The 265,647-nt window shown below is 40.4% G+C and overlaps 4 protein-coding genes across 7 annotated transcripts; 1 reads left to right on the top strand and 3 right to left on the bottom strand.

Annotated features, from left to right (window-relative positions):
- Positions 1 to 22,245: 22,245 nt before the first annotated feature.
- usp6nl (USP6 N-terminal like) lies at positions 22,246 to 141,440 on the top strand. 3 transcript variants are annotated; one of them, XM_041780543.1, is made up of 15 exons: positions 22,246 to 22,391; positions 40,203 to 40,309; positions 104,188 to 104,261; positions 111,773 to 111,852; positions 112,678 to 112,717; positions 113,330 to 113,410; positions 117,357 to 117,464; positions 119,938 to 120,047; positions 120,478 to 120,526; positions 122,645 to 122,765; positions 125,108 to 125,202; positions 125,470 to 125,535; positions 126,092 to 126,191; positions 126,281 to 126,433; positions 138,057 to 141,440. In XM_041780543.1, exons 2-15 carry the CDS (start codon positions 40,306 to 40,308, stop codon positions 139,643 to 139,645), a joined length of 2,670 nt encoding a protein of 889 aa, XP_041636477.1. In that variant the 5' UTR covers positions 22,246 to 22,391; positions 40,203 to 40,305; the 3' UTR covers positions 139,646 to 141,440. The 3 variants fall into 3 exon arrangements, with proteins under 3 accessions (XP_041636477.1, XP_041636476.1, XP_041636475.1); XM_041780542.1 differs by lacking the exons at positions 22,246 to 22,391; positions 40,203 to 40,309 and adding an exon at positions 63,254 to 63,383; XM_041780541.1 differs by lacking the exons at positions 22,246 to 22,391; positions 40,203 to 40,309 and adding an exon at positions 93,209 to 93,729.
- A 14,820-nt stretch (positions 141,441 to 156,260) lies between these two features.
- On the bottom strand, positions 156,261 to 162,266 carry echdc3 (enoyl CoA hydratase domain containing 3). Its single transcript, XM_041780916.1, has 6 exons — positions 162,095 to 162,266; positions 161,501 to 161,622; positions 161,323 to 161,420; positions 157,681 to 157,881; positions 157,355 to 157,533; positions 156,261 to 156,864 (listed from the first exon to the last, which is right to left on the bottom strand). Exons 1-6 carry the CDS (start codon positions 162,229 to 162,231, stop codon positions 156,711 to 156,713), a joined length of 891 nt encoding a protein of 296 aa, XP_041636850.1. The 5' UTR covers positions 162,232 to 162,266; the 3' UTR covers positions 156,261 to 156,710.
- A 1,830-nt stretch (positions 162,267 to 164,096) lies between these two features.
- kcnj8 (potassium inwardly rectifying channel subfamily J member 8) lies at positions 164,097 to 173,146 on the bottom strand. The gene is made up of 6 exons (XM_041780234.1): positions 172,609 to 173,146; positions 169,296 to 169,444; positions 169,048 to 169,208; positions 168,805 to 168,944; positions 166,477 to 166,693; positions 164,097 to 164,926 (listed from the first exon to the last, which is right to left on the bottom strand). Exons 1-6 carry the CDS (start codon positions 172,953 to 172,955, stop codon positions 164,675 to 164,677), a joined length of 1,266 nt encoding a protein of 421 aa, XP_041636168.1. The 5' UTR covers positions 172,956 to 173,146; the 3' UTR covers positions 164,097 to 164,674.
- A 4,915-nt stretch (positions 173,147 to 178,061) lies between these two features.
- On the bottom strand, positions 178,062 to 255,346 carry abcc9 (ATP-binding cassette, sub-family C (CFTR/MRP), member 9). 2 transcript variants are annotated; one of them, XM_041780545.1, is made up of 42 exons: positions 255,209 to 255,346; positions 252,093 to 252,157; positions 249,579 to 249,764; positions 241,098 to 241,239; positions 240,894 to 241,015; positions 240,648 to 240,814; positions 240,390 to 240,491; positions 238,687 to 238,827; positions 238,393 to 238,575; positions 235,175 to 235,339; positions 233,265 to 233,420; positions 233,034 to 233,168; positions 232,733 to 232,895; positions 232,547 to 232,587; positions 231,043 to 231,185; positions 230,685 to 230,793; positions 226,957 to 227,064; positions 221,638 to 221,710; positions 219,316 to 219,421; positions 216,508 to 216,546; positions 213,251 to 213,352; positions 211,841 to 211,925; positions 211,534 to 211,614; positions 210,527 to 210,664; positions 210,295 to 210,420; positions 208,669 to 208,768; positions 208,018 to 208,091; positions 207,766 to 207,930; positions 207,448 to 207,602; positions 207,080 to 207,149; positions 205,262 to 205,419; positions 205,074 to 205,166; positions 204,096 to 204,198; positions 202,572 to 202,682; positions 201,643 to 201,763; positions 198,148 to 198,278; positions 196,623 to 196,701; positions 190,456 to 190,564; positions 186,307 to 186,410; positions 186,072 to 186,205; positions 184,191 to 184,253; positions 178,062 to 180,480 (listed from the first exon to the last, which is right to left on the bottom strand). In XM_041780545.1, exons 3-42 carry the CDS (start codon positions 249,724 to 249,726, stop codon positions 180,343 to 180,345), a joined length of 4,683 nt encoding a protein of 1,560 aa, XP_041636479.1. In that variant the 5' UTR covers positions 249,727 to 249,764; positions 252,093 to 252,157; positions 255,209 to 255,346; the 3' UTR covers positions 178,062 to 180,342. The 2 variants fall into 2 exon arrangements, with proteins under 2 accessions (XP_041636479.1, XP_041636480.1); XM_041780546.1 differs by lacking the exon at positions 216,508 to 216,546.
- Between the last annotated feature and the right edge of the window lie 10,301 nt (positions 255,347 to 265,647).

Raw genomic sequence — 265,647 nt, 5'->3', positions numbered from 1 at the left:
TACAGTTTTGCGATATATTTCTATATCGAAACGCCTGAAACCATGAAAGCGTAAAAACTTTCTAGCAATATTTTAGGGTTTTTCTAAATTCAGGTGTTTCCATTACCAGTTTTTTATTGCACTATTTTGATTTTGCGCATTTCCAAGTGTAATGGAGGCCCAGCTAGTGTCAGAGTAGGCTAGTTAGTTAGGAGCATGCTAGCTAGCCAATTGCCAAGCTATGAGTGGTCGCAAGCTAGCCAGCTACAATAATAAGGTGTCAAGGAGCACTGTGGCTAGCTGGTTGGCAAACTACTTTAGCCAGCAGGCAAATGATATAACAACAAACTAGTCCAGATTTGGCTTACACTAAAAGCTAGCTATGATTCACCAAACTTCATCCATTTTTACTGCAGGCAATCTAGTTTTTTTGTGCTTGCAAACCATGTTATAAGTTTGTTTTAGTCATAAAATTAGCTTAATTAAAGTGTCGAGGTCAGTTTTCTTGAATTGGACGTGTATTTTGCAACAAATGTTGCTGATTCTAGCAACATTTTGGTACATTATATTACTTTCATTCATATATATATATATATATATATATATATATATATATATATATATATATATATACAGATTTTAAATTCTTAGATTTCAGGATATTTTTTTCTTTTTTAAACCAGTTTAGAAATGCTAGCTTTTAAATATCTGCTATTATTAGGGCTGTCGCGATACACCAATATTGATGATAATCGTGATATTAAAAAATAAAATTTCAATACCGTGTTAAAAATGTGCATACCATAATATCGTGTAAATGATCCAGTGCCACTTGAACACAGTTTGGAAACAGAAAAAGAAAAATATGCCAGGGATTGTTCAGTAGACATTGGATTATTCCAAAGTTATTAGTTGTCATTCTTCAGTTGCACACAAATGCTCTGTCCCCTGCTATCAACAAATGATTTCGTTTCAGTTAATATGGTAGTTATAGCAGATGTTGCACCTTGTGGATTTTCTGTTTATCAGTTCATTGGGTTACCTTTTAACTAGCTATCGAGTGTAATTACACTTTTTATATGCAGTTGTACAGTTACTGTTTTCATATTGTCTCAGTCCCTCCTTAGACAGGTATTTTGACTGTAATTCATCTGCCAAAAGAGAGAACACAACATAAATAAAGTTAAAGATAAATTTGATTGATTGTCCCATTGTCATTTAAATTTTTATTGATATCGTCGTAATATTGTTATCGTGACATTTTTTGCCCACGATAATCGTGAAGTGAAAATCTGATATCGTGACAGCCCTAGCTATTCAGCTTAGTTCGTACTGGAACAAGTCTGTTTAAATTCAGGGAAACTAAACCATATTTAACCCCTGCGAATTAAACCTATAAGGGGTCCCGACCCCCGCTGTCCTCCTTCCTGTGCTGTCCGCTGTCCTGGGCGAGGCGTGTCCACTGTATGTCCACTCTGTGTCCGATCCACTCCCGTATACTGTCTCACCGTCACAACTGCATCCCCAGTAGAGAGAGAGGAAAGAGAAGTCAAAGGTCCAAGTTGTCACCTTTCATTCACGGGTATTAAAGATGGTTTTACATGGAGTGAATAAAAAGTTCACACCTTCAAGGTTAAAAAAATGATTTTATTAGAGATGAGGTGTTTAAAATAGGAAGATCTCAAAGACACTGGCTGGTTTTGAGGAAATAATAAAGATTTTCAATACTGTTTTGATAAATCTGCAGATTCCCTCAAGTTAAACCAAAGCTGCAACCTTCAAAGCTCGATATTTTTCATTTTTATAACGTGCTACTACAAATATCCACTCCTGTGTACATTCTGTAGTCCTGGGCACATTATGGCATCGCTCCCTTTCATCACTGCACCAGTCCACCAAGTCTGTTATTAAATATTGATTGTAAGGGTTCAGGCAAGGCATACAATAAACTGCCCTCAGTCTGTGGATCGTACCCATGGATAAATAATATTAAAGCTCTATTATTGTCCATGTGAGGCCTTCAATTCAAGAGCAGGTCTGCAGCTGAGGATTTTCTGCTGGTTTTTTTTTTCCTCTTCTGCCTTTAAAGAGATGTTTAAAATATGAAAGCAGCCAGGAGGGGAAGGTTTATTATGAAGCCATGCTTGTTCGAATCACACTTAAAGTAACCTTAAAAGATTTTGGGGTCTGACTGTGGAAAAGGAGAGCGTTTGAAGATGACTACTTCATCCGACGACGCCCAGGAGGCTACGACATCCAAGGTAAGGTCCAAGGTAAAGAACAAATTCAACAAACCTGGACTTCTTTCTGAAGGCCAAGCTCGCCAACGGCAGCACTTAGTTTCTTTCGATTTGTCCGTTTTTTTAGTCTAAAGAATTCAAGGTTGCTGAAAACTTTATCCTTCTCAGAGCTGAACAGCCTTTGAAACAGTATTTAGGCCATGAAGTGCTGCATTATGGGAAGATTTTATTCACTTAAAATGTGGAATGAATAAGACACAACAGAGAAGGCTGAAGAGAGGGAATATATTTTTCTCTGCAGTCCTGGGTTTAAATGACTAATATAAAACAGCATATCATACCTGCAGCATAATTAACATAACTTTAAAGTTTGATCTGAATTTAGAGACATGAAATAAGTGAGAAATACTCACGAGCACTGGGGGAAATGGCGAAGATGAAACAACGATTTTGGAAACGTGAAAAGTTTACGCAACTTTTGGACTTAAATAAATGGACATATGTTTAACATCTGAAAGCCATTAAAAGTGAAAATGTTTGTCACTTTGTGCTCAAATGTCAAAGATTTGGACCCTAACTGATCACCAGTACTACAGCCCCAATTCCAAAAAAGTTGAAACACTGTGCAAAATGTAAATGAAAACAGAAGTCAATGATTTTCAAATCTCAATAACCCATGTTTTATTCACAATAGAACAGAAACATCATAGCAGATGTTAAAGGGGCTCTATGCAAGATTTAGAAAAATATCAGTGTAGCGACACTGACGGCCATTAGGCGCTAGTCCACGACGGCGCCCTCCTTACTCATGAATGAGCCTCCGGTTTATCAGCTGATACACACGCAGACCAAGGTGATTTACCGGCATCATTTATACAGAGGAGGTAAGTAAAGTAACACTTAAAAATTCCACAAACTAAAAATGAAAATGAATGAAGTGTATTTGAACTTCTAGTGGGAGCACGGCACAAAATTAAATATTGGTTCATATGAGGCGATTAAAAAAGGACGATATTTTCACGACTGTTTCTATGAATGAACAACTTCGCTACTTAGTGCAGCATTGACCAATTTTATTCTTTTTATGTGTGTAATGTGTAATGTGTATTGAATGGGACGCGTTCTAGAGCAGAAGCAACAGGGCAAACATTTGTTGGCTCTGACAATGGAGCCTCAATCGTGGATATCAGATAGCTGACAATATGTGCTGAAGATATTTTACCAACTAAGTATCAAAAAATAAACTCAGTAAGTTGAGTCCAGTGCCAGGAAGCAAGAAAAAGATGCAGTATTATCTGGAAAACACTAAATGAGCAACATGACATTCTCATTGTTTGGATAGCATCTTAATAAGCAAGCTAACATGATGTAGCATATGGTTTATACAACATAAAACACTACATTTTATTTCATGGTCCAGAGTGATGCCTTACCTTTTCACCAGAAAGACGGCCATCTCTGGATCGGTATTTATCCTGAGCGTAGCTCCCTCCATTTCTCAAATGCTCCACCGATATTTATCCTTGATTTCCCCCTGCGTCGGTCACACTCCCTTTTAACTTGACGGGCTTCATCAAATAAAACTGTCTTAGTTTTTTTATGTTTTCGCGGCGTTTGTGTGGGTGTTTGGGCTGAGCTAGCCAGTCGTTTACCTGTGGAAGCAGCCTTCTCCATTCAACACGCCGTGGTCAGGTATAAACAGAGCAAGGGGGTGCACGCGTTACGTAGTACCCAACGTCACTTCCGTTGAGATTTCGCGGAAAATTCGGCCCGAATTCTTCACAGAGAAATGACTCCACAGGCTTATACAGGCAAACAAGGAAGACATAAAGAGCCTCATTCTTCACATCGGGATAAAGTGTGCACCATTATATACTCAAAAGCGGGAAGTTTTAAAGCAAAAATCTCACATAGAGCCCCTTTAAACAAAAAAATTTTACCATTTCATGAAAATATTAACTCATTTAAACCTTAAAACAGTTGGGACAGGGCCAAGCTTACCTTTGTATAGCATCCCCTCTTCTTTTAACAACAGTCTTTAAACATCTGGGTCCTCTTTTCCTTCTCTGATGCTCCAAATGGTTTCTACTGGAGAAAGGTCTGGAATGGAGGCAGACCAGTTCAGGACCTGGACTCTTCTCCAGTGAAGCCATGTTGTTGTGATGGATGTGGTCTGTGGTTTAGCATGGTCTTGCTGACAGAGATGTTGTGTGGATGGGAGCATATGTTGCTCTAAAAGCTCTCTCTCCCTTCTTTCCAGCATTGATGGTTCCTTTCCAGATGATAGAGCTGCAATGCAACCCCATACCATCAGAGATGCAGGCTTTAGACCTGAGCCAGGAGAACAAGCTGGATGCTTCCTCGCCTCTTTAGTCCACAGGACACGGTGTCTGTGGTTTCCTTTGACCACAGAACAGTTTTCCATGTTTCCTCAGTCCATGTTAAATGAGCTTTGGTCCAGAGAAGACACCGGTGTTTCTGGATCCTGTTCACATCTGGCTTCTTCTCTTCATGATCCAGCTTTAACTGTCATTGGTGGATGGCACGGCCAACTGTGTTGACAGACGATGATTTCTGGAATGTTCCTGAGCCCATGCAGTGATTTCACTACAGAATCATGCCTGTTTTTAATGCAGTGGCCCCTGAGGGCCCCTTCAGTTTGTCTCTTGCACACAGAGATTTCTCCAGATTCTCTGAATCTGTTGATGATATTATGGACTGTAGATGGAGGGATATTCAGTCTTTGTAGGAGGATTTTTCTGAAACTGTTCCGCAATTTTTTGACACAGTTTTTCTCAGATTGGTGAACCTCTGCCCATCTTTATTTCTGAGAGACTCTGCCTCTCTCAAATGCTCCTTTTATACCCAGTCATGTTACTGACATGTTGATAATTAACCTTATTAGTTTTAAAATGCTATGTTGTTTCATCTCTGTTGTCAATAAAATAAAGGTTTTTGAGATTAGACAATCATTGACTTTTTACTTACAATTTACACAGTGTCCCAGCTTTTTTGGAATGGGGGTTGTAGTTAACTGTATACATAGATATACATCTGAAAAAGTGCTCTTATGATGCCCCCTGGACCCTACAGTATTTTGTTTAAATGCCACCCAACTGTGGGGACACCTTCCTGCTTCATGGTGTGAGCTCCTCACAAAGCATTCTGGGATTGCTACAGTGCAAAGCTTGAGTGAGTGATGTCTAAGTAATGGAGTATCAATCCAAAATGAAGATATCTATGAATTTACCTGTATAATCAGATACATTTGTCCATGCTTTTGCTGCTTCGCTGTTTTCTCTCATAATTTTGAGCTGAAAAACCTCAAAAGCGTCCCTGAACCATCATGAAGCCTCTCAGCTGCTTTGAATGAATCACACATGAATAAATCCCACGATCAATACCAGACTATTTATAGTGAGAAGACAGCAGTGATACCGGATCAATAGACCAAACACAAAGACATTGTTTGCAGGAGAAGAAAAAGGAGTCACGCTCAATGAAGCACCAGAACAATGGAGGTGTGTTTGGAGAGCGCTCCGAGTAATTCAGCTGGTTTTCTGCAGCTCTGTGGACGCAGGTAGAAGAGAGCAGATTAATGCATAATGCACTTTATCAGCAGGCTATTTGTTACCGGCGTGTGAATTTCTTTTGAAGGTACGAGAAAGCGTTAAAGCTCCAAAGCTCAAAGCTCCTTTATTATTCACGCCTTCACAAGAGGAAAAATGAAGATATGAAGCCGCAGGAGCTGAGAGCACACGTTCATCAGGCTTCAATCTGTCACATTCCCGACGGAAACGTGGAGGCTTCCTTCCTGTGAGGCTGAGACGGGACGCTCTGTGAGAGACAGTGGGCTGGAGCACGGAAAAAAAGTTGGATTATGGAGAGAAACGAGAAGAATTTAAACGATTCTACACAGAGATTATAAAGTTGAGTAGTGATAACAATATTTCATATTTAACTGCAATAGTAACCACTATCAGAGCAGCAACATTTAATGTTATTTACTTCTGCTGTAGGTCAGTACAGACTTTGTCAATGTGTAAGCCCCTTTCTTAAACAGAATTACCTGATTTGGTCATGCTAACATTGTGGACGAGTACATTTACTGAACCACTAGGGAGCTAATGTCAGACTTCAGAGTTAAACCATGATGTCTACAAATATAAGGATGCCAGACAATAAAGTCAATAAAACTGGGGCATCATGAAGGGAAAACTTATAAAGAACATGGGTAAAAATGGGTAAAAGGGGCATAAAAGGTGGCAGGACATCAGTGAAAGGGGGTTAATAGATGCCAAAGGGACAAACAACCACCAAAAATAGGTTAAAAACGGCAAGAAATGCTACATAAATGGGTACAGTAATGAAAAGGGGTGAAAAGAAGCAATAGTGGCAAAAAGCTGCAAAAATGTGCTTTACAAAAAATAGTGAGATGGACTAGTTAAAAGGAGTGGGAAACATGTTACCACAGATAATGTAGTTAAAGGGGCTGAAAAGAGGAGAAGAAATGGCAAAAAAAAAATACTATGAAGTAAAGGGTTTATCAGGGTCCATTCTCTGGTTTATCAGGGTCCATTCTCTGGTTTATCAGGGTCCATTCTCTGGGTTTATCAGGGTCCATTCTCTGGTTTATCAGGGTCCATTCTCTGGGTTTATCAGGGTCCATTCTCTGGTTTATCAGGGTCCATTCTCTGGTTTATCAGGGTCCATTCTCTGGTTTATCAGGGTCCATTCTCTGGGTTTATCAGGGTCCATTCTCTGGGTTTATCAGGGTCCATTCTCTGGTTTATCAGGGTCCATTCTCTGGGTTTATCAGGGTCCATTCTCTGGGTTTATCAGGGTCCATTCTCTGGTTTATCAGGGTCCATTCTCTGGGTTTATCAGGGTCCATTCTCTGGTTTATCAGGGTCCATTCTCTGGTTTATCAGGGTCTATTCTCTGGGTTTATCAGGGTCCATTCTCTGGGTTTATCAGGGCCCATTCTCTGGGTTTATCAGGGTCCATTCTCTGGTTTATCAGGGTCCATTCTCTGGGTTTATCAGGGGCCATTCTCTGGGTTTATCAGGGTCCATTCTCTAGATTTATCAGGGGTCATTCTCTGGGTTTATCAGGGTCCATTCTCTGGGTTTATCAGGGTCCATTCTCTGGGTTTATAAGGGTCCATTCTCTTGGTTTATCAGGGTCCATTCTCTGGTTTATCAGGGTCCATTCTCTGGGTTTATCAGGGGCCATTCTCTGGGTTTATCAGGGTCCATTCTCTAGATTTATCAGGGGTCATTCTCTGGGTTTATCAGGGTCCATTCTCTGGGTTTATCAGGGTCCATTCTCTGGGTTTATCAGGGGCCATTCTCTGGGTTTATCAGGGTCCATTCTCTAGATTTATCAGGGCCCATTCTCTGGGTTTATCAGGGTCCATTCTCTGGGTTTATCAGGGTCCATTCTCTGGGTTTATCAGGGGCCATTCTCTGGGTTTATCAGGGTCCATTCTCTAGATTTATCAGGGGTCATTCTCTGGGTTTATCAGGGGTCATTTTCTGTCCCAGTCCTGTTTGTTTGGTCCAATTGTAAAGCCAACAAAGATTTAGTTTTTGGTGATCTGTAATACCAAAATCCTTCTGCCGGTCCAAATCAAAGCCAATGAAAGGCTTGCCAGGGTCCATTCTCTAGATTCATCAAGGCAATTCTGTGGGTTTATCAGGGGCCTGTCTCTGGGTTTTTCAGGGGCCATTCTCTATATTTCTCAGGGCCATTGTCTGGGTTTATCAGGGGCCATCCTGTGGGTTTTTCAGGGGCCATTATCTTGGTTTGTCAGGGGCCATTCCCTGGGTTTATCAGGGTCCATTCTCTAGATTTATCAGGGCCATTCTGTGGGTTTATCAGGGTCCATTCTCTGGTTTATCAGGGCCATTCCCTGGGTTTATCAGGGGCCATTCTCTGGGTTTATCAGGGTCCATTCTCTAGATTTATCAGGGCCATTCTCTGGGTTTATCAGGGGCCATTCTCTGGTTTATCAGGGCCATTCTGTGGGTTTATCAGGGTACATTCTCTGGGTTTATCAGGGGCCTGTCTCTGGGTTTATCAGGGGCCATTATCTGGGTTTTTCAGGGGCCATTCTCTATATTTCTCAGGGCCATTGTCTGGGTTTATCAGGGGCCATTCTCTAGATTTATCAGGGCCATTCTCTGGGTTTATCAGGGGCCATTCTCTAGATTTATCAGGGCCATTCTCTGGGTTTATCAGGGGCCATTCTCTATATTTCTCAGGGCAATTCTCTGGGTTTATCAGGGGCCATTCTCTAGATTTATCAGGGCCATTCTCTGGGTTTATCAGGGGCCTGTCTCTGGGTTTTTTAGGGTCCATTCTTTGGGTTTATCAGGGGTCATTCTCTAGATTTATCAGGGCCATTCTCTGGGTTTATCAGGGGCCTGTCTCTGGGTTTTTTAGGGTCCATTCTCTGGGTTTATCAGGGGCCATTCTCTAGATTTATCAGGGCCATTCTCTGGGTTTATCAGGGGCCATTCTCTAGATTTATCAGGGCCATTCTCTGGGTTTATCAGGGCCATTCTCTAGATTTATCAGGGCCATTCTCTGGGTTTATCAGGGGCCATTCTCTAGATTTATCAGGGTCATTCTCTGGGTTTATCAGGGGTCATTTTCTGTCCCAGTCCTGTTTGTTTGGTCCAATTGTAAAGCCAACAAAGATTTAGTTTTTGGTGATCTGTAATACCAAAATCCTTCTGCCGGTCCAAATCAAAGCCAATAAAAGGCTTGCCTGCTTGATAAAAGTGCAGAAAATCAGATTTGAGATGTCAAAGGTCAAAGTCAGTTTCTGTATTCAGATACAGAAGTGTCAAAACAGGCACTTTTATCATGATAATAAAGCTCAGGAGGAAGAAAATGTCTGCAGGAAAGGTGCATTTCTCCCTGGTCAAAACAACACCAAGGCCAGAACAATGACTAAACTCACCAAGGTCATGAACAGGATGTGGTTCTTTTCACATCTGATACTACTTTTACCCAAGGGCACGCTCATTCAGGAAATAAAAACTGGATTTGATTTCTTTCTATGACAGATCTAGAGGAACTTAGGCTGCAAGTAAGTAAAAGAAATACATGGGAGCAGGCTGGCATGTCTTATACTAGGCTCAGGTGAAATTTAACAAGCCTTTCTTAAAAAGTCTTACATTCACTCCTAAGAGGTTTTAGATGTTGTCCCAGATTACATGTCTGAGTACCCCTCCTATAAATCTCCACTGTCTGATAGGTACATGATTCTGTGTACCTCCCTGCTGGTGTTAGCCCTGGACCAGAGGTAAAATGTTTAAGGGTTGTCCCATGGAAGGCCATACTCCAAACCCTGGCAACATGTCACTCTGTGCTCTATCTTCTGCCAGGAGCATGAAAAGCAAAGATACTGGATTATTTCAGGTTTCCAGGCGCTGGACGTGTTCATGGAAGATGTGTAGTAAACAAGGTAAAACACTGCAGCAACACCAATCTAAACACAAGGCTAGTAGCAGGTAGAAACAACAGCTGGTCTGTGTGTCCCAACCAGGACTGAATGAGGCCAAGTCAGACCTTCCCACAAAACAGGACGAGGTGATCATAAGCAGAACTTTATGCTTCAGTTTCAAAGAGATGAGCTGAACAGCGGCGCTGATAACGACGGTTTCAGACAGCTGCGTAAGGAGTGTTAGTAGCGCTGTTTTATCCTCGCTCCATGGTTCATCACAGAATCTGTTAAGCAACAAGTCATTCTTACAAATCCAAGAGGGCTCAAAGAAGGTCTCGCCAACCTTTCTTTGTCGTGTCCTTTGACATGCCAGCTATTCCTCTTCTTCGATGGTGGTTTAATAGCAGTTAGCAACACTTACCAGCATTACTACCAGCAAGATTGGGGGGTAAATACGAGTGGTGGGAGAGTACTAGATGAGGAATTTAGAATACATCTTTCCACAATACTTCTCCTCTGAGAGCCTCTCTGTCTCTCTCTCCTCCAGACTGTGTTACCTTCACTGCATGTCCATGTCATGTGACCAGTCAGACGTGTCTATCCTGCCGTACCATGTGACTGCTGGGACCAATCATACATGAGTAACAGATCTCAGCAGCTGGTTCAGCATACATGAACCAGGTTAAATCAGTCTTTGATGACTTGTATTTCTTAAACTCGTGGCTATAGTTGTTAATCTATCTCTAATATCTGTTGTTGTTGGTTTTTTTTTTTATAAAAGTAAAGAAATGGGGCAGGTTTATTTTGCAGATATTTTTAAATTTAATTTAATGATTAAGTTTGTGATATGAATATTTACTTGTATTCATTTTATTTTTACCTGCTTGCACAAATATTTTTGTTTAATTTTAGTCTCTAAATAAATTTCTGAATGACCTGGGTACGCCTTTTTATTTGCCTTGTGTACCCTTTAAAGTTTGATAGTCCAATATTGTAGTCTTCCTTGGAAAGTCATAATATCAATAAAATTACATCAAACAGTACCGGTACTGTATCAATATTTTTAAACACTCAGATTATTCGTGTCAGAACTATGATGGTTGGATCGGATACAAACACTTCTTTTAATTTATAGGAAAATCCAAGGAATAAAACAGAGAACCTTCAACAAGAGAACTTCAAAACTACTTTATGATCTCTTTAAGTTCTACCATCAAAACAGATTGTATTATTTTTATTATTTTTTAAATTCTATTTTATTTAACCTTTATTACACCAGATAAAACCTTCGAGATCCAGATCTCTTTTACAAGGATGACCTGACCAAGAGGTCAGCAGCACACGCCATATAAATAAAACAATTGCATTATTACTTTTATTATTATTATGATTATTACTTTTATTATTATTATGATTATTACTTTTATTATTATTATTATTATTGTTGCTATTATTATTATTAATATTATGGTTATTATTATTAATAATAATATAATTGTTATTATTATTGTTATTGTTATTATCATTATTATTATTGTTGTTATTGTTAATATATTAATGTTATTATTGATAATATTGGCATTATTATATTATAATTACTAATAATATTTTATTATAAAATATTTATTTGGCTCTTCAAAATGTTGACTTCCTCTATTATCTTATTAATAGATAGCATGAAAGAGGATTAAAATTTTGGAAAATTGAAACAAGTCCATCAAAAATGACTTCAATTCTTACATATTATTGAAATCGTTCAAAAAGAAAATGTTGACAATTTTTCTAATGCAATTTTAGAAAGCAGACGATGATTTTTGGCAATCAAAGCTGTAAAAATGACCATATTTGGGTGCCTCAGTATTTTAGATTTTTACTAGTCGTATAAAACCTTATAAAAGTTTTATACTTGTGTAGTGCATCAACATAAATATCCACACTATTCCAGATCAAGGAGGTAAATATTAGTAGTTTGTAAAATGTCGTTTCTGTCTCTCTACGTCCTCCTGAACTTTCTAAACTCGTCTTTCCTCCTCAGCAGAGGAACGGAGCGAGCGCAGCAGCAACAGTGGAATAAAAGCAGGTAATTAAATTATAGCGTTGATCAAAGAGAGGCCTGAGAGAGGCTTTTTGTCTTTCCTTTTTTGTCTCCTCCTTTTTACATTTTCCCACCATTTTCCTCAGCGTTCCTTTGAAGGCAGGAAGTGACTCATTCCCCCTTTGTTAGACCAAATATTCTCTGGATTGTTCTGCTTATGCAATGCTTAAGCTTGTTGGCAGAAGACGGAAGAGCCACAGAAAGACGTCTAAAGCAGAGAAGAAGGAGAACGTGAGGCTTGCAGCTGGGTAGATGATGCAATGCTGCCATCTTGTGGTTACAAAGGAGAGTGCGATCATGACACAGAGGCTTCCAAATCAACATCTCTGGCCCTTTTACACACTTGGGGATTTCACTCCACAAGGGCATTTGACATGCATTTGATCTTCTCTGTAGTGTTTATAGCATTTTCAGCCTTCATTAGACCCATTTCTCCTTAATGTTTGTGTGATTTTAGACATTTATGAGCATGAAAACACCCTAAAGACCTTTGAGGTGACATTTTATTGTGGTGCTACTTTGAAATATGCCCTTCTATCTGGTAGATTTAGTAAAAGAGACCTAAAATTGATTTGATCGTGACTTTAAGCAACCACAGGTATTGCACCTGCCATGATTTGACATTTTCACTTTTTTTCTTAAGTGCACTTTTAAAAATGTGTGTCATATCTGGCTTAAATAACCACAGATAGAGGAGGGAAATAAAATGCACCCTCATGACAGTGAAAAGGAGAAAGAGGGCTTTATGTGGGGAAGCTAACACCTCTATGTGAGCCCTCTGGATCGTTGAATCTGGTGTCTCATCTTTCAGAGATCCTCCATGGGGTTCAGGTCAGACCAGTTGGCGGGCAAGTCAAACCCAGTCATACCAGGGTCAGTAAACTGGTTTCTGGTAGTTTGGGCTTCACTGCAGGCAGGGGGAAAGGAAATGGGGATCTCCATGAAGCTTCTCAGCAGATGGGAGCATGAAGGGCTCAAAAATCTGCTGGTAGACGGCTGATAGCGAACCAACAGGCACCCCTTACCATGACTGTGGAGACTAGAAACACTGGACTTCAAGACCTTAAGTATTCTGGGCCTGTCTGATCCTCCTCCAGACTCTGGCACCTTGATTTAAAGCTAAAGCTGTGTTGTCTTTCTGTCAGATGTGAAATACTCTAAGCTGTCAGAGACGTTCACCTCCACACTGTTGGTTCTTGTGTTATTTATTTGTGTCTTTAAGTCCGGGCCCCTGATGTCTGACCTCCTGCCTCACTCTCAGACCTCCTCTGACTGCGTTTAACTCCAGAGCTACCACGTTTTTATCTCGCCCCTTTCTTTGTGTGTTTGTCTAAATGTCACCACGCCGTGCGGCGGCGTTGAGCACTTGTAGGTGGAACTGATGTCGAATTTGTTGCACACAGCAGAGCCACAATCAGCGGTTTAATCGGCCGTGAAATCAACACTCTCAGCAGGCCTGAGCCGGAGTCTTGATTGCCCCCTTAACATGGTCACATGACACATTAGAATCACAAACAGGCCGCCGGGCCGTGACGAGGTAAGAGGTGGCGATACGTCACTGCTGCTCACTGATCGATCAGACCACACAGTCTTTTTGTTTGTGTGCTCCTCGGGTTTACCTTCGTCCTTGACAAGTGACGGATACGTCCAATAAACGAACACAACGCGCTGCAAATGAATAAATCAATCCCTTACTCGCATCGAGGCCGGCGTTGTTGCAGGAAGTCGATAGAAAAGCTCACAAAGTCTGTTCCAAACTTAACAGCAGACTTTAGACTGCTCCATCATTTCTGCTCTTTTAATTTAATATGTCTTAATAAATATCTGTCTGGAATAAATTATTCAGGAAGCTTTCTGCAGCGCTGTTTGGCACTTTTCAGAACAAACTGAGGATGTCAGAAGAGGAAACAACCACTTTAAGTAGACGTATTATGATCACTGTGTTTGTCTGCAAAGAACTAGTCAGCAATCCAAACTTTACAATCCTGTAAATCATTTAGAATCCAAATGAAATTCAATCTAGAACTACCTCTCACTGGTTTTAAGCCCTCATAATGTATACAACTGCAAGATAGTAAAGGCACAGTGGTGGATCAATAAGCTAACCTTAAGGTAAAGACTCTGCGACCCCATCCACACGGAGACGAAAACGATAAATTGCCATTTCGTCTTGAAAAAGTTTTCCGTAAAGACGGGATTGTTTTAGGAAATATCCGCGTAAGCGTGGAACCACTGAAGATGACTGAAAACGCTGTAGTACATATGCCAAGCCTGTATGTGGCGCTGTATTGCTGCCACGGAAATGCACCAGAAGAGAAGAAGAACATCACAGAAAACTGACACAAACTTTCTTCTAGTTGTCCTTCTGGTCGTTCTCCGCGTTTGATTTAAGAACATATGGTGTGTGCGTTTCACGGTGGTGGTAAAGGAGCATCAGATTTTGCTGTAAAAGCCATAACAAGTTCAGTAGCTTCTGCAGCACCAACACGACAGTGTAGTCCGCCATTAATGTTTTGGCCGGGCCAGCACAGGTGCCTCAAGGGAGCTACGCTACGTGTGACTAATCGTTTAAAGAAAGATGCGGATAGCCGTCCACACGGAGACGAAACGGTAATCGTTTCGTACGTATTTATGCACTCTGCGACCCATTTTCAAAAAGTATCGTTTACAGTCACCCGAAACACCGTGTCTGGGTGGATGAAATGCCGATACAACAAAAAACTTTTGCATATACACCTGAATTCGCCTCCGTGTGGACGGAGCCTGCGTCACTCATCAGGCAGATCCATCCCTCAAAGCTTCAGGCTGACAGGCTCCCTCCAGGTCATTACTCAGTATGCACACAAACCAACAATCTTTCCCTCATGTTGACTGTCCTTTTCGGCGACTTTGTCCTCCTCAACAGCTCTTTAATGTCAGCTAGCTCCTGTTTGAGTGCCAGTTTCCTTTCCTCCCTTCTTGGCCCTGATTCAATCCACATTTAAAACTAGAAAAGCACCCAGAGAGCACAGACCTCCGCCATTCGCCCTCTCCCAATAGTAAAGAATCCTTTAAAAAATCTTCAGTATGACCCAAACTTTGTGATGGGAGTAAATTCAGTCATCTAATTTGCATATTCTGACATCAATAGGTGGCCTCCACCGCCATTAGCTGTGCTTTTTCTCCCATGGCTTCTACTCTACGCTTTTACCACACCTCTACCTCCGCAGTGTTTGTCATTCCTAATCTCCGTCACTATTCGCAGTGTTTTGAGTTATGTTGCTAACAAACTAACTAACTAACCAACAAACCCTCCGGATCACATAACCTCCTTGTCGGAGGTAAAGATGAACTGGAGCCAAATGAAAAGCAACCGGCTCTACTGAGCTGAGCCATCCATCACAACGAGAGAGGTTGGACGGACATCAGCTGAGGAAACACGAGGAAGATCAGAGTTTAATGAGCTAAACCAGGACAGAACTGGACTGAACCAACCTGGACCGCTTTGTAGAAACCGAACATACAGAAGTGTTGGTGACATCCAGGCTTTAGTCTGAGGATTTTTAGTCCCTTTCTGCTTCTGTTTCTCTTTTTTTTTTGTCTGGATATTTAACTACTTTCAAGACACAAAAATAGCTTTAAAATTAAAAATGTTTTTATTTTCGCACTAGGCATAGTCATAAACAACTTAAACATGGCCTTTTGTTTGCAGTCTTCTATGCAGAACTCACTTCTTGCTCTGTGACGTCATCTGCAAAGAATCTATTTTTTTAGTTTTAGGCTTCATTTGTACGACGTTTTGCTTTGTTTTCCATTTTCATTTCCAAAAAGTTCCATATTCAGACGGCAACGTTTTCAAAACGATTTCCGTTCACACGAGACTGTGGGAAACACCAAAAACGATGTAGTACACATGCCAGGCCATGTCGGACGCTTGTGTCCACGATCTCATTCTTTCGGTCATTACCCAGAGTTTGTGACCATAGGTAAGGTCATGGGCTCTTTCACCCACTCTCAGAAAAAAACAACAGACTGTTATACAGTCGCACTCACATGACACAAAAAGAAGTGACAAAAAGCGTTAAAATGAAATATTTAAAAGTGGCATATAAATAGCTAATATAGGCCAAAAGCAGGGGAATGTGTTTAAAGTACCAAAGCAAGTTTGACCCCCAAAGTCCAGTTGGTTTGACCAGTATGAGTCTTCTTGAGCCTGCCATGGCTGGAAGAAGTAGACCTCAGTACAGCTGGCCATGCACGAGCACAGATATGCAACATGGACGTGACGTATAATTGATAAATTTGCCATAAAATCCGTGAAGTTGCAGCCATGTCCTCTGTTAGTGGGGACTCTGAGTCCTCGCTTCTTTTGTGTATCATGACATGATGACGTATGTGAAGAGGTTGGCCTTGGAGCGACTTGGACTGGGGAGAGGGGAAAATCATGCTTTAGCATGGTATGGGGCAACTGGGCCAAATGTGAGTGCTGCCGAAGTTCTAATGCACAAAACGGTGTTGTATTACAATACAGGGCCGTTGAGCTGTGCTTTAATAGAGAGGGCAATCATACAGAAGCCCTGGTGTGTAGGTTTAACTGGTCTTGGATTAACTGGTGACAGATATTCCAGGGGGTGTGGCTTTTGATGACTTGCTGGCCTTCCAAATAATGTCAAACATGCAATCATGCAGCCTGCTTCCCTATGATAAGAATGTCCTGCAGAGGTGTTATCATTGGTAAGACTGAGTTTATGTTATTGAACACTAATATTAATACAGTTTGAATAATAGTGCATATTAAATGCTATGCACCATGCACAGAAATACCAATGAAGTTGTTCTGCAGATTAAATACAAAAATGGTTTGAAGGGAAACGGTGCACGTTAGTTGGTCTCAATAAAACTGAATTTTAACTCAGGATCTGTTTACTTTAGGAGCTTTATAACTCTATTAAAGAAGAATGAGATGAACATCTCCTGTCTTCTGGTTGTTTGATCACAGCTGAGCGTGCCCTCGTGAGTTTCCCTCCTCGTTGCGGTGTGCGGCGTTAGAAGAACCAGGTGTAGTCTCCGTTAGCGCTCTGCAGTCAATAACGTGCAGCGCCGGAGGGGGTTGAGCTGCTCCTCTCTATAAACACTATGCTCTCTAATGTAAACAGTGCAGCCCTATACCCAGCCCTCATTATACACTCTGCCTGTGTGTTTAAGGCTCCTTCAGGGCCTACGGGCGGCTGCAACCCAAGACAAATACACAACGGTAGAAATACACAACAGAAACAGAAAGACACGACAGAAACCGGGGCGGGGTTAGTCATCAGAGGCCCCAGGCAAAGAGGAAGACGTGTCCCTTCTGTGTTTAAGTAAAGCAATCATAGCGAGAGAAGTATTTATTATCAAGAAACAAAACGTAGAACACTACAGATGTAGTACTGAAGTAGTTCTTTATGTCTTTATCGCAGAGGAGGATGTTGAATTTACATTGAGATTTAAACATGTCTTCTGGTTCTTTTAGGATGGTGTCACATTAGGGACCCAGGCTGTGGAGCAGGACCACACCTCAATCACGCCTCCATGATTGAGGTGTTCTTTATTTCTCTCATTTCTCCTCTATCTGTAGGGCCCTGACGGGGGTTCGTCATGCCTGAGAGCACTGTGCCTGTACCCAGGCACCATGCCAGAGTCCATCTGAAAAGGTGGTATCGAGCACTATTTATGTGTGCCATAGTACGGTGTGAGATGTGACCACAACCGTGCTCGAGTTTTTCAGCAAGTGGAGTTACTCTAAATGTCTTCTGTCTCTCCAAAAGCCATCGTATCTGTGGATGATGGGCCCATTTCTTCTTCTAACTCACAGTTTTCACATAGGACAACCACGCTGCGCACCGAAGCGACCAAAGGCAGGCGACCTCACCCACTGGAAGCGTGTTTAGAGCGCTGCGCCACGGCATGCAGTCCTGATCAGCAGACAGAGGTCACGGGAGAACTGTGGAATAGTATGTCAACAGCGGACTATTTTACCTTTGGGGGCTCATTTATCATCCTTTCCAGTATAAGTCCATGATATTATTGCTTCCACCATTGGGTGAGTTCATTAGGAAGGTAAAAGGTTAATGTGTGCTTAAAGAATCTGTGGCTTAATGTGAAATTCTTTGGCTAAATGTCCTCAAAAGTTAACTTTTCCTCATCAATGGCGCCGTTGTAGCTCTGTGACCCACTGACCTCTCGTGACCCTTTGCTCTTGCTGCAAGATGAGATGTAAAGAACCGGATATTCTACGCTTGTGACTACCTGTTTGGAGCTTTCTAAACGATGGGCATTGATGTGGTTTGACGGCGGCCAGCGCTGAAAATAGACCTGCAGCGTATCTAGAAGGAAGCGGAGCAGAGTGGTGCTCCGCACGCGCCGCTGTCGGATTGGAGCGCCAGCTGTGGAAATGCTCTGATACACTAGAGAGGGAGTGATGTGCTGGTGGGTCACGGTGCAGTCGCTGTATGTGGAAATTGGAGGTAAGGGTAGTGCAGTAGATGTGGAATTAGGAAAACTGTGATTGTTTGGGTCTATAAATCATAAAAGCAGGATGGACTCCATCAAACACACGTAGTGTCAACACAACTTCTTCTTTTTTTTTCTTCTTGGTGGATTTTCATTTTGTGCACAGTTACACCCAGGAACCTTACCTTTAGCCAAAGAGATCTGCAGGTTTACTTCAACGCCAGAGGAGGAGAGGAGTTTGTTTGGTGTTAATTTCAGTGAAACTGAGAGCAAGATTTTTTTCTTTTATTTTCCAATTTACTTTTTTTTTTTTTTAAGGTTTTTATTGTGGGCATGTTTGTGCCTTTATTTGATAGAGGAGGACCGTGTATAGAGTCAGAAACAGGGACGAGAGCAGGGGAGAGACATGCGGCAAAGGGCCTCAGGCCAGATTCGAAACCGGGCCGTCCATGCACATGGGGCGCGCCTCAACCACTCGGCCACCTGCGCCCCTAATTTAAAGGGTGCACTTTTTCGGAAAATGTCTTTGATTAATGCTCATATTTTTGGTTGGATGATTATGAAAAACTTGAGTTTTGCTTTAGAACTTTTTATATCCGAGTATATCTGCACAACTTTGGAAAAGGGCAGAATTCACTGTTTAATACTGAGCTGGGAATGGAACAAGCAACTTTGTAATTGCTTATAATAAACTGATTTTTTGGAACACTGCAGTGGTATTTCTGATGTCTTATAAACCCATGAGGGTTGGGCACTTTTTGTGCATGACACGTAAATAAAGTACAATCAAAGCAGCAAAGCACACTTTTTCACAAGCACTGAATATTCAGCATTCTCCTTTTTTTCTTTCCATGTTTAACTAGAAAAAATTTAAAGATTAGACTTCAAAAAAGTACGAAACAAGTTTGATAAATTTATTAACTACACACAACTAAATTTAGTAACTTTTCCACCACTTTCCTTTTTTTTTTAATCCCCTGCATTTACTTTGGAGGGAGCTGCTTTTTATACCAAAATCTAACAACTTAGGCTCCCATAATAATTATTCACAATATTACATTTTCTTGTAAAATGTTATTTGGTTGAGGACTAATAATCTGTAGAAAAATGCATAAAGAGCACACACACAAAACTAAAGTCCTTCCTTCCTCTGTTAATCCTGCAGCTGTGCCATCAGAGCTCCATGCTGTACCCACGTTCCACCTGTAGAGGGCAGTACGCTCATTAGGAATCAGCACTGTGCTGCACAGGCTGGCTGTCAGCTGCACATGCAGTGACCTACCGCCTCTTTAATGACAGAAATGCTGACTTAAACTCCTCCAAATGTTTGATTGTGTTTAGTTAAGATGTTGCAGATTTAACCTTTAACATGACTAAACAAAAAGAAAACAAACATGTTTAAAAAGCATGCCATTGCAGTGTAATCTGACCAGTGACTAACTTCCTGTTGTTGATGCATAAACAGCATCCATCATGAGGGTGTCCGTGAAGTTTCTAAACCCATCAGGAGAAATGTGTTGATAGTAAAATCTTCAGAGTGAAACAGTACTGAGTCCGTGTAGGTTATCAGGGTCACGGTTGTTCAAAGCTGGAAACCAAAATGGGCTTCAAAAAGAACCTTAAATGAGTCCAGCTGCCCCGTTTGGATCAAGCTTTGAAAATCTTATGGGTGTTCTGGTTATGATGCAGGGGTGTGTGAAAGAACTGGGGTTCAGCTTGTCTGTGTTATCCTGAGGGCAGCGTAGCTCTGGGCTGTAGAGGGACTTGGCCTGGAAACTGGAGCATCATGGTTCAAGTCCAGCTAGTTAATGTCTGGGATACTTAAACAAGGCACTGAACCCCTAACTACCCTCATCTATGACAGGTCCCAGCACTGGGGGTGCTGTTTTAGGGACACTCCAGCTCTCCTAAAAGGCTCCAGAATCGCCTCCATCTTTCCGTACCCTCAGTAACCAGGGCTGGGAAATGACTAGTCCTACGTCCGTCAGTTTTAACCAGAGTATGTTTACGTTTATGAGAGTACTATACTCTGTTACTGTTTCCTCCTCGACGCCACAGTAGCACAGAGAGAATGATTCCACATCACATCCACAAACTGTACAAAAGTGGAGTGTTGATATCCCAGGGTTAAACTACTCAGAGTTGATTTAACCCCCATAGTGTAGCTTTATCTCCACTCTGAGTGAAACGGTCTTCAGTGTTGGAGTTATGTTGATCCATCAGTGTTGGTTCAACTCTGGAGAGAGACTATTTATCTCAGTGCCACCCACTGCGACTTCAAATTTGAAGGATTTGTAGGCAATTTCCCATCATGCCCTTGGGCAGAGTGTTGTAAAGTGGTTCTTTTGCTCATGTTTCTTGTGGATTGTTGTTTTTGATGTAAGACACATTTGCACCATGGGTGAAGTTACCCACCGAGTTAGAGCTTCCTGTGCCTCTTAAAGGGTGCACAGGAAAATCTGCTTTGAGAATTTTTTTTATTTTGATTTTTTGGGGAATTTGTTTGGAATTTTTTGGGCATTTCGTGGAAACTTCAGGAAATTTATTAGTACATTTTGGAGATTTAAAACAGGAGTGGGGGTTTCTCTGAGTTCTTCAAGACTCAGGACTCAGACTCAGACTCTTCCAGATGCTTTTTCAATTTAAGGATATCCTAAGGAACACTTTATCATGTTTTTTCAATAGAAAAATATCCTAAAGGGAACCTTATTTTGTTTTTTTCAATAGAAAAATATCCTAGAGGGCACTTTATCTTGTTTTTTTAAAAGCACTTTCCAGTGGAACAGCACCCTAGAGCAGTGGTTCTCAACTGGTGGGTCGGGACCCAGAGGTGGGTTGCAGAGCAGTTGTCAGTGGGTCGCGACCAGGTGTCTGGAAAAAAATGGAGGCAAAATTCCTGAAGGCCTTATTGGACATGCATTGATACCTTTTCTTTCACCCTGTTTTACTGTAAAATTAGGTAAATTCAAATGTTTGATTAATACTGCGTCTAATTTATCTCTACTTCTTGAGATAAATGGCACCCCAGGGGGCACTTTTTCATGATTTTACAATACGACATCCTTAAGGGCACTTTATCATGTTTTGTCCAAAGGAACAGAACTAAGTAAATGCACCATGACTGAAGTTTTCCACTGAGTTCAGTCAACAGTGACTTCAGGTGCTTCTTGGTGCGTTTTCTTCAAGAGTATAAAAAAATTCAGAAATTATTTTCTTTTTCAGAGATAATTCAGCACAAATTATGGCATCATTACTAAAGTGTATTTAAAATAATTATAGCATGAGAATGTATTTACTGAATACCTGTCAGATTTTAAAATGCTGTTATCCTTGTTTTTAGGGGTGCTGAAATGAAATTAGGATGTGCTCCAGCTCTCCTGGGCTGGAAAACAACAAACCACAGTCACTCAAATTACTGTGAGTAGCTTTTTATGTTGATGTGTTTTTGGAGTAGATGTTGACATCAGTGATTTTACTTTTACTTTAGTATATTTTGGGGAAAGTATAGTACTACATTTTAAAAAGCATTAATTACTGAGTAAAAATATATCAGTAAAAGTGTATAAGTCCTGTAATATGTAATGTCAGCAGTTTGGCTTCAATGATACAACTTTAAACCACATAAAAAATAATGATTCCACACTATATCCAAACAACACTGTTGGATTTCACTTCATAATAAAAGGAAATATTCTATTTAACTGTAACCCCTCTGGGTTTCAAAGTTAAGTCCTCAGCTGTTGGCGTAAACTTTCTTAAATAGTTACCCTTGAATACTTAACACATGGGGGCTATAGAGGACAATCGGGACTCTGGGTCTATTTTAATCCATTATGAATAACAAATGTGATGGTAAGATTCCTAAATAAACAATGACATTACTAAAGAATAATTCTCGTGTTAACTGAGGGTCGCTCGGTGGTAATGAGCCCTGTCGCAGCCTGCCTGATCCGCAGCAGCTCCATCATCCACTCTCTGAGGTCAGAGCAGCCCGGCGGGCGGCGCATTGCTACCTGGCTGGGATCCTGCTTGGAGTTTGAGAAGTGCTCTGGACTTCCTGGTACGGGACCATGGACGGTTTCTGCTCCACTTTGTCGGGATAATACGACCCGCCGCGATGTGATCGAACAGGAGCCGTCGAGTAGAGAGCAAGGTGGGCCTGCGGTAGTTAGTCCTCCCCGGTGTTGTTCGCTAATATCGGGGGCAGATGGAAGTTGTCGAGCTCGGTAGAAATGCATCTGTCAGTGGGGACGGTAGCGTTACTGCGGGGCTGAATGACGGTGGCTCATTAACGGGAGCTTTTCAAAGTGAAAGCCAACATGGCGCCGAAGCTTTTCAGGCTTTATTGAACGAGCGGGCTAAATTAATAACGTAGTTTAATGTTGGACAAACAGGGTTTAACGGGTTTTATCATTGTAAACTTTGTGCTTATTTGTATTCACCGAGGCCTACCTAGCCAAACCCACCAAGGAAAAGCTAGCAGAGTACGACAACCGAACTTCCGGTATCGTCTTACAAAGTAAAAGCCGTAATTACAAGTTAACGTTCGTATCAAGAAGTCGATTTTTTTTTTTTTTTGTCTTGAAAACGTATAAACGACGGAGCAATCTCATAAATAATTTCTTTACATTTTAACTCGAGAGATAAAGTAATTCTAAATAAATTTTATTTACTATTGTTAGTGGGGGGTTTTGTATTATTTGTGCATGGTGCGTTGGTATTATTGTTTTACTACTCTCGTGTTTATTACGCCTGTCAAAGTAAAACTGAAACTAGATGATACCACGACTAACAACATAAATGATAATATTTTAAAGTGTTTAAAGGGTGACAACTAAAAACAGGAAGCATTTAAAAGCTTAAAGTTGAGTTTAATGATAAACACATTTCAAAACAACTTATTTAAAATGATAATAGTAATATTGATGATAATAATAATTATATGTATTGAACCTATTAAAACCAGTTTTGCTAAGTTCTTCACAAGATGAGAAAATCCAGTAATAAAGACACAATAAAAGAATAAATCAAGCATTTTAAAGGAAAATATATAAAATGAAACAGTAACAAATTAATGCTGACAATATACAAAAATAAAAATGGAAAAAAATAAACTTCAGATTAAAAAACTAAATAAGTGACTGAATAAAACACCCTTCATCATTATAAATGAGGGCTTATAGATTAAACAACTCACAAGAATGCTTTCCAAAAGATGTATTTTTATTTCAAATAAGATATCTTTATTGTAAAAGCATTTTACATTCAAACATATTAACATGAACGATTTATCCAGGCATTTATTCTGAGAGTCACGTCGGGGTACTTCCGGTCTTTTTTCAGTTGAATGTTTAAAACTTGCCGCCTGCGAAACCCCCAAGAAAGCCTCCCGCAACGGAATCAATGCGGTTCGAGCACCAATCACAGCCTCCCATTGGCTGTCGCCCCGAGCTGCGAGGCTCCTGATTGGCTCCCACGATCTGTCACTCACTTTGATGAGCTGGTAGCAGCTACTGCTGCAGCTGAAGCTTTTAAATCAGCCGAAAAGCCCAGTTATTGTTGGTGTTAGATAACGAACAGTGTGGATACGAGGACGGACGATTAGCTGGGAGGTTTTAGGAGTTGTTTTGACCAAAGTTGAGCGTTATATTTCATTTTGTGGCTCATAGGAGAAGGGTAGAGTTACCTTTGTAGCAAGGTAGGTTAAGCTAATAGGGACAATAACACAGACGGATGTGAAGGGACGGCGTTTTCAAAGTAAAGGCGCGAAACAACTCGTCTGTTAGCAATAACATTCCCTCCTAATATCATAAAATATTTAATTCAACTGATATATATATTGGAGAATATCATATAAAACATATAATTAAACCATACTGATTGATAAAGCATTTCCTCAAGCCTAGGGCTGGGAAATATAGAAAATTTTTGCAAATATATTGAAGACAAAATCGTTTTTAGCAGTGTAATTCCCCTAATGATGCTGTGCTTAACTCTAAAACAAATACCAGTTTAACCTAACACTGAAACCCGTTTGATTCGCTATGATGTGATTAGTGAAATGTCAGCAGTTTAGATAGTGTGTTGGATTTTGTCTATAATGTTTGATCATTACAAATTGCCCTACATTGAGTGTGTAGGACTTCTATTTTCTTGCAGTGGTATTAAAAAAGTATCAATACTGTTTGATTTTGACCAAAATCACATCAAAGTTTGTAATTCTGGCATCCTGACAACAGTGGCGTGCACAGACTTTTTCAAGGGCGGGGGCGAAAATAAAATAAAAAGGGCACATCCAGCATGTTCTCGCCACTGAAGAGGGCTCTAAGTTTGGCCTGTTTTGGAGGGCACTTTAGACATGTTTATGTTCACAAATGGCACATTATATAGCCTTAAAACAGACTAACTAGACAGACTACTCAAGTTAGTCTGTAGTTAGGATCAGCATCCACAAGAACTGTGGAGATTCAACGCTGGACTGTGAAGAACACAGAAATAAATCAATAAATCCCAGGGGGGTCTGGGGGTCTTCCTCCAGAACATTTTCAATGAAGTAGATGCCATTTCCTGTATTCTAGTGCATTTTAACACCATATTAGCACCAGATAATCCAAACTGGTTCTGTCAGATATAGTTCTGGATCAATATAGATCAGAAAAGGGCCCAACATAAAAGTCACTGCAGCAGTAGTTTCATAGTATTTCTTGGTCCTAATGGTCTTCTGGAGTTTAGTGTGTTTTCTTCTTCCAAGAGAGCAGTTGTGTTTTGCCAACCAGAAGGGCACTTAAGCACGCATTTTTACCACCCAAGAGGGCAGTTTATCATGTGTTAACCAGCCAAGGGGGCAAGAGGGCACTTTAGCGTGTGTTTTGGCTCCCAAGAGGGCACTTTAGCTCGCATTTTGGCTCCAAAGAGGGCACTTTAGCACATGTTTTGGCTCTCGAGGGCACTTTAGTGTGTGTTTTGGCTCCCAAGAGGGCACTTTAGCTCGCATTTTGGCTCCAAAGAGGGCACTTTAGCACATGTTTTGGCTCTCGAGGGCACTTTAGTGTGTGTTTTGGCTCCCAAGAGGGCACTTTAGCTCGCATTTTGGCTCCAAAGAGGGCACTTTAGCACATGTTTTGGCTCTCGAGGGCACTTTAGTGTGTGTTTTGGCTCCCAAGTGGGCATTTTAGTGCATGTTTTTCAAAAATCAGGCCACGAGGAGGGGCGACCCCCACACCCATGTACACCACTGCCTGACAACCATTTTTATTTCCTTAAACACAAATAATGTGGTGTATATGCTGTGTAATATTACTATTTAGCTTTATTAAACTATTAGAATATGGTTTTTGGTCCACATTGCCCAGCCCTACTCCAGGCTGTAGTCTCTCTTAGGGGCATTTAAACTTTTTTAGAACTTGTCATTTTAAAAATTCATGCTATTTCCCATCCTTTCTGGTCATTAAATCCATTTAAATCTCTATGGACTCATGTAGATGTCCCTTTAAAAGAAATTGTTATTTTATTTTGAATGTTTAACAGGAAGTCCTACTCATCAGTGCTGCTAACTTGACGGTGTTGTCTCTCTCTATCCTTCCTATCCCGCTTCAGGATAATGCGGCTTATCGCTGTTAGGGGCTTTACAGTTTGAAAACACCAGGCGTGTGCAGCAGTGTAGAGGTGCTGTGAAGACCAGAAACCTCCTGTTCTGAGTTCACCTGCTCTGACAGGGGGTTAGATGTGGTGGATCTCCAGGATCAAGCTAAAAAGCCCCAGGCTAAGAATAAAAACAGAGCTGTTTAACCATTAATAAGGTTGGATTTCCTGCAGCACCTTCTCCCCTTCAGCCTTAAAGTTAAAGTCTGCATACGTATGCTGGCCTTTCCTCTGCTGTTTAGAGGCGGGCTGTGTGGAGCTGATCTGCATGTCAGGATGTGTCAGGGTCAGACTATTCGCTTTATCAGCTCTTATTTGGAGCCATTGTGTCACCGCTGCTGCTGCTGAGTTGCTTCTCTGGGATCAGCCCTTTCCCAGCTCTGATACAAAAAGTGAGAGAGAGAGAGATAGGAGGCTGAGGGGGGCAGCTTTCCTGGAAAAGGCCACTTTTATCAGTACTACTCTTACTATGAAGCTATGACAACATTAGCTGAGTTTTAACATTAGGCTGAAAAATAACCTGATGCATGAAGCTGAGCTCTGCATTTTAAATGAATCTGGCTCAAACCTTTAACAGTCTGATTTGGTCAGTAAGGACAGAAATGATGTTAGGCTTGTTTTATAGCTGAATACTGACTCCTAACATGCCTACCATCCAGTTTTAGTCTTTTTATCCTCCATAACTTTGTCCCTGTGAGGGTTTTTAGATGCTTTTGAGCACTCCTGTTTGTGTCCTGAGGCAGCTGCAGCTTTTTTAAACCCTGGTGGCTGTTTGTGGCTCTCTGCTGCCAATACACCATTGTCAACAGCTGACCTTTTCCTCAGACCCTCCTGCTGGGTTTCTTACATATTCTCTGCACTGTGTGGCGTTTTAAGCAGGCCCTCACTAATAATAGCTACAGATCTCCCCCTGAGTTCATTTGTCTTAATTTAAGAGGAGAAAGGGACATTTATACGTCACAAGAAACGCCTACACATGTCAGTGGACTATAGAAGTTTACAGCTGCAACCTGTGGTTGTTGTAACGCAAGCTTTCCCCCTCAGATAAATAGTTTATACTTTTATTAAGAAGAAAAGGCAGATCCTTAAGAAGACTGAGATTTTTAAAATCTAGGGTAATAAACTGTCTGAAGAATCTCATTGTTGCTTCTGGTGGCTCCTAACTTTTAGATGACAATTTTACTAAATTACCATTGAAATAGAATTTTTAACTGTTATATTGACCTCTACATGCTGCAAATCTCAGTCTTTATCAGCTGTAAATATCAGTCTTTATCAGCTGTAAATATCAGTCTATATCAGCTGTAAATATCAGTCTATATCAGCTGATAATATCAGTCTATATCAGCTGATAATATCAGTCTATATCAGCTGATAATATCAGTCTATATCAGCTGATAATATCAGTCTATATCAGCTGATAATATCAGTCTATATCAGCTGATAATATCAGTCTATATCAGCTGATAATATCAGTCTATATCAGCTGTCAATATCAGTCTTTATCAGCTGTAAATATCAGTCTATATCAGCTGTAAATATTACCAAAGATTCTTAAATCCAGAAATCACTCATTCTAGTTTACAGTGCTGTAGTGGGAGCAAGGTTGCCGTGAGAATAACGCTTATTCAAATAGAAAATGTCCTCTTTTTGTCTCTTCTTGTTAAGTTGCCTCTTTTATAGAAACTTGCACATGGCCACCACTTCTGAATGAGTATTTTAATCCGACCTTAATGCAGAAAGGGTGTAAAGATCTCTGGGACTAAAGAGGGAAGGAAGCAAGCTGTTGGACGTGTCTCAGTGACAGAGAGGAAATGGAAAAGCCCCGCCATTTTCAGGGTCAACAACCACAAATTAGTTCATCTTCTTCTCCTGCTCTTCCTTTCTCTCCTGGATTTGGCGTCAGCTCCGCCTCGCCAGAATCAATTCAGAGCGAGAGAGAGAGCGTTGTTGAAAAGGTGTTTTTATTTATCCGTCTGCTCGTCATCGGCTGACTTTCTGAGCTCAAAAGCAGCTTTTATCAGGCAGTAACGTAGCAACAGACACTTCAACGATTTCCTCTCCTGCTGAGTCTCTCAGCTTCTCCACTTTTCCTACAAACTTTCACCTTGGCCTAAAAGTGTTTCCTCTGATTACTCAGAGATACCTGCAGTCACTGAGCAGTTACAGAGTTGGAGTAAGTGCTGTTTTCTGTCCTTTACCATGAAGGAACTGGAGGAAAAACTACAACAAAGAGGTGCAAAACAAGACTGAGAGATACAAAAACAACTGAACAAGACAGGAAAAAAACCTGCTTGGCATGCTATCACCCATGTAGAAATGCAAGAAAAATACACTAAATTAACAACAAAGGACATAAATGACATCTAAGACACACAAAAGACTAAAATCATCCACAAAGAGGGGCTGAACAAGATCTGAAACCACTACAAAAACTTCCACAAAGATAGAAACAAGACTAGGTTAAAACCTGCAGCTATCTGGGATGTCTGTTGAAAGGCCTGGTGCTCTGGCAGAGTGATTAGTTTAGATTTAGATTAGCACTGAAGGATCCTAAAGTTTAAAACATAAATCCCTGTCGGCAGGAAACTGCTAACCTTAAACGCCAGATAGACTGAGTCTATCTCACATTCATCTGGGAAAGCTCCAGTAGAAAACGTTTGGGAAGGGCAGGACTTTCAGGAAGGTGATTGGAGGAATGTTCTGTCGGTCACATTCATGACGGGCCAATCAGACGTAGTGCGTATGCGTTACTCCTGTGCAGGCCGCTGCTGCCTTAGATCGTTAAAGGCGGAGCTTCATGCAAAAATGATGCCAGGCCGCTCAGGAGACGTGCAAACTTCTGTTCCAAGAAAAGCTATCAGTCTGACTCTTCACGGTCATTTTTATTCCATATTTCATACAGAAATGCAGCCCAGTTCTAGTGAAACACACACCATGCTAAATCTATATCTGAGGTATTTACAGCGGAGATTTTACCGACGGCTTTCAGTACAACTAAACTCAACTCTGTATGAACAGCTCTGAAAGTAGAAGTCCGGCACATACAGACCCATGGCCTCAGCGGCCAGCCAAAAACAAAGAAAACAACATCAAGGGAGGCTATAACCCATGCTAAAATGCAGAAAAACTACACAAAATGGCACTAAATTAGCAGAAAGAGACATAAATAACATCAAGTATGTGGAACAAGACCCAGAACAACTACAATGAGCCACAAAAGAAGTACAAAAGATATAAAACTACCACAAATACACAAACAACTACAAGGAGACAAAAAACACCTGACAAAGTCTAAGAAAAAACTACCTGGGGTACTATCACCGATGTGGGGAAAAGGACAAAAAGACATAGGCCTTGAGGTTGCTTTAAACTTAGGTGTGCTTGGGGGAAAAAAGTTTGAAAACCACTGGGCTAAATGATGTTTGTGATTCATAACCAGACCCCAAACATTTACAAAAGATGTTAAACTAATAAAAATAAATACAAAACGATAGGAGATACAAATGAGCGCAAAGACGGGCAAAAATCTAGTGGCACAGAACAACAGGAGAAAAAAGTAAAACAACCACAAAGGTACAAAACAACAAAAAAGGACTGAGAAAAACTACATTAACTAATAACTAAATCTAAAATTCAAAAATCATTTTAGTTAACTGAAACTAAAGAAAAACAAAGCTTTACCAAAAAAAACGTAAACTAACTAAAACTGTATGGTTAAAAAACGAAACTAAAATAAAAATAGAGACAAAAGCTCCTTAGTTTAAGTCTTTGACACAACCAGACTGACTGGAACCTACACCAGAGTCTGGGGAGAGTAAAACGGCCTGATCTGATTGGTCAAGACTTCACACAGTGGTAGTTTTATGTCTGGAGTTGTATTTAAACATCATCATTAAATAAACAAAATGATAAGTGAAGAGTAGCCTGTTTGAATATGTTTCTATAAAAGTATGATGCTCACTCAGCCCCGACATCTATCCGTAAGAAACTAAAACTAATAAAAAAAAAACTAAAACGAAGCATTTTTACAAAATTAAACTAAACTAAACTAACAAACCAGAAGACAACACTATTAAAACTAAACTGAAATTGAACACAGAAAGTGAAAATGAAACAAAAATAAAAACTAATGAAAAACACAGAACTATTATAACCTTGGTAATAACTAAAAAGATTCGAAACAACAACGGCTGCAAAGAAGCTCCAAAAATGTGGGTACGACTAAAACCACAGTCACAATAAAACTCTAAATAAAGACTATAGATGCTCTACATCCTTAAAAAGTAAGAGGAAAAAGCTCTAGAATGAGACACAACAGACTTAGTTTATCAAAAAGCAAAGAGAAGAACCACCAAACGATGCAAAACATCCACTAAATGCTGTTTTATGACTGCAAATATGCATGAAATGATCACAGAGCAAACAAACAAGCAAACAGAACTGCAACACATCCACAAGAAGAAATCAAATGTTTTTAAAAAGACATTTTGGAGACTCTACTCTGTGGGAATATGTGCCCATTCATTCTGTAGAGCATTTATGAGGTCAGGCTCTGATGTTGGACCAGAAGGCCTGGATCACAATCTCTGTTCCAGTTCATCCCAAAGGTTCTGGATGGGGTTGAGGTCAGGGCTCTGTGTGGACCAGTCCAGCTTTTTCTAGTCCTTCTTTGGTCTCTGGGCCACAGTCATGCTGGAATAGAAAAGGACCTCCTCAAACTGTTGCCACACATTTGAAAGCATAGCATTGTCCAGAATGTCCTGGTCTGCTGAAGCATTAAGATTGGCCTTCACTGGAGATAAGGGGTCTAGCCCATACCATTATCCCTCTTCCACCAAACTTCACAGTCAGACGGGTAACGTTCTGCGAGCGCATGCTGTTGCTGTTGTTCCTAAACTCTTCCACTGTCTGATAGCATCACTGACAGCTCAGTGATGCTGTGGCTGATGAGGGACATGTGGAAGTAGGGAGTAGGTGTGCCTGAGCTGAAACTCTGAGGTTTAGTTTCTCTTTAACCTTACTGTACTGACATGAGAGATTTTAAAGCTCTTATCCAACGCTCAAGGAATCTGCTTATTTCCCAAAACTGTCAGATCTTTGTATTTCACTGTAAAAGCAGCTCAGATCTGTGACTTTGCTTTTCTAAATCCTGCAGGGTGTCTGAGGGTGTCGGTCAGCTGAGGTCTGAGAAGATTCCAGCGTAGAGCAGCAGATTTCAGCGCGGCCCGCCCACACTCACAGATGTAGTTTACACAGACACACATAGATGGAGTCCACACTAACAGGCAGGGGTTCGGCCTGTGAGCATTCCCTCAGAGCCGTCCAGGCTTTGGCATCGTCCTTACTGGCCGTTGATCCCCTGGCTCCGTCCTCTTCTCTCTTTAATGCCCAGCTTCAGCTGCACACACAGCAGCTGCTGAGCCATCCTCTGGCCTGCCTGTCTGTGTCTGTGAGAGAGAGCGCTGCGTTGGCTCGTGACCCTGCATCAGCTGTAACTAACCTCATGTCCAACAAACCCGGGGCTGTTTGGCGGTTACAGCTTCATGGAGGCCGATACAGATAATTTAGAGTAAATCTGCCACCAGCTGCCCGTTGAGCGGCGTGTCAGTGTGTCGTTAACACACTTCAGAGCGCTCTAACCCATCTGAGGTTACGTGGTTACTCTCCAACACGCCACAGCAGCACTTCCACGTCGCTCACAGCTGCCGGCCTGCTGAGAGAACCGATGAGAACAAAGACGGCGTGTTTCTGCTCGGCCTTTGTGTGCCGACAGCTACAGCTGTTTGAAGCTGGGATTGTATTTTTAGTTTTAGTAAACTGCTGCTGGAATATTCTTTAGCTAAGCACAAAAAGGAGCACTGTGGTTTTGAATAAGGATTGATCAGCTCAGTATGGGGGAAACAAAACAAAGAGATGTTAAATAACTACTAAAAGGCGCTTTAAAGTAAAAAGAGATGCAAAGCTAGGACCAAAATATGCAAAACGTCAGTGAAAAGACAAAAAAATCCAATAAAAGATACAAAAAGAGCCAAAACAGCTACAAACAGATAGACCAGTATGACAAAAAGACACAAAATAAAACCCTGAAGATGCATTACACTAATATAAAGAACAAAGAAATACATTTAAAAAAATGCAAAACAGCAACACTTGGATGCAGAAATCACCCAAAACAACTAAAAGTAAAAACAACTAAAACAAGCTGAAAAACTAGAAAATGACAAAAATTCTATGTTAAAAGATTCCAAAAATAGAAAAACAACAACCTGAACATGCAAAAGTACAACTTAAACATGTTAAACTGCAACCTGAACATGCAAAAGTACAACCTAAGCATGCAAAAGTATAACCTGAACATGCAAAAGTACAACCTAAGCATGCAAAACTACAACCTGAACATGCAAATGTACAACGTGAACAAGCAAAACAACAACATGAAATGCAAAAGTACAACCTGAGCATGCAATACTAAAGCCTGAGCATGCATAAGTACAACCTGGACATGCAATACTAAAGCCTGAACATGCAGAAGTACAACCTGAACATGCAAAAGTATAACCTGAGCATGCAAAAGTACAACCTGAGCATGCAAAAGTATAACCTGAGCATGCAAAAGTACAACCTGAACATGCAGAAGTGCAACCTGAACATGCAAAAGTATAACCTGAGCATGCAAAAGTACAACCTGAACATGCAGAAGTGCAACCTGAACATACAAAAGTTCAACCTGAGCATGCAAAAGTACAACCTGAACATGCAGAAGTACAACCTGAACATTCAAAAGTACAACCTGAGCATGCAATACTAAAGCCTGAGCATGCATAAGTACAACCTGGACATGCAATACTAAAGCCTGAACATGCAGAAGTACAACCTGAACATGCAAAAGTATAACCTGAACATGCAAAAGTATAACCTGAGCATGCAAAAGTACAACCTGAGCATGCAAAAGTATAACCTGAGCATGCAAAAGTACAACCTGAACATGCAGAAGTGCAACCTGAACATGCAGAAGTACAACCTGAACATGCAGAAGCACAACCTGAACATGCAGAAGTACAACCTGAACATGCAGAAGTACAACCTGAACATGCAAAAGTATAACCTGAGCATGCAAAAGTACAACCTGAGCATGCAAAAGTATAACCTGAGCATGCAAAAGTACAACCTGAACATGCAGAAGTGCAACCTGAACATGCAAAAGTATAACCTGAGCATGCAAAAGTACAACCTGAACATGCAGAAGTGCAACCTGAACATGCAAAAGTATAACCTGAGCATGCAAAAGTACAACCTGAACATGCAGAAGTGCAACCTGAACATACAAAAGTTCAACCTGAACATGCAAAGTACAACCTGAACATACAAAAGTTCAACCTGAACATGCAAAGTACAACCTGAGCATGCAAAAGTACAACCTGAAAATTCAGAAGCATAGTCTGAACATGCAGAACTACAACCTGAGCATGCAAAAGTTCAACCTGAATATGCAGAAGTTCAACCTGAACATGCAAAAGTACAACCTAAGCATGCAAAAGTATAACCTGAACATGCAAAAGTACAACCTAAGCATGCAAAACTACAACCTGAACATGCAAATGTACAACGTGAACAAGCAAAACTACAACATGAAATGCAAAAGTACAACCTGAGCATGCAATACTAAAGCCTGAGCATGCATAAGTACAACCTGGACATGCAATACTAAAGCCTAAACATGCAGAAGTACAACCTGAACATGCAAAAGTATAACCTGAGCATGCAAAAGTACAACCTGAGCATGCAAAAGTATAACCTGAGCATGCAAAAGTACAACCTGAACATGCAGAAGTGCAACCTGAACATGCAAAAGTATAACCTGAGCATGCAAAAGTACAACCTGAACATGCAGAAGTGCAACCTGAACATACAAAAGTTCAACCTGAGCATGCAAAAGTACAACCTGAACATGCAGAAGTACAACCTGAACATTCAAAAGTACAACCTGAGCATGCAATACTAAAGCCTGAGCATGCATAAGTACAACCTGGACATGCAATACTAAAGCCTGAACATGCAGAAGTACAACCTGAACATGCAAAAGTATAACCTGAGCATGCAAAAGTACAACCTGAGCATGCAAAAGTATAACCTGAGCATGCAAAAGTACAACCTGAACATGCAGAAGTGCAACCTGAACATGCAGAAGTACAACCTGAACATGCAGAAGCACAACCTGAACATGCAGAAGTACAACCTGAACATGCAGAAGTACAACCTGAACATGCAAAAGTATAACCTGAGCATGCAAAAGTACAACCTGAGCATGCAAAAGTATAACCTGAGCATGCAAAAGTACAACCTGAACATGCAGAAGTGCAACCTGAACATGCAAAAGTATAACCTGAGCATGCAAAAGTACAACCTGAACATGCAGAAGTGCAACCTGAACATACAAAAGTTCAACCTGAACATGCAAAGTACAACCTGAACATACAAAAGTTCAACCTGAACATGCAAAGTACAACCTGAGCATGCAAAAGTACAACCTGAAAATTCAGAAGCATAGTCTGAACATGCAGAACTACAACCTGAGCATGCAAAAGTTCAACCTGAATATGCAGAAGTTCAACCTGAACATGCAGAAGCACAACCTGAACATGCAAAGTACAACCTGAACATGCAAAAGTAGTAGAGAACCAAACAATAAATGAAACTTGCAACACAACAAAGAAAAGACAGACCTGTACTTAAAGATGCAAAACAAAAACAACTAATGCAACAACTAAAAGTAGTAAAACATGTCTTAAAAGACACAAAACAAGATTACAACTAACAGAACAAAAACAACAACCAAGAAGATGTAAAACAACTAATAAGACACAAACATCCAACACAAAAAATGCAAGAATGTGAGAAAAACATCACTAAGCAATACCCTGCATTATTTAAACAAAAAGAACAAAAACAGCAACTGAAACACTCAAAGCAACCATAAAACAGCACCTTAAAAGATGCAACTACATGAGAAAAATGACACAAACTAAAACAGTCAATAACGGAGAGATAATACTCCAAATGGTTTTTAAATGCACATGCAACCACACTTAATTGAAGGATTATGATAAAACCAGGGAAATCTTCTCAGAATAAAAGCTGTCTAACTGCCAACTGTAATCTGCTGAATATTAAAACGTTCATCTTTTATTGATTAAATGTCACAAACTGTGAAAATCTTTCCCTCTCATTTCCTGTGAAACCTTAAAGTGACATCTCCAGATTTTTATGTCCAGCCAACCGTCCAAACCAGAGCTTATTCAGTCAGAAATGACAAAGAGGAGCAGAAAATCCTCTGATTTAATGCGCTGCAGCCAAATGTTTGACACGTTTGAGGGAAAATCTTATAGTCAAATCTGGAGCTTGATTTTCATCCAGAGCATGTCCACGTTTGGGCTGAGCCATCTTTGAGCCTTAGAGTCACTATAGGCGGAGTTTCAGTAACAATTCAGTTATTCTGAAAGATTTATGACTGATTTAATACTCTTTAAGCTCAAACTACAACCCAAAATCCAAAAACGTTGGGGCGCTGCCACACTTTTTTGGAGTTATGGTATAGTAGATGAATGGAGCATGAATGAATATGTGTCAGTAATTACACTAACCATATCCCTCTCTGAGATTAACTCAGAGCCCTCTTCCCTGTATTATCCCCTCATTTAAAACCAAACCCTCTGAACTTTGCTCACCTCAGTGTCTCTAAAGCGACCCCCACTCCTCAGTGACGCTGCCTCTGATTGGCTGCTCATCCTGCTGCTTCACAGATGGACATATGGTGGATTTAATCCCACACCTCCGCTTTAGCTAATAGCTGTTTGTGTCCTCTCTGTTGCTTTATTTGAGTCATGAAACCTTCAAATCTATTGTTCCTAAACCCTCATTTTGCAGGTTTACTCTAGAGCAGTGACACTCAACGTGTGGCTCTTTTATGTCTTCATTTTAAATATTATTCCCCCAGAAAACCTTAAAAACAGGGACACTTCTTTGCCTCTTTTTACCATTTTTGCCACTTTTCACCCATTTTAGTTACCTTTTATCATTGAGAACCACTTTTTTCCTACTTTTTGCCCATTTTGCAACCTCTAACTGCCACTTTTTCCCAATTTTTTGCCACTTTTTTTCCAATTTTTGCCCATTTTTACAATTGATTTGCCACTTGTTGCCCATCTATTTTACCCTTTGCCATTGAATACCACTTCTTTCCTTTTTTGCCCATTTTTTAAAACCTCCTTTTGCCACTTCTTTCTACTTTTTGCCACTTTTATCCCATTTTTGCCCCTTTTCACAATTTTTCGCCACTCTTTGACCACTTAAGCGACCTTTTGCCATTAAATACCACATTTTTCCTTTTTTTGCCCATTTTTGCCTCTTTTTGACTTTTTTGCCACTTTTGCCTCTTTTTTCCACTTTTATCACATTTTCTGCCCCTTTTCACAATTTTTTTTGCCACTTGTTTCCCATTTATTCTACATTTTCCCATTAGATACTGCTTGTTTCCTTTTTTCCCCATTTTTGCCTCTTGTTTGCCACTTTTTTCCATTTTTTGCCCATTTTCACAATTGATTTGCCAATTTTCACCCATTTATTCTACCTTTTGCCATTAAATACCCCTTTTTCCCATTTTTTGTCCATTTCTGCCACTTTTTTAGCCACTTTTATCCCATTTTTGCCATTTTTTTCCCAATTTTCTGCCCTATTAAGCTGCCTTTTGCCATTAAATACCACTTGTTTCCTGTTTTTTGCCCATTTTTGCCACTCTTGACTGCCTTTTGCCCATTTTAGTCACTTTTCACTCTCTTTTTGCCTTGTTTTTTCTACTTTTTGACCTTTTTTGCCATCTTTTTTTTTTTTTTTATTGCTACTTCAAGCCGCTTTTGCCACTTTTCACCATTTGATTGTGGCTCTTGTAAAGGTATTTTTCAACAGTTTGGCTCTTTGGTTGAGCAGGGTTGAGTAACACTGATCTAGACCCAGCGTTAACCCGCCACGTGCTCAGCACAAAGAAAAGTTACAGAGAGGTAAAAAAAAAACTTCCTTCAACAGTCAGAAACCTGGAGCAGAACCAGACTGATGCTGGATAATCCATTGTGTGGCTTTTTTAACACCTGATTTATGACTTAAATACTGCCTTTCCTTCGCCTTATTGAACGTTTCCTTTGGCTTCTGTAAAAAACTGCTTCTACACTGGAGCTGACTTTAACTTGGCCGATAGTTTTCTAAGGGTCGGAACTGGATTGTAAGTGGTAATGATGGAGATAACGAAGCCTCTAAAGGTGGTAAATGCTCTAATTCAGCCTCCGCTCTGCTGCTTGTTTGTCATTCCCTCTGCTGCTGCTGCTTTCTGCTGACCTCTGCTGCTTTCTCTCAGCCCCCGAGGATGATATCGAATCCTCCGGCATCTGCAGCAGCCGTGGTAGCAGAGAGGAAGGGGGGGGCTTTTTTTCTACATCACCTGCACCCCCCAGCCCCCAACCTCCGTCTTCCTGCCCCTCCCTCCTCCTCCTCCCTCATCCAGCAGGCATCTGCAGTGATCAAATTACCCATTATTACTGCACACTATCATCAGATTACTGTTATTTAGCCCAGTGACCGGCCCTCAGGACGGATGGCTGCTCGCACACATGCGGCCATGAAACGAGGCTGCTTATTGGCCCGCTGTGTGCCCTGCCATTTCTCTGTCAGTGGAAATGTTAATGAACATTCCCACATCCTCTCTGTAATCATACATGTGTGAAGAAGGCTCCTTTAGAGCAGAGTCAGTCTGTTTTAGTGCCATATGAACTCATCTGCATGCTGTAAGAGTTAATTAACCCATTGCTGGCTCTCTGATTGGTTTGCTGACCACCAATCAGAGAGCCCCCTCTCAGGGCAACCGTTGTTGGACTAAAATGAGTTACACATATTGAAATGGGAGGTGTTATTAGTGGGGATGCTGAGCATCCACACTATTGATATTCTAGTCAGCCAGTTTGTTTGTTCTTCTTCGTCCGTGCCGGCTATCTCCTCTTTCAAACTTTGTCGTGTCGACACCGTTTAAACTTTTAAAAAGTCAGTTTCTTCGTCATTCGACTACGAGGACTTTTCTGATTTCTAACTTTTATCATTTTTAAAATGTAGCTATTTTCATGCTTTTTATAGCTATTTCTATGCTTTTTCAGCCATCAAATGCCATTTTCAGCTACTTTTAGGTTATTTTTATGCTATTTTCAGCAATTTAAAGGCTACTTTTTTAATCCATTGAATGCCATTTTCAGCTACTTTATGCCATTTTATGCTATTTCATGCTATTATGCTATTTTCAGCAATTTTAAGGCTACTTTCAGCTATACTTAAGCTATTTTTTAAGCTATTTTTTAGGTTACTTTCAGCTATTTTTATCCTTTTTTAGCTTTTAAATGACATTTTCAGCTAGTTTTATGCCATTTTATGCTATTTTCAGCAAACTAAGGCTTTTTTCCCAATTTTGTTAAGCTATTTTCAGCTATTTTTAGCCAACTTTCAGTTTTTTAGGCTGCTTTCAGCTATTTTTATCCTGTTTTAGCTATTGAGTGCCATTTTCAGCTACTTTATACCATTTTATGCTATTTTATGCTATTCTTATGCCATTTTCAGCAAATTTAAGGCTACTTTCAGCTATTTTTAAGCTATTTTAAGCTATTTTTAGGCTACTTTCAGCCTTTTTTAAGGTCACTTTCATCTACTTTAATCCTTTCTTTAGCTATTGAATGCCATTTTCAACTAGTTTTAAGCCATTTTATGCTATTTGATGCTATTTTTATGCTATTTTCAGCTATTTTTGTTTTTTTTTTTACTATTTTCAGCAGTTCTTCCACAATTCAGCTCTCAGCATCCACATGCAATTTCAGCTGAAATTGCATTTTTGATCTAGTTGTTTATTAATATCAGGCTTGGTTTAGACAGAAAATACTCTGTTTTTGACAGAAGTTTTCATGGAGGATTCCTCTCATAACCTGTGGGCTCTGTTACTGTCCAAAGATGACTAAAAGTGCATCCCTATCTGTGCGCTGAGAGGCAGGTCTGAGTGCACCAGAGGGCTGCAGCTGCTGTTGTGGAGCAGCGGGTCAGTGTGCTTCAAACTTTGTGCAGAGTTTAAGCAGTGAGCATGCTGCACACAACACGGCCTCATAAACAGCTGCTTTAGTTTCTTATTACTTTGCATGCACTGTGCAGCCGGTGCAAAGAATCATGGGCACACAGAAATAATGTTCTCTTCATGCAATCTACCTTCTGACAGAAGAACGACTGCCTGGTGCAGAGTAAAAGATGAGAGCAGGTGGAGTTGAGCTGTAGTATTTATCAGATCACACATGAACTTTCCAGCTCTGACTTAACACATTGACCTCAGCCTAAATAAAATTAGTCAAATTACTTTTTAATCACAAACCTGATTCCAAAAAAGTTGGGTCGCTGTGTAAAATGTGAGCAAAAACAGAAGTGTATCGTCAAATCTCATGAACCCATATTTGATTCACAACAGAATAATAACAACATGTCAGATGATGAAGATGAGACATTTTACCTTTTCAGGAAAAATATTAGCTCATTTTGAATTTGATGGCAGCACATCTCAAAAAAGTAGGGACAGCACCTCGAATGTGTAGCATCCCTCTTCTTTTTAACCTGACAGGTCCAGATGGAAAAGCTTCAATAGGAAATGTTTGAGAAAAGGCAGAGGCTTTGAAAAAAACTCAGAGGGTGATCGGGTGAACGTCCTGTCTGTCACATCCCTACCGGCCAATCAGAGCAACAAAACACGTGACTTAGCAGCTATAGAGCTGCGCGTGCGCACATGTCAGTACTCGATTTTTGTTGGTTTTGAAAAGAAAACAACTCACTGCTGTTCTTTGTTCTTCTTTTAATGAAGAAATGTCATCAAGTTCTGATAAAACTGGCGCTTTAGCAGCATCCACGCTAATCTCTTCCTCCATAACTGCACCAGCTCTTGCTGCTGCTTGTTTACTTCGCGACTCTGCCGCGTCTGAAAGTACTGCCCCTCGTCGCTGATTGGTCCTGTCACTTTCTAACCAAGCCCAAACGGTCCAGATGGGAGCTTTGCAAGATGGATTCACCAGTGAGAAACAAGGAAACGGGCGTGTCCATCTGCTTTGTAAGGTTTACCCTTCTCAGCCACCGTAGCGAAGAGCCAAAACCAAATAAAACCAGAAAGAAGCTGTGCTTTGTATCTTCGGGTCACCCACATCGAATTTGAGTCAACTTTTTTAATGTGTAGACATTATCTTATGTTGTCTCCTTTCCTTTGTAGGTCATGAGTGCCTCGAGGAAAGACCCAGTGGATAATAACCTCACCTGTCCAAAGCCCCACCCCACCTGGGCCTCGCCCTGCCCCCCGTCCCTGGTCTCCCACCATGAGTAAGTCCCTTGTTTTATATCTTTAAGTTTTGGAAAAATGTGTTTGCTTGCTTCCTTCATCTTTCGCTGCTACTTGGATCTGAGAAATATTTCAGGGAATTGTAGCTCCTTTTGCTGCAGAAATGCTGCCGTTGTGTTTCTGCTTTAAGGCTTTTTAAATACCATTTAAGGCAGAAAGTTTGAGATTGTCTTGGTGGTTGGAAGCATTGAAATCAATAGCTGTAAAAAGCTGCTGTTTCTAGACGGAGTTGGCGTGTCATCATGCCTGTTTTCATGGTTTCTGGTGAACAAATGCTGCATGTTGCACAGCTGAAAAGTCTGCAGCCTAACAGTTTGGTTCTGCAAAAGAGGATTTGGATGTTTCAGGTTGCTTCAGTGTGGTTTGGTAGTGTTTTGAAGCTGTTAAAGGCATTATAACTCAGCTTCAGAGCTGATCTTTGACTTCATCTCTTACTTCCATTTTCCTGCTTTAGTTGTAAGGAAATTCTGCTGTAATCTTGCTGCACATCGGAATTGTTGTTATCCTGGTCGGTTGGATCAGGACGCTTTTGCAGATCTCATACGTCTTCAGTCTTCACCCTCGCCCTGCCTCCCCCCCTGCAGCAGAAACATACGGCGCAGAGAGCAAGTGCTGCAACCCTCAGCACCCCATCACTCATCAATCACGCTGCAAAGCATGATGGGAGGGCAGATGTGGAGGGGTGTGCTCTGGGCTCCTTTTACAGTAGCGTATAGATGATGTGTGTGCGTGTGCACCGCTGCACGCCTGTAATGGCTCGGCCTTACATGTGGGCTCGCTGTGAGTCATCCAGACTGCAGTAAATTCTCTTAATGTCTTATACATTCATACATGCAGCTAATACACAACTACACGCCGACACACACAACTACACACGCACTGCAGCAGAAGATTTGATCGTTTTCACGTCAGAGGGGTGTGTCCCGTGTTCTCCGGAGCACGACACCGCCTGATGTGCCTCTGAGGGACATCACCAGGGTTTTCCTCTCCAACACAGCATGAATGTTCTGCTGCTATGGACTGCAAAAATGACCTTTATCCTTTACCTTTTTGCTGAATAATTGATAATTATTGTTTGCATGCCTTGGCTGAAGAAGAGAAGAATCCAGATGAATGTTTTATCACCTTACATAACATTGTTGTCTTTTCTTTAAGTGCTTATATTGCAGAAAGAACCACTCTGCCGTGTAATGTTAGCATCATGACAGGGAAAACAACAACCTATAAAGTATGAAGGTTTAGATAAAAATAGAGGAGAAAATCAGTTGCTGTTAACAATCACAGTTTCTGTTTTTAGCAAGGATGAATATTATGATAGATATTATATTTTGGTTAAGTCTGGGCATCCGTCCATTTTCTACACTTCTTATCCCAGCTGTCATTGGGCGAGAGGCATCCTGAACTCCCTGGAATGCTCCCTGGGCTGGTCAGCAGCATGCTTTGACTATCCAGTGCATTTAGATGTATCCCTTTATGACAGTACGTACTAAATACATTAAATTAGTTGAAAACCAGTGAATCCATAGTAGCAAGAATCTCAGTATGAAGGTTTAACAAGCTTTATGCTATAAAGGAGGAGGCTGGGGTGGAGGAGGTGAAGCTTTATGCTATAAAGGAGGAGGCTGGGGTGGAGGAGGTGAAGCTTTATGCTATAAAGTAGGAGGCTGGGGTGGAGGAGGTGAAGCTTTATGCTATAAAGGAGGAGGCTGGGGTGGAGGAGGTGAAGCTTTATGCTATAAAGTAGGAGGCTGGGGTGGAGGAGGTGGAGCTTTATGCTATAAAGTAGGAGGCTGGGGTGGAGGCGGTGAAGCTTTATGCTATAAAGTAGGAGGCTGGGGTGGAGGAGGTGAAGCTTTATGCTATAAAGGAGGAGGCTGGGGTGGAGGAGGTGAAGCTTTATGCTATAAAGTAGGAGGCTGGGGTGGAGGAGGTGGAGCTTTATGCTATAAAGGAGGAGGCTGGGGTGGAGGAGGTGGAGCTTTATGCTATAAAGTAGGAGGCTGGGGTGGAGGAGGTGGAGCTTTATGCTATAAAGGAGGAGGCTGGGGTGGAGGAGGTGAAGCTTTATGCTATAAAGGAGGAGGCTGGGGTGGAGGAGGTGAAGCTTTGCCAGCACTAGCAGTATGGTGCATCAGCATTAGTGCAGGTAGGGATTAGTTAGATGTTGTATTCAAATACACTGCTGTGCTGAGAGAAAGAGCTGTGATTGGCTGTGGGAGCTGGGAGGGGGGATTGGGATCAGCTGGCCTTCAGCTGATAATGTGCACATGACTTCCTCCTCCTATTCAGATATGACATCCTTCACACTAATCCCTGCTTTGTTAATGCTGATGCACCACACTGCTGCTGGGAAAGCTTCACCTCCTCCACCCCAGCCTCCTCCTTTATAGCATAAAGCTTCACCTCCTCCACCCAGCCTCCTCCTTTATAGCATAAAGCTTGTTGCACCCTCATATGCAATTTGCCAATATTTCTGTCATTGAATTTGTATGATTCAGAAAGTGTGCAGAACTTTGCCTGCAGGTTTTTAATAGCTGAAGTGTGTGATTATTTTGCTAGAATGATGTTTAGTACCCTTAAATTGCAGCTGCTGTTAAGTCAGCATATTGTGGTGTTTTTATACTGGAATCACACACCGTGTTCCTCACTGATGGATTGTTCTGCCCCCATTAAACAGAGTTATAACTCAGTGCTGTGCAGCCTTTACATCTGTTAACAGCTGTTTGGAGGTTTTCCATCACTGACATGTACATCAGTGAGACATTTTCCCCCTTAGCTGTCATCTCTAACATGCTTTACCCTCATGATGGAATCAGGAGCTTGTAGTAAACCGTCACGAGGATCTGTGGTTTGGAAAATGTGGTTCACCTAAAAACGCCCTCCCTCCAGCCCTCTGAATAGAGCTCTTCTGTGTCTAACTTTAGAAAGTCTGCAGCAGCGTCCAGGTGTGACGGCGTGATTGTAAACCGCGCTGCGGCTGGAAACAGAACCTTCACGCTCAGCCCACCTTAATAGAAACTGCAGCCTTAGCAGGGAGTTAAAGAGGCCTCCGCTGCTAAGCTAACTGTGCTAAAGCAGATGGAGGCCAGATGAGGCTTTGAAGAGGAGGTAATTATCCCGCACCACACCCAGACACCGTGCCCGCCAGGCTACCCCGTGACATCACTCTTCCTCTGACAGGACACGTGCAGGAATAAGTAAAAGACAGGTGAGCAGATTGGAGCCAACCGTCCGTGCCGGCACATTCACGCTGCCTCCAAACACTCCTTTAACCTCCAAACAGTCTAAAAGTTTGACTTTCTCACTTTTACTGACATAAAATGATCCTGTAAGGAGGGAGACTGTTGACTTTTTAAGGAAATAAGTCCGTGAAGAACTGGACGTATGCACTAAAATGTGATTTAAAGCAGGGTAATCTCCTACCAGGGAAAACCTGAGTCCATCTAAACTCAGGTATGAACTACATCAGGAGTCATTCTTTCCCTCCATATCTTTACAGCAGTGACACACTAAACTATGACTGCTGACAGGCCGTGACTCACGATCCTCCTCCAACATTTCTGTGGAAACAACTCCTCTAAAACCTCACCTATCTCACGTGTCTCCTCCTCATCCGTCACTGATCTCTCCTTCTCTGTCATCCTCCTGAATCTATTGATAACAACGAGCCAGGAGTCATAATGACTTCCTATTATTAGCAGATGTAATAATATAATGACTGTTTGGCTCTTTCTAATCACATTAAGATCAGAGTGATGTGTCCGGTCACGCTCCGCCTGCAGCCATGAAGAGATGATCGGACAGAGAAGCTCACGGACGTCTATTAATGCATGAAGGAATCACTCACTACAGTAGTTAGGGCTCTGTGTAATGGTTAATAAAGAAAATACTGGACTTTAATTTCATTCTCAGTCTTACAGTTCAAAGGTCATCCTTATATATTAAAATTCATACAAAGAAATGAAGATTTAGATCTAAATATCTGTATTGATATCGGTGTTGGCTAAATAAATCTGTAAAATCTGCATGTAAAAATCCAGTATCATTCATCCCAGGATTTAAGGGGTCAAAAGTGGTGGCAGACAACGGCCAAAATCATGGTGAATATGGATCAAAAAGTGGCCAAAGTGGGTATAAAGTGGCAAAAAAATAGGCAGAAAATCGGTTTAAAGTGGTGAGAACAGGAAATAAAGTGGTATTAAGGGGTTACAAGTAGCAATAAAGTAATTCAAGTGGTGAAATAGGAATTAAAAGATGTAGAAATTGGTCAGAAGAGGTAAAAATGGGTTAACAGAGGCAAATATATAGATAAAGAGAGCCAGAAATGGCTGTAAAAAAAATGCAGATGAAGGGTGATAAAAGTTTAAAAATGTCAAAAGTCGATCAAAGAGGGGGAAAAATGGAGGAGACTGGCTAAACTTGGTTGAAAGTGGCACTAAAGTGGCACCATGAGGGCACAGTCTCTGGGTTTCTCAGGGGCCATTCTCTAGGTTCATCAGGGGCCCATTTTCTGGGTTTATCAGGGGCCATAATCAGGATTTATCGGGGGCCATTCTCTGTGTTTATCAGGGGCCATTCTCTAGGTTCATCAGGGGCCCATTTTCTGTGTTTATCAGGGGCCATAATCAGGATTTATCAGGGGCCATTCTCTGTGTTTATCAGAGGCCATTCCCTGAGTTTATCAGGGGCCCATTCTCTAGGTTTATCAGGGGCCATAATCAGGATTTATCAGGGGCCATTCTCTGTGTTTATCAGGGTCCATTCTCTGGGTTTATCGGGGCCATTCTCTGGGTTTATCGGGGCCATTCTCTGGGTTTATCGGGGTCCATTCTCTGGGTTTATCAGGGGCCATAATCAGGATTTATCAGGGTCCATTCTCTGGTTTTATCAGGGTCCATTCTCTGTGTTTATCAGGGGTCATTCTCTGGTTTTATCAGGGTCCATTCTCTGGGTTTATCAGGGGCCCATTCTCTAGGTTTATCAGGGGCCATAATCAGGATTTATCAGGGTCCATTCTCTGGGTTTATCAGGGTCCATTCTCTAGGTTTATCAGGGGCCATAATCAGGATTTATCAGGGTCCATTCTCTGGGTTTATCAGGGGCCATTCTCTGGGTTTATCAGGGGCCATTCTCTGGGTTTATCAGGGGTCATTCTCTGGTTTTATCGGGTCCATTCTCTGGGTTTATCGGGGCCATTCTCTAGGTTTATTGGGGTCCATTCTCTGGGTTTATCAGGGGCCATTCTCTAGGTTCATCAGGGGCCCATTTTCTGGGTTTATCAGGGGCCATAATCAGGATTTATCGGGGGCCATTCTCTGTGTTTATCAGGGGCCATTCTCTAGGTTCATCAGGGGCCCATTTTCTGTGTTTATCAGGGGCCATAATCAGGATTTATCAGGGGCCATTCTCTGTGTTTATCAGAGGCCATTCCCTGAGTTTATCAGGGGCCCATTCTCTACGTTTATCAGGGGCCATAATCAGGATTTATCAGGGGCCATTCTCTGTGTTTATCAGGGGCCATTCTCTGGGTTTATCGGGGCCATTCTCTGGGTTTATCGGGGCCATTCTCTGGGTTTATCGGGGTCCATTCTCTGGGTTTATCAGGGGCCATAATCAGGATTTATCAGGGTCCATTGTCTGGGTTTATAACGGTGCATTCTCTGTGTTTATCAGGGGTCATTCTCTGGTTTTATCAGGGTCCATTCTCTGGGTTTATCAGGGGCCCATTCTCTAGGTTTATCAGGGGCCATAATCAGGATTTATCAGGGTCCATTCTCTGGGTTTATCAGGGTCCATTCTCTAGGTTTATCAGGGGCCATAATCAGGATTTATCAGGGTCCATTCTCTGGGTTTATCAGGGGCCATTCTCTCGGTTTATCAGGGGCCATTCTCTGGGTTTATCAGGGGTCATTCTCTGGGTTTATCAGGGCCATTCTCTAGGTTTATTGGGGTCCATTCTCTGGGTTTATCAGGGGCCATTCTCTGGGTTTATCAGGGTCCATTCTCTAGGTTTATCAGGGGCCATAATCAGGATTTATCAGGGTCCATTCTCTGGGTTTATCAGGGTCCATTCTCTAGGTTTATCAGGGGCCATAATCAGGATTTATCAGGGGCCATTCTCTGGGTTTATCAGGGGCCATTCTCTCGGTTTATCGGGGTCCATTCTCTGGGTTTATCAGGGGCCATAATCAGGATTTATCAGGGTCCATTCTCTGGTTTTATCAGGGTCCATTCTCTGTGTTTATCAGGGGTCATTCTCTGGGTTTATCAGGGTCCATTCTCTAGGTTTATCAGGGGCCATAATCAGGATTTATCAGGGTCCATTCTCTGTGTTTATCAGGGTCCATTCTCTGGGTTTATCAGGGGCCCATTCTCTGGGTTTATCAGGGGCCATTCTCTAGGTTCATCAGGGGCCCATTTTCTGTGTTTATCAGGGGCCATAATCAGGATTTATCAGGGGCCATTCTCTGTGTTTATCAGAGGCCATTCCCTGAGTTTATCAGGGGCCCATTCTCTACGTTTATCAGGGGCCATAATCAGGATTTATCAGGGGCCATTCTCTGTGTTTATCAGGGGCCATTCTCTGGGTTTATCGGGGCCATTCTCTGGGTTTATCGGGGCCATTCTCTGGGTTTATCGGGGTCCATTCTCTGGGTTTATCAGGGGCCATAATCAGGATTTATCAGGGTCCATTCTCTGGTTTTATCAGGGTCCATTCTCTGTGTTTATCAGGGGTCATTCTCTGGTTTTATCAGGGTCCATTCTCTGGGTTTATCAGGGGCCCATTCTCTAGGTTTATCAGGGGCCATAATCAGGATTTATCAGGGTCCATTCTCTGGGTTTATCAGGGTCCATTCTCTAGGTTTATCAGGGGCCATAATCAGGATTTATCAGGGTCCATTCTCTGGGTTTATCAGGGGCCATTCTCTCGGTTTATCAGGGGCCATTCTCTGGGTTTATCAGGGGTCATTCTCTGGTTTTATCGGGTCCATTCTCTGGGTTTATCGGGGCCATTCTCTAGGTTTATTGGGGTCCATTCTCTGGGTTTATCAGGGGCCATTCTCTGGGTTTATCAGGGGCCCTTCTCTGGGTTTATCAGGGGCCCTTCTCTGGGTTTATCAGGGTCCATTCTCTAGGTTTATCAGGGGCCATAATCAGGATTTATCAGGGTCCATTCTCTGGGTTTATCAGGGGCCATTCTCTCGGTTTATCAGGGGCCATTCTCTGGGTTTATCAGGGGTCATTCTCTGGTTTTATCGGGTCCATTCTCTGGGTTTATCGGGGCCATTCTCTAGGTTTATTGGGGTCCATTCTCTGGGTTTATCAGGGGCCATTCTCTGGGTTTATCAGGGGCCATTCTCTGGGTTTATCAGGGGTCATTCTCTGGTTTTATCGGGTCCATTCTCTGGGTTTATCGGGGCCATTCTCTAGGTTTATTGGGGTCCATTCTCTGGGTTTATCAGGGGCCATTCTCTGGGTTTATCAGGGGCCCTTCTCTGGGTTTATCGGGGCCATTCTCTTGGTTTATCAGGGGCCATTCTCTGGGTTTATCAGGGGCCATTCTCTGGGTTTATCGGGGCCATTCTCTGGGTTTATCGGGGGCAATTCTCTGGGTTTATCAGGGGCCATAATCAGGATTTATCAGGGTCCATTCTCTGGGTTTATCAGGGGCCATTCTCTCGGTTTATCAGGGGCCATTCTCTGGGTTTATCAGGGGTCATTCTCTGGTTTTATCGGGTCCATTCTCTGGGTTTATCGGGGCCATTCTCTAGGTTTATTGGGGTCCATTCTCTGGGTTTATCAGGGGCCATTCTCTGGGTTTATCAGGGGCCCTTCTCTGGGTTTATCAGGGTCCATTCTCTGGGTTTATCAGGGGCCATTCTCTGGGTTTATCGGGGCCATTCTCTGGGTTTATCGGGGGCAATTCTCTGGGTTTATCAGGGGCCATAATCAGGATTTATCAGGGTCCATTCTCTGGGTTTATCGGGGCCATTCTCTGGGTTTATCAGGGGCCATTCTCTGGGTTTATCAGGGTCCATTCTCTGGGTTTATCAGGGGCCATTCTCTGGGTTTATCAGGGGCCATTCTCTGGGTTTATCAGGGGCCATTCTCTGGGTTTATCAGGGGCCATTCTCTGGGTTTATCAGGGGCCATTCTCTGGGTTTATCAGGGCCCAGTGAATTCCATGTGCAGGCCTGCTGATAACGGTTGATCAGCAGCCAGTGGCGCTAACGCCACCTGTGCCAGATGCTTCAAAGAGAGCGTGAGAGTGAGCTGTGAGGCCGTGGACGTGAACACCACGAGGCTGGGACTGGGTTACCAGGCCAACCCGGCACATGTGAGGCGTTTACTGGAAGGTGATTGGATTAAGCTGCTGGAGGGAGTGCTGAGAGCTTTAACCCGATTACTGCAACCACACACACACACAAACAGGTGTGTGTTTGTTTGCGTGTTTGTGAGCGCGGGGGAGGTTAGGAGCTTGATCTGATTGATTGTAGGTGATGAAAATGGAGGGAAGCGTGATTGATGAGCAGTAAAAATCCCACCAACAGCTCCGAGGTTTCTGTGCTGGCTGCTGCTCCCTCTGCTGAAGAGTGTGCTCCTCATCAGCCTTGTGGGTTTTTCTAACAGAAATCAATACATTTTTGTGTGAAACAATAAAATAAAATGAATAGAACCATTATTTTGCCTCATTTTTCTTGTTAAAGCAGCTGCAATCTGATGAGAGTAGAATAAAGTCAAACATCATCAGCATAGAGTAGATCCAAAAATATGAAAATCCCCTTAAACAAAACAAAAACAAGTTTTTAGTTTGTTTTTTTTATCTTTTTCACCTTCATTTTTTCATTGCATTTTCAAAGTGTGAAAGTTTGTTTTAAAATGTGAGAAAGTCAGATGAAAAATGTTAAAAATCAAAGAACAAAATGCTACCAATGATGTTTAGGGATTGTTATGGCTACACGAAAGTTCTCTCTTAAGTAACTCACTTTTTTGTTTTATGTCGATGATGTTTGACTTTATTTGACTATTAGCAGTTTTTTATAATCTACCTCTACCTTTATCACCTTAAATAGTTCTGAGGTCAGTGTTTCCTGTTGTCATTCATCCTAGAAGTGTTTTATACGCCACCATTCTCCTTAAAAAGCCTTATTTGGTGTTTAATCAGTCATACCGACCTTTGATAGACTCCCCTGCTCTCCTGGAGATGCTTGATGATGCTGATATCCCGGGCTAATTGCCTTAATCAGCCCCCGACAACACACACAACTAAGAACACACACATAGCCACAGGGACGGGGCAGGGCGGGGTCAGCTTCCTCTAACGAGTCTCTTAACGAGGACTGATGAGTTACTCTGGAGCGGCTGAATTATAGAAAACAGGAGGATAAAGGGCCATCTCTGTTGCACATTCTGGTATATTTTGTGATTTTAACGTGGGTTTAAGAAGCTTGGCTGGGATTATGTCACACTATCCATTTGCTGATTATGGTCGTTGTTCAGGAGGAGCTCTAGCAGCTTAGATTATGCCCTTAAAGTGGCTCATTATGCCTTCTGGTGAATCAGAGGAATCCTTGGGCATTCCTTTTTTTTTTTTACTTTGTGTCTCCATTTTTTTTCTTTTATATTGGTGGGGATGCTGAGTAAGCATCCGCACTATTGATATTCGCGTCGGCCATTTTGTTTATTAGTGGGAATGCTGAGTAAGCATTCAGGATTGAGGCTTATTCAGGTACATTTTTGCAAACTCCAGTCTGGCTTTTTTATGTCTCTTTGTCAGCAGTGGGGTTCTCCTGGGTCTCCTGCCATAGCGCTTCATCTCATTCAGATGACCACGTATGGTCCCAGCTGACACTTTTGCACCCTGAGTCTGCAGGACAGCCTGAATCTGTGTGGAAGTTGACTGAGGATGTTTATCCACCATTCCAACTATCCTGCGTTGCATTCTTTTGTCAGTTTTTCTCTTCCGTCCACGTCCAGGGAGATTAGCCACAGCTCCATGGTTATAAACTTCTTGATTATATTACACACAGTGGACAAAGGAATCTCAGGATCTCTGGAGATGGTCTTTAACCTTGAGATTGTTCATATTTTTCCACAATTTTGCTTCTTAAGTCCTCAGACAATTCTGGGCTCTTCTTTCTCTTCTCCATGCTTGGTGTGACACACACAGACACACAACACAAAGGCTGAGTCAACTTTTAGACACTCTAACTGGCTTCAGCTGTGATTTCTAGATTGCCAGCACCTGTTACTGCCACAGGTGAGTTTAAATGAGCATCACATGCTGGAAATAAAATGATTTAACCACAGTTTTAAAAGGGGGACAGTCGTTTTGTCTGGCCTATTTTTGTCTTTTTTCTTCAGATTTTTGTGTTGTTCCAATGCACATAAAGGAAATAAAAATGTGTATAACAAAAAATGTGTATTGCAACCATTTCTGGGAGAAATGGTGTATTTTCTGGAAAAATTCCAGGGGTGCCAATACTTTCGTCCATGACTGTAGTTGTGTCTTGCCAGTGCTGTGCCATCTTTCAAATATAAATCTCACACGCTGAGTCCAAAAAACAGCAATGCTCATCTCTAAGCTGCCGGCGTCCTTTTGTCGCCCCAAGTTACGGGCGCGATATTATGACGTAGGCTCTTAACGCCAAAGTCATCCCGTGTTCACCCGGGCGTGGCGTTCCCACTGGAGCTGATCGGAGGTGAGCTGTTAAAAACCCGTGTCCATTGCAGGGTCAGTTGACGCCGTCTGAATGCCGATTAGAGCCTTTCTCACTGTTAACAGGAGCCGATGGTTAGCGTGTTTAAACAGGTTTTTCGGCCTGTGGGGAAAGGGGTATTGGAGTGATTTTGGTAGGCTGCCCACTCCTGGGAAGGTTCACCACTGTTCACAGTTTTCCCCTTTTGTGGATAATGGCTCTCACTGTGATTGTCTGAAGTCTCAAAGCCTTAGAAATATCTGCTGCATTTTTTAGATTGATAGATGTCAGGGACTTCTTGGATTTCTTTAGCTGCCGCCATGATGTGTTGGAGATCTTTTAGCCCGTTTCACTGTCAGACAGGTTCTAGTTCGGGGATCTGAAAAGGAGATTTAAACTTATTTAGATTAAAAGGAGAGATCAGTTAGCCGTTTGTGCTCTGATAAACAGGATTTGTTGTTTCGTTTCCGTCTAACACTCCAACTATTTAAGGAATGTAATGTTCTGTTCTTGTTATTCCTTGTTAGATTCCTGCAGCGGCTGAAGACAGCGTCTGCTGTTGTCGTCTCTTCCAGTTAAACCCTGCAGGCCTGTAGTAACGATGACACATCTCCTGGTGTGAAACATGTCGTCATACCTCGCTCAGACTCCACACCTCTCTGCTCACAATGACTCCAGGCTAATTACTGGAGAGATCGGTATTTGTTTGTTGGGAAATCACCTGAGGATACGGGCTGCCGTCTCCGTTTGTTGTTGTCGCGCAGGTCGGGCGGGTTTATTAACTTCCTCTGACTTTAAGGACCCGTCACCTGGAGCATGCTGTGAATTTGAACTTGTAAAAGACGAAGGATGAGGACGTGTGAGGTCTCCCGCAGAGAAGAATGAGGCGCTGAGGCCGTCTCTGCTGTGACATTAAAACGTTATCAGCTCTGTTTTCACTGCAGCAGCAGAACGGTCATCAAGATGGCTGCGTTTACTCCCTAAATGCCACTTTGTGTGTTTCTACTCCAACTTCTCCCTGTTCTTTTTACCCACAATTCAATTTGTTTTGCTTGCTGCTTTATTGGCATGACACAGAGATTTCATAAACCTCCAGAGGAGAAGCTGACATGGAGGAAAACTTTCTGTGTCGAGAGAAAGAAACAAGAATCGATCAGCTCTCTTCACAGTGGTGTTTGTTTCCCTTAACTCTCAGGCATCACTTTAATTTACTACCCTTTAAAGCCATTAAGGACAAAAACCTCCACTTCCAAAACACTGATATAAAAACTTAACAGATTCATTTTTTTTAATGTATAAATCTCTTAAACAACTTCAGCTGTGCTAAAAACAACTAAAAATTAAATCATTTTGAGGATTTTAACCCTTTAAATGCCAGTTTGATTACAGGATGGTCATGCTTTTTTCTAAAAAACGTGTAAAATATGAATTATTTTCCAGATAACTAGTGTGTGTGTGTGTGTGTGTGTGTGTGTGGGGGGGGGGGGGGTTAAATCAGTCCTGGGTATGTCAAACATTAAGCCAAAATAAATACTGACTTTGATGGCTTATTGTTTTTTGTGTAGCATCAGATTTAAAATTAACTACCCTTTTGAGTCATTAACGACAAAAATGACTGGAAACAATGGAAACCAGTGGCGTTTGATGGCAAAAGGTAGCTTATTTAGACGAAAAGTGGCAAAAAATGGTGAAAAAAAGTGACAAAAATGGGCAAAAATAGGAAAAACAGGGGTATTTAATGGCAAAAGACAGCGTAAATAGGTGAAAAGCTGCAATTTTTTAAGGTTTTCTGTGGAAATAATGTTTCATATCAAGACATAAAGAGCCACAAATCATCACAGAAGAGCCACATGTGGCTCCTGAGCCACACGTGGAGTATCGCTGTGCTAACCATATGTTATATTATGATACGATGGTCCGACTGACGCTGCAGCCGTTCTGCAACGCTCTGAAACGTCTTTGTTGCAAGGTGAATGTTTAAAAGCATCGACTTCACACACTCTCACACAGCGAAGCTCTCCTTTGTTAAATATTTTCTCACTTTAAATCCCATCATTAAGTATTGATGGACTTAACTTTCCAGGCAGGGAAGGCCGCCGCCGAAAACAGCCGCTCTGCTGGGCTCACCATGGCAACTGAGAGGCCATGAAAGGCTTGTGACCAGGCGGTGCCATAATTTCAGAGTGTGAGGAGCAAAAGAGAGGAGAGGGAGACGTTTGTGTGGGCTGGTTTCAAATTCTCTCTGTGAAATTATCTGCTCTTCTGTATCATTGAAGAAAATTTAATACGGCGCTTCTGTGAGAGCTCCTTTCCTGGAGCTGCTCCTGTTCTTTATAAATCTTTGTTTTTCCACTTTTATCGTCCGTGGAAGCACTCTGCACATTTAGCCGTATTTCTCTGGTGAAGCCACTTAAACAAATGCAACAGTTTAAATATGTAAGACCACTGCAGGGATTTAGACGGCATTTCACTAAAGCTGCAAGGAGGCAGAGATGTCTGCATCCTATAAACTTGATCTGAAAGTCAAATATTTTATTTTATAGCTTGATAATGTTATTTACTCTGTGCTCTTCTCTCCTTGTCCCTTATCTCTGCCCTTGTTGTCCAATGAAAGCAAACTTCTGTGCTCTTTCTGCAGAGAACATGAGGAATAAAGAGTCAATAAATGCCACACCGTCCCTCTGTAAGCTCCCAGGGTCCACGTTGAGCGGTATAATATAGCCGGAGAACTTGATAAAAGTGCAGCGGGATGGAAAAGTTGCCCAGCAGCAGTAAGAAAAATCAGGTGGCTGTGCAAACTCAGTTAGTCTTTCTCTGCTGCAGCCAGCGGCAGCAGAAAGGATGGAAACGGTTTCAGAACTGTTCCTCCATGCTCCACTCTGCGAGGAAAATCAATCCCTCCAATCAGAAATCCATTACTGAAGCCCTGCAACCCTAAACCCTGCAAGGAGGGGTGTCTTTACTATTAAGAAAACATGAAGTTATCTTCTTAATAAGGTGTAATTCTTTTAAAAAACAGCCCTCAGCCCTTTAACTCTGCAGAAAGTTCATGAAACTTCATGTGGAGTTCTGCTGCATTGTTTCAGTTTAGGAGAAACTTCTATATAAAAATGAGATTTATGTCTCTGAGGGAGTTCCTGCTGAAGTTTGGAGCTGCTTTGTGGCACTGCTGAAGTAAGTCAGCTGATATTACTTTAAGGGGCTTTCAAGGGTCGCCTGAAATCTGTTGAAACAGAATCAAACTAAAGCTGAGTGGTAAATTAGTTTCAGTATCATCACTGGTATCGCCGATTTTGTCTGTAGGTTGTGTGAAGATAAGCTCACATGTAACCGAAGCTTTGGTTGATGGCGTTTGGTACAGGAATTTGGACATTAACCTGCAAAGAGGATTTAAGCCAGTGGTGCTAACAGTAGCTACATCCTGCAAACAAATCCATGACATTTACCATTAGTGCTCTGATCACACCTTACATAGAGCCGGAGTGCTTATTGGACAAAAATGTCTATAATGATACCAGAGGGTTACCTACACACTCGCTGCAGCCCCGCCTCCTCCTACTGTCAGAGAGGTGTCAGTGTTTACGATAAAAATGAAAACATTTACTCTCTCCTCTCCAAGATAGAAAGTTACTCCATGAATTTGCTGCCTATTACCCAAGCTAAACAAAGTTATACTAAAAAATGTCCCCATTTTTTATGTCACTCAAATGCTTTTATTGTGAAACAACCATTTCAAATTGAGTCCCCACTTTTTATGCCACTTTAACGCTTTTATTTTGAACCTGGGAATAAAAATTAATAATTTCACTGTATTTCAACAGCTTTAGGATGCCTGGGCTCTGATTTTTTAATAACTTATTAAACTTGCTGCTTATTAAAGCTTAAGCAAAGCAATTGGTACTTTAGGGGAGGACCGGCCAGTCTGCAGGCCAGAAATCCTCCAATTGTGATCCTCAGGGCTGTCAGTGCACCTTTATGTGAGAAAAACATACCGCGGTGTAGACTACAGGTGATATTTCCCACCCGAGTTTTCAGCTGGATCTTTTTGGTCCTGATTCAAAGATCTCCCATCTGTAAATCTAAACTCAGACCAAACTGCAGGCCAGGAGTGCCCTGCCTGGTCTAAATGTAGTTTTTAATAAGTATGTAGCATGCAGGTGAGGATGTGCTCAGGTATGTGCTGCAGCAGGATGTGCGTGTGCTGCTGGGTAACATTTAATAAAGCTGGAAGCTTCAGCATGTGAAGCCCGAGGCCCTGAGGACACCAGGGTCTGTGGATCCATTTCCTACCGCTGCCCTGTTTACTGGGAGATGTAATCAGATTCCAGCACGGCTTCCTTCCTGTAACCCCCCTCCTCACCCCCTCTTCACCCCCTATAACTCAGCACGGCCTCCTCCCCCTCCCCCGCCGTCCCCACAAACATGACATCCGAGCATCATTCAGCACGGCGAGGAAAGGACAGAACACACAGAGAGCGAGGGAGAGTGGAAGAACCGCATTCCTGCACACCACTGGCATCACATCACACAGACACAAACGGCGTCTTATCTTCAGTCGCCATGGAGCGGCGCGGGCATGAAACGGAACGTGCTGGAACAACAGAGAGAAAGGAGGACAGCGGGAAAACAGCAGGGAAGAGGCGGAGACGTCACTTCTAACGGCAGAGATCACTTTAAACTGACAGATTCTGATTCCCTCCACTCCCCAGTCGCCTCAAAGTTTCTTCTTCAACATGGCGGCCTGTCAGCAACGGCGCTAAACTCTGCTGATCAAAACCGCCAACGACCCCAGTGAGTTCTGAGGAGACACAGTTAAAGGCTGCAAACACGACCGTTTTCAACCATTAACCATCTAAAAACATGGGAGATGGGGCGGGTACTTTACAGGACAGTCATCTGAAGGCAGACACTAGACCCGGGGTTCTCAGCGGGTGGGTCAGGGCCCAAAAGTGGTCTCAGAGCTGCTTTAAGTGGGCAACGTCCTGAGCAGACGTAGATCCATGTGTTTTACTGATAACAAGTACATTTTATCTCTTTCTTGTGGGATAATTTAGCTGATTGTCTCTTTTAGACTCATGTCTTTGAATTTCCTCTAAAATTAACTAAATTAACATGTTATTAAAGGAAACGCAGTATAATTAGAAGTACGGGCACTTTTTAAACATGTACAGTTACTTTTTGTTCCGTCTGAAATCCAAACTTCACCATTTTTTATCCAATAAATTTGATTGGCTGAAAAGTTTTCTGAGCTTTAGGCTGGTGGTTCTCATTTCAGAGGTGTGGGCGGATCCTGAGGCTAAATCAGAGGACTACCAGTCCACAGGGCCCAATTTGAAGGCTGAAAATCCGGAGCCTACTAAAACCCTGGTAGTCCTCTGTAGTCCTGAAGGCCCTGTCCCCATAGGTACGGAGTCTGGTGGTGGGAACAGTGGGAAGGCCAGTGTCTGAGGCCAGCTGATTGTCACGCTATTGGCCAGTCACTCTCATGCTGCCTTGTTTAAACTGCTCTTACCTGGATGGGTACACTCTGCTGCTCTTGCAGCCCTCCTCCACCCCAGCTCCTCCTTTATTCTGCTTCTGGCTTAATCAGCGTCACGTAACCCATCCTGTGGATATTAAAGCAACCACAATGATTTTATTCATTTCTGCATGCAGCCCTCAGCAGAAAAAGTCTGGACACCCCTGCTATACAACAACTGAAGGAACTTTTGCTTGTGTTTTTCGACCCTGTCACTCATTAAGATAACTGACGTAACGGTAATACTGTTTAAATTTCACAACATCATAATGCTTCAAAAACGTGGACAACCTTCTGGAAAGCTAACATTTTCTGCAGTATTTCTGTCTTGTTTTTTTTAACTGAGCCTTTATTTCATATTTTGGAAAATTTTATGTAAAAATGAGGAATTATATGTTCAAAAACATTTGGATTTTGATTTGAGTAGATTGCTCCAATCATCAAGTGTGAATACGGCTGATACAGCTGGCATGCACTCTGCACAAACGTACATTTTTGCACGTATTAATGTGCTTTAGTTGTTCTTAAATGGTGCTGAGAGGCATGTCTGGCATGTGGCATGTGTGGTGAATTCAAACAACCATGAATCATTGCTACAGCTATATGATTAAACTGCGTTATTATTTTTTTAAAGTGTTAAGCTTTCCAGATTAATCACGAGCATTAACGCGTTAATAGTAACAGGCCTTATAAAGATACTACATCCCATGTTAAAGAGGGGATTCTGCATGGATATGCACAAAGTGTGCCTTAAATTTGGCTTGAAAATTGCCGTGTCTTCCGTGATGTCGCTGTTGTTCTGCAGGTTGTTTTTGCCGTTTTGTTCTGTCAGTATTCCTCTTGGCTCAGGGCATAGTGATGCTGATGTTAGCTGCCATGTTTGTGAGCTGTATTGCACCGGTTTAGCTCTGCGTCCACGTGCAGAGGCTGTAGTCCTCAACACACTAGTTTTGGGATCGATTCCCCGTCCCACCCTTGTTTGGTGCATGTCTGACACTCTCTCTCCCTGCATTTCCTGTCTCTCTGGTTCTGCCCTATCAGAATAGAGGCAAAAAAGTCCAAAAGATAATTTTAAAAGATGTAAGATGTGAAAGTGCTTGACATCTGGTTGGTGATACTTCAGTCAGTCTGATCTGGAATCATAGATATCAAATATGTTGGATATTTAGGGTTTAAATTAGAGATGCTCTGACTCGATCAGGAGCAGTAAAATCGTATTGACGCCACACATTTGAGGGTTATTTATCCAAATAAAACATCCTTGAATGTGGCCACGCCTCTCCTGATTGTTGGGGACTAACTCTCAGTGTAGAGCTGTCTTAGGGAGTCTGATGTGGTCTGGGTAAACTTCTCTAAAGCTGAAGTGGTGATGAATAACTCCCCAGCTCCAGGAAACATCTGCAGCCTCCCAGTGAGATCATGATCTGCTCCAGTAAACCAATCACCACGGAGGAACTACACAGAAACGGCGCCCAGTGACAAACACCTCAGCGCCCGTCAGGCCGTGATAAACGACACAAACCCTATCGACCAATGACAGGCAGGATGCTCCTGATCGACTGTGTGATGGATGAATTCATGTGTGAGGGGGGAGATTGAGACAGAGAGGGTGAGAGAGGAGCATTGTGGGTAATTCTGTCGACTCCCACGCCCGTGCTGCAGTCGTAGATCTTCAGCTGTCTACTTCTGGGGACGTCAGACCTGGTCCTGGTCCTCCTCTGGGCTCTGAAGCTCCTGTTTGTTTTACTGCAGACTGTAAACAACAAACAGAGGTTGTTTACTGAGCTCCCTCTGCAGGAGCTCCTGAATGTCCCACCTCTGTGTGGGCTGTTTAAGGGGGGTGGGGGGGCGGCCTGGGAGAGGTCAGCTCAGAGTTTACATGTGGAGTCTCTGTCTCAAAGATTTATTGGTTTTCTGATGGATAAGTCTCTGCCCAAGGTCATGTTTGGATTTTTTTTGCCTGAACTCCAGGACATTAACTCCTCTCTTTATTTATTTATCTATCAGCTGATTGTGTCTGTCATGATTATGTAACACAAACTCAGCTGAAACTCACTGAAAATAGCATAAAAACAGCATAAAGGGATAAAACTAGCTGAAAATGGCATTCAATAGCTAAAAAAGGATAAAAAAAATAGCTGAAAGTAGCCTTAAAAAGCTGAAAGTAGCCTAAAGATAGCTGAAAATAGCCCTAAAATTGCTGAAAATAGAATAAAAATAGCATAAAATGGCATAAAAGTAGCTGAAAATGGCATTAAATGGCATAAAAAGGATAAAAACAGCTGAAAGTAGCCTAAAAAAAGCCGAAGGTGGCCAAAAAACAGCTTAAAATAGCCTTAAAATTGTTGAAAATAGCACAAAAATAGCATAAAATGGCATAACAGTAGCTGAAAATGGCATTCAATAGCTAAAAAAGGATAAAAAATAGCTGAAAGTAGCCTAAAATAAGCTTAAAGTAGCCTAAAGATAGCTGAAAATAGCCCTAAAAGTGCTGAAAATAGAATAAAAATAGCATAAAGTAGCATAAAATGGCATAAAACTAGCTGAAAATGGCATTCGATGGCTAAAAAAAGGATAAAAAATAGGTAATGTTTGGATTTTTTAAGCCTGAACTCCAGAACATTTACTCCTCTCTTTATTTATGTATCAGCTGGTTGTGTCTGTCCGTCATGATTATTGAACACAAACTCAGCTGAAACTCACCGTTATTTCGTTGTTGAAAGTAGGGATGTGAACCTCTTGTTTTATCACATCGATTTCTTTTTCCAAAAGCACAAATTCTACCAAGATAAAATATAATTTGGATTAGATTTGTGGCTTGTGATGGATCCTAGTTGATATTTTGTACTTTTTTAACACTATAAGCCTGACCAACTGATCAGCAGGCTGATTAATCGGGCCGATTATAGCGTACCACAGATTAATCAACATCAGCCAATATGTAGCCGATATATTAAACCTTAGAGCTCACGCAGCATGGATCCGTTGTGCCTTTCTAATCAAGTCTTCCAAGCATTCGTAGCTCTTACAGAACATTTTCTAGTGAGCCCAGAACTTGGCTGACTTTCTGGAGTCTCTGAGGACAGCGTTGTCCTCTACAACGATACGTGACACCGTTTCTAAAAACGTTGATAATGTTTGAACTGTAAGTCAGAGAAACGTGCTTACTTTTCCCCTGAAAGCTGACCATTTTGCTGTTCGTTTGCTACCAAAGAGGCAAAAGGGTTTAAAGACTGATGAAATGTGTGAAAAGTTCCAAAAATTGGTTTAAAAGTTGTCAAAAATATAACAAAAGTAGCCTGGCAAAGTAGTGAAAATGGGTTAAAGAGTGGCACACAGGGGCAGTAATTGGCAGGAAAGTGGCAAAATGGTGTTTAAGACTGATAAAATGTGTGAAAAGTGGCAAAAATAATCAAAAATGGTTTAAGAGAGTCAGAAATGTTGCAGAAACAGCAGAATAAAGTAGTGGGAAGGGGTTAAAAACTGGCAACAATGGGTTAATACCAGTGCTAAATCACATTTGGGCCGGGCCCATTCTCTGGGTTTTAAAAGAAAATACACACACTAATACAATGAAATGTCAACCAGACCAAAATATAGATTTTTGGTGTATTTGAAAGTCCGGTCCTCAGACTCACTAGACTAAATCTGGCCCTGTGCAGATACTCGGTGACCTCTGACCTATGGGGCATCCCCAGATGGGTCTGCATTATTACCCACGCCACGAGAAAGTCTGGTGTTCCTATTTAGGCTTCTCTGTGTTCTTCTAGAAGTTTCCCCCTTGCCTCAGCCTCCTCTCTGGAGGGAAATGTCCCGGCTTTACCTTAAACAGGATGTAAAAAAACGTCTTATTCGTCCTCTTTGAGAGGATCGGGGCGGCTCTGTAATAAAGTGAAGTTTTTATGGCTGTTTTCTGAAGGATGTTGACGTTTGATCGCCATCAGTCAGACTTCATGGGCACGCCACCATGACGGCACGCTGCCACTTGGACGTGCCTCTGTTTTACAGCTGAAGTCCTTCTGTTTGTCAGGTCTTTGTTAGAAAGTCGATGTAGAGCCAGAGTTTATTCTGGCATGCAGAAAAGTCTGCGTTTAATTCTGAAAGTTGATGAATCTGTGAGAGTTTTACAGACTCCTCCGCATTTCCTCATTGATGTCAGAATTAACGCTGACTCCTGACAGATTAGTTTTGAACTGAAGGGAAAGGATCTTAAAGCCTGAAAAATTCATTCTGGCTGTGGGAACAGAATAAAACTTGTCTCCAACCACATGAGAGTAGAAATTATGAGCCATGTGACTGGTGTTTACTCACGCTGGTTTGTGTTTTATGAGGTATTACAGAACCCAAACAAACCACATATGAATCTGTCACACATTAGAGTGGAGCGCTGTGGTTTAAAGCTGCAGAAACATCCCAGTCAGTCAGAGAGTCTGGAGCTGATGGTTATTATACATGAATGCACTGTTGAGTTTACAGCCTCAGTCTGCAGCAAAGATGTGGGAGTCCAGATTAACTTAGATTTATTGTAGGGATGCACAGATATGATGTTTGCTGCTGTTTCCACATCACTTACTGTTTTTGTCATGATGCCTGCATTAGAGGATCTGAATTGTTAATTGGCTAAATCAGTGTTACTCAACCAAAGAGCCACATTTTTTAAAAATACCTACAATATAAGTGGAGAAAAGTGGCAAAAACAGCTTGAAGTAGCGATAAAAATAAGTTAAAGTTGGCAAGAATGGTCAGAAAGCAGCAAAAATGGTTGAGAAGAGACGTAAAAATGAGTTATAGGTGGCAATAGATGGTCCAAAAGTGGCAAAAACGTGGTTAAAAAAAAAGAGTGGAAAGTGACTAAAATGGGCAAACAGCAGCCAAGAGTGTTGAAATGGGGGGAAAAAATAGGAAACAAGTGGTATGTAATGGCAAAAGGCAGCTTTTTTGGATGAAGAGTGGTAAAAGATGGTAAAAAGGGACACAAATGGGATAAAAATGTCAAAAATAAGTTGCAAAAATGGACAAAAAAGTGGCATTTAACGGCAAAAGGCAGCTTAAATGGTCAAAAGGTGGCAAAAACTTGGCCAAAAAATGAGTGAAAAGCAACTAAAATGGGCAAAAAATAGGAAATAAGTGGTATGTGATGGCAAAAGGTAGCTTAAATGGGCAAAAAGTGGCAAAAAATGGTGAAGGAAAGAGGCAAAATTTGGGAAAAAAGGAAACAAGCAGTATTTAGTGGCGAAAGTTATTTTATTTGGATGAAAAGTAGCAAAAAAAATGGTAAAAAGGGACACAAATGGGATAAAGGTGGCAAAAATGGGGAAAAGCATGAAAAGAGTTGCAAAAATGGGCAAAAAAAGGAAAAAGAGGGTATTTAATGGCAAAAGGCAGCTTAAATGGGCAACGAGGCAAACAAAAATTGTGAAAAGGGCAAAAATTAGATAGAAATGGAAAAATGGGGAATAAGTGTAAAAAAAAAAAAGTTGCAAAATGGCCAAAAAAATGGATATTTAATGAAATAAGGTAGCTCAAATGGGTGAAAAGTAGCAAAAATGGGCAAAAAGCAGTCAGGAGTGGCAAAAGTAAGTTGCAAAAATGGTAAAAAAAAAAAAAAAAAAAAAAAGGAAAAACAGGGGTACTCAATGGCAAAAGCCAGCTTAAATGGGCATAAAGTGGCAAAAAATGGTGATAAAAGAAGTTTCAAAAATGGGCAAAAAAATGGGAAAAATGGGTATTTAATGGCAAAAGGTAGAACTACTGGGCAAAACGTGGCAAATCAATTGTGAAAATGGGCAAAAATTGGAAAAAGGTGGCAAAAAATTGGGAAAAAGTGGCACACAGAGGTTGCAAAATGGGCAAAAAGTAGTAAAAAAAGTGTTACTTACAAAACAAAGGTAACTAAAAGGGGTGAAAAGTGGCAAAAATGGTTAAAAGGGGCAAAGAAGTGTCCCTGTTTTAAGGTTTTCTGGGGGAATAATATTTAAAATGAAGATATAAAAGAACCACATGTGGCTCCAGATCCACACATTGAGTATCACTGGTCAAGAGTAATACAAATCCCCATCATCAGAGCACCTCTAATTCTCTGTTTTTAACGTTTTATCGTCAGTTTGTGTTTTTAATTCTGTGTTGATCACATCCAGGTACGTTTAAAGTGGCTCTCTGGCACAGACTGGACCGTCATCCTCCAAAAATAAACGTTTTTTTGCTCACAGACGTCCTTGCTTTAAACGAGGAGTCACTTTTAATCCAACATTCAGGTCTAAAGTTTTAGCGAGGTTGGAGGCAGCGATCTGAATAATTCAGGACAGGTGGCGTTGGAAAATGTCATGTAACCAGCCGTGAAGGACAGTGGAACTTTTCCTGCCCCCTGATTGGTCAAAAATCTGCACACTTCAAACAGGAAATGACACGGGGGAGGGCAAACAGGAAGCGCGGGGCAGAGAGCTAATGTTTTTCTTTCCCGTCCGTTCCCATTCCCTCGCTCGCTCCCTCGCCGTGGCGATGGGCCAGGCCAAGAGAGAGAGAGAGAGAGAGGAAGGAGGGAGGACAGGGGGGGAATGTCAGAGAGAGGAGGGCATTCTGGGGAATCCCACCTCCCTCATCCTCCCCCGTCCTCCCCCCTCCAGCTCCTTCAGGGACATTAAACTCTCCTGAACTCTTCAAAGTGCTGACTCCAAGCTCGCCGCCACTTTATCGTCTCTGTGAAGGATTTAAAATCACGCCGTCTGTTTCCTGTCAGCTCCTGATCACTGGTTTGAGAGCAGACCTCTGTGGTGGGGTTTTCTTCATGTGGAGGACAGAAACATGTCTCCACTGGGATGATGCTGGTCTACTGGAAGGGTGAGTCAGGAATCATGTTTGAACATCATTTTCATGAGAAGGTCTGTGTTCAGGAGCCTCTCTGCTCCCTGCTGACTCAACATTTATTCAGCTTAACACCATGTTTCCAACACAGAACAACCGGGCACTTGTTGAGGGGTCTGGTCAGTTTTCACAACAGGGATCTGGGTCTGAACTAAGTTCCTGGGACATTTTCTTAGACCCAAAACGTTCCTGAACAGTTCGTTCCTCAAACTTTGGTATGCAGTACATTTCCATGCAGCTGTGTGAAAGTCTCTGAGGAATATCAGACACTAGCATAAGACCGGTCCGCCTCAGTACTTGGTCAGGGCTCCTTTTGCATGAATGACTGCATGAGTACAGGCGTTGGCGGTCAGTCTGTGGCACTGCTGAGATGTTATGAAGCCCAGGATGCTCTGACAGCAGCCTTCAGCTCATCTGGTGTCTCACATCTTTCTCTTTACTATTCATACTTTACACAAGGCGTCACGCTCTCAGGACCCGCCCCCTGGCAGGCAGTACCAGAGAGGAGCTGATGGTCTCAGTGCTCACCGACATGTTTTACCCAGACTCCTCTCTGTGGTACCAGAGACAGATTTCTCCTAGTCCTGATGTGGAATAAGTGATGAAAACACGACTGTCTTAAACATTACAGCACCAGAACACTGACTGACAGCTGGCAGTGATCCTGAAAACCTCCTCAGCTAATGTCAACCAGAAAATCTTAGCAAATTAGCACTCTCATGTTTTTACTTCCCAAACAGTTTTTCGTTTTTAACAAACATCGTCACTGAAGCGTCCTGGGATCATCAGGTGTTTTGGTCTCTCAGCTCAAACACCTTACCCACGGTGAGCCAGCTGGGGTTAATCAGACCCCTTTTAGCCCCCCCCCAATTGTGTAGATTTGCCATTTTTGCCACTCTCCTACTATTTTTTGCCCCTTTTTGTCCAATTCACAAATGTCACAAATTTCTTCAACTTCTGTTCGCCACTTTCAACCCTGCTGCTGTGTGCCTCTCCCCGTCCCTAAGCACTCACAGGCAGCCTCGTCCTCGCGCAGTTCGACTGCAGCAGAGTAGAGGACTAACGCTCGTTTCAGACTGGGATCGTGTTTTGCTGCTCGCGTGTGCCGCGCGTGTCAGCTCCGGTTCCTGCCGGCTTCCACACAGGGCGTGAGGTTTCTGCCTGTCAGCCGCATCTCCCTGCTCTCAAAGCCCTGTCCTTCTTTATAAGTTTTACCTCAATAAACCCCCTAAGAGCGACTTGATTCAGTGTATAGAGGAAGTGTGTTGGGAACTTTTCAAAATAAAAGCATTCTGTACAAGTGAACAGTTTCTCTATAGAAATGTTAAACTGGGCTTTTACTTTGAAAAGCACAAACCAGAAAAGCATTCATAGGGTGTTTATCCTTCCTGTGACATATTCTACCAGTGTGGAGACAGACCGTTTCACTACTAGTAGATCTTTAGAGAACAACTTTATCAAACAGGAGCATTTAAGCTTGTGGCCTTCCTCAGGGTTATCAAGAAACACACTGTAAACATATTCTATGTGCATATTTGCCACAATGATGTAAATATGGCTCTCCATTTATCATTTTCCTGTCTAATATGGTCCACAGCCACAGTATAAGACTATTACACAGCATTTTAACGTCGTCTAAGTTGCATCTTTGTGCAACTCCTTATGATCAGCCTTGCGTCACCCTGCTAGATCGACAGCCATCTTGACGCCTCTTCTGCAGCGTCTGTGGTGTTTCTGATGGCTCTTCTGTTGTGCCGTCCCATGATTCCCAGCAGCCTTAGTGCCCTGACGAGTGACTGGCCAGCGAAACCTCTGCACCCGACCTCTGCCTTCCCCTTCTGCCGGCTCCTTGTACTTGGCTCTCTTCCCTCCAGCCTTCCCAGGGAATGCTTGCCCTGCTGTTGGGAACTTCAGCTGTCTCCGTGGGACGACCATCATCTGCCAGTCCCTCGCTGTTTCCAGCAGCCCTCTGTCTTAGCCTGGGCGCTGCAATGGCTTCTCCTCAGCTCTAAGGAAGACGATGGACTGCCTCGCTGCTGTCTGTTGCAGGAGATCCCTGTGCTGATGACCTCTGCAGTGACCCTCAGCACCTTTATAGGTCTGTCCACGCCCCTGCTTGCTTCCTCCACATGTGCATGGATCTCCTCCAGGATCAGCTGTCTCTCTTTTCTCTTTAAGTCCCTGCCTGCCTTTGCACCAGTCTGGTAAAGGTGTGGTCTAAATTAGGCGCCATCCTGCTCCTGTTTAACGTGAACAGTTGTTGGTGTTCATATCGTCCACATACGTTCTGTCTCATTGGCATTCAGCAGCTGGACTCCAGGATCCGCTGGAGCGCAGCAGGCCGCATTAATCAATGCACCGAGCAATCAGCACCTCGTCTAATTCAATCAGCCCTCCAATAGAACGCCACCGTTAGACCGCCGAGCCGTGTGTGATTGTCCGCTGTTGATTTGTGTGTTTTTGTGAGCGTGCGACTCTCTACACCACTGACCTGAAACAAACCACTCCAGAGAGGCGGAGTGGCGAGGACGCACATCCAGAGAATTATAGAGGAGCGCCGTGTCAGTTTGGTGTCGCCACTTTTCTCCTCATGCAGAGGAAAGATGGGAGTTCAGACGAGGCCGCAGAGGCGGCGGAGGAGTCCCTGTTTTGGTTCTCTGAGGGAGTGAGATGACACGGAGGATTAAACTTTAAAACATCAGAACTGCTCCCTGCTGTTTCTGACTGAATCTGAGACGATCGGGACTTCAGTGTTTGGATCAGAGTCTGTTCCTTAGTTAATAATTCTCCTGTTCTTCCATGTAATCCACCACAGCTCTGGCTGTTCTTCCAGCCTCTCCCACGCTGTCTTTGTGTTCTTATTCATCATCATTCTGCTCTCAGGTGTCTCTTTAAGCCAGTTGTTTTCAAAGTGTGGAAGAGTGAGCCTCCCCTAAGAAGAAATTATTCATAAACAACATTTCAAACATTCATGTCTAATCTTTAAACATTTTCAACATTAATATATTTTGGATATTTTGGTTTGCAAATGGGCTTAAACTTCTGCCTTTCCCTCTTATTCAGTTGTAATGCCATTAAATACCCATTTTTAATATTTTTTGGGCCATTTTACAACTTCTTTTTGCCTCTTTTTCCCAATTTTTTCCACTTTTATACCATTTTTTCGCCCCCCTTTTTTTTTTTTACAATTTTTGCCACTTTTCGTCACTTTAAGCTGCCCATTGCCATTTAATACCATTTGTTTCCTTTTTTTTCCCAATTTTTGCCCTTTTTCACATTTTTTTGCCAGTTTTCCCCATTTTTTGCCATTTTTATCCAAATTGTTTCCTTTTTTTACCTTTTAAGCCACTTTTGCCCATTTAAACTAGCCTTTGCCATTACATACCACTTGTTTTCTCTTTTTTGACCATTTTTGCCACTCTTGACTGCTTTTTGCCCATTTAAGTCACTTTCCACTCACTTTTTTTTATCACTTCTCACCCATTTCTGCTACATTCTCACCATTTTTCCTCTTTTCCTCCCCATTTTCACCCCTTTTCACCCATTTTTCACCAATAAATCAAACTGCAATGACAGTGAATTAAAAAATGTGTTTATAATGGGAGTAGATGGGGAAAAAATACTCTTAGGAACTCGAGTGTGACTACTTTTTTCACACAGTGAATTAAAGACTTTAAAAATATTTTTTCCTGAAATACCACAATTCATCCCAAAGTACACACCTTCAGCAAAATGTATACCACATGCATCAACCCAACCAAAGTTATCCACAAAATAAAGTTCAAAAGGGTCAAAAATACCCTCAGGGACCTGGAAGGGTTCATGTGCCCATCCATGTTGTTAGCATCACAAATTAAAAGGTAGTTCTATTTTAAGAAAAGGGGTTGACATTTTTAAAACCACTTTCTCCATACATTATCGCCACGTCTTTTGCACTTTCCATCCTGTGTTGCCTTTTTTTCCACTCATCTTGCTTAATGCCCTTTTTCACCAATTTTTGCCACTTTTTTGCCCATTTCTGCAACATCTTTTTTGCAGCTTTTTGCCTATTTTAGCCGTCTCTTTTTCACTTTTGTTCCTTATTGTGTAATTTTGCCTTCTATTTTTTGCCACTTAATGCCTATTTATACCGCTTTTTGCCTTTTTTAGCCACTTTTGCTAACTTGTCCAACTGTTTGCTGATTTTTTTACCAATTTTTTCCCACTTTATGACCATTTTTGCTTATTTTTTTCACATTTTTTCAATTTTATTGCCCCTTTTTTTTCCAATTCTGCCACTTCCTTTCGCCACCATACCCCATTTTTGCCACTTTTCATCTGTTTCAGTCACTTTTTGCCCTTTTCTTCAGCTTCTGTTTGCCACTTTTAACCCATATGTTCAATTGTTTAACTATTTCAACCCCTTTATTGCCACTTTTTTAGCTATCTGTGGAGGCTTCAGACCGAGTTGTTGACAGTATAAAGAGTAGAAATTCAGATATTTGTGTTGAAATGTAGGGAGGAACAGTCAAAAGTACTACAGTAAGGAGCAGATACCTGTAAAAATCTGCAGAAAAAACAGTAGGGAAGTATTTGTAGTTCGCTACCTCCCACCTCTGGTTTCATATGGTTATCTGTACTGTAGTATGTTATCGTATCATATCTAATCGTTCCGTACCGTGATATCATAGAGTAGATTTCCACGCCATGGTATCCCATGGTATACTCTGTTCTAATCTGTCATGTATGGTGCCATCATCATATCGTGGGGTCATATGCTGTGGTATTGCATGGTAGGATTATGGTGTCCATTAATATTGTATTGAATATGATAGATACTGAGATCCCTCAGTGATTGTCAGCTGTAGCTCTCATTAACAGCTCTAAATAGATTTACTTTTCTGTATTTTCTCAGCTCATGTGCAGCGCCTTTACTAAAGTTAAAGATAAAATCCCCGATCCCAGCATCAACAGCATCCGTCCCAGCAGCAGCGTGAGTGGAGTGAGCTGCCGGGACGTCTGGTCCGAGCTCCTATCAGACGTGTGGATTAAAGCCACCATGAATCAGGATCTGGTTCAGACTTACAGTATCCGTCTCCTCATAGTCAGCAGGGTGTTACGGGGAACTGTTGGAGGCTCTATTGATCGGCTGTTTGTGAGAGGGTCGTCTGTATGACAAGACCTATGGGTGCTGCCGGGAGGAGACTCCTTCAATATCCTCCTGCTTCACCAGGACGGGGCTGCAGAGACAGCAGGTCAATTCATATCATCTCTAACACTCACACCTCTCTCAGCCTCCCCCTCACATGTTGGAGTCTTTTTGATAAATTCCTCATGAAGTGAAGGGAAGTTTTCAAAGTTCTTCCTGTAGATGACTGTAAGGTCAGGGAGGATCTGTTTGAAAAGCAGCCATGTATTGCAGCTGCTTGTTTGATTACTGGTATCAATGAATGCTCATATCACATCCTGATAAGGCCATGTAAGAGTGTGTTAACATTATAGGTTAAAGATGGTGAATATGATTAGAAATAGTTGTATTTCCTGCACAATCTGCAGCTCCTCAGTGCTGTTAAAAGGCTGTATATGAGGCCACAGCATCTACAAGCACTGGGACGAGGTGCTGCTGATAGCAGGGACACTTTCACCAAAGATCAGCCCTGCGTAACTGAGCGACTGCCTCAAGTGTCACCCTGGTGTATCTGTGACAGCAGCATCACATGTGGTCTGAACGTTTTAGCATGCAGAAGACACAGATTTGTCTGCACAGTGCTCATTTCTCTGACTGCTGACGGTGTTTTAGAAATACTCTTACTGCTGATAAGGCAATATTTACAACTGATATAGACTGATATTTACAGCTGATATAGACTGATATTTACAGCTGATATAGACTGATATAGACTGATATTTACAGCTGATATAGACTGATATCTACAGCTGATATAGACTGATATCTACAGCTGATATAGACTGATATAGACTGATATTCACAGCTGATATAGACTGATATTTACAGCTGATATAGACTGATATAGACTGATATTCACAGCTGATATAGACTGATATCTACAGCTGATATAGACTGATATTTACAGCTGATATAGACTGATATTATCAGCTGATATATACTGATAATTACAGCTGATATAGACTGATATTTACAGCTGATATAGACTGATATTCACAGCTGATATAGACTGATATTTACAGCTGATATAGACTGATATAGACTGATATTCACAGCTGATATAGACTGATATTTACAGCTGATATAGACTGATATTATCAGCTGATATATACTGATAATTACAGCTGATATAGACTGATATTTACAGCTGATATAGACTGATATAGACTGATATTTACTACTGATATAGACTGATATTTACAGCTGATATAGACTGATATTTACAGCTTATATAGACTGATATAGACTGATATTATCAGCTGATATAGACTGATATTTACAGCTGATATAGACTGATATTTACAGCTTATATAGACTGATATAGACTGATATTATCAGCTGATATAGACTGATATCTACAGCTGATATAGACTGATATTTACAGCTGATATAGACTGATATTATCAGCTGATATATACTGATAATTACAGCTGATATAGACTGATATTTACAGCTGATATAGACTGATATTCACAGCTGATATAGACTGATATTTACAGCTGATATAGACTGATATAGACTGATATTCACAGCTGATATAGACTGATATTTACAGCTGATATAGACTGATATTATCAGCTGATATATACTGATAATTACAGCTGATATAGACTGATATTTACAGCTGATATAGACTGATATAGACTGATATTTACTACTGATATAGACTGATATTTACTACTGATATAGACTGATATTTACTACTGATATAGACTGATATTTACAGCTGATATAGACTGATATTTACAGCTTATATAGACTGATATAGACTGATATTATCAGCTGATATAGACTGATATTTACAGCTGATATAGACTGATATTTACAGCTTATATAGACTGATATAGACTGATATTATCAGCTGATATAGACTGATATCTACAGCTGATATAGACTGATATTTACAGCTGATATAGACTGATATTATCAGCTGATATATACTGATAATTACAGCTGATATAGACTGATATTTACAGCTGATATAGACTGATATTTACAGCTGATATAGACTGATATTTACAGCTGATATAGACTGATAATTACAGCTGATATAGACTGATATTTACAGCTGATATAGACTGATATTATCAGCTGATATAGACTGATATTTACAGCTGATATAGACTGATATTTACAGCTGATATAGACTGATATTTACAGCTGATATAGACTGATATTTACAGTTGATTCAAGTGTTACTATTTGTTGTCTGAATGGCTCTGATGGATGTAAACCTCTGTTCATTTGTTGTGTAATTCAGAGTTTAGAGCTCAGATAAAACACATTAACCCTTACTATGTACTCTCAGCTTGAGTATCAGTGTTGGTAAATTATGATATCTGCTAATACATGAGCAGAGTTGCAGCCTTGTCTCAATATTTATGCTCTTGTGTCTGTGCTGACGTGCTGCTGTTCTCTCTTGCACAGGTATTTTCTCCATGTTGGTTTTTCAGTATCAAAGAGAAAACTAGACTTCATTATGTTGATATAAAACATTATTTTTCACGTCTGAGTGTCGGGGTCATAGCCTAGCAACAGCAGGTCTGAGGCATAGCAACAGCAGCCTGGACGGTTTCATCTCTGAAACGCAATAATTGGACCTTTTTGACTGAGCGCTGATATATCTGATATCAACATAAAAAAAGGCATATTTCACCACAAGGACGCGTGGATATGATTGATGTGGAGCATGAGAGAACATGGGTGTTATTAGAGGAGAGAGATGGAGCGTGTTCATGTTTGTGGCAGAGAAAAACACTCTATAGTGACTCCATTAGTGTAAACAGTGAGGCTGACGGCCGCTCTACTCGCCGGGCGCCTTCGTCCTTGAGCATGTGCAGTACGTGTGTTTGTGTAATGTACGCCAACCAGCCCTCGGTGAGTTCATGTGACCTGGAGGCGTGTTCATATGTCAGAGCTTAAGGTCACTTCATCTTCTGACCGGCTCAGATACAGATATAATGTCAGAGAACACTACTCACCGCAGGGGCTGCTGGGAAATGAAGTTTGGCTTCAAACTGAAGATGAAGAGATTGGGTTTATTGTTGGTGTTAAAACTTTATGACAGGATTTGTCATGGTTATGAGCAGTACTTTATAATGATCCCAGAAGAGCCAATTAATCGATCATAAAAACATGAAAGAAAAACAACAAACAGTTAGAAAAAGAGACAACGAGGTGTGGTTTATGAAGCAATTTAAATTTTACAGTCAGGTGCAAAACTCTGATGAAGAACTGAGGATAGTCGTGTTTTCTTTCTGCTACTGATCATGTTTGAATCGGTGCGTTTATATGATCATATTGATCTATTAAATGGGTGTAATCAGGTTGATCTGATTTGATTTGTTTAAATGTGTAGTGGGGCCCTCAGAGTCTGGGATGTGGTCCTCAGAGTCTGTGATGTGGTCCTCAGAGTCTGGGTTGTGGTCCTCAGAGTCTCTGATGTGGTCCTCAGAGTCTGTGATGTGGCCCTCTGTGTCTCTGCAGACAGGAACTGTGTTGACTAAAGATGCAGATAGAGCCAATAGAACGAATCACAAGAACTTTTTTTTTTAATATGTGAATATTTTGAAGACTTTCTGTCATAGAATTATCTTTTTTCTCTCTGTCTTTTTTGTCTTCTGTCTTTATTGTCCCATCACATTTATAAATCACATGATGGCAGCTGCAGCATTTATTTCTTTTTTAGGTATTTTATTATAAATTATGTATCGCTTATAATTTGTTGTATTTCAGTGCCTTTTACTAAACCACTCCGTCCTTGCACACTTGAATCAATCGTTATTTAAACTGTGTTATCAGTAAGAGAAATGCCTTAACTCGTCATTATTACAGTATGAAATGGAGGATTATTTTACTTTAGTGTCACTGCTTAAATTAAGTACCAGAAAACAAAATGAGGCGTCTTATTTGATGTAAACAGAAGCTAAACCCCCCAAGCATTGTCTCCATGATGACTGGAAATTAGCATTTAGAGCCCACTACATCAAAAGTATCTCTTACTTTTATATTCATGAGTGTCTGTGAGGCTTTAAGCCATTTTCTACTGAAAACCTCCAAAAGAGACAGAGATTTTAGACAGTAAATAAAAACAACACGTCAGGACTCAACAGACGAGCTGGATGAATGTTGGATGTGGTTGATGAGTGAATGTTGAAAACTGACTCTGACAGAGGTAATCAGGATGAATCTGAAGTTTAAATGGGTTTATTATAGCAGGATGATGCAGACAGAGGGAGTATCAGGAGGAGAGGCTGTAGGTGAGATGATTAGAGATAATGAGAACAGACCAGGGCAGAGAGTAAATAAGAGAAAGAATAGAAGGATGACACACAGAGATGAAGCTGAAGGGAGAGGTGGAGGTCGAACAGTCATCATTATGATACCTGATAAAAGACGTTAATTTAATCAGTCAGTATAGAAGATCGGCCCTGAGCCAGTTATCATTCACATATATGACTCTCTAATCTTTAATGTGTAGTTTGTAGAGATTTATGCATAACTAAGTCATTTTCATCATGGCTAAAGGAGGGTGGTGTTTGCAGTCTGGTAGGTAATAGTCTGGTTAGATGAACTATTGAACTTTGCCCTCACCAGTCCTGAGTAACTTTACCTCTGAAGCATCTTTGGTATCTTTGACCTGATAACTTTGGCTAACTTTGACTTTACTTAAGTGATTCAATCTTTGGTTAACTACAGTAACATTACCTCCTGGATATCCTGGCTAACGTTGCCCTCTAGGTATCCTGGCTAATTTAGGTATCCTGGCTAACTTTGTCTCTGGGGTATCCTGGCTAACTTTGTCTCTGGGGTATCTTGGCTAACTTTGTCTCTGGGGTATCTTGGGTAAATTTGTCTCCGGGGTAACTTGGCTAACTTTGTCTCCGGGGTATCTTGGCTAACTTTGTCTCCGGGGTATCTTGGCTAATTTTGTCTCCGGGGTATCTTGGCTAACTTTGTCTCCGGGGTATCTTGGCTAACTTTGTCTCCGGGGTATCTTGGCTAACTTTGTCTCTGGGGTATCTTGGCTAACTTTGTCTCCGGGGTATCTTGGCTAACTTTGTTTCTGGGGTATCTTGGCTAACTTTGTCTCTGGGGTATCTTAGGTAAATTTGTCTCTGGGGTATCTTGGGTAAATTTGCCCCTGGGGTATCTTAGGTGAGTTTTCTTCCTGGGTAGTTTTACCTCAGAGGTGTCTTGGGAAAAATTTGTCTTTTGTTTTTTTTTTTTAACTTTGCCTCATGTCAATCCTTGGGAACCCTGCCTCATGGACATCTCTTTACTTCTTGGGTATCTTTGCCTTCAGGATAACTTTACTTCTAGTCATGTGCAGACAAGGCCGCCCATAAGGGGGGATAAAGGAGGGCACTTTCTGGGGCCGAGTGAGACTGGAGGTCAGCAAAATTATTATCTACTGCAGTGATTTTCAAAGTGTGAGGCAGGCCTCCCCTGGGGGGCGCCACAGAGCTTCAGGGGAGGCGCGGAACTATAAACCAGAAAAAAGGTGATTTGCTTTGCCAACCTCTGCTGTGCATGGAGCAAAATGGATAAACTTATAGTTACTATAGGGACTATGCTATAGAGCAGTGTTACTCAACCAAAGAGACACATTTTTGAAAAATACCTTTGCAAGAGCCACAATCTAAGAGGTGAAAAGTGGCAAAAACAGCTTGAAGTAACAATAAAAATAGGTTAAAGGTGGCAAAATGGTCAAAAAGCAGCAAAAAAGGGTGAAAAGGGGCGAAGATGGGGAGGAAAAGTGGACAAATGGTCAGAAAGTAGCAGAAATGGGTGAGAGTGACAAAAAAGTGGGTGGAAAGTGACTTAAATGGGCAAAAAGCAGTCAAGAGTGGCAAAAATGGTCAAAAAAGAGGAAACAAGTGGTATGTAATGGCAAAGGGTAGTTTAAATGGACATAAGTGGCAAAAAATTGTAAAAATGGCAAAAAAAATGGATAGAAGTGGCAAAAATAGTGAAAAAGGGCAAAGATTTGGAAAAAAGAAAACAAGTGGTATTAAATGGCAAAGGGCATCTTAACTGGACGAAAGTGGCAAAAAAAAAGGGCAAAAAAAATGTTAAAGTGGCAAAAAGACAGCAAAAATGAGCAAAAAACTTGGTAAAAAAGGATATTTACTGATGAAAGGTAGCTTAAATGGGCAAAAAGGTGAAAAGAGCAAAAATGGGATAAAAGTGGAAAAAATGGGGAAAAAGAGGCAAAAAGAAGTTTTAAAATGGCTAAAAAAATCTGAAAAGGGCTATTTAATGGCATTATAAATGAATAAGAGGGAAAGGCAGATGTTTAAGGACATTTACAAACCAAAATATCCAAAATATATCAATGTTGAAAATGTTTAAAGATTAGACATAAATGTTTGAAATGTTGTTATTTAATTTTTTAAAATTTGAATCCTTTTTGTAGGTGGGGGCCCACCGAGTGAATAATTTCTTCTTGGGGGGGGCTCACTCTTCCACTCTTTGAAAACCCCTGGTCTAGATGAAGTGGTTATAATAGCTTTTTGCCTTGATTTGTCTCTTTTCTCAGCCTTTTCTGTCTTAAAAAGCAATTAAACCCCCTTCATGTGGATAAACGACCTGCTGAGGGCGTGAAGGTTGTGACAATGACGAGGTAGAAATGTGAGAGGGCGTAACCTGAAGGCGACGGTGTTACTGATGCTCCCGGCCACAAACACATTACTTACTCCATTACATTCTGCTCGTGAAAATGCACAGGAGGAAAAAAAGAGGGGGGGGTGACCGAGACGAGCCACACAATGAGACGGGGAGTGCAGGGAGGAGGAGGAGGAGTGCAGGAGAGCGCAGAGATGCTGTGAGTGAGTGGAAGCGCTCATTAATAAGAATTTAAAGGATGTGAAGAGAGGACAGCGAGCGGAGCAGACAGCGTTCGCAGGGCTGCAGGAGGAGAGGGTGACGAGGAAGCGAGAGATGGATGGGAGAGGAAACGAGGGTCAGAGAGAGTTTGGCAGTTGAGCATCATCATCAGTGAGCAGGTGTTGTTTTTTCTTTCTGGAGCTGCAGAAGAAAGATGGCAAAGAAAGAAGACGACTCTGTTCTGCTTCTCTGCCTCTTCTTCATTTGACCGAGAAATGAGGAGAGTGTGAGAGCGCTCCAGCTGAGCCACGGCAGCCCAAACATCACACGCCACATGAGCGCATTCATGAGAGAGTCGGCGCTGCCAGCAAACATCCTCGGATACTTTCAGCTGCTGCCAGTGGAGGAGTTGAGATTTATCACCTCAGCCAGAGGAGGCGTTTGAAGCAGGTAGAGTGATGCTCAGAGACGGGCTGTTTCATGGAGAGATTATCTGAGGAGTTTGAAAGAATGTGCTGAAATCTGGAGAAAGAGCTTCAAAACAGTCAAGGAGGAGACGAAGGTTTAAAGAAGACACTTCTAGAAAAGTCTTTGGAGCACAAACGTGACTTTCCTTTAAACAGATACATGGTTTCATGATGAGGATTAAAGGGATGGGTCTGAAGGAAGAGGCCAGGGAGGGATGAAGTTGTCGGGGACTAGAGGGCAAGAATGGGCTGCCCCTGCCCCATGGCGAGTCCGGCTGCCGCTACCGCTGCCTCCCAATGACCATGCAGGTCCTACAGATCGTCAAGGAGCTGGTGTCGCCGTCCAGACGAAGGGCAGGGACCAGATTCGGAGGTTTGTGCACGGATCATACATTACATTAGTCCTTGCAGCATTGCTTTAAGCCGCTCTCATGACCACTTGTTGCACTGCAGAGTAAAAAGATTCAATCAGGAGCAGAAAGATATGTGCAGTGTTTCCAGTGTACCAGTGAAGAAGGCTTTGATTAAAGCTGGTTATTAGACTTCCCCCAGCCTGCTAAGAAGAAGAGGTGCCTGTGAAGGAGCTGTGAATCAACCTGTTACTCTTCCATTCCTAGAATATGCTTCTAAAGGAAAGGTGTCTGTCTTTATAGAGCAGTATTCATGCATAAACAATTCAGTGTTTAAACGAGACAATAGCAAGGCTGTTAAAACATCAAAACACAGCACTAAGCAAAATCAAGACTTAGAAATAATACAGATAGACGTTTTCAGGCAGTCTTCTCTTGGTCTGTCCTACCTCCTGGACTTGTCCATCCGCCTGTATTTACAGCTGAAATACACTGATGTTTAAGGCTGATATAGGTCATCATTTAAAGAACATAACCTAATGTTCACAGTTGAAGTAGGCTGATATTTACCGCCAATAAAAGTCGATATTAACAGCTGTTATAGGCTTAGATTTATGAGTGATACAGGCCAATATTCACAGCTAATACAGGCTGATGTGCCCAACTGGTACAGGCTGGCAGTGTTGCCACTGATATAGGCCAGTATAAAGCCAATAAAATGTCAGGGGCTGATATTGGCTTATATTTGCAGCTGATGAAGGCCAGTATTTCGAGCCAATTTAGGCCTATATTTACAGACAATAAAGACTGGTATTTCCAGGGGATATAGGCCATATAGGCTGATATTTATAGCAGCTGTATAAATTTACAGCCAACATCGGCTGATATTTATAGCCAATCACGGTGGTTGTTTTCAGCTGATACAGGTTTGACTTAGAAGTGATACTGGCCAACACTGACAGCCACAAAAGGCTGGCATTTATAGCCAATGTAAGCTGATATTTACAGCTGATATAGACAGATATTTACAGCTGATATAGACTGATATTTACAGCTGATATAGACTGATATTTACAGCTGATATAGACTGATATTTACAGCTGATATAGACTGATATTTACAGCTGATATAGACTGATATTTACAGCTGATATAGACTGATATTTACAGCTGATATAGACTGATATTTACAGCTGATATAGACTGATATTTACAGCTGATATAGACTGATATTTACAGCTGATATAGGCTGATATTTACAGCTGATATAGACAGATATTTACTGCTGACAGGCCAATATTTACATTTCATATAGGCCTAGATTCACAGCTAATACAAGCCAGCATTTACAGCACATATATGCTGATATTTACAGCTGATATAGGCCGATATTATCAGCTTATGAAGGCAGATATAGCTAATATTGGCTGACATTATCTTCTAATAGCGATATCATGCTAACTATAACATGCATCTCTAGTTGTAACCATACCTGGATTGACTAATGAGACTATTTACATGCTTATTCTTTATGCTTATAATGTGCTCTGAGATTTTGGCTCGAGTGTAATTGGGCCTTGTGCTCAAACTATCAGTCTAGACGAATAACGAGGTACAGCAACAGAACAGCAACTACCTGCAGCAGTTTCTTCTTCCTCATGTCGCTCTCTTCGACCCAGCGTCCATCTTTTCCACCTTTAGACATGGCATGACGTGTCAGATAGCTGCCATGTCACAAAATATCTAACAACAACTCTTAAATGAAGGATTCCTCTGTTTCAAATTTCACGTATTTCACCTTTAAAAACAGCTGGTTTCTTGTTTTGTGGTTTTTTTCCAAATACAGAGCGGAGAGTCAGACTTTCTCATGACAAACTGGAACATTTCCTCTTCTTTCATCATCTTTTGTTAATAATTCTTCCATCTTGAACTTCAGTGGTAGTTAAATTGGCGACACAAGGAGAAATCGGAGCGCTGAGGCCAAGCTGCCGACGGCTCTGAGCTGCATAGAAATGTCCTGATTTAGCGATAGAGTTAATCATTTTGGACTCCTTGTCATTGTAGAGGAGGTTAAACTTTCCTCCGTGTCGGCGTGGCGTTGATCTGAATGGGAGGGGCGCTCCCCGTGGATCTGCTGCTGTAATAGCTCTGCTGCTCTGGGATGTGACTGGATGTGTGTCCTGCAGCTGAGTTTCTCTGCTCTGCTCTGAATAATGGAGCGAGCAGCCCGAGGTAACAGCGTGACCCCACCACAGCAGGCCTCCCCTCACCACTGGAGAGGCCGTGACGAAACCAAAGCAGTTCTTACCGTCGTCACCAGAAGTTTGATTCCTACAGGAGGAGAACCACAGCTTGCTGACTTCCCGCTTCACTTCTCTCCAAATAAAAACAGGGCACGTGGATCTCCTGAGGGTCTGATCTGCATGAATTTAACGAGGGCTTGATAGGCAGGTAAATTGGTGCTTCTTGTAGAAATCTCCTAAAATGTCGTGTAATGAGGATGTGATGGTAATTTATGGAAATTTTTCCTGGTAAACTTCACTCGCTGTCGTATTTCAGCGTCTCTCTGTGCTGAACTGTGCTGTAGGATGTGCACAGCTGGGCGTTTTTAAGGATGAGTTAGCTTTTTGTTTTGTCTTTTTCACTGAACACAGAAACGCTGTGCTCTCCTCCAGACAACAAACCTGACTGATGAGGAAATTTGAGATTGAATTGCCTGCAAATCAACTAAGGCTCTGATCACTGACTGATATGACCTGGAGGTCTTGATCGGTGCTGATAGTGTGCAGACCTTTGTGGAAATATCTAGGTAAAAACAACCCATGCAGTGTGCTGCAGCAGAGGGCAGGAAGCATGCCGGTCCTCCTCGGACTGTTTATATTTATCATATAAAATCAGACAAAACAGGATATTATACGCTCAAGATGCTTCTGCTTTTAGCAAAACCATGCAACACACATTTAAATACACAATTAAAAACACAGAGATGCAGACCCTTTTCAGACAGGAGAGGTTTAATGTGAATCAGAAGTTTGATATGAGAGTTACAGTGACTCCCTGTGAAACAGAATAATAATAACCAAATGGTCCTGCTGTGCCACTCTCTACAGCAGGGGTCTTCAAAGTGTGTGAGAGTGAGCCCCCCCTAAAAAGGACTGATTCTGTCAGTGGACCCCCGCCCACAAAAATGATTCAAATAAAGAAAAATTAAACAACATTCAAACATTTATGTCTAATCTTTAAACATTTTTAAGATGAATATATTTTGGATATTTTGGTTTGTAAATGTCCTTAAACATCTGCCTTTCCCTCTTATTCAGTTATAATGCCATTAAATACCCCTTTTTCATATTTTTTGGCCATTTTAAAACTTCTTTTTTGCTTCCTTTTTCTTCTTTTATCCCATTTTTTCGTCTTTTATCCCATTTTTGTTCATTTTTTACAATTTTTTTGCCGCTTTTCACTCATTTAAGCTACCTTTTGCCATCAAATCCCACTTGTTTCCTTTTTTTGCCAATTTTTGCATCTTCTTTTTGCCCTTTTTCATATTTTTTGCCACTTTCATTTAAACTACCCTTTTACCATTTAATACCACTTGTTTCCTCTTTTTTTGACCATTTCTCCCATTCTTGACTGCCTTTTGCCCATTTAAGTCACTTTCCACTCATATTTGTTACTTCTCACCCATTTCTTGCTGCTTTTTGACCATTTTTTCCAACTTTAACCTATTTTTATTCTTCCTTTTGCCTCTTTTTCCATATTTTTTCCACTTTTATCCCATTTTAGCCCTGTTTCACCTTTTTGCCCATTTAAGCTACCTTTCATCATTAACTATCCCTTTTTTCCAATTTTTTTTTGCTCTTTTTTGCTACATCTTTTTGCCACTTTTTCCCAATTTTTGCCCTTTTTTTTTTTTTACAATTTCTTGCCAGTTTTTGTCCATTTAAGCTGCCCATTGCCATTTAATACCACTTGTTTCCCTTTTCCCAAGTTTTCCCCCCAAAATTCAAATCAATCTAAGAAAAATGTCTTATTGCAATTATTTTGTCCTATATTGTGAATTTGATATGAATTGTAATGAAGGGAATAATGATTTTATGGATTTCTTCTTTTGATGAAGACAAAAATATACGAAAACAAGGAAAGTAGGAACTTTTGTCAATGATTCTAAAAATATTGGCACTTGAATGTTTGCAGTATGTGTGGAGCAAAACACCTCCGCTTAAAAAAATGATTAAACTGGTTTTTCAAAACACATTTAAGGTCAAAGAAACACACCCTCTGCGATTTGGTTCACAGTAGGTCACATTGTGATTAAATCTGTATTTCGATTAATTGCCCAGCCTTAATAAAGATATTTGTTTCTTTGATTAGAGTGGTTATCATTCAGATTTGATAGAAAATATGGATATCACAGTTTAACTTTACAATGGACCATGGTTTTGCTGACCTCCATGGTTCCCCCAGTTTGGCTGGGCCCCAGAAGGCTCTCCCATTTACCCCCCTTATAGGCGGCCTTGTCTGGACATGACTATTCTTGATTGTGCGTGGCTGTGTTCGATGACCTTCAGCTACAGCAGTGGTCCCCGGTCTCTGGCACCTTCATTTTGGGGTCACGGGCTGAAAAGGTTGAGGACCCCTGGGTTTGGATGTGATATGATACTACAGCACGGTACAATGCAGCGCCATCAGATACAGTCTGATTTAATAAAGCAGGAAACAAAGAAACATATGGAACAGAATGGTCCAGTGTGGTTCAGTCTTATTCAGTACTGTTCACTGCAGTATCTGTTTTTCCTTTTGTTGGAATAGTATTACCAAAACCACACCCATTCCTGCAGACAACCTGATTCAAAACTCTCATTACTTCTCACTCAGTCCTCTTTTAGAGTGATGGTCCCTTTTTCAGGGCCATGAAATAAATTAATTTCTGCACAGCTACGTGTGAATCCATTCAAATGCATGCTCAGCCTGTGTTTTTGGTCTCTGCATACATAAAAGTCTGAATGGTTAAGGTCAAACATGTTTATTAGGATATAAATGTTGGAGAAAGCGAGTGACCTTGTCCATTTTTAGTTGCCGTTAAGTTTTTCTATTGGTGTCATAAAGTAACCCGTTAAATGTGCCTCCTCGGCTCTGTGAATAGAAGTCTTTATGAGCTCATGAGAAAAGCTGAATAAACTCCTCAGGCTCTAAAAGCCTGAAAGGATTCCCCGTTTAAAGCAGGTAGGAGATGTGAGCAGGCAGCTGGCGTTGATAACAGCTTTAATTCATCAGCAGAGCCCGCCGAGGACGGATGAAGCCGTCCGAGAGTGCGTCACTTTCTGTTCCACTGGGAGTCAATATTTTGGGCAGAGATCACTTTTGTGTTGAATTACAGCCGATGAATAAAAGACGGAGAGAGGCGGGGGGGCGATTCATCACGCAGACGGAGGACTGATGATTATTGGAGGAAGAGGACAAGGTCGGATCTGTCTTTGTTTTACGCCTGAGGAGGGGGCAGCCATCGTAGGAGTTTAATGTGTCTGCTAAATAACAGCTTAACCTGTGAACTGAGACGCTGATGACCCACTGATCATTTTAATGGATCGGACCGCACGCTAACGGCCTGACGAGCTCAGCTCTGATAGGAGGAGGAGGGACAGACATAAACAGGCTGTTTTATGGTGAATAATGTCATAGAAATATCAGAATAACATCGTCTGTTCATCTGGCTTTATTTAGATGGATTTATATCTGCTCATAGTGCAAACCATGGAGCTTTATTAGTCTTGATTCTGGAGTCTTTTAGGGCTCCGCCTGAGGCCTAGTCTACATGTAGCCTTAAAGCCAAGGGATACTCTTAAAACCACAACATCTTCTTTTCCTCCTTTTCTGAATCTAATGATCTTCTGGGGGTCGGACAGGAAGCTTTGGGGGGCCTGATATGGCCCCTGGGCCGCCTGTTGATGATCAGTGGATTAGAAAGACAAAGTCCTTACCTCAACCCCATCCAGCACCTTTGGGATAAAGACTGTGGTCCAGGCCTTCTGGTCCAACATCAGAGCCTGACCTCATCAATGCTCTACAGCAGGAGGTTTCAAAGAGTGGAAGAGTGAGCCCCCCTAAGAAGACATGATTCACTCGGTGGACCCCCACCCACAAAAAGGATTCAAACTGAAAAAAAATTAAACAACAACATTCAAACATTTATGTCTAATCTTTAAACATTTTTAACATGAATATATTTTGGATATTTTGGTTTGCAAATGTCCTTAAACATCTGCCTTTCCCTCTTATTCAGTTAGAATGCCATTAAATACCCCTTTTTTATATTTTTTGGCCATTTTAAAACTTCATTTGCCTCTTTTTTACCCATTTTTTCCACTTTTATCCCATTTTTGCCCTTTCTCACCTCTTTGCCCATTTAAGCTACCTTTTGTCATTAAATATCCCAGTTTTTTTCAATTTTTTGCTCATTTTTGCTATGTCTTTTTGCCACTTTTTCCCAATTTTTGCCACTTTTATCCCATTTTTTGTCCCTTTTTTTACAATTTTTTTTGCCACTTTTCATCCTTTTGAGCTTCTCATTGCCATTTAATACCACTTGTTTCCTTTTTTCCCAATTTTTGCCCTTTTTCACAATTTTTTCTGTCACTTTTTCCCAATTTTTGCCACTTTTATCCAAGTTTTTTGCCTTTTGTACAATTTTTTGCAACTTTTTGTCCCTTTAAACTACACTTTGTCATTACATACCACTTGTTTCCTCTTTTTTGCCCATTTTTGCCGCTCTTGACTGCTTTTTTGCACATTTAAGTCACTTCTCACCCATTTCTGCTACTTTTTGACCATTTTTCCACTTTTTCTCCCCATTTTCGCCCCTTTTCATCCATTTTTTGCAGCTTTTTGACCATTTTGCCACCTTTAACCTATTTTTATTGCTACTTCATGCAGTTTTTGCCACTTTTCACCTCTTAGATTGTGGCTCTTACAAAGGTATTTTTCACAAATGTGTCTCTTTGGTTGGGTAACACTGCTCTATAGCATAGTCCCTATAGTAACTATAAGTCTATCCATTTTGCTCCATGCACAGCAGAGGTTGGCAAAGAAAAATCACCTTTTTTCTGGGTTATGGTTCCGCGCCTCGCCTGAAGCTCTGTGGCGCCCCCCAGGGGAGGCCCGCCTCACACTTTGAAAACCCCTGGTCTACAGAATGAATGGACACACATTCCCACAGAAACACTACAGAATGTTGAGGAAAGCCTCCAGAAAAGAGTGGAGGCTGTTAGAGCTGCATATTAAAGTACACGGGTTTGAATACACCAGTCCCTGTATGGTCAGGTGGCTGAATACTTTTGTCCGTATAGTGTCGGTCCTCACAGACTAAAGAGCGGTGTGTGTCGATGGTGTTTGCTCCGCTGTTGTTAACAGAGCGGGCTGAAACGCTGCTAAACTCCTGTCCTAATGATTTATTGATTTTCAAAATGCCACAAGTGGAACCTGGAACGCCACGGCTCTGCCTGCAGCTCGGCACCGCTGCGACTGTGTCTGTGTTTGTTTGACAAGTGTGTGAAGCTATTGTGGGGAGGCTAAGTGTGTGTAATCAGCTCTTAAAGCACACACTCTCAAACAGAGAGACTCTCAGAGATTTTCAGACGCCTTATCGACGAGCCGGAGGAAGCGTTCGCACTTTCCATTTGGCTGTCGACTTTATCTGAGTCCATCAGGCCTGCAGAGGAATTCACCTTGGCTCCTGGCTCGGCTCAGATCGATGCAGCCAGATTTAGAGATGGGCCCCTCACAGATACAGCTCCAACATGCAGACATTAATCCACGGAGGCTGCTGAGGTGTGAGGGTGCTAGCAGATGTTGTTACCGTGATAATGAAGGATTCTCTACAGCAGCATGTGGGGAGAAAAGTCTGCAGCAGAGGAAACTTTGATCCTCGTTAATAACACCAACAGAATGAGAGAAGCTCTGCTGCCTTGTCCTAGAAGCTGCAGCGTCATGGAACCTTCTGCTCGGCGTTCTCTGCTAGCTGCCAAAGCTAGTCGCTCAGTTTCCTGCATGTCTGGATAGAGCCTGGACAAATTCAGCTTTACAAAGACGTGCTTAATCACAGTTAATTCATGATTTAACAAGGGGGAGTGGCTTTTTCCCACAGGGCCGGGTAGGTTTTTCCTTAATAGTCACATGCAGCACAGGTCCATTTCCTCTCTGAGCCGTAGGATAGAAGGAGCATCGGCTCTAAAATGATAAAAACATTCATAGCAGGATGGCCCTCACTGGACGCATGGAGCCAAAGCCGCCCCTAAAGGGGGTCAAAGGGGAGAAAAGTATTGATAGTGATATTGATAAGGACTCAGATCAATAAGGAGTATCGATAAGGGTATCACTATCAATAAAAATGAACGATCCCCATCCCTACTTAAGAGGCAAAAATCTGCTTTAAATTTGCAAAAATTGTGAAAAGCGGTTAAAAAGTGGCAAAAATGGGTCAAAGTGGTGAAAATTGTCAGAAATAATCTGTGGACAGTGGTTAAAGAAGGACAAAAATGTGTTTAAAAAAGGCAAAAAAGGGATGAGCAGCAAATCTGGGCTCAGAGGGGGAAAAGTGGCCAAAATGGGCAATGTCAGCTCAGATAAAAAGTAGATAAAAAGTGGCCAAGATGGGTTTAAGTTGCATAAACTGGTGGAAATAAGTGGTATAGCATGGTTTAAAGGTGGCCAAAAAGAAATTACCAGAAAGAAAAAGTGGCAAAAATAGGCGGTAAAAAGATGAAAATCAGTTAAAAAGTCTCAAATATTGGTTTAAATGGCAAAATGGAACAAAATTTGTCACTAAAGCAAAGAAAACGTTTGAGTCATGCGCAGGCTGTGCCTTAAACAGTGGTTTTCAAACTTTTTCCACCCAAGGCACACCCAAGGTTAAGCCAAAATCTCAAGGCACACCATATTTAAATCGATACAAAATGAACTTTTTAAATAATGTTACAGTTACGGTGGCCTATAAGGGGACATAAAGGGGTGATCTTTCTGGGGCCCAGCCAAGTGGGGAATCATGGAGAGGGCAAAAGTGGGCAAAAAGTGCCAAAACAAAGTCCGATATGGGATAAAATTGGTAAAAGAAGTGTCCAAACAATGGGATGAAATTGGCAAAAAACTTGCTGTGTCAAAATGGGTTACAAGTGGCCTAAAATGATGAAATGTTGTAAAAAGGTGGTAAAAATGGGTTAAAAGGGATAAACAAGAGCAAACTTGGGTGAAAAGGTGGTCAAATACAGGCAAAAATTGGCAAAAAGTTGGCAAAATAGATCACAAGTGGCAGAGAAGTTGCAAAAAATGGTTGAAGTTGCTAAAAGGCTGTAAAAAGGGGTTAAAAGTGATGGGAAAAATGGCCAAACAATAGCAAAATTTGGCAAAAAGGTTAACAAAAATGGGTGAAATGTGGCAAAAAGTAAAAAAAAAATGGCAACAATGGGTCAAAAGTAATAACAGGAAATGGCAATAAGGCTGAAATTGGTTAACTTGGTTAAAAATTGCATGAATTAATATTTTCAACCCAATAATAGCCTGCCATGCTTTTCAGCTTTTATTGAGGTAACTGTTAGCCAGGATGCTAACACCAATGCTACTGATCCAACACACACACACTGATATCATGAATAAATCCCAACTGGGGAGGTCCCATTCTCTGAGGATTTTTAGGGGTCCAGGTCTGTGGGCAGGCCTGGGTACAGTACTCGCCATAAAGTTGTAGTAATGACGTATGGTACAAATTCCCACGGCACACCTGACTAGCCTTGAGGCTCACTCGTGTGCCTTGCCACACCTTTTGAGAACCACTGGTCTAAAAAAAACCCTTAATATTCCCTGTGGTGTCTCTGTGTGACCAGTTCATGTTGTAGTGTTTCCATCCATAATGCATCACGTCTGCAGTTGGATGTCTGGCCTCTGATTGGTGGATGGGTCATGATGTATTAAGGCCTCTTTAGGGGGATTTCTACTCCATCTGGTGGCGTCAGCAGTGAGATCATGGCTGAAGTCCTCAGAGAAATGAGTAACTTGTTTTTGTTTAAGTATTTTGTTAAGGTAGATCCTGTCCGTGTATTGACTTGTGGCTGAACTATAGGAGCCCACAGCGGCCCCAAGGCGTCGACCCCGGCGCTCATTAAAAGCTTTCTGACCGTTCAGAGGCGAGCAGAATCACCCCGAGACCTCATTACGAGGCAGGAAATCGCTCCACAGTTAGTTTGATTCACTTAAAAGACAAACAGAACCTTGTTTTTGTGAGATTGAGGGATTTTTCTCTGACTGACGAGACTCCAGAATTTTCACCATCATACTGTCAATTAAAGATCTGTAATGTGCAGACAGATGCACGTCTCTGCTCTACATTCAGAGCTGTGTGTCTTTTTTTTCTGTGAGCGGTCTGGCTTTGTACCATCTCTGAAGTAAGACAGTCTGCTGCCAAACTGCGGCCTTCTCTCTCCTCCGGGTCAGCGCGGCGGGCAGCTCGCCGTCTCACTGCATAATTCAGCAGCCCTGATCCTTCTCCCCGTCTGCCGCCGTCCTCACACTCAACATCTCGTCCTCAAATGCTGCACCCTGATCTTGGATCGAGGATGCTTCTTCTAACTTGTGAACCATCTGTGTGCATTTTTGGTGTTTATTTATGTGTGGAAGCAGAAACCTCATGCTGGTTAGCTAAGCAGCAAGCGGCAGACGGTCCCCGGGCCCAGCGGGTTTCGGTCTGAGGCCGCCTGCTGACATCCACACCGTCACAGCCAGGCTAATTGCCTGTCTGTCCTCCCCAAAGGTTAAAGCTGCGGCATCGGCCTTGGCGGCGGAGTTTAATCCTAAAAAATGTTGTTTTTCCTCCAGCGGCTGCAGCTTTACTCCAACATGTGGACTTGTTTTATATTTTTGGCTCGTGTCAGATTTAGTGGAGGGTATTGATCCCAGCTTGCTGCCTCACACCTAGTCGTGTTAAATTATGCATCAAACGGCTCTCTGTAGCCCCCTAAACATCATTACTGACTTTAAGCTGAAGTATTAAATCGCTGCTGCGGTGATGGAGCTTCTGTGTTCAATGCTGCAGAGAAATAAAGGCTGGAAACACTGCAGAGGAAGACCAGCTCTGTCTGATAGTGGAGGAAGGTTTAACAGGGACATCACAGTACTTTATGTGTGATACCTGACATTTGAAAAAGAATATCAGACTGAAATATTAACTTCAGAGTTACCAGTCTATATCAGCTGATAATATCAGTCTATATCAGCTGATAATATCAGTCTATATCAGCTGATAATATCAGTCTATATCAGCTGATAATATCAGTCTATATCAGCTGATAATATCAGTCTATATCAGCTGTAAATATCAGTCTATATCAGCTGTAATTATCAGTCTATATCAGCTGTAAATATCAGTCTATATCAGCTGATAATATCAGTCTATATAAGCTGATAATATCAGTCTATATCAGCTGATAATATCAGTCTATATCAGCTGTAAATATCAGTCTATATCAGCTGTAATTATCAGTCTATATCAGCTGATAATATCAGTCTATATCAGCTGATAATATCAGTCTTTATCAGCTGTAAATATCAGTCTATATCAGCTGTAAATATCAGTCTATATCAGCTGTAAATATCAGTCTATATCAGCTGATAATATCAGTCTATATCAGCTGATAATATCAGTCTATATCAGCTGATAATATCAGTCTTTATCAGCTGTAAATATCAGTCTATATCAGCTGATAATATCAGTCTATATCAGCTGATAATATCAGTCTTTATCAGCTGTAAATATCAGTCTATATCAGCTGATAATATCAGTCTATATCAGCTGATAATATCAGTCTTTATCAGCTGATAATATCAGTCTATATCAGCTGATAATATCAGTCTATATCAGCTGATAATATCAGTCTTTATCAGCTGATAATATCAGTCTATATCAGCTGATAATATCAGTCTATATCAGCTGATAATATCAGTCTATATCAGCTGATAATATCAGTCTTTATCAGCTGATAATATCAGTCTATATCAGCTGATAATATCAGTCTATATCAGCTGATAATATCAGTCTTTATCAGCTGATAATATCAGTCTATATCAGCTGATAATATCAGTCTATATCAGCTGATAATATCAGTCTTTATCAGCTGATAATATCAGTCTTTATCAGCTGTAAATATCAGTCTATATCAGCTGATAATATCAGTCTATATCAGCTGATAACATCAGCTCCATTAATGAAAGTGTCTGTAGATGCGTTGATAACTAAACCCTCCACATTCTTCAGAGACATGAATGAGTCTGTCTCTCCCTGTTCCTGACTTTCTCCTCTCTCTCTCTCTTTCTTTGTCTCTCTATCTCTCTCTCTTCCTGTCTGTCTCATGAACTGCTGTTGCTCTCTCTCGCCCTGACTTGTCCCGTCTTGTTAATAACAAAGTGGTGACGGTCATGATGTTGGCTCAGGATCAGCGCGGCGTCACTGAGCTCTCAGAGCGTCAGCTGCATATGATAGAACTTGTTTCTTTGCTCTGACGTTGGCGCTGAAGCTTCATCAGATCAGTGATGGTAGTTTAGTCTGAGCATGAATCCTACAGCAGTATGAACTTTACATCCTGATCACGTAATGATCTGAGAATTCCTCTAAAATAAAGGCATCATAATAAACAGCCCACCCTTTTCTTTCATTTGTCTTCTGCACATGTTCAGTGTGCGACATTGACAGTTAATTAGGTCGACTAGGAGCAAACAGGGCCCTTAAATCAGCTGTAGTCTTTTATTTTGGCGGGGTGTATTGTATCTGCATGCATTAAGGAGGTCACTGCGTGGTTTATGAACAGTCTAATGGCAGTGTTGATGTGTGCGTGGAGTTTGCATGTCAGAAAACAGGAAACGACCTTAGAGAGTAACCTTTATCAGTGAGGAAGTTTGGTTTTAGAGGAAGAGCCACGTTTTCACTTTCTCTGAACGTTTCTGAGTCGATGATTTAACAGAAAATCAGGCATTTATTCAGCTGCTGTCAGAGAAACAGCTTTATATTCAGAGGATCTTTCAGCAGAGGTTATGGTTTCAAAGCGTCTTAAACAGTGAAGGATGCTGGGAGGATTTGATGATGGTACCTCTGCAGGGATGATAGGATGTTCCTGTATTTAGCACTCTCATCTGTAGCCACATTTAGCCCCTTTGAACACCATTACTGCCTCTAATTATCTCCATGCTGCTGTTTCGCCCACTGACAGACACTTTGATATTGATTAATATTTGCCTGGTGGGACCGTGATGGTGCTGGAGAGCTGGGCTCTCTCTCCTCGAATGCTACAGCGCTGCAGACGTCTGCTACTGCAGTAAAGACAAACCAATCACCTCCATCAGCGATAAACCCGTTCCTGCTTTAATGCAGGAGTTATTTAGTCTCTGAGATGGAACGAAGGGTGGAAAAGTCAATAATTCATTTATGAAAAAAAAGATGGCAAAAGCAACCAAAAAACTCAGATAACGACAGCAGAGAGCAACAGCTCATCAGATCCTCTCTGAAAAATCAATAATTACAGAGAATCTGAACAAATTCGAGAAAAAAAGGTAAATCTCTGACAGTATAATGTCATAAAGTAAGAACCAGACTTTGAATCTTTAATTTGATTGAGTCATGAATTTCTGAGACTAAAAATAAAAAAATATTCAGGATTTAAAGTTGAACATTAGTTAGAAAACAATCTTGAAATTTCCAAGATTCAAAGGATTAGTCAGAAAAAAAATCTGTTTTTTTTTTCAAATTTAAATAATAAATTTAGAAGAAAAATAACTTGATTTTTTATGTTAAAAAAGTCATACATTTTTGAGAAAAAAAAAACTGAAAATAATCCAAAAATTTTCAAGGATAAACAGTTGTAGATCAGCGAGAAAGACGTTGACATTTTCAAGATAAAAAAAGTAATAAATTAACTGAAAAAAAAAGTTTTAAAAATGTAAATTTACAAGAAAAACAAAAAAAATTAATTTTCCAAATGAAAAAAAAGTTAAAGGAAAAGCATGATATTTTCAAGATTAAAATTCTGAACTTACTAGAAAAAGCATCTTGCCATTTTCAAAGTTCAGTACCTGTAAATTTAGACAAAAATGGTTTGAAATTTTCAAATTCAATAATTTTTATAAGTAGAAATAAAATTTGGAAAATTCTAATTGAAAAAGTCTCAAATATACTCTGTAAAAACCTCTTAATTTTCAAGTTTAAAATGTGTTCATAAACTAGAGAACGATCTAAACTTTTAAACGTTTCAAAGTAGGACATTTTCTAGAAAAAATCTTTAAATTTTTAAGTTTCAAAGGTTTTAAATACTTGAAAAACTGTTAACATGTTTCAGGTTATAATTCTACATTTTCTAGATTGAAAAGTGCCAATTTTCAGATATCAAAATTTGTAAATGCAGATGATAAATCTTTTTATTTTTGAGATGAAAAACTCATAAATTAACAAGAAATTCTTTGAATTATTATGGTTTCAGATTTTAAGTTTTCATGTCTTGAGTTTAATTTTTTAGGTAAATTTTGCAAGAAAAAAATCTAAGAAATCTCAAGTTTTTAATCTCTCTGTTTATAGAAGCTAACAAGAATCAATTCTGATTTAACTTGCATTAATAAATTTCTGAATATGAATTTATAAATACAACGATTTCAAGTGTGCAACTTCTAGACTCAAAGATCTGGGTTTGAGTTCCACCTTAAAGACTCATGGCTGTGACGAGGCTGTTCATGTTCAGGGTCAGTTCCACCTTAAAGACTGATGTTCAGGGTCAGTTCCACCTTAAAGACTCTGAAGTTGACCATTCCCGCCTGCTCAGCTGCTCAGCTCTGATTCAGAGAGCTCTCTCCTCCTGAATGTTCTGCCTTGTGCTTGTAGTTTTCTCATTTATTCACAGGAACGTTCAGGTCACAGAGGTTCTGTTTGTTTTTTGGCATTTTTTTAGTTTTCCTGATGTTGCCAGGACGGCACCCACTCACCGAACTGCTGGTTTAAACTCAGGCAGAAGACAGGAAGTGGATGGTGGAGATGGCAGTAGCACAGTTATTTCAGTGTTTGGGGTCTGGATTACTGGGGGCGGTTTTAGTAAAGTATGGACTGATGCACGCTCTCCTCTACTAGAAGGGAATGATTGTTCATCATCCACAGCTGAAGCAGTGATTTTAGCTCACACAGATATCTACTGCTGCTACAAACAGATAAGAGCGGAGCTGCAGGAATGCTGAGTTCACAGCAGACGACGGCGAGGAGGAAACTAACTTCCCCGCACATGAAAAGCCCGAGCTGTGAGTGGATCTGGGCTCTGGACCAGGGTCACTTTTGAAGCGAGTGAAGCACAAATAGAGACGAGGATTAAGTGGACTTCCAGAAAATGGAGCTGACGTCTGAAAGCAGCACGCCCCCGCCCCGTCTCTCCCCGCCGCTGTGACCCTGGAGCTTCAGCGGCGATAACAGCACTTTAGTCCCGTCCACCAAACACGCAGATACTTCCTGTGCAGAGATGACAAGTGGACTCCTCTCCCTTCTTTGGCCTGTTGCTTCTCTGCACTCTGCAGGGCTCATCACGTCTGCTTATGATGAAGATTTAATGGAAACTCTTCCTCACACAGCTGCAGATTCTGTTTTAGGACAATGCAACTGGAAAATCTCTGCAACTTTTTCTAGAATTTCACAATAAAATCTCAAACAGACTGGTCTAGGAACACTAAATCTCCCTGGCAGAAACTCAGACCTCAGAGCTCTCTGACATCTTTGGTGCCCTCCTCCACTCGTGTCACTCGTGTTGACAGGGACGAAGAACAAGGAGAGACGGAGATTGACGAGGAGTGACTGACAGGAAGATTTTCCCGATTTTCCTCCTCTTTCCTCTCTCCCAGAGTTTGGTGTCTCAGTGGAGATAGAGGAGCTTTAATCACATTCATGCCTACTAGCGTTATCCTCGTTAGAGCTCCAGGAGCTGTCTCTTTAGTCAGCGTTACTCAACCAAAGTGCATTATTATTAGAAATTAGTGGAAATTGACTAAAATGGGGAAAAAGCAGTCAAGAGTGGCAAAAATGGGCAAAAAATAGGAAACAAGTGCTGTTTATTGGAAGAAATGGGTGACAAGTGGTGAAAAATGGGTGAAAAGTGGTGAAAAATTGAAAAAAGAGGTGGTAAAAATGGGCAAAAAAATAGGACACAAGTACTTAATGGCAAAGGGTAGCTTAAATGGGCAAAAAATGGTGAAAAAGGGCAAAAAAATGCACTAAAAATGGGAAACAACAAATGGGCAAAAAGTTGTAAAAATGGGAAACATGTGAAAAATTGGATTAAAGTGGCAACAATTGAAAAAAACAGTTGCAAACGAGTGGTAAAAATGGGCAAAAAAAAGGAAACAAGTGGTATTTAATGGCAAAAGGTAGCTTAAATGGCCAAAAAGTGGCAGAAAAATGTGAAAAAATTTGACAAAAATGGAAAAAAGAGGGAGCAAAAATGGGCGAAAAATGGGAAAAGTGCTATTTAATGGCAAAGGGTATCTTAAATGGGCGAAAAAATGGTGAATAAGTGGCAAAAATGGGATAAAAGTGGCAAAAGAGGTGGCAAAAAATAGGTGAAAAGTGGTGAAGAAGGGCAAAAATGGCAAAATTAAATGGCAAAAATGGGCAAAAAATAGGAAACGTGGTATTTAATGGCAAAAGGTAACTTTAATGGGCAAAAAATGGTGAAAAGGGGCAAAAATGGGCTAAAAGTGGCAAAAATGGGCAAATCATGGGAAACAACAAATGGGCGAATAGTTGTAAAAAGTGGGAAGCATGGGATAAAATGGATAAAAGTGGCAAAAAATTGGGGGAAAAAAAGTTGCAAAGAGAAGTGGTAAAAATGAGCAAAAAACGGGAAACAAGTGGTATTTAATGTCAAAAGGTAGCTTAAATGGGTGAAAAGTGACAAAAAATTGTGAATAATGGCAAATAATGGTTTTCTGGGGGAATAATCTTAAAGATTTAGACATAAAAGAGTAAATAGTCACATAAGAGCCACAGGTTGGGTAACACTGCTGTAGGATCATTCCTGCTTTATTTTAGTGACTTTCTGAAACTCTGTCTTCCTGACACAGAGGTCGTCTGTGTCCTCTCTCTGAAGTCCTGAACAGAGCGTGTCGTTGTGCCGTGTGCCGTCGTGCCGCTGCGTGCTCCTGTTGTCATGTCATCGTGCCGTTGTGTTTGGGTGGGGAATGTTGTGAGTGGGACTGGCTCTCCGCTGAAGTCCCAGTCCTGTACTCTACAGTAACAAACAGCAGCATTGTGAGCTCAGTGATCTCACTTCTCTCTGCCTCTCTCAGCCTCCAGTTTCCTCTATGTGAGTCCGTCTGTGCGGAGTTGGCGTGACGGCGATGGGATGAGGGTTTCAGGTCGGGTTTTAGGTAGCTGGATGTTGGTAGAGGTGTGACCGATGCGGACTAAGGCTCGGGCTGGCTCGGAGGATCTGCTGGACGGCTTTAAACCAGGTAAACGATGAAGAGATTCAATCCTGTTTTAGAGCTTTTACTCTGTGCTCATTTATTCCTCATATTTGTGTCTTTTTTGGTTTATCGTTATAAATCTTCATGACCGTTTGGTCTGTGTTTCTGGTGTTAGTGTCTTAGCCATGTATCTGTTGTAATTATTTTGGGCTCTAACTTTAAAATTCTTAAAGTTTTGGCTCCAATAGCGTCCTTTTTAACTGCTTATTTTTGTCACAGTTATCCTGGAAACTGCAGCTTTATCTCTAGCTGCAATGCTCCATATTTGCATCCACAAAACTGGAACATTTCTGTGAAAAGTTGTTGCTGGTTTGGTTCCTGGTCTGAAAGTTTATGCTGCACTCTAGACAGCTTGATACCTGACTTTAGGCCCAGACCTCAGACCTCAGTAACGGGGGGGTTGACAGCAGCAATGCTACCCCAGTTAAAGGCTTGTTCCAGTAAGCTCAGAACTCCTTCTCCCAGGCCTCATGGATACATAATCCCTCCATCGAGTTCTGGGTCTGCCTCGGGGTCTCCTCCCAGTTGGACGTACCTGGAAGACCTCCCAGGACCTGGAAGATTAAAGGCTTGTTGCAGATAAATGCCAAATTCCCCTTAAGTGTGTTGTTTCTCACATATTCCTGCAACACCTGATGGAGCGTGTTTGGGAACCTTTCAGAATAAAAACCCAGAAGGTGATTGGTCTGTCAAATTTATTGCAGGCCAATCGGAGCAGCAGCACATATGATGTCACACTGCAGAGAGGAGTAAACTGCAGAACATGAGCTACTCATAACATCCTTTTTCAGGATTTTTAAACCTATTATGGAGTCTATAAAACCTTTGATTCATACAGAAAAACCCTCGAAAAAGGAGCAAAAAGAAAGCATGTACCTGATGTTTATTCAAGGAGTGAAGGACTACAGATCCCACAATCCTCTGTGATTCTGAGCGTAAACTGAACCAAATATTTCTGCATCCATGCTGATCTCTTCAGTGGCCGCCATTGTTTACAGGATTGCTCAACTAACCCACACCTGTAAGTCCCGCCTCTTTCTCCTCAAACAGTGCTGATTGGTCCGATCATTCCCTGATCAGAAACACGCCTATTAGTTTGAAGCTTTGAGAGATGGATCTCCCTGACGACAGACATGAATCTGGACAATCAGCCGGCTTTGCAAGGTCACTGATGGTTGGGAGTGGAGGGCAAATCAGGCCAGAAATCTTCTTGTGTGTTTCCAGCCTTAGCATTATTTTAAAAAGAAGGTAAGAAGGCTCAGCTAAGTAGCTTTGCCACAGATGAGAAGTTCCAGTAGTGATATATCCTAGTTTTCTAAATGCAGATTGATCTTCTTCCAGAAAGTGTGGCACAAATCTGGGTGTTTCTACAGGTTTATCTACAAGTTTGATTTTGAACATCATCTGACTTTGTAAAGCGTCACCAGTCAGAGCATCAGTGGATGTTTGTTTTCTGTTTAGCCTGACTTTTAGATCCAGGCTAACAGGATCGATGTTGTTATTTACCATGAAGAAGTGTTGATCTTCACACTAGCGCTGAATAAAGTCACCGATGGAGCAGACGAGAGCAGAGAAGGATTATTTATTAACACTCTACGTCTAAATATGAAGCTCTAACACTGAATGCTGATCTAAGTGTGCAGATATCCATGCACTGAGATTGTTTTTGTCTCGTATGGATGGGTGTGTGTGGTGTGCTTGTGTGGGGGTGTGTGTGTCTGTGTGTGTATGAACTTATGACATAATGACCAAAGGTGCGACTGTTTTTCACTCGTTCTGTTTCATGTGGCTGTAGTGCAGAAGTTCAAATTTAATATTCAATTTCAAATTCAACGTCAGTTATAAATGTACACACACACACGCGCACACACACACACATGCACCCCCCCTCCCATCTTAGGGGTGAGAGAGGGGGTCAAATGGGACAGTCCTATCTAGTAGAAACAGCATGTTTTTTCTCCATATGCCAAATATGGTCAAAATGATGCCGTTGGGTGGAGAGTACTAAAAATGATCAATTTCAAGGTCAAAGGTCAGACTGACACCCAGATATAATAAAATGCATGTATTATGCTTTCATGTAAGGGAGATCAAAAATAACAGTTTGAATGGGTTTCAATGGCGTGTTTTACACACTAAAGGTCCTGAGTGTGAGTGTTTGTCACTGCACAAAAATTAATAATGCATGAAAATCAACATCCCTGCTAATTATTGACCTATCCCAGTCTCCAATAATCCAAAACAAAAAAATCTGTTTTGCATGTAGTATATTGAAAATAATTCACATTTTCGTTTTTTTTCACCTGAAAACATGGTGGCATCATGACAAAAACCTGGCATTCAAAGGGTTAAAATCTTTAAAATTCAAGAATCTTTGATATCAATATTTAGGCTAGATGTAGCTGAAAAAATGAGCTCCATGAAAGCAGAATAAAATGTAAATGTATATTTTTTATGGCTACAGAATGAGGAGCGTGTTTTATGTGCTAAAGGTCCCAAGTGTAACAGTAACTGAACGGTCCCAGAGGGTTAATTAATTAATTTTTACAGACCATGATTAACCCTCATTCACCCAAGCTCCCAGTTACTGGGAGTGTTGAATGAAGGACTCTGTCTAGTAAAAAAGACATAAATAGGGCGTTTTTACCTAACAGGAAGCCACTGTTTTGGTTTCATGGATGAATTCCACAAAATGTGGGAGAAAAGCTGTTAAAAGTGGCTTTTTTGTTGATGCCTCAAGCAGTCCTAGAATGCTTTGCAAGTAGCACCTAGTGTTAACCAGGCAGGTGATTTTTAACAGCTTTTCTCCCTCATTATGAGAAATTCACCCATGAAACCAAAACAATGACTTAGTAAATTTAGTTTTTAGTGAACAGAGTCCTCAACTCAAACTAGAATGAAACAGCAGAGCAGGATGGAGCTCAACAGTCTGTCTCTAATCGTCGTCTTTTATTATTCTAAATTTAGAGCGCCATGCTCCCGGTAACATGCAGAGACATCCAGAGTATGACCGGGGTTGTGCCAGTCCTCCTTCCCACCTGATGATGCCCTCAGGTGGCTTCCTTCCACATCTATGCCCCCCTTCAGCCTCAGATTATTGCCCAAACATGCCTCAGGTTTGCGCAGTACTGTAAATGAGACATTTCTGCAACAATGCCTGTTTTCTTGTGCTATTTTTAGCTCAAACTTTGCTTGCTTTGCCCCCAAGAAGAAGACAGAAACTGATCATGGAAGTGCGTTAAGTATTGTTGTCCCTCGACGTACCAGTCTGATGGCTGCAGCCATTTTCTCTGCAGTTATTTTTAATAAATCTGAGTTTTAACCGTTCATATGCAGGGTTACAGCAGCGCAGAGCTGCAGCAGAGCTCAGGTGATGTGTAATGTAATGATCTTTCTGTAAACCACATTCAGGAAGCAGACCGTTGGGTTGTTTGTGCCGTTGTGTTGAGGCCTTAAACCCTGACGCGTGGAGACGATGATTGTTTAGGAGCTCAGTAATGACACATAATAGAGCCATGTGAAGTGTCTGCAGCTGCCTCATCACTTCTTCTTCTTTGGTGTGGAGTGGCTGACAACAGTTTGTGTTGGAGTGCTTTGTCAGCGTGTCAACACTATTATCAGCTGCAGCCTATTAGGAGCTCATTAAATATTGTTTCATTGATTATTTGTCCGTGTTAAAATGAACACATGGTGGATAAATGTGGAGATCTGTCTGCAGAAAGAGCCCAGCTGAACCTCTCTGCACTGTCATTAGTTCTTCTTTTCCTGTTTCCTGGTGAAAGCATGAGTTAGAGACGAGGAGATGAAAACGGCGAGCAGAGCTTTAAGAGACGAGTCGTCAACAGAAAGAACAAAGAGGATCATTAGAGCAGAGACGAGGCTGTGGTTATGCTGCTAGACGTTTACTCCGAGGATAATGAGGAACTAAAACACTCTCAGTCAGGCAGGATGGGTTTATTATTAGCTTTAAATAGAAATATACATCTTCCATTTAAATAATCCTACACCATGTGGGCCCTCCACCGTTCTGATTATTGATGATATCAGTGTTTGATCGTTAGCGTTGGTGCGAGCGTCCTGCTAACTGGGACTTCATTATTCAGCTGTTACCCATTTCTCCTCCTTTTATACCATTTCTGATCCTTTTACTTTTTCCCTTTTTACCCATTTTTGCCACTTCATCTGGTTTATGCCTCTGTTATTCATTTTTTGCCAGTTTAACCTGCATGACACAAACTTTTTCTACTTTCTCTTTCCTCTTTCCACCCATTTCTGCTACTTTTTAAACCCTATTTCACCACTTTTTCTAACTTTCTTTTTTTGCATTTTGGCACATTTAACCCATAAATGTTGCTATAAACATCCAATTTAATTTCCTTGTTCACCTTTTTTGCCAATCCTAACCAATTTTTACCACTTTTTTGTCCTCTGTTATCCAATTATTTTTTGCCTTTTATAAATCATTTCTGCCACTTAAATGTCCCTTCAGTACCTTTTCTGCCTGTTTCAACCACTTTTAATCAATTTTTGTAACTTTCAACCTATTTTGCCTCTGCTATCCAATGTTTTTTCCACTTTGAACACATTTTTGCTACTTTTCAAACCCTATTTCACCACCTTTTCTCACATTTTTAGCCTTTTTTTAATCTCATTAACTATATACTCTGCCCATTTGTTGCCTACTTTTAGCCCATTATGTCACTATTAATATCCAATTTTATCTCCTTGTCCACCTGTTTTTGCCAATCTTAACCCAGTTTTACCAATTCCATCTATTTTTAGCTATAAACCTTTTTAGCCACCATGCCTTTTTCACCTCTTTTTTAAATTTTTGCCTCTTTTAACCCATAATTTCAACTGTTAATATCCACTTTTAACACCTTTTCCTCCTGTTTTTGCCATTTCTGACCTATTTTTGCTGCTTCACTTATTGTTTTTGCCTCTTTTATCCATTCGTTCCCACTTTTCACATATTTTTGCTAATTGTGATGTCCAATTTTACCACCTTTTCCAACCATTCTTGGCACTTTTAACCTATTCCATTAGTTATAGCCTAAAATCACAGGGTCCTTCTGTCTTCACGTCTTTGTGACTAAACCTGTAGTTTTCATTCGCTCCTGCTCCACATATCCTGATGTGGGCCTTCACAATAAAACAATACAGACTTTTATTGTGAAGGGTTTGTTGGAAGTATCGCGTTGATCATTGATTTAAACGAGCTTTAGCAGCGGTTATGACCACCGTGTTTACAGTCAGCAGCTCCGTCACTCTTAATTGCTTCATTGTTAAACGCCACAGCCTTTCTTTGAATCATCGTGGATTAAATGAGAGAGTCGGGGGTTAAAACATCTTTAAACCGTTTAAGCCTTTGTGATACGAGTCACTGCAGCTTGCATTAAAACTCAGAGAGGGGAGACGCCTCCTTTTACCTCAGTACTGGGCTTCACATTAATCATACAGACACAAACGTGGCGTTTTGGTGTTTACGTGACTGCTCTTTAGATTCTTTAGATTCAGAGAGAAATGTACGATGATTAAATGATGATTGGACTCAGGCTGAGCTGCTGTCAGTCACATATCCCTCCTGTCTCCGCTACAACACAATGCATGCTAGTGCAGTAAGCATGCAGACATGGTAGAGATGAGTGGAGGTTCATGGCGAGTTTCAGAATGAGGAAGAATGATTTTTGATCATGCATGTGAAACGTGAAAATCTCAGTTGTGTTTTAAAGCTGTTGGACTGAAGTTAAACTCTACCTGAGGACACAGGAGGAAGTTAAACTTCCTGAATCCTTGCTGCTTCCTCATAGTTTCACTTCATGCGAGCCCTGTTGACAGTAAAACCCCCACATGACCTGAACGCAGCATGAAGAGCAGGACTGAAGGGCAGAGGCGAGGGGGGGTGGTGGCGTGGAAGGTCGAGGAGGCCGGGTGGGTGGCGTTTGGGGACATTTTCATCACAGCGGGACGGGGGCAGAAAGCTGGAGCGACATCGGCCTCACTGCTGGGGACTGACTGACGGCTCAGGGAGGGGTCGGGGTTAAAGGTCGGCTCAGCGGGGGGTCTGTGACCTTGTGATGATAAGTAGGGAGATGATCTTTTAGAGGAATAACAGTCACAGAGCTGCTGTGATTCTGTTGGATATATCTCTGTGACGCCTGGTTTATGTTTGCCTCTGCGTCAGCAGCAGCTCAGCCTGGAAGCGTCGTGTTCTCTGTCCCTCCGTCTGTCTGTCCTTCCTCTGCAGGCATGTTTACCCATCTGTGGATGCATCCTACCCACTCATGTGAATATCAACAACGCCAGAGGGATTCTATTTAAACTTTGCAAATGTCAAGTCTGACTCCAGGATGACCTGATCAGATTTTAGAGGGCAAGGTCAAGGTCGTTGGGCCTCATGGTTAGCCTTTATTATAGCATTAAATCACACCCCAGCCCTTCTCCTTCACTTAATCTTTTCAATAACCCTCTCTCTGAGTTGCTTGGGGTGTTCCTTTGTCTTCATGGTGTAATGGTAGCCAGGAATACTGATTAACCAGTGACTAAACCTTCCAAACACAGGTGGTTTTATACTTCAATCACTGAGACGCATTCTTTTCAATAATTATGATCTTAATTATTCTCTAATTCAAGGGTTCTCAACCTTTTTAGCCCGGGACCCCCAAAATAAAGGTGTCAGAGACCGGAGACCCCTGAAGGTGGTTGAACACAGCCATGAACATTCTAGAGTAGTCATGTGGAGACAACATTTATGGGAAAAGTGATTAAAATGGGTCAAAATTGGCAAAAAAAAATTGTGGGTAAAGTGATAGAAATGTTTTTAAATTGGCAAAATTGATGGAAAAAGGTGATTAAAAAATGGGTCAAAATTGGCTACATTTATGGGAAAAGTGTTAAAAATGTGTTTACATTGGCAAAATGGGTGGGGAAAAGTGATAAAAATGTGTTTAAAATTTAAAATTTAAATAAAATTTAAAATTGGTGGGAAAAGTAATGACAACAGGTTGAAATCTGGCAAAACTGGTGTAAAGTATTTAAATATTCCAAGTTACTTCCGCCAAGGCGGTTATGTGATTGGCAGGATTTGTTTGTTAGTTTGTTTGTTTGTTAGCAGCATAACCCAAAAAGTTATGGATGGAGTTTGATGAAATTTTCAGGAAATGTCAGAAATGGCATAAGGAAGAACTGATTCGATTTTGGACCAGCAGTGGATCCAGTCTGGATCCAGGAATTTTTTAAAGGATTAGGAAGATAGGGCTAATGGCGGAGGTCTGCGCTCTCTGGGTGCTTTTCTAGTTTCTTTAAGGCATCTGGAGACCCCCTCTCAGTGTCTTGTGACCCCAAATGCAGCCCCGACCCCAACGTTGAGAAGCGCTGGTCTTATTTACTGTAAAGTTCCCATTCATGCAGTCTTGTAATTCATGTTCCCACCAGTAAATAACCTCCTCTGGTCCCTGCTTCTCTGGGGTGGCGTTGTTCTGATGTTTAACTTATTTAATAGCCAATAAAATCAAACAAACTGAGAACACCAGGACTCTTCTCCAGTTGGATTTAAACCCGGTGAACCCTCCAATGAGAGCTCCTCAGCCACAAATAAAAACATACACACGCTCACCATCGCCGTCACGGATGCCAGTGTGATCCTCGGAGCATGAAAAGGGCTCTAATTGCATTTCGCCTAAGTCAGGCCACAGTGGAATACTAATATGTCTGAATTAAGGCTAAGCTCCAGTCCAAAGAAAAGCCTGAATCCCATTTCCTCCCCGATTCCTCCCGGCTCGCTATGGGAACCGCGGGGCCCCCCGGGGAGGAATTCCCGGCAGAAAGGCCCTTTACTGTATTTGTTTGTTTGCTGCAGACAGTTCGCCTTGTTGTGCCGCGTCCTCTCCTGCTGTGCGAGCTCTCAGCAGCCCACAGCGACATGCCTTTCACTGACACTCACCATCCTGTCATAAAAATGCCAGCCGGCTCAATAAGGAGCGCGTTTGTTCAGAGCAATTTGGAATTCCTGTCAAGCCGTTCCTCCCGTTGAACCCCCCAGAGACACCGAGAGGAAGTTAGAGCATGACTGGAGTCAAATAGTTTCTGTAAAGGGCGGAAAAACTGTCAGAAAGAAGAGAAAAGTTGGTGTAACACAGCTGCTGGGAGTCAAATCATGTTTGCTTTTAAAGGCCAAAGACAGAAACATGACATTAACAAAGTTTGGAGGTAAAAAAGAAAGTTTTAAAGGAGCATTAGAGCGGGGGGTCCGAAGAGCCCAACAGGATGGGATATTAAACCGGACTAAGTCTTTAATTTAATCTACATGGATGGTTAGAAAGGACAAAATAATCAGACCAGACTGTTAAAAGTTTGAAAGAGGATTTTTAATCACTTTATCCAAAAATCAGGATTACTCTGATCCTAGCAGAGGGCAGGATTATCTCTGATCATCTGAGAAAAAATAAGAAAATTAAAAATACATCAGTTTAAACATCCTAATTAGATCATAATTAAAACCAGGCAGAGGAAGTAAATACTTTAAAGCCTTTATTAATCAATTATTAATCAATTGTTAATCTATAAATCTACTTTGGCCTCACTGAGCACCGGGTAATCCCTCTTTATCTTTAAAACATATTTTTCTCTGTAATGCTGGACAGTATTGAAGTACAAGCTTCTGCTCATAGCACTGGTAATCTGGATTTATTAATCCTGGAGTCTGATCTTGGATGACTTATGTCTGAGGTGAGATGGTTTTCCTTTCATTTGTTGGTTTATTCATTGGTTGGTTGGTTTGTTAGTTCCTTTGTTTGTTTGTTTGGGTAGTTGGTTGGTTGATATGTTGGACTGATCATATTTGGTTGGTTGTTTGGTTGGTTGCTTGTTTGGTTGTTTGGTTGGTTGGCATGTTGTAATGATCATATTTGGTTGGTTGGTTGGTTGTTTGGTTGGTTGGCATGTTGGAATGATCTTGTTTGGTTGGTTGGTATGTTTTACTGTTCATTCTTGGTTTTTTGGGTAATGTGTGGTTGGTTGTTTGGTTAGTTGGTTGTTTGGTTAGTTGGTTGGTTGGTTGGTATGTTGGACTGATCATATTTGGTTGGTTGGTTGGTTAGTTGGTTGGTTGGTTGGTTGGTTGGTTGGTTGGTTGGTTGGCATGTTGGAATGATTGTTTTTGGTTGACTGGTTGGTGCTTTTTCTTGCTTCCATGCAGTCAGTAACTAGACTCTGAGATTTGATGTTTTTGGCCGGTCTGTCCATCTCCATGTTTATAAATCTGTGTCATTCTTGTGAGATCAATATTTCAGAGATGCCTGAGGGATTTTCCTCAGACTTTGCATGGATGTAAATATTTCCAGGATCTTAAGTTGGTATTTTGATAGAACCAGAGGTAGAGGAAGACGTGCACCAGACAGCGGTGTGATCAGAATCCAGTCCTGTTTCCAGTCTAAGAACTGTGGTCTCTGTGGGCGTCTGTTCTACTACCAGAGCTAAACCAGGGCCTGAACAAATGTCCCTGTGACTCAGAGATGAACTGAATGTATTTAGAAGGTCAAAGATGATAAACCAGCCCAGCCTTTCCTCCTGATCCACCGCTGCCCTCTCCCTGCTGTACCTGCAGCCGTGTCCCTCGCTCAGGCATAAATCCAGCTGGAGGTTGATCCGGGTAGATTATAAACACACCAGGATCCATCTTGGCTCTGTTCCCTGTCAGAGCTTAGGTGCATTTCATTATCCTACCCCATTACTACGTGTCAGACATTATCTCCAACATAAACACAACATGACCCGTCCTAACGGGAGCGTGTGCAACACCAATGTCTGATGTTTGGAGCTGAAACAGGAACTGGATCAATGTGTGGGCTTATACTGATCATTTTAGAGGACAGCACCGCTGTCTGTCTAAGATTTAAAGTCCTGAAACAGATGGAGCAGTGAGGGATGACTGTGATTTATCTGGAGCTCCAACATTGAACAGTTTCTACGCTCAGGGCTGTTCAAGATCAGCAAACAGAAAACGGTTTCATGACGTCTATCGCTGTAAAGAAGCTCCTCCAACAGCCTGTTTTATTCAGAGACACAGACGCTCTTTACTCTTCAAGGCTGAGGTCAGGACGGCTGTCTGAGAGTCTGTTAAGAGGACTGTCTATTGTCCATGTCAGCCCTCAGCCCCAGTGCATTATGGGAGAGCTAGAGAAACACAAAGCAGCTCTGTGATGGCAGAAGGATCTGATCGAAGTAAGAACTTTTTCCCTGGATGAGCCAGCAGAGTCCAGCCTGGACCCGCCCTCTTAAGATAAAGATTGATTGATCTGATGATCAGTGATGACGCTGATGTGGTCAAATCTTTAAAATCCTGAGAACATGCCTGTCATTACCACTTTTTTCTTACAGCCCATAGATGTTATTATTTGGTAGTAACTTCCTGACCTGGTCCTCCTCTTCTTTGTCTCCCTGCAGCGTCTGATACCGAGCAGGATGCGGCGGTGAAACTGGACCAGGAGCGAGCTGAGATAGTCGCCAAATATGACAAGGTAATTGTTCTCCCTCCACTCTGGTAGCGCTTCAGACTTTACACAAAGAGTTTTTCTTCTGGTGATCCAATGCCAAAACCTCACTGGAGCTTCACAGCTTCATTCCAGTGCGGTAAAAACCGTCTATAAATCACCAACTTATCACCTGTGAAACACTATAATGACGGCAAGCAGAATCTTCCCCCGCTGTTTGAGACATTTTGCAGTGCTGTGCAGAAAAACACCAGCTGTATTTCCCCTGTAACATTCACAGCCAAAGATGATTAAAGCCAATAAAGATAAACCTGGGAGTCAGGCATTTAAAGCCAGTTTATGGTTTTACATCTCTGCTGCAGGCATGTGTACTGAACTTTAAATGTGTCAGAGAGGCCAAACATCCCTCCTACAGGAGAACTGTGCATTAAATTCAACAGCTGAGTTTGTGTGATGTCACGAGCATGGAGATATTTCATTGGTTTGTTGAATTCTTTCCCTCATATGATGTTTTTTCCACTAAAAAAGCCAAAACAAGTGCTTATGCAAGGATAAATACTATTTAACCCTTCGAGCTCACGCGGCACGGATCCATGCCACAGGCACATCCCTTTATAAATCACTTGGTAACATTTGAACTGCAGGTGGTAGACCGTTGTTTTTCTATCTGAAAGCTCTCTGTTGTGCCGGTCTTATTATGTCCGCCATGCACCCGTATCTCTTAGAGAACATTTTCTAGAGAGTCCTGAACTTGGCTAACTCTCGGGGTCTCTGAGGACGGTGTTGTCGTAAATAACAAGAAGTGACAAGTTTATAAAAACCTTAAAACTTTTGAACCATTAGTCATAGACCCTCACTCTTTTTTCCTCTCAAAGCTGACTTTCTTGTTGTTTGTTTGCTACCCCTGATGTCTCCGTAGCCCTAAAGGACATCGTTCTAGCAAGCTTCAAATTCTGATTTGTTTTTTTTGTTTGTTTGTTTGTTTGTTTTTTGTCTTTAAAGTCCAATAAGTTTTTAAAAATTCAAGTGACATTACTGTAGTAGAAATACTCTTAAAGCCCAGGTTGTCCTGAAAACAAAGATGTATGGAGCTTGACTGTGCACCACAGGGTTGATGGTTTATAAGCTTTTTAAGACAAAAAAGTCCAGACGAGACTTGACGCTTAAAAAATAGCTGTGAGCTCTAAGGGTTAAACTGTTTAAAAAACATCAACCCTAGAAGCAGCTTTCCTGTTTGTGCTGAGAGCTAAGCATTCTGGGATAGCTCACAGAATTAACCAAGAGGGTCACCTTTAACAGCTTTTCTTCCTCATTATTGGATCGCTAAGATATGACACTTTATTGTCATTGTATGCAGTACAATATATTTTTATTGGCTGCAGCCCAGCAGCAGGAGCAAAGATAAAAATCTAAAAATCTAGCACTAATTTAAATCAAAAATGTTTTTTCAGTTTGTTCGGTTTTACTGTGCAGCTGTTTTATTCATCTCTGGCATGCAAATATAAATGTCACTGTCAGTCTTAGATAGAGAGCAGAGGAGAGAGACAGCGAGACAGCAGCACAGACGAACCAGTCAGGAGATCCTATTGTGATGACCTCATCAGTTCGCCCCGTCAAAATCTCATCTTGGGAAGATCTCGGAGAGATTCCCAATAAACCGTTTTCATCAGTTTCCACTCTAATTCCACGATTTCTGCCACATACGTTTATCTTGCGGTTTGAAAATTTGCATACATGAAGTATGGACACCCAACATTGTGACTTTATATTTATGTTTTAAAAATCAGTAAAGTAAAATACCCCCTCTTCAAAAAGGTAAAAGAGGAAAAAAGGGCAAAAAGCATCAAAAATGGGTTAAAAGTGGCAAAATATTGCAAAAATATCCTGGCAAAGTAGTGAGAAGGGGTTAAAGAATGGCAAAATGGGTGAAAAGTGGCAAAAATTCTCAAAATGGGTTAAGAGTGGCAAAAAAATGTTGCAGAAATGGCCAAATGAAGTAGTGAAGAGGGGTTAAAAAGTGTCAAAGATGAGTTAAAATTGGTGCTAAATAACAATCAGGAAGGGCCCCATTCTCTGGGATTTGAAAGAAAATACAAATCCAATGATATGTTATTTAGGCCAGAATTTGTTTTGCTTATGTCTGGCCCCCAGAGTCCCTGTCATGATTAAATCTGGCCCTTGTGCAAATGTACTTGATAATCCCTGATCTAAGGTGTAACTTCTGCCTACAATCAAATGCTCTCCAAACTTTTTTCACTTTGCAGCGGTGTAGGGTTCCTTCTTTTAAACCAAGGTCAAAGAACTTGTAGCTCTTTAGATGAATTATTATTGAATTATTAAGAGAGTCTAAAAAGAGTTAGTTTTATAAATTAGCTCTAAACATCTGGATTTTTGGAGCTGTAACTGATGCGTTTATTTGATAAAAGAAGCATAAATTATATTTTATTTTTAATCTTGACGTGTGTGCACATGTATCAAATATTCAGTGCAGTGATATCAGACTCTACCTCTCCATACTTTCCCTTCTCTATGTGTGGTTTTCCCCGTCTGTTTCACGGCCCGGCAGTATTGGCGGGCCAGCCCAGCACGCTCCGTTTGTAAATGAGTGTTTTTAATTTAGTCCAGGCTGCATAATCAGGCCGCCTCATTACGAGTGAAGAGAGCGTGGAGAGAGGAGACGGTGGAGGCGTGTTTGTGTGCGTTTGAAGAGACACAATGAGGGACAATCAGAGCTAAATCAGTGTCGCTGTGGCTGTCGGGGAGGGGAGGAGTTAATGGAGTCTGTTATCACGACCACACACGGGCGCCGCCGTTCACTCTCAGATATTAAAAATGATTTGTTGTTGAGCTGAAATGAAGAGTTCTCTCTCACGGTGACACGTTCATTTAGGTCTCACTGCCGTCTGTTTTCATTGAGGCTGATATTTCAGAACAAAGGCTGCTGATAAAGAGCCAATGTTTGAATAATAATAATAAAGTCACGGCTGAGAGATGTCACGCTTGATTCCAGTAAAAAATGCTCCCATAAACACCAGCTGCAACAGCCTCTAAATCATGTTATTGTGCTCTTCTTTAGCCGTGTTGGCAGCTACATTTCAGAAACGTTATGCCTGAGAGTCCGTCTGTTTTTGCCTCACACGTTCACGGATGTGTCAGGATGAAGAGAAGGAGCTTTGGGGAGCTCAAACTATGCAGCCTGTCGCCCCGGCTGCATGCCTGACCCACCCGGAAGAAAAAGTTTAAATCTGTTTATCGTTCCATTGATGAACCTGTCGATCACCGGCATGGAGATACTGAAACACTCCTCCTTCCTGAAGACCACCTCAGTCAGCTTCTGTGCAGATCTTTTGGCTGCAGAATCCTTCATCAGTCTGGCTCTACTCAAAGGCATGTGACTAAAATAAAATTTAACCTTAACCAAATAGTAGGCCATATTCTGGCAACTTTTGGAAAAAAGGCCAAAAGGAGGCTATATTCTGGCAACTTTTGAAAAATTAACCAAATATAAGACCGTATCCTGGCAACTTTCGGGAAAGTGGCCGAATAGTAGGCCATATTCTGGCAACTTTTGAAAAATTAACCAAATATAAGGCCGTATCCTGGCAACTTTCGGGAAAGTGGCCGAATAGTAGGCCATATTCTTGCAACTTTTGGAAAACTAGCTAAAAAGTAGTAGATCTTCTGGCAACTTCTGGAAAATTAGCCAAATAGTAGGCCATATCCTAGCAACTTTTGGAAAATTGGCCAAATAGTAGTACATGTTTTGGCAACTTCTGGAAAATTGGCCAAATAGTAGGCCATATCTTGTCAACTTTGGAAAAGTGGCCAAATAGTAGGCCATACGCTTGCAACTTTTGGAAAGTTACCATATAGTAGCCAATGGTTATCAACCTTTGGTAAAGTGGCCAAAAAATAGTAGGCCATAGTCTGCAACTTTTGAAAAATTGGCAAAAATGAAGTAGGCCATATTTTGGAAATTTTTGGAAAGTTGGCGAAAAAGTAGTAGACCTTAGTTTGGCAACTTTCGAAAAAGAGGCCATATAGTAACCTATAGATGGCAACTTTTGGAAAGGAGGTGAAAAAGTAGGCCACAGTAAGCACCTTGTGAAAATGGTGGCAATTTACTATACTCGGGCAACTTTGGAAAAGTGGCCATATAATAACCTATAGATGGCAACTTTTGGAAAGCTGGCCTAATAGTTTACCATGGTTGGCAACCTTTCGAGAAGTTGCCAGCAAAGGACAGTCAACATGAGGGAAAGATTGTTGGTATAGCTGTGTCTGACACAAGGACTGGAAACTGTCAGAATCTGGTTTTATCCAGTTTATATAGCTCAAACCTCCACACACTCCAATCCACTCCAATCCACTTCATTTATATAGCACATTTTATAAACTGAACATTTCCAAAGTGCTGGACAAAACATCATTAAAAACACACTCTTCATGGTCTCCCTCTCCCTAAAATATAACCTGCTTTATTTAAGGACAAAACCATCAAACTCACAGCTACAAAAACACTGAACAGGCCTAACTAAAGTCTCCTTAAAAACCATCACACCTAAACACCCTCGACGGCCGTCTGTGGGCCCACAGGTCGGCAGGACCACCAGATGCTGAGGTGAAAGATTTCTAAATTCTCCCTCCGTCCTCGCCGTACGTCAGCAGAAACTCTGACTTTAAATAAATAAAACAGAGATCTTAGAGGAAGCAGAGACCTCCCACCACGCCTGTGTTCACAGTCAGAGAGCGCCGTCATCATGGCCGCCACATTCATCATGACTCCGTGTGGTTAAAATCAATCTCAGGATGAAATTAAAGCGAGGCTCTCACTGCTCGCTGTTTCGATGATTGGGTGTCACGGCGGCGCTGATCGACGACACGTTCAGCGTTGGTTCTGTCAGAGCCACTCTGAAGGATTTCTATTGATTATTAATGGACTCATAATGATGGATCTGCCCTAATCTAAGACCATATCTCCTCATTAATGCTGCATGGAAACACACAATGTGGATTTTACTCTGCAAAGTGCATGCAAATAAAGATGTAAATAATAAATGTTATATAAGACTTAAGCCAAATAGGGGCAAAGTATGTGGAAAAATGACATTTTCTTAGTTTAATATTTAATCATATTTTCACTTCCTGCTTAAATAACCATCCTTAAACTGGTTATGTTTGCTGTATGAGCCCTAAGATGGAAAATCTGCAGCAAATATATATATATATATATATATATATATATACATATTTAGGTATTTTCCTACAACCCTAATTCCAAAAAAGTTGGGCTAGAGATCAGGATATTGGGTAGAAGTGGAAAAAGGATGAGAGAATGAGGAATGACATGCAGGAAAGAAGCCACATGGGTCGCCCAAGTACAGGACGAGCAGCGTAGCAGCTCAGCGATTTAGGATTTCTAAAACTCCAGAGTTACGTGAACGCTCTGCAAAAACGTTGCAAAAGTTCCGACTTAAGAAACCAAATTTATTAGCATGCATGCTGCCCTTTAAAGAGCACGACAACAGAAGGAGATTAGAGTTTTAAAAGGCCTCAAATCCACCTGACCTGAAAGCTTTACATCGACTCTTTCTCATCCTTCAGTCCGTTACTCTGCCTCTTTTGAATATGCTCCTCTTCCTCTTCACACTCCTCCTCACACGCACCAACTCTCATGATGGTTCATCATCGCTACATGATGGTGAATTAACTAGAGATGTTTTTTTCGGAGACAGACGGTGACGCAGGTGGGCGTCTGGCTGTTCATTTCACACCTGGTTATGGCCGCGCAGACACACGGAGAGTTTCTCTGCGGCTCATGAACGCTCTCTCTCTCTGACACAGTTTCCCAAGGGCGGTGGAGTCGTGGCTCCACTCGTAATCTAGCAGCCAATCAAAACATGACTCCGTGCCCCCGAAGAACGTGGGTGGCATAAATCAGAAGTCTGTTTGGTTTTATTTCATAACAGAAAACAGCCAAAAACAAATCACAGGCTCACGGCTGATTATATTAGAATGTGGCTTCATCTGTTGGTTATTTTTATAACTAAAGGGTTCACTGTTCGTCTGTAAGATGGGCTAAAACTCTCCAAAACTGCCGGAAGGTTGACTATACTCTCCATACCATGTTTACTGTGTTTTTAGATAACACAATTACAGTTATTTTAATAATTAATAGTATTTAGAAGTGCTGATTTCTTTAAAAGACATCTGTTTGCTCAGTTCTCTGTGTTTATATGAGAATTGACTGCATCAAAAATTTCTGTCAAACTCCTACACTCTGTTTAACGTGTGCAAGTATGTTAGAACAGTCAAGGTGCCTTTGCTTGAAGTTTTCTGATCATTAAAACAATAAAACTCGCAACATCAGGTGTAGAGGGCTTACATTTTTCTGCTATGGTAGTCCAACAGGTTTGATATTTGATATTTCTAGTATCATATAAAAGTTTCACATTCTAGTACAACAGCAACCCTTCTCCTTCAAGTCTGTCGTCTCTAAATCCACAGTCACCCTGCTGACTGGCAGTTCGGTTTGATTTTTTTTTTTTTTTTTTGGTGTTAAGTGTTTTAATAAAAGACTCAATGAGAATGTGGTAAAGTTAATCTGTTAAAGCTCTAGGTGGCGCTAAATGCTGCTGTTGTCATCATTAGAACATTTCTACATCTATTGGCTATGATCTCTACACTTTACAAAACAGGGATTTCTACCACAGGTGAACTATTTACCTGGAGAGAAAGGAATCCAGATCACTAAAGACTTAGTCCTGAAGACCATCAATGATAGGTCTAGACACATGAAGGGAGACCAGAGTCTAGAGGACTGGGCTAATAGAAGGCCATATTCTGGCAACTTTGGGAACATTAGCTGAACAGTAGGCCATATTCTGGCAAGTTTTGGAAGATTTGCCAAATAGTTGGCCATATTGTGGAAACCTTGAGAAAATTGGCCAAATAGTAGGCCGTATTCTGGCAACTTTTGGAAAATTAGCCAAATAGTAAACAACAGTAGGCAAGTTTTGAAAAATGACCAACTAGTAAGCCATAGTCTGTAGCTTTTGGAAATGGTGGCAATTTACCATAGTCTGGCAACTTTTGGAAGAGTGGCCATAAAGTAGCCGATAGTTGGCAACTTTTGGAAAAGTGGCCAAATAGTAGTAGGCCATAGTCTGCAACTTTTGGAAAATTGGCAAAAATGAAGTAGGCCATATTCTGGAAATTTTGGAAAATTGCCGAAAACTGGTAGGCCATAGTCCGGCAACTCTGGGAAATGGTGGTAAATTAACTATACTCTGGCAACTTTTGGAAAAGTGGCCATATAGTAGCCTATAGTTGGCAACTTTTGGAAAGATTGCCTAATAGTCGGCCATGGTTGGCAACCTTTCGAAAAGTGGCTGGTAAAGGACAGTCAACATGAGGGAAAGATTGTTGGTATAGCTGTGTCTGACACAAGGACTGGAAACTGTCAGAATCTGGTTTTATCCAGTAGCTCAAACCTTCACACACTCTTCATGGTCTTCCTCTCTGTCTTCTTGTTCCAGGGTAAAGAGGCCACCGTGGAGCCCTGGGAGGACACCAACTTCCACCTGTACAAAGTCATCGACCGCTTCGGCTTCGTCCAGTAAGAACTCTTCCTAAACCGACACCAGAGACTGTGATTAGTCCTGATACTTTAATGAATACATCCAGAGTCCGGTTAGAGCAGAAGAGCTCTACTGAAGGGAAAAATGAGAGGCTTTAACGTCGAGTGTGTCTGTGGCCTCCAGGGCTGCGAGCCTCTTTAACAGCTACGTTATATTTAGGCTGGCAGGAAACAGGCCGGTTAGCCACAATCACAGGGCAGAGGGACGTGATGGAGTGGTACGATCCTCGGCAGGGGGAAGAGACGGGAACCTCCGGGTAGCGTGATGGTTTCAGACAGGGACAGAGGCAGCCTCAGGTCAAGGTCACACAGAATAGAAAGAAGAAACTGAGAGATGATGCTGGAAACTCAGAGGACTGGCAGCTACAGAGGCTGTGTGGTTGGAGAGAAATGCAAGAATAGACGATTTCTTAAAGAGTGTTTTCAGATTTGTTATTCCAGACTCGAGGCTACTTCCTCAAAAGTTGGCTTTAACTCTGCTGAATATGACAATGAGGCTCGGATGTAGAATCTGAACTTCACTTCTGAGTTTGATATTAAAGCATGTTGTGTTTAGATGGAAGTAATAAGAACGCGGTGAAATATCTGCAGTAGCAGATTACTTAGACAGCAGAACTTGTCTAATGTGCTATTTCCTGTTTGTGTGACGGCTGATGTTCGATGTTCCCGTCACACTGAGACAAAAACTGCCCTGATTATCATTCAGGACTGTCTTTACTCCATGTTCTCTGGGTGTCTATTACATAAACCATGTTTTTAAAGACACAGGAAATCTGTAATATTTATCTCCTCTTCTCTCCTCAGTGAAAATGAACTTCCATCCTATGACTCGGTGGAGGAAAAGGTGAGTTATCTTCATTTTCAAGTCATGCATTCTGCAGATTTATGTTTATTTATTTATCTGTAGACAATGATGTCTCAGAAGGTAAACTTTGCATCAATGCAAGTCATAAAATAACAATTCTATTGTGCACATTGTTTTGCATTTTTCCTGCAAAACTGCAAAGATTAGATAAATCAGATGGTAACAATATGACTTTTTGTCTCTTTAAATAAGCTCAATCAAGTGTTCCAAAAAAATCTGCTGAAGCCTTAAACTAAAGCATCCCTGGGGGGCAGGTGGCCGAGTGGTTAAGGCGCGCGCCCCATGTACGTGGACGGCCCGGGCTCGAATCCAGCCTGAGGCCCTTCACCGCATGTCTCTCCCCCGCTCTCATCCCTGTCTCCGACTCCATCCACTATCCTCTATCAAAATAAAGGCACAAAAATGCCCAAAGTAAACTAAAGCATCCCTACGCCTTCGTACAGCTGTTAACAAACACCAATATTCCCTAGAAGACTTCCTTCTTTAGCCGCCAGGCTGCTCTGACAGAATATTCCCATCGGACCGGAGTCCAGCTGCAGAAAACCTGAGGAGAGAGAGCGTTATTAATGTGTCACTTCCTGTTTCCTGCAGCAAAAACACACGGAGGTGGAGCGGACAACCAAGTGGCTGAAGATGCTAAAGAGCTGGGACAAATACAAGAACAGCGAGAAGGTGAGAGGCAGGATTTTACTCTCTAAGGCTCCACAGTTCATCCTGGAACACCGTCTTTATTTATAGGGATTCTATCCCGCTCCACAGGGATAAACATGAGGAAGACTTTCATTCTTTTAGGGTTTTGTCAGCACAAGTAATTACACCGCTTTCCACATTATTAAGCAAATGACATTTTTCTCTTATTTTCCTAAATATTAATGCAAATGACAGAATATTTTTCAAGTCATCAGCCGTTAGAGCATGATTCAAATGTTTTTGAACAAACTTCATTATGATAACCATTATTATTTAAATGCACTGTTCCACATTATTATGCAAAACAGAGTTTTAAAAGATTTTATAGGTTTTAAAGAACTGAAAATGGTTATTTGTTGAATTTGCAGCATTAGGAGGTCATATTCACTGAAATCAAAGTTATTTCAATCAAAAACATCTTAACAGGCCAAGTTCCATGTTAACATAGGAGCCCTTCTTTGATATCACCTTCACCAGCTTCAAATACCTGTTTGCTGCTTTGTAATGACATTTTAGCAGCTGCTCTCTTAATCTGATGTATGTTGCTGTTCCATGATGAAGAAAGACTGAGATTAGTGTTCTGTTTTCAGGATAGTCTACTAATCTCAATCTTTCTTCAGCGATGGAATCAGCAGAGACTTGGAGACTTTCACCCATGAGCCATAGCAGACATTTACGCTCCGTGAGGAGGGAGAGGAACCATGCTTGTGCACGGTCTCAAACAGCCATGCCTGATGGGAAAACGCGTGGAGACAAACCAAAAGAAAATTGTTCAGCTGGCTTCAGAGGAAAAGCAGCAAGAAACATGAACAATGTGACAAGTGTCCCCCAAAAATACTACTCAGGTGAAGGACGGACGCTCAAATATGTTTACTTCCTCACTGCCCACCTCTGATCAATACCCAACCAGTCAGCCTGAACTTGTCGTTGTTCCAGAGCTGATCCAAGTGTCATGGCCACCTTCATCAGAGCCTTTTTTAGTCCTGGTTTTGTTGTGGTGTCGCCTGGAGCTCTGCAGCCCGTCCTTCATTCGCCTGACTCTGTCAGTCTGTCGGCTCTTTGAGAAGTGAAATCCTCGGGTGTCTGGCCCTCAGTCAGTCTCTTCTTTGGCTCGCCGTCCGCCTTTGTTTGAAAGAAATGTGAAACATTGAAGGACACGGCAGAGCATTTAGTCCATCACATCCCTCTGTCTCTGCTCGTCCTTTCTTCTTTAAAGCTTCAGGGCTTTTTTTTCATCTCCTCGCCACTTGTCACTCAGCAGAGTGCCGTCAGCTCACAGAGGAAGCAGGTCATGCTCGATACATCTCTTATTTTGCTTCCTCACATCCAGCTGCTGAGAACATTTAGCCCTCGGGGAGGGAGGACAGGAGAGAGAGCAGATGTAACAATGATTTCCTCTCCTACATCCTCCAGTCACATGAGCCAAATGTGGATCAAGGATATTGTTTTTAGTCAAACAGTGAAAATATCCTACGATCTATTACTGGGACCTTACAGGGCCGTGAAATGCTGTTTAAAGACAATAGCGATAAATCTCTTACAAATAAAATGAATGCTGAGCAAAAGTAGCCTCGTTCCATTCAGGCACACGGCCATAATTGGTTTCCAGTTGCACGATATAAACGCCATCCACAAAATTCCCTGAAAAGAGACTGGGGAGCCCCACTGTATTTGAGGGTGGTTGAACAGTCATGCACATTCAAGAATATTCATATGCAGACAAAACTGGGGGCCCATGGAGGTCAGCAAAATCATGGTCTACTGAATAATAACCACTCTTATCAAATATCAAATTTGTATTCATTTGCACTGTAGTATATTTCTTAAAAACAGAATGAAAATGGGTAAAAAGTGCAACCAAACGAAGAGGTGAAAAAGGTTCTGAAAACAGTAAGAATTGGATATAAGTGGAAAAAATGAGCAAAAAGTGGCAGAAATGGGTCAAAGTGGCAAAAACAGGCATAAAATGTGGTAAAATGGGGTCAAAAAGTGGCAAAATTGGGTTAAAAGTGGCAAAAATGGCAGGAAAATTTGGTGAAATGGGTTTAAAAAGTGGTTCAAATTGGAAAAAATTGGTGTAAAAAGTAGGTTGGTAGTGGCTAAACAAAGGCAACAAAACAATTGGCAAAAAAGCAGTGGAAAGGGTTCAAAGTTGACGAAAATGGGTTTAGAGAAGAAAAAGTTTGGCAAAATGGGCAAAAATATGAAAAAAGGTGGGAAAAAATGATCGAAATGTGTTTAAAGTTGGCAAAATCGGTCCAAATTTAGCAGAAATTGATAAAAGGGGCAAATAATAGTAACAAAATTGGGTGGGAAAAAAATCATTTAAAAATTATTCTGTTTTGTGCACACAGTTGGAAGCATAGCATGAAGCATAGCATTATCCAGAATGTTCCGGTCTGCTGAAGCATTAAGACATTAAGATATATTTATTATTTCAGAGATGGCAACAAGACCCTCCACCTACTTCCATGTCTAGCTACAGCTCAGAGGATGAAATGGGCTGAACTGATACCGAGGTTTAAGAAGAGACAGGAGACATCAAGAGTTAATTTACTTATTTGTGGTACTCCATGCTCGAGCATGGTTGCATTCATATCTCCCATGAACCACGTTTGAGCACACATGATGGCTCAGGACCCCCTCTTCAAGTGGACTCATGCATGTTGCACGAGTACGGTACACTTGTGTTCACACTGACCAAAATGGAACCAGACTTTGGTGTCAAGTGCACCCAGATTCAGGCCTGGGTTCCTAAGAGAAAACCACTTTTAAATTCAAAAACACCAAAGCACAAACGAGGCATAGCTGTCCAGACGTTGGTTTTTATTTTGAAAACTGGACTCTGAAATGGCATGAGACAGGAGGCTCCACGCTGCAGCCACACACTCCTGGAAGCCTCTTAAAGCTGCTCTGTAAATCTTGTACTGATAAGACAAACATTAACAGCTGGAGCCCTCATGAATCAGACTCTAGACCACCTCTCAGAGCGGACTCGGGTACGGCGCTGTACGCTTAATGTTCACACATCTGAACCGGACTTTAGGGTCAAAAGCTCCTGGATCTGGGCCCAGGTCCCTAAAGTGAAACTGCTCTTTAGAACAATATCTAAGAGTGACAAACTGAGCAGAAGTTGAAAACTACATTCCTCCTGTAAACCCTCAGTCAGGAGATGCTGACAGTTTTTACAGTATCCTGTGGCCTCAGCTCTGTAATATCATGACACTCCTCTTCATTCTTTCTACCTCCACACATATATTTCCTCCTCCTCCTCTCCTTTCAGCCGTGTAAATGTTGCGGCTGGTTGGTTTTAACGTCTGCAGACGGAGGATTCAGAGCAGAGATTAACTTTACTGTTCAGCAGTTTGACTTTAAGACTTCATCGTCCTCAGCGGAGTCACAGTGAGTCCATGACGGTGCGTTCTGAAATATTTAATACCTGTCTGCGTGTGGACCAATCCCTCTACACTCTTTTCTCACTCTAACTCTGCTTCTCTCTTTCCGCATCTTTCTTTCAAACCCGATCAAAAACCAGCACAGTAAGGAGCTAAATGGACGTGTAGAGAAAGTCCCTCTCTCTCCTGGATGTGGTCCATCCAGATGCTGCAGTTTGACCTCACAGACCTCTTTGTTTTTCCTCCGTGTACGGTTTATCTCTCTGCTCGCCCTGAGCAGCTTGTTTAATGTTTTTTGGTATTTTGAATCATTTTTGGCAGCAGTCAGAAGCTCTGATTACATATTTGTAGCCTGCAGCAGAAACCCCAGAACACATTAGAATCTGTTTGATTCTCTTTGTTTGTTGACACCAGATCGCCGTGTTTATGGGATTTTTCTTTTTGCTCATGTTTAGTTTTCAGCACGCTGCTGATGTTTGGAGCCTGGATGAAACCTCAGGTGAACTTAACTCCTGTTTCTCTTCTTCTTCCAGCTGGTCCGTAGGATCTATAAGGGAATCCCTCTGCAGCTCCGAGGCGAGGTTTGGTGTCTGCTGCTCGACGTTCCCAAAATCAAGGAGGAGAAGAAAGATTTCTACGAGGTAGGGATGGAAATGCCTGCCTTTAATAAACCATCTCTTAAAGATTCATAAAGGAGCCGACAGCACCTCTGCTTCCTTTGGAGCTTTAATTGTGTTTATTGTGAGTCTACGCTGTAAAGAGCCTGTGCTCTCTGTTTGCAAAACTTTGGACCTCATTAGAAAGTTTAGCAGCCAGGATCGATAATAACGCGGCTGTCTGTGGCTGTGTGGAAGTCTTCTAATTATGAACCGAGGGCACAGCGAGTAAACAAGCTAACCGAGTGGGAAATAGGGAGAGGAAGCTGTGTCCAGAAGCATCAAGCTTGGATTCTGTGAGCAGAAAAACACTCAGAGCCTAAAAACTGCTCAAATACTTCAATTTCATCCCTAATTTATATCTAAAAGTATTAAACATGGAGGTGTGGAGCAGATTGGTGGTAAAATTCACATCTACAAGGCTAGAACAGAACTGGGAGAGTTCAGACCTCCAACCAAGGCCAACTGTTTGCTGTATTTAATGGTTCATTAGTCAAATCTGCTCCAAAATACGTTTTTTTCTCTGTAACCAAGCAACCCTCCCACTATGTTTCATTAAAGTCAGACGGGTAGACTTTCAGTCATCTTTCTGATAAACAAGCAAACAAAAACCGCCATGGAGGTAGATCAAAATAATCTCATCTGATTGGTCTATTAGGCCAGGGGTACCCAAACTATTCAGCCCGTGACCCCCCCCAGAAAACCACGTCAGAGATCGGGGACCCCCATATTCCCTTGACGGGGATAAAGTGCACGGTATTACACAAAGCATCATGTACAAAACATGCATTTTAGGTCGTTTTATAACTTTTACTTGCATTTACACACAAATATCACGTAGTGACTGCCTTTTGATTTTAATTTTAACCCATTTTAACAACATTTTTTAAAATAATAGATAGAATTTATGATTTTAATTCAGATTAAATTTCTCCTTGATTCATCAAACGCACCCTGCAACCCCTCTTTACTGTCTCGCAACTTTGGGAACCACTGTATTAGGCCGCAGGCACTCTGATATTTCAAACTGATCCAGACCTGTTTTTTTGTGGGATTTTCTGCCATGTGACTGGTTTTGCCAAGGAGCATGGTGTGGAAAATTCTCCAAGTCTCTGTGGATTCCATAGCTGAAGAGTTCTGAACTTCCTCTGGCATTAATGCAAACACTAAAACTGCAGCAGAAGTTTCATGAACGGGTTTCCATGGCCGAGCAGCTGCATGCAAGCCTCACATCACCAAGACTAGAAAAGCACTCAGAGAGTGCAGACCTCCGCCATTAGCCCTATCGCCCAACAGTGAAGAATCCTTTAAAATCATTCCAAGATCCAGACAGTGATCCGGATCACTCTCAAAATCTAATTTGCCGATTACCCCGTCCCCGGTGGGGTGGAGTCACGGTGAAGCAAAGCATTGGCTTTGCTACGTGTGGACTGTCATGGTGGAAGCATTGCCCGCAGGTGCCAACAGATGCACTGACAGTGTCACCCATGGTCTCACCGTACAACTGAAAGTCACGGCAGAGGGTGAATATTCCTCTATTCCTCCCAGCATCGTGAGTATTCTCACTACAATTGGCTGTCTGTCTCTCTGTTACGCTCCGACTCATCTCCTCGACCGGGCGCGCGTCTTTCAAGCTCTATGAACTCCAAAACTTTGAATAGAAACACACCAAAGACATGCTGCTGGGATTGAAGTTACTCATGTCCGCCATCTCCTGGTGTGACGTGGTAACAGAGCAGACCTTGGCCATTAGCCCTATCCCCCAATAGCAAAGAATCCTTTAAAAAATTCCTGGATCCAGAAGGTGATCCAGATCACTCCCAAAATCTAATCCGTTCTTCCCTATGCCATTTTCTGAAAATCCGTCCATGACTTTTTGAGTTATGTTACTAACAAACTAACAAACAAACAAACTAGGTCTTCCAGGCACTCCAACTGAGAGAAGATCCCATGGTAGATCCAGAACTCACAGGAGGGATCATACACTCTATCTGGCCTGAGAACACCTCAGGATCTCCCAGGAGGAACTAGAAAATGTTCAGGGCTAAGGCTAAGATGTGACCAAGACATCTGTCCAGGGTTGACACTTAAATAAAAGGATTTCTGTGAGAGGGCTGCACGGTATCATTGGTACAGTATCAGCAGATGTGAACATTTCCAATGATATTATTACGGACTGAAGTTTTAGGTCAGGATCGTTAGCATTATTGGCTACAATTATTATGTGAATATTGGCATATCGAACATCAGCAGATATTTAATATGGTATATCCATAATAGATACATGTTTTTGCTCTCAAGATTAAGTAAGCTCCAAATAAAGGTGCAAAAGTTTTTGTTTATCATCTGCAAAACAGTCAGAAAAATAAGTTTTGGGGTTTAAAGAGCATTCAACAGTTTTTTCCTTGCTTTCCTGAAACTTGCTCTGAATTCTTTGTTTTCTGACATTTTTCTGCAGAAACTAAAAGCCCGAGCCCGAGGGCTCTCCCCCGACATCCGTCAGATCGACCTGGATGTAAACCGGACCTACAGGGACCACATCATGTTTATGCACCGCTACGATGTCAAGTGAGTTTCTGCTGTTTACTATCAGCTTTTACTACCTCCAGAGATTTTTACACGATCGGGACAACCATGGCAAAAACACGGCTCAGTCTGATGAGTCTCAGTCGGGTCAGGATGTAGAGGAAGGCCTGCTGGACCATCAGCAACCACGGCACGTTCAATCAATCACCATTCTGAAGCTTGTTTTGACCTTCAGCGCATCGTCTTCACCATGACTACACACCTACATGCATTCATTGCTGCCATGTGATTAAATCATTAGATACCTAAGTTAATAAGTAGCTGAAAGGTGTACCTAATGAAGTGGTCATTGTAGGCTTAAGTATTTTTTGTTAATGCACAAGGCTGAAGTTCTCCTGATGTGAAATGCCTGATCAAACATTGAAGAATCTTACCCCATCCTTGTTAAATAAAGTTGTTTTTGTGTTTTCAGGCAGCAGGCTCTGTTCCACGTCCTCACGGCGTACTCCATGTACAACACGGTGAGTCGATCGCTCTCTATGTGTGCAGGAAACCACCAAGGTTCAATCTGACGGCCTTTCATCCTCACATCTTGAGTGCGATTTGGTCTTTGAGTGCTGATGTCCTTGCTCTCTATTCGAGTTCAATTCTCTTCTAAAAGCGACCAAGGACTCTAACATCGTCATCAAACTGTTGGGACGGTTTTATAATGAATGTAGAAGTAAAGATAATCACACAAAGTCTGCATTTAAAGGGGCTGTGAAGAGAGAGCTGTAATTACAGTATAAAACATTTAAGCGTGTACACAACAAGAAAAGGCCAAAAGCATGGACAAACACAGAAAACTTCAATTAAGAACCATGTTTCCTCTCTCTCTGCGACGTTCAGAGAGATTTAAATCGATTGGTTTATTAAATGTTACACGCTCGTCTAGATTGATCCAAGTTTAAGGAACCAAGGAGAGAAAAGTCCCTGATTGTAGCCGCGTTATTGTTATTGATCTGTAATTATAAAGACATGTAGGACACCCAGAACAAGAAGTGATTTGTTGATCAATACATGATGTTCTTTCACTGTTGGAGTCTGGCATCTTTGTGCAAAACACAGCAATATACAATGAGAAATACAAAAAAAGATATTTGTGATACAAGGTGACAAAATGATATTACATTTATTATAAAGAAGAAAAGGTTAAAACAATACTAATAGATTTACCCATCTTCAGTCATAATTCAGCCCAGAGATAAAGAAAAAGGACAGAGTCTGCATTGCACAAAAAGATTGCCAACATATTACCGAACCATCATCCAACAGCCTCAGTTTGTGCTAAATCAGGGATTTTCAAAGTGTGGAAGAGTGAGCCCCCCCCCCGAGAAGAAATTATTCATTCGATGGACCCCCACCCACAAAAAGGATTCAAATTGAAAAATAATTAAACAACATTTCAAACATTTATGTCTAATCTTTAAACATTTTTAACATGAATATATTTTGGATATTTTGGTTTGTAAATGTCCTTAAACATCTGCCTTTCCCTGTTTTTCATTCATAATGCCATTAAATACCCCTTTTTCATATTTTTTGGCCATTTTACAACTTCTTTTTGCCTCTTTTTCCCCATTTTTTCCACTTTTATCCCATTTTTGCCCTTTCTCACCTTTTTGCCCATTTAAACTAACTTTAATCATTAAATATCCTTTTTTCCCAATTTTTTGCACATTTTTGCCTCATCTTTATGCCACTTTTCCCAATTTTTGCCACTTTTATCCTTTTTTTTTTTTTTTTACAATTTTTTTGCCACTTTTTGTCCATTTAAGCTGCACATGGCCTTTTAATAACCACTTGTTCCCTTTTTTCCCAATTTTTGCCCTTTTTCACAATTTTTTTTTTTGCCACTTTCATCCATATTGTTTCCCTTTTTTAACCATTTTTTGCCACTTTTTGCCCATTTAAACTACCCTTTGCCATTACATACCACTTGTTTCCTCTTTTTTTGACCATTTTTGCCACTCTTGACTGCTTTTTGCTCATTTAAGTCACTTTCCACCCACTTTTTTTGTCACTTCTCACCCATTTCTGCTACTTTCTGACCATTTGTCCACTTTTCCTCCCCATTTTTGCCCCTTTTCACCCATTTCTTTGCTGCTTTTTGACCATTTTGCCACCTTTAACCTATTTTTATTCCTACTTCAAGTTGTTTTTGCCACTTTTCACCTCTTAGATTGTGGCTCTTGCAAAGGGATTTTTCAAAAATGTGGCTCTTTGGTTGAGTAACACTGCTCTATAGCATAGTCCCTATAGTAACTATAGGTCTATCCATTTTGCTCCATGCACAGCAGAGGTTCACAAAGCAAATCACCTTTTTTCTGGTTTATGGTTCCACGCCTCTCCTGAAGCTCTGTAGCGCCCCCCAGGGGAGGCCCGCCTCACACTTTGAAAACCACTGTGCTAAATTGATTTATCACGTTCTGATACTCTTAAAGACCCTGGTACAAAAGACTAAAACACCCAGAAAACAATCTGTTTTTAAAAATCCCGCCCATGTTTGACGTCCTGTTTCAATGATTTGATCATGGAAATATCCTGAAACACAGCTCAGCACCATTCCTCTGATAAATGAATATTTGTGTGTTTTCTAGGAGGTGGGTTACTGTCAGGGAATGAGTCAGATTACGGCTCTGCTCCTCATCTACATGAACGAAGAAGACGCCTTCTGGGCTCTGGTCAAACTGCTGTCGGGACAGAAGCACGCCATGCACGGTAACAAACTCACTGTAACCTCTGAAAATATCTTTGACAAGCTAAAATCTGCAGGATCCAGCTGTGTTGCCTGTGTTTGTCTGGTCCAAAGTACTGGAAATGTTTTCCTTCTAACCTCTTTGGTTCATGCAGACAAACTCAGGTCTGTTTATAGAGTCAGCACTCTTCATTGGGACTGGTGCAAACCAAACAAGTGTTCAGCAACTGCATGAAAATGTGGGTTTCTGTGCACTCTTTCTTGATTGGGTTGCATTGTTTTTATAGTAAACATGAACCAACCTTGATCTGGCATTATTGCAGGAGGTGTTTATTTAGGCCTTTATGGGTTAAACCAGCTTCTGTATGAAGACAAACATGGGTTAAAAACCAGCGTCAGACCTGAAGGGGTTTTATTATCAGTTATGGAGGATGATCTAGTCATGGTTCAGGAGGATTAATGTGCAACTGTCTCAAAAAGCATCTCGGCTACCTCAGGGTATCAGCACATTATTTTGGAGTCTCATTTTCAAACTGTACAATTAACCCTCAGTGATAAATGCAAACAGTATAAAGAAAGATCAGCAGAGCTCACATTATCCATGTCTGTCTTTGTTTACTGATGGAAGAAATTTGCATCGTGTGCATCATTCATCTAGTTCTGTTGTAAATATATGAGCACAGACCAAACTTGAGCTAACCTTTGCAAAAACAGAACAGATTTGTCCCTGATTCAGACCAGAGCAAACGATCAAGGAAGTTGACTTGATGTTTGGTTCAAAACAAATAACACAGAGGAAGAATGAAAGAGGCTAATGAAAGTTCGACTTAAATAGACTGTTACCGAAAGAAATGTAGAGCAGCAAAATTTAAACAATAAACCCAATATCAACATCACAGAGAATGCACACTGAAGCAGAAAGGAGAAACTGTACCAATGTGAAGGTTTACTTGTGATTAGGTTCTAGTGCAATTTTTCTCTGACTATAAAAAAGACAGTGTGCAGTTCAGTAAGTCTGAGGGGAGGGGAGGCGTACCGGTCTCCTGAAAGTCCTGGAGGCGTACAGGTCTCCTCAAAGTCCTGGAGGCGTACAGGTCTCCTAAGAGTATTCTAAGAGTCTACCAGACTGTGATGGATGAGGTGAGGGTGGACTGGATGGTGGTGGTGTAGAAGTGCACCATCATTGTTTAGGGTCCCCAGGAGGCAGAAAGAGTCCAGAGTGGAACTGGGGAGTGACAGAGGGTTATGGGGACAGGGGCATGGGCGCCCCTTTCTAAAGTCTACAGCCATCTCCTCCCTCTGCAGAGCATTGGGCTCCAAGCTTCTTTTTTGCATTAATTATTGTTGATCTCTTTGGTTTGCATGCAAGGAAGGGATGCAGTTTTCTGACCTCGGTTTCACCTTCAGCACGCTTGTTTTTATCTACGTTTATCTTTGCAGATGCAGCTAAAGTCTTCAAAGCATGAAATCAACACATAAATAAACATAAATACCAACATGAGATCAGGAAATATAATTTGTTAAAGCGTTTGTCCCAACACAAAAACAGAAATACTTTATTTTAGGGTTAAAAGTTCAGTTCTGACGTTGCAAACAGCTGATGATGAAATGATCTCTGCAGGCTGTTCAAGCAGCTGCTTCAGTAGAATATCACACCGCCTTACCCTGCAGATTGTTTCTGCACAGTTGGAATAAGGAAGTAGATTTTTTTACATTCCTCTCTAAGGGATCTGAGCACATGTGAGACTGAGATTCAGTCAGAAATATCAGGACCATGTGGTGAGGTAATTTTTATAGGGTTATCTTGCAGGAGAAGAGACAGAAATGACTTTTGTTTTCCAGCAGAAGATATATTGTCAAAACAGGCCGAGCAGATGCTGAAAATGTAGTTTTTAAAGAAGTTTCCACATCCAAAGAGGGGCTGTGGTTTAACTTTTCATGTTGTGAAAACTCCAGGATTATAAAGTCTGTAATTTGACGTTAATATGAGCATCACTGACCTCTCTTTTTGCACGGAAGCCCTGTCAGACTTTTGCTTTCTGACCTTTGCAGCTTCATCTAACAACTTATAATGAGCTCCAAGAAGGCGCAAGTCAGGGAGGAGCAACGAGCTCATAATTCTAAGGAAATTCCTCTACTAAGAACAACATTCATGCAATAAAAAGATCATGAAACATATTCTACATAAACATATTTAGGAATTTCATGCTGGTAATAAAGAGGAATATTCTCCAAGGACAGTCCTGCTGCAGAGCTCTTCACAAAAATAACTTGATCATTTCAGTGAGAATTTAGATGGAAAAGTGAGTTTAAAACCAGGTTTAAAATTTGGCGTGTGTCTCTTCTGTCCTCGTCTCACCTTTAGGCTTCTTCGTCCCGGGTTTCCCAAAGCTGATGCGTTTCCAGGAGCATCACGACCGCATCCTGAAGAAGATGATGCCCAAACTGAAGCAACACCTGGTGAGAAACACAGAAACCTGCTGCAGCTTTAAATAATTGAAGAAAACTCAGAAACAGGTGCTGAATAATGCAGGAAGAGCTCATTATGGCAGAAATAAAACCGTGGTCCAGTAAAACTGAAGGGTTAAAATGAGCTCAAGCATTCATCCTAGTTTTCAAACATGATCATAAACTGATGCTGCTGTTGTACATGTTCATACGGACTGTTGACAGACTCCTCTCTGCTCTGAGTGCACTGGTTGACTCTGTGTTTTCATGTTTCTGCAGGATAACCAGGAGGTGTTCACCAGCCTGTACACCATGAAGTGGTTCTTTCAGTGCTTCCTGGACCGAGTGAGTACATCAAACATGGAAAAGCTGCTCCTGCAGGTCGTTCTATTCCTTTTAAAGCCGCTGGAATGTTTCTTTTTATGTCCGAGCTTTCAAAAGAAAGACATTCAGTGTTTTAGAGCAGCAGATTCCTCCGCAGTCGAAACTTCTCTGTCAAAAAAGCTTTTTATGTTTGGAGTGAAAGCCAGAAAATAACTGACATTCGTGTTTTTATTTGAAATGGATAAGTGGTGGACTTTCAGAATCCTGCACCAAAACATTGGGGAGAAAAATATGTTTACATGCAAGCTGCACCAGTTTGTGGATGTTCTGCAACCCTCTAGGTTTAACTCCTCTTAAATCATAGTCTTTGGAGATTAAAAAAATTAGCTTCAGCGTCTAAGCTGACAGCCACGGACAGTCAACAAAGCAGCCATGCTTTCCTAGTTTGTCTCAGATCAGAAAATACCAGAAATGTTGAGACATATCCAGCCTGATCCTTCATGTGAGCCGCAGTGATTCATACATCTACATGCAGAGAAGAAGACGACCTTTGACCTTCTGTTCTGTCTGTGCTCAGACCCCGTTCACCCTCACCCTGAGGATCTGGGACATCTACATCCTGGAGGGTGAGCGAGTGCTGCCCGCCATGTCCTACACCATCCTCAAACTGCACAAGAGTAAGACTCCCATTTCTTAAACCATGTCTACAGGCTGCTTTCTACCTCTCAGGGAATGAAAGGGTTAAATATGTCTGTGTGCTTTCCAGAACACCTGATGAAGCTGACCATGGAGGAGCTGGTCGAGTTCCTGCAGGTCACTCTGTCCAAAAATTTCTTCTTCGAGGACGACTTTGTGGTGGAGCAGCTGCAGACGTCCATGTCGGAGCTCAGGAGGTCCAAGCTGGAGCTGCCCGCACCAGGTACGTCTGCAGGAACGTGCACGGACATACGGAGAGGACAAATCAGCTGTTTTATAAAACAGTGGTGATTGGTGGAGACGAGGCTGCAGCATCTAAATAAGCTCTCTGGTACTCTGTTCTCGTTCAAAATCAAGACACAATTATTATTATTAAAGGACGTTTTAAAGATGAGCAAAGGCTCAGTGTGCCTCTACAAACAGGACAAAAACTTTTAATAATGACAGCAAAAGATTAAAACGAACGCATAAAATGTAAAATTATATTTTAAGTTTTCATAATTAGATAAAGCTTAAAGTTTGACAAGTATTGTTCTTGTTTTAATAAGAATATTTACTTCTAATAAACACTTAATATCTGTGTATTTCTCCAGTGTAGACACCAAATATTCATGCATGTCTAAAAAAGATGGAATATTTATAAATTATGAGGCCGATTTCACTTGAAAATTGCTGCAATTTAATCACAATTTGAATAGCTAATTTTTGTCTCCAAAACAAATGAGGCATAAAATTTGCAGAAATAAATACTAAACTGTCTTCAAATATTAAGGCAATGCTTTCAGGGGTTTTGCAAAAAAATCTGCCTCTAGTTTTTGTTTCTTTCTCTCAAAACTTCACGATTTCTGATGACAAATTTGCAGCAAAATGATCCTGTGAAAACCAGCAAATGTTTAAAAGCACATGTTCTGTTTCAGTAGCAGAAATAATTATTAGTTTATATGCAGAGGTGGGCACAGTTCATGAAAAATTCAAGGGGGCATATTATGCAAAAATCACTTTTTCAAGCTTTTCTGACAAACGTATGTGCCCCTGGCCTGTCCACAATCCCCGCAAGTACCAGAGAAATCCATTCCTTTCCACTCTCTCTTTTCCACCTTTTAGAAAATGTGTGCTGAAACAAGCCGTTCTCAGATTTTCCCCTCATGATGACATATGGGGAGTTAGCCCTGCCCCCAAGTTTGGTTGGCCCTCCCTGCATGGAAGAAAGTTCCACCCTCCTCTCCTGATCTTCCTCTCAGCCAGCTGAGATGCTGGCTGGCACAGTGGGTCGTAACTTTGGATAAAAGTGACTGTAGCTCTGTAACATCAGGAGTGACACACCCATTTCCGGAGAGGGGTGTGGTCAGGGGCGGAGTCAGACAGCTCAGTAACATTTAAAGCCATAGACACAGAAACAGCTCGTTCTGAGCAGAGGGGTTTTTAGACATGCAAAAATCAATACTGGAGTGTTTTTACAGCAACAAACTTCACAGGCATGTTTTGGGGAATTCTGTGACCGATATAAACTTGTCTTAAAAGGGTAAAATATGTCCTCTTAAACTTTGTTAACCATTAAACGGGTGAACAAAGACATTAACTCTAAAACCAGATAATCTGTTAATTCTGTTTAAAATTAACAGAGGTTAAAGTCAACATTAGAGATGATTGGACAGGACAGATAAACACCAGCTACAGTCATCTGGTCATACCACACTATCTGCTGATGTTAAACTGATGCATGGCCACATCTGTCTTAAGCAGCCACAAGAACTAGTTTTCAAAGTTTTAACAAGATGAGCTTTTATTTTAGGGAATCGCAGCTCTTCCTATCAACACAGCAGTGTTTTTAAATATGACGTCCTCTTCACTAATTCCTGCTTGCATTAATGCTGATGCACCACACTGCTGCTGGCAAAGCTTCACCTCCTCCACCCCAGCCTCCTCCATTATAGCATAAAGCTTCACCTCCTCCACCCCAGCCTCCTCCTTTATAGCATAAAGCTTCACCCCCTCCACCCCAGCCTCCTCATTTATAGCTTAAAGCTTCACCTTCACACCATAAACTCCCGGAGATTTAATCCAAATATCTTCAAGCATCCACCAAATGATTCAAATCTACTAATAATAGAAACGTTTTTATGATTGACTCTTGTGGAGCTCAGGAAATCAAAACCTACTGTAGGTTTGAGCAGCTTTTCACAATAAAAGCCCCTGCAGCAGAGATGAGGCTGGTTATTCAATAAGCTACTCTTATTTTGAAATGACAAAAAAATAGGAACTGGATTTAATGTGAGTTAAAGTTTCAGTCATGGTTTTCAACAATTAAGATCAAAAACTTGACTCTGACAGGGATGCTGATGGCTCAGCAAGTAGGTCTTTAAAGTGGGCAGCTCAGGTTCAAGCCTTTCTCACATGTAAATCCCCCTCTCTTTCTCCTAAATTTCCCATGCCACTGCCCTGTCCTTTCAAAATAAAGGCAAAAAAGCCTATAAATTAAAAAACAAAAAAGCAAACATGTGCCCAGCTCTAGTTTAACAAATTTCTGATAAGACTGCAAGGAAGCAAATATGTTAACTCTATAAATAAATGCATGGTAATGTGAATACCTACTGTTTTTATCCAGATCATATGTTTGAATCTAGGGAAGGTTTGTTTTATACTAAACTTAAACCCAACAGTTCCTCTATTCCTGCACAAATACAGAGCAAGTCTTGTCCTTACTTGATATTCTAATCAATCATCCTCATAGTTAGCTCAGCAAATCACCAATCATGGAGGAATCCACACTGCAGGAATAAACGTCCCTCCAAGTTTGAACTCTTCTCTCTGTTTCTGTGACTTCCTGCTGTCCTTTAGCTCATAGCTTGGTTAGCATTGAGTATGAGTGTGTCTCTAATCTTGCTCTGTCTCCTCATTAATCTGCCTTCTCTCCCGCTTCCTCTGAACGGCGTTAGCCAACAACAACAAAAGTGTGGCCGTGAGTGGGGGCCACATCCCCTCCTACAACAGTAACCGGTGGGCTATCCTGACTGGTCTTCCCCTCTCCATGTTTCTGTCCATCTGTCCTTCAGTCCGTCCGTCCTGTCTGTCGTCTGTCTGTCCAACAGCACTATGGTTTCTCCTTCAGCCGCGTTGTTTTACTCTCGAGTGATATTTTTCTTATTTTTTTGCTCCTGAAGTTGATGGCTGTCGTCTTGTCTTTAAATATTTTTTACGTTTTTGACCTTTTAATACTTTGTTTTTGTCCCTAAGTGGCTGCAATGGCAGGATTTGGCTTCTGTCTTTTAAGATCTTTTAGGGGACATGTGCGCCCTCTGGTGGCCAGATCATGACAATATGTGATTCTGCTTTCAGCTGGAAACTTGTCTTGGTTTCAGTTATTTATTCTTTTGAATAATGGTATTTTCTCAGCAAAGCACTACTTCTAGTTTCAGCTATGGCTTAGTTGATGTCATGATTAGTACCTGTAGCAAAATTCCAATGAAGGAATGCACATTTGATACCACAGCAATAAAAACTGAACTCCTAGTCAGTATTTGGCAATTTATTGTTTTAAAATATTGCACATAGTAGGCAAACTCCACTTTAATGCCACAGCATCTCAGTCAGATCTAAGTCCAGACTTTGACTAGACCACTCCAGAACCTTCATTTAGTTTTAGTCCATTCAGAGGTGGACTTGCTGGTGTGTTTGGGATAATTGTCCTGCTCCATAACCCAAGTGAGCTTGGGCTTGAGGTCATGAACTGATGGCTGGACATTCTCCTTCAGGATTTTCTTGCAAGAGGGCAGAATTCATGATTCTAGTGGTCCAGGTCCTGGTCCAGACCATCACCCTATAGCTGGCTGTTGGTCTGATGTTCTTTTGATGAAACACTTTGTTAGTTTGACTCCAGGTGGAACGGGACACACACTTTCCAGAACTTTTGTCTGGTCAGTCCTCAGAATATTTTCCCAGAAATCTCGGGGATCATCAGGATGTTTTTAGTCAAATGTGAGATGAGCCTTTGTGTTCTTTTTGATCAGCAGTGGTTTTGTCCTTGAAACTCTTCCATGATGCTATTATTGCCCAGTCTCTTTCTGATTGCTGAACCATGAACTCTGACCTTAACTGAGTCAGTGAGGCCTGCAGGTCTTTAGATGTTGTTCTGGGTTCTTCTGGGACCTCCTGGATGAGTCGTCCATGCACTCTTGGAGTCATGTTGGCAGGCTGGACACTCCTTAGAAGGTTCACCACTGTTCACAGTTTTCTCCATTTGTGGATAATGGCTCTCAGCCATGGCTGGAGTCCAAAAGCCTTAAAAAAGTCTTTGTAACCCTTTCAGACTGATAGATGTCAGTGACTTTGTTTCTTATCTGTTCTTGAATTTCTTTAGATGGCTCCATGATGTGCTGGAGCTCTTTTAGCCTACTTCCGTTTGTCAGACAGTTTCTATTTAAGGGCTTTCTGGATTCTACAGGTCTGGTGGTAATAAGGCCTGGGTGTAGATAGTCAAACTGAACTTACCTTTACAAAAATGGTTAATAATAATAATAATATCCTGAATTTATATAGCGCCTTTCAAGAAACCCAAGGACGCTTTACAGGAACACATAGACATGGACAAACTATGTGGGGGGTAGGATGAGTGTAAGGGGTGGTTTAGTGAAGACTGTAGGCTGTGGTGAACAGGTGGTGCTTGAGACGGTTCTTTGGTCTAGTCAAAGTCTAGTCTTAAATCTGATTGAGATGTTGTGTCCTCAGACAGACAGGCGGTTCATGCTGGAAACCCTCCAGTGAGGCTGAATTAGAACAATTCTGTAAAGAAGTGATGTGAAAGACTCACTGAAAAATGCTTGATTGCAGTTGTTGCCGCCAAGGATTAGGGGGCAATGACTTTATCCCAAAGGGCCAGGTAGGTTTGGATGTCTTTTTCCCTTAATGAATGAAATCATCAACTGACTTTTGTATTTACTCAAGTTATCTTTGTCTAATATCAAAGTTAGTCTGATCTGGAACACTGACCTGTGACCAAAGATCACTAAGGCTGAGTTTAATGTTGAATGTGAACACTACTGATACCCAAACACTCCTCAGCAGTGTTATTTTTATGCCAGTTCCTGGTCGCAGCACCACATTTCCCAGTTTCCAGACTGAAACTGAGCATGTTGTAGTTGGAGTGGATAAAGCATTGATCATACTGTGGTTATTGCAAGGAAGAAAAGACCAGCGATATCAGAGGGCACAGAAATGTTAGAGTTTGTGTACAGGACAGGGTTTAAGAAAGGGCATAGAGAGCTTGCAAGCAGTTTTTTGCGCGTTGCTCAGCCCTAATGAATCCACACCAGTCCTAAATGTTCTTTTCTTAGCTGTTTTGTCTTGGCGTACTCCTTTATTTAGTTGTTAAGCCTGTACTTTCGTAAGACTTTAATGTTGTAGCTTAAGACAGAAAAATAAAACTCCCTTTCTTTTAGAGCACACAGATACAAGACAGAGCTGTCAGTTCACTGACAACATAATGAGACACTCTTCTAACACAGGAGGCTTTTGTTTAACTTCTCTTTAACTACCATCTGCTGCCACATCCACTGAAGAGCTCCATGGAGGCTTTCTTGTATCTGGAGTTTTGTGTCATGAATTGACTGAACTGGAAAAATGATGGTGGTTTTATGTTTGGGTAGTTCAGAATTTCACTCTGCAAAAAACAGCTGGATGAGTCCTGTGGTGTAGAAGAGTATGTTATTACTCATACTGTATGATAACACTGTGTGCTGCACCCATGGAAGAAAAAAATACTTTATATGTTGTTGTTTTAACTTCTCCACTTGACAAAATGTTTTTCCTTTGGAAATTTTATTTAGCGAAGAAAAGTCCTGTAACCATCGAGCTTTAAGTGTTACTCCTTCAGCCTACAATTCCATTAGACTCTAAAACTTGCTGGATGAATCAGTTCAACGCTATGCTGTGCTTTTCTTGTTCTGTGTGAAAAATTTAACTGTGGAGCTTGAACTGATGTGGTTTTCTAGAACCTGCCAGAATGCAAATAGATATAAATACAGGCATAAAAAGTTGGACATGTGTTTGTATGAATGTAAGAAGTCAGGGACAATCAATACACTCACCTTTATGTTTGAGTGCACTGATGTACAGAGCCATAAACAAATATATCTACATATGTATGAATGTGTGTGTGTGTGACTGTATGTGTGAATGTTTGTGAATGTATGAATGAATGTTTGTGAATGTATGTATGAATGTTTGAGTGTGAATGTATGTATGAATGCTTGTGTGTGAATGTATGTATGAGTGCATGTGAATGTAGGTATGAATGTTTGTGAATGTATGCATGAATGCTTGTGGGTGAATGTATACATGAATGTTTGTGAATGTATGTATAAATGCTTGTGAATGTATGTATGAATGTTTGCGTGTGAATGTATGTATGGATGTTCATGGATGTATATATGAATGTGAATTTAAGTATAATGTTTTTGTGAATGTATGTATAAATGTACATTTGAATGTTTGTATGAATGAATGTATGTTTGTGTGTGAATGTATGTATAAATGTTCGTGAATGTATGTATGAATGTGTGTGAATGTGTGTATTAATGTTTGTGGATGTATGTATGTTTGTGAATGTATGTATAAATGCATGTGATTGTATTTATGAATGTTCGTGAATGTATGTATGAATTTTTGTGTGTGAATGTTTGTGAATGTGTGTATGAATGTTTGTGGATGTATGTATAAATGCTTGTGAATGTATGTATGAATATTCGTCAATGTTTGTATGAATGTTTGCGTTTGAATGTATGGATGGATGATCATGGATGTATGTATGAGTGTGAATTTAAGTATAAAAGTTTGTGTGAATGTATGTATAAATGTCTGTTTGAATTTTTGTACGAATGTTTGTATGAATGTATGTATGTATTTGTGTGAATGTATGTATAAATGTTCGTGAATGTATGTATGATTGAGTGAATGTATGTATGAATGCTTGTGTGTGAATGTATATATGAATGTTCATGAATGTATGTATTATTGTTTGTGTTAATGTTTGTGAATTTATGTATGAATGTTCGTGGTGAATGTATGTGTGAATGCTTGTGTGTGAATGTATGACTGAATAATTGTAAGTGAATGTATATGAATTGTTGTATATTTGCAGGATTGTATGATTGACTGTTTTTATGGATATATATAAGTATGTATGTATGATTACATGGTTGTAAGTTTGTTTGAATGAAGGGTTGCATGTATGAAAGAATGTATGAATACATGAATGTGATTATGTATGTTTGTTTGCAGAAATGTATAAATGAGTGTGTTTGAAGATATAAATATTTGAACGATGAAATGAATGAAAAAGGTATTTATACATGTACGTATGTGTATATGTATGTGTCTGTACATATCTGTGTATTATTATTATTTGTATGTATCTATGCATTTATGTGTAAATAATGCATTCAAACAAGCATATTTATATATACACATACATTTATGCATGTCTGCAAACAACATGCATACATAACATACATTAAAACATGAAATTCATACATAAACACATTTTAAAGTACTTTTACTGACACACTAACAGACTACATGCACTGACACAAAATGAAACTGAATGCATTAACAAATAAACTACATGCATTAAGACTTGACAAACTATATGCATTAACACATGACAAATGAAATACATAAGCACAACAGTAATACATGAAAACAAGCATAAAAAGTTTGATACATGACAACCTAAATTTAAACATTACAACACCCATACAAATAATGCTGAATGCATTTCAACATACATCCATTAACATGACAAAAACAACATGTATTAACACATGACAAAATACATGTATTAAAACGTGACAAAAATACATGCTTCACACATGCCAAAAATACATGAATTAACTCATGTCAAAAAAGACATGCATTAACACATGTCAAAAAATACATGTATTAACACGTGACAAAAATACATGTATTAAGACATGACAAAAATACATGCATTAACATATGACAAAAAAACATGCATTAACACATGATAAAAATACATGTATTAACACATGACAAAAAACGTGCATTAACGCATGACAAACATACATGCATTTACACATGGAAAAAATACATGAATTAACACATCACAAAACTACATGCAATAACACATGACAAAATACATGTATTAACATATGACAAAAAAACATGCATTAACACATGATAAAAATACATACATTAACACATGACAAAAATACATGCGTTAACATATGACAAAAAAAACATGCATGAACACATGATAAAAATACATGCATTAACATATGACAAAAAAACATGCATTAACACATGATAAAAAATACATGCATTAACACATGACAAAAATACATGCATTTACACATGACAAAAATACATGCATAAAGACATGACAAAAACACATGCATTAACCCATGACAAAATACCTGTATTAACACATGACAAAAATACATGCATTAACATGACAAAAATACATGCATTAACATGACAAAAATACATGCATTAACATGACAAAATACATGCATTAACACATGACAAAATACATGTATTAACACATGACAAAAATACATGCATTAACATGACAAAAATACATGCATTAACATGACAAAATACATGCATTAACACATGACAAAATACATGTATTAACACATGACAAAAATACATGCATTAACATGACAAAAATACATGCATTAACATGACAAAATACATGCATTAACATGACAAAATACATGCATTAACACATGACAAAATACATGCATTAACACATGACAAAATACATGTATTAACACATGACAAAAATACATGCATTAACATGACAAAATACATGTATTAACACATGACAAAATGCATGTATTAACACATGACAAAATACATGAATTAACACGACGAAAATACATGTATTAACATGACAAAAATACATGCGTTAAGACATGATAAAATACATGCATTCACACGACAAAAATACATGAATTAACACATCAAAAATACATGCATTAACATGACAAAAATACATGCATTAACATGACAAAATACATGCATTAACACATGACAAAATACATGTATTAACACATGACAAAAAAATACATGTATTAACACATGACTAAAATACATGCATTACCACATGACAAAAATACATGCATTCACATGACAAAAAATACATGCATTTACACATGCTAAAAATACATGCATTTACACATGTCAAAAAAAGCATGTATTAACACATGACAAAATACATTAATTAACATGACAAAAATACATGTATTAACACATGACGAAAATACATGCATAAACACATGACAAAAATACATGCATTAAACACACGACAAAAATACATGCGTTAAGATATGATGAAAATACATGTATTAACACATGACAAAAAAAAGTATTAACACATGATAAAAACACATGCATTAACACATGACAATCTACATGCATTAACACATGGCAAAAACACATCAATTAAGACATGATAAAAATACATGTATTACCACGACAAAAAATACATGGATCAACATGACAAAACTACATGCAATACACATTATTACATTATACATTACACACACATGTCAAAAAATGCATGTATTAACACATGACAAAATAAATGAAGTAACATGTCAAAAACACATGTATTAACATGACAAAAATACATGCGTTAAGACATGATAAAATACATGCATTCACATGACAAAAATACATGCATTAACACATGACAAAAATACATGTATTAACATGACAAAAATACATGTATTAACATGACAAAAATACATGCATTTACACATGACAAAAATACATGCGTTAAGACATGATAAAATACATGCATTCACACGACAAAAATACATGCATTAACACATGACAAAAATACATGAATTAATACGTCAAAAATACACATATTAACACATGACAAAAATACATGCATTTACACATGTCAAAAAATGCATGTATTAACACATGACAAAATACATGAATTAACACGACGAAAATACATGTATTAACATGACAAAAATACATGCGTTAAGACATGATAAAATACATGCATTCACACGACAAAAATACATGAATTAACACATCAAAAATACATGCATTAACATGACAAAAATACATGCATTAACATGACAAAATACATGCATTAACACATGACAAAATACATGTATTAACACATGACAAAAAAATACATGCATTAACACGACAAAAATACATGAATTAACACATCAAAAATACATGTATTAACACATGATGAAAATACATGCATTAATACATGACAAAAAATACATGCATTAACACATAACAAAAATACATGCATTAACATGACAAAAATAAATGATAAAAATACATGTTTTAACACATGACAAACATACATGCATTTACACATGGCAAAACTACATGCAATAACACATGACAAAATACATGTATTAACACATGAAAAAAATACATGCATTTACACATGATTACAATACATGTATTAACACATGACAAAAAATACATAGATTAACATGACAAAACTATATGCATGAACACATGATAAAACACATGCATTCACACATGACAAAAATACATGCATTAAACCATGTCAAAAAATACATGTATTAACACATGTCAAAAATACATATATTAACACATGACAAAATACACGCATTAACAAATGACAAAAATAAATGCAATAACACATGACCAAAATACATGCATTTACACATGACAAAAATACATGCATTAAACACATGATAAAAATACATGAATTAACACATGACAAACTATATGCATTAACACATGAAAAAAATACATACAATAACACATGACAAAACTACATGCATTAACACATGGCAAATAATACATGCATTTACACATTTAAAACTACATGCATTATCACAAATGACAAATATACATGCAATAACACATTACCAACATAAATGCATTAACACATGACAACATACTTTTTGTCATGATTACATAAAACATGTCAAACTACATGCCTTCACACATGCGAAATGATCATGTCAACACATGGCAAACTACATACATTGACATATGCCAACATATTCATTAACACACAACAACATGGGTACATTTACACGTAAAAAAAAACTACATACATTAAAACATGACAACATACGTAAACAGGACAAACTACATAGAAATATAACAATACATACATTCATACATACCAAAATGACCTTTTCACTTTCTTCCACACTTGCATTGTCCAGTAGCTTAGGTTAGCTTCCCTACCTGCGTTTTCTGGACCATCTTTGCTGAGGAAAAGGGCAATGATCATTTGATTAGGTCTTCAAAATATTGCGGAATGGGAACCAGTGCTGATAAGTTCACTCTTCATTTAGCACCTTAATCTTCCACCAGCTGATGTGACCTGACTGTGATGATCACACTTGGCCTTGAAGCCCCCAGAACACCCATCACTCTGTCGACTCACTGTTCATGTTCCTGTTTACTGTAATTTTTTATGTAAAATATTAAGGTAAATATTGTTACCTGAAAAATGACTATGGCATATATCTTTGAGGAGTCCAGTTGGGAGTATCTCTGCCATCCTGGTGAATGTTCTTGTATGTTAGGTTCACTCCCACCTCGAGCCCCCCAGCAATCCAAGAACGAATAAAAACCACTGATTCTGACTTTTTTATGTCCTTTGCTGTTTGCTGTGTGGTTATATGTTGTCATGGGTGTAATTCTCCTTTACTTTTACCTCTCTATGGCAGTGGTGTTGCATGACTCCATGTCCCTGTTGTGACTCCTCATCTGACGTGAATCAGCACCAGTGTCTTCACCATCACTGTTCATTTGGTTTCCTGATGATGTTCTGATGTTTATCCCTTGTTTTGGTCTTGCAGGTAAAGAGGAAGAGTTTCCCAAGAAGCCTCTAGGGCAGCTACCACCTGAGGTGACAGTAGATGGGCCGAACCACGTGGGCAACGGTCAAAGCCATGTTGAGCCAGTCGAGCCTCCACGGAACCCAAGCCCTGTGCCTGACCGTCAACGGGATAGTCGTCCCCCGAGCAGGGCACGCCGGGACTCGCTTGAGAAACCGATCCGCCACCACAAGGCCCGCTCCAGGGGATCAGGTGAAATCCCCAACGAGCATCAAAAGCAGTCCAACTCCACAACACCTGAGAGGGGGACAACACCAACCCTGGCACCCACCCCGACACCTCAGCCCACTACTGTGGAAAGAAGGAAGCAGAGCCACGCCACCGCCAACCACAACTCCAACGCAGCCTCCAGTTCTCACAGGGAAATCACGCCGCGCTGGTACAAACCCTCTGAGACAAAACTGGAAGCAGCAAAAGCAGCAGCAGCCCGGGAGATCCAGCGTAGCCGAGGAGCATCCCCCGCCCCGTCCAGCCCTGAAGACTCTGCCCTCTTCCACCGCCGACCACGCTCAAAGGGCTTTGTGCCTGGGTCCAACCGAGGTTCCAATGCTTCACAGTATGACAACGTGCCAGGGCTACCAGAGCAAGAGTTTGAGATCCTGGAGCTTGAGAGACCTCCGTCCAGAATGAGGACTCCTCGCAGTGAGACACCCTTCAGCGTATCGTCCCTCCATCCTGGAAGCCCCAACCGTGGACCCAGCCTTGCTGGTAGTGTTGTCTCTGTTGCATCAGTTCCCAGGATGCCTAAGCATCCTGTTCCTCCAACATTTCCCCACAACAGTCCTGCCAGGATCCAGGCCGGCTACCCTGGCAACCAAAACCAGTACCACACTCCTCCTCAGCAGCACTCCCCAGGAAGACCAACCGAGGTCCCCATTTTACATCCCGCTTATAGTATAAGTCTAGACCAAAGAGGAGAGGACAGACTGTACCATCCACCAACCCGGTTTACTCCACCTTCCAACGTGGTGTATGGAGAACGAGCATACGCCACCACCCAAAGACCATCAAACAGCCTCTCCCCAGAGAAGGCTTTGATGAACAACTCCTACACCACCTACCGCAGACAGCCGCCACCAAACTCCAGCCACAACCTGCAACCCGCCAGGCCTCATCCAGAGCACTCCCTGCAGCTGGAATCCCAGGGAAGCTCCACCCCAATCTACCTACAACAGCTCACCTCCGCCACACAAGTCTACGCCCCAGTGGACTACAGGTTTGAAGGGCATCGGAGAGTGGACGCAAACCAGCACTATAATCCAGAGGGTCGGCCTCGGCGGCCTGTAGACAAACTTACGTGGGCGCCAGAGAGTGAGCTGCCCCCTCCGTCCCCGGGTGGGATGCCCCGATCGCCCAGCTTCCAGCGAGCCCAAATGTCTCCTGTTCAGGAATTCACATTTCCCGAAAACCCCAACAGTCTGCTTCATTACAGGACACAGTTCCAGGAGCAGCAGCCTGTCATAAGGCAACAGCTCCCCCAGCTGTTTGGAGGATCACACTACAGGCACGCACAGGAGGCGTTTGCCATGCAGGAGTCCATGCTGCTGTGATTGGAAGAAGTGAGACACTGTAAAAAACTGAGGAGTAGTCACTGACACTGTGCTAAAGAGGAGCAGTCGTCCCTGCGCTGTTAGGGACCTGGTTCTGTTCTGCTCTTTATGTGTGAAGTACTGACCTTCTGACTGTCAAGCTGCACTGTAATATTGCAGCAAACACCAGCCTCTGATGTTTTTACTGATCACTTTAAAAGAAAAATAGAAATATTGACTATGGTCCCATGGCAGCCATGTTCCTGTGATGTCACAATGGTGGGAAGGCCAAATGTTATCAGGTTGTACTGTTGTAAATCAAGTCCTTTAAATGTAGAAATTCCAGCTACTGTTTCTATGTTATTGCTTCATTAGTGAAATGTAATGCCAAAGACAACTGATACTGAAAATCTGGATAGCGATCAAACCAAAGTTCAGGTTAAACTGGAATACCGCCTGGCAGTTACAGTACTGTGCAGAACTTTAAGGCATGTTAGGGCCAAAAATCAAGGCTGAAGTAAGGCATAGATATGGCAACTAAACTGCCTGAGGGCATACACAACCCCAGAATGTCCTTGCATATTACCAGGGGCATAGGAAAATACTCCCATAAAAAAAGTCCACCCCTTTAGAGGGAGTAAAGGGTGGATGTGGGGAGCAAGCATGGCCTAGGGTACCGTCCGGCTGGATAGAGGGGTGCACTACCAGGGCTGAAAAGGCCTGGACAAGAGAGATGGCATAGAGCTTGACCTTGGTTGCAAAGCAACACTATGCATTGACATGCACTCCCCTCCAGCCCCAGGTTGTGGCCCATCAAGCCCTCGATGGAGCATTAACACCCTACATGCCTACAACTTCTGCACATAGCTGTGTATGCCTCTCGCAGGTATACAACTGCCAAAAAGTGAAAGTATAGATGTAGGTCTAGAGGAGGGGCTGTGCTGGTTTTTGACCTTATACCTCAAAGGTTATACTCAAGTTCAAGCGAACATTTGAGCAAAGTTTCAAGAAAACTCTTGATATACTACATTCACAAGAAAGGGATAAACATGATGCCAAATGACCTCAGTCTTTGACCTAAAGCATCCAAAATATAATCAGTGCATCCAGAGTGAACATTAATTCAGAGTTTTAGGGAAATTTGTCAAAGCTTTTCTGAGATATACACAAGAATGGCAGGAACGGATAAATGCATGTATGACCATAGAGATGTATGTACGTACGGACGGATGACCATAAAAACATGTTTAATAACACTGGCTACCATCAGATTGCGTTCAAGCACGTCACAGTTCTTAATCACTGGATACAATAGGTAAGACCTTTATTAAAGATAATAATGTTAATTTTAGACATAGTTAAGTCTGAGGTAAAACCCACTAGCTAGCTACCCCAAAAATTCTTTATTTCCAGAACAGGGTACAGGTCAGTGGTCTTAACCTGAACTTAGTGGCTATAAGCCTCATAGTTTTATTATTTGAATCCTCTATGGTAGTGATCTTAAAAATTTCTTTACCCAAGGCACACCTAAGGTTTAGCCAAAATCTCAAGGCACACCATGTTTTAATCGATACAAAATAGACTTTTTAAATAATGTTACAGTCAAGGTGGCCTATAAGGGGATAAGAGGGAGAGCTCGCTGGGGCCCAGCCAACTGGGGGATCATGGAGATGGGAAAAGTGGGCAAAGGGTCTCAAAAATAGGTTAAAAGTGATTAAAAAAAAAAAAAAAAAAAACTTGGCAAAATTGGGCAAAAAGTGGGAAAACAAAGTCAGAAATGGGCAAAAATTGGTAACAAATAAAAAAAAAATAAAAAAGTGTCAAAATAGTGGCAAAAAAAGGCTTACAAATGGCTTAAAAAGGTTAAATGTTGTTAAAAGGTTGTCAAAATGGGTTAAAAGTAATAGAAAAAGGGCAAAATTGGGCAAAAAAAGCTGTCAAACAAAGGCAAAAGTGGGCAAAAATTGGCAAAAAGGTGGCATAAATGGGTTAAAAGTGTCAAAAAGGTGGCAAAATAGATCACAAGTGGCAGAAAAGTGGCAAAAAAGGGTTAAAGTTGCTAAAAGGTAGTAAAAAGAGGTTAAAAGTGATGGCAAAATTCGGAAAAATGGCCAAACAGTAGCAACAGTAGGTGAAAAGTGGCAAAAAGGTAGCAAAAATGGGTTCAATGTGGCAAAAAGTTCCATAAAAGTGACAAAAAATTAGCAGTGTTGGGTAGCGTTACTTATGAAATTAACTCGTTAGATTACTGCGTTACAGATTGAGAAAAATAATTTGATACGTTACTGCGTTACCTACCTCTAAAACTCTAAAACGCATTAGAGTACTTTTGCATTACTAAATATTAAAACCCTTTAGCCACTCGTTCCACTCGGTGGTTGTAAAAACGACAGATAACGACCGCACATCTGCGTTTAAATGTGCAGACCCTAATGCCAATGTACAGCATAATTTACAGCCCATAATCTGTATCTCTGCAGCCTGAGAACACTGCTAACAGACAGGAAAACCTTTACATCTCTTTAACGTGCTCACAATCAGACAACAAGCTGAGCAGAGGCAGACAGAATCACTCAACTGCTGTGCGTAATAGTGCGTAATTGGAACAGCTGATCAACGAAAGCAAAGGGAGCTTTTAAAGTCCCTTTCATCCAAAAAATCCATCATAATGGGGATAATTCCACAGTGGCCTGCTGTCCCCTCTGTAATCTCACTGGCTCAACAAGCTAACAACGTGTACATAATGGCACAGGATGTTTACTTTCCGCTGGCAGGTGCCAACGTGACTACAGGAAGAGAGAAGGACAAACAGAGCAGATGCTTCAAAGAGCTTCTTTTCCTTTCTCTCTTTATGAAGCCACGGACGAGAGAGGAAATGTGGGATTTTTCTTTTAGTAATGGATTACTTTTATGAAAATGTAACTAATAACGGGATTACTTGAATTGAAAAACTAATGCATTATGTTACTCGTTACTCCAAAAAAAGTAATCTGAGTACTCTAATGGATTACTTTGTATCGCATTACCCCCAACACTGAAAATGAGTCAAAAGTACTATTAAGAAGTGGCAAAAATGAGTAGGAAAATTGGTTAACTTTGTTAAAAATAGCATGAATTAATAATTTCAACACCAATTTCAACCCAATAATAGCTTGTGCCATGCTTTTCAGCTCTTAATGAGGTAACTGTTAGCCAGGATGCTAGCACCAATGCTACTGCTCCAACACACATACACTGACATCATCAATCAATCCCATCTTGGGAGGTCCATCTCTGGGGTTTTTCAGGGGTCCAGATCCGTGGGCAGGCCTGGTTACAGTACTTGCCATAAAGTTGTAGTAATAACGTATGGTACAATTTCCCACGGCACACCGAGACTTGCCTTAAGGCTCACTAGTGCGCCTTGCCACACCATTTGAAAACTACTGCTCTATGGTATTTATAAGACCATCTACCAGTGGGAAAAATGGGCACTGAACTGCACCAATGATACAGTAAAGTGAAAGCAACAGTGGAAATTAATGATAGAGCAACACAGGTGTTGGAGATGCAAATACATTCAGTAAGAACTTTACCTTAATATTAGCATGAAATGATGGTATAAACCGTGACCATTCAATGCTGTTGCTTGATTTATCAGCTGTACATTCCCACCTTCTATGTCACCTGACTTCCTGTTCACCTGTACCCACAAACACCTTATCATACCACCTGACCAGTTAACCTACAGGATTTATCAACATCTAGTGGTCAAGTTAAGTAAATCAATAAATATTTAAAGCAATAAACAGTTACACACACATGCTGCTGATTAACAAGCATTTTCTATCATGTTGATTGTCAAATGTAAATGACAGCTAAGAAGCTGAATGCTAATATTAGCTTCAATCTGATGGTAGATACCAGGCTATCAAACATGTTTTTAACATGAAATGTGGTCCAATTTCTCTCTGAATGTTCAGTATCCACTGTCTTTGTCATCACTTCTCAACTGGGAGGCAATGAAATAAAAACAGATGTCAGAATCTTGAGGTTTGTGGCCTGAAATTTACAGAATAAAAACGTCTGAAATTCCCACTCCCAGTGTGAGGGTGCAGAAACATGGCCACTGTGGGTAATTTGGTCTGTTGACTGAAGACTTAATTTTATTTTTTGGATGTAAATCATTAACAAAAAGGTGACAGTATATATCTTTTAGAGCCTGATATGTACAGTGGATTGTTTTGTTAATATGCTGAGTTATTATCAGTAGTGGGGGAAGATTCTCCTGAGAGATTTAAAGAAAAATCTCCGATTTATTTCCCATCTTTATTTTTTTATATATGTTACTTCCAGATATTGACATTAGAGAATAATTTACTCTATATGCTTGTGAATGTTATTTTTCAAAGAGAAGAACTAAACTGTCCAATGATAGGATTAGGGAGCAGGGACCAACGGGTCGCTGTCAGTTTTGATTTCCAGTTTGAAGCGCCTCCACTGTAGAAGAGGGTTTTATTTTGTCTTAGTTTGAGTTTTAAGCCCAGTTCAGACCAAAGATTCACAACATTAGAAGGCCGTTTTAGAACATTTCCAGGGACAAGTTGCTGTTGTGTGAACTGAGCTGGTGCAGCTCGAGTCAGGGCGGTGTGGCCTGTGATTTCATCTGTCAACAGCTGGTTTTAGAGCATTTAGGCATTAGGAATTTCTTAAATAAATAACTTGTGCTCCTGAGGGGCATCAGAGGACCTGCAGTTGAGGCAGTTGTCCTCTGAATGGGCAGTCTGGCTCCTTTCCTACGTGTTATTCCCTTCTCCCAATTTCTGATTCTATCCACTTTCCTTTCTAAAAATATAAAGCCACAAAACCCAAGAATAAACCTTGAAAAATCCTTGTAAATTATGAATGCAGTTATTGAAAATTAGGGCTGGATAATTATTCGCGAATTAGTTTAACATGACTGCTGCAGTGTTCAAATTGCAGAAGGTGCAATATTTCCTTAACCTGAAATAATAATGTACCAAAAAAATCCTATTTTCTTCATTTTTTTATGTTTTTCTTTTTAATATGAGAAGAGATATCATCCCCTTTAATACAGCAGTTCATATCCAATTTGCAAAATGAGTAAAAAATCATCACAATTAGATATTTTTTCAAAATTGTTCAGCCCTAGTTTAATCTTATTTTGTGTTGGGTATAATATAGAATGAATTATTGCTCGTTTTTGTTGGAAATACATTAGATCACAGGTGTCAAACTCAAGGTCCAGGGGCCAAATCCGGCCCGTGGTACAGTTAAATCCGGCCGCAAGATGATCTCATATTTCTGTTCTAACTGTCGCATCAGTCTGAAAAAAATATGAACTTATCCTGATGATTTAAGATATCCTTGTTAAGTCACAAAATCTGAAAAAGGAGTAAAAATATTTAGATAAGAAGTCAGGAATGTGGGAAAAGAAATTAATTTGTGTTTTACTTTCATATTTTCAATTTAGCATCTCACAAATTGGACTCAAACTTAGGATTTTGACTTTTAATTTTATACTTTGAACATTTCAACTCATAATTTTGACTTCTTATAAAATATTTTGAGCTTTAACATTCATAATGGGGCTGAATGATTCCGGAAAATAATCTAATTGTGATTTTTCCTCCAATATTGCAATTGCGATTTGATACACGATTATTCCTTAAGCTTCTTATTCCTAGACAAGGTCTGCATAATTCTTAAAAAAATATATCATTCTGGTAAGTTAGACTCGTTTTGCAAATTGGATTTGAATTCTTGCATTTAAGGGTTTTGTCATTCTTATATTTAATAAGAAAAATGTACAAAAATGAAGAGGATAGGATTTTTTGCACATTATTCTAAAAAAATGGCATCTGAATGATTGCATGATATGTCGTGCATAACATCTCTGCTGCAAAAAAAAAGTTTAAAACTGGTATTTTAACTCAAATTTCAGGTCAAAGAAATATTGACCCTTCTGGGATTTGAAAATTGCAGCAGGTCATATTGGGATTTAATCTCATTTTCGATTAATTACCCAGCCCTAATTCATAATTCTAATTTTTAAGAGATATTTGACCTTTTTAACCAATTATTTTGTATTTTATCTCATATTTTCAACTCCAAACTTAGACTTCATAATACCACAGTTTGACCTTTTAGACTCACAATTTAAAATTTTGAATCATATTTTGATTTTTTATTTCATGATTACAAATTTTCATAATTTGACCTTTTAAACTCATGATTTTGACTCTCTATTAGTCATTAAAAAAACATTATTTTTCACTTTCAGTTTCATATTTTGACCTTTTGAACGAATAAATTTACTTTTCTCAGATTGTGAGCCTTTAAACTTTTCTTTTTTACTTTTTAAATGTCAAAATCATTTATCATCAGTGCTAAGTTCAGTTCAGTGCAATATTTGGTTAAAAAAAATCGTAATTAGATGATTCTCTCAAATCGTTCAGCCCTATTGAACATCTAACAAAGAAGTTCTTGAAGTATTTACATTTAAAATGAATAATTTCTTTCTGACCAAAGCAGAATTAGAGGTGCGAGTAGCTTCCTATCACCGTCCTCATTCAAACCTCAGACATGATCGCTAATCTTTGGTCTGAGCTGGGCTTTAGAGATGATGTTGCTTTTCTGGTAAACTGACGTGCAATTAATTTCTCTTCCATGCTTGAAGTACAGTACATTGGTATTTAAAGTGTTTTCGAGGCCAGTGTAGTTTTTGATTAAATCCCAACTTGAATAGAGACTCAAGAAATAGAGCTAATTTATGAGGGCTAATAATCTGTATGTTATGTTTGATAAACCATCTGATTTTGCTTTGTAACCACAAGTAACATGTTTTTCAATCGCTGTACTGTAGTTCCCTCTTCTCCCGCTCCTGCAGTCGGAGATGGATGTGAACTAGGTTTGTTTTGCTTTACTTCATCATGTCTTATTATTCTCAACACTGTCACGTCAACTACTGTTCAGCTGCTGGCGCTTCCTCCAGCAAGCAGAGTCATCTGGCACACACGCAGACATTTACACACTACTGCTGCCTTTTCACCATGTGGTACTGGCTCAGCTAGTCCCAGCTCTACTGGCCATTTTAAATATTCCATAAGGGATCAGGTACCTAGGGATGGAGACTGGAACCCAGTTCAGAGTCTCCTGGCTTCTTAGACTTGATTTTATCATATCAATGGTGCTGTTGATGCACAATGCAGTGCAATGCATTGTGCATCACATGGGCCACTTTATCATCATCATGATTATTCTGCAGTATATCAGGATCATTAGTTTTATAGGGATGCGCGATATTATCTGCATAATATCGGCAGAAAACGTCTGCTGCCAGCTGGAAATATCAGCTGTATGCATGAATAAGTTTGCAGAGTTTTAGGCAGGACCAACAGAACTACGTTAGCTAAAATCTGCTGATATCAGTGCATCGGATACCTGCAAAATCTGATATCATGCATCATTGATTAGTGCATCATACCCCTTTGTTTGTCTATTCCCCTAAATACATGGGGTAAACAGAGAGGTCCTGGGGTGCCTTCCGGCATAGTCAGGGCTGTCTTTAAAAAGCTTAAATTCACCCAAGAATTACCATGAAGGTGCAGATCATTAGTTATCCTGGTGTAAATAATCGAAACAGTCTTTCCTGAAATCACATCGGGGTCTACATCAGTCCAGCAGGTGTGCCAAAACCTGAAGAAGGCCAAGAAGCAGGTACATGCCATGGCAGTGTGTACTATCCGAGTTTATACTGTGATGGAAATACCAAAACTGAACAGAGCTGAGTGGAGCTGAGCCAGAACCACATTATGGAAATGCACCATCACCAATGAGTCACACATTTCAACATTTACTCATGAACATTCCTTTGTATTCTTCCTTATTCTCTGGTTTGGATCAGTATTGTCTTACTGTTCATTACATTCCTTAAGTAATCTTTGTTTTTTGTTAAGTGACTAATGCAGATCATTCTGATACTTTGCTTAATAAAATGAGGTGGGTTGAAAACATTTCTGTGTCTTTGGATCCTAATATTTACAGGAAACGGTTGTTTTTGCTGTGATTAAATTCAAGAAGTTAAACTTTCATTTAATCTAGATCAGTGTTACTCAACCCTGCCCAGCCAGAGAGCCGATCTATTTTAAAAAATACCTTTGCAAGAGACACAATCCAAGTGGTGAAAAGTGGCAAAAACGGGTTAAAGTGGCAATAAAAAAAAAGTTAAAGTGGTGAAATGGTCCAAAAGCAGCAAAGAAGTGGCAAAAAATGGGTGAAAGTTGGCAAAAATGGTGAGAAAAAGTGGCAAAATTGAATACAACGCTGATTTACAAGTGGTAAAAATGGTCAAAAAATGGTAGATGTGCCCAAAAAATGAGTAAAGCAAAAAGCAGGATGAAAGTGGCAAAAATTTGTGACAAAAGGCAAAAATTGATGACAAAAAATGAGTTACAGGTGGTGAAAAAAACACTGAAAATGTGGCAAAAAATGAGTGAAAAGAGACTAAAATGGGCAAAAATTGTAAAAAAAAAAAAAAAAAAAAAAAAAAAGTGGCATTCAATGGAAAAAGGCAGCTTAAATAGGTGAGAAGGGGCAAAACATGGCATTAAAGTGGAGAAAAATATCGAAAAGCAGGACAAAGAAGAAACTGGTGAAAAGGGGCAAAAGAAGGTGCAAACTTGGGCTATAAAAGCTTGAAAAATAGATTAAAAGTGGCAAAAAAGGAGGAAAAATTGCAAATAAAGGCAAAGGGAAATATGCATACAAAAATATAAAGGCTGACAATTCAAGCCAACTGTTCAAGAGTGGGAAACAAAATGATTAATGGATCATTTCTGAGGTTTAAGTTGATTGTTTTTAAGGTTTTCTGGGGGAAAAATATTTCAAATAAAGACATAAAAGAGCCACAAATTATCATGAAAGAGCCACATGTGGCTCTAGAGCCACGCGTTGAGTATCACTGGTCTAGATTAATCATTACAGAGTGAAATATTTCAAACTGTTTCTGTTTTAATCTTGATGATTACGACTTACAGCTCACAAAAATCCACGATCCTAAAAATATAAGAATATCTCTAAACATCAGTTTAAAAAAAGATTTATAAAATGTCATGGAGCCGATCAGTCCGTGGTCCTGCTGGAGGGTTATGAAGCCCAGGTTGCTCTGATAGCAGCTGGTCTGGATTGTTGAGTCTGGGGTCTTCCATTTTCAAGAGATCCTCTATGGGGTTCAGGACAGACCAGTTGGATGGCCAATCAAACCCAGTAACACCATGGTCAGTAAACCAGTTTCTGGTAGGACTGGGCAATTAATCAAAAATTAGATTAAATGGCAATATGACCTGCTACAATTTTCAAATCGCATAAGTTGCAATATTTCTTCCACCTGAAAATTGAGTCAAAATACTGTTTTAAAACTTTTTTGAGATGCTATTCATTACATATCATTCAGTCACTTCAGAGCCTTTTTTAGGATAGTCTACAAAAAAATCTTTTTTTGTTTTCATTTTTGTACATTTTTCTGATTAAATATGAGGATGACTTTAAAAAAAGATCATTCAATAAAATAATTCATATCCAATTTGCAATACAAGTCAAAACATCACAATAAGATATTTTTTCAAAAATGTTCAACCCTAATTTTATCTAATATGGTGTTGGTTATAATTTACAATTACTTATTGATTGTGTTTGTTGGATGAGGAACTTAAAGAATAATTACACATCAAATCATAATACTGGGGAAAAAAAATGCAATTTGATTATTTTTCAAAATCGTTCAGCCCTAGTTTCTGGTAGTTCTGGTTTCACTATGGGACTGTGGAAAGGAAACCAGTATCATGAAAGGCTCTAAAATCTCCTGGTAGATGGCTGACAACCTGGACTCTGGACTTGACAAAGACCAGTGGACCCTAAACCATCACTGACTGTGAAGACTGGAAACAGTGGACTTCAAGTCCTGAAAGATTCAGAGCCTCTCAGATCTTCTGTCACACTCTGGGACCTGGATTTAGGTCCAGTTCTTTTTCTCCCTAGCCCAAGTGAGATGAGGTCTGGTTCAGGTATGGCTATTACTATGAACGCCACACTTGTAGTCCACATCCTGGACCCATCTGAAGGTTGAGCTCATCCCTGGTCTTCTTTTCCTTCAGTCAGCATTCCATGAATCTACTCTGATCCAGCCTCTGAGACCAGCCTGGCCTTTCAGCAGTGACCTTCTGTGGCTTACCCTCCTTGTGGAGGGTGTCAGTGATTGTCCTCTGGACCACTGGTTCTCAAACTTTTCAGCCCACGACCCCCAAAATAAAGGTGCCAGAGACCGGGGGCCCCGTTGTACCTGAAGGTGGTTGAACAGCCATGAACATACTAGAGTAGTCATGTGGAGACAAGGCTGCCCATGAAGAGGGATAAAGGGGAAGGTTTCTGGAACCCAGCCAAACTGGGGGCCATGGAGGTCAGCAGAATCATGGTTGATTGTGAGGTTAAGCTGTGAAAACCATATTTTATATTTGACCTAAATAATAACCTGTCTTATCAAAGAAATAAATATCTCTATCTATTCATTTGTGTATAGCTTTCTTAAAGTGAAAATAACTTTTGTTAAAAACATATTTCAAATGGGGGAAAGCTTGCTTAAATTAGTTAATAATGGCAAAAAATTGTGAAAAAGGTGTTGGAATTGGATTTTTAAAAAACATAACTGGATTCATTTGGCAAAAACAGGCACAAAAAGTGGTAAAAGGGTATTTAAAAGTGACTGAAATTGCTTTAAAGTGCAAAAAATTGAGGGAAATTAGGTAGACTGGGATGAAAAATTGATGTAAACCGGCAAAAATGGGACAACTGTGGTTAAAATGGGCAAAAAGGAGTGCAAAAGGTGGTTAATAGTGGCAATAATGAGGCAACAATAGGCAGATAATTGGTTTAGAGGTGACAAAAACAGGCAGAAAAAAGTGGCGGAAAGGGTATCAAACTGACACAAATGGGTTTCAAGTGGCAAAATGTGCTAAAATTGGAGTCAAAAAGTGATGAAAAGGGGTTCACATTTGGTCAAATTGTTGTAACGTGGAAGGTGTGATATTTTAAAAAATATTCTTAGTTTTTCTTAAGACATCTGGTGACCCCCTCCAAGTGTCTCGCGACCCCCAGTGGGGTCCTGACCCCAAGGTTTAGAACCACTGCTCTGACATCTGTCAGGTCAGCAGTCTTCCCCATGGTTGTGGTTGTGTGAACTGAACCAGAGTGATGGAATGACGGCTCAGGAAACCTTTGAAAACTGGACTTTTCCACAATATTCTAATATTCTGAGAATGTGGATGTTTTATTTTGTGAGCCGTAATAATCAATATTTAAACCTAAAAGTCTTGGCATGTTTCACTTTGTATAAAAATAATCTAGAATGTATGAAAATGTAACTTCCTGAAAAAAAAGAACATTTACATGACATTCAGATGTCCCTGTATATCTGCAGGGTTTGAGTCTGCACTAATAATGAAACTCTGCCCTCTGGTGGCCAAATGTGGCATAATGTTTCAAACATCAGCCAGAAAGTCAGCGGAGATAAGACATGTTTTCAAGTTAGTAATGGAGTAGTAAAACATTGTTAAAAAGTACCAGCACTTAGCGATAAATGTGGACTTTCAACAGGGCTCCAGGAAGCCCTTAAAGAGTCTGGAACTATATTTTGGTGGTAAAAGGTCTTGTGTTTATGTGTGACATTTCTGAAAACTAGACAGCACTTTGATGGAGATATTGAATCTGTCTAGTGAATTTTTTTATTCTTATTTGTTGGATTTTCTCTCTTTTGGAGGGCTGATAGCATTAATCAGCTGCTTGTTTGTGCACTTCTGCATCTTTCTGGATAAAAAGGACAGAGGAATCATGAGAGAATTGTCCTGTCAGAAGCTTTGCCAGATGGTAAACTCCGGGGAAACATTAAATCTTATTCTGAGGCTTATAAAGGATGTTCATCATCAGTGGTGTTCAGAAACGAGTAAATAAGATGATTTTATGATTAGAAGAGCTAAAAAAGATGTTTTTTAACATAGCAGATTTTATTTTCACTTAAATATCTAAGGCTCAATTAAGTTATTTTGTTCTATGATGATTTATATTGTGAGCAGAATAAAAACTAAAGATTGTGGGAAGGTTTGGCACGTGACTGAAATAGCTTCCTGCCTGATAGCATCAGCTGCCAACACAAGCTGGCAGAGCTGAAGATTATATCAGGGATATTAGAGCTGGAATTCATCTTCTTCTTCTCTGAGAAAGTTAATTTACTAAGATTTGGAGGGAGAATGAAATTGTTTTAGTCACTTGTGAGGGAAAGAGCCAAACATTTGCTTCTTCTCAGAGAGGATTATAATGTGAGGATTATTGTGGATTAAATAGCTTTAGATTTGTCATCAAAACAAACTATTGTAAGACTTTGGCTCTGGGTAAACTACCAAACATTTTTCATTTCATTATGAAATTTCATTGACTTAACTGGTAGATTAACTGTTGATGAAAATGTGATGATTACAATGGTTTCCTGTTTTACTTGTTTTTACAGAAGTCTATTTTATTCCTGGATGGTTTTAAGGATTGTTTGTTACAACCAAACACTACTGGAGTTTAGCTAAATTTAGAGTTTTCAACTACCCAACAGCGTAGGTGACATTCCTGTACAGCAGGGATGCATGGTATTAGATGTCTGATATGCCTGTATTTCATTTTGATCGTTAGCTCAGTAATTTGAAGTTCTTAAAATCATGGATTTAAAACATCTAAAAGACAGGAATCTCAAGAAACCAAACGATCAACTGTGGCTGGATAAACAAATTTACAGCAGCATCTCTTCTTAGTCCAGATGATAGAATATTTAAGAATAAAATCACAAGTATTTCCATATTGACCAGTCCAAGTATTATTTGATTTGGATCTCAAACGCAGGACTTGTGAAAGGAAAGCAGCTAAATCTCATAGGATTTTCCTTCATGCATATTTGACCTTAATATTTAAAAAAAAAGTTTTGGTTCAAGTACTTGTACAACTTTTAAAGGCAAATGTTTCATTTTTCGTACATTTTTGACTTTCCAAAAATTAAAGTTATACATTTTTTTTTCTCACAAATCAACAGATTCTCTTCGTTGTTTTTTATTAGTTAGGGTGGCCCAAATAATGGACATTTTATACATAAATATTCTGGCAATGGTTTTTTCAAGTACATTAGGTTTTAACAAAATGACGTTCTATTTCCTTTGTTACAGCTTTACACTCAATAAGATGTTTAGCTCAGTCTTATTTTACAGAGTTAAAACAAAAGGATTTTGATTTTGGGAAAGTGCCATGAGATTTCTGATAATAAAATTACATTGTGTCATTATACTATGCACTACCATGGAATATTAGGGAAATACAAAAAATAAATGTATTTAGAAAATAATGAATAAAAGGACATTTTAAAGGAATAAAATGCAAAAAAATTTTAATTGAAAAACCTCAAAATCTTTGAGATTATCAATACATAAAATTACAAGATACAAGATAGTTTTAAAAGTTGTAAATTCACAAGTAAAATTCAAGAAGCAGAGTTTTAGATGGGATTAAATTTTGACTTAATACACTCTAAAATTTTAAGTTAACAAAATCATTTATTTACAGCAGGGGTTTTCAAAGTGTGGGAGAGTGAGCCTCCCCTAAGAAGAAATTTTTCATTTGGTGGAGCCCCATCCACAGAAAGGATTCGAATTGAAAAAATAAACATTTCAAACATTTATGTCTAATCTTTAAACATTTTTAACATTAATATATTTTGGATATTTTGGTTTGCAAATGTCCTTAAACATCTGCCTTTCCCTCTTATTCAGTTATAATGCCATTAAATACCCCTTTCTCATATTTTTGGGCCATTTTACAACTTCATTTTTTCCTCTTTTCCCCCATTTTTTCCACTTTTATCCCATTTTTGCCCTTTTTAACCTTTTTGTCCATTTAAACTACCTTCCACCATTAAATATCCTTTTGTCCCTCAATTTTTCGCTCATTTTTGTGATGTCCTTTTTGCCACTTTTTCCCCAATTTTTGTCACTTTTATGTCATTTTTTTTAAACCATTATTTGTAACTTCTTGTCCATTTAAGCTACCTTTTGCCATTAAATACCACTTGTTTCCATTTTTTCCTAATTTTTACCTCTTCTTTTTGCAATTTTTTCCCATTTTGCCATTTTTCACAATTTTTTATCCAATTTTTTGCCTTTTTTAAAAATATTTTTCTTTTACCATTTTTTAAAAAATACCCCTTGCCATTACATACCACTTGTTTCCTCTTTTTTTTTTTTTTTTTTTTACCATTTTTGCCACTCTTGACTGCTTTTTGCCCATTTAAGTCACTTTCCACCCACTCCTTTTGTCACTTCTCACCCATTTCTGCTACTTTCTGACCATTTTTCCACTTTTCCTCCCCATTTTGCCCCTTTTCACCCTTTTTTGCTGCTTTTAGACCATTTTGCCACCTTTGACCTATTTTTATTGCTACTTCAAGCTGTTTTTGCCACTTTTCACCTCTTAGATTGTGGCTCTTGCAAAGGGATTTTTCAACAATTTGGCCCTTTGGTTGAGTAACACTGCTCTATAGCATGGTCCCTATAGTAACTGTAAGTCTATCCATTTTGCTCCATGCACAGCAGAGGTTAGGAAAGCAAATCCCCTTTTTACAGGTTTATTGTTCCACGCCTCACCTGAGGCTCTGTGGCGCCCCCCAGAGGAGGCCCGCCTCACACTTTGAAAACCACTGATTTACGGTATTATAGGTATTTGCAGCCCTTGCATAACCTTACTTTATTTAGTGAAGCATACAGGCAAGTTTCAGCTGGACTTTCATTCTCATACCCTGGCATAAAAATATTATATTAACAATTCTATATGAAGCAGACACATTAACCTGTTTCACAGGTGTACTACAGGTGTACTCACCTCTATCATGCCCAACAGCAGCAGCAGACTAACCACCGTCACTGGTATCTAAAGGGGAAACGCCACGTAATTCTATCAGAGCACAGAAAGCAAGAAGTAGGAACGAAGTATGTGAAGGGTAAACATACTCATAAACAAACGTCAAGTCCGAGACTTACAACTTCTTGACGGCGAAAATGCAAAATGATAAAACTTGTTTCAGCTAACGGTTAGCTAACGCTAGCACAACAAACTGTCGACGCCCGCCGACTTCCGGTTTAGCTTAAAAATCAAAGAAATGGTCGCTGTTAAAGAAATCAAGCAATCTGCTGAATAAAACTTACTTACTAATGTTTGAGGTGGATTTCCAGAGCATTCCTTCGGTCAACTGCTCATCTAAATCAGAATATCGCGTCCAAAACCTTTATCAACTGTTTATCAAGTTTCTGTCAAAAAAAGATGGCGGACGGAAGTGACCTATCTTTAACGCAGTAAAACTCCACTTTAAACCACAAAGAAATTTGAACAAATATGGAACACAAAATGAACAAATTTTTATTTACATATTTTTGTCATTGTTAATAAAAACTGTAACAAAAATGTGAGAATTTAAAGTTAATTTTCCTCAACTGTACAGATTTTTCTGATTATGAAATTAAATGAAACTATCATGCACTATACTAAAGCTGGACAATTTTGGAGAATAATCTTATCGCCATTTTTATTACCCAATATTGCGATTGTGAATAATATGCAATTAATTCTTAAGTTCATCGTGTCATGCATTTTACAACAAAACAAGCAATTATTCATTTTTTATTATACAACACAATATTCAGTTAAACTAGGCAGAAGATTTTTTTTTTAAATATTGAAATGGGATGATTTCTTTACTCATTTTGCAAATTTGATATGAACTGTTACATTTAAGGGAATGATAATTTTAATATAATTCTCATATTTAATAAGAAAAACTTACAAAAATGAAGTACATTTTATATTTTTGGTACACTATTGTAAAGATATGGCACTAGAATGGTTGCATGATATGTAATGTATGACATCTCTTCTGCAAAAAAAAAGTTCTAGATTGGTATTTAGATACAAATTTCAGAATACAGAAATATTGCACCTTCTGCAATTTGAAAATTGCAGCAGGCTACATTGCGATTTAATCTAATTTGCAATTAATTGCCCAGCTCTACACTATACTGTGTACAATCCAGCAAAGGATGATTCGCTAATTTCTAAGAAAAAAATCTAATATTTGGGATTACAAAGTTGTAAATTTACAAGAACCAAACTCAGAATTATTGAGGGAAAAATGCTGTAAATTTGTTCTTAAAAAATCTTTTTTTTTGTTTGAAACACTGTTCTTTCTCACTTTATTAAACTAAAAGAGCTCAACTTTAAGAGCCATAAATTTATGACAAAAAAGGAGTACATTTTTAAGGAACCAAATGGAAAACAGTGGTTAGAAAGCCCTGGTTTACAAAAATGTCTTCAACGTTCAGATGCTAATGTTAAGATTTTGGGATAAAATCCCCAATAATTCTTTATAAATTGATATTAATAAAAGTATAACTTGATCAGGGTGTATCTCCTGTGACTGTGCAAGGAAATAATTTGGTCTTGAATGAATTTCTTTTACAGAGAGCTTCAGGGTCACGCACAGAAAAACACAAAATTTGAGAATAAGACATCTTTAACTTTTAATTAGTTAACATACAATAAGTCATGGGGATTTTGACTTCTTGAACACAACACATTTTAAAAATCCTTAATCTTTACAATGATTTATTGCATTTGAAAATAAAGAGAACAGCATTCATTCAGTGGCTCCATGAGTCCATTGTGTCAGTAAACAACTGGATTCTTCAAGGAGGGCCAACAATGTTTTCTTTCCAACTTTCCAATGCATCTTTGAAGGCACACAGTGGTTCAGGGGCTTATTTGTGCAAAAAAGAAATCAAAGACAGAGGACACAAATTAAACTTAATATAATTACATATCTACATTTAAACAGCAGCATAGCCTAAACAATTAGCCAGAATTGGTGCTAATTATTTCACACCACATGTAACACTGGGAATCATCACGTGGTCATTTCAGTGATCTTAAAGATGTTAAAGGTCTTTCCATCAGTCCGTCAGTCGTGTGCTTTTTCTGCTTTGTTGCTCCACACAGGTTTGCGTTTCTCTATGAAGGCTCGGATCCCCTCCTGTCCGTCCCGTAGAGCCAGGTTGTCGACCATCACTTTGGAGGCGGTGGCGTATGCCGCATCTCGACCTTGAGCCATTTGTCTTTACAGTGAGAACAGATTGGAAGGAGCATGTAGATGTTTTAATCAATACTATACCTAAGCACAAGGCTTCCTGGTAATCATAGTGAATGTAAAATGCTTGATTCAATTTATGTTTAAATTCTGTTGTAAGGGTATTGAGTCTGACAGCTTTATCTCACGAGATCTGCCCTTACACGTTCTGAAAAATAATCGGCTTGGTGCAAGGCTTTCAATGCCCTGCAATTAGACTGTCAGCAAACCACTGATGGTACCTTTAGCAATGTCTCTGAAAGCTTACACAGTAATTATGCATGAAAGCCATCAGCATCTGAATCTTTAAATGGACAGACACATTTTTGGACATTTATGTCACTATCTAAAACTGATAAGGACTTAGTCAGGATTGAATACAACATACAGCTCAAAAGGCTTAATCTTAGTTGGTTCCTCACATTATAATTCAGACAGAACAGGGAAAAAAGTTAAAAATGGTTCTTTGGTATTCCTACCTTTGGAAAGTGGCTTTGCCGAGGGCGACAACAGGTCTGCTGGACTGACACACCCTCTGGGCGATGGCCATCGTCTCCTCCTCCAGCTGGTCCTCTGGCACCACCTTACTGACTAGACCGTGCAGCAAAGCATCCTGGGCCGAGATGGGAGCTCCAGTGAACAGCATCTCCATGGCCACCTGGGAGAAACAATGGCACCAACGCTTATATCAATCACGGTTTGGATTCTGTCAGCTTTCACCAGTATTAGAAAAAGTAAAAACATGTGATGAGACAATCTAAACAGCATTATCAGAATTTATTTGGAAAGGGCCGTTCTTCCCTACCTTCCTTGGCACAGCTCTGCCGATGGCCACCGCTGGTGTGGAGCAGAAAAGACCCACGTTGACACCAGGAGTGGCGAAGGTGGACTTCTCTGTTACCACTGCGATGTCACAGCTGGCAACCAGCTGACAACCAGCCGCTGTCGCTACACCGTTCACCATGGCGATCACTGGAACAGGGATGTCTTGTATCAAAGTCATCACCTGGAATATTTGAGTAACAGCCAAGGAGTTACTTGTTTGTAAAAGATTTAGTCATGGGAGGCCAAAACCTTAAACCAGCACCAACATCTATATAACAATATATTAATCATGAATAAATCTATTAAAGCTGAAGTTAATGGCAAATTTGTCACCTTTAGTTAGTATTCAAGCTTACAGAACCTTACTGCTTTAGCCTGTTTTATACTTCTGAGTCAAATCTACACCATAGCTACGCCATAGTGGTCTATTCTGTCATCAGCAAAGCTTATCGTGTGAGTCTGCACCACTCTGAAATCCTCTACCCAAACACCACTGTAAGGTTATGCAGACCTACAGTGAGGGCCATGGTGTAGATTTGATGCAGATGTATGAAAAAGCAGGTTGAGCTTTGTTTATGTAATTTTAGTCAGAATTCTTCACATTTGAGAGAATTCTTCATTAAAAGATCAATAAAAACACATTCATGAGACATAGGTTAAACAATCAAGTTCTCATTAACCTCCAAAGACCCTGCATACACATATGAGGACATGACATTTCGGCTCTCCTACAACATAATTATCATTTCTAATATGATCATGAATGACATAATTGTTGGAATTTTAGGAAGTTTAAGGAATTTGCTTTAAATGTTGGGAAAATTTGCTGTTTGGATATTTTTCTGCAATTTGCTTGAAATGATAGAGTATTTTCATGGAAATATAGAAGATATATTTTAATATTTTGGTGAGTTTCTTTGCAAGATTTTGGGAAATTGCTTTGATTTTTTTTTTCAATTCCATGCGAGTTTGGTAAATTTATTTTAAAATTTTGGGGAATTGGATTGGGTATTTTGGGGTAGCAGTTGTCCTTTGAAATTTCAGGACTTTTTTTTATGTTTCTGTCATTTTCAGGGAATAATTTGGATAATTTATGTAACTTTTCTATAGTTTGCTAAGAAATTAAAGGGGGAATTTGCTTTGATATTTGGGGAATTTACTTGAAATTTGCATGGAATTTTTTTGGAATTTTTTTTTATTTGAATTTTGAGGCTTTATGATAAAGTTTCCCTGAATGATTTGGGGCTATTTCAATACATTTTAGGCACATTTTCTTGGGATCTAAAAATATATTTAAAAATGTTTGGATTGGCTGATGTTTTAACTCATTAGACCCTACTTATCCTATATACAGTTGAAACCAGAAGTTTACATACACTATATAAAAAGGCACATAAACTTTTTTTTTCTCACCGTCTAACATTAAATCAGATTAAACTTTTCCTGTTTTTGGTCAATTAGGATTACCAAAATTATTTCTATTTGCTAAATGCCAGAATAATGAGAAAAGGATTTTTTAGACAATTTTTATGACTTTCTTCAAAGTCAGACGTTTACATACACTAAGATTACTATGCCTTTAAACAATTTGGGAAAACCCAGATGATGATGTCATGTCTTTGGAAGCCTCTGATAGGTTTATTGACAACATTTGAGTTAATTAGAGGCACACCTGTGGATGTATTTTAAGGCACACCTGAAACACACTGCTTCTTTGTGTAACATCATGGGGAAATCAAAAGAAATCATCCAAGATATCAGGAAGAGAATTGTGGACTTGCACAAGTCTGGTTCATCCTTGGGTGCAATTTTCAGATGCCTGAAGGTGCCACGCTCATCTGTTCAAACAATTATACGCAAGTATAAACACCATGGGAATGTCCAGCCATCATACCGCTCAGGAAGGAGACGGGTTCTGTGTCCCAGAGATGAACATGCTTTGGTCCGAAAAGTGCACCTCAACCCAAGAACAAAAGCAAAAGACCTTGTGAAGATGCTGCTGAAGCTGGTAAGAGGGTGTCATTATCAACAGTCAAACGAGTCCTGTACCCACATGGGCTGAAAGGCCACTCTCCCAGGAAGAAGCCATTACTCCAAAAGAAACATAAAAAAGCCAGATTACAGTTTGCAAATGCACACAGGGACAAAGACCTTAATTTCTGGAGACATGTTCTGTGGTCTGACCAAACTAAAATTGAACTTTTTGGCCATAATGACCATCGTTACATTTGGAGAAAAAAGGGGGAAGCTTGCAAGCCTGAGAACACCATCCCAACTGTGAAACATGGGGGTGGCAGCATCATGTTGTGGGGTTGTTTTGCTGCAGGAGGGACTGGTGCGCTTCACAAAATAGATGGCATCATGAGGAAAGAACATTATGTGAAAATACTGAAGCAACATCTCAAGACATCAGCCAGGAAGTTAAAGCTTGGGCGCAAATGGGTTTTCCAAATGGACAATGACCCTAAGCATACTGCCAAACTGGTTACAAAGTGGCTTAAGGATAACAAAGTCAATGTTTTGGAGTGGCCATCACAAAGCCCTGATCTCAATCCCACTGAAAATTTATGGGCAGAGCTGAAAAGGCATGTGTGAGCAAGGCGGCCTACAAACTTGACTCAGTTACACCAGTTCTGCCAGGAGGAATGGGCCAAAATTCCTGCAAACTATTGTGAGAAGCTTGTGGAAGCATATCCAAAACGTTTGACCCAAGTCATACAGTTTAAAGGCAATGCTACCAAATACTAATGACATGTATGTAAACTTCTGACTCTCAAGAAAATAATAAAAAATTGTCTAAAAAACGATCTCTATCATTATTCTGGCATTTAGCAAATAGAAATAATTTTAGTAATCCTAATTGACCAAAAACAGGAAAAGTTTAATCTGATTTAATGTTAGACAGAGAGGAAAAAAAAGTTTATGTGCCTTTTTATATAGTGTATGTAAACTTCTGGTTTTAACTGTAAGTGGGAGAAACTAAAAATACTCTCTGAGCAAAAGCTCAGGTCTCAGGAGGTTAAAGGCAGTGGTCCTCAATTTTTTTCTGTCAAGCCCCCCTTAGGTAGATGAAAATACTTTCAAGCCCCCTGTATATCAATACATGCTAAACATAAAGGCCCACTATTTTCTAACAAATTCTTTTTTTAACTTATATTTTCTAATTCAAACATTGTCTATAAAAAGAACCAAATAGCAACTGCAATGTTAAACTTTCAAGCTGAGAGTGCCACTTTTAGCTGATTTTTAATGTACAGCTTAATTTGTAATTTGCCTGATTCAGGCAACAACAGAAAAACCTATCTATGTAGAAAAAGTAAGAATCTGACTCTCCTTATAAACTAACATTTTTAAGATGAACTCGTCATATTTTCATGTCTGGTATAGATTTATCGTTAGCCCTAATAAAGTCAACACACAATGTTGAAACGTACACTGAAATCAATGCCCTAAGGGCCACAGGCCCCACTTTGGGGACCGCTGATTGAAGGCATTTTCAAAGGGTGCGCACATTTTTTCATATTGTGGAAAAATTGGAAAGCATTATTTATACAAGAGATGAAAGTTTGGGAAACAGGAAAAAGACAGCAGAGAGAGAGAGAGGACTGACAATCAAACTGACCTCTGCACAGGTGTGAAACACCTTAGTGTGATGCTCTCTGCCCTGAGCCGACGTCAACTCCTTCAAGTCATGTCCAGATGAAAACACCGGACCTTTAGCTGAACCACACATAAAAACACACATTTACAGGTTAGTCAGTTATCTTTAACCCTTTCACACACTTACGGTTAAGAGCTACCTGATAAGACGATTACTCTGAGATCTTCACTGTCCATGTCTGTCAGGATGTTTTCTCTGAGAGATTCAAGCATCGACAGGGACAGAGCGTTCCTCTTCTTAGGATTATTTAATATGATTCTCCTGGAGGAAGAAGAAAATAAAAAGTGAAGTTTTATTAGAGTTTTAAAGTTGAACAGATCTGTTTGTGTTCTTTTAAGAGTACGTCGTTTTTTTGTTTTGTTTTTTTGTTGTTTTGTTTTTTTTTAATAAAGGAAGAGGATGTATTTCCTGTGTATCAAAAAGATTTCAACGATCAAATTCTGACGTAGCATTTGACTATGAGCACGAATTTTTTAATCGCTTTTTCTCCCTCCCGGACTCCGTAGTTGTTCTTCACGTGTATCTACCATACATACATACATACAAGGTGACATGAAATCCATATTTTGGTATTAAAACACGCTTTTTAAAAACATAGCATAAAGGTAAAACATAAAAAAGGCCAAATGAGCGCTAAATATGACACTGACATTTACTACCACTGTTTAAATCCATCTTCGCTCCATAAATCTACCGGTTTCTACCTGTAAAAACTCATTTTTCGTCATTTTACCGTATTCCGTTGTTTTGCTGTCTCACTGTCAGCGGCTCCGGTTCAGTTTGAGAGTAAAACCGAATCCCCAGTACCGGTTTCTGTGTCCTGCTGAGCTGAAATAAACTCACAAATCTGCACAGCAAAGTCCGAGCCATGTTTACACTCTGCTGCTTCACCTTCCCGCTCTCACTTCCGGGCGTGATGACGTCACGCTCGTACGTCAACATGCGGCTTACAAAGCAGAAAAAGAAAAGCAACAAAAAAATGTTTTAGACTAAAAATTAATCACACTTTAACAGGTATCATCGCGAAATTCAAACCAAAAATAAATCCTTTATTTTCATAATACATGTAAAACACTGAGTTTGCAAAATTCATCACAAAAAGCCAAATTCTTAAATATTTTCTAATCTTTGGGATTATTTTATGGTTATTATTATTATTATTTTTTTTAAACTGGAAAAGTACATTATAACTTTCTGATGAATTAATTCTGTATTCAGTGATTCAGACAAGGGTGTTTTTACGTGTGTTTCTTAAAATTTTTATATATATTTTTTAAATTCTTTTTTAAAATTTCATGCATATTTTCAGCATTTCATTTATTTATTGCAGGTGATTGTTTCTACTTCAATGTCTAAAAACTTAAACATTTAAAACTTCCGTTTACATACCGAGCCGTTGAATGTACAATAAAGTTTTGGGTGAAAATGAATCATAAAGTCACACTTTTCAATATTTTGGGAATTTTTTATTGGATGAATCAAATATACACTTTTAAAATAAAATAAAATATTTCCTATAAGAGGACAACATTAGGCTAAATGTACAACTAATTTGTCCCAACTTTTTCTACACTTTCTTGCCAAAAGAGGCTGTGAAGTTAAAAAAAAAAAACGTGCCTAGATTGTTTGATTTTAGTTCTATGTTCAATAATTAAAGATAGTTTGGTGCATTTACTGAATACTGAATACATTTTAGAGAGGAAGCATGTAGACTGGTGGATTTCTGTGTAAACATTTGCTTAAAAGATCAAGCTTTTTACAGCTAATGTTATTAAAGTGAATGAAATGGTTTTAAAAAGCAAAAAATATATATATAGTTGTGAGGTGAAAAATCGTGTCTGTATGGAGGAGCTCCTCTTCTCTGAAAACCTACTGGGGCTCACCAAACCATAACACGAGACTCAAAAAATATCACATATAAAATAGAGGATTTAACGTCTCCAAAGGCACTTCTTTAATTTTGACTCTCACAATCAGGAAGCATGCAGCCCAGTGGAAAGTCTACCAGAGTGACACCAGTTAACTCAATACCAGATGAACCATGACACCAGTCCAAACATCAGACAAAATGAATAATACTAGATCAAAATTGTAATTTCAGCTGAAATTGTGTGGGGATGCTGTGAGCTGAATTGTTGAAGAACTGCTGAAAATAGCCAAAAAGCACAAAAATAGCATAAAAGAGCATAAAAGTTGCTGAAAATGGCATTCAATGGCTGAAAAGACATAGAAAAATATCTTAAAATAGGATGAAAATAGCTGAAAATAGTGGAAAAATTAGCTGAAAATAGCATAAAAGCTGAAGAGTGCGATACCTGATTTGTTAAGACTGTGAAATCAATGCTCAAAATATACAATTTGAGGAGTTGAAGAGAGTGCAGATTTGGGAAATTTTGCCATCTGTTTAACATTTTTAAACAAAGTTGAATATTTTAAAAATTATAAAAGTTAGAAACGAGAAAAGTTATAGCAGTTGAATGACAAAGAAACAGATTTTTTAAAGTTAAAACAGTGTTGATACGACAAAGTATGAAGGAGGAGATAGCGGACAATAACAATTAATAGATCAAAATTGCAATTTCAGCTGAAATTTTGTGGGGATACTGAGAGCTGAATTGTGGAAGAGCTGCTGAAAATAGCCAAAAGCAAAAAAACAGCTGAAAGTAGCATAAAATGGCATAGAAGTAGCTAAAAATGGCATTCAATAGATAAAACAAGGATAAAAATAGCTGAAAGTAGCCTAAAAAAGCTGAAAAAGCCTAAAAATAGCTATAAATAGCTTAAGAATAGCTGAAAGTAGCCTTAACATAGCTGAAAATAGCATAAAATAGCATAAAATAGCTGAAAATAGCATTCAGTGGCTGAAAAGCATAGATATAGCTGAAAATAGCATGAAAATAGCTATATTTTAAAAATTATAAAAGTTGGAAATGAGAAAAGTCATAGCAGTCGAATGACGAAGAAACAGTTTTTTAAAGTTTAAACGGTGGAGATACGACAAAGTATGAAGGAGGAGATAGCGGACACGGAAGAAGAATAATAAACAAAATGGCCGACACAAATATCAATGGCATGGGTGCTTACTCAGCATCCCCACTAATAAGGTGTTTGGTGGCTCTATCAGTGCAGAGAAATGCTTCTAACAGTGACAATAATTAAGAACTAGATCACTGAGAAAAAGTGCTGGTAAAAGTCTTTAAAAGGCAGGAAACAAACATAAAATAAGTCCCATTAGAGCAGGAGAAACTCCAACACCCATGATCCTCCTTCCCACCAGGAGGAGCAGAGCGGCCAGCAGGAGGCAGGCCTCATGTCAGGTGACGGCGTTCATGTTCTGGCCTCCCTCCGCTGGCGTGAAGAACTGGACTTTGGGCGCAATGAGCCCAGAGTTGTTCCTGCGAAGGCTGCCGCTGCTTCCTCCACCTTTACGCATGGAGTTGTTGCGTCTCATCGAGTTTCGCTTCCTTAGAGAGTTCTGGTGTGACAGCTCGCTCTTCTGCAGTGTCTGGATGAGGATGGACGGCTTCTCGTCTAGTTCTCTAGCGCTGCAGAGCGGCGTCGTGACCTTTAAAACAAACAAACAAACAAACAACATAATAACTAGAGAAGCGACAGCCATGATCCGCCTCCCCTAAACTCATTCATGCTGTTTCTGAGCAGTATCAGTGGGACTTTGCTCCAAGATTCTGTGCAAAAATCAAAGATCATTTCAGCCTGGACCACATTGTCAGGAAACACTCATAATTTGCATTTATAAATATTTCTCTTTGTTATCAGTTATCAGTCACTCTCATTGCTGTCATCTGTATTTGGCAGTGTGGCTGTTCAGAGATCCCCCCATGAACTTACATGGAAAACACCAAGCACAGCAGATTGACACTGATTACATCAGAAGCAGGATAAAGGAGGAGCTGGGGTGGAGGAGGGATGCAAAAGGCAGCTTACAGAGGGAGCAGAAAAGAGTAGGCTGGCTACAGCGGTTTCACCCTTGTGCTCTCCTCAGATTTACTACCCTCTGGACACCTTCGAGCCAAAAATGTACACATACAAAAAAACTGCCATTATATCAGCATACATCATTATTTATTCCTACTTTTTTTTCATAAATCTCTTTAACAAATTCAGACCTGCTCAAATCTACCAAATATTGAATAATTTCTAAGATTTTAACCCTTTAAATGCCAGTTTGATTATTTGAAATATTTCATTTTTTACTGCAAAAAAACGCAAAAAATTAATTATTTTCCATATAATAAATAGTAGAAAGATGGGGTTTTGGTGCTGATAAGAGTCTTGGATGGGTCAAAGATTAGCAACAAAACTGATTTGATTGCATTAATATTTTTTACGTAATGTCAGAAATACCCTCTGGACATCTTCGAGGCAAAAATGCCCCCATTGACTTCCATTAAAACCAGGTTTTTTTAATCTCACTGTCACTGCAGTATAAAATCATGCATTCTTTAATGTCAGCATTTCAATGTGAAGAAGTCTAGTGAAATTTCACATTTTTACCGTATTCCACCAGATTCAACCGTTTACTCATTGTAGGACCATGCACCACATTCTGGTATTTTTGCCGTTATATTATGGAGAGTTTTGTGTGAGTTTAAAAGTGTTAAAATTCGGAGAATTAGTGAATGTTTGGTAGTTTTGAGCAGGTCTGAAGTTGTTAAAGAGATTTATGAAAAAAAAGTAGAAAAAATATTGATGCATGCTGATTTAATGGCAGTTTTTTTGTACGCGTACATTTTTGCCTCAAAGGTGTCCAGAGGGTAGTATATTCACTGAGAGAGTATGAACGACATTTTAGAGTAAAACATGTTGGATTTCAAAAATTTAACTAGAAAGAAAAGTTCCTGTAAAAATTAATACCATAAGCTCTAAAACTAACAAAATGATCACAATTTTTTTTTTAAAAAGTGAGAAAAATGGCCAAAAATGCAGAGGAGGGCACAAGGGTTGAATATGGCAGCATGAGTGCTTGGAGTGAATCAGCTGGCTGTCAGCTGATGGGGGATTGCATGAGATCAGCTGATCTCAATTATCTGGCTGCACGTGACTCCATGGCCTGCCTGAAGTAACGTCACACACGTGTTTCTGTGCCACTCTCACCTTCACCGTGTTCCCAAACTTGGAGTAATCCACAGAGTACACGCCCTCCTCCTCTGTTACTATGGGAACGAAGCGATGACCCCACTGGATCTCCTCGGAGACGTAGGAGGTCCGGGCCTGGGTGGTTATCCCCGTCGTCTCTACAACGCCCTCCAGGATGACGATCACCTCGAGGTCGCTGCACTGCAGCTCCATGGCTGACAGGTCATACAGCGGACTGAAAAAAACACGGTTTCAGATAAATAAATATTCTTTAACTGCCAATACGGGTTAGTTTAATCCTTATAATAGAGTTGGAAACTTTCAGTGCTGTGTTAAATAAACCAATCTAAGACTTACCCGCTCCCTGTTACTTAAATGTAGGCAGAGAGGACACAAGTGAAAACTTAGAATAACAGAGAAAGAGAGGAAATCATACTGTAAGCGTGGTTAAAATATCATATCATGGTTATTTAAAGGCAGAATCACAATCTCAGTTTTATCACGATTCCTTTTTATGTTAGTTTTAAAGACAAATCACAGACTAGATCAACCATTCCCAGTGAAAGAATAGAAGGAATACAGAGAGAAATCAATGAGTCTTTCATATCTGTGGAGGAATGTTGTCCCACTCTCCTTTGCAGAATAGTTTTCATTCATCCACATTGGAGGGTTTTCCAGCATGACCGGCCTGTTCAAGGTCAAGCCACAGCATCTCAGTCAGATTTAAGTCTAGACCAGTGGTTTTCAAAGTGTTGAAGAGTGAGCCCACCCTAAGAAGAAACTATTCATTCAGTGGACCCCCACCCACAAAAGGATTCAAACTGAAACAATTAAACAACAACATTTCAAACATTCATGTCTAATCTTTAAACATTTTTAACATTAATATATTTTGGATATTTTGGTTTGTAAATGTCCTTAAACATCTGCCTTTCCCTCTTATTCAGTTATAATGCCATTAAATACCCCTTTTTCATATTTATTGGGCCATTTTACAACTTCTTTTTGCCTCTTTTTCCCCATTTTTTTCCACTTTTATCCCACTTTTGCCCTTTCTCACCTTTTTGCCCATTTAAGCTACCTTTCGTCATTAAATATCTCTTTTTTTTTCTTTTTTTTTGCTAATTTTTGCTACGTCTTTTTGCAACTTTTTCCCAATTTTTGCCACTTTTATCCCTTTTTTTTTTTTTTACAATTTTTTGCCACTTTTCGTCCATTTAAGCTGCCCATTGCCATTTAAAAACACTTGTTTCCTTTCTTCTCAATTTTTTCCTTTTTTCACATTTTTTTTTTGCCACTTTTTGCCCATTTAAACTACCCTTTGCCATTACATACCACTTGTTTCCTCTTTTTTTGACCATGTTTGCCACACTTGACTGCTTTTTGCCCATTTAAGTCACTTTCCATCCACTTTTTTGTCACTTTTCACCCATTTCTGCTACTTTCTGACCATTTTTCCACTTTTTCTCCCCATTTTCGCTCCTTTTCACCCTTTTTTGTTGCTCTTTGACCATTTTGCCACCTTTAACCTATTTTTATTGCTACTTCAAGCTGTTTTTGCCGCTTTTCACCTCTTAGATTGTAGCTCTTGCAAAGGTATTTTTCAAAAATGTGGCTGTTTGGTTGAGTAACACTGCTGTATATCATAGTCCCTATAGTACCTGTAAGTCTATCCATTTAGCTCCATGCACAGCAGAGGTTCATGAAGCAAATCACCTTTTTCTGGTTTATGGTTCCACGCCTCCCCTGAAGCTCTGTGGCGCCCCCCAGGGGAGGCCCGCCTCACACTTTGAAAACCACTGGTCTAGACTTTGACTGGACCACTCCAGAACCTTCATGATACCACTGTTGCCCAGACTCTTTCTGATTGTTGAATCATGAACTTTGACCTTAACTGAGTCAGTTAGGCCTGCAGGTCTTTAGATGTTGTTCTGGGACCTCCTGGATGAGTCATCCATGCGCCCTTGGAGTCATTTTGGTAGGCTGGCCACTCCTGTGAAGGTCACCACTGTTCCAAGTTTTCCCCATTTGTGGGTAATGGCGTTCACCGAGTCCCAAAGCTTTAGAAATGTTTTTGTAACCCTTTCCAGGCTAATAGATCTCAATGACTTTCTCGCCATGATCTATTGGAGATCCTTTAGTCTACTTTACTTTGTCAGACGGGTTCTATTTGAGGGATTTCTGGATTCAACAGGTCTGGAAGGTTCTGGAGTGGCCGAGTTAAAGTCTAGACGTAAATCTGACCTTAAAAAGGCCTTTGTTTAGTCCAGCAGATAGAAAACGAGCCTCACTCCTCACAGTATGCGCTAACATCGATCATATCACAGCCGTTCTGCAGCGCTGTACCTGTTCTTGTCGATGACGTGGCAGATGATGAGCGGGGCTAGGAGGAACAGGCTGTTACTCGCCATGGCGCTCTCTGTTTGGATGTCGATCTGATGGATGGGGATCACCTCGCCCTCTGGAGTCGTCGTCTTCCTCACCACCTGTAGGTAAATGTCGGTGCTTTAAAACCATCGGCTCATTTTTATTTTATTTCTGTTCCACCTACAGTAAAAAGAGAGGATATCCGTTTATATAAATAAACACCTGCAGCCTGACGGTGGCTCCGATGATCATGCTCTTCCTCAGATCTCCGATACGAATCATAAAACACAGGCGGTTGTTTCTGACGGCGATCACAGCGTGGCGGCTGAAGATCAGCGTCTCCGCTCGACGGTTGGACTGAGCCGTCTTCATGAAGATGCAACCTGAGGAGAGGAGAGGACCTCATAAGAGACCCGGCTGGACTGAGTCACCTCGCAGAAAGAGAACGTGAACGCGGCCGTTGGTCTCACCGAGCATGACGGCGTTGATGATGAGTCCTATGATGTTCTGCATGATGAGGACGGTGATGGCGGTGGGACACTGCTCCGTTATCATCCGTCCTCCGAAGCCGATGGTCACCTGAACCTCGATGGAGAACAGGAAGGCCGAGGTGAACGACCTGGAGAGAAAGAAAGTCTGTAACCACCGCTACATAATCAATTTTCAGATCTTTTCTCTATCCTCTAAAACCTCCAAGTCAAATATCGAAGGTTTTAACCTCCTCAATCCTGGAAAAATAATTAAACAAGACATTTAAAGAAGATTAGGGGAGAAATCTGGAAGTCTCTGGAGGGATTTCTCATCTACATCCAGACTTTCATGAGCTGTGACGAGCTGGAGTGGTTGGAAATGACAAGTTTAAAAGCAGAAATAGACGAGCTGCTGGAGCTTTTTCAGAGCAAATATGAGGAAATGAACACATCAGATCACTCTGAAATAAAGTAAAATAGAGGCAAGAATACCACTGATAATTCATGGAAATACAGGAGTTACTGAAATCTGATTTAATCTGGAGTTCAGAATCAGAATCCACTTTATTGACCAAGTACCCAGCTAGGAATTAGACTGAAGAAGAGGAGGAGAAAGGAAGGAACAGAGAAAGAAAGATGGAAGAAAGAAAGAAATCAAAGAAGGAAGGAAGGACATACAGAAGGAAGATAGGATGGGAGGGAGGAAGGACAAAAGGAAGGAAGGAAGGACAAAAACAAGGAAGAAAGGATGGGAGGGAGGGAGGAAGCACAAAGGGAGGTAAGGAAGGATGTAAGGAAAGAAGGAAGAAAGAAAGGTAGAAAAGACAAAGGAAGGGACAAAAGGAAGGAAGGAAGGGAGGAAGGAGGAAGTGAAGGAAAAAGGGATGGACAAAAAGTAGGAAAAAATGACAAAAAAAGAGGGGGGAAGCACAAAAAGAAGGAAGAAAAGAACTGAGGAAGGAAGGACAAAGGGAAGGACGAAGGAAAAAAGGAAGAAGGGAAGAGAAGCAAAGGTAGAGACAAAGAAAAGAGAGGAAGGATGGAAGGACAAAGGGAAGGATGTGGAGAGGAAGGCAGTACAAAGGGAAGAACAAAAGAAGGCAAGGAAAGAGAGGAGAAAGGAAGTACAAAGGGAAGGAAGGAAGGACAACAGGAAGGAAGCAAGCAGAGAAGGAAGAAAGGACAACAGGAAGGAAGGACAAAAGGAAGGACGTGAAAAGGAAGAAAGATAGGAAGGGAGGAAGCACAAAGGAAGGGAAGGAAGCACATAAGGAAAGAAGGAAGGAAGAAAAGTAGAAAAGACAAAAGGAGGGACAAAAGGAAAGAAGGAAGGAAGGAAGGACAAAAGAAAGGATGTGAAAAAGAAGGACGTAAGGAAGGGAGTAAAAAGAACAAAGGAAGAATGGGGGGACTATGGAAAGGAAGGGCAAAGGGAAGGACAAAAGGAAGCAAGGAAGGAAAGAAAGGAAAAAAGAGAGGGAAGAAAAGAAAGAGGAAGGAAGGACAAAAGAAGGTTAACTTATTTTTTCATGGACAACCTCCGACAGCCATGAATAAAATCTGTCTGTCCTCCTCTTCATCAGTGGAATTTAAACAAGGAGTGAGGAGAAGAGAGGAGGAAGAGGAGAAGAAGACAGGAGGAGGAAGAGGAGAAGAAGAGAGGAGAAGAAGAGAGGAGGAAGAGGAGAAGAAGAGAGGAGGAGGAAGAGGAGAAGAAGAGAGGAGGAAGAAGAGAGGAGGAAGAGGAGAAGAAGAAGAAGACAGGAGGAGGAAGAGGAGAAGAAGATAGGAGGAGGAAGAGGAGAAGAAGATAGGAGGAGGAAGAGGAGAAGAAGAGAGGAGAAGAAGAGAGGAGGAAGAGGAGAAGAAGAGAGGAGGAAGAAGAGAGGAGGAAGAGGAGAAGAAGAGAGGAGAAGAAGAGAGGAGGAAGTGGAGAAGAAGAGAGGAGGAGGAAGAGGAGAAGAAGAGAGGAGGAAGAAGAGAGGAGGAAGAAGACAGGAGGAGGTAGAGGAGAAGAAGAGAGGAGGAAGAGGAGAGGAGGAAGAGGAGAAGAAGAGAGGAGAAGAAGAGAGGAGAAGAAGAGAGGAGGAAGAGGAGAGGAGGAAGAGGAGAAGAAGAGAGGAGAAGAAGAGAGGAGGAGGAAGAGGAGAAGAAGAGAGGAGGAAGAAGAGAGGAGGAAGAGGAGGAAGAAGAGAGGAGGAAGAGGAGAAGAAGAGAGGAGGAAGAGGAGAAGAAGAGAGGAGAAGAAGAGAGGAGGAAGAAGAGAGGAGGAAGAGGAGAAGAAGAGAGGAGGAAGAGGAGAAGAAGAGAGGAGAAGAAGAGAGGAGGAAGAGGAGGAAGAAGATAGTAGGAAGAGGAGAATAAGAGAGGAGAAGAAGAGAGGAGAAGAAGATAGGAGGAGGAAGAGGAGAAGAAGAGAGGAGGAAGAAGAGAGGAGGAAGAGGAGAAGAAGAGAGGAGAAGAAGAGAGGAGGAGGAAGAGGAGAAGAAGAGAGGAGGAAGAAGAGAGGAGGAAGAGGAGGAAGAAGAGAGGAGGAAGAGGAGAAGAAGAGAGGAGAAGAAGAGAGGAGGAGGAAGAGGAGAAGAAGAGAGGAGGAAGAAGAGAGGAGGAAGAGGAGGAAGAAGAGAGGAGGAAGAGGAGAAGAAGAGAGGAGGAAGAGGAGAAGAAGAGAGGAGAAGAAGAGAGGAGGAAGAGGAGAAGAAGAGAGGAGGAAGAGGAGAAGAAGAGAGGAGAAGAAGAGAGGAGGAAGAGGAGGAAGAAGAGAGGAGGAAGAGGAGAAGAAGAGAGGAGAAGAAGAGAGGAGAAGAAGAGAGGAGGAGGAAGAAGAGAGGAGGAAGAAGAGAGGAGGAAGAGGAGGAAGAAGAGAGGAGGAAGAGGAGAAGAAGAGAGGAGGAGGAAGAGGAGAAGAAGACAGGAGGAAGAAGAGAGGAGGAAGAGGAGGAAGAAGAGAGGAGGAAGAGGAGAAGAAGAGAGGAGGAGGAAGAGGAGAAGAAGACAGGAGGAGGAAGAAGAGAGGAGGAGAAGAGAGGAGGAAGAGGAGAAGAAGAGAGGAGAAGAAGAGAGGAGGAGGAAGAGGAGAAGAAGAGAGGAGAAGAAGAGAGGAGGTTTTCATGGATGGAAGGAGGTGAAGTTAAAGTTGAAAAGTCTCACAAACACTCTCTAACAATCTAAGTTGACCTCTTAAAGTCTCAGTTTTCATGGATGGAAGGAGGTGAAGTTAAAGTTGAAAAGTCTCACAAACACTCTCTAACAATCTAAGTTGACCTCTTAAAGTCTCAGTTAAATCTTTTTCTGAATCTTTGGAGTTTCTTACGTGACGTCGGTGACGCAGAGGGCTCCGTTCTGCCGATCCGTGTCCAGGTCTCCGTGCGCAAACGCGACGAGCCACCAGCTCATGGCGAAGAGCAACCAGCTGCTGACGAAGGTGGTGGTGAAGATGACCATGGTGAAGCGCCATTTCAGGTCCACGAGCGTGGTGAACACGTCCTGGAGGAAGCGGCCCTGCTCGCGGATGTTTTTGTGCGCCAGGTTACAGGAGCCGTTTTTGGCGATGAAGCGGGCTTTGTTCACCCGGTCTCTGAAGACGGGTTTACGGGGCATGCGGGAGGCGAGCCCCGGGAGACCGAACTCCTCCGGGATGATGCTTTTCCTCGGCAGCATCTTTAGCTGCTCTCAGCAGAGACAGATTAATAAAGAAACGGTTTTTATTCCGCCGTCAGTGCGTCTTTACGCACAGGTCCAACATGTCCACCTGCAGTAGTCCTCTCCCTCTGCAGCTCCTCTGAGGGCTGGGATGACTCCTCTCCTCTCCCTCCTCTCCTCTCTGCTCTTTGACGTAGTTCAGCTCCCACAGTCCAGACCAGACCAGGCTGCTGCTGCCTTCACGTACAGCTCAGGGACGGTCGGAAAGCCCCACGTTTCAACCTAAACCAACCTTACAGACAATTTAAACACTTCCCTCTAATCTCTCAAACTCAGACTTAAAGTCTTCAGTGAAATTAAATCTCTGACTATAGCAATCAAATTTTATTTTCATGAAATCTTCATTTTAGCAGGAAAACTTCGTTTAAAGTGTCATAAATCTGTTCTTCTAAGACATGCAGCAGGAAAGTTCCTCATTAACCTTCTTTTATATGAGCTTTATTCTCTTTAGTTTACCGGTTCTTAACTGGTGGATCTGGACCCAAATATAGGTCCTGGAGTTGTTCTTAGTGGGTCTTGAATTTGTGCCTGGAATAAGATCAAACGGAGTGAGCGGTCTACTGACAGAGGCAGTTTTACCTTCAGGCAAAAACCCGGGGACTGGTGCTCCGAGAGGGTCAAGATTTATTCATTATAGATATGTATTTAATATAAAGTACACCTAACTGTTAATGATTAAGAAGTTTATTCAGAGTGTAAATAAAAGACCAAGAGTGAATGAAATCACCTTTAAGTTAATTTTGATTATCTAATGAGTCCCTGAGGAGGAAGCCTGACCACCGTCAAGGTCCAAGACCCTAAAACAGTTTCAAACGTCTTCAACATGGCATCGCTAACGTCATAGACAAGGATGGAATGTTTTATAAACTTTTTAAAGATGACATCATCCTCAAAGACAAAGGATGGAATTTTTTAGAAACTTTTTAAAGATGACATCATCCTCAAAGACAAGGATGGAATGTTTTATAAACTTTTTAAAGATGACATCATCCTCAAAGACAAAGGATGGAATTTTTTAGAAACTTTTTAAAGATGACATCATCCTCAAAGACAAGGATGGAATGTTTTATAAACTTTTTAAAGATGACATCATCCTCAAAGACAAAGGATGGAATGTTTTATAAACTTCTTAAAGATGACATCATTTTCAAAGACAAGGATGGAATGTTTTATAAACTTTTTAAAGATGAAATCATTCTCAAAGACAAGGATGGAATGTTTTATAAAACTTCAAGGGAATACATCATTCTCAAAAACAAGGATGGAATGTTTTATAAACTTTTTAAAGATGACATCATTCTCAAAAACAAGGATGGAATGTTTTATAAACTTTTTAAAGATGAAATCATTCTCAAAGACAAGGATGGAATGTTTTATAAAACTTCAAGGGAATACATCATTCTCAAAAACAAGGATGGAATGTTTTATAAACTTTTTAAAGATGACATCATTCTCAAAGACAAGGATGGAATGTTTTATAAACTTTTTAAAGATGACATCATTCTCAAAGACAAGGATGGAATGTTTTATAAACTTTTTAAAGATGAAATCATTCTCAAAGACAAGGATGGAATGTTTTATAAACTTTTTAAAGATGACATCATTTTCAAAGACAAGGATGGAATGTTCTATAAACTTTTTAAGGATGACATTATCCTTAAAGACAAGGATGGGATATTTTATAAACTTTTTATGGATGACATCATCTTTCTCAAGCCTATTAGGACCCACAATCATGTCTTCAATCAGACATCAGACCCAACTTTTTAAGAATGATCAATCCTCTAAATGTTGGCCATTTGATGTAAAAGTTTCCGTTTTTTCAGACTGAACAAAGATTTTTTAAAAAGTCGTGGGAAGACATGCTTGAATCTTGCTCTGTTTCCTGTAACAGAGTGTGTGTGTGTTAAAAACACACACACACACACACCCACACACACACACTCTCTGTTATAGATCTCAGGATACATGGGAAAAACAGCTTTGTTATCCTGAGATTATGAGATAAATCAATCAAGATCTCCAGAAAACAGCCAGAATTGTCTCATGGCTCAGCGGATTAAAACAAACCTCACAGATGTAACTCTGCTGCTGTACATCAAACACCGTGTTTGTGTTGAAGGTCCCAGACCGGCCCCTTAAACTCAGTCCACATCTAAAGACTGTATACCGAGGCTCCTTGGAGCATGAGGCCCCAGGTCTTTGTCTATCTGTGCACAAAACTCAAGGTACTGTCTTAACTGAAGAGTCCTGCTTCAAATCACAGATATAACTTTTAAACATGAATGTAAGATGATAAAATAGACTCTTGTGAGACTAAAATGTTCAGTTTGCATTTATCTTACTTCTAATACACTGTGAGGTACAAAAATCAGATGGTCTTTTACATCAGTTCTTCTGCAGCCTTCTACTCCTTCTTATATTCAGGCTGCAAAACTGACATAAACGATGACTTATTGTTGCTTAAAGCATCCTTCAGTCATCAACATTTATAACCATGTAAAAGTGCAGCAACTTTAATGAAATATTCATCCATGGATAACATTTAAACTTCTGCAGAGCGATAAAGAACAATGAGGACTAAACAGACTTTAAATATGATCATTAAGAGTATGAGAGTATGTGTTTAACATAAAAACGATGCTGGGTGAGACTTAATGGAGCTTCACTTTGACAAAAACAGTAATATAAGTACACATATTTACTGAAGAATAAAAAATAACCTAATATAAATCCTTACTTCTAAAACATCTAAAAATATTCACTTTGTTTGACTTTCTTGCTCCTAACTAAAGCATTCTTGTCTGTTAAAACCATTTAAACCATGAATTTTCTGGTTTTAAATGCATGCAAAGCATCTTAAATTCACTAAATGGCTGATTTAACCACCAGGGGGTACTGTTGAGTAACACACTGTGCATGCACCACATTGTTTTTGGTTTGAAGGGTCACATCCTGCATAAAAGAGAAAATCACACATCACTCAAAACTGTTTTATTTTCATTTAAGTGTAAAAAAATGAGGCACACATGATAATAATACTTTGATATATGTTTAGAAATACAGAATGTACATTTTCATAAAGTAAAACTTTAAGAAATCATTAAATTCTGTGTTTTTGTACAGATATTTGTTGCTGAAGCAAAGTTCATTAACAGTCAGACGTGCATTAAAAATAAACATTATGATAGATTTGATATTTATCGATCAATACAGAAATATGTGTCATCAATATCAACTGTAGAAAATCTGGAAAGAATTCATGTTTAACTTCAGAAACCTGCAGGAAATCATGTTTGTTTTTTGCATTTGTTTGTTCCTAAAAGCTAACGATGGGAAAGGAGAACTTGAACATTCCCAGTGAGAAGCAGATGTGTTGAAAAACAAAACAAAAAACAGAAGAATAAAAGAAAAAAATTGCCCATCTTTGATCAGATAATGTTGGCAGATGATTCCCATGACAGCAGCCTGCAGAAGCCTCATGGGAGATTTTCCAGACATGCACATGCAGAAAAATCAACGTAGCCAGGATAAGAAAATAAAAACAGAAGGCAACTGATTTACAGTCAGAGACCAGGTAAAGGACTCTTAGAGAGCAGACACATCAGACTTCAGGACTTCTGATTAAATAAACTGCAAAGAAAGCTGATAATCAACACGTGGCTCAGCTCTAACAGTCATTCATCTCAGTTTGGGTGTCATTCATTTACAGCAAAAGCACTGAAATGCAGGAAAAACCAAGGAGTTGAGATGAAAAATATCTGAGTATATTATTCATAGAAAGAATCTATTTGGCATTCAGTCTGTACAGTACAGTATAATCTCATCAGAGCATTTAAAGAGTACAAATATATGAATAACTGATCATAATTATATAAAACGGGACAATAGCACCACCAGAGAGACGGGACGAGGGAACCGAGAAAGGCTGGAGGAGAGCGTTCGATATCTGAGCAGTAAAAAGGAAGTCACAGGCTCACCCACCACTGGGCAAAGATCTGGACCTGAGCTGGGTGTTCTAGACCATGCCAGAGCAGACTGGTTCTTGGGATGTGGAGCCAGAGCTAGGGCAGGAGGTGGAGCGTTACCACCTGGATGTAAGGTGTTCTACAACAGTAAGAACTGAACCCAGGACCTAGGGTCTTTTTGAGGAACTGTGCTTATAAACTGCAGGAACCAGGGTCTAAATTTAGTCCTTGGGTACAAAGTCTAAGCCAGTGGTTTTCAAAGTGTGAGGCGGGCCTCCCCTGGGGGGCCACAGAACCATAAACCAGAAAAAAGGTGATTTCCTTTGCAAACCTCTGCTGTGCACAGAGCAAAATGGATAGACTTACAGTTACTATAGGGACTATGATATAGAGCAGTGTTACTCAACCAAAGAGCCACATTTTTGAAAAATCCCTTTGCAAGAGCCACAATCTAAGAGGTGAAAAGTGGCAAAAACAGCTTGAAGTAGCAATAAAAATAGGTTAAAGGTGGCAAAATGGTCAAAAAGCAACAAAAAATGGGTGAAAAGGGGTGAAAATGGGGAGAAAAAGTGGAAAAATGGTCAGAAAGTAGCAGAAATGGGTGAGAAGTGACAAAAAAGTGGGTGGAAAGTGACTAAAATGGGCAAAAAGCAGTCAAGAGTGGCAAAAATGGTCAAAAAAAACTTAGGACAACAAGTGGCATGTAATGGCAAAGGGTAGTTCAATTGGGCAAAAAATTATTAAAAAAGGGCAAAAATGGATAAAAGTTGCAAAAAAATTATGAAAAAGGGCAAAAATTGGGAAAAGAGGAAACAAGTGGTAATAAATGGCAATGGGCATCTTAAATGGATGAAAAAGTGGCAAAAAAAATGTAAAAAAACAAAAGGCAAAAAATGGGATAAAAGTGGCAAAAATTGGGAAAAAGTGGCAAAAAGAAGTTGTAAAATGGCCAAAAAATCTGAAAAAGGGTATTTAATGGCATTATAACTGAATAAGAGGGAAAGGCAGATGTTTAAGGACATTTACAAACCAAAATATCCAAAATATATTCATGTTAAAAATGTTTAAAGATTAGACATGAATGTTTGAAATGCTGTTGTGTAATTTTTTTTCAATTTGAATTCTTTTTGTGGGGGGGGAGGGGGGTCCATCGAATGAATAATTTCTTCTTAGGGGAGGCTCACACTTCCACACTTTGAAAACTCCTGGTCTAAGCCTTAGGAAGTCCCTGTTCAGGGGTTGGTACTTTCCAGGAACTAAGGGGGCTGCATCTGCAGAGCTGAATGTTTCTGATTGGGTACTAGGTCAACAACTCTTATGGCCAGATCATTAGCGTCCACTTGTTAAACATTTCTCTCTGGTCCTGGTTTAGTTTTAGAGCTGAGGTCTGTCAGAGTTGGATGGTTGGATCCAGCTTTGGATGCCTGATAATCTACAGACCTTTGATAAGATTATGACAGATATTAGAGACAGTCTGTCATCCCACCCAGATGAGAATGGTTGTCCACTCAAACAACTTTCCGCTCTGACTCTTCGAGACTTCCCTCCCTCTCTGTCCCATTTAACCATCTCTGGAGCTCTGGTGAGTCAGTGTCTGTTGTCCCGAGGATAAGAAATTCAGCAAAGCATGACTGCAGACAGACAGCGGGTTCACCGGCCTCAGCCTGAGCCGGGACACCCTACAGTGTTTGCACTAGTCATAGAAATACAACTGATAGAACAGCGCAGAGGTGGGAGTCCAACAGGCATATCACGTCCAACTCTGCAAACATCTATGGATGGATATGTCTACTTAAACATCTCTGCAGTCTGTTATTGGGATGTCTGTCTCATTTCCCTCTAAGTTTCAAAACAACATACTTAACTACAACTACCTCCTGGATGTTCTAAGCTCTTCTTCTTCCTGATGAGAGGAAACTTCACGGCGGCGTAGAACCTCCAGGCTGCAGCTCTAGTTTACACCAAACTTGGATACCAACCAGCCTCACACAACCATTCTGTTGTTCTCCAATCATGGCGGCTTTGTTATCAAGCATGTCTCTTAATCTTCTCCTTAGGGAATCTATGCCATGCTGATGTTTTTAAAACCAGAAAAATAAAAGAAGGTCTTAAGACTCCCTTTTTTGTTGTTTGCAAGTTGCAGAAGTGAGAAGAGAAAAGTTGCAGCCAATCCTGTGATGTTTTCTTTTTTCTGGCTTTTTCAGGAGAATGGACCAAAAGTTTCACTCTTTGGGTTGTAGCCATGAGACGTCTTTCTTCTTAAACTTTTGGCACCATCAGTTCAATCAGTCCTACTTCTGCTTAGATTTCAATATAAAAATGTGAAAAACTAAAACAAAAATTAGTTGCACCAGCCGGCCTCTTTCCTGGTCTCATGCAAACTCTTTATTTGGCAGCCAAAGTCCAACACACCTGTTTGATTTAACCCTTCACCTCCCTAAGAGCTGCCCCATATGGACAAAAGTATTTGGCCACACCTGTTAACTACTGAATTCAGGTGTTAAATCAGACCAACAGGAGTAGAGAAGCCATGCAGTCTCAAGCATTAGTGATCCTATATGGATTTAAGAGCTCAGAGACTTCCAGCATGGTACTGTGACCTTTGACATAAGACGGTTGGTGACATAACTAGGACCAGGTTTAGCCAGGACCAGGATTAATGAGGACCAGGTGTAACAAAGACCTAGTTAACAAGGATCAGGTTAACAAGGACCAGGTTTAATGGGGACCAGGTTAAAGGAGGTCCAGGTTTAGCCAGGACCAGTTGGTGCAACCCACAGCTAACATTCATTACTTTTAAAAAGGGCTTCAAATACAGGATCTCCCTTCTTTCCCTGTTATTGCATAATACAAGTGCTAAAAAGTTAAACTCATACATCTGTGCATAGCTTTCTGTTAATATAACAAACATTTTCAACAAAATACTTAAAGACTTTTTAACTTCTTTCAGTTGAAATTGTTCCTCTGAGTATGGGAGAATCAGCTCGGTCTAAAATATCGTCTATGGACACAGAAATATTCACCGTAGTTTGAATTCTTCTTAAAAATGGTTGCATCCAGGTCAGCCATCCACTGGCTCTACCGTTTTTCATACTGATAAACTCGACCTGTAGGACTGGACATCTGAGTGAAATCATACGTCTGAATAATCTCTGAAAAAGGCAGCGCTTTCTGCCTGACCACCTGAAAAATTCAAGTCTTAAAAAAACATAAATGTATGATTGATGGAGTTTTCCTTCCACTGACGACTCAGAGACGCTCCTCATTGGCTGTAAAATCACAGCAGTGTCTTCCTCTTTAAGAAAAGTCCAAACAGAAAAATACCGACCGATCGGTGCGTCAGCTGTTGTCGTCCTCTCTGAGCAGCTGTACGTTGTTTACATGTCAGCCTTTACGAATGAAGCGAAGATCCCGTCCTCCTGCTCCAAAAGAGTCTCAGGTTTGTCATACTCCAGAATGTTCCCTCGCTTCATCACGATGACCAGATCGGCGGTTACGATGGTGTGGACACGGTGCTGGAGACAGAAACATCAGTCAGACCTCTGAATGTGGTGAAAACCAATCACATAGACATAGCTCAGCATTCAGAATGCTGGTAAACTCTCACTGTCAGTGCAGACAGAGTGAAGGAGTCTGCCAGCATCTCCTGGTGGATTGTTTTCTCTCTCTACACATCTGTTTTATGGAATATACAGAGCTTAATAAATGTATCAGACCACCTGTCATATTTGTCTCAGAGACCATCCAGCATCATGAAGTGCTTTAATGTGGACTCTTTCATTTTCAGTCAGCTCTCCACGTTTTACCATTTTGAACAGGAATGAGGGATTTCAAACCAAATTCACCCAAATTTGAGCTGGCTCGCTGGACTTCTCGGAGAAGTCAGAAATGAATCAAGCATAACATTCAACCACTAAAACTCGTTTTTCTGTTCAGGAATACAAGTAAATAACTATAATTTGACATATTAATCAAGAAATAATAATGTGCTTTACTATCTTTGCAGTTTTTTGTAAATCAGTAAATTTGAAAATTCATTGATAACAATAATAATTATATTTTAGCATTAAAAATATCATTTGGGCTAAAGAGCTTCTACATATTGGTGTACTAACCATTGCAGAAACATAAAAATGATTTTGGTAATTACCAGTGCTGTTAATTTAGGGCAGCTGTGGCATAAACCTTACTTTGGTTAGGGTTAGGGTGGTCTAATACATTTGTCAAGCACTGTATGTATTATTTTCAATGTTTGGGTACTTCTCCCTTCTATCAACCAAATAAAGAGGTTTCATCATTTCAAACATGGCATTACATAGCATCAAAGATGCACGCTTTAATAACTGTGTAACGGTGTCTGGCACAGCCAAGGCCTTGTAGATCGTTTAGTTCAGTGGTTCTCAACTGGTTGGGTCTTGGGACGCCACATCAACTCCTCAAGGAGAATTGCAACCTAAATTTTTTAGATTTTTTTTGGTCAATCAGATGTATTTTGTAAAAAAATTACAGCGCTTGAACCTAAGACAGGACAAAAGGTGTAACAAAACAATGAAACAGGATAAAAACATGCAGGTTTTATAGAGTCTCATAGACAACTGGCACAATGTTTTTTCCAGGCACACATCTGCGCCCCACTGAAAAGGGCTTCGCAAACCACTTTTAGGTCCCGACCCACTAGTTGAGAACCACTGGTTTAGCTGACATTTTTCAGTTATGATTTATATTCTTATTAAACCAAAAATGAAAAAAAAATTAAGATTTTCTCAACAGGGTTTCAAATCTATGACCCATGGTTTGTCAGTATGCAGATGACGCTGTGCTTTCTGTTTGAGAAAACTAAAGTTTTTCTCTTAATGACCAGAGGTGGGCACGGACACAAAGACCTTAACTTCGATTACTTTTAATCCAGTAATTCTACTAAAAAATAAACAAAGCTAACATTAATGTTAACCCTAAATTCTAACCCATTACCGGGGCAGCCAACAGACAGAACCAGTAACCGATATTTATTTATAGCACTTAAAGGCCAATTTTTAAAGCCAATATAGGGTGATATTTACAGCCAATGTGGGGGAATATTTACCACCCATACTGGCTGTTATTTTCAGCCTATTAAGGCCAATATTCAAAGACCATAAAGGCCAATATATACAGCTAATAAAGGACGATATTTACCGCCCATGAAGGCCAATATTTTCAGCCTGTATAGGGCAGAATTTACATAACCTTAAGGCCATAATTTAATGCCCATATACTACGATATTTACAGCCAATAGAGCCCAATTTTACAACCCATGAAAGCCACTATTTTCAGCCTGTATAGGGCAGAATTTACATAGCTTTAAGGCCTATATAATACGATAGTTACAGACTAAAAAGGCTAAAAATTACAGTCAATAAAGCCCAATATTTACAGCCCATGAAGGCCAAAATGTAATGCCCATATAGGCTGATATTTACTGCCTTTAATGGCCAATAGTTACAGCCTATGTAGGCCAAAAAATTATGCCCATATAGGCAAAGATGTAAAGCTCATATAGGCCGATATATGTAGCCAGTAAAAGGCAATATATACCAACAATATCAGCTGATATTTTCAGCCTATTAAGGCCAAAATTACAGCATATATAGGCCAGTATTCAAAGCCCATAAAGGCCAATATATACAGCTAATAAAGGATGATATTTAACTCCCTTGAAGGCCAATATTTTCAGCCAGTATAGGGCAAAATTTACATAGTGCTAAGGCCAAAATGTAATGCCCATGTATTACAATATTTACAGACAACAAAGGCTAACAATTACAGCCAATAAAGCCCAATATTTACAGCCCATGAAGGCCGATAGATACAGATAATATAGGACAATATTTACAGCCCATGAAAGCAACTATTTTCAGACCATAAAGTCTGATATTTACAGCCATATAGGTCATTTCTAAAAATTAACACCCATGTTAACAGATAATTTGAACTATAATGGTGATGATTAACAAATCATTGGAAATATCCTCAGTGCTGGAATCACCAAGATCAGATTCAGCTCTAGAAAATGTGGTTCAATTAAACAATGACTGATCAATAATGAAACACTTGTTCATCTGGAGAGAAGGATTCTGACACTCTGCGGTCTTTACTATGAAAAAACTACTAAAACCAGCATGCAGTCTGTTTATTTAATACCAACCAGGCTGTCAGTGGCAGTAAGGCCCCGGCAGACCCAGACTCAGCCAGGAAAAGTCAGAGAAAAGTAGAAACAGGTGAGAAAGGAAAGAAAGGAAGATAGAGAAGAGAGGTCTGTGCTGGTCCGGGTCTACTTATGAGTCCTCACTAACACACTGAAGAGGCTCTCCTCCTGAGCTAGCAGGTTAGGACCAGAGTCACTCTCCACCAAGATCCCAGAGGAGAAGACCAACACCTGCTCGGCGTCCAAAATAGAGGACACACGATGCTGGCGAAGGAGGAAGATGAAGGAAGGAGGAGCGGCGGCAGAAGAGAAATGATGGAAAGGAGCAGGAAAGAAAGTAAACAGAGGACAAGACGGTATCACACAGAGAGAGTCAGAGAGGGAAAAAAGATCAGTTAAGGAAACAGCTAATTCTACTTTAAAGACATTAAAAGCACTGGAAACTATGATTTCTAGAATGTGTACAGTAATGAAGTTGGTTTGAAAGGAGGGAAAGCTGCAGGAGAAGGATGTCTGAGCATCCTTAGGGAAATAAGAAATAGATGCATATGAAGCTCAAAGAGAATAAGCCAAATATCTGCATCTATCAGCAAAGAACAAACCTTCAACTTCTGCTTCTTGCAGAGCTGTGATTGGTTTTTCCCCTAAACAGTCAGTACGTTTACACATAGTAAGAAAAAAACAAATGATCGCGCTGTTTAAAAATCCTTCAAACATAAGTCCACACACGACTATTCCTGAATGTGCACCGCCGTGTGCAACTATGCCTCAACTCCTTAGAGACAGGGGGTCCCTGGTCTCTGGAACGCTCATTTTGGAGGCTGTGGACTGAAATGCTTGGGGACCTCTGAGCTAAAGGAATAAAGTGCATCATTCAAGTACCAAAAGAATATCATATGGCAAATGCAAAATGTACAAAGATGTTAAAAAGACCACCCCAGTCAAGCAAAACTCGACTTAACCGTGCATGTAAATGTACTGAGATGTTTGCATCCTTTTTTAACAACAACAAAATTAGCAGACTTAGGAAGAAGACTTACTGCGATCGTAACAACAGTTCGGTCTGCAAATGCAGTCATTACAACTTTCTGCAGGATGTTCTCCTGTGAGGAAGAAAAAACATATCAGGAGTGTTTTTCTGAATAAGAAAAATACATAAAATATCTACAGGTGAGTATCTGTGGGGCTGCCATGCTCCCTAAGGTATGGTAAAGATAAGGGATGTCCTCATGCAGGACTTTAGTCAAAGCTAAAATAAAACAGCACCCACATTTAACCCTGAGAGCTCTCAGCTAATTTTTAACCACTGTGTCTCTCCTGGACTTTTTGTCTTTAAAATCTTGTTAAACATCAACTGTGTGGAGCACAGTCAAGCTCTAAACATCCTTTTCTAGGACAACCTAAGCTTTAAGAGTTGTGTGTGCTGCAGCAGACAAGAATAAACTAATCAGAAATTAAAACAGTTAAACTTGTTCTCCCATTTCTTTGGGACTAAAGAATTATAAAATAATCATTTTGTTACAAAAAGTCTTCAAAATATTCACACTTTTACAAAAAAGTTCATGCACTTTTGGGAATTTAAGTACTTTAAAGTGCAGAGACTCTAAAGGACACGTCACAGCCTCTCTGTGTCTTTTTCTCTCTATCATGAATCATTCAGGCTCTCCTTCAGTTCATGAGTCTGTGCACATGCTCTATTAAGCAAAGCTTGCTAGGACTATGGAACAGCCTGCTATTACAGCCCAGTCACAATGCATTCTGGGATACAAACAGACAATATGGTGGCAGGCTAACCGGCTAACTGCAGGAAGGATTATTATAGTATTATAAATGGATAAAAAGACATTCAATATCGGAGTTACTGGGGTGGGTTTAATCTTTAAAGAACCTGGAAAGTAAGCCAAGTTCCAGGCTTGCTAGAAAACGTTCTGTAAGAGCTACGATGGCGTGGATAGCAACATTAGATTGGCACGATGGAGGGCTTTCAGGGGGAAAATTTGCGAGTGGCTAGGATGTATAAATTTAAAGTTATTTAATTTTGAATATCACGTGCCCTGTTCTTGTCATACACATCAGCACAGTTACCAAAGTATGGGATTTTAAATTAATCATAACTTCAACTCAATAACACACGGCAAAAAAGGCGTGCTTAATATAAGATAACAACACTAAATCTAAGAAGAAAGGTACTCAAAACTAGTGAAATGATCTTACCATGCAGCAAGATAATCTGACTTAATAAGATAGCTTGAAATAAAATTGTTAAACCTAGAATTAAGTTAGTCGTTACAAGTTACACACTAAAAATAAGAAATTAACTTTTAAAACAAGATAAATGATCTAACACTTCTTAATCTAAGTTTTTAAATCTTTGTAAGCACCAAATAATTTGCAGTGCGCATAAGAAAACGAAAAAACACATTTTGTAAATCCTGAGGATGTGACGTATGGACACACTTCCTGAGGATTTCCATATAAGGAGTTGAGTATTATTCCTACTGGAATTTACCAAGGGTGCACCTGCAGCACTGATCTTTGCTGTGTGCACTCTAAGGGCAAACTCAGTTGAAAAAGTGCAGAAATTGTTTATTGAACAAATATGAATGAAAAGAAACAATAAAAACGTAAAACAGAACAGCTAATACACCGTAAAGAGGAGCATTTTATCAGATTAAATCTGAACCCACACATTAGATAACTCTTCAGTGTTAGTAGTTCTTAACAAGATAAACCTCTGATCCCACAGTTTGGATGTTTCCAGAAAAGAAAGGGAAAGGTTTTCATATAAAGGCCCAAGTAGAGGTAAATCCATCACTGCCTTTGCTGAGCACATTTCTTCTTTCTACTGTCAAGATGAACTCCCTTTTAGATGTGTGGATCTATTCAGAGTCTTTTCAAGTTATCGCCATTATCTAACCCACCGTGGCCATGTCTATCGACGCCGTGGCCTCGTCCATGATGAGGATGCTGCTCTTCCTGACGAAGGCTCGGGCCAAACAGAAGAGCTGGCGCTGACCGACGCTGAAGTTCTCTCCTCCTTCTGTCACCACAGCGTCTGCATGCGAATAAATAAACCATAACTCTGTATTTGCCTTCAGAACTTAGAAACAGACTTTCAGTGGAAAAATAGTTCTATTTTGAGATCAATTAGAGTACCTAGTCCTCCAGGCAGAGCTTTCACCATGTTCTTTAATTGAGCGATCTCTAGCGCCTCCCACAGCCGGTCATCAGTGCACGTCCTCTCTGGATCCAGATTAAACCTGAAACATGAGCTCATGATTCACACAGGGCTTACATTTAAAATAGATCCGTAGAAAAAGGCTGTTTCATTCAACTAACCCTAAAGCTAAATTCATAACGACACTGTCCTTTTGGTTTTTTATCAGTGACAGCACTACATGAACTTAGAAATACCAGAGTACTTTCTTAAACTTGGAGTCCAGTGGTTAACTGTTTTTATGGTTAATCTTAGTTTAGACATTACCGACACCTACATACTGCTCTCTTCTCTCCTGTAGAAGAACGTAAGCCAAAGATCGTTTCAAAGCCAGGACATCCAAAAAATTATATTTTAGCTGCTTGTTTTCTGTCTTTTCTTTAACATCCCTTATTTTTCTGATTTTCTTCTCTTTTCCTGCATTTCGAGCTTCAGTCTGTCTGTTTCTTTGTCTTTCTGAATCTACCTCTGTTGTCCTCATGCAAATCCCTCTTCCATCTTTCTGCTTCTACATTTTATTGTTTTCTGCATCTTCCTCTTCTTCCCTCCTGTGTCAGTCCTTCTGCATCTCTCTCTTCAGTCTTTCTGCATCTCTCTCTTCAGTCTTTCTGCATCTCTCTCTTCAGTCTTTCTGCATCTTCAGTCTTCAGTCTGTCTGTCTTTGTCTTTCTGAATCTACCTCTGTTGTCCTCATGCAAATCTCTCTTCAGTCTTTCTGCATCTCTCTCTTCAGTCTTTCTGCATCTCTCTCTTCAGTCTTTCTGCATCTCTCTCTTCAGTCCTTCTGCATCTCTCTCTTCAGTCCTTCTGCATCTCTCTCTTCAGTCTTTCTGCATCTCTCTCTTCAGTCTTTCTGCATCTCTCTCTTCAGTCCTTCTGCATCTCTCTCTTCAGTCTTTCTGCATCTCTCTTCAGTCCTTCTGCATCTCTCTCTTCAGTCCTTCTGCATCTCTCTCTTCAGTCCTTCTGCATCTTTTCTGCATCTCTCTCTTCAGTCTTTCTGCATCTCTCTCTTCAGTCTTTCTGCATCTCTCTCTTCAGTCTTTCTGCATCTCTCTCTTCAGTCTTTCTGCATCTCTCTCTTCAGTCTTTCTGCATCTCTCTCTTCAGTCTTTCTGCATCTCTCTCTTCAGTCTTTCTGCATCTCTCTCTTCAGTCTTTCTGCATCTACATTTTCAGGTGTTCTGCAAATCCCTCTTCCATTTTCCTGCAACCGCCTCCACTGTCTTTCTGCATCTCCCTCCTCTGAATTTTTTTAAGATGGCATTGTTTATGAATGGCACTATCCTAAAGGTTTATGGATTGATCGATGACCTGGTTGTGTGCCTTTATGCCCTTATATGGGCATAAAGGGGTGTGTCTGTATGCTAATTATGAAAAAAATGCATAAATGTCCAGCTTTAAAGGACTGTGACCAGTTTAGCAGTTTGAGAACATTTCATGAACTATTTTGAAAATTATTGCTAGATAAATCTTAATTTGATAAATGAGGTTGTTAGTTTAACACTTCATAAAGTCCGTGTTTAGCTCCAAAGACACCGTCTCCTCTCCTGTGAGATTTTAGGGAAATCTGCCTGATGTGATGAATTTTCTTGTTTCGTTGTGTGTGGGAGTGAGTGTGAGTTATAAAATAACAGGAACATCTAAGACAACAGTGAAACAGTTACTGTCGACCATTCACCTCGGGCTGACGTTCGCATAAACACCAGTCCCAGTAAAATGCCAGGACTGTCGCTCTCTGTCTGTCCAAACAAACAGCACATGCTCTCTGTCTTTATAACAAACAGCCAGTCACTGTCTCTCCTGTAACACAAACACGCAGAGGATGTGTGCGACCGTCCCTGACGTCTCTGATTAAAGTCAGTTTAGGTCCCGCTCCGAGTTCCCACTGAGTTTTAAACCACTAACCCCACAGCTGGGACCGAGGGCCGTCACGTGACCACGGTGTCCCAGGACGGACTTCACATCGAGTTATTTATTCTCCTATCGCTGCGGTTTGGCTTCATTTTGATCTGTGTTATCTTTTCATTTTTTTCTTTAAGTTGTGTTGTTTTAGAGCTAATTCTGAAAATATGAGCATTTCTGCACAGATCATGTGAGTTTCTCTGTAATTAATATGTAAGAACACAAGTTGTTTTGCTTCAAACCACACGATAATAACCAGAGCTTTTGAGGATTTCTGTTTGCTCAAAATGGCTTCACAATAAAATAAAAGCATGCCTCTAAGCTAGGGGTTTTCAAAGTGTGGAAGAGTGAGCCTCCACTAAGAAGATTGGTGGGCCCCCACCCACAAAAAAGATTCAAATTGAAAAAAAATTAAACCACATTTCAAACATTTATGTCTAATCTTTAAATATTTTTAACATTAATATTTAGGATGTTTTGGTTTGCAAATGTCCTTAAACATCTGCCTTTCCCTCTTATTCAGTTATAATGCCATTAAATACCCTTTTTCATATTTTTTGGCCATTTTGCAACTTTTTTTTGCTTTTTTTCCCCCATTGTTTCCACTTTTATCCCATTTTTGCCTTTTTTCACCTTTTTTCCCATGTAAGCTACCTTTCTTCATTAAATATCTATTTTTTTTCCCATTTTCGCTCATTTTTGCAATGTCTTTTTGCCACTTTGTCCCAATTTTTGCCACTTTCATCCCATTTCTTGGCCTTTTAACAATTTTTTGCCACTTTTTGTCTGTTTAAGCTGCCCATTGCTATTTAATACCACTCGTTTAATTTTTTCCCAATTTTTTCCCTTTTTCCCAATTTTTGCCACTTTTTCCCAATTTTTGCCACTTGTATCCGAATTTTTTCCCATTTTGTTTTTAACCATTTTTTTTGCCACTTATGTCCATTTAAACTACCCTTTGCCATTACATACCACTTGTTTCCTCTTTTTTGACCATTTTTGGAACTCGTGACTGCTTTTTGCCCATTTGTCACTTCTCACCCATTTCTGCTACTTTCTGACTATTTTTCCAATTTCTCTCCCCATTTTCACCCCTTTTCAGACATTTTTGCTGCTTTTTGACCATTTTGCCACCTTTAACCTATTGTTATTGCTACTTCAAGCTGTTTTTGCCACTTTTCACCTCTTAGATTGTGGCACTGGCAAAGGTATTTTTCAAAAATGTGGCTCTTTGGTTGAGTAACACTGCTCTATAGCATAGTCCCTATAGTAACTATAAGTCTATCCATTTTGCTTCATGCACAGCAGAGGTTTGCAAAGGAAATCACCTTTTTTCTGGTTTATGGTTCCGCGCCTCCCCTGAAGCTCTGTGGCGCCCCCCAGGGGAGGCCCGCCTCACACTTTGAAAACCACTGCTCTAAGCGTTAACTGGAAGTTGAACTATTTTTGCATTTTGCGAACATCATTCAGCTCATTTCTTCTCTGCAGAACATTCTGGTTGACCTGACTGATACTAGTCTGTAGCTTTAAGAGTGATTATGTGTTTACTCTTTATTAAAAAAATAAAAATCAACAGTTGTTTGACTTTTAATTTAAAATACAATACTCAAAATTTCAAAAACAAGGTAATTTTCTTTCTTTTGTTTAAAAACAGTCAAGCAAAAGCTTAAAAGGTGCAATTATCCATTAAAAATGTCCTGTTTTTTTCCTTTTCTAAAACCAGATGTTGTCATTAGTATGCAGGAGCACCAATTGGATTGCAGTTTGTTACTTTTCAAAATAAAAGCCCTGTATTAATTCATTTACAGTAGAGCCAAAAGGTAAAAATGTATCTACATAATACAGACTGCTGATTCTAGCTTAATGTACATTTTAAATAAAAAAAACACATTTTTTAAAAAATAAAAAAAATGAAAAATCTTCAGCTGCTGCTGCAAACATGGACAAGCTATTACACTTAAAATCTTTGTATTTATGTGTTAGTTTAGAAAGTTAGATTGTAGTTTCAAATGCCAGGGCCTGTTTTTGATCCCAGTTGGCCATCAGTTACTTGCAATTGTAGGGGATTAAGGGCAAGTTGTGCAGGTGGTTCCACTATTCTTCATGTCTAATTTCTGTTGATAATTTATGGATGATTGAATGAAGATATGGTGAAGCAAAGTTGGCATTTGTACGTTTTGTACCTGATAGAGCCGCTGAACAACACAGGATCCTGGAGGATGATGGAGAGTCTGGATCTGAGTGTCTGCAGAGGAAGTTTACAGATGTCGATCCCATCGATGATGATCTTTCCTGCAAAGAGAGTGTGCATTAAAATCTCCAGTTTTAGTCACAGAAACAGGAAAAGCAAAGCCAGGGGCCAAAGATTATCTTTCAGTGCAAAACATAAGAATGCTTCAATATTTCTAAGGGACCAACAAGGCCAAAAAAACACCAAACTCATGGCTCTAACAGAACAACAGCTGGTGTACCAGAGGCTGTTTGCTTCTAATGTGGTGTGAAGTCTTTAAAAAGCAGCACCCAGGTCACACCTTCGTCTGCCACCCAGCTTCCATTGCTCCAAACTATCCCTGCAGGTGCTGGTTCCACAGAGTAGCAGCTCTGTTGTTCATTTGGGTTGGGTCCATCTGAGCCTCCAGATGCTCACCGTTGAGTTCCTCTCCAGGTCTGGCTCCAGTGAGCTTCCCAGTCCTGGGTGAGGCAACCAGTCCGAATCAACTGGTTCATGGGGGTTTCTGTGTTTGCATGTGTTTTGGATTTGGAGTAGATTTGATTGTGCCCCGCTGGGAGGTCATGTGGGAGGTACTGGGATACTGGGCTGTTGCCATCAGGTCTCTACGACCAAAGTAAGGTTGTGTCGGTATCTTCGGCAAAGTCAGACACTTTCCCAGTGCGCGTTGGAGTCCGCCAGGGCTGCCCCCTGTGACTGATTCTGTTTTTAATTTTCATGGGTAAGGTCTAAAAGCGTGGCCAGGGAGGAAAGGGGTTCAGGTTTGATAGCCTCGGAATTTCAGCTCTGATTTTTGCAGACGATGTGGTTCTGTCTGCCTCTTCAGCTGGGACAGTTTGTGACTAAGAGGAGGGTCAGCATCTCCAAGTCTGAGGTCCTGGTCCTCTGCTGGAAAACGTGTATTGGGTGTTGAGTGAGTCTTTGCCACAAGTGAAGGAGTTCAAGTATCTCAGGGTCTTGTTCACAGATGGATGGTGGGATTGACAGGCAGATCAGTGCAGCATCGGCAGTTTTGCAAACGTTGTCCTAGACTGTTGTGGTGAAGAGGGCGCTGAGCCAGAAGGCAAAGCTTTCAGTTTATTGGTTCAACCCTCATCAGTGGTCACGAGCTCTGGGTAGAGACTGCAAGAATGAGATGGTTTGGCCTCCTGGTTGCTTCCCTGTGGAGGTCTTCCAGGTGCGCCTAACTGGGAGGAGATCCCAGGATTTGTTGGGAGGATTATATATCCCACCTGGCCTGGGGAAGCCTCTGAATTCCTCAGGAGGAGGTGAAAAATTTCATTCAAAACTGCTTTATGCTGCAATCATTCAAAATGGCTAATTGTATATTTTTAACCCTTGGTCTTATGAAGAAGGCCTACTGCACACTTAAAATGCACTGATTTTGCTTTAGATGTACAACTTTTGGCCTTCAAAGTTAGTAAATAAGATTTATCGATCATCAAAATCCTACAAAAGGATTATTTAGTTGATTATTTTTTCTCAAAAACAACAGTCCAGTTAAAAGTTAGAATAATCCCTTTTTACTGCACATTAAACTTTCGTTTCTTCATTTTTTATGGGTTTGGTGACTAAGATTGAATATTCTGAGGTAATGAAATAAAGGCAGTCCTACAGAGCTCAGCGCTGCACTGCTCTGGTTTTATTTCACTGCTTTATAAGGAAATGCTGCTGACAGACTTCTTAATTTACTGTAAAATGAAGTGTCTGCACAGCTGTGTGTACGCTCCGGTCTGAATGGAAAAAGTGACTGTGCAGTTTCATCTCTGTCTGAATAATCCGTCTGTGAGCCGTCAGCCTGAAAACAGACCAAACCATTATGCTTTAAAAGAGCGATAAATAAAAGAGGACGCGTTTAGGACTCTTATGACTGCTGACTTTAAAACATATGACCTACAGTCTGGAAACGACTGCAGCAAAGTCGCCACTTCTCTTCTAATGTCTTCGTTTTAATCCTCTATGTACGAGAGCCCACTTCAGAGTTTGAAGTGGACTAAAACACATGTGAGGAACATAAGGACCGTCAGGTTCTCACTCAGAGACCTACAGGGGTGTTTAAAACCAGTGAAATGTAAAGAGGGACAGTAGAATAAATGTTATTCTAACAATGTTTTTAAAGACAGCCTGGATGATGGCGGTTTAACGATCACACAGGAGATTCTTTAAAGGTAGTGTAGATCAGTGGTTCTCAACGTTGGGGCCGGGACCCCCTTTGGGGTCGCGAGACACTAAGAGGGGGTCTCCAGATGCCTTAAAAAATAAGAACATATTTAAATGACACTATTGCCACTTTATACCAATTTTGCTTAATTTTAACCAGCTTTCATGCATTTTTTCCTATCAATTTTGTATATTTTAACACACTTTTGCCACTCAAAACCCATTTTAGTCTGTTTTAAACTCTTTCCACCACTTTTTTTCAGCCAGTTTTTGCCATTTTCCGCCTATTGTTGCCTCTTTTGGCCCAGTATTGACACTATTAACCACTTTTGACGCCTATTTTTGCTCATTTTAACCACATTCCATTATTTGAAATGCATATTTTTGCCAGTTCAACCAACTTCTGCCAAATTCTGCCTATTTTTCTGCGGTAGTTACCCCTTTTTTGCCAGTTTATATCAATTTTCATCTCATTACACCAAATTTCTGCCCATTTTTAAACTTCAAAGCCATTGCAGACACTTGTTAATCCCCTTTAACCATTTTCTATGTCCATTTTGCCACTTTCATCAATATTTTGGTCATTTTTTGGCACTTTTAACTAATTTTTGCCACTTCTATACCATTTATGCTACTTTCAAAATCCAATTTCACCACTTTTTCCACCAATTTTTGGCATTTGCCATTATTGACCCCTTTTAGCTATTTTTAACCAATTTTTTCTGTTTTTAACAAAAGGGATTTACATTTTTAAGAAGGCTATTTATTGATTGGATATTTACAAATGAATAGATAAAGACAGTTGTTTATTTGATAAGAGTGGTTATCATTCAGGTTAGATAGAAAATATGGATATCACAGCTTAACTTTACAACGGACCATGATTTTGCTGACCTCCATGGTCCCCAAGTTTGGCTGGGCCCCAGAAAGCTCTCCCATCTTTCCCCCCTAATGGGCGGCCTTGTCTGGACATGACTACTCCTGATTGTGCATGGCTGTTCAACCACCAGGTTCAGGTACAGTGGGGGTCCCCGGTCTTTGCCACCTTTATTTTTGGATCGCGGGCTGAAAAGGTTGAGAACCCCTGATCTAGATGACAGAGGAGTTATAAAGAGCCAACCAGGATCTCTGATCTTATTCAGACTACGTATGACGAGTGGTGGTCGTTGATGCTTTGTGTGGATGAACCTCAGTGGAAAACAGTTTGACATCTAATCGCTCAGACTCCATAGAGAGGCGGTCTGGGGTGTCTTCATCCAGGCTGGACTGGTTATGTAGATGCAATGAGGACCTGTACATGTTAAAGGCCACCGTGTCAGCTGACCTGATCTACTGCCAGTAAAAGCATGGCTTTATTTACGTCCGTCCAGTTGAACTCAGAGTGATGAGAACAGATCTTTATAGAGATCTGGATTTTTTTATCTCTGCTCTGCAATAAAAGCCGGTCTTCCTGTTCCTAAACAAATCTTCATTTGGCACCAAGTTGAGTTTTAATGGCAGATTACACAGTAACACATGCATTTAAACCGGTGGTGACGATGCTGCTAAAGTCCCTGCTGCTGCGGCAGAAATCTGACTGGTGATGGTGATGATATTGGTTTACTACCAACCAGTAACTGCTCCTTAAATATGCACAGTGCATTCAGACCCCTTCACTTTTTCAATTTTCATTAACTTGCACCCTGATGATGCAATCGTTTAAATCTACCTTTATTCTCTTTAATTTACACTCAGTATGCCATCATGACAAAAACTGAACTTTAGAAATGTTTGCTAATATGTTGAAAATAAAAACTGAAATATTACATTAACATCAGCTTTCATACTCTTTCTTCAGTCCTTAGTTGAAGATCAGTCAGGTTGGATGGAAGTGCCAGATTCAGGTTCAGGTCAGGGCTCCCTCCAGGACATCCAACCTAAGCCGTTCTTGTGTTGTCTCAGCTCTGGTCTCAGGGTCATTGTCATGTTGGAAGGTGAACCTTAGGCCCAGTCCAAGGTCCTGAGTGCTGCTGAGCAGGTTTTCATTGAGACTATCTCTGTACTTTCCTTAAATTTTGACCAGGCTCCCAGTCCCTGCTGCTGAGAAACACCCTCACAGCATGATGCTGTCACCACTATGCTTCACTGTTGGGATGGTATTGGAAAGGTGATGAGGGGTGCCTGGTTTCCTCCAGATTTAGAACTGAGGCCAAACAGGTTCTCAGAACCATCTCATCCATAATCCAAGCTTCAAGACTCCCTCCTAACATGTCGTCATGGATTGAGTAGTTTCAGTCTGACCAGTACCTCACAAAATAGTCTTTCAGCAGTCCTTCAAAAGCATGTTTAGGACAACATGAGGGAGAAAAGCTGTTAAAGAGGCTCCACTAGTCTGTTAGTTCATGCATACTGGCTTCCATTCATTCGTATCAGCATGTAGAGATACTGAAAGAGCTGCAGAAATGATATACGGGCTGTTTTTAAGAGATAGACACTCGACTTGATATCCAAATGCCTATGCCTCCCTGTTCTGTTCATATTAATGGCTTGAAACGCTGTGAATCAGACACGTGTTGCTCTTTAAATCACTGCTGCTGAATAAACACTTCAGTCTGATGCTTCTGGAATTAAAGGTGAGACTAAACACGGTCTACATCTAACAGATTCACATCTGTGCCCAGCTCCAGCGACTAATGCAGATGTCAGCAGACGGAATTTACAGTTTGGTCTGCAGGCTGAGTGGTTAATGATCACCACTTTGGAAAGGAAGAGTAAACTAAACAGGTGATTATGTTTTAAATTAAGCTGCTGTCATGTACCAGAAACACAACAGACAAGCATGGTTTAGTTCATCATCAAAGTGGAGGATCTAATTACAGCAAATCTTAAAGTCTGATTCAGGTACTTCTTAAAAATGTATTTTGATGCAAATCTTCTTCAGTTTATAATGGACCAAAGGAAATAGCAGAGTAGAACTCAACCCTGCTCCACCAAAGAGTCAAATTGTTGAAAAAAACCTTTGTAAGAGCCACAATCTAAGTAGTAAGAAGTGGCAAAAAAACCCCGGCAAAAAGTAGCATTAAAAGTAAATTAAAGGTGGCAAAAATGGTCAAAAACCAGCAAAAACATGGCAAAAAACAGGTGGAAGTTGACGAAAATGGGCAAAAAACAGTCAAGAGTGGCAAAAATGGGCAAAAAATAGGAAACAAATGCTATTTCATGGCAAAAGGTAGCTTAAATGGGCAAAAAATGGTGAAAAGGGGAAAAATGGGATAAAACTGGCAAAAATGGGCAAAAAAAATAGAAAAAATGTGGTATTTAATGGCAAAAAATGGGTAAAAAGTGGTGAAAAAAGGCAAAGATAGAAAAGTGGAAAAAAGAAGTGGCAAAAATGGACAGAAAAAGGAAACAAGTGGTATATAATGGCAAAGGTAGCTTAAATGGGCATAAAGTGTCACAAAACGGGAAAAAAATAAGATGAAAGTGGCAAAATTGGAAAAAAAGTTGCAAAAAGAAGTGGCAAAAATGAGCAAAAAATAGGAAACAAGTCGTATTTAATGGCAAAAGGTAGCTTAAATGGGTGAAAAGTGGCAAAAAATTGTGAAAATGAACAAAAAAGTTTCCCTCTAAGGTTTTCTGGGGGAATATTATTTAAAGTTATGATATCAAAGGGCCACAAATAGTCACAAAAGAGCCACATGTGGCTCCAGAGCCACCAGTTGAGTATAAATCATCATAGATAAGAGGATCTACAAGGCTGTGCTCTTTTACATTAAGAACCCTGAAGGTTTGGAGTTACCTGAGGCCAAATCTCTGAGGAAAAACCCTCCTGTGACCCTTCAAACAGGCCAAAGATAATCTTAAGAATCCCTTTAATGAGACATAAACACTTGGAGAGACGAAGGGAGATGAGAGCGAGAGCAGAAACCAAAGATGAAAGAAGTGGAAAAACGCTCCGTCTGTGACAGGAGACAGACCCACCTTCGAACATATCCACCATGTTGAAGAAGGCCAACGACAGAGACGACTTCCCGCTGCCCGTTCGGCCGCAGATTCCCACCTGACGGGAAGAAAAATGAAGGGTCAGCGTGGCACGGTGGTGAGACTTCACACACAGAAGTGTCGGGGACATGCTGAGCGTGCAGAGGGTTTGGTTATAAGGTGTTAGTGCACAGTTTAATGGAGGCACCTGGCTGTGATTTCAAAGTAAAAGCCCTCATTTAGACAGAAACCACCGCCTTCTTAGTAGACCTTAAAAATTCAGACTTTGTGTGTTAAATTTAACAAAAACAAACACTTAGCATTCATGACCATATCACGTTTCTCAAACTTCAACTTCTTTGAACTGAAAATTTGCTTACATTACCTCCTGGCTTGCCTACAAAGTGCCCCGAATTAGCTTTATAGTGTCATGTGTACTCCACTTAACTTAAGCTATGCCTCACGTTTGCAAACAAATAAATACAAATAAAACAACACAGAAACAGCTTCACTTGTGAAGTCTTTAATCAGACAAGATAGAAAAAAGTCTCTTTTTTTCTTCCTGTGTGCTCAGAAAATATTCCCAAAAGTGTCTTGTGCTGCTCACATGCAGGAAAATTACAATTTCATTCAAAAGAAATCTTATCCCAGATTGAATATTCAGCACAAGTTTTCAGTAAGAATGCAGCGAGTGTGCTCAGAGAGCAAAAACCACCTCAGACTCAGCTGATCTGGCCAAACATAATCAGGTCAAAAAAACATTTTAAGACAGCTAATCAGGTTGCTATCATGAAAAAGCTGCTGTTTAACTAGTTGAGCTCTTTTAGCAAATCACTGTCTGCTCAGGTTTGTTCTAAATAAAAATTTCAAACTTTAAATTTAAAAAAAAAGTTATATAATATGAGTAAAAGTTGACTTTCTTGTCCGTAAACCCTGCAGGGATTCCTCTCTCATAATAAACATGTTCATCCTCGCTCTGTTGGACATTCCCTTCTGCTTACAGACGTTTCACCAGGTTGTGATGTGAGCTTCTCGTGTCCGAGCGAGTTTGAGTTACGTGTTAATGTATGGACGCATCTCTACACAGATTAACACCATGCTGCAGAATTAAACTGAGCTTTAGATGTTACATAATCATGACTGTGTATGCGTGTGCCTTCAAGAGAGAATGCATGAAATATTTTCAATAAAAAGTAGGTTTACATGTTGTATTAATGTGCACAAACTCAGGGTGCATCTACGAAACAACTACATATACTCAGCCATGATCATGTAGACCAGACATCGTTATTTAACTGATTACATTCACACATGTTGCTCTAATAGGCCAGAATTTGAAGCTAAGAGTGAGAGGAGAAAGAGCAAAAAGGTCCACTCCAGGATAGAAAGATGCCCTCCTTCCCCTAGGCTGGCTACAGGCCTGTATGATCCACCTTTAACGGCACTTAAACTTTAATTCTGCAGCTCAAACCCTCACTGATAGATGTGAGTTGTCCTGTTCTCCTCTCAGCTCGGTGTGAATTACCTTCTGCCCTGGTTCGATGTAGGCGTTGACGTGTTTGAGCACCGGTTTGAGCATGGGGTCGTAGCGCACACACAGATCCTGGATCTTTATCTCCCCGTTCTGAGGCCAGTTCTCAGGGACCTGGGTGGAATCTGTGAGAAAGGACAGAGAGAAAGGAAAATCAGACTACCCACAGTCTGTCTGGTGTGTACGTTTCAGTCATGGTGAGTGTAAACATGCACATATAGACCGTACAGACCATGTCATAGCAAAGCTGAAATATAAGGAGATACTTTCTCTTTAAAGTGCTGCTCAGACTTCACAGTGACGCCCAGCCATTCACTTCTGCTTTGTTACATAACACTGTGACATTTAAATCTCTATACACATGCCCATGCAGCGTTTGGAAGCTCTGTAAGTTTGCAGAATTATAAAATAACAAGAACTACCACTGGATTGTCAAATGCCTCTGCAACCTGGCCAACTGTTGTCTGTGTTCTATTCTAAGTCTCTTTGTGATTACTTTAGTCTACAGCCATAAAAACACATTACTGTATGTGCTCAAATTCATAAAGAAGCTCCTAAGGTCACTAAAATCTCACAATATGAAAGGTAGGAGTGCCATTTGTTTTTTTAAATCTTATTATGAGGCCAGGTGTTGCTCTGTGCTAAATTTCATCAAAATCTCTTCATGCATTCTAACATTAAGTTCACAAGCTTTGAGGTTACCTTCAAGGCCTCATCTCTCTTTTTGCAACTTTATCTTGTCTTTTCCATATTTTCTCCTCTTTTTTTTGCAATTTCCTCCTCTCTACTCTGCACCTTCCTCCTCTGTTTTTTGGTAGCTTCATCTTCTCTTTTCTGCACCTTCCTCCTCTATTTTTCTGCTGCTTCATCTCTTTTCTGCACCTTCCTCCTCTATTTTTCTGCAGCTTTGTCTTCTCTTTCTTTACCTGTCTCATTTATTTTTTGCAGCTCCCTCTAATTTCCTTTTTTGCACAATTGTCTTTTTTTTCCTGGTCCTTCCTGTTTTGTTCTGCATCTTCTTCTTCACTTTTCTTCACATCTCTCTCTGTTTCTGCATTTCCTTTTCCCCCTTTCTCCACATTCCACATCTCTCTCGTTGAACCATTTTCTATTCTCCTGTTTTATCAAGACATTTGGCACACATTTAAGAGAAAAATCTAAAACAATAACAGACTTGAGAGGCACCAGGGAGGATTGTTTGATTTTAGAAACTAATTGCCATGAAAACCTCACCAAGCTTCCTCCAGACTAGAGGGAACCATACATTCACAGCAGCTGAAGCCTGATGCTGGTGTAAGAATCGAGACTTCTGAGCCTCCATGCAGCATTATTAGTTCACTGACAAGATAAAACCTCCATCTTTCTGCCGCTGGCTCAGTTTAGTTTATTCCTCCCCAACTTAGTCCAGTTTTTATCAGATCTCTGGAAGCTTCCATGATGTCAGAGCGGAGGAATCTTTCTGTTCTCTGTCACTGAGGACAGTTTGGGTTTGTTTTATAGTCTCAGCGGTTACTGTAAACCACAGGGTTAAGAGAAGAAGCCACACACATTAACCTTATATTAGAGGTATCATAAACTTTATTTTTCTCCTGTTTTATTCCGTGATATAAACCTTTTTCTGTCTCTTTCTCTCCTTTCAAGCCGTCCTTCTACCCCAGGATTTGTTTAGTTTCTAGAAATAGCTGCTCTGTTTTGGTGACAGATTCTTTGGTAGAAGGACTTTCCCTTTTTGGGTTTGGTTGGATTTAGTTTGTCCTAAACAAACACAAGATATCTCTTTGTTAGATGTAATTAAAGTTAAAAACAAGCGTAACTGTTAGAGTTTGTGTCTCAGCGTAGCAACAACACATCTCAGAAAGCCAAAACAGGCTGCTGGACTCCAAAGTAGAAGATAAAACTTCAAATACTCACACTGAAAACACACACAGAGACTGCACATAGCTGGTTTATGATCAGATGGGTCATTCTGTTCCATGGAATAAATCACCAGCCCTCAATTCGTCTTTTTAACTTTGAACCTTAATGTTAAAATAATCCATTCAGGGCTGAATGGGTCTTACCAAAAGGTGGCGCTATGAGTGGTATTCGGTGCTGGCAGATATGTAAAAAAGTTCTCTGTTATCAGCCCAGAATTACACTTTAAAGGTCGCCCCCTCTCCCCCTCATGATGTCATGTGGAGAGTTAGCCCCTCCCCCAGGTTCAGTTGGCCCTCCCTGCTTCGAAGAATGTTCCGCCATCCTTGAGAGCCACATCCATTTCCTGAGAGGGGCGGGGTCAGGGGCAGGGTCAGACAACACATTAGCATTCTATATGTTGAATTACAGTCACTTCCTGTTACATGGCAAGATGTTAAACTACCAATGGGTGGCACTACAAAAAGGAATATAACACAGAAGAAGTGATTTTGCATCCTATATGTTGTTGATTACAGTCACTTCCTGTTACATGGTGAGACATCAAACTTTCCAGTGTTAATTATAGAGTTGCCAACTGAATCATGTCATGTAGGGCTTTAGGGGTCTTACCAGTAGGTGGCGCTATGAATCGTACTGAACATTGCACATATAAGTAAAGAAGTTGTTTACTTTGAGGCAGTTTTCATGCTTTTGAGTGACAGTAACTTCATGTTACATGGCGAGAAATGAAGTTTACCATTGTTGATGTAATAGTTGCCAGCTGAATCATGTAGGACTGTATGGGTCTTACCAGTAAGTGGCGCTATGAATAGTACTAAATGTTGGCATTCACATTTGTTTTGATTAACAGTAAATTTCTGATACATGGCGAGATGTCAAACTACTACTGGGTGGCGCTATGAAAGGTATTTAACACAGAAGTTTTTCTTTCCTATATGTCGAATAACAGTCACTTCCTGTTACACGGCGAGGCATCAAACTTTGAGGAGCCACCACACCCATGCCCAAGTTTTTTTTAACTGAATATATTTTGTCTCCAAGGTATATTCAGCCCCAGGTTTTGTTTTACTTTTTAAGGAAAAATTAATCCCAGAATGAGGGTTGGAAAAATCAATATTTAACAAATCTTGTTAACCAAAATTTCAAACTTCCTGCTGATTGGCGGTATGGCTCTATGAGGCGTTTTTGTTGGCCTTTGCATGATACATACGCCTGCCCATTTTCATGAGCCTAGTTCAAATGTGCTGCAGGGGTTTTACCCCCCAATACTACACAACATTTAACACCTGCTCCCTGATATTTGGGAATCAATATTCCATGGAAAAGACGCCCTGTGTGCAGGAATATTCCTGCTAACACACCAGTACTACTGGTACTACTACTACTACTGATTCAATCAGTGACGTGTGACTATTCAGTGTTTTTTAATCTTTATTGTCTAACCAATAAAGGCAAAAATGGATTCTTATATGTCTGGAGTTAGACTTTTCCTCCAAATTAAGCCAAAAATGCAAAGCTCAAGGCTTTTAAACAGCAGTCAGCTAAAACAGCATATTTCAAAGAGGCAGTTACCCATAGATCCCTCGTAGTTCTCCGACTCTGTGCTGAGGAAGCTGTTGACCTTCTTCACAGCTGCCATCTGGACCTCCAGGTCGGCCAGGTTCCTCACGACCCAGTTCAGGTAGTTAGTGGCCTAAATATTGACACAGAGAGCGACTGTCTGAGTGTTTTTCCTCTATAAAGACAACATTTATCTGTACAGTGTAAACCATGGAGGAAATAACCGACTGAGGGATCCTCGGGTTAATGTGCTCCTTTGACTCTGTCATGGATTCTAATCTTGCACAAAATGCAGCTTAAATACAAAAATCTAAAGTAAATCTAAAGTATTGATAAGGCAGAACCTTGTAGTCTTGGAATCTGTCAATTTTGTGGTTTAAAAGTTCATATTTCGAAATCTGCTGCAAAAACAAGACGTATATGTTTAAGTGCTTTCCTACAGCCTATTTCATCAATAGATTTCACTGCAATATAACTCTCACTGAAAAACGAATGCTTGTCAGCTTGTTTACATGCAAGATTAACAAGTGAAACCTTCCTGTAACACACTCCTGCACAGCTGTGATCTGCATCCTAAACTGTATCTCAAACAGGCATTCCACACGAATGAATCAAATTCTCTATAGGAAACCTTGTTCTGAAGGCATCCGTTGCTCTTAAACTCATTAGTGCTGCTGCGTTAACTGTGTAAGCTCTACTTTAGATCCTGGAAATTCATCATACATCACTAATTCTCCATTTAAGCTACACATACAGCTCTGATGTGTTTCTTTCATGACCATAATCCTATTTCAATGATAAATAAAACATGGCTCTGGAATGTGGAAGTCCAGAGTCCAGGCTCTGGTCCTACTAAACAAGACCACTACCTTCACCTTTTTTTAAAAATATGAAAAGGAAAAAGCTTAAAACCCCTCTGAGCCCAGAGAGAGTAAACTCACAGTGAGGGCGTAGGTGAGTCCGAGCCCCACCAGGCCTTTTAAGGAACCTTGCTCTGTACTCCAGATGGAGGCTACCGCTGCTGTCAGCACGATCACCGCTCCAAGGTAGTCCTAAAGAGAGACAGAGAAGCCAAAACATGGTGTTTGACCTTATTGTGTTTGTGGAGGTGATCCAGATCACACATGAATTAGTTCTGCAGACCTCCTACTACACAGATGAAGAGAGACCAGAGTCTGGAGGAGTCTAGGACTGCGCTAAAAGGCTAGCTGAGCCCCTTCAACATATAGAAATGTCACAGACATGCTTTAATGCAGTGGTTTTCAAAGTGTGAGGCAGGCCTCCCCTGGGGGGCGCCACAGAGCTTCAGGGGAGGCGCGGAACCATAAACCAGAAAAAAAGGTGATTCGCTTTGCTAACCTCTGCTGTGCATGGAGCAAAATGGATAGACTTATAGTTACTATAGGGGCTATGCTATAGAGCAGTGTTACTCAACCAAAGAGCCACATTTTTGAAAAATCCCTTTGCAAGAGCCACAATCTAAGAGGTGAAAAGTGTCAAAAACAGCTCGAAGTAGCAATAGAAATAGGTTAAAGGTGGCAAAATGGTCAAAGAGTAGCACAGAATGGGTGAAAAGGGGAGAAAATGGGGAGGAAAAGTGGAAAAATTGTCAGAAAGTAGCGGAAATGGGTGAGAAGTGATTAAAAAAAAATGGATGGAAAGTGACTTAAATGGGTAAAAAGCAGTCATGAATGGCAAAATGGTAAAAAAAAAAAAGAGGAAACAAGTGGTATGTAATGGCAAAGCATAGTTTAAATGGGAAAAAAGCGGCAAAAAATAGTAAAAAAGAGGGAAAAAATTTGGATAAAAGTGGCAAAAATTGTGAAAAAGTGGCAAAAAAAAAAATTTGTGAAAAAGGGCAAACATTGGGGAAAAAAGGAAACAAGTGATATTAAATAGCAATGGGCAGCTTAAATGGACGAAAAGTGGCAAAAAATTGTAAGGAAAAAAAGGGCAAAAAAATGGGATAAAAGTAGCAAAAAGACGTAGCAAAATGGCCAAAAAATATGAAAAAGGGGTATTTAATGGCATTATAACCAAATAAGAGGGAAAGGCAAATGTGTAAGGACATTTGCAAACCAAAATATCCAAAATATATCAATGTTAAAAATGTTTAAAGATCAGACATAAATGTTTGAAATATTGTTTATTTATTTATTTTTAATTTCAATCCTCTTTGTAGGTTGTGGTCCACCGAATGAATAATTTCTTCTTAGAGGAGGCTCACTCTCCCACACTTTGAAAACCCCTGATCTAAGGCATGTCGGCTCAGGAGATGTGCCTTCCCATTCAGCAGGATAAGAGAGAAGAAATCTACCGTCACTGTATTGTCAGCAAAGTCCAGATTAGGGACATCGCCAGATGTACCTTATGCACTGTGACTACAAAAAACTAGGAACAAACCAAACCATGACTCCCGTGGGCTGTTACAGCCCTGACATAAGGTCATAAAGTGAGATCCTCACCGTTCGGACCTCTAGCCAGCGGTTGGCTGCAGACAGAAACAGATAGGCTGTGTTGTTGGTGTCTGTCAGCTCCAGCATGCGCTGTTTGAATCGAGCTTCATGTCTGAAACAGAGAATAAAACACATTTATCATCATAAAAACATCCCTCTAGTCTTTAGATCATCTTCATCCATCATCTCTTAAACCTCTTTTAATGTTTCTTCTTTGTTTTATTTGTTTTAATTGAAAACTTTACTGTTTATTTATGTCTCTTTGTAAAATCATCCTCATCTGATCCTCCAGCATCCTGTTTCAGTGCCATGAGGGAATAATGGTTATCAAACTGGAGAAAAAGGTCAGAGAGGTCGAAACAAGAAGGTTAACTTATTTTAAAATTAAAAAAAAAAAAAAATTCTGTTACTCCATATGTTAAATTTGAGGATTTATAATCAAATCCAGACCAGCTTTAAGGAGAGAAAATGATGGATAATGAAAATGGGAGCTGACAATGACTGCCAAGAATCTTTTTTCCTCAGCGTGTCTGTGTGCAGTTTAGTTTTTGTATGTGTAATTTGTGTATTCATGTGTCTGTGTGGAGGAAGAGGAAGTCCTGAGGGAGAAAATGAGCAAAAAAAAAAAAAAAAAAAAAAAAAAAGCCTGAGAGCTGTTTAATGTTGGATTAAAGCAACGATGGGAAAGAGAGAGAAGACAGAAATACAGGACAATTCTGCTGCAGTTTCCGTCAGCATCATCGTTCCTAAACACGCCACTTTAACAAAAATAAATAACAGTTAAAGTCTGTAAATCTGCAGAGAAGGAGGAAGAAACAATAATGGCAGACATTTATTCATGCTCCGTGCAGAAGAAGGAGTCCGTCTGCTACTGTGCATTGGTACAGAGGATGCAGCCAGCTTTTTAGAAGGAAAATAGGTACGAAAAGAGACGCATACACTGGGATTTACAGGATTTGTTAAGGACAGAGTCTGTGTTTGCTGTACCTGAAAGCTCGTATTGTGGTCAGACCCTCGGCCGTCTCAGAGAAGTGACAGAGTAGAGGAAGCTGGGTGGAGTCGTCCAGGTCTTGCAGGTCCCTGAGAGAGGAAATAAAGTCAGAGATATATTGTCACAGAACCTGGATTCACATCTTTATTTAACTGCAAAATCCACAGATTCCCTGTCGACTCACTTTGAGGCGACCCTGAAGTATTTCTGGATGAAGTAAAAGGCCACGGCGAGAGGAACGAGGGCGATGATGAACCATGGAGTGATACGGGAGATGACGCCGATGGCCGACAAACACAGCAGTGTGGATCTGGTTAAAGACTCGAGCGTCGGAGGAATGTGCTGCAAGAAAAAGAGGCAATGGCATGGCAAGGATCCAGATCACTTATCAATTTATGGGCAAAGAAAGAAATGTCTCTAAAACCGGCCGAGGATGGAGGGGGACTCAACATGATAGCCATTTGCTGTCTAGATAAATACTGAACCCTTTAAATATATTCAGTCCAGTCTTGCATCATAACTGAGCGTCTCCTTTGACCAGCGTAGCTACCGTAGTGAAGGCCAGCCAAACTGAGGGCTCATGGAGGTCAGCAAAATCTTGGTCCATTGTAAAGTTAGTCTGTGACAATGATATTTCATTTTAACCTGAATGATTATCATTCTTATCTTATCTACTTATGCCAGAGTTTATAGAACTTCTTCAAAATGTAAACGCTTTTTCTTAAAACAGAATAAGATGGGTTTAAAAAGGGCAAAAATGGGCAGAAAAGGTGGTGAAATAGGATTACAAAGTGGCAAAAACGTGTTAACTAAGGCAAAAAAAAAAGTTAAATTTGTAGAAATGGGCAGAAAAGTGGTGAAAAGGGGTTGAAAGTGCCAAAAAAGGATTTTAAGTGGCAGAAAATTAGTTGGCAATGGCAAAAACTGGCAGTAAAACGGTGTTAAGAGATTATGAGTGGCAAAAATGGGCCAACAGTGACAAAAAATAGGTAGAAAGTGTCAAAAAATGGGTCAAGTTTTGCATAAACAGCCATAAAAAGTGGTGAAAAGAAATTATAAGTGGCAAACATGAATTTAGAGTGGCAAAAATTGGGTTTAAAGTGGATAAAAAGAAGGAAAGGTGGTGAATAGGATAATGAAGTGGCAATAAAGGGTTAATTAAGGCAAAAAAAAAAACTGTTGAATTGGCAAAAACAGGTAAAAAAGTGGTTGTAAGTAGCAAACATGGATTTAAAGTGGCAAAAATAGGCATAAAAAGAGGGTAGAGAGTGGTAAGATATGTCAAATATGGCAGAAACAGGCAGAAAAAGTGGGTTACTAGTGGCAAGTATGGGCATAAAATTAGTGAAATGTGATTAAAAATGACAACAACTGGCATATAAAGCAGTGATAAGGAGTTATAGAGTGGCAAAAGGGGCCATAAAACTAAGCAAAAATGGTCACCAGTGACAAAAATAGGTTTACAGTAGTTAAAAAGAAATTAAAAGGTGGTGAATAGGATTAGAATATGGCAAAAATGGATTTAAAGTGGCAAAAATGAGCATAAGCAGAGGCAAAAATGGCTCATTAGTGGCAAAAATAGGTCAACAGGGACAAAAATGGGTAAAAAGTGGCAAGACAAGATAAATATGGCAAAAACAGGCAGAAAAAAAGTGGTAAAAATGGGCTACTAGTGGCAAATATGGATTTTAGGTGGTAAAAACGGGCATAAATTTTAGTGAAATGTGATTAGAAATGACAACAATTGGCTTATGAAGTGGTGAAGAGGAGTTTTAGGTGGCAAAAATGGCAAAAAAATAGGTTAAAAAGTTGCATATCAGGCAGAAAAAGTTGTGGAAAAGGGTTACAAGTGGTCAAATATGGACAAAAACATACGTGAAGTGGCAAAAGTGAGTCAATAGTGGCAAAAACAGGCTGAACAGTGGTCACAGAGAAACATTTGCCACCTATAGAGCTAGATTAAGCAGATATTTATTAAAAAGCCTGTTTTTCCTCTGCGTACCTGGTCGATGATGTTGGTGTCAGCTGAGAATCTGTTGAGGATCTGACCGAGGGGAGTGATGTCAAAGAACCTGAGGACAGAGATTAGAAATGCATTAAATTCAACTGGAACCCACACTATCCTCCTCATAAACACATTTCTAGACTTTTGTCTGCTTCGTTCTGTTATTTTTTTCTGTTTTAGGTGTTACAGCACTGCCATGCCCTGGAGATGCTGTAGCAGCTAAAAGCCATGATAACGTTACGTAACTCATCAGTAAATTACAGGTGCATAAATACAGATTACGCCTCTAATCTCTGAGCGTTTATCCATTCATTAAGGCACAGGTATCTTCCTTTTCCTTCACATGTCTTTTGTGTGTTTTGTACCTGATGGGGGCGTGGATGATCTTATTGAGCAGGTTGTGGTGCAGGTTTGTGGCTGCAGAAACACCTAGAAACTCTACAGTGAGTGAGGTGATGAGACATAGAGTGATCCCAGCCACACAGAGGATGATGAACACCAGCAGGTAGTGATTGTTGCTCTGCCAAACACAAAAAAAAGAACCAAGGAGATAAACATCTGGGCTTTTCCCATCAGGCACCTCAATTCAACACAAACATTCATATTCTAGAGATTCAGATCCTCACATAACAGTCAAACCCTTAAAAAAGTAAAGTAAACAACTATTAATGGATTATTTCTACCTCTCCTTCACTGGTGATGTTGCTCATGGAGGTATAGTTTTTATCTGAAGTCCACTGGGCTAACCAGTAGTCGATGGCCACGATGACCGAGTGTTTGAGGAGTTTAGACGAGATCATGAGGAAGACCATGAAGAACCCACCAGAGGACAGGTAACACCAGCACACCTGAGCAGAGGGCGGAGCATTCGCATCAAAACTGATCCATAAAAACATATTATTCTAAACCAACAGCTCTGTCAGAAAGTGTTTTACCTTCCAGGGAATCTTCGACCTTCTGCTGGTGGTTGTTGACATGTTGTCGTCCTCTTCCTCCTCCTCTTCTTCCTCTGATTGGATAAAAAAGCAGCCAATGGGTATAGAGCACTCAAACATAACAGCATGCCCCCTGATCATATGTTCTCTTACATTACATATTTACTTCTCTGCTTCATGAACTTCCCCAGAAGAGTATGACATCTTTTATTTTGAAGGGGGAGAAAAGGAAGTGTGGCGTTATTATTGGCAGTGACTAACAGCCGTGAGCTGAATAGTTCTCAAACATGGACACCATTAATGCACAACTATCTCTGCTTTATAAAACAAGCTCAGTGATAAGTGTCCCGTTGAACACTCCTGGTGCTTGTCATCTCCGTCAATCCTCTTTCCTGAGATAAAAATGATGTTTTAAATCTGGCTTTTCTCGACAACACTAGCTCAGGTGTCATGCTAAAGGCAAACTGAGACATGAGATGTCTAACAAGGCTTCAAATCGTCTCAGTCAAGCTGTCTGTAATAAATGCATGAGATAAAAGAGCCAAGTATGGCAGTAGTTTAAAAAAAACACCAACTTTCAACGCTTCACTCTCTGAAGACTGAGTTTATGTCCTTTTTATCCTTGCTGGAAATAAAAGAATATTTAGTTACCTTCGTCTTCATCATCGATTTGATTCTTGGCCTCTCTAGAGTAAAACGCTCTCCTCAGCGTTTTCCTCTCCATCATCGTTTGACTGTCCTGCTGGATATCCTAGAAACATGGATACACAGCAGGCCGTGAGACACCAGGATGGACAGTATCACAATATGCTGGGGTATCAAAAATATGCTGGGCTATCAAAAAATACCCATTAGGGCTGGGCAATTCATCACAAATTAGATTAGATCAATATGGCCTGCTGCAATTTACAAATTACAGAAGTTGCAATATTTCTTTAACTTAGAATGTGTGAATATACACGTTTAATACATTCAGTTTTAGCAGCAGCAGAGATTTTATGCACGGAATGGTTTGCAAAAATCCTCCTTTTTGTGTTTTATGTACATTTTTCTTAATCAAAAAAAGAGACATAAAGATGATAATCCCCTTCAACAAAGCAATTGATAACAAATTTGCAATATGAGCAAAAATAACTGCAGATGTGTTTTTAATCATTCTGCCCTAGTTCATTATAATATTGATGAAGCTTAGCACTGGTTCACAGAAATCATACACCCAGCCACAATCAGCTGATCCCAATTATTGCCTCCCAGCACCCACAGCCAATCACAGCTCTTTCTCTCAACACAGCCATGTATTTAAATATGACGTACTTCTCACTAATCCCTGCTTGCATTAATGCTGATACACCACGCCGCATCTGCTGGCAAAGCCTCCTCCATCCAAGCATCCTCCTTTATAGACTAAAGCTTCACCTCCTCCACCCCAGCCTCCTCCTTTATAGACTAAAGCTTCACCTCCTCCACCCCAGCCTCCTCCTTTATAGACTAAAGCTTCACCTCCTCCACCCCAGCCTCCTCCTTTATAGACTAAAGCTTCACCTCCTCCACCCCAGACTCCTCCTTTATAGCATAAAGCTTCACCTCCTCCACCCCAGCCTCCTCCTTTATAGACTAAAGCTTCACCTCCTCCACCCCAGCCTCCTCCTTTATAGCTTAAAGCTTGATGGACCCTCATATTCAGAATCCTGCTGCTATGAATCACTTGCTTCTGAAATGAGTTTATTGTTTTCAATACACATCGTCATAAATGCGTCTATCCATGCGGAGGTTTCTAGCTCTGCACTCCCTGGAAAGTCAAAGCAGCTGCTTGTCTAACCCAGGGAGCATCTTTACGGCAGATCCTTCTCTGCCAAGTAAACCTACAAATCTATTTTGCAATAAAATGGTAAACTGCGCGATGAGCATGTTCCTGACTGAATGTAGATTATAATATAGAATGACTTATTGCCTGAATTTGTTGACATATACATAAGATGAGGAACCTAATAATAATTGCATGTTAAATTGCAATCACAATACTAGAGAAAAAAATCGTAATTAGATCATTTTCGAAACTTGTTCAGCTCTACTGCCAACGACAGTCCTCCTCTATCAATAAAGGCATAAAAAGCCCAAAAATATACCTTTAAAATATTGCATTTTATCACTCTTAAATTTTCTGAATTTAATAATCTTCCCAGGCTGCCAGTTGGTCATCTCTGCATTATGGCCATGTGTCTCACTACCTGATGTCTAAACCAGATTTGAAGGAAGTGTTTCAAACGTCTTTCTCACCTTTTCCAGCTCCTGGTCCTGTCTGTTCATTAAAGTCTTCCAGTGATCGTAAAGCTCCACGTCATGAGTCTGAATGTCCTTCAGAGTTCCTTCTCTCAACACGGAGCCGTCCTTCATCGCTATGATCTGGACAAGAAGCACAAAATAGTTAAAACATCTTCACTAATAATCAACATCAAGTCTTTCTGAACATCTGAAGACATCTTCCCTTTGAAAGTGTTGCCATCCTTACCCAGTCTGCATGTATGAGGTACTGCAGTTTATGTGTGACCAGGACTACGGTGCGTTTATCATCCTGCAGAAACTTCAGGATTCCCTCCTGCATCAGGTGGTCGCTGAGGTGGATGTCCAGAGCGGAGAACGGATCGTCCTGAGAGACAGCAGAAGATACAGCATTAAAACTTTGTGACATTTTGGAGGACTTACTAATGAGTTGATGCTGAAATCATACTAGATTAAGATCCTCAAGTTGGACTAACACACCACCCAAACTGAACTGTGACCTCTGTGAACCCACCCTCTGACCCCTTCAGGGCCCCTTATCCTCTAGTTGGGAACCGCTGCTCTTGAGAAACCGCCTGCTCTATTTAGCCTTTCTCTTGTTTTCCTCCACGTCTTCGTCTCAGATTGATCTGTGGTGATGAATTACTGAGAGCACTTAAACCTTGTGCTTGTTTGTCCCTTACGGTCTCTCCCTGGGTGCGCCAATGCTGTAAAGTGTTTGGTATAACGTGCTAATGGAGCTCTAGCTATGATTAATTGATGTATTTTATGATGAGATTGTAAGATGACGCATAATTCAATCCTGGAATCAGATATCAGAGCAGCCTCACTTTCCCAGAGAAACTCTCCTGATGAAAGAAAACATCCCCTCCTCATTAAACCCTTTTAAACACTAAACTGCTCCAGGCGCTACAAAGTGTGATGAGTGTTTAAAAGAATGCCACTAATAGGTTTGGATGTGAATAAATATCCAATTAAAGGCTGCAGTGGCAATAGGAAACAAGGCAACGACTCTCAAATATAAACACATGACAGCATGGCGGAGAGAGAAGGACACCTCCTCATCCCAGAGGTCAGCATCCACTATCTGTTTTATCATTAGAAATATGCTGGGTGAGGATGTGACCTAACTCATGAATCTAATTCAGATTTAGACAACAGCACCATGGCTCAGACACTCCTATATCGCTGTAAACATCAGAGAACTCCAGCAGGTGTCAGATCTCTAAAGCTCACCAGGAAGACGATGTTGGTGTTCTGGTAGAGAGCTCGGGCCACACAAATCCGCTGCCTCTGACCTCCACTCAGATTGATGCCCTGAATCATGAAAACAGAGGAGGAACACATAAACATATCAGTGCTCTAGTAACATAAAATACACTGTTTCACATCTGCTTTCATGTAAAAAGCCAGCTGCATCATTCATTCCAGTATAAAACGCTGAGACATGCATCGTTATGGATGCAAGTCTGCCACCTTCACACAGCATGTGACCCAATAGATGACCTATAAGTTAAATAAGTCATCCGTGAAGCTAGCATACCCTTTCTCCAATCTCAGTTTGGTCTCCAAACGGCAGCAGGTCGATGTCTGGCTGCAGAGAGCAGGCGTCAATGACCGCCTTATACCTGGAAAGCATGAGAGCATGTCGGAAAAGATCTTAATGCCCCCTCTTATAAATGATGTGAACATTAATAGAGTTAGAATCCAGCTGCTTTTACATCATCTCCTGAGAATCGATGTAGAGACTACCTCCCCACCTAGAGGGTCAAGCTTTACTCAATGAATCAACACGTGATCACACATGCTCATCATTCTTTTTGCATCTATCTGTCCTAAAACACCAGTTTTACCATCAACTGCCTCATCCCTACATCCCTTTAATCTTGCTACCCTAACCTTCATTCCTTGACCCCTACATTCTTCTCTACATCACTTTAATCCCCCAGTCTTACCTTCATCCCTCAACCTCTACCCTCCTTCATACATCCTTTAATCCCCCTATTCTTACCTTCATCCCTTGACCTTACCCTCTTTTCTACATCCCCTTACCCCCTATTCTTACCTTCATCCCTCGACCCCTGCCCTCTTCCCTACATCCCCTTACCCCCCTATTCTTACCTTCATCCCTCGACCCCTACCCTCTTCCCTACATACCTTTATCCCCCATCACCTTTATCCCTTGACCCTACCCTCTCCCCTACATCCCTTTAGCCCCCTATTCTTACCTTCATCCCTCGACCCCTACCCTCTTCCCTACATACCTTTAAGCTGACTACAATAACATTCATCCCTTGACCCCTACATTCTCCTCTACATCTCTTTAATGCCCCTCTTCTTACCTTCATCCCTTGACCCTGTACCCTCTTCCCTACATCCCTTTAATATCCCTATTCTTACCTACATCTCTTAAACCTACCTTCTTCCCTACATACTTTTAATCTCTTCTCTACATCCTTCAACCCTTAAAATCATCCTTACATCCCCTCCCCTATACCCTCTTCTTTACATCCCTTAACTCCTACCTGTATCTTAACATCCTTTCATTCCTCAACCTTTTTTCATATACCTTTTAATCTCACCAACTGTTGCCCTTATCCTTACATCCCTTTGTCCAACGATCATTGCCCTCATGCCTTAATCCTTTAATACTTTCATTACTTCCCTTATTCCTACATCCTATGATCCCATTCATTCCTCTACCCTTACCCCATCCCTACATCCCTTAACTCTGACCCTTATCCATGCATCCAATTACACCTTAAACCTTAAGCCATCCCTCCATTCAATCTTAAAAACCTCAAACTAATCTTTTCATTTAAAATTTTCTCATCATAGATAACAATAAACTGTTTCAAATCCTTGTCTTTATTGCCGTGGTCTTTGTTCCTGAAGGGAAAAACATCACAATAAGAAAAACGCTGAAAAACGAAAAAAGCACCCTAGATCTTACCGTTGTTTATTAAAAGGGCTGCCAAATGTGATGTTTTCTTCCACTGTTGCATTCAACAGCCAGGACTTCTGGGTAGCATAGGCCACAGAGTTTCTGTTCTTGCTGGTGCATCATGGGAAACAGAGGCAAGAAAAGAGGTAGAGTGAGAACTACAAGTCGGACATTCATAAAGCTTTTAGAGGGCAGGAGGACTGATCTGTTTCACGACTAGTTTAGTCAAATTAACTATTTTTAGACGCATCTGAACAAATACACTCTTAACTTTAATGCTCAATATTTAGATATGTGCAACATATTCCTAATTTTTACTTAAAGTTTAGATCAGATCAGTTCTCCTGTCCTTAACAGCTTTATAAATGTGACACCCAAACCTAGATGAAGAAGAAAAACGAGAAAGAGGAAGGAGGGAGGATCACGCTTTGGAAGCTGCAAAACTTCACCACAACACAAACGTTTCACTTTGTCAGGCATGAGAGAGAAATATGAAGAATGAATTCAGGTTAATAATGAGCTGAAAACCACCAACAAGAGGAACAACAACCAGAACAGCATTGGTTACAGCAACACATAAAAAAACATCAAGAAGAGCACCAACCACAAAAACAGCACTCTGCTGGGAGTCTTATTTGGAATAATGAGAAATATACCGCCATAAAAATCCACTTCATATTGCTCCGAACCTCTAAAAGAGACGTGTATGAATTGATTTTACCCTCCAGCCTCAAGAATGAAAAGGATAATGTGTAGGGCATGAATTATAAATGAGACAAACTTAATCTGAATAAATATAAACCAAATCAATGCTAACAGATTCGGAGCATGCATGCATTATACATCTGCATGACCAGAGAGAACAGTTTCACAGGTTTTGGGTCAGAGCGTTGACTCCCAGCATGAAAAGCACAAACCACACAGGGGTCAGGATGCACCAAACTGATGATGGCAGGGGAGCAACACAATGAGGAGAGGATGGCACCATAAAGGCTGATGAAGTTCCTGAACACACACAGAGACACGATGCTGCTGCAGAGAAATTACAGAAGCACGACTGTGGATAAGGGGTAGGAAAATATCAATATGTAGAGATATCCGCAGTCTGGCATGTTTGAATAATTATCAAATGGCTGTTACATAAAAATAAGTAAAACCTACACTTGAGTGGGTGCGGGGCCATGCCTGGGGGGGCGCAACAAGGCAAAGCAACACTGGTAGATGACTAGAATAGTTCAGCTTTGACTCCAGCAGTTCTTACACTGTCTGTCTAACATCATTAAGGTTTCAGGGAGTTTTATATCTGACTATATGATCCATCTATTTATAAGTTTAATATTTTTTGTCTGTTGCCTCTTAATTTCACCTTAGTAGAAACATTTCTGTTTTAACTTGTGCTTGTACTCATTTCTTTATTTTGCCAGAGCTGTGTTCAGTATCTTAAAGATTATTTTGAAGTGAATGAAGTATCTGCATCTAAAAAAGTTTAAATAGGGCAGAGATGTCAACCTCAAACACAGCAGGGGTCAAATTCTGAATATGGGTCCAACCTGAGGGCCAAGCAGGGTCCAAATTCAATCATAAACTGTCAACCTCATTTTCACCAGCAATGAATTATAGGGAAAAACCTTAACACTGATGATAAAGGATTTTGAGATTAAAAAAAGTCAAAATGATAAGTTTAAAGGCTAAAATCTGATATAAAAATTCAAAATGATTAGCTCAAAAGGTTCAAAACATGGCATTTAAAGTCAAAATAATGTTTTTAAAAGGCAAATATAGGAGATAGAAGTTTAAAATCATGATTCTTAATGGTCAAAATATGAGATAAAATTCAAAAACATTGGTTTAAAAAGTCAAAGCATGACAAAAACATTTACATTTTGAGTTTTAAAGGTCAAAATATTACTTAAAATTTAAAATTGAGGATGTAAAAGGTCAAATTATGAGATAAAAGTCAAAGTAAGGAGCTTAAAATGTCAGAATAAAATCATAGTCATGAGTTTAAAAGTTAAAAACATGACTTAAAAATTTTAAATTGAGGATCTTAAAAGTCAACTAATAAGATAAAAAGTCAAAATTGTGAATCGAAAATGTCAACATAGTAAATAAAATGTCAAAACCATAACTGTGAGATGCAAAATTAAGAATATGAAATGAAAACATAAATGTATTTTAGCACATTCCTGACTTTTTATCTAATTATTACAAGGATATTTTAAATCCTCATGGTTAAGTTTACATTTTTTAACTGGAGGAAATCTGCAGACCTCAAACCAGTGGGCCGGTTACAATAAAAATACAATGTGATCTGTAACTGTACCATGGGCAGGATTTTGCCCCCGGGCCTTGAGTTTGACACCCCTGATATAGGGGAAAACATCCTGTGTGCAGCAAAGAAAAAAACTTAATGCATTTTATAACATTTAATAAAAAGAGATTAACTAAAGTGATATGTGTCCATGAACCACACAGCCCAAAATACTGAGGGAAATCATTTAAATGCAGAGAACTTATTTTCCAGAACAGTGAAAAATGACCATTAAAGTTAGATTAAACGGGAGGGAAAGGGGAGGGGAATGATGAGGGTCATTTGGGATCACTTCACATTGGAAACAGAAAAAAGGAGACGGGAAGAAGAAACTTCTACCTCCGGATGTCTTCGTCAGTCCCCTCTGACTCTGACCAACTGTCAAAGTCATGTCAGCGCGTTAGAGTGATCCTAAAACCAACCTGGTGTATGTTTGCGAGAGTCAGTAGGAATAACAGACACAAATGGACGACAGGAGGAGAGAGAGCTCACAGCGACAAGCTGACAGAGACGGGACAGGAGGAGGGACAGAGAAAGATGGAGGAGACGGACGTGTTTTCATGGAGATATGAAGCTAATCGAGTTAACCTTCCCACCCAGAGAAGAGGAGCGATGCAGTTTGTTATAATTAAGTTTTGTGGCTTCTTCAACAAATTCTTTGAGCATGAAGACGTCTTAATGTGACAATAACAATCTCAGCTGAAGGGTTAGGTAGACCCAGAAGGTCCTCAGAGACAGAGGATGTGTAAAAATACAGAGTAGGTGAGATACTGAGAGGATAACATGGCAAATATGAGTGTTACACTGATCCTGGCTCATAGAAAATTTGCTATTTCTTTATTTTTCTGCCTTGATAAAACACATGGGCTAAATGGAGACACTGTTAGGTAAATGTAATGGCTTACAGTCCATATAAATAATGTTTCAGAAAGATGAGACCGGAGAGAGAAGGTACCTGAACATCTCCTCGTTGAACATCTCACAATCAGGCAGCCTGATGTGGTAAGAAGGCAGGAGGTGAAGAGATAAAACCAAACACACATTCAAACACTCAGTCAGCATTGCAAACAAGCACTCACTGCCAAGGTTAGCATGCAGCCCTGCAGATTAAGCTCATCACATAACTGGCCTCTATAAGCAGCAGGTATTGTGGCTGAAGGTCTCCAAAAGCTTGACATGAAAGCTGCACAGACAGCACACACAGACGTGACCAAAACTGGAACCAACACTTTAAAATAATGTGTGTCTTTGCAGCTTTGATTTAGTTTCCATCATCCATGAGGACACTGATTTATTCAGTTTTGTAAACAGCCATTTAAAATATAAAAATAGACAGACAGCAGAAAATTAAAGCATACTGATCCTGGACTCTCGATGCTAATGGGCGAAGAACTCTTTCAATTTCCCTCAAGCTTTAAGCGTCTTACTTTATGCACAAACATGATCAATTTATTTTAAACTTAGGAATAAAAGGTTGTTTGCAAAAATTTCAGATAGAGGGCAGGAAGTGAAGAAGAGAGTTTAGGAATCAATGTGACTTGAGGAAAAGTTGTCAGATAAATCTTAGGTGGACCTGCACGCTGCATGATCATCAGAACATTTCTACATCTACTGGCTGTGATCCCTACACTTCACAAAAAAGGTGATTTTTACTGCAGATTTACCTGGAGAGGAGGGGATCAGATCACTAAGGACTAAGGACAATCCCATTTCTACCTCTTAGCCCAGGGGTGTCAAACTCAAGGCCAGGACCCATGGTGCAGTTTTACCCAGCCCACAGGTTCACATTTTAATTAGAACTGGCTCGCAAGTCTGAGGCCTGCAGATTTCCTCAAGCATAGAAATGAAAATTTTACCTTAAAGATTTAAAATATTCTTTTTAAGTCATAAAAATAAAAATAAAAAAATAAGGAGTAAAAATAATGAGATATAAATTAAGGAATGGGGGAGAGAAATCAATTTGTGTTTTCATTCAATATTTTCAATTTCAAAATTCTGACTTAAACTTAGCATTTTGACTTTTTATCTAATATTGTGAACTTTTAGATTCCTATTTTGAATTTTCAAGATTGTGATTTCAAATTTAATCTCATATTTTGCCCTTTTAAACTCCTAACTTTAACTTTTAACCCCTTAAAGCCTGTTGTAATATATTTGCTGCATACTTTTGTGATACCTCTATCTAATCAATATGATCAGAAATCACAAAAAAAAAACATCTGAATACAATCTGATAAATGATAAAAATGCCCTCAAGTGGATTATCAGTTACCAAAAACACCTAACGTATCAAATGAGGCCTTGTTTATACGACAACAAAAAGTTTCCAAAAAGTTCCACGTTTACACGGCAACGTTTTGAAAACAAACTCCGTCTACATGAGCGCAGGAAACAGAAAAATGCCATAGAAAGGCAATCTACTGCACAATAAAACTGTCTCTACAACAAGGACAGTGTTTTTCATGTGTTTTTGATATGTAACATTTTTATCATACACGGGTACATGAGAGTAATTCATCACTAAATCCTCATCATCACCATCATAGTGCAGCAGCAAAATTTTACGCCACATATATATAGTCTTGTTATATATCTACTTTATAACAAGACTGATCTGGCAATGGAGACGGGGGCGTTTTGAAAAACTTCCACCCTGGAGCCGTTTCCAAATTGCGTTTTCACCTTCACCTTACTAAAACATTGTCGTGTAAACAGGGCATGAGATACAAAAACAAAACAAAAAAAAGTTAAATTTTATGGAAATTTTGATTTTAGGAGAAAGTGAAATAAACATTTCAGTCCAAAAACATTAGAATTTTCTGGCTATATTTTGTGTTTTTAGGCTTTAAAGGGTTAATCCCACATTTTGACTTTTTAAACTCATAATTTAAAATTTCATCTCATATTCTGACCTTTTAGATTCACAATCTTAAATTTTAAGTTGTATGTCAACCTTTAAAACTCATGATTTTTACTTTTCATCTCATATATTTGCCTTTTGAAATCATATTATTGACTTTTGATTTTGTGTTCTGACCTTTATTACTAATATTTTGATTTTTTATCTCAGATTTTGAGCCTTTAAACTTGTTTTTTTTTTAAATATCAAAAACATGTATCAGCAGTTCTTCTCCCCTTTAAATAACTACCTGTGAAAATAAGGATTACGGTTCATGGTTAAATGTTGACCCCGTTGGACCCTCAGGTTCAACCTAAATTCATATTTCAGCCCCTGCTGTGGTTGAGTTTGACACCCCTGCTTTAGCAGAATAGGGAAATAGACACTTAGGATCATCCTTACTTTCTACAAATCAGCAAAGAAATATTGTCATGTTTATTGAGTAGCATGTTTTGTGGTGATCTTTCAATCAGTAAGCAACCTCACAAGAGACAGACTGCAAAAAAGAAGAAGAAAAGAGGCACTAAGAGAAGAGAAAATTGCGAAAAAAAAGGGTAGATTTGACTTGTATTGCTGTCTGCAGCTGTTTGTCTGACGGCACAATACGCCTGCAGACTCAGGAACTAGCAGTGCTACCCGATGACCAATCACAGGGCTTAAAGGCTGCATTTTTTTGACATGTACTTACATTTTTTACCTATCAGCTGCATGCAAATGCTCTGTGTAAGACTAAGGTGACGCTGTCTGCAGCATATGTTTTAGAGTAGATTTAATGCAATCCAGTGTTGCAAAAAATCACCAAACTCACTCAACAGCAAATCCTTCTTAATCCATATCTTAGATTTCAATTACAGTGAAACTTACTTGCTCCAGTGGACTCTTCCATCGATGGTCTGCATCTCACCAAGCATGGCGAGCAACAGGGAGGATTTCCCACAACCCACCTGGCCTACAATCATTGTTAGCTGACCTGCACAGAGAAAATGTTGAAAAGACATAGTATATATTCTTCTAGTCTGTATCCATAGCTTTAATGTGACATCACACTCTAAGGGCCTGAAGAGATGAGCCTGGGTTATACTCCAGGACACGCCTTTTCAAGTCCAGACACTAATTCTCTACTGCACTGGTTTTCAAAGTGTGAGGCCCCTGGGGGGCGCCACAGAGCTTCAGGGGAGGCGTGGCACCATAAACCAGAAAAAAGGTGATTTGCTTTGTGAACCTCTGCTGTGCATGGAGCAAAAAGGATAGACTTATAGTTACTATAGGGACTATGCTATAGAGCAGTGTTACTCAACAAAAGAGCCACATTTTTGAAAAATACCTTTGCAAGAGCCACAATCTAAGAGGTGAAAAGCGGCAAAAACAGCTTGAAGTAGCAATTGAAAAAAAGGTTAAAGGTGGCAAAATGGTCAAGAGCAGCAAAAAAGGGGTGGAAAGGGGCGAAAATGTGGAGAAAAAGAGGAAAAATGGTCAGAAAGTAGCATAAATGGGTGAGAGGTGACAAAAAAAGTGCGTGGAAAGTGACTTAAATGGGCAAAAAGCAGCAAGAGTGCAAAAATGGTCAAAAAAGAGGAAACAAGTGGTATGTAATGGCAAAGGGAAGTTTAAATGGACAAAAAGTTGCAAAAAATGGTTAAAAAAAAAAAGTGAAAAAATTAGGATAAAAGTGGCAAAAAATTGTGAAAAACGGCAAAAATTGGGAAGAAAGGAAAAAAGTATTATTAAATGGCAATGGGCAGCTTAATGGATGAATAGTGGCAAAAAAATAAAAAAAAGGACAAAAAATGGGATTAAAGTGGCAAAAATTGGGAAAAAGTGACAAAAAGACGTATCAAAAATTAGCCAAAAAAAAAAAGAAAAAAAAGAGATATTTAATGATGAAAGGTAGCTTACATGGGAAAAAAGGTGATAAAGGGCAAAAATGGGGTAAAAGTGGAAAAAATGGGGAAAAAAAGGCAAAAAAAAGTTGTAAAATGGTCCAAAAAATATGAAAAAGGGCTATTCAATGGCATTATAACTGAATAAGAGGGAAAGGCAGATGTTTAAGGACATTGGCAAACCAAAATATCTAAAATATATTAACGTTAAAAATGTTTAAATATTAGACATAAATGTTTGAAATGTTGTTGTTTAATTTTTTTTTTCAATTTGAATCCTTTCTGTGGGTGGGGGTCCACTGAATGAATAATTTCTTCTTGGGGGAGGCTCACTCTCCCACTCTTTGAAAACCACTGCTCTACTGGATTGAGGTCTGGACTTTGATTCGGCCACTCCAGAACATTCTCCTCGCTGTCTTTAAAGCATTTCTGTGTAGCTTTCTCTGGATGCTTCGGCTCATTGTCTGACTGGAAAATAAATCTTTTCAAAGCTGTAGTTCTCTGTCAGACTGAATAACATTGTCCTCCAGGATTTTCCTAGATTTTACTGCATTGATTTTACCCTGGTCCAGATTGAACCTGAGTTTTCTTCAACAGTGTCTTTCTCTTTGCCACTCTCCCATAAATCTCTGACTGGTGAAGAACCCGGCCAACAGTTGTTGTCTGCAGAGTCTCTCCCATCTCAGCTGCTGAAGCTTGGAACTCCTTCAGAGTAGTCATAGGTGTCTTGGTGGACTCTCTTACCAGTCCTCCCACTCAGTTTGTGAGGACGGTCTGATCTAGGCAGATTTACACATGTGACATATTCCTTCATTTCTTCATGATGGATTTAACTGAGCTCTGGGGGATGTTCAGAGACTTGGAAATGTTTTTGACTTTTACTTTTCAATCACCTTTTCTCTGAGTTGCTTGGAGTGAAAGATATATCTCTGAAAGTTTTGATTCATGCAGGAGTATATGCATCAAACCGGCTCAAATCAAACCACACAGCAGTCGTTGACTGGCTGTTTGTCTTAGTAGCATAGCTAGGATAGCAGGTCGGTCACTTCCTGGGAGACGGTTCTAGCATGTGTATGATATCCTAACTGGTCCATCTGTTGGCAGCCTGCTCATTCTGAACTCGTTTCCTGACACCTGATATTTCACTGATACTACAGCAGCGTAGCTCTCATACTCTAACAGCAGTGCTCTTGGAGTTCATGCATAAATTTCACCTCCTTATCCCAATGACAGTGTAGGAATAACAAAATGCTTGCTTTAAAATGAGCTAAAAACACTTAAAACCTTGTGAGGTCATTACTCGTACCTGTAGGGATGCGGATGTTGATGTCTGACAGCGTGGAGAGGTTGCTCCCCCAGGTGAAGAATCCATTGCTCACCTATGAAACCAGAAAGAAGCATAACTACAGTTACAGGAGATATCTGACTGTAAAGTTTCTGGTTCTACATTGACTTCATGAGAAAATCACATTATTCACGTCATGCTCTCCAATGGAGAAATCTGTGTCTAACAGCAGAGGAACATGTTCATATCTACGGCCTGTTTAGTGATCTACAACCCTGCTTCCTGCTAAACTCTGCTTACATTCCTCCCATCAGCAGAATTTATTTGTTTATTTAATGTTTATTTTTAAGACACCAACTCCCCTGGCCTTCCCTCCATGGTCCCCTTCTTGCTGTGACATGAATCCCCAAAGGCATTACACTGATGGAGATATCTTATTGAGCGAATATTAAAAAACAGCTTAGTAAGGGAAAATAACCTGGTTTGAGTATCACTGCATTGATCTGATTTTGATTTTACTGCATTATCAACCAAGTTATACTTCAATGACTTACTTTAACGAGCTGATAGGGATAAAAAATGGTGTTGGATTTTGCATACTTGTGTCAAGGCTGCACAGAAGTAACTATCAAGTCTGTAGCAGGGGTAAAAAGATCAGATTCAGGGTTTCCCTGCATTCATTGCTTTAGTGAAGCAGCATGTGGCATGCCTAGCTACCTCATGAGCACCTACCGCTAACGTGTAATCCACCTGGAGAGGTCAAAGGGAGTCTCACGAGACTGAAGACTGATCCAGAGCATGCAGAATGAGCGATCATAACAATCAGCTGAGCCGCAGTGAACCGATTCAAGTTGGTGCTCCATGGACCGAAGCTCTCTGAGCTTTCACATAAAGATGGATATCACCTTAGATTCAGATTAGCTGCACATATCTTTGATTTCACACCACGACCAGCGTTCATCAGGGGTGGAAGTGTTCATCAAGGCTACCGTCTTCCAAGGGTAGCATGAATATGGTATATGTAACTGTCATGTGGTGCAGCATATTTTCTTGTGTTATAAAACAGAGCTCTCTTTTCTTAGGTACAAAAATATTAGAACTTGTACAGTTGCTTTTTAAAGGGTTTGGCTGAGCCAGTATACTCACAACACACGCACAGTAGGAAAGGAAAGACCAGCGCCTCATTCTGAGCCAGAAAAACCCTGAGATGTGCCCTTGTGGCATGCAAAGATCAGATTCACATTGCCAAGCGCTGAATGCAACTCTAACTGTACACAATACATCTGAGGATGCTTTGGGAAACTCCGTTTTAAGCTTTACAAACTTCAGTGGTTTTCAAAGTATGAAAGAGTGAACCTCCCCTCAGAAGAAATTATTCATTCGGTGGACCCCCACCCACAAATAAGATTCAAACTGAAAAAAATTAAACAACAGCATTTCAAACATTTATGTCTACTCTTTAAACATTTTTAACATAAATATATTTCTGATATTTTGGTTTGCAAATGTCCTTAAACATCTGCCTTCCCTCTTATTCAGTTATAATGCCATTAAATATCCCTTTGTCATATTTTTTGGGCCATTTTACAACTTTTTTACCTCTTTTTCCCCAGTTTTTCCACTTTTATCCAATTTTGCCTTTTTTTTAACCTTGTTGCCCATTTAAGCTATCTTTCATCATTAAATATCCCCTTTTTTCCAAAATTTTTTTGCTCATTTTTGCTACTTTTTTTTTTTTTTTTTACAATTTTTTGCATCTTTTCATCCATTTAAGCTGCCCATTGCCAATTAATACCACTTGTTTACCTTTTTCCCAATTTTTGCCTTTTGTCACAATTTTTTTTGCCACTTTTTCCCATTTTTGCCACTTTTATCCAATTTCCCTTTTTTACCATTTTTTGCCACTTTTTGCCCATTTAAACTACCCTTTGCCATTACATTCCACTTGTTTCCTCTTTTTTTTAAAACATTTTTGCCACTTGACTGCTTTTTGCCCAATTAAGGCACTTTCAACCCACTTTTTTTGTCACTTCTCACCCATTTCTGCTACTTTCTGACCATTTTACCACTTTATCTCCCCATTTTCGCCCCTTTCCATCCTTTTCTTGCTGCTTTTTGACCATTTTGCCACCTTTAACCTATTGTTATTGCTACTTCAAGCTGTTGTTGCCACTCTTCACCTCTTAGATTGTGGCTCTTGCAAAGGGAGTTTTCAAAAATGTGGCTCTTTTGTTGAGTAACACTGCTCTATAGCATAGTCCTTATAGTAACTACAAGTTTATCCATTTTGCTCCATGCACAGCAGAGGTTTGCAAAGCAAATCACCTTTTTCTGGTTTATGGTTCCGCGCCTCCCCTGAAGCTCTGTGGCGCCCCCCAGAGGAGGCCCGCCTCACACTTTGAAAACCATTGTTATAAATCAATCTACAGACATCTAACACAAACGTTTCAAGCTTTTTCAGCTTTCCTTGTACTAAATATGCACTACAGTCGTGTAGTTCAGTGGCTCGGGTTGTGGTTGCACCTTTGTTCTTTATTTGCTGTTGTTTGGCATGTGAAAAAAATGCTCTTAATCAACTCTATAAAGACCTTGAATTGCCCTGTGAAAGAATGAAGCTCTTGCCTTTCCTACAATAGCCTGGCATGTTAAGCCAAGTTCAGACCAAAGATTGGCAACAAGATGAGTTCAAACTTACAACTGTTTTCAACAGACCACTGTTAAACTTTCCAAAAGCCTGTCAGCTCACACTGCTGCAAATGGAGAAGACACCATGCACCATGCTTTTCATGCCAGTCTTGTCTCTGCTTTTAAGCTGTAGCAATCTGAATAAGGGCTGAACATGACTTTAGTTTAGCTTCATGACACAAAAAGACCGTCACTGGCAACGGCTGCAGCTGTCTGAAGTGGGCTGTTGCAGCTTGGATAAAGACGTCTGATGATGAAAGGCTGTAAATGCCAATAAATATTTGTTAAAGTTGAATATTCTGTTAGAGTAAATCGTGCTGAGAGTATTAGAAATGACAACAGTACTGTGCAGAACTTCCAGGCATGTTTGAGCCAAAAATTGAGGCTGAGGTAAGGCTAGTAAGCTGGGCTGAGGGCACCATTGGGTGGGAAGAAAGGACTGACACAACCACGGTCATGCTCTGGATGTCTTTGCATACTACCAGGGTCATGGAAAAAAATCAGGTAAAAACATTAAGACCACACCTTTAGGGCAGAGTAAGGGTGGATGTGATGAGTGAGCACAGCCCAAAGCAAAGAAATGTGCCAGTGATCCCAAACTTTTGAACGGTAGTGTATGTGTTGACTTGTCTCAACCTTGATGAAGGGAAAAACAGTTACTGTGCAGAACTGTTGTTCTTGTAGAGACAGATCTACTGCACAGTAACTTCAGCGATAAACCTCTTGAAGCTGGGTGACTGTGAGAGAGGGTGCAATGCAAACCATACATCATCTCCTTTAGTCACAGTGGTTTGAACTGGTTGGCTTTTAGTCGCAGAGTGGCCAATCGTAAGCAGTTGCACTCTGTCTCATCTTGAATCTTCTGTCTGAGCTGGGCTTTTCTTGCAATGGTTGCAATTTTGCATCAGAAACATGAAGATCCAGACTTTGGAGGTGTTAGGGTGCCTCAGTACCCGGGGGCTTATGGTGACTCATGCAGTGGGCCTCTATGTGGGACCCATCTTTTGTCATTCCCCCTGGTTATTCCTGGGACAGATTGTTTTAATTGTTTTTGACTTTGACTGGCTAAAACCAGCTACTGTGGACTTGACAAACTGGATTGTAGGCGACAGCATCCGCCTGATTCAAGCTGCTACGGCTCAGTTCGGTCAGCAGAAACGATCTCCTAAATGGTCTTATTGTGTTGCGTATCTTTAATCTAAACTTGGCTTTAGTACATTCCACTGCACAACAGCAGACAACCAAGGATCAAAAACCAGATCACAGATTACTGCAGGGACTTTGTGGTCATTTGTGGTCATAATATTTATTTAGCTCTGGCATAAGTAAGCAGCGTGACGTTTGGGAAGGGCAGACATTGTGATGTCAGATGCAAAAGGTCAAAAGCTCAGCTTTTAACAACCTATTGTTGAATCCCATGTTGAGCTATCACACAGTGGTGTAATGTTTGGAAATCCACACACACTTCTGCTCATGCATTGTTTAAGAAAAGGACTTTTTCAATTAAATGATTGGATTGATAAAAGGAGAAGTCCTAAAAGCCTACGTGTTCCTCCTCTCTCTATCTCTCGCTCTAATTAGCGTCCTAAAGTCTGGTCCGTCCAGTCACTCCGCAGGGATGAGGCAGGAAGAGCAGCCTTCACAGAGGGGCCACAAGGCCCTTCAAGGGGCAACAAATTCTCGTGTGAATGCTACACTTCCTGAGAAGACAGCGACTGTACACGCACAACAACACGTCACATGTATGATTCCCTGCACCCACAGCTGACCCGAGGACCGTTCTGGTGTACAAACAGTGAAGATATGAAACAGCTGCTGATGTGAGTTAAATAAATGATGGAATTAAGGAGCAGCTCCTACGTGACGATGTGAGAGTGCACATCACCTCCTTATATTGATGAAACACTCCATGTAAGACATGCTGAATGAGGAGTTATCTGCACCGTTTAGCTCTGTGATTCATTGGTTTGTGTTTATTATTAACTCAAACTCATAAAACATCTTCAGAAGTGATCATAGGGCTTTTTGTAAAGACGCCAAAATGTCAGCATGAATTCTACTGAGTCTTTTACTCTGATCCAGTTACATCAAAGGAAACACTCTTGATCACAAACTTCTGGGTCATGTGAAGACTTCAAGTTTTGGTGATATTTGTGATACTCAGAGCAGGTTTTATATCAGGATCCCAGGCCTAGATCCAAGCACACTTGACCCCAAATCGTACCACACTCAGGCCCTGTGCCAGAGTCTGCTTGCAGAGGCGGTCATGTGTGCTCAGGCAATGTAATGCAACTGGGCTTGAAATAAGGGTACCAGTCAGCAAGCAGAGACGTCTACTGTCTCTGTAAAAACTGTTGTATCACAGGCCCATTTTCATCCTCTGTGCTGCACGGTGCATGTAGTAGTATAAAGAGGGTTATGTCAGTGTCTTAAGGATCATAAAAACATCCATAGAAGCAGGATGAACTGCACTTCCTGCATGGAACAAACACAGAAGCTGATGTTTGTCTCTCCTTCGGTTTCTCCTTGGTGAATTTGCAAACTAACCGCATGCAAAACACCACCGACAGTTTCAGATTACAGTGCATGGACATGCATGCAAATCTGCCCTCTGCCCCCTTTATCATCCCCCAACACATGAACTTTGACTCTGACCTTTACAGCCACATCCTCCGTCTCCGTCGGTCTCATCGGCCGCCTGATCGGCTGCTCATAGTTGTCCATCTGGTAGCGCATGGGCTTCTTCCGGTTGATAGCCTTGGTCTACAGGGAGACATTAAGAGAGATCCGATCATTAACATATAACCTTAAGACTCCCCTGCTTCCTGCTTCACATCCCTGGGAGAAGAAATGTCGGGGTTTCCCTCTGAGACAGGGGGATTTTCTTACAAAGGGTAACGTCCTGATGCTAACACTTTGTCCTTTTCATATCTGGAGAACATCAACACAAACATTTAGTCCTGCAGCTAATGCAACTGATTCCAGAGCTTAACATCAATGAGATACTCCTTTATTTGTCATACAAGAAGAAGGATAAAGGTCAAACTGGTGATTCTGTTTGGTAATGTTTATTTGCAATCATAAATTTGACCTCGTAAGCACACTTGTGAAAAACTAGTGAGATTTCAGTAGAAGCAATGCTGCTTTAGGCTGAAGATGTGTTCACTTACATGTGTTTTTCTTTCATAGTTTTATACTTTTTGGTACTATTGAAAACACAAAATACAGGATGCTGGAAAATGTTGCAAAACCTGGCAGGTATTTGCAGTTGATGAAAGCTGATAGTTACAGCTATAAAGACAAATATTTACACCTTACATAGGTCAAATTTATAGCCTATGTAGACCGTTATTTGCTGTAGACCTGAGCCAATATTTACATCTGATATAGGCTGACATTTATAGCTGGTTTGATTGGATATTTACTGCCCATATAGGCCAATATTTACAGCAGATAAAGGTTAGCAGTTAAACTCAATACTGACTGAGATTTAAAGCCAACATTGGCTGATCTGGTTTGTGAATAATGGAAGACATTTTCATATCTGCTCATATATGTAAGTTAACCTCATACATGTTGATACTGACATTATGTGGATAATCTAATGTTTTTATTTGTCCTTTCTCTGTTTAGTTTATGAATATTTTCTATGTGATCCACTTATATTTAACATCTACATCTGTATGTAGGTTTATCAAGGTTTATCCCTTGAATCTCAGTCACAAATTGTTGAAAACAAACTTGATGTCCAGTTTGTGAATTTAGTTTCAAAAACTGAGAAAAATCCATCACAGAAGTTTTTAAACTTTTGATGGATTTAGCAAAACCACAGAAATTAAAGTCCAATAAGCTCGTCAGTGTTCACTCAGATCTCACAGACACGACTTTAAATCTAAAAATCTGATAATATTCGATCCACTTTGTTCTAGATGGATTCTTAAAAGGGACTTAATGCAAAAGCCACTAAATGGCCTGAAAAACATCCGTACTCAAACATAATGTTTAGGATTTAAGCAGCTTGTACTGCCCTGACTCTGGCACTCATGAATACAGTCAATGAATATGAAACCTTAGGCACTAGAATCATAAAGCTGTTTGGTGCTTTTGAAAAGAATTAACCGTCTTTAGAGCTGCGAGTCTGCTGCCTGTAGTCTGAGGGTCTACTGCAGACACAAACAGCGTTAATCCCACCGTAACATAATAATCGGGACATGATTCAGCTCCCTGAAACCTCAGACCGATACAAGATTTAAACCTCTGCTGTAGTTTACTGGGTTATGAGGACCCCCACAGCCATAAACACTTTATATCTAGTGCTGGAGGTTGTAATGTGCTTATAATAGGAGTGAAGTAAATAAAGATTCATGACTTACAACATGTTTCAAGGATATGACCTCAGGACTGCAACATAAATCTTCAACTGGCTGAAATATTTCAGATTTTTGATGAAAAGCTGCATGAGCTAATCACTGTGCTAAATACAGTAGAAAGTAGTTTGAGAATAAGGGTGGGCGATATGGAAATAATACAATATTAAGATTTTTTATGGACACATCAGGATTTTGATTTTATCAGGACTTTTTCCATTTGATTTTTAAGACAACTCTGAAAGTAATGACGAAAAAAATTAGATTCATCCTCCATATAGTGTCTGGAATGCACAAGTTTTGTATACAAGTCAAGTAATTCTTAAGACTTTTCTTTTTCTTCTGCAACAGCCTGTTGATCAGCAAATGGAACATCTAAATAATTTGCCATTTCACAGTTGGTACCATCAGGTAAAGAGGGTCAGGATCCCACAGGTCCTGCAGGACCAAATGCAAATGTCACAGCAGCAGGTGGTTTTGACATTGCTGCAGGCAGGAGCAAGCAGACAAAAATATGCTGCAAAGAGCTGGACTTGGTAGAAAAACTCCCGTAAGGAAAACGTCTTTGGCACACCTGGATGTGATGAAACACATGCTGCACAATCCCCTGATTAAACTTTTTAAAGCCTTTCTCCATGCTCATATCATACAAGATAAAGCCGCATGCTGCTAGAAATCACGGTTGAAAGTAGGGCTGGGTACCTCACGGTTCAATTCAATTTTGACTCTTTAGGTTGTGATTCAATTCAAAATTGATTCGATATTTATTTAAATGCTTTGATGTTGATTCAGTGAGAAGTAGAAATACACAAATGACCTATTGACAATTTCTAACAACTATTTTCATGCCCATGTGAACATATGTGGTAGGTTACCTCACATTTTTTTTAGCAATAAAACATCTGAAGATAAAATTTGCACAATAATAGTTTATCTGTGCATAAGGAGTACAAAAGTAAAAAACATGCCAGTTCTGTATAAACACTGAAAAAGTAAAGTGCATATAAACTTTGATAATATTTCTTTCCTCTTGGAAATTGTGATAAACCTCACATAACATGGTTATGGCTGGTTGTTGTTTGGTTGAGTACAGCCTACGTCCATACAACGCGAATCACACGTACAGTGACCCCCACTGGCCAGGAGGGGATTCAGAGGATTTTCTGTATCGATATTGAATTGATGGGGGAAATAAGGCTATGCATCGATTAATCGATATTTTTACCCACTCCTAGTTGAAAGGCTGTCATTTGTCGTTTGTAGTCGCCGCTGCTGCATTAACATGTCTGAACATGTGTTTGCGTCTGCACAGCCAAACGGTGTGATGCTTTCTTAAAGCGCCACGATAAAGTGCACACTCTAAAACTTTGCAAACAAGTCGAAAAGCACAGCTTTAACGCTCCCCTTATTGTGTCATGGGCCAATCTCTGCAAACATGCACCAGCGTGCAGAGACGCTGATCCATTATGCAGTTATTTGGGGAAAAATAGTCTTTTCCATACAGTTTGGTCTTGTTGCATTAACTTTCTAATGATGAGGATGGTAACAGCATGGCTTAAATAGGGTAAAGGTTAGCCTGCTATCTGCAGAGCTGATGGAAATGTGCTGCAGTTTTTATGGCACACAAACTTTCCAGAAATCAGGAAACAATTCTACCTCTGCATGACTTTAAAATAAATGATGTGAAAATAAAGAGGGTAAATGTTACTCTGACGTTGCTATTACTAACATAATCAGGAGTTAAATCAGTCCTTTATCCATGTATGGCAGCGTTAGGCATGACCAGGATGTGTGTTTCATGTTTAGAAGTTAGAGCTAAGGAAAATGATGTTAGATATTTAACTGTAAATTAGTCATAAAACGTTAACACTCATAATTTTCATTTCCATCAAACACCAGCATGACTCACTCCCTGTGGCGCGACTATCACACATGCCTACATCACAGCTATGGTTGCACCGATCATCCCTCTCACCGACATTCAGCTTAACTGATCAATGGTTTTCTGGCACTCACCCCTCCGAGGTGTTTCTTCCCGGCTTCCATAGAAACACACATATCTCCGTTCCTCCAGCTGTCGTCTCCGATTTCGTCACTCTGAAGAAACTCGCTGAGCTTCTGGACACTGAAACACACACAGAGCCCGTGAATACGTGTGATTGTGATGATACCAATAGCAGAAATCTCTCAGGAGGTTAGAGTTTCTCCTTGCTGCTGTCGGGTTTCCTCCGTGTTCCTTTAATTAGATTCTCCACTGGAAACACATCCTGGTTGTTTTCCCTGCTCTGGAGCGTCCACACCCCTCCTCTGTCTCAGCCTTAGTTCAGTCAGTCTCTGTAAAGGAACATTCTATGACAGAAACACCCTCACGTACCTGACCAGAGCCTTGACGGCGAATCTGACGACTGTGGAGAGCAGGAACAGAGGAGTGACGAGGATGTGGAACAAGGCCAGAGCTGCGAAGGCCTCAGCGGGACTGGGACGTCTTAGATTGATGAAATCATGAACCACAAACGTCTACGAGACAAGACGTTACCAAGCCTGTTAGCATTGAAGATATTATTACAGCAGATTAAGGCTGATGAAAGCAGGAAAACAGCACAGCAGCATTCAATTTTTAACCCTTTCTATTTTGGATGCAAACCTTTTTCATCATAATAGTGGGAAGTGTCATTTTTTAAAATGGTTTACAAAAATCTTCCTTTTTCATGTTTTATGTAAGTTTTACTTAATCAAAATGAGTTGCATAAAAATGATACTGCCCTTAAACAAAGCAAATGACATCACATTTGCAATACGCAAAAAAAAAAAAAAAAAAAAAAAAAAAAAGTTAGCTCATTCTTTCTAAAACTGATGAAGCCTATGAAGTCAAACCTCAGCTGGTAGTCAGCCTCACCTCCTCCACCCCAGCCACCTCCTTTATAGCAGAAAGCTTCACCTCCTCCACCCCAGCCACCTCCTTTATAGCAGAAAGCTTCACCTCCTCCACCCCAGCCTCCTCCTTTATAGCAGAAAGCTTCACCTCCTCCACCCCAGCCACCTCCTTTATAGCAGAAAGCTTCACCTCCTCCACCCCAGCCACCTCCTTTATAGCAGAAAGCTTCACCTCCTCCACCCCAGCCACCTCCTTTATAGCAGAAAGCTTCACCTCCTCCACCCCAGCCTCCTCCTTTATAGCAGAAAGCTTGTTGCACCCCCATATTCGGATTCATGCTACTATGGATTAATTGCTCCTGAAATAATTTCATTGTTCTCAATGCACACAGTCTTATTTATGGAATTATTTATTGCTTGAATTTGTCAAAGATTTACTTAAGAATAATCGCATACTAAATCGCAGTATTGGGGAAAAAACTGCAATTAATTAGATTATTTTTGCAAATTGTTCAGCCCTAATCTGGATCATCTCCTCTCCAGGTAAACCAGTACAGCTGTGGCAAAAATCACTTTTTTTTTTGTAAAGTGTAGGGATCATAGCCAATGGGTGTAGAAATGTTCTGATGACAACTACAGCGCCTCCTAGAGCTTTAATAGACTATCTTTCTTCTGTTCCCATTCATAATGGCTGCCCTGCACTTCCTGCTCCTAACCGGTATTGCAGGATCACATGACTGCCAATGTAGAAGAACGTGACAAGTCCCGCCCACTTTTTAATTTCTTAATGAGGACTCCCTCTCTCAGACCATGACTGTGTGACCGTTAAAAACAAATATCTGGAGGAGGACCTTATGATGTGTTTAGTTCAGAGAAATAGGCACTATATGGCTTTAGCTGACAAGCAGAAATTAGTCCGTTTCATAAAGCATGTCAAAAGTTCTTTGAAAAGGTTCATAAATCCATAAAGAGCTGTTTTAATAGAGTCGTGTAAACTGTCTTACCGCGAGAACTGCAGCAATGGGGATGGCAGCGTTCATGAAAACTGCAGAGAAAGAAGATAAAGGATTCATTGTGCATTATGTTTGAGAAGCAGTAAAGAGACGGTGAATGATTCTGAGCGTGAATGAGGAAGAAAAATGTATTTATAGAGCGCTTTCAGGTTAGACACAGATCTATTCTGATCTTACTGGACATAGACGTGTAGAAAGCGAACGTCCTGAGGCTGGTGAGCTCTTTGCCTCTTGTCTCCTCCACGCTGTCACAGAAGATATTCTCCCAAGCGTAAAGCTTCAGCAGCTTGATGCCCTTTAAGATCTCTGTGGTCTTTTTTAGACGGTCTGTGGAGTGTTCCTGCAAAAGGTAGCAAAGCTTTAAAAACTTCTTGAATCTATGAATGTTACCAGACAAGATCTGCAGCAAATGCAGCATGTCTATACCAAGAAATACTGAGGAACGTCTGCAGGGACTTGCAAAAGAAAGACTGCTTACTAGAGTGCTCTTCTGAGTGTCCGCCAGCTTCGTAGCGATGAGGTACTGCACCGGAGCGAGCAGAACAATGACAGATGCTCCAACCAGAGCACTGCAGCCTAACAGGTAGTAGAGCAGGATCACTCCCATCACAATCTGCAGAGAAACAGAGGAATCCCGTTAAAAACATCACTCTGTAAGGTTGATTATGATGACAAGGCGAGACATGAAAAGAGGTGCTGCTCAGAATACCTGCACAGGCATGGCCCACAGGTTAGGGCAGAGGAAGAGGAACCACATCAGCTGATTTGTCTCTATGGCAACAAGGTTGTTGATCTGCCCCAGGGTCATCTCGCCCATCGACATGTTGGAGGTGGACAGACGCAGGATTTTGTTGTAAATCATTGCCTGGAAAGAGACACTTAGCATGTTAGAGAAGCTCCGTGACATCTGATACTCCAAGAAAAGCTGAATGCAGCGAAGTACAGAGATATCCTCCATAGCTGTGGTTACATGAGCTTTTTTTTCACAATCTGATTTAAACTTCTCTGTTCACATGGACGCTGAAGCATGCAATCCGAATTAGATGTGTATGCTCAAGTATCAACTCTCTGGAGAGGAACTGCATAGAAGAATGGTAGAAAATCCCCCAATCCAGGTGTGCAAAGTCTGTTGGGTCATATTCAAAAAGACTTGAGGCTGCAATCGCTGCCAAAAGAGCTTCAACAAAGTACTGAGTAAAGAGTCTTTGCATTACTTTCTGTGTCACTCCTAGTGTAATGCATCATTATTAAAGCTCTAAGCCACTGATCATCAACTGGCGGCCCGAGGGCCAAATCAGGCCTCCCAAAGCTTTCTGTCCGGCCCCCAAAAGATCATTACATTCAGAAAAGGAGGAAAAGAAGATGTTCTGGTTTTAGGAGTGTCTTTTGGCTTCAAATGTCTGCAGCTGTTAAATCAATCCAAAAAAATTACTATTGAAATAGTTTGAGAATGATCTGTTTTTTACCTGTTTTTACAGAAATTCACTCTTCATTCATAATTAATAAATGTATTTTAAAAATGGGTTAAGACTGGCAGAAATATTGCAAAAGTGAAAAAAAATGAGTTATTAGTGGCAAAAATGGTGCACAAAAGTCATGAAAAAGGGTTAAAAAGTGGCAAGATTGATACTAGAGTGGCACAAAAGGCAAAAATGCGCAGGAAAAGAGGTTAAAATGTAGCAAAAAAAAAAAAGGTAAAAGAAAAAAGGGGCAAAAATGATTAAAAAATGAGTTATTAGTGGCAAAATGGTGCACAAAAGTCATGAAAAAGGGTTATAAAGTGGCAAAAATGGATACAAGGGTGGGACAAAGGGGCAAAAATGTGCAGGAAAATTGGTTTAAAAGGGGTTAGAGAAAAGAAAATTTGTTTTAAAGAGGGATAAAGTTATCAAAAATGAGTTAAAAGTGGCAAAAATATTGCAAAAATAGCCTGGCAAAGTAATGAAAAAGAGTTAAAGAGTGGGACACAAGAACAGTAATTAGCAGGAAAGTTGCAAAAATGGTTTAAAGAGTGTCAAAATGGGCAAAAGATGTTTTAAAAGTGGCAAAAATGATCAAAAATAACTTGAGGGGCAGAAAATTTTGCAGAAATGTCCAAATGAAGTAATGAAGGGGTTAAAAGTGTCAAAAATAAATTAATATTAGTGCTTCATCACAGTTGGAGAGGGCCCATTATCTGGGATTTTCAGGGGCCCGGACAATTTTGTGGGCCAGCCCGTCTCTTTGTGGCCTGCTGCATTATAGATAACAGGGGTAGATCTCGCTGTAATACCTAAAAATTTCCTGCGGTTTGAAAAGAAAAACAAACACCAATACAATAATATTTTAATCAGACCAAAATATTTATTTAATCTTTGTGTATTTGAAAGTCCAGCCCCCAGAGTCTCTGTGGAGATCTGGCCCTTGTGCAGATGTGGTTGATGACCCCTGCTCTGTGCACTGAAAACCAGCAGTGTTCTGTGTTTTTAAATGAGCTGCTGTCACATTAAGTGTGTAGTGTTTGCAGAAGGATAAAATGATTGTAATCAGAGTATCCTTAAGGAAATCCTTCATGCCGACCTTCTCAAAGCAACACCTCGGTCTGGAAACAAACAGAACTTCCCATCATGTTTCACTCACCAGCAGCGCTCCTCGCAGGTTGATCCCCGTTTCTATGGTGACGTAGTAGGAGGCCTGCAGGAAGGTCCTCTGCAGGATCAGAGCCAGGAAGAGAAGCACGGCCAGGACCGAGGTGTTCTGCAGCAGCTCAGAGGAGGACATGAAGTACACGCCTAAATGTCGCTCCTGAATCAAACCACACACAGAGAGACATGAAACTTTAACAGGTTATTCTGCATCCTCAAACAGCTGCACTTTGTGGTCATTTTAGTCAGAATTAATCAGTGTTTAGTGCCTTGGATGGTGGTGTTGAAAGATGCATGCTGATATCATATCTAGGTCTAAAATCCTGGTATTACAGCGACCTTTCGCTGTAGCACCAAAAAGCTCGGCGTGATGCTCGGCAGGCCTTCTTGCTGTTTTAAACTCTGAGTGTGAGGTGAGTAGGAAATTTTCCACGTCAGTCAGAAATGCAGCGCTGCTCTCTATCTCTGCTGCCCGTTATACCCACTTTAACAAGCCGGCACAGACCCGACAACAGCTCTCCTCCTACATTAACCAGAGCATCAGCCGGCCAAATGGACTCAATGAAAACAAATGCATGCACCGCTGAGAAGCATCTGCTCTGCTTTGACTTCATTTAGACCTTTAGGAGAGGCTGGCATGGGTTTAAGATGAGCCCATGTCTGTGAAAAGATCTGCCAGGCTGCTTTTTCCCACGCCAAAACCACCGCCTGCTTTTAATCTGCCAGCTACGCCGGCTTATTTTACAATCAGGGGATGACATTAGGGCTGCAAACCAAATAGCTGAAAGGATATTTCCTTAAATTTCCCTAAATCTCCTCAAGATCAATAAAGTATTCATGTATTTACCAATCTATCTTAAAGGAGCAGTATGTAATATTTAGACAAAGTCAGTAAAATGAAACCAGATATTTGAAGTAGGCTGTCTAAATTAGTGTTTGATCACTTGAAAATGTAAAAATTGTTTGAGTCTTATCAACACAGACATGTTTCTGCACTGATACAGAGAGGATCATTTCACAAACACCCATTTTTATAATTCCACTGGTTAGGACAGTTACCACCAGCAGTAAGCATGGCAGTCTAGAGTCTGACTGTTAAAGCCTCAGCACACCACACCACACATGTTTTTACATACATATAATTCACACTTGCAATTAAAATAATTCACTGCAAGCTCAAAAAGTAATTTCGCCAAAGGAATCGTGTCAAATATTTTTTTGAACTGTGGTTGATTCAGTTTCAGTATTGAACTTATTGCTTATACTACCTGATATTTAAGCTCTATGCTCTGATTTAGAGGGAACTGAGTTTGCATCCATGCAGCTGATGCAGGATTGCATAACTGCAGATCATCCTCCACCTTCAGCCTTGCCTGGTACTCACTTTTGATCATTGTTGGGGTAAAAAACCTGCACTTGCAGAGTTAAATGTCTCAGTTGCCCACAGCCTTATGCTGTTATTAGCATCTCTGCAAATTAAACACTTGGACTCTAGTACGGCCTCTACATTAATGATAAATCTGTCCATTTAGCTCCATGCACAGCAGAAGTCAGCTAAGCAAATCGGCTTTTCTATGGTTCCACACCTCCCCTGAATTCATGTGGCGCCCCCAAACAAACTTTGAAACCTGGGTTCTCAACCTTTTCAGCCCGCAACCCCCAAAATAAAGGTGCCAGAGACCGGGGACCCCCACCATACCAGAAGGTAGTTGAACACAGCCATGCACATTCAAGAATAGTCATGTGCAGACAAGGCTGCCCATAAGGGGAAAAATGGGAGAGCTTTCTGGGGCCCAGCCAAACTGGAGGCCAGCAAAATCATGGTCCATTGGAAAGTTAAGCTGTGGTATTTTATATTTAACCTGAATAATAACCCACTTATCGAAGAAACAAATTTTAATTCATTTGTGTAGTAAGTGGCCCTCTCAAAAATGTTTAAAACAGAATTGAAATATGTTAAAAATAGTTAAAATGGGTTAATAATGGCAAAAAACGGTGGAAAAAGTGGTGGAATTAGATTTTAAAAGTAGCAGAAATTGGTTAGAAATGCTAAAAATCAGATAAAAGTGGCAAAAAAACAAAAAATGGCAAAAATGGGCATATTAAGTGGTAAAAGGGGATTAAAAAGTGGCTGAAATGGTGTTAAAGTGGCAAAAATAGGTGGAAATTTGGTGAAGTGGGATAAAAATTGATGTAAACTGGCAAAAAAAGAGTTAGCTGAGGCAGAAATAGTCAGAAACTGCCAAATTGTGAAATGTGGCTTAAAAAGTGGTAAAAGGGGTTTAAAAGTGGCAATAATGTGTCAGCAGAGTCAACAATAGGCAGAGAGCGGCAAGATTTGGTTTAGAAGTGGCAAAAACAGGCAGAAAAAAGTGGTGGAAAGGGTTTAAAACTGACAAAAAATGTGCTGAAATTGGCAAAATTGGTGGGGAAAAAAGTGATAAAAAAGGGTTAAAATCAGGTAAAATTGGTGTATAGTGGCAACAGTGTCATTCAAAAATGTTCTTAGCTTTTTTAAGGCATCTGGGGACCCCCTCTCAGCTTCTCGCAACCCCCAATGGGGTCCTGACCCCAATGTTGAGAACCCCTGCTTTAATGTATTTCAGTTTATCAGAGCAGAGAGACAAACATGATGTAGACTATCACAGCTCAAATGTGCATCATTTATTTGGAAGTCTCATCGCTCCTGCTGTGTATAAAAAGGCGCTCCAAAATTGGTCTCTAAATTATTTGCATTTTTGTGTTGTTTATTCGTGTCATTCTTGGTGGGCAAAAGCCTTTAGATGTTAATATTCCCTAATTTTACACATTGCACCTCTAAGAAGTAAAACAGTCCTGGACACTCAATACGTCCACACTGTGGAGCTCAAAAACACTGCTAACACCGAGGTTGTTGATATTCCAGTACTCTTAAATGCCACGTGATTCAAAACGATCAAATCTCCATTTTTTAAAGTGCAGAAACATCATGATCTTCAGTCAAAGTAAAGATCTAAAGTGCACAAAAACATTGTGAACATGTGTAAAAGCGGGTGGAACTGACCAGGTTGGACAGATCTTAAAGACTTTGGACTCTTGAAGTTTTGATTCCCTTGTCTTTTGTTTTTGACGCCTACAGATCAGCTGAGGAATCATGACAACCATCTGCTAATAAACACTTGTACCACAAATGCAATGCTACGACAAACAGGATAAGTCGACTCAGAAACCCACATCACTCGACGTCCTGTTCTTCTCCGCCTCCATGTACTGTACGATCCCAGAGATGCAGAGCGGCCCGGCGAAGCCCAGCAGGTCGGCCAGGTAGCGGAAGGTACTGCTGAGCAGAATTGGACGACCGAACGCTCGGTACATGGAGCGCCATATTGAAGGGCTGCGATCTGGATCCTCTGCAGTCTACGTGGGGAAAGAGAGATAATAAAAGAACAGCCAGGTTCACAGAGAAAACAAACAAGCTCACCATTTCATTCATGTTTAATCAGATCAGAAGCGTCTCCATCTGCTCACCCTCTGATCCTCGTAGGCGTCTTTCAGCCGGAGGTAGTTGGTGAGTGCTCTCATTGCGATGGGCAGCTTGCCGATCTTCTTCAGCTCGATCGGTCGCTTATGGGCTCCGATGATGAGAGGATTCATCCACCAATATGTCGCCTAAAACGTGCCAAGAGATCCAATATTTACTAAACTCTGCTGCCATTTAGAGCTCCGAGTACATCTACAGGGCTGTAAGAAAGTGTTTGATTTCTTTTTTTTATGAATTTGGTACACTTACATTCTTCAGATCATCAAACTAATTTAATATCAGTCAGTTTTTAAATGATGATTTAATTTATCAAGGGGAAAAAGCCATCCAAATCTACCTGGCCCTATGTGGAAAAAAGTCCCCCCCCCCAAATCATGAGTTTTTATAAAGCTGAGTTCAGGTCGACTATCCACACCCAGACCTGATTACTGCCAGACCTGTTGAATCCAGAAATCCATTAAATAGAACCTGTCCGACAAAACAAAGTAGGCTAAAAGATCTCCAACACCTGGGGAGCAGGTGGCCTAGTGGTTAAAGGCCCTCCCCATGTACACAGGTGGCCTGGGTTTGAATCCGGCCTGAGGCCCTTTACCGCATGTCTCTCCCCAACTCTTGACCCAGTTTCCAACTCTACCCACTGTCCTCCTCCATCTAATAAAGGCACAAAAATGCCCAAAAATAAATATATCCCTAAAAAAACAAACAACAAAAAAAAAAGATCTCCAACACCTCCGGGAACCATCCAAAGAGCAAAGATTAGAAACAAAGTCGCTAACATCAGTCAGTCTGAAAGGGTTACAGAGACATTTCTAAAGCTTTGGAACTCTAACCAACTACACTGAGAGCCATTAACCACAAACAGAGAAAACTGTTAACAGAGGTCAACCTTCCCAGGAGTGGCCAGGCATTTTTCCTAGTTTGGGGACTCAGTTAGAGCCATTATCCACAAATGGGGAAAACTTGGAACGGTGGTGAACCTTCCCAGGAGTAGCCGGAGCTGGAGTATGCCTCCAAGAGCGCATGGACGACTCATCCAGGAGGTCCCAGAAGAACCCAGAACAGCATCTAAAGACCTGCATGCCTCACTGACTCAGTTAAGGTCAGAGTTCATGATTCAACAATCTGAAAGAGACTGGGCAACAATGGCATCACATCCTGATGATCCCCAAGACTCCTGGGAAAATATTCTTAGGACTGACCAGACAGAGGCATAACTTTCTGGAAGCTGTGTGCCTGAAACACACCAGCAAGTCCACCTCTGAATGGATTAAAAAAACAAAATGAAAGTTCTGGCATGGTCTAGTCAAAGTCTGGACTTAAGTCTGATTGAGATGCTGTGACCTTAAACAGGCTGTTCATACTGGAAAACCCTCCAATGTGCCTAAATTAAAACAATTCTGCAAAGAAGAGTGGGACAACATTCCCCCACAGCAATGCAATAGATTCATCACCAGTTTTTGCATGTTTGCTTGCAGTTGTTGCTGCCAAGGAAGGAACAACCAGTTATTAGGTTTAAGGGGCACTGACTTTTCACATAGGGCCAGGTAAGTTTGGATGTTTTTTCCCTTGATAGACAAAATTATAATTTAAGACTTGTTACTTAAAAACGTCGGGAGCTGCTCCAGTAATTTGTTTCAGCCAACATCAGAGAAAAGGTCCTCTCCTACCAAAAAAAAATCAGGATGTTTACCTTGGACAGCAGGTTGACAAACGGCTGCAGAAAACGAACCCCCAAATCCTGCAAATCCTCGGGTGGTTTCACCTTTTGAGGGTTGGCAAAGAAGACATATTTCTACAGAGAGAGAAAAGGACAAAATTACTTTACCTTCTCAGTTAAGAAAAACATACATGCAAACACAGGTTGGAAAAAAAGACCAGTAACAGCAGAAAATGCTCCACATTGAGCTCTAACACATAAAAGGTTAATTATGAATGAAACATAACTGACCCGGACTCTGATGACGTTGACCTCCACGGCCATCAGCAGCCCGTACAGAAGCACTAACATGGCCGTGATGCAGAACCTTAAGTGCTGCGGCCCGACATTGAACTCAGCAAACTTCCACAGCTTTATGGACTTTGTGATGAATGCCAACACCCAGTAGATGAACAGGACTGTGCAGAAAAAGGAGATTTTAAATATCAAGAGTCAGTTTTTTTGTTCATATTGCACTGGTCCTGAAGAAGAAGTTACCGAGCAGCAATTTGGGGAAGTTGGACGTCTCTATGTTGTGGTAGTAAACCACTGATGTTGTAGCTGCTATGAACCCCATGAAGGCTGGCATGTAGAGATGGAGGTGGTTGGAGTTCATCACCCTGCATTAAAAAAAAGACTGAGTAACCAACAGGAAAAAAGCTGGATTTGACGGGGTTGTCTGAGGTTTTTCTGAGGGCTTACTTGGTGGAGACAATGCCCTCCGCGAACTCGCAGACGTGGACGAACAGCAGCGAGAAAGTGAGGATCCATCTCAGGTTGTGTCCGGGGAAATGAAGCCATGTGTTGTGATGGATCTGGACCTTTGAGCTCTGGCTGCCCCAGCCTGGATGAGATAGAAAGATGGGCATGGAGAGCAACTAAAGATTACATGATGAATCAAAGCTTTTAACCTCCAGATATAGGGGGAATAAAGGGAATAGGAAGACCACTAAAATTATAATTACTGCTTTCTTGACTGTGTTACAAGTACAGCTCTGATTCACCAGTATCCTCCAAAGATTTGTTTTTCCAAAGTTTCTCAGAGGAACCTGCACCGGGTTCATGACACATCCTTAAACTGCTGATTGTTTTCTCCTGTTCTCATGTTGATGAATGCCGAGTGCTCATGAGCTGGAAGGGTGTGCACATTTCTCCTCATTAGCATAAGGAAACACCCCTTTTATGCCCATATAAGGGCGAGAGACTGCAGGGCAGTGTGCAAACACAGAAGGCACACAGGAGTGAGAAAAGAAGAAGGGAGATATCACTAACATCCAGATCAAAATAAACCATAAAGGAATTACACACTGGACTCCTAAAATGACAAAAACCCTTCAGTGCAATCATTCATATCAAATTTGCAATACGGGTCAAAATCATCGGAATTAGATATTTAAAAGAATTGTTCAGCCCTTGTTTAGGAATAAAAGAAAGTTAAGGCATAACTGCATATCAAATCACAAATAGATTGCTTTCCAAAAACATTCAGCCATACTGACCACATATTTAACCACTATAAGCCCAACTCTAGGCCAGATTTGCGGCTGCAGGGTTTTAATACAAGGCTTGTCACTGATCAAAATTTGTCTAAAAAATGTGTCAAACCATTATTTTACTGCTCCATCATGTCAGAGTGTCCTTCAGTAACTATTTATACCTCTTAATTCACTCTAAATTAAAACTAACTTTATTATGTTTATTCATAAGAACCACGGAGGGTCAGAACCACAGTGGTTTATTTGTGCTAACGCTGTATTAGTGTTGTCTCTGCTCTTAACTAAATGGACCTCGGCCATGTTAAAGGCTCAGGGAAAGACGCCATTAAAAAAAACTAGAAGCAGGAAGCATCAATTAGAGAGCCCTGAGGGAGCACGCCGAGGGCCTCTGGTCAGATCTATTCCCATAAAGTAGTGTACAAACACAAACATTAACACAGACAACGTATGTCCAACTCTTTATGATACCGTCTGCAGAGAGAAACAGCCGACAGGAGAGGAACGTCTCAACAAACCTAAAAACAAACATTCATTTCTGCTTTTATCATTTCTTACTTAAGTAGAAAAATATACATTTACAAAGCACAAGCATTTAACTTAAATACAGGACTTGTAAAATTCGAATAACATTTATAGCTCTTTGGATACCACAGCAGCTAAAGCAGAAATCCTAAAGTTTAGTTATTTCTTGCTTTAATTGCCGAAAAGTGCAAGCAAACTTCTTAATACTCCAAATACACAACAAAAATGGCAATTTATTCAAAAACTTGCCAGCATTTTGGGCAAACACAGCAGCTTTATCAGCTATAAATATCAGCATGTATCCTTTGTAAATATCAATCCATTTTGGTAGTAAATATTTGCCTATAAAGACCATAAATACTGGCCTATATCAGCAATAAATATCAGTCTACATGGGCTGTAAATATTATCTCATCAGCAGTTAATATCAGCATATATCAGCTATAACACGGCTGTGATTATCAGCCCTTATCTGTTGAAAAAAATATCTACCTAAATTAGCTGTAAATACCAGCCTATATATGCAGAAAATACTGACTTATATCAGCGGTGTATTTCAGTCTTTATTGGCTGTAAATATCAGCCTATGTCAGTGGTAAATACAGGGGTATGTATGAATAAGTTTGTGAAGTTTTAGGCAGGACCAGCAGACTTGCAGTCTGTTTTTGCTCATCCTCATTCCTTAAACTTTAATGTGTGTTGTAAGGGCTGAACTACACTTATATTTACTAATATATCGGTATTGTATTGATCTATTTATAACAGTTTTATTTTCATTTCCTGCTTGTTAAACAAATCAAGCATGTAGCGTTAGTTCAGGCAGGCCATAGAGTCGAGCGCCACCAAATAGCCTGGCTATGCTTTGTCTCTCCCTCTGCAGGCTGCTTTCTGCAACCCTCCTCCACCCCAGCTCCTCCTCTCTGCTTCATCTGACTTAATCAGCATCTGTCTGTTATCACTGATGCCTGCTCTGCTCTGGGGTTTATTGTTGCTTCTCTCCCAGCCTCAGGCTCTCCTTGTAGGCACAGGAAGATGCTTTCCACATAGGCTTGTGGAAGGGCAGGGGGGATCCCAGAACAGTCATACTACCAAACACAAATAAAAAACAGAATTTATAAACTGCAAATCATGCATGTTTCTTGACAAAGTGGTCCTGACTGAACTGCTGTTTGCATGTTTTTGAAGTGTTAAGAAAGTTAGGATTGTTAAGTTTGAGAAATGCCTCTCAAACTTAACGCTGAAGTGACGTTGAAGTCCCTGGAGTCCTCTTAGAGCCTCAGGAAAAGCTTTTCTTGCAGCTATACTGACGTGTAATGATTGTCTTAATTTCTAAGAATCTGTGCAGTGATTTTGGTTTGTTATACTCCAAAATCCATCATAAAAATGTGTAAAACTCAACACTGTATCTGGCCTGCCTCTGGTCAAATAAAGCCGATGTTATATAACCCCTCCAGGCGCAGCGATGTCTTATTCACAGAGAGGATGTGAGGTCACAGAGACATCGACTTCTGACCACAGAGATCAAATCTGTTGATCTCTGAGTCCTAGAGGATGCTGATAGCTCATTTCAAGATATTCCCTGAAGGCCTTAGTGAGATATAAAGAAACAGGGCGGGATAATCTAAAAACACGAAGCTGACCTTTGACTATTTCTGTCAAAATTGTCATCAATTTGTCACGACTCCTTGGTAAACATTTGTGTGAAACTCTGTCCTGATTAAAGTTTAAATTCCTCAGTTGTGGCTAAAACTTTCCCGGTGGGAACCACAGTGATTCTGGTCTCTAAATATAAAATCAGATCAGCGTGAGTGGATGTTGTGAATTTAAAGGAAAGGAAGTTATTTCTCTCACTAGAGCAAAACCAAAACAAATAAAATAAACATCTTAATATTTGATGATGTCTCAGCGTCTTTCTGCATCTGCAGCAGTTTCGCTGTCTGTTCTCTTTCTTCGTATCTCCTGCAGAAACAGCCCGGTTACTGATGGATCGCTGAATTAATCCCGTCTTAACTGCTCTTCAAAGCTGCTTAACGTTCACACTGCTGAAGGGAAGAGTGTTAAAATGAGTCCAAGTGTCCATGAGAAAGAGAGAAAGTGGCGGCGGGGGTGTGTAAATATCTCAGACACATCTGCTCTGCCCTAAGGATGACACTGAGTGACTCTGCAGAGATCCTAACACAACTCAGCGGGAAACAACACAAGTCTTCTCCTTTGACTCCTTATTGTCGGAGCTGTTTTCTGATTTTTGATAGCATGAGGTCAGGCTGACTTTGCTAATATCCAAGAATTAAAAGAGCATTATAATCTCCTTTTTACAGCTAAGAAATAAGGGACAAGTGTATCTGGGTTAGGCCTGAAAGATACGGCAGTTACATGCATTGGTAGTTTTACCGTTAGGCAGAGGCCTCGTCCTCCTAGAACAGTGGTTTTCAAAATGTGAGCCCCCCAAGAAGAAATTATTCATTCGGTGGACCCCCACCCACAAAAAGGATTCAAATTGAAAAATAATTAAACAACAACATTTCAAACATTTTATGTCTAATCTTTAAATATTTTTAACATTAATATATTTTGTATATTTTGGTTTGCAAATGTCCTCAAACAGCTGCCTTTCCCTCTTATTCAGTTATAATGCCATTAAATACCCCTGTCTCAGATTTTTTGGCCATTTCATAATTTTTTTTTGCCACTTTTACCCATTTTTTCCACTTTAATCCCATTTTTGCCCCTTTTCACCTTTTTGCCCATATATGCTACCTTTCATCATTAAATATCCCTTTTTTTCCCTAATTCTTTTGCTCATTTTTTCGACATCTTTTTGCCACGTTTTCCCAATTTTTGCCACTTTTATGTCATTTTTTTGCCCTTTTTTAACCATTTTTTGCAACTTTTTGTCTATTTAAGCTGCTTTTGCCATTTAATACCACTTGTTTCCTTTTTTCCCAATTTTTACCTTTTTTTTCTGCCAATTTTTTAATCCCATTTTTGCCTTTTTCACAATTTTTTGCCACGTTTTTGCCCATTTAAACTATCCTTTGTCATTACATACCACTTGTTTCCTCTTTTTGACCATTTTTGCCACTCTTGACTGCTTTTTGCCCATTTAAGTCACTTTCCACTCACTTTTTCTGTTACTTCTCACCCGTTTCTGCTACTTTCTGACCATTTTTCCACTTTTCCTCCCCGTTTTCGCTCTTTTTCACACATTTTTTGCTGCTTTTAGACCATTTTGCCACCTTTAACCTATTTTTATTGCTACTTCAAGCTGCTTTTGCCACTATTTACCTCTTACATTGTGGCTCTTGCAAAGGTATTTTTCAAAAATGTGGCTCTTTGGTTGAGTAACACTGCTCTATAGCATAGTCCCTATAGTAACTATAAGTCTATCCATTTTGCTCCATGCACAGCAGAGGTTCGCAAAGCAGATTACATTTTTTTCTGGTTTATGGTTCCACGCCTCCCCTGAAGCTCTGTGGCGCCCCCCAGGGGAGGCCCGCCTCACACTTTGAAAACCGCTGCTCTAGATTCATCTCATACAAAGTCAAGACATTTTTTGTTTTGACTCTGTATTATTACAGCTAAAAGCAAGAATCAAAAATCTACTATCTCAAAATATAAGAAAATAGTTGAAAGTCCATGAGGTTTCCTGAGCCTTCATTCTCTCACTCTTGTTCTGTACACACAACCTCAATCATGGGGAAGACTGCTGACTCGACAAATGCCTAGAAGACAATCATTAGCACCCTCCACAAGGAGGGTAAGCCACAGAAGGTCAGTGCTGAAAGGGGAGGCTGTTCTCAGAGGCTGCATCAAGGCATATTCAAGTAGGGTGAGCTTAAACAAACTGTTTTTTTAATGGATCTGACAACCCATCCAGTCACCCTGTACCCCACTCATTACACTCCAGTCATTGCTAAAGGCCTGCTCTGCTCAGCTCTGCTTGTTTAATATGAGCTGCAGAGAGTCCCCACACTCTGGAAAACATCCTGCCTGGTCCCTGTTCCCAAAAAAGAAAAAAACACCCCATGGACCTAAATGTCCACAGGCTCTCACCTCACACATAATGAAGACCTTGGAAAGGCTGGTCCTCACTGACATCAGGCCCAGGGCAAGCACATGTATGGACCCCTTACAGTTCAGCTATCAGACCAACATTGGTGTAGATGACGCCTTAATCTACCTGCTCCAGAGAGCCCATACACATCTGGACACTGCTGATGCATGTCTGAGGATCACGTTCTTCGATTTTTCAGGTGCCTTCAATACAATTCGACTAGGGCTGCAGTCCAGGGGCTTAATGAGACTGTAGCACTCAGTGCTTCTCTGCTGCAGACACCAGAGGATTACCCACAACTGATCAGACTGGTGACTAGAAGCTTTAATTCAGGTCTACTGATCATGCATTTTTAATAAAAATAATCTGATGATGATCAGTTCCTCATAGAGGCTGGATTTTACCAGTACTTGAGTACTCCAACACCTGCAGGTGTTCCACTGTTTTCTGTCCTCATCACTACAGAGATGATGATAACGTCGACCACAAGCCGAGTTCCTGACAAATCAGGGCATCTTTCATGTAAATGGAGCCAGACTGAAGCCTCTCCAGACAGACGATGTACCAAAGAATAACGTAGAACGGACTCCAGGAATCCAGGGAAACCTGTAAAATCCTAAAAATAACTCCCAGAGGAGCCATAACAAATGAGCTGCCTGGGTGACCTTAGCCTGGGGTAAGTGTTGACATTTCATCATGGATACTGAAGAATGGAGTGAGCTAGCCATGAACTCTTGACCTACATGGGATCAAGAGGATTAAGTAAATAAGTACACAAATAATGGAGGCCCTAAGGTCAGGGCCTTTAAGGTATCATGTCTTTTAATGATGATATAACCGTGGAAAGGCACTGATCTTCTATCCTAGGTGCTCAGGAGGCTGAATCCATGATGCATCTGCAGGTAATCCTTAAAAATACAGCACTGCATGTATTTATCAATGAGACCAAACATCGTGTCTGCTCCGATAATCCCGACAGGATTACTCCTGTCCTGACAGCTGCAGGGATTCATCAGACTTTCCAGTAGAAAAGGTGAAACTTTACAAGGATGAAGCAGGAAACACGTGAAACATCTGTCATTAAAAATACACTAAACACGGACTGATACACCTGTGACTCTCTGCAGGAGCGCTAGACGTCCTCTTGGAGCGTAAACTGGGGTACAAATAGAGCTTTAACCCCGGCTTTATTTCCTTCAGTCAGTGAAATGACCCTGCCTTTATTTGGGCCAATACGAGATGGGCCTCGAAGTATTCTGAACTAGTGCAGCAAAGACGCAAATATTCCACCATCAGCTATAAAGGAGTCCCTGACTAAGGCAGTAACACCAGTTATTTCTGATTTTAAACATCTACATATGAGTCAAAAATGCAGAAACATCCCTTGATGATAAATTACATTGTGCATTGTGTCTTGTTGTTTGTTTGTAATCCAGTAATGGAGAAGAAACTGACCCCAAATGCACCCAGTGTTCTTGTGTTCATACTTATTTTTAGGCTCGTGCAGAGGGTAACTTCAGTTTAGACATCGGCTACAATGAAGCAACAATATGGAACTACTGCACCTTTATGCCGTGGTTTAGAGTCAATCTAAGGCTGGCCAGACTCTTGGTGAAATCTTAAACAGCTTTAAAAATAAGGAGAAAACAAACATGAAGACAGATTCAGGAGATTTCTGACATTATAATCCTCTGAACGCACACATTAACCCCGGGATTCCCAACCTTTGTTCCTTAGGGCTGCAGTAACTGACCGCAAAACATTGTGAGGGGCAGTTACAGCCACCCTACTTTATCCATCCATCCATGCATCCATCCATCCATCCATCCATACATATATACATCCATCCATGCATCCATTCATCCATCCATCCATACATAAATCCATCCATCCATGCATCCATCCATCCATCCATCCATCCTTCCATCCATGGATCCATGCATCATCCATCCATCCATCCATCCATCCTTCCATCCATCCATCCATCCATCCATGGATCCATGCATCATCCATCCATCCATCCATGCATCCTTCCATCCATCCATCCTTCCATCCTTCCATCCATCCATCCATCCATCCATCCATGCATCCTTCCATCCATCCATCCTTCCATCCATCCATCCATGCATCCTTCCATCCATCCATCCTTCCATCCTTCCATCCATCCATCCATCCATCCATCCATCCATGCATCCTTCCATCCATCCATCCTTCCATCCTTCCATCCATCCATCCATGCATCCTTCCATCCATCCATCCATGCATCCATCCATCCATCCATCCATGCATCCATCCATCCATCCATCCATGCATCCTTCCATCCATGCATCCATCTATCCATCCATCCATCCATGCATCCATCCATGCATCCATCCGTCCATCCATCCATGCATCCTTCCATCCATGCATCCATCTATCCATCTATCCATCCATCCATCCATGCATCCATCCATGCATCCATCCATCCATCCATCCATGCATCCATCCATCCATGCATGCATCCATCCATGCATGCATCCATCCATCCATACATCCATCCATGCATCCATCCATCCATCCATGCATCCATCCATCCATCCATGCATCCATCCATCCATGCATGCATCCATCCATCCATACATCCATCCATGCATCCATCCATCCATCCATGCATCCATCCATCCATTCATCCATCCATACATCCATCCATCCATGCATGCATCCATCCATCCATACATCCATCCATGCATCCATCCATCCATCCATGCATCCATCCATCCATCCATCCAACCATGCATCCATCCATCTATTCCAAAAACAAGTTTTAGGAAATCATAAATAATTAAACTTGGTTCAGAGCGTGAACTTAGAGTGCCATGAAGAAGTATTTGCCCCCTTTCTGATTCCTGAGTTTTTTTTTCATATTTATCACACTTAAATGTTTCAGATCATCAAACTAATTTTTATATTTCTCAAAGAAAACCCAAGTAAATACAACATGCAGTGTCTGAATGATTATTTATTTTTTTAAGGGGGGGGGGATTTGAAGAAAACTCAGGAATCAGAAAGGGGGCAAATACTTTTTCACAGCACTTAATGAACCATCTGTGTCTTTGTGTTTCCAGCACCTACCAATGAAGAGGATGGGGAAGGTGATGAAGAGCAGGAAGACATGAGGAACCAGGTTGAGAGCGTCCACAAAGCAGCCATTGTTCAGCACGCCGTCCCTCACGTTGTAAAAATCAGTAGTGTTATTACCGCCACAGAACGACAAGGCCATGCCACCGCCCGGCTGCTGCACGCCAACCTCCAGTCAATCTGTGACAACAAAAACTATTAGACACACTTTTAAACAACTAAACACCAAAACACAACTACAAATCACGGTTTAGTACTGTTTCCAGCTGCAAAATTCAATGAAGATTGGCTGATGAGTGTCTAACACAGTCTTGTGTCCCTCCGTGAGCCTCTCTCTGTTCTTGGGCTTGAACTCTGTCGACTCGGTCAGACATTTTTGTGGCATGTCACACGCTGAAGTGTGCACAGAGGAACACAAACGCAGGCCGGTGTGAGGCATGAGGGCTATTTCAGGGACAGTGCCCAGCCACATGCCCTCTGGCTTAAGGTGCATTAAAGTTAATGAATGTAAAGAAGTATAATGTGTCTCATCAGAGGTTAACACGAGGCTGAGACTTCAGGGATTCTTCCTTAACTGTCCTGAGTCATGATTTAAAGCTTTAAGGTCTGCAGATTATGACTGAAAACTTTAAAGGTGACAAGCTTAACCATCAAAGTAATGTGCTTAAAGTAATACTTTTCTGTACAATGTTAGATACTCTACAATCCCTGCTTTTTTACTGATTGATTGCAACAAAAAATAAAGCTTTTTATCATATTCTTCACTCTAAAGGCACAGCACTGATTAAATAAACTGGCACAAGTTCAGTATTGCAGCGTATCAAACGCTTTTGTGCAAGCTTGACAAGCGGAGGAGTTTTCTTGTAGTTTCACTAATTAAAGACAAGAAATTACTCAATTTTAGGTGCTATTTTAGTGCCATGGTATCAAATGGGTATTGAAAAGTGTCCCATTTTAATCGCTTGTTTTGTTTTCTTCATACTGATCATTTCTAGGAGAAAAAACACTTTCACACTTCAATTCTCCCAGCAAACGTTAGAAAAATAAGCAACCATTGTCCCCTTTTAGTGATTGTTTCCTAAAATCCCAGAAGTCCCTGTTGGTTATTTTGGAGATCTGCATTTATACGTCCCTACCTCAGTCAAATTAAGGTTTTCTATATAGGCAGCTGGATAGCTCAGTGGTCTACATTGTTGACTTTAGTACAGAGGATTGGAGGTTTGACCCCAGTCAGGGCACAGTCAGGATCCAGTGTGGACCCTTGGACAGCTGCCTATGTCTCAGGTGGACGTCACTTTGGATGCAAGCGTCTGCTAAATGACACTGATATTAAATGCTGATACTCCCAAAAGCCTTGAGCTGTTTTTCCTCTGATATTACGCCACAATATTCCTTGTTCTTAAAGGGATACTTCAACATTTTGGCATATTTGCCCATTGCCATAATCCCTATAGTCTTAGTAATAGGTTTGTTACCTTTAGTTGTCCATGCAAGCTATTTTTAGATCGGCGCTGCCAAGTTCGGAGCTGCTGTGCCAACTCAGTGGAGTCTTACGGTATTCTGGCTTTCCCTCATCAAACTCATCAAATACACAATCCAACAACTCCAAAACGCTCTCGTGGACAAGCTGTGACCTGCACATTCACCACGCTATGAAATAGTAACGCATAATTATGTAACATTACGACACATGAAGCAAATACGCGGAACTACTTTCCGAGTAAACCACTGGGCGGAGTGACACAGAGCGAGCCTGTGGCAGTGCGACTTTATTCGCATAATATTACGACTTTTTTCTTGTAATATCATGAGTATTTTCTCGTAATATAACAACTTTATTCTCATAATATTATGACTTTATTCTCTTATTATTACGACTTTATTCTCATAATATTATGACTTTCTTCTCGTAATGTCAAAAAATAATAATAATAATAATTTAAATCCTTTATTTTTTTCTCTTCCTGTGGCCCTAATACTCTGTCGTAATTTTTGTGCCTCTTAGTGGAGAAATTTTCACTTTATTTGCTAAGAAATTCACAAAAACACAGCAGGTCAGTTCTGTTTTGTTGCAGGCGTGGTTTTATGAGTTTTGCTGAAATCTAGATTAATTTTTTTTTTTTTTCTAACTATTTCCGTCAAAACAGGAGCTGCTCGCTAACATTTCTGAATATAAATATCACTTTTACTTCAGGAGAGCACGGTAAAAAAGTAAAGATGTTTTTTTAAACACAAAGGACATTTTTAAGGTAAAACTGGCGTTTCTTGCTGGTACAGGCAGATAACATGCAGCAAAGCGCCATAATAATAGGAAAAGTATGTTAGCCCCCAGATTTTACCAGATAAAATGCACCTGCATCGGACCACTAACACATTTAACACAGAAAAAGCACAAAGAAGGTCGAATTAAAAAGCTAACATTAACATCAGTAAAGCTACGTTCAATCACACCACAAAGTTAAGCTAGCTTAATGAGAAAGGAAATAAAACATGAAAATGTTGACTAACCTCAGAGAAACGTGATATTCCTCACTGACACCGTGTCATTCCTGAAGTCTGGATTTATTAGAAAACTAAGATAAAAGACAGAGGAGAGAAAGAAGAGGAAAAGAAGCACAATACAGTGAGAGTTGGAGCGTAAAAAGTTGATTATTTTTAGCCTCGACAGAGCATCAGCTGCTCCGCATTCTGCCGTCCGTCTCTGCCAGAGGAGGCAAGTCACACCGACGGAGGCAGGGCGTTTCCGGTGGTGGCCTTCAAAATAAAAGTTTGTTGCGGCATTTTTTTTTTTAACTCACTAAACCTTTCTTTAATAAATAAATGTAAAAAACGGGAAAATGATAAGTAAAAAAGTAAAACAAAACAAACATAAAAAGCTTCAGCCTAGAAGTAAGATGCCAAGGCTACGACTTGCTTTAACTCATGGCCATATAGTTGTCTCTCTTAATATCACATAAATCAACATAATGACTAAAAAAACTAAACAAAACTATTCCAGAAATGCATGATCTAATATTAGATAGCATTTGAAAGATTTTGGAAATTCATTTTGACCAAATTAGAACAAGAAAATGTCCAATACAGCTGCTTAATAATGGTAAAACAAAAGTTATGATGATTTTGATTAATAATAAGTAGATGTAATAACTATAATGTAGTTCATCATATAATATAGTAATAATACAACATATATGCAATAAATGTAATAGTAATATTGAAGTATTTCTTATATTAGGAATCCAGCGTGTGATTCCTTTAATGGTTTGTTTCCATTCAGATGTTACTGATGTCTTGTTTCTTCTCTTCTCACTTATGTGTGCCTTTTGTGTTTGCACACCGCCCTGCAGTCTCATGCCCTTATATGGGCATAAAATGGATGTTTCCCTAAGCAAATTAGGAGAAATGTACACATGCTCAGCTTATGAGCACCTGGCATTAATACAGTGTAGAAATAGCACGATCACAAAGAGCTATCATGACCATGCACTGACTTTACAACAGCCACTTTACATGCATTGATCACTGACATTTGACACACTTCCAAAATCAACGATCAATAAATGAAGAAAATTCCAAAAGTGGAAAAATGATCTCTCAGTGGCTATAAAAGTGCTCTAGTCTTTATGAGAATGAGTAAATAAACTTGTTTTTATTTATTTAGCTGTGTTTTGATCTGAGTTGCACCTTTGGGTAGCCAGCTTTGGGTGAATTCAGCATTTTGTGCCCATCTAAAGAACTTTTATTTGAATTATTCTCTATTTTTTGCACATATATATATAGAACTGAGTCATGTCAATGCTGAGTGCATGTGGTTTACTTTAACAATAGTCCGCACCTGAATTAATCTGCTGATGAATTCTCTCATTTCCACAAAGAGAAGCTGTCTTTTATTTTGAAGGACTGCACAAGGCAAGTTCCACTGTAGTTGTTGGTAACTTTAACGAACTTGACAGCAGGTTCCTCCTATCAGATTTCCACACTTGAACCAGTGCAGTGGTGAGTGGGGGGTTTATTATGGGCCTCTTCATCAGCCAAGTGACATGTCAGTAACACACAGACATGCACTGATGTAATCTTACCTAAACTGCTCTCAGTTCAGCCAAATACTGCTCTTTAGGACAAAATGATTTAGTATGTGTAGGTTTGAGACTTTATTTAAACATTTATTGGTGCTCTGATTGATTCTTTCATAAAGAAATCGTATAAAAAATGTAAGAGGAACTTTAAGAATCAAGTTTGTGAAAAAAAAACTCAGTCGGATTATTAATATTTCATTAAAGATTACTCAGAGGAAAGCTTGTAAATGTTTAAAAAGGCCTAAATCCACAAGATAAAAATACATTTAGTGATGAATTTTACAGTGCTGTGAAAAAGTATTTGCCTCTTCCTGATGGTAGCATATTTGTCACTTAACTCTTTAAGACCTGAGTAGAAAAAAGCATAAAAAACGTAATAATAATACATTTCTAAGATTTTTCACCACTGTCCCAAGTTTTCACCATTTGTGGGAAATGGCGCTCACGTGGTTAGCTGGAGTCCCACGGCCTTAGAACGGGCTTTTCCTTAGCATTTTGTATTTAGTAGGATAATCTTTGTCTATCATTAAAACTTGATTGATGATCTGAAACATTTAAGTTTGACAAATATGCAAAAAAAAAAAAAAAGATCGGGGGAGGTGGGGGGTCGTTTTTCATAGCACTGTAGTCATGACAGACACAAATTCAAAGAGCTGTAGCTTCTTTATAAAAAAATTAATACGCTTTAATTGATAACCTACTTACCTACTGTAATCTGAACTGACCCTGATGCCTGTAAAGCAGCTCTAAACCTCAGTGAATCTGGGTGAGGATGCTGCATTCATGCACGTGAAATGCTTGTTTGGCATTTAAAGAGAGACCTTGGACCAGGTCAGTGAAGCGGGAACAATCCCTCTATAGGCTATCGCCTTTCATACATGCAAGCTGCTCAATACGTGACAAAAAATCAGAATTCCTGCACGAATTACATATGAAAGCACGATAGAGCTATGATAATCCAATATGGTGTATTTTAGGTATCCTGCAAGATAACCTAGAAGGGGATTCAGTCGAGCCTTTTAAGAGAGCACGAAACCTCCATTAGGAAACCAGTCAAGTTAACAGTTTTAAGCTTGCACACGCCTAAGGATGTTCCTGAAATTCGACTTATCATATATTTCTATCAAGTCAAATCCACACTACAAATCGGCGTTGAGAAAGTGGATTAAAGAGAAACCGATTTTAAGGAAACGTAAAACTTTTGCGCTCTCCCTCCTAATCTCCTCTTAACCGTTACTACTACAAGAGGTCAAATCTGCCGCTAGCAGCGCAGCGATTTAAGCTCATTTTAGCTTAAATGTACGTTTTTTTGTAACTGAATTAACGCCGAATAAAAGAAAACGCTTAAGAGACTCAAACAGTAACATCTTTTGTATTTTGAAGGTTAATATTTTAATTTAAAGAGCTAAGATGTTCGATTGTAAGATTTGCTAATGGCGTCTGGTGAATCCTCGTTCACCTTCCCACTATGAACCGCAGACATCGTGTTACTCCAGGCTGGAGATGCTGGTAGTGAATGACAGAGGGATTAAAAAAGGAAACACTCACCCGTCTCTGACGCAGGTTTGTGGGGTCCTAGCTGGGTCTCTGCGTCCTTTCCCGGATCTAAAATCCCCCGTGATATTGTGGTGGCTTTCCACTGAAGGAATGGTGGGACAGGAAATGCCTGTGGATCGTTTACTGTCGTGTCGTCTTAGATGAGATGCTATGGCGCTCAGGCACACTAACCCACAGACACAGTGGGATACGGTGGCTGAGATTTCTCATAAAGCATCGTGGGCGAATGTAGGTCAGAATAAAGCCGAATAAGCAGAGCTGGACCTGCTGCCTGATATTAAAGATAGCCTACTATTTTTAAAATGCATTTAATGTGTGAGGGGGTTGTAACAAACAACCAGAGCATCTTCCATCAATATGAAGATTTAACCCGTTTCTGAGATTCTTATAAAGGTAAAATGTATCAAAAATAATCATTCAATACTAAGAGGATTTCAGAAAATGTGTTCCAAACCCACACAATCAAAACTATGACCGATGGTAAGCTGGGTATATTTTCAGTGTTGTTTTCACCCATGGCACACCTCGTGTCAAACTGAAAATGCAATTCACAACATAACAACATTTTCATATCAATGCAAAACAACCAGCGTGCACTATGTGGACAAAAGTAAATACCTGATCTGGACTGTACTGACCCTGTATAATCCATGCACTTTAATGTGGAGGTGGCCTCCTGTTGCAGGGTTAACAGCCCTCACTTTTCTTGGAAAGCTTGCCACGAGATTCTGGAGTGTTTCTGTGGGAATGTGTGCCCATTCATCCTGTAGAGCAGTGATCCTCATGGGGCTCTGGAGCCACATGTGGCTCTTTTCTGTCTTAATTTTAAATATTTTTCTCCCAGAAAACCTTATAAAGAGAAACTTTTTTGCCCTTTTTCACCATCTTTTGCCACTTTTCACCCATTTAAGCTACCTTTTGCCATTAAATACGACTTTTCCCTACTTTTTTCCCATTTTGACAATTTTTATTGCAACTTTTTACCAATTTCTTTGCCACTTTTCACCATTTTTCACTCATTTTTTTATCCATTTAAGCTACTTTTTGTCATTGAGTACCACTTTTTTCTAGTTTCCCCATTTTAGCTACTTCTTTTTGCCATTTTATCGAATTTTTGCCCTATTTCACCAATTTTTTTTGCCACTTTTCACCCATTTCAGCTACCCTTTGCCATTAAATAAAACTTTTTTCCTACATTTTTTCCCATTTTACAATTTTTGTTGCAACTTTTTACCCATTTTTGCCACTTTTTTTTTTTGCCTATTTTCTCCCAATTTTACCCATTTAAGCTACATTTTGTCATTAAATAACACTTTTCTCCCATTTTAGCGCTTTTTAAATTTTTTTGGGCCACTTTTTCACCCATTTAAGCTATCTTTTGCCATTAAATACCACTTTTTTCCTACTTTTATGCCCATTTTTGACACTTTTTTGCAACTTTTTATCCATTTTTAACCCATCCATTAAAACTACTTTTTGTCACTAAATACCACTTTTTTTCTAGTTTTGCCCATTTTAGCTGCTTCTTTTTGCCATTTTTATCCAATTTTTGCCCCTTTTCACAATTTTTTGTGCCACTTTTCACCCATTTAAGCTATATTTTGCCATTTAATACCACTTGTTTCATCTTTTTTTGCCCATGTTTGCTGCTTCTTTTTGCCACTTTATCCCTATTTTGCCATTTTTCACCATTTTTGTCACTTTTCACCCATTTAAGCTACATTTTGCCATCTAATACCACTTGTTTCATCCTTTTTGCCTGTTTTTGCCACTCTTGACTGCTTTTTGCACATTTTTACTTTGTTTTGCTACATTTGGACCATTTTATGTCACCTGTAACTCATTTTTTGTCACTTCTCACCCATTTTTGCTACTTTCTGTACCCTTTTCCACTTTCATCCCAATTCTCACCTCTTTTCACCTATTTTTGTTGCTTTCTGACCATTTTTTCCACCTTTATCTTATTTTTAGTGCTACTTCAAGCTGTTTTTGCTTGGATTGTGGCTCTTGCAAAGGTGTTTTTCAACTATTTGGCTCCTTGGTTGAGCAGGGCTGAGTAACACTGCTGTAGAGCATTTATGAGGTCAGGCTCTGATGTTGGACCAGAAGGCCTGGACCACAATCTTTATCCCAAAGGTGCTGGATGGGATTGAAGTCGGGGCTCTGCGTGGGCCAGTCAAGTTCTTTCTAGTTCTTCTTTGTCCTGTTGGAATAGAAAAGGGCCTTCCTCAAACCGCTGCCACACAGTTGGAAGCACAGCATTGTCCAGACTGTCTTGGTCTGCTAGAGCATTAAGATTGTCCTTGAATGCAGATAAGGGGCTTAAAAACAGCCCCATACCGTTACCCCTCCCTCACCAAACTTCACGGTCAGACAGGTAACGTTTTCCCAGCATCCTCCAAACCCAGACTCACCCATTTAAGAACAGAGAAGCGTGATTGGTCACTTCATGGTCCAGTGTTGCACTGGACTTGGTGATGTGAGGCTTGCATGCAGCCGTTGCCATGGAAACTCATTTATGAAGCTCCTGCTGCAGTTTAGTGTTTTAATGCCAGAATCAGCAGAACGGCTGAGACTTTTACGTACCATGGGTCTGGTGATTTTACCTGGCTGAGTTGCTGTTGCTCCTAAACTCTTCCACTTTCTAATAATATCACTCACAGCTGACTGTGGAACATCCAGCAGGGTTGAAATCTCACCAACCGTCTTATGTCAAAAGTGGCATCATAACAGTACCACCCTTAAAGTCTGACTCTTCAGGACGACCCGTTTAGGATCACAGTTGTTTGAGACTGCATGGATAGGTGATGCTTTTACACCTGTGGGTCTGAGGGGAACACCTGAGGACAAACACTCCTTATAGTGATGATGCCAGACTCATTTTTGCCAACCAGCAGTGTGATTAGATTGTAGGTCTGAAGTCCCATCACTGAAGCTGAAAAATACTTGAAAATGGTGAAAAAACAAAGCAATTAGAGCTGAACCTCACAGGGAGTCCTTAGCCTCTGCAGACAACCTCCAACAGACACTGGAGGAACTGCAGTTTTCTGCTTTGGCTTCATTTTTTCTAGAATCACAAGAGTTCAAACATAAACGGGTGGGTGTTATGAGGAGGGGGGACGGTCCCCACTTCCTGCTGTGGGGCGACGTGTCGGTCAAACGCTCCCCTAAGGAGAAAGAGCTTTCTTTCTCACGCTGTCATCACACTTTCATAACAATCACGTGATAGCTGCAGAGACATAAACTAAGCCATACCACGTAGAGATGACTGTTACTGTCAATCCTGCCTGTTCCTGTCCTCTCTATTATTTATTTATCAGTTAAAAAATCTCCATTTCTGCTCCATCTTCTTCCTCCACAGATGTCACTGACAGTCGGTCACTAGCGCCATTTCCTCTTCTGGTGACGTGAAAGTCAGAGGTGAAAGTTGAACATCTGTCTGGTTTTCCTACATGTAGTTCAGGGGAAATGAGGGTGGAGTTGGAGTTTGTATCAGACTCAGGGGGGTTACAGAGGCCGGGGGGGTACGGCTCTTTGCATGTTTAGCTGTCAGAGGCGACGTCTTCCCTTTGCAGCTCCTTGGGAAACGCTGCATGATGAGAATCTCCTCACATGGTCGCACGGTGAAACGGTCAAGATCACTGGTGTCTCTTCATCTCCTTACCCCTGCTTCATCCCTGGGCCTCTTTACTGGGATACAAATAAACAGTCCCGATTCCAAACTCAGGACCTTTATTTAAAAACGTCCCATGATGAAGTCCATTCACCCAGAGGCAGTGACCCTGTGGTTTTAGGACTCCCTCTCATGGGGTCACAACCTTCTAGACACCAAAATTTAGCTTCTTAATAAATAAAATCTCGTACCGACTTTATTTATGATTCTAAGAATGTTTTTAAAGGCTCCTGACAGAATATTTTAGATCAGCGTTACTCAGCCCCACTCAACCAAAGAGCCAAATTGTTGAAAAATACCTTCGCAAGAGCCACAATCTAAGTGGTGAGAAGTGGCAAAAACAGCTTGAAGTAGCAATAACAATAAGTTAAAGGTGTCAAAAATGGTCAGAAATCAACAAAAATGGGTAAAAATTGGGAGGAAAGGGTGGAAAAAGGGTCAAAAAGTAGCAAAAATGGGTGAGTAGTTACAATGAAATGAGTTACAGGTGGCAAAAAATGGTCCAAAAGTGGCTAAAACGTTGCAAAAAATGAGTGAAAAGTGACTAAAATGGGCAAAAAGCAGTCAAGATTGTCAAAAATGGAAAAAAAATAGGAAACAAGCCATATTTAATGGCTAAAGGTAGCTTAAATTGAAAAAGTGGTGGGAAAAAAATGGTGAAAAAGGGATAAAAGTGGCAAAAAGTAGAAACTAAAATGGGCAAAAACTAGGGAAAAAGTGATATTTCATAGCAAAAGGTAAATTCATCGGGTGAAAGTGGGGAAAAAAACTGAAAAGGGCAAAAAAAGGATAAAAGTGGTAAAAAGATGGCTAAAAGATGCAAGGTGTCTTAAATGGGGAAAAAATGGGGCAAAAATATTCAATGGCAACAGGTATCTTAAATGGGCAAAAATAAGGACAAGAAGTGATATTTCATGGCAAAACGTAAATATAGTGGGTGAAAATGGGGAGAAAAAACTGAAAAATGGGATAAAAGTGGCAAAATGGGCAAAAAAGTAGGGAAAAAGTGGTGTTTAATGGCAAAATGTAGCTTAAATGGATAAAAAGTGGCAAAAAATGGTGAAAAGGAGCAAAAGAGTTTCCCTTTTGTAAGGTTTTCTCAGGGAATAATATTTCAAATTAAGACATAAAAGAGCCATAAATAATCACAAAAGAGCCTCATGTGGCTCCAGAGCCACACGTTATTACTGCTTTAAATGTTTCAGTGGTGTGTTTTCTCCACTGGTATCATTTCACTAGTTTTACCCATTACATTAAAAATGCCCACTTCCTAAACATACACAGGAATGCCATGCAGGCATATTTTTCTGCACTACCCTGGACTTCTGTCCCACTCAAATATTCAAGCCTCTCTGGAATTTCATCCCTTTAAATATCAGTTTTATTGCATAATGTCACTTTTAGTGATATCAAAATGATGACAGGGCGAAGGTTGTTTTATTTTATACACAGTGACCCAACTTTTATGGAAATGGGCTTGTATTAAGGCAGATCTACACAGAAATATTAAATCATTAATATAGTCGATAAATCTGTGGTGAAATGGCCTATAACTTATGAAAACATTACTTGTGGCAGAAGAGCTGGTACCTGAGAGCACGTTTGATTAGATCTATTCAGAAATGCTTTAAAATATTTTTCCGCCTCTTTCTCCTCAGATGAAGCTGATTGGTCCAGCAATCCCCTGACCAGGAACATATGTTTCAGCTCTCAGCTTTAGAAGATGGATCCACCTGATGACACACGAGGAATCCAGATAATCCATCAGCTCTGCAGGGTTAAACGGCTGGATCGATCGTACATCGATCCATGTTCTGTATCTGTGCTTGTGTGCATGCATGAGCAAGCAAACGACAGCAAAGCCGACATCCTCCATCCGTGCCACGACCAAGGAAGTGTCCTGTGCCTGAGCTCCTCATGGAGCACTCACATTAGGGGGTCAAACGTGGACATGATTGAGACTGCCCCATAAATGGGGATAAAGGGACGGCCCACGCAGGTCAACAAAATCCTGGTCAATTTACCACGTCTCTTCCCACTCTCTTCCGTTTCCACATCTGTCCACTGTCCTTCCTCTATCAAATAAAGGCATGAAAAGGCCCAAAAAAAGTCCCTGTCTCACTCAGAGACACATCTGTGAAAAGTTCAGTTAGATGCTTTTTGCCTTGTTACTGTTTAGAGAGGTGAAGTGTATGTTCCTGAGAATTAAGCAAGTAATAAATGCCTGAAGTTAGTTCCTGTGTTGATTATTCTTCATGTGAAAAGTAAAGGGTTTATCAGGAACCATTCTCTGGGTTTATCAGGGGCCATTCTCTGGGTTTATCAGGGTCCATTCTCTGGGTTTATCAGGGTCCATTCTCTGGGTTTATCAGGGTCCATTCTCTGGGTTTATCAGGGTCCATTCTCTGGGTTTATCAGGGTCCATTCTCTGGTTTATCAGGGTCCATTCTCTGGTTTATCAGGGTCCATTCCCTGGGTTTATCAGGGTCCATTCTCTGGGTTTATCAGGGTCCATTCTCTGGTTTATCAGGGTCCATTCTCTGGTTTATCAGGGTCCATTCTCTGGGTTTATCAGGGTCCATTCTCTGGGTTTATCAGGGTCCATTCTCTGGTTTATCAGGGTCCATTCTCTGGTTTATCAGGGTCCATTCTCTGGGTTTATCAGGGTCCATTCTCTGGGTTTATCAGGGTCCATTCTCTGGTTTATCAGGGTCCATTCTCTGGTTTATCAGGGTCCATTCTCTGGGTTTATCAGGGTCCATTCTCTGGGTTTATCAGGGTCCATTCTCTGGTTTATCAGGGGCCATTCTCTGGGTTTATCAGGGGCCATTCTCTGGGTTTATCAGGGTCCATTCTCTGGGTTTATCAGGGTCCATTCTCTGGGTTTATCAGGGTCCATTCTCTGGTTTATCAGGGTCCATTCTCTGGGTTTATCAGGGTCCATTCTCTGGGTTTATCAGGGTCCATTCTCTGGTTTATCAGGGGCCATTCTCTGGGTTTATCAGGGTCCATTCTCTGGGTTTATCAGGGTCCATTCTCTGGGTTTATCAGGGTCCATTCTCTGGGTTTATCAGGGTCCATTCTCTGGGTTTATCAGGGTCTATTCTCTGGGTTTTTCAGGTCCATTCTCTGGGTTTATCAGAGGCCATTCTCTGGGTTTATCAAGGCGTGGCCTAAGACCGCCTACCGTGAGTTTGCCTGCCTCCACAGTGCAGATGTCAAAGCCATGGATCCCCTTAGACACAGAAATTTAAGACCCTGTGCACGCCAGACCCACATTAGTCTTGTACTGCCACCTTTTGGGTTTCTGATGTGACAGTCGACGTCTTTCTGTATCCTCAAAGCAGTTCATCAAACAAAGATTGAATCTTAATGAAGTTGAGTTTATCCATCGTTCATTAAAGTTTTCATAATTTCCTCCTTCTCTGAAAAGATGACACGGCGTTATTTTCTCTGACACTTGAAGGATATTAGAAAGACGGCGGAAACAGCAGGAGGCAGGAAACACTATCAAACTTTTTATTGGACCGTTCTGCTCGGCGAAGCCTGTTATTCGACAGCAGCGAGCCGTGAATGAAAGGACACGACGCGATTCCTGTGGATTAAAGGAAATTACTTCCATTTTTAATCATCATCTCAAACAGATGAGACGCAGGCAGGTTTGATGAGAGAGGAGGGAGCTGCTCGGGTTACAGCCCACAGATCCTGTCCAAAGTGTCTAAAACATCACCAACAAAGCCACAAATTACAAACATGCTCATTAAACACAGAGGTTACAACCTTTTTATGACATCAAACCACTAAATTAGTACCTACAGATCAGTTTAAGTGACATTATGAGGCTGTAATGATCATAAATTAATGCTTTTCTTAGTTAATTAGCAGCTGCCATGTAACTGAAGGTCTCTCTTTATAATCGTGTTGCTGCAAACATCATTACACGGCTGAATGCATGAAAAGACAACCATGAGACACTTCAATCATGACTAACATGGCTGTCAGAACTTGTAGACATCAAACTTCCCTTAAACATGCATGCTTCCCCAGGCTGCCTTTTTGCAGAATTCTTCCACTTCTTTCTTATGACTTTATCCCTCCTCCCTGTTTTTTTTTTCCAATGCACATAAAGGAAATAAACATGTGTATACCAAAAACACAATTTCTGAGAGAAATGATGTATTTTCTGGAAAAAACTTTCATCCATGTCCGTAAGGTGTTGGCTTGAAATGTGTATCCTATTCCATAATAATCAACGAAACTCTGACACTTTGCGACAGCCAACCCAATCACAAGGATGGTTGTCACACACTATGGGGTTGATTGTCACAGTGTCATTTTAATCAACCCCAAAGAATATGTGACAATCAACCCAAAAAAGAATGTGACAAGCCAAAACAGAAAGTGACAACCAACCCCAAAGAGAATTTGATGAACAATCCCAAAGAGAATGTGACAATAAACCCTGAAGTGTGACGACCGACCCCAAAGAGAATGTGACAACCAACACTAAGAAAATGAGACGACCAGCCCCAAGAGAATGTGACAACCAACCCTGAGAGACTGTGACGACCAACCCCAGAGAGAATGTGATGACCATCCGCAAAGAGAATGTGACAATCAACCCCAAAGAGAATGTGACAACCAACCCCCAGAGAATGTGATGACCAACCCCAAGAGAATTTGACAACCAACCCCAAGAGAATGTGACAATCAACCCCAAAGAGAATGTGATAAAATCCCCAAAAAGAATGTGATAACCCCCCCAAAAAAATGTGACAAGCCAAAAGATTATGTGACAACCAACCCCAAAGAGAATGTGACAATCAACCCTAAAGAGTGATGACCAATCCCAGAGAGAATGTGACAACCAACCCCGAAGAATGTGACAACCAACCTCAAAGAGAATGTGACAACCAACCCCAACTGGAATTTCTAGCTAGCATCAAGGCTAACAACTGTCTAATAATTAGTCAGCTAGCTAACACCAGTTTAACTACTTAATGCCTCTTGTATCATATTTGATAAACACTTTTAAGAGACCGCTATCTAATCAACAAGATCCATGAAATACTCCAGAACATTTTAAATACAATCTGATAAATGATTAAAAAAATGGCCAATCATCACTTGCCAATATCAAATGTGTCAAATGTGATACAAAAACTATATATGCTAAATTCAATGGTGATTTTTCTTTTTGGGATTTCGGTAGAAGGTTAAATAAACATGGCAGTTAAAAAAAAAAAAAAACTAGAATTTTCTGGCTATTATCTGAGTTATCAGGCATCAAAGGGCTAAACTACAGCTTTCTCTTTACACTTTTCAGGGTAACATTTTCTTTTTTTATAAACCTACTCTGTAAGAGCTTAGTAGAAAAATTCTGAGGAGCTGAATATGTTTAAATTTGACATGACAAACACAAAAACTCTCCTACCTCGAGTTCAGCTGTCCTAGTCAAGGGAAGACTGTGGAGGGGAATGTTCCTTCCATTTCTGGAAATTTCCATGCCAAATTTTGATATTCTGATGGGGATATATAAAAAGTGTGACAACCAGCCCCGTTCTCCCCTACACGCCACACCTACCCCTTTTTTCAGCCTCAATATTTGGCCCAAACATGCCTAAAAGTTCTGCACAGGACTGTAAGTTTCTCCTGTGAAACATTCCCATGGTACAAGAAAAATATCACATCAGAGAGTTTCATACAGACAAATCTATGTATCAAATCTGTAAATGTGCTTTTTGTCTGAGCAAATTCAAACTCTTAATGATTCATTTATCAAAAATGAGACAAAACAAACTCTTGCATGTTAATGCATTATTCAGTGAATTTCTTAACATTTGAAATATTTTCATAAATACTCAGGATTTAAAGAATCAGAGTTTTCAGACATTTTTTCACATACTTGGCGTAAAATTCTTGATAAATTCATTTCAGCATATTAATAAGTTCCTCTGCTGTGCATGGAGCAAAACGGATAGACTTACAGTTACTATAGGGACTATGCTATAGAGCAGTGTTACTCAACCAAAGAGCCACATTTTTGAAAAACACCTTTGCAAGAGCCACAATCTAAGAGGTAAAAAGAGGCAAAAACAACTTGAAGTAACAATAAAAATAGGTTAAAGGTGGCAAAATGGTCAAAAAGCAGCAAAAAATGGGTGGAAAGGGGCGAAAATGGGGAGATAAAGTGGTAAAATGGTCAGAAAGTAGCAGAAATGGGTGAGAAGTGACAAAAAAGTGGGTGGAAAGTGACTTAAATGGGCAAAAAGCAGTCAAGAGTGGAATAAATGGTCAAAAAAAAGTGGAAACAAGTGGTATGTAATGGCAAAGGGTAGTTTAAGTGGACAAAAAGTGGCAAAAAATGGTAAAAAAGGGAAGACTCTTCCACACTTTGAAAACCACTGAATAAAGTGATGCTATGAAAGAAAAAAAAAACATCCATCTGACCTGTCCATGTGACCTTATAGGTCAGAAGTCCAAACACATCTCATACTGGCTAGTTTTATATTTTTATGTCAAATTTTCATCTTGGTCGGGCCTCCTTATCATCTTTTTGTCTCTATTTTTTAATCTTGTTCCACATCTGCCCTCTTATTCTTTCCCAGCATCCACCTGTTACTTTGCTTAAAAATCATCATCCATATTCTTCATCTTACCCACCAGAAAGTTGACATATCTCCTTTATCCTCATGCTGTCTTGTTAACAAGTTCAAACTGACCACTAGAGGGCGTCATTGTCTTAATTTAGCTTGGA

Source organism: Cheilinus undulatus, linkage group 23 (assembly GCF_018320785.1).
Source record: "Cheilinus undulatus linkage group 23, ASM1832078v1, whole genome shotgun sequence".
NCBI lineage: Eukaryota > Metazoa > Chordata > Actinopteri > Labriformes > Labridae > Cheilinus > Cheilinus undulatus.
The sequence above is the reverse complement of the archived record's forward strand: the minus strand, read 5'-3'. Positions and strand labels throughout refer to the sequence as shown.

What these genes read in the sequence shown, in the direction of transcription:
- echdc3 (XM_041780916.1), bottom strand. Translation starts at nt 162,231, where the DNA reads ATGGCTCGGACTTTGCTGTGCAGATTTGTGAGTTTATTTCAGCTCAGC. An exon ending in TGTTTCACACCTGTGCAGAG is followed by an intron (nt 157,882 to 161,322) that starts GTCAGTTTGATT and finishes CAAATATTCCAG; the next exon opens with GTGATGACTTTGATACAAGA. An exon ending in GGCAAAGCCACTTTCCAAAG is followed by an intron (nt 156,865 to 157,354) that starts GTAGGAATACCA and finishes CTCACTGTAAAG; the next exon opens with ACAAATGGCTCAAGGTCGAG.
- usp6nl (XM_041780541.1), top strand. Translation starts at nt 93,675, where the DNA reads ATGCGGACTAAGGCTCGGGCTGGCTCGGAGGATCTGCTGGACGGCTTT. An exon ending in ACAGAAGCACGCCATGCACG is followed by an intron (nt 122,766 to 125,107) that starts GTAACAAACTCA and finishes TCTCACCTTTAG; the next exon opens with GCTTCTTCGTCCCGGGTTTC. An exon ending in GCTGGAGCTGCCCGCACCAG is followed by an intron (nt 126,434 to 138,056) that starts GTACGTCTGCAG and finishes TTGGTCTTGCAG; the next exon opens with GTAAAGAGGAAGAGTTTCCC.
- kcnj8 (XM_041780234.1), bottom strand. Translation starts at nt 172,955, where the DNA reads ATGCTGCCGAGGAAAAGCATCATCCCGGAGGAGTTCGGTCTCCCGGGG. An exon ending in CTCTGCGTCACCGACGTCAC is followed by an intron (nt 169,445 to 172,608) that starts GTAAGAAACTCC and finishes CTTTCTCTCCAG; the next exon opens with GTCGTTCACCTCGGCCTTCC. An exon ending in AGTTTGGGAACACGGTGAAG is followed by an intron (nt 164,927 to 166,476) that starts GTGAGAGTGGCA and finishes TTTGTTTTAAAG; the next exon opens with GTCACGACGCCGCTCTGCAG.
- abcc9 (XM_041780545.1), bottom strand. Translation starts at nt 249,726, where the DNA reads ATGGCCTTGTCGTTCTGTGGCGGTAATAACACTACTGATTTTTACAAC. An exon ending in CAACATCCGCATCCCTACAG is followed by an intron (nt 219,422 to 221,637) that starts GTACGAGTAATG and finishes TTCTCTGTGCAG; the next exon opens with GTCAGCTAACAATGATTGTA. An exon ending in TTCAACGAGGAGATGTTCAG is followed by an intron (nt 213,353 to 216,507) that starts GTACCTTCTCTC and finishes ATGATGCACCAG; the next exon opens with CAAGAACAGAAACTCTGTGG.